This window comes from Thamnophis sirtalis, unplaced genomic scaffold (assembly GCF_051295495.1).
Source record: "Thamnophis sirtalis isolate CommonGarterSnake01/CBP01778 unplaced genomic scaffold, rThaSir2_p1.2 scaffold_15, whole genome shotgun sequence".
NCBI classification, from domain to species: Eukaryota; Metazoa; Chordata; class Lepidosauria; order Squamata; family Natricidae; genus Thamnophis; species Thamnophis sirtalis.
The window spans coordinates 19,880,412-20,160,311 of NW_028261395.1; the positions used below are offsets into that span (position 1 = coordinate 19,880,412).

At 43.6% G+C, this 279,900-nt stretch overlaps 5 protein-coding genes and 1 pseudogene across 11 annotated transcripts; 5 read left to right on the forward strand and 1 right to left on the reverse strand.

Annotated features, from left to right (window-relative positions):
- The first annotated feature begins 4,560 nt into the window (after positions 1-4,560).
- On the forward strand, positions 4,561-48,704 carry CCDC6 (coiled-coil domain containing 6). 2 transcript variants are annotated; one of them, XM_014052012.2, is made up of 9 exons: positions 4,561-4,977; positions 16,620-16,769; positions 24,416-24,544; positions 31,332-31,435; positions 32,690-32,850; positions 36,373-36,529; positions 41,811-41,911; positions 42,500-42,624; positions 48,535-48,704. In XM_014052012.2, the coding sequence occupies exons 1-9, from the start codon at positions 4,660-4,662 to the stop codon at positions 48,541-48,543; spliced, it is 1,254 nt and encodes a 417-aa protein (XP_013907487.1). In that variant the 5' UTR covers positions 4,561-4,659; the 3' UTR covers positions 48,544-48,704. The 2 variants fall into 2 exon arrangements, with proteins under 2 accessions (XP_013907487.1, XP_013907486.1); XM_014052011.2 differs by lacking the exon at positions 48,535-48,704 and adding an exon at positions 44,439-45,319 and having other exon boundaries at positions 4,562-4,977.
- A 12,430-nt stretch (positions 48,705-61,134) lies between these two features.
- On the forward strand, positions 61,135-72,713 carry SLC16A9 (solute carrier family 16 member 9). Its single transcript, XM_014052013.2, has 5 exons — positions 61,135-62,785; positions 67,519-67,662; positions 68,282-68,377; positions 69,430-70,335; positions 71,729-72,713. The coding sequence occupies exons 1-5, from the start codon at positions 62,590-62,592 to the stop codon at positions 71,920-71,922; spliced, it is 1,536 nt and encodes a 511-aa protein (XP_013907488.2). The 5' UTR covers positions 61,135-62,589; the 3' UTR covers positions 71,923-72,713.
- Positions 72,714-76,188: 3,475 nt separating this feature from the next.
- LOC106537774 (protein FAM13A) lies at positions 76,189-94,924 on the forward strand. Of its 3 annotated transcripts, none has more exons than XM_087702156.1 (6): positions 76,189-76,391; positions 80,422-80,581; positions 82,628-82,837; positions 83,555-83,738; positions 85,718-85,853; positions 90,195-94,924. In XM_087702156.1, the coding sequence occupies exons 1-6, from the start codon at positions 76,362-76,364 to the stop codon at positions 90,369-90,371; spliced, it is 897 nt and encodes a 298-aa protein (XP_087558282.1). In that variant the 5' UTR covers positions 76,189-76,361; the 3' UTR covers positions 90,372-94,924. The 3 variants fall into 3 exon arrangements, with proteins under 3 accessions (XP_087558282.1, XP_087558283.1, XP_087558284.1); XM_087702157.1 differs by having other exon boundaries at positions 80,425-80,581; XM_087702158.1 differs by lacking the exon at positions 80,422-80,581 and adding an exon at positions 80,628-80,670.
- A 19,487-nt stretch (positions 94,925-114,411) lies between these two features.
- On the forward strand, positions 114,412-167,070 carry FAM13C (family with sequence similarity 13 member C). Of its 3 annotated transcripts, XM_087702267.1 has the most exons (15): positions 114,419-114,560; positions 125,794-125,974; positions 129,207-129,328; positions 131,718-131,781; positions 136,549-136,636; positions 139,954-140,164; positions 141,832-141,970; positions 144,279-144,360; positions 147,130-147,332; positions 150,490-150,573; positions 153,316-153,411; positions 154,153-154,331; positions 155,419-155,520; positions 158,623-158,766; positions 166,687-167,070. In XM_087702267.1, exons 1-14 carry the CDS (start codon positions 114,499-114,501, stop codon positions 158,744-158,746), a joined length of 1,737 nt encoding a protein of 578 aa, XP_087558393.1. In that variant the 5' UTR covers positions 114,419-114,498; the 3' UTR covers positions 158,747-158,766; positions 166,687-167,070. The 3 variants fall into 3 exon arrangements, with proteins under 3 accessions (XP_087558394.1, XP_087558393.1, XP_087558396.1); XM_087702270.1 differs by lacking the exon at positions 166,687-167,070 and having other exon boundaries at positions 114,437-114,560; positions 158,623-158,780; XM_087702268.1 differs by lacking the exons at positions 150,490-150,573; positions 166,687-167,070 and having other exon boundaries at positions 114,412-114,560; positions 158,623-158,780.
- LOC148042517 (TELO2-interacting protein 2 pseudogene) lies at positions 144,510-145,364 on the forward strand (annotated as a pseudogene).
- PHYHIPL (phytanoyl-CoA 2-hydroxylase interacting protein like) lies at positions 164,416-234,703 on the reverse strand. 2 transcript variants are annotated; one of them, XM_014052017.2, is made up of 5 exons: positions 234,506-234,703; positions 180,449-180,645; positions 170,774-170,948; positions 167,496-167,613; positions 164,416-166,010 (listed from the first exon to the last, which is right to left on the reverse strand). In XM_014052017.2, exons 1-5 carry the CDS (start codon positions 234,630-234,632, stop codon positions 165,476-165,478), a joined length of 1,152 nt encoding a protein of 383 aa, XP_013907492.2. In that variant the 5' UTR covers positions 234,633-234,703; the 3' UTR covers positions 164,416-165,475. The 2 variants fall into 2 exon arrangements, with proteins under 2 accessions (XP_013907492.2, XP_013907493.2); XM_014052018.2 differs by lacking the exon at positions 234,506-234,703 and adding an exon at positions 207,834-208,090.
- Positions 234,704-279,900: the final 45,197 nt, after the last annotated feature.

Consider the following 279,900-nt stretch of genomic DNA (forward strand, 5'->3'; position numbering starts at 1 on the left):
GCCCAAGGACTTTCAGACTCTCATCAGATTTCTTTAGGTGGACACCACATCACCAGCTGGGTAATTTTAACATTACTATTTTTCCCATTCTCATTCCCCCTTCTTTCCTTCCTTCCTTCCTTCCTTCCTCCCTCCCTCCCTCCCTCCCTCCCTCCCATCCATCCATCCATCCATCCATTGCTTGGCCTACCATCTCAGTCTGGAACAAGATGTTGTAAGAAGCATGGCCAATGGTCCTCTTCTCTGGGTGATGTTGAGTTAGATGAACCCTGCAGAAAATGAACAGCCTAAGAAAAAGTTGACTCCTTTAACATTACTAAGCATCATGGGAGGGGGTTGACCAGTAAACCTCAGTTGTCCAGAGGTAGGGAAATGGTGAGACTCTTCAATGTGATAATAGCAACAGCACCTAGACTTACCGTATATACTGTTTCACAGTGCTTTACAGCCATCTCTAAGCAGTTTACAGAGTCAGCCTGTTTCCCCCAACAATCTGGATCCTCATTTTACTGACTTTGAAAGGATGGAAGGCTGAGTCAACCTTCAGCCGGTCAGGATCGGACTCCTGGCTGTGGGCAGAGTTTGCCTGCAATACTACATTCTAACCACTGTGCCACCGGGAGGCAGGAGGAAGAGCTGCAGCCAGGGCAATGATCAGATAAGAGCTATTCAGATAAGAGCTGTTCATCTCAGAACAGCAATAGCCCTTAGACATAAATACTGCTTTGTAATGCTTTAAAGCCCTCTCTAAGCGGTTTACAGAGTCAGCCTCTTGCACCCAACAATCTGGGTTCTCATTTTACCCACCTCGGAAGGATGGAAGGTTGAGTTAATCTTGAGCCGGTGAGGATTGAACTCCTGGCAGTCAGCAGAATTAGCCTGCAATACTGCATTCTAACCACTGCACCACCACAGCTCCATTATGGCCAATGACCAGGGATAATGAGAGATTTTCTGCTCTGAAAGAAGGTCTAAAACAGTGATTAATACATTTTGTTTAACAACTTTTAAAAAATCCAGGGGTTCTCCATGTCTGATACAAATCAAAGTGTTAGGTAAGCTCCCCGTTGGGAGAGTGAATGCGTTCAGAGAAGCGTTGTGAGAGTTGTGTTGGAGAACACACAAACCAGCATACAGAGACACTGCAGTTTAAATAGGCTTTTACTTTCGTGGAAATAGAGGTATCAGAGTCCATCAAACCGTCCATGTCATACATGGATAAAACAGTCAGTCATCAATGAAAATCCAAATAACATAGTCCATAATCATACAAACAGTCCAGTACTCAAAGTTTGCTAGCAGTTGCAAAACTTACAATAGCTCACAGCACTTTCTAACAGCATTGTTACAACAGGTATAGCATTGTTACATGATTTACATATTGCCCACCCAACCATTAGATTATATTCCTAACATTCTCCCCTTTGGGTAGAACAATATATAAATCTTACAATTTTAATCCATATTATATATAGGGGACCACTTTTTAATTTCTATCTTTGAAGCTATTGAAACACTGAAGACATGCATTCATCAAACTAACATACTGTAGACTGAGATGAATGAATGAGATGAGCACAGAGACAAACTCTTGAAGCCAGATGAGCAGTGAAATGATCTATTAAATTTGGGAAGAAGTAACTGACAATGTTCTGTGGGTTGGCCCATTCATCCCTTTGTTGAACAGTTACTGGGGAATGGAGGGAGGAGGCTGACAATTCAAGCTGACTCATTGATCAGATAACCAGCAAATGGGGAGACAATATTCTTTAAGAAGCTCAGTTAACAGCAGTAATCTTTACAATAGGGGTCTCCAACCTTGGCAACTTTAAGCCGGGCAGACTTCAACTCCCAGAATTCTCCAGCCACCTGGAGAATTGAAAGTGAAAGCTGGCTGGAGAATTCTGGGAGTTGAAGTCTGCCCCGCTTAAAGTTGCCAAAGTTGGAGATCCCTGCTTTAGAAGAAGGAGAGGCATTTAGAAAATGGAGATTAGGAAAATTAGCAAGAATAGGGGAATGTAAAGCACATAGTAGGGAAAACAAGTTAGTCTCGTATCCCATTGAAAAGACAGACGCAAGAAAACACTAAGGATTTACCGGATGGGCTGTGATTGTCTTAACCAGAAAGGCCAGCTGATCATACAAATGCAAACTCCTATCCTGGCTGAAAGAGAAAGTGAAAGACGAGAGGCCAATGTGTTCCTTTCTCCTATCGGAAGAGGGAGAGCCAAGGCTAAGATGCCTGAAAAAGAGAAGGGAACCCAACTTCTGAGGGAATAAAGGAGGTATCAAAGGAAGCCATCTTGGTAGCGTAAACAAATTACGACATGTTCCCATGATCTGAAATGCCTCTCAGGGTGTTGAAGTAGCTGGCAGACGTGCAGCTTATAATCTTAGAAAATTCCAGAGGTGTCAAGGACCTTGAAGTACTCATATCTAATGATCTAAGTGCCAGAGCCCACTATAACAACATTGCCAAAAGGCATTAAGAGTTGTTAATCTAATCTTGCGTAGTTTCTTCTCTAGTAATATTGTACTGCTAACCAGAGCATACAAAACCTTTGCCAGACCAATTCTCGAATACAGCTCATCTGTCTGGAACCCGCACTGCATATCAGACATTAATACAATCAAGTGAGTCCAGAGATATTTCATGAGAAGAGTACTCCATTCCTCTGCTCGCAACAGAATACCTTATGCCACCAGGCTTGAAATTTTGAGTTTAGACAACTTAGAACTATGCTGCCTTCAGTCTGATCTAAGCATGGTACATAAAATTATCTGCTACAATGTTCTACCTGTCAATGACTTCTTCAGTTTCAACCACAATACATGAGCATTACACGAGGTAAACCGTTCTAAACTCGATTGCAGAAAATACTACTTTAACAACAGAGTGGTCAATGCCTGGAATGCTCTGACTCTGTTGTTACATCCTCAAACACCCACAACTTTAACCTTCCTAAGAGGTCTGTAAGGGGTGTGCATAAGCGCACCAAAGTGCCTACTGTCCTATTCCTACTATCCCCACTTATTCGTATCCATTTCATGTAGTCATAATCATGTTTATACTTACGTCTGTTACCTTATACATGCTTGACAAATAATAAATAAATAAAGGTAGTCTCAGCATTCAAAAATGGGGAGGAGGAGGGGGAGGCACCCTATCTGTGAGCACTTTGGGATACAAGGGATCTCAGAAGCGAGGGTGAATTTGTCAAGGATGTATCCGAGCACCAACAGCCTAATGGACAAGGTGGATGACCACTTTTCTGCATTCCCACAGATCTGCTGCTTATTCCGTACGCTCTCTTTCCAGCTCATACCATCCATGTATTTTTTAATGGCCTCCAGGTCTATTGGTTAGAAATATTGAGAACTGAGGGTCACAGCATCAGGTTGGGAAAGTCTGCTTTACGCCACAGTTAGATTCGGCTTTTCAATTAAATTCTGCTATCGGGAGAAAGTGAGGTAAGCAGTAGCCCAGGAGGTTGCCTGGGTCAGGAGGGGGATGTGCCCAGCAGATCCAGAAGGTCTCCCCACAGACTCCACTCGGCTGCCAGCCCCCAAGGGGACTTTGGTATGCTTCAGCTTGTCTGATAGGAGAGGGTGCCCCTGGGGGGGTGGCGCTGTGACCTCGAATGGTGAGATCTGCCTTAGGAAGTAAGGAGCTAGATGAAGTTGCTCTACCTGATTCTACTGTTACAGCTTCAAACTCCCAGAGCTTCAATCTTAAACTGTCTACCATGGACCTCACCCCATTTTCAAGAGGTCCGTAAACGGGATGTGCATAGGCGCACCAGCGTGCCTACCGTCCCTGTCCTACTGTCCCCATTTATCTGTATTTACTTCCTTTGTTCATGTTTATGTTTATACCTATACTTGTCATCTTGTACATGTTGGACAAACAAACAAACAAATAAGGAGAGCAAGGCTGGCCCTTGCTGCAAACAGTCCCAGTCTGCTGCTGGAAGGATGGAAAGACCACCATCAGGACAGAGGTGGCAGTCAGCAGGTTCTGACCAGTTCTGGAGAACCGGTAGTGGAAATTTTGAGTAGTTCAGAGAACCAGTAAATACCACCTCTGACTGGCCCCCACCCTTCTATTCTCTGCCTCCCGAGTCCCAGCTGATCGGGAGGGAATGGGGATTTTGCAGTATCCTTCCCCTGCCACGCCCACCAAGCCATGCCCACCAAGCCAGTATTGTTTTTTTGAATCCCACCCCCTGCAGCCAGAGCCTGAACTCCCACCAGCTGCCAGTTGCATCGGCAGCCCTGCCACGCGCTGTGCCAGGAAAGTTTTACCCAAGAGGGGAAGGGCGGGACAGAGAAAGGGACCCCTTGGAGCTGGCTGGGGAATTCTGGGAGTTGAAGTCCACAAGTCTTCAAGTTCAGAAGTTTGGACGCCCTTGCCTTGGAGGCCGCGAAGGAGAGTGCAGTGCCGGAGGGCGCCGGAGGGGCCGCTGTGGGCGCGGCGGGCGCCGCGGAGGGTGCCCTCTTGGCGGGACGGCGGGCCAGTGCGCGCCAGGCGGAAGGCGGCGCAACGGGGCGGGGCCGCGCAGGGGCGGCAGGCGGAGCGGCGGCGACAGAAGCGGCGGCAGAAGCAGCGAGAAGGGCTCCTGGCACGGCCTCCTTCCCTCCCTCCCTCCCAGGGCCGGCATGGCCGACAGCGCCAGCGAGAGCGACACGGACGGAGGCGGGGGCGTCGGAGCCTCCGAGGCGGCCTCTTCGGGGCCCGGCGGGGGCTCGTCGTCGTCGTCTGGGCCGAGCCCCCCCGGCGGCGGCGGCGGAGTGGGGGCGCCGGGCAAGGCGGGGGGCATCGTGATCTCTCCGTTCCGCCTGGAGGAGCTGACCAACCGGCTGGCGTCGCTGCAGCAGGAGAACAAGGTGCTGAAGATCGAGCTGGAGACCTACAAGCTCAAGTGCAAAGCGCTGCAGGAGGAGAACCGCGACCTGCGCAAGGCCTCCGTCACCATCGTGAGTGCCCCGCCCGGGAACCGCAGGGGGGGAGGGGGTGGGGAGGCCCCGCCCCGCAGGCCCGGTGGGTGGGTGGGGGAGCAATGGGCGCGCCCCGCCCTCTGCACACATACCCCGCGACACTCTAATTGGGCCTCCGGAGAAGGGGGCTCTGCTGGGGGGAAGACCCTCAGTCCGGAGGAGAGATTCTCTCCCCGTGGCTGAGCCAAGGGTGCAGGCGGTAGCCGCCCCAGCTCAGCCTCCTCCTCCCATCCCACCTGCCCCTCCGGTGGCGAGGGGGAGGAGACCTCCTCTGATCGCACCCGGGATTCACGGGCTGCAGCCGCCCCCCTCCACTCCCGGCGGCCCCCCGTTTCCCCCTTGCCCAGCCGGGCCTCTTCCCAGCCAAGGAAGGGTGCCCCACCTCCCCCCCATCAGCTGCCAGCCAATCCTCTTGGAAGGCAAAGGAGCTCAGGATGGCGGCTGCTTTTGCCTTGGGTGGGTGGGGAATGTTTCTGGAGTTTCCTCCCACTTGGGCCAGGTCTTTCTGTGGCTGAGGCTTCTGGATGGTGTGCAAGGCGTATGGTTTTGTGCTGGGAATCGTCGCCCAGGGAGGAAGTCACCTTGTGAGACAACCAGGGATGGATGGATGGATGGATGGATACACACACACACACACACACACACACACACACACACACACACACACACATTCTTTAAATATATATATTTCAAAGAAGCCAGAGGTTGGGCAGGATGAACTAAAAGATAATGCTGCGCTTCTTGAATAATAAGATCTATGGATAAGGGCTCCTCCTTTCAACCTAATTAGAAGTAATGAATTTTAAAATCAATCTTTTGAGTCAGAAATACATGCCTCCTTGTGAGTTAAGTTTCAGGATGTATCCGATGAGAAACCAAGATGGCACACTTATGGCTTGTCTGCTGGGAGTTCATTTGGTCTGCTTTCTATTATTGCTTGAAATGCTGCAGTCACCTGCAAAATCACTTTGACTTTCCAAAGTCTGTCTGTCTGTCTGTAACAGGCAATGGTATAACTGCAATATTATTTCCTGCTCTCAGAAAGGCTGAGAGTAACCCAGCAAGCCCATTTCTGGATTAAGCTGCAGGAGGAGTTGAGTGGAGAGTTGAGTTGCATGTGGAGCTCCCCTCCCAGTTTTGAAAGTATTCTGGTATTAGACATGGACATGCTGAAGGATCTCATTGGATGTGTCATTCATGGTCCTAATGCTTGAGTGGCTATGGCTTCTGAAGATTGGATCCATTCCGGGGGGCCCAAAGGAGTAAGCATTTGATGTATCTACTGAATTATAGTGTCTACCATCCAGCTCAGAGTTATTGAAATTTCTTTCCAGCTCCTCTTCAGGAAATCAGAAATGAATGTAATATGGCATTTCTAATCAGAAATAGTCTGACGGGCACTTTCACCTTTAAACGAACACTAAAAAGAGTTCTAATCATGTGAATGCACAATTACATGCAAATGAGTTGCACTGAAAAACCTTGTAAAAAATGCTGAAGTAGACCGGGGGAAGGTCGTCTACTTCATAAAACTGTAAGTTTGTTCTAATAATTTGCATTCATTTAGGGAGCTCTAATGTGACATACCCAGCGTACAATAGAAAGTTAATAATCACGTAGTTTTATTCATTACATTAGTATTAACTATCTGGCTTTCAAACTTATCCCATTAAAATTCAGTTTATAACAGCAGAATTCAAGCCATAAAAATAATAACGTATAATTGCCACAAATTTAGAGTGGCAGTCAGAATGCCAGCTGATTAAAATTGACATATTAAAAATAATATAACTCTTTTCTTTATCATGATGGACTTGTTTACTTACAAATACAGTGCTCTAAAGTCAGCACAAATAAATTCTTACGGACACCTTGCAAATTATGGTATTTCTCAAATTACTGCTTCTTTTTATGGTGCTATAGAATATGCATATTTATGCTGAAAATTTAATAACCATTTATCTGCATGTAAGTTCATAACGGTCGTTCTAATATTACAGAACTATAATTTGCAAGTTTGTTTGCTCCGTTTGTTGACGAACTCTGTGTTGCAAGATGTAGGCCTGATCATCCAGCCATCCAGCTTTAAACATTCAAAGATTGCCCTTCATAGTCATGAGTCATGAATGTTAAGCAGTTTCAGCATCAGAAGAAACAAAGCACACACAAAAAATATGTGTTAATGGTTTGAATGATTCTAGTATGGAAGATGATGGTCCTTGCCATCAGTTGACAGCTTAGTCATTTAAAATATTGAAATGGTAACACCATCGCTAAAAATATACTTTGAATCTCTAAGTAAAAATCATCAATTCGATTTTGAAGGATAATCTGGAAGATGAAATGAAGAGTAGCATTGCACCAGTCTTCTGGATTGCCATGAAGAAGGTCCTATTTCCCCTTTAATAATTAAAAAAGAAGCCTTCATACTCACCCCAATTTATCTTCTATCCCTCAGACTGAGGACTGTAAAAGGAAAAGAAAGAACATGAAACTATGTAATCAAATGTTGTTTTTCTCCAGAATTCACTTTTGAGTATTTTCTTAACACAATTGCCATATAATCAACATACCCAGGCAATTCACGAGGAGCTACCAACCCCTGTAAGAAGGGAAAAAAAGAGAGTGAGCAAAATCCATGGAAATGAAGATAAAGATTTTTGAGAAGATGCTTAAAAAGGAGCATGGTGGGTGCACACACTGCACACAGGCTTACATTATGCTGTCTCCCTGAAATCATCTCTTAGTGATGTCATCTTACATAGTCAGAACTCAGCCTAAAGACTTCTCTATGTTCCGAATTTCGGGAGCATAGATGAATTGTCAGATATGATGGAAAGATGAGGAAACATGGACATAGTACAGCATTTCTGTAGCTAGCAACCTGTTAGCCGCCCTCCTTTTACATTGCTGAATATCTTTGTAAAATGAGCATTAAAATATTTAACATCTTGGTTACAACATCTCTTTTGGTTTTGAAAAATCCAGTGAAACACAGTAATGTGAAATATGGAAAGGTGCTAATGGAGTCACTTGAAGCAGTTGGACAGACTATAGAGCCCCAGGGACAATGCAAAGAGGTTGCCATAAGTCTTGGATTCTTGCTATTATCACAGCGCTTCCTCTTTTTTTGGTGGTCGAAATTTCAGTTCATATTTTAAATAAAAGTAGGAGTCTATATGTTTAGATCTCTCTCTCCCCCCCTCCCCACTCTCTCTGTGTGTATGTATGTATATATGTATGTGTGTGTGTGTGTGTGTGTGTGTGTATCTCAGTGATGGGTTGCGGGCAGTACCGATACAGGCGTACCAGTGCCTGCTGGGAGCAGCAGGCACCATTCCAGTACGGTGCTTTGGAGGGCCCACCCTCGTTCCTGAGCTGCATTTGAGCCAACTGGGCCATTTGCGCATGCACACACAGCGTACGGCACCTGCATGATGTTCCATCGAGCAGCTGGAGCGTTGTGAGCGGTGGGTGCACGCGTGTGCATGTGTGTGCACAGAAGGCGTGCACGTAGTGGACGCCTGGGCCCGTCGCAGCATACTGGTTCCAACGGGATCTGGAACCAACCACTGGTGTGTGTGTGTATGTACACACACACACACAAAACTTTCATCTGGTGAATTTAAGATGAAGAGAATTGAAGTAGCCTTTATAAAAGGTTAGAAGAAGAATGTTTATAAGATAGTTCTGCAGTCTTGGGGGAATAATCTTTGGAAACTGGAAAACACCCTCACCAAACACAACACATCTGTTTCCCAGAAGAGAATCTGGGGAGGGGGTTCTTTGCTGCCACCAATCCTTCAATTTCTGAGAGGTTCTAAGATCCTTGAATTTCTTGGTCTGTTTCTGCAGCTCCACCTTTTTAAAAAAAAAAAATTGGGGAAAAATTACGATACCTGCAGATGAAGGCCATCTGTTTCGATCCTAAAATCAAAATGGAGCAGAGTTTATGGTCTGTATCACTGGAGGGGTGAATGTTTGTTGAAATCGGCCAATTTCTGACAGTAGGTGCCTTTCTTGTTCTGAAAGAGAAAGAAAAACGGGGGCAGCCTTCAGTTGGAAGCCCTCAAACAAACCACTTTGCTCTACCTAAGAGGATTGGTTGCCAGAGGAGCTTTTCTCCAAAGGCTGAGATTATTTGGAGTAAGCCCTTTTCTGAGCGGAAATCAAGAGGTAATTGCTTTTGATTCAGAAATGTGGCCCAATTATCTGGCATTCGGCTGGATGGAGGAGTCACATTGAGATGCATGGGGACCCTGCCTCCTCCACAAATACTTAGAGTATGCTCTTCTCGATGTTTTCTCTCCACCTTAGATCAGCAAAAGAGTGTTTTCCCAAGCGCTATCCTGCTATGTGCCTGATCCAGATGGCTCTTGGGTCATCTGTAATGGCGGTTGATCAGCAGGCCATGGCTAAGCATTTCAACCCAACGATGAAAGCTTATTGGAGTTTCTCATTCATGTTGAGGCACAATGCTGGGGAAAAGGTCTGAGGTTTTGGTGATGAAGATGCTTGACAGGAGAAGGGTGGCCAAGGAGCTAGCCCTCTCCCTGGGGGCCTCTGGGTCACTCCTTCTTCTTGGTCCCCCCAAGTCAACGTGGACTTGAACTAGGAGCAGAGCGAAGCCCAGGTCCCTTCATTGGTCCTGGAAGCTTCCTGCAAATGGATGAAAATGGAGCCTGCCTGCAGAAGAGTTTCTTCTCTGTGTCAGCTCTTGGTAGAAGAGAGACCGAGTCCAAAAGGGATCATCTTACTCTTGGTTAATAAAGTGACCCATTCTCCCCACCCCCCCTTTCGATACTAAGGGCTGCCTCTGGGCATGTGCGTATGGACCTGGGCCTAGACTTGGCTGAGCTGAGGTGATCACAGAATTACCCGGTCCTGTAGGTCCTTCCCCTGCTCTTGGAAAGGAGACCTCAGGGGATCTCAGGGCTCATCAGAAGTCAAACGTAGCTCAGAAGAGACTTTAGGACTGGGGTCTCAACCTTAGCAACTTTAAGCCTGGAGGACTTCAACTCCCAGAGTTGGAGGTGCCAAGATTGGAGACCTCTGCTTTAGGGGACTTAGGCCAGACTCTGGAGGTCCTCTGGGCTGCTCAGTTGCATGAAAGACTGCTGCCAGTTGACATGAGGGAATATGGTCAAAGCAGAGCAGCTCACCCAGGATTCTTTGGCCGTCTTCTGCTTCCTTGCAGGAAGAGAGACAGACGTCTTGCCTTAGAGAAGGAATAGGCCCCCTTTCAGATGCAGCTCCCATAACTCGGGAGGGGGAGGGGCTTAGAGGGGCTGCAGTCCAAAGCCTGTTTGGGCTTAAGCAGCTGCTGCTCTTTTTTCCCCTCTCATTTTCCTTTCTTTTTCTTTTTACTCCATCCAATTCATCCTGTGGGTTCTTCCTAATGTACAGCGCATGGCATGGCATTGCTTTAATAATTGGCCATTCCCCTCATTAAGAGAAAATCAAAAGGACATTTCAGGGAGAAGGCCAAAATGGAAAGGTGCAAGGGGTTTGATAGAATAGTTGAGCACACTGGAGATTCGGCGTGCTTTTTTGTCTCTCTCCTCCCATGTGTGCTATAAAAAGCCACCAACAACTGAACTCTACAGTTTACAGGGGCAGAAATGCTAAATATTGTGGCAGGTAAGCTTTTTCAAGTTGCCAGGAATAACACCTCCTTCCTGCCAGCCTTTTGACACCAGCACTGTGTCTTCCACCACATTCTGTTTTTCCAGTTGCTTTCTGTGAGAGACTGCAAGAAAACAACACATGAAATAACAGCCTTCTTAATTTACCAACATGCTCTCCTGTGGGGGAGTCTACCTGGCCTTGAGCATGCTGTCAGTGGGCCTTTCCTTGCCTTGGACTCACGGTCTTCCACCGTGAGTCCAAGATGGCTTCGGGAATTGAAGGAGAAGCAAAGGAGAAACGGAGTAAAGAGCTGGAGGGAAAAGTAGAATTAGTCCTCCACTTATAACCATTTAACAGCGATTCTAAGTTACGACAGCCTGGGGGGGGGCAACTTGCAAACTGTCCTTAGTGTTCTTACCACTCTTGTTTTCCCACTCCATCTTTGAAGTTAAATGAGCGCATGTTGAGGAAACTAAACACCAATTGCCTGAAAGTTTCTTCTCTGGATAGTTTTCAAAAGCTTTAACTTTTTTTGAAAGTTCCTCTGACTTTGTAGGAAAAGATGGCCTTTCTAAAACGCTCTTGAGGAGGAGAAATTTTTGAAGACTTTGCCATCCTTCCATTCTTCCAGGCAGGAAACCTAAGAGGCTGCTTGTGAATTTTCACTCTCTAGCGCTGATAGGGGTGAAGGCTATGGCTCGTATATTTTATTCCTTCTAAAAGTCAAATAAGATTTGTTCTATTTCAGGAATTTATTTTAATTTGCATGAAATTACAAATTCATTTATCATTGAGACCACTTAATCCTTTTGACTTACTTTTCACATCTTATTGATGACTCTGGCTGCTTCCTCTGTACAAAAAAACCCCCAGTTTTTGCTGGGAGCAATGTGAATAATTGATAGCCTAATGCTGGAGCTTGGTTTCCATACGTGGAGATGTTTCGGGTCAAAAAGATTTGAAAAGTGTAATCTTGCAAATTAAAGGAAGGATACTCTGTGAGGCGGTATCTTTGAGTGGGGCTTTATGTACATTTCAAAATAGAATTTGGAATTCAAGTAACAGAATCTTAGTGCAATAAAGATGCAAATTCAGTATCTTCCTTTTAACATTTGCAATGGAAAGAACAGTTGGAAGGCTCATCTGTAATTCTAATATCATGAACATATCCTGAGGTTAATATCGGCATCTATAGTCACAATTAACTTTCAATTCCAGACGTTTAAAGAAATGAGGAAGATGGAGGCCAAGGGGTTGCCAGCCAGCAAGTCATTTTGATTCCATTTCTCTCTTTCTATGCCTCATTTCCTTCTCAGGATCATCAAGCTGAAATTCCTTTGCTTAGTTTTGGAAGTCTGTCTACCCCCCCCATCCCACCCCCAGTTTCCTTGATGCCCTGTCTTCCCACACCAAATCTAGTGGGTGGACTGGAACTGCCCCCATAATGCCCTTTCAGGAGAAAATTGGGGTGTGGGGGGGCTCACAGAAGCCAAAAACTCCATTAGCCCATTTTAACCCTCTGGGTTCCTGCCTTTGTGGCTGTGTCAGCGTCCCTGAGAGAGAAACTAGTGCAAAGGTTGACTTTCCCCACAGAGCTCTCGCAAAATGCCTGATGAACTCCAAGACTAATGAAAGTTTAAGCCTCTGGAGATCCATTCCAGCTCTGTAAACACAAAATAATCCTCCCTTCCCCCTGATCTTATTATGCCTTCACAATATGAAAGCAAGTATTAACACTTTCAGGCTGTAGTTCCTTGTTTCTTTCTTTTTTTTAAAAAAGACCCATATGGCCAGCCTAAGCTGTCCAATGTTTGAGTCTTTTTGCTAGGCAGAGGAGCTTTTCCAGAGGGAGATAGAGGATCTTTCAGGATCCTGCTCGGAATCATCTGGAGGTTGCCTGGCTTTTGAAGAGAGGAGGAAGTTCTTCCTTTGGGGCTCGGCTTGGGACAGTCACTCAACCGTAGCACATTGAAGTCTCAGTCGTAGAATATTCCTTCTTTTTCCTTTCTTTTCCCTTCATTTTAGCCCTGTTAGTGTTATGGCCCGCCAGCGGCCTGTGGAGCTGGTAGCAGATTCGGACAGTGAGGAGGTTGGGGAGGAACATAGGCCAGTCCTGGAGTCTGGGGAAGGTTCTGATGAAGGCTCTGTGTGGGAGGCAGAGAGGGGGCCAGAGCCATATGCCATTCTCAGCTGCCTTCATGGGGCAGAGGAACAGCTGGAGCCTGTTCCCAGTGTGCGCATGCGCAGAGTTGCAAGATAAAGGGAACAGCTAAGGAACAAGGGTAGACTTTGGGAGTAAGGTGGATGATGAATGGGCCCTCCCAGAGTGAATAAAAGAGGAGCGAAAGGGGAGTAGAGTTTGCAGGAGGAGACCATTAGTTCGCTTCATTGCTTCGTGACTCTCCGAGGCTCCTTGCCAAGTTTTACAGATATCAGCCTGTCAGCTCTCCAAGCCAGATAAGGTCTGTGACTGTAAATCCTCCATCGAAAGACTTTGCTGGATGAGAATGAGCAGAATTCGCAGTCAATTCATAAAAGGTTTTTTTTGTCGGGACAAGGAGTTTGCTTCATGCTCTCGGGAAGCCTCGGTCAGAACAGCTCAGTTTCCCTGCTTGAAAAGTTTTGGCAAATCTTCCTTGTTCTTCTTTGTAAGCCTTTTCGCCTCAGCTTTACATCCTCCCCTTTCACAGCCCGTTGCTTTGGGGAGAAACTCCCCTCTGAAGATTTTACCCCTGCTGGGGCTCATTAAGTAAACTCTGTTCAGGGCACTTGGGAGCAGCCCTTGAGGTGATGCCCTGGAGCCCTTTCGGCTTCCTCTAGAGCTGCTGTCCAGGAGCTGCCTGGGGATGATGGTCTCTGCTGCTCCTGGGTGTGCCTGAGGGAGATTCCTGGGCTTCAGCTGTGCCGCCTTTCGCCCTGGAGAGATCACTGGATCAAAGGCTGCCTTACCTACCACTAATGCAGGCAAGCTCCTTCTTAGCTGAGATTTCTTTGCCTAGTTTTGGGAGAGGACTTGGAGAGGAAAGAGAGTCTTCCGGACAGAGAGTCTTCCAGCAGCCAGCCCAAAACCATACAGCACACTCCTAGAGTGGCCACTGCTGGAAGACTCGGCAGCCGAGTTTTGGAGTTTGGAAGCCGGAGAAGAAATTATGCTTGGAGCGCCGCAGTGGCGAGGTGCCCTGGCTCTGCAAGGGGAGCTGGGCCAGGGCATGGTGAGGCTGGGGGCGGAACAGGTGCTCGTGCAACTGCCTTCTCCAGCCGGGCAGAGCTCCATGCACTGACCTAGGGGGGTATCCCTAATGTGCCAAGCTGGGGGGCGGGCAGAGCGCCATGTGCCTTGGCGATTTAGGGATACCCCCTAGGTCAGTGAATGGCGCTCTGCCTGGCTGGGGAGGGGATTTGCCGGGCAGCTGCTCGTGAGCGTGGTCACCTCATGGCTACTTTGCCCCTGAGGCTGTGACCGGCTCTTCGGTAGCCAGTTTGCAAGGGAGCAGCCTCCCGGCAACCCCAAAACAATAAGTCCTCCCCCTATAATAAGCCCAAGGCCATTTCGTGGGGCAAAAGAAAATAAGAACCTGTCTTATTTTGGGGGAAACTACTTCTACGGTCCTGCTGCCCCATCTGGGTAAAAGAGGCTGGCTTAGAAATCATTCAGTCTCTGCAATAAAATGTCTTTCTGTGACATGCCAACACAGCTTCTGCAAAAATCAAAAGGTGTGAAAATTTGCAAGAACAGCCGTTAAGGAGATTGTGGTGGGCTGTGGTGTTGCAGAAGATGGGAGCTAGAATCCGTGCACTGGATTTGATGTCAGGGGCCGCCTCCTTGCAGCTCCGATAGCTTTCCAGTACTGCTTCCCCTGAAGTGTGTTTTTCCTGCATGGATGATTAATGGTACTTGTGCCGCTTCTCCAGCCCAAAGAAAGAATAAAAGATGGCAGATGCGTAATTGTGGTCAAGTACTGCTTGCATGTAGCGCTAGCCAGGAATTTTAAAGTCATGGTTTGCAGAAAATGTCAGAATGACCTTTTCTGCAGTTGACAGCAAATCATAATATAAATTGCACATTCTTGCAAAGCTTAAGAGAAATGTTGGTTTTGTGTGAACCAGATTTAACTTCCAGCAGGGGGTGCAGTGTCTCCTATTTCCCCCCTCCTACACACAACACAACACAAACACACACACACAAACATTAATCAAATTGCTCTCCTACTTTTCTAAAGTTAAATCTTCCGGACCAGGATATTCCAGACTTGGAGATCCTGGATTTGAGTTCCAAAGAGAAGGTTAAATAAAAACCTAACAATAGAGTCAACTGTGCTCTGGCTCCAGTTAACTATTTCCTGGGGTCACAATGGTTCAGCAGAGGAACCAACTTTTCCAGCGCTCTCTGAAGGTTTTTGACATACCCCTTTCTCCTGCACCTTTGTGTGTCTGCCCCCTCCCTCCCTCGTGTATCCTTTTCTCATCATGTACCTCCCTGCATCCTTGCATGCACCCCCCTCCCTGCAGAGCTCTAAACCTCGTGTGTTCTGTGATTTTCCACGTGCTTCCACAGGATAATCATTAATTTGTGAGGGGTAATCATGCCATAATTTGTTTACTTGTAATGTCAACTTGGTTTCCATCCCTTTCTCTTGGTCCTGATCTTTTGCCTGCTCTTTCTTCTCAAGTTCAAGGCATCAATCTCTTTCCTGGCTAATGGCATCACACGGAGATCATTTGCGGGCATTTCGTGAGATTCCAGGAAGGTGGAGAGTTCTCACATTATATTTGACATTTCACTTTCTAGCCAGTTGGGTTGCTTTGGCTCTAAGCTGTCAGGCTGAGTTAAGTGACCCTTGTGCTCATAGGCTCCTTGTTCCATCGGTTTTGCAATTGCCTGGCAAAACAAGAATGGCAAACCAGATTGGCGGGTTACATCAGTAAGATTCACTTCAGTCCAGGAAAGTCGTAAACTCCATGGGACATGGGTGGAACAGCTTGCATGGAAGCCCCGACTTGGCTCCCTTCTTGTTCGTGGTTTGTTCACGCTTTGAAGTTTGCTTTTGATTTTATTCTCTGGACTGTGAGATCTGTGGTCTTATAAGAGTAGAAGCATAGGAAGCTTTGGGAAGAGAAAAGAAATCTCTTGGGTTGCCCTGTGGTTTCATCCTGCCCAGGATGGGTTGATGGCTTCTTGTTCACCGAGAATAGGTTGTTCTCCCTTTCCTCCTCTTCATCCTCCCCCTTCCTCCAGGGGTGGGATGCTGCTGGTAGTTGCGAAGTGCGGGTGCGCCGGCACTATGCCTTGGTTTTGATACCACGCACATGTGTGCAAAGGCCCACGCATGCGCAGATGGCGCACACGGACATTTTCGATGCTGGGCGAACTGGTTAATTTATGTGCCCCCCACCTCTGCTTCCCTCCCAGCAGTTCATAACCTTGTTTACAATAAAGCCAAGCACGGTGGGCAGCTGGGACTGAGGACTGGACTCTATTCCAAACAACTGGCTCTCTGACGGGTCTGGTCTGCAGTTGAGCAGGAGGAGAGTGTGCATCAGTGATGGCTCAAAGTATTTGCAGTCTGTCCCAGGAAGCTCAGCACAGTGACAGGAACACATCTCTGCCCACAAACTCCTTGAAACTGAGAAATGTGCTCTCTGTGTCAGAGCATTACAGAATACAACAACCCCCCCCCCCCATACCCTTTTCACACTCACATCCATATCCTGGTTTGTGGTTGGCGTGGCTCCATTTCTGGAGCTAAGCATTGATGGTGCCGGGATCCCTGCCTTTCCTCCGTGGCAACCTAGAGCAGAGACCCAGTCCTTGATCCATGAACAGGATGATGTCCATGGTGGCGGCAGCCAAGAGATCGCACTTGGGTTTTCCTGGCAGATCTCTTGGCATCCGCGTCCTTGTTTAGTTGAGTGGCATCAGAGCATCAGCAGAGGAAGCGACCAGATGCCTTCCAGACCAGTTGCCTGGCTCTGAGATTTTCTTTCTCTTCCAGCAAGCCCGAGCAGAGCAAGAAGAAGAGTTCATCAGTAATACCCTGTTTAAGAAGATTCAAGCTTTGCAGAAGGAGAAGGAGACGTTGGCCGTGAATTATGAAAAGGAGGAGGAGTTTCTCACGAATGAACTCTCCAGGAAGCTGATGCAGGTATGTGTTCTTTTATCCCGCCCCCCTCCCTCCCCGGCCCTAAAATAAGAACTGCTTGGGCCATTCTTCTTGTTAGAAAGGGAATGCGTTTGTTATCACTGGAACCATGGTTTCCTTAAGCAACAGATATTAGAATGAAATATTGATTCTTCGGAGCTGAAGAAACGTCTTCAAAGAAAAACCAGAGCATCCAGTTGCCTCTTGAAAAAGGTCCTTTGGGATATCAAAAAGGATTACAGTATTTTTCAGAGTATATAAGACACACTCCCCCCCCCCAAAAAAAAGAGGCTGAAAATATGGGTGCATCTTATACTCCAAATGTAGCTTTTTCTAAACTTTTTTTCAGCCCTAACAAGGTGCCAATGAGTGAAGTGCTTTGCCTGCTTTTCTCATTGCTTCGCTCTCCGATGATCAGCTGTGCTTTATAAGCTGTTTTTTATCCCCAACCAGAGAATAAAAAGTGTGCGCACTCAAAACCAGCAAACTTATGTGCTGAAGCTGACCAGGCTAAGGATGCTAGCCAGATGAAAACCTGGTAGGCAGAATTCCCCCTCCCCTATTTTCCTCCCAAAAAACTAAGGTGCGTCTTATACTCCAAAAAATACGGTATGCCTCGGAAAAATGTCTTAACTGCCATTATCGCCTAAACATTCCCAACAGGGGAGTGAACAAACCAAGGGAAGGAAGGAAGATGGCTGCAAAAGAGAATATTTCTCCTTTAAATAAAAATAAAAAAATTAGAGGTCAGGGAAAACGAAGCCTGACGGCTTTGAAGGTCTATTTCCAAAAATTAAAACGATAAAGGCTTTTTTTTTTTCAAAATCCCATAGTAAAATTATTAATATGTGAGTTGTGGTGTGTGAATCACCCCAAGATCCCATTCAGTGACACGTGAGCTCAACTCACTTGACATTAGCTGTTGTACAGAGATTCCCCCAAGCACCTAATGCAGTCTTAGGTACCTGTGAGATGTGTTGACTTCAACGCCCAGAATTTCCATGCCAGGGTTAAGGTTAGGGATGGGAAAATCGGGGCATCTCAAAAGTGCCAAGTTTGAAAAAAGTGATCAAGTGTCTCTGATACAGATTGAGCAGATTCATCACCCGATGTGTTTGGATTGCTTTGGAATTTGCCTTGGATCAACTCTTTGTACTCCCTTTGCACTTCATCAACTCAGAACATTTGTGTGTGTGTATGTGTGTTTCTGTGTTGACTTCCAAGGCTGCCGAGGGAACAGCTACGGTGTTTATATTTCACCTTTGCTCTCTTGACAGTCCAATCTGTATTTTGTCCTTCCAGGATCCACTAGGAATGGCCTCTATTTAAATAATGTTGTGTATCCAAGTGGCAAGGTTCAGATGATACTATCCAGAACCTAGAAAAGCAAAGTACAACAGCTCCTCCTCCTCCTCCTCTTCTCTAATCCACCTCATCTTCATTGCAAGGTTGCTGATGCAGAGTTGCTGAATTTACCATTCTTGGATCGAGGCCTTTTATGATTTTTGAAAGCAGAGTTTATCCGTACCTTCCTTAGCTTCAGCCACATTGGAAAAGTTGCCAGGCTTTGCTTCTTCTTAGGCATCCCATTCAAACCCTTCTGTGGCTTCTCGGGGTTCCTGGGGGACCACCTTCCTGGGTCCACACCAGGGGTGGGTTCCTGCCAGTTCTAACCTCTTCTATAGAAGAGGTTCCACAAATCTACAGTGCCATTTAGAACCGGTTCCAGCTCCCTCCCCCCGCCCGTCCTCACATCATCAAGATGAAGAGTGAGAGGAGGAATTCTGGGAGTTGAAGTCCACAAGTCTTAAAGCTGTCAAGTTTGAACACCCCCGGGGTGTGTTTTTTTCTAAAGTGTTAGGGGTGCAAGGGTCTTGTAACTTGACAGCTTTAAGATTTGCATGCTTCAAATACCAGAGTTTTTGAGCCAACATTTTGGTTGCTAAGCAAGAGCGTTGTTAAGTGAGTTTCACCACATTTTATAAGTTGGCCATGCCCATCCAGTCACATGACTGCCAAGCCACTCCCACAAAGTAGGAGTGGCTACTCCCATGGCCCACAAGTCACTCCCATCCAGTCACATGGGCGGCAAGCCACTCCCACAAAGTAGGCCACACCTACAGAAGAGGTTCTAAAAAATTTTGAAACCCACCACTGGTCCACACACTACGTTTACTCAGGTGTGACAGGAAGTAGGATAGGAACCTGTAGCTGTAGATAGACGCACACATCTTGGTTCATCACAAAGAGATGCCCTGTGGAGAGCAAAACTAGTAGACCCTGGGTTTTTCTGTGGAGGATGAGCAGGGCTCCTAGATTGCCCAGAGAACCCTGGATTTTCTCTGAAGATCCTGCAGGGGACGGTGTTGCATCAGCTGTTCATCTCTCTGTTTTCCTGCCATCCTGGGAATGAATAGCTCTCATGCGAGGAGGGGAGGGAAGAGGAGAGAGAGCAGAGGAGGGAGGGAAGAGGAGAGGAGACAGCAGAGGAGAAGAGGAGAGGAGAGAGAGGAGAGGAGGAGGGCGAGAGGAGAGAGAACAGGAGAGAGGAGAGGAGGAGAGAAGAGAGGAAGAGATAGAGGAAAGAAGAGAGGGAGAAGAGAGAAGAAGAGAGAGGAAGAGATGGAAGAGAAGGAGAGAGAAGAGAGAGGAGGAGGAGAGAAGAGGAGAGAGAAAAGAGAAAGGAGAGAGAAGAGAGGAGAGGTGGGAGGGGAAAGGGTCTCTTTATGGATATATTTTGCTGAGCAAATCTGAATTTTACTGCCTTCTAATCCCTTACCCTATTTTAATTGGCTTATTTCCCATTTTGTAAATTAGCCACATTTGAGGTCCAGCCAACCCACAGGTAGAAATGCTTTGTGTTTGTTTGCAACTGTATTACATTTGGAGTTTCCTTTTCAAATGGATTGCTATTGTTGCAACTGTTGAAGGGTTGGTTTATTATATTAAGTTACTATGTTTTCAAAGCTCTCTCTTCTTCCTGAATCATTCAAAAAGTACTTATGGTACTTTTGAGGTCTGGCAACTTTTATTGTTTGAGCAGGTAGAGTAACCAGGATCCCTTTTGAGATTTAAAATGCAGATCTTTATGGCTGAAAGAGAGAATCTTTTCCAGGGGATCTCCTGGTTTTGCTAAAGAGCTTCAGAGAAGTCAGAAGTGTGTATGTCCTTTGTAACATTTGGACTGGGTTTTATATAGCCTATGACTAATCTGACAGGGGTCCCCAACCTTGGCAACTTTAAGCCTGGAGGACTTCAACTCCAGGAATTCCCCATTCCGCAGCAAGCTGGCTGGGGAATTCCTGGAGTTGAAGTCCTCCAGGCTTAAAGTTACCAAGGTTGGAGACCCCTGATGTGAGATACTGTTTATTTCTTAAGGCAAAATATTTCCAAATATTTATATGTTGGAGGAAAGGAATATTATAGTTGAATTTCCCCTTGTCTGCTCATCTGGCAACCCTCTGGGGACTCTCCACCTGTGTCTGCCCCTATCATTTCTTTCTTTTGAAGTTTTTAGTGCTGCTCGGTCCATGGGTGTACATTAACTAATGGAAAAAATGTGCTTGACTCTATAAAACTCTCTACCAAAGCTTTCAGGCTTCCCTATATTAGTTTGTATAACCATTCAAGAGGACTTTCTTAGGTAAACAGAGCTAAAATATAGGAGTAAGGGAAGATATTTCTCTCCCCCCGCCCCCGCCACCAAAATGTTGTGTTGCTCTGTGTATAAGTGTAAGTAAGCCTTCATAAATGATTTAGATGAGGGAATAGAAGGGGAACTCATCCAATTTGTAGATGATACTAAACTGGCAGGATTGGCCAACACCTCAGAAGACAAGCTCAGGATCCAAAAAGATCTTGACAGATTTGAACAATGGTCCCTATCCAGCAAAATGAATTTTAACTTGGAGAAAAGCAACATTTTACATTTAAGGAAAATGCAGGAAAAAAACCAAAGGTATAAGTACAGATTAGGTGAGACCTGGCTCAAAAACTGTGAGAAGGACCTTGGAGTCCTAGTGGACGATCACTTGAATATGAGCCTGCAATGTTAATACAGTTAATGTGTTACGGCTAATACAGTTCCTGGGTTGTATAAACAAGAGACATAGAATCAAAATCATGCGAAGTATTAATACCGCTTTATAAAACCTTAGTAAGGCAAACACCTGGAATACTGCAACCAATTTTGCTCACCATACTACAAAAAAGATGTATGTATGTATGTATGTATGTATGTATGTATGTATGTATGTATGTATGTATGTATGTATATTTTTCTTAAAGAAAAGACAAAACAACACATACAAAACAAAAGCAAGAAAAAAACCCACAACTTTCCTCCATTTCATCAAGCATGTCGTTTGGTTACAAGTTTTTGTGCATCAATTCTTAAGATTAAGAATAACATCACTGGTTTTCCGTTAAACATAACTAAATATTTCACTGTCATTGAGCATTATGTGTTCAAATTACCATTAATATTATTTCATTTGTAACAATCCTTATTTCTTGAATTCATAATTATCTATCAAATAACAATAAGTCTTTAAAGTATTATAATATCACTTATCTCTAAGGAGAAAAAGTGGATATTAGAACAAAGAATTCCCATTAATTTATAATATACATTCATATTTTCAATTGACCATAATGTCACCAATCATCCAGAGTTCCAAGAATAGTTTTCCATTATTAATTACTACAAAAAAGATGTTGAGACATTAGAAAAAGCTCAAAGAAGAACAACTAAGATGATCAAAGGCCTGGAGGCTAAAACACGAAGAACGGCTGCAGGATCTGGGTTTACCTAGTCTAGAGAAATGAAGAACTAGGAGTGATATGATAGCAGTTTTCCAGTATTTGAGGGGCTGCCACAAAGAAGAGGGGGTCAAATTATTTTCCAAAGCAACAGAGGGCAGGACAAGAAACAATGGATGGAAACTAATCAAAGAGAGAAGCAACCTGGAATTAAAGTGGACAATTAACCAGTGGAACAGCTTGCCACTAGAAGTTGTGTGCTCCATCACTGGAGGTCTTTAAGAAGAGATTGAACAACCATTTATCTGAAATGGTATAGGGCTTCCTGCCTGAACAGTGGGTTGGACTAGAAAACTGAAAGGGTTGGTCTCTTCCAACTCTGTTATTCTATTCTATTCCATTCCATTCTGTTCATATTCCACTCCACTCTACTCCATTCCACTCCATTCCACTCCATTCCACTCTACTCATCTGGTGCATATCGTCCTTGGAAGATCACTTTGTTCTTTCAGTAGCAAAATCATTGGTTCCATAATGTTCTGCAAAGATACCATGAGCCCCTGTTAGCAGGCACCTTGAAAGGGAAGCAGAAGAGATGAAAAGTGAGGCAGGAGATTATTGTAGAATAAAACATACATGGAGCCATGAGATATTCTGGGTATAAGAACAGCTGTCTCCCTCATGATCGTCAACGGTTTGCATTGTGATATTTATTTGACATTTCCAACCTCCATATTTCTCTTCAGCCCTGTTGGATTCGCACCAGTTCCTTTAGTGTTTTAAATGATGTGGTTGGAACCCTCCTAAGAAAAGTTATTTCTTGCTTTGGTATCCAGCTGCTTCTTATTACGTTGAATCCCCCCCCCTTAAGTTTATAGAATTATGGTTTACTCTGCATCCTTTTCAGAGAATTTGAGAAATTGCTTTCACAAAACAGAAAATGGACAAAACTGGATTTCCAGCCCTACACAATAAGGCACATTGGAAGGGTCCTTGCATATTTGTTGCTCTCACTTAGAAACATTTAGGCTTTGTCTGAACTTGTCTACAGTTCAGACTTCTGCTCATATGGAGGAAGTCGGCTCTGAAAAGCGAGGAGGGCTTGTTTGATCTCTGTCAGTTCTGAGTTAATGTATTTATCAAGGAAGTCTAGATGATAAGACCAGTCTTGCATGTCTCTTTTTGGAAAGAAGCAAGGCAGAATAACTGCTTTTAAAGTGACAACTTTTTTTAAAAAAAAAGGAACAAAAAGATTAGCAATAGAATATTCTTTTGAGAAATCAAAGTTCCTAAAATAATGGATCACAGCACTTGCTTGGCACAGCTGGCAGGATCCACTGCAGCGCCTTGCAGGAGCAGCCCAAATGTTTCAGAAAATGGGTGGAGGCAGGAGGGTCCAGGGTTTCAACTGAAGTTACTCTTTTGGTGTGGGGTCTGATCCAGGGGTGAAATCCAGCAGGTTCTTTCAGATCCTGGAGAACCAGTAGCAGACATTTTGAGTAGTTCAGAGAACCAGCAAATGCCGCCTCTGGCTGGCCCCAGAGTGGGGTGGGAATGGAGATTTTGCAGTATCCTTACCTTGCCACGCCCACCAAGCCATGCCCATATAACCAGTAGTAAAAAAAATTGAATTTCACCACTGGTCTGATCATGTGTTGTCCTGGTGATCTACCATGTGCCTATTCAGACAGGAGATATATTAAGTTGATCCCATAAGGTTCATGACCAATCGAGTTTATCTTAGCAGTGGAATCAGGCATATTCAGGATGCTGGCCTCAGAAGGTCCTTTCCAGAATGTGATGCTTTGTAATGGAGCAAGCAGCAGAGAAAGGCTTGATGCTTTCAGGTGTCCGTGGGAAAAATACACCTGGGACTTTAGGGAGGAGCCCACTGTGAAGCTCCCCTCTGGATTTAGGAGCATGATAAAACTGAGCCTTAGGGGAAAGCCTGTTAAGAGAAAGGTTGCGCCGGAAAGTCAGGAGATAGCCAGAGGTGCCCAATGGAGTCCCGTGTTAATGCAGAAGAAATATATGGAAGTCAGAGAAAAAAAGTTAACAGGAAGTCAGAATAGAGCTGGAAGGGACCTGGGAGATCCTATGCCAGTGGATGGCTAACCTTTTTGCCATCGCGTGGCAAAAGCAGGTGGAGCATGGGATTGTGGACGTGCATGCCCACACCCATAATTCTATGCGCCCTCCCCCCATGCATGCGCACATGACCCTCCCCCCCCAAGCTCCCCCTACCTTTGGCACGCAATGGCATGATTGCCCCATTTTTCGCTCTCCCCAGGTTCCAGAGCCTTTCTAGGAGCCTGGGGAGGGCAAAAATGGCCTTCCCCACCCCTCCCAGAGCTCCCCCCTGGCAGCCTTAAATGGCCCATTTGCCAACTTCCAGTCAGACCAGAAGGCCCGAATATCAGCTGGCATGCGCCGGAGCTAAGCTCGCGTGCCCACCGATATGGCTCCTGGCACGCGTGCCACAGGTTTGCCATCACGGCCCTATACCATGTCAGACGGGGCTGTCCAGTCTTCTCTTTAAAAGCCTCCTTCAGCGTCATCCAGGCATAAAATGTCTAGAAATGCAATTTGCTGTAGATCACTACATTTTGTCCCTATTTGTAGAACACTTAACCTGTTCCAGAGAGAGAGAAAACACAATAGAAATTTCCTAGTATACCGAAGTTGCTCCTTCAAAAGGCGCAAAAGCATTTTCTGGGTGGAATTGCTCCGTACATGATGTGCCCTTCACGTTTACTGTTAATATTGCATTTCACTTCCAATCTGGGTTTGACCAGGGTCAGTTTTTATGGTAGTTATGTAATATACAAGTTGGTTTGCTACTGCAGAAGGTTGACCCCTTTGGCCTTTGAATTCTCCCCTAATCCCAGCTGCAGCATGAGAAGGCAGAGCTGGAACAGCATCTGGAGCAGGAGCAGGAGTTCCAAGTCAACAAGTTGATGAAGAAAATCAAAAAACTGGAAAATGACACCATTTCCAAGCAGCTCACTCTGGAACAGGTATGTCACAGAGGCTGGGGAACATGGGCACTGATGGGGGGGGAGGCGGTTGCCATCATAGCTTGCAGCCCAGCTTTTTTTGGGGGTGGGGGGAGATGAAACATTCTTTCGGGGGGGGTTGATCTCCTCTATGAGGAGACAGCTGGGAAGTTGCTGGGTCTGGAGGGAGGTTCAGTGGGGGATTGTGCTTAGGGAAACGTCCAGAGCACAGATGTCAAACTCGGGAAGTCACGTCGTTTCGTGATGTTTTTCCCATTCACAGAGCTGGGGTGGGTGTGGCCTGTGTGTGACGCATCCAGCCCATGGGCCGCCAGTTTGATACCCCTGATCCAGAGGAAAGGGAATCCCTGAGGACCCATTAAGAGACAAGGGGAGCTGGGCTCCTTTGCTGCCATCTATCAGGGGCACCTTATTACTGACTTCGGCATAGGGAATGAGGTGATAGCTTTCCCTTCCCCCTAGTAATAAAATAGGAGAGATTTGGCATGTGCCTGCTTAAATATGCTAATTGGTGACATGCACTCGAAATTTAAAAAAATGTTTTTCCTCCTCTTCTATGGTGACGATTCTGCCACTTTATTATTTTTTGTTAAATTTATTTTGCCCCCTATCTAGCTGTGAGGCTACTCTAGGCAGCTTACAACAGTAAAAAATAAGAAATGAAGAGAGTGTGATCAGCACCGAAGTATGGTAATAGAGCAATAAAATAAACAGCGAAGAAGAGCACAAGGGGCAATGCAGCTATGTGATTGTCTTAAAAGAAAAATGGGCAGGGAGAGAGCAAAGGCCAAGGAGCACGGGGCAGGGGAGTCCGCCATCAATCCCGCAGCCACCTCCAGCTGCTAAATATAACTTTATATTCAAGATCAAATCTTGCATTGTTGATTGGAATGGTTCTGCAGGATGGTGTGTGAGAAAGAATGAAGAAATGCTTCCTGGGGAGCAGTTAGATAAAAGAGGGCATAGCCTGCAGCTGCATAACAGGAGGAGAAAGAGAGACCCTCCCAGGCTGTAAGGGAGGGGGCCGGAGACTTGCATTTTCAGACCTGCAAGATTCTGTCAGTGTAGCTTTACAACAAATGTAGCATTAGCTCATCTGGTCATGTTTCCTTTCTGGTCTACCCACTAAGGGCGACATCTGTTTTCTGAATTTTATGCAGATAGACACCCGGTGTTAAGGATAAGCAAGCTAGCCAGAGGACTTCCTGATACAAAAGATTTTGCAGTTGAGCCCTGAAGGGACTTTTGCAATAGAAGGAAAAGGAGCTCAAGGAGGCTGCTTATTCACATGCAAGAGACTTACAGTACCGTATTTTTCGGAGTATAGGATGCACCTTTCCCCCCCTCCCCCCAAAAAGAGCATGAAAATCTGGGTGCGTCTTATACACGGAATGCAACATTTTTGGCCCACTGAAACCCCGCCCCCTTTGCAAAAATGAACGTGCAGAGGCTTCGGGAGGCTTATAGAGTGCTCCTGGGGGCTGGGGAGGGCAAAAACAAGCAAAAACCAGGCCGTTTTTGCTTGTTTGTGCCCACCCAGCCCCCAAGAGCACTCTACAACCCTCCCAAAGCTCTGCATGCCCTCTCCTTTTTTATTAATACATTTTAATCAAAGAGAAATATAATTAGCCTTATGACAATTTTGCACTCACTCACTTAGCAGTGTAGGATCCAAACTGGATTGGCCAGTGGGACCAGAGTTTTAGTGTTCTGAACTCCTAAGCTTCTAAATATGATACATTCTGGTGAGTAAGAAGTTCCCTGAGGATGGGCTCCAGCATGAGTCAGAAAGCTGAAAACCTCTGGTACCAATGACCGATCCAGATTGGATTCTAAAACATTATCCTGGGACAATGTATATTTTACTTCATTCACTAAACAGTGTCTATTTGTTTGTTTGTTTTTTTAAATAAAGTTTTTTTATTTTTTGTTCTCTACATATACATTCACATAATAATTATTCTTTTTTTTTTACATTCATAATTCTTATACATTTGTCATTCCATTTATAAAATTGTAATTTTCCATTTGGGTTGTTTTGTTTACCATCCCTTGCTTATTTTGACACCACCTTCTTCTCTTTTTCTTTTCTCCCTCCCTCCCTTCTCTACTTCCTTCCTCCTTTTCCTTCCTTCTTCCCTTACCTCTCCTCTCCTCATCTCTTCCCCTTCCTACCCTCTATCCTTCTATCCTTCTCCCTTCCATCTTCCTCTCCTGCTCTCTATCTTCCTTCCCTCCTCTTCCTCTCCTCTTTTTCTCTCTTTCTCTCCCTCCCGCCCTTCTCTACTTTCTTCTTTCCTCTTCTCCTTTCCCTTCCTTCTTCCCTTACCTCTCCCCTACCTCTCTCTCTTCCCCTTCCTATCCTCTCTCCTTCCATCTTCCTCTCCTCGCCTTCTCTCTTCTTTCCCTCCTTTTCCTCTCATTTCTTCTCTTCCTTTCTGTTTCTATTGCTGCAGGTGTCTCTTCCAGCTCTTAATTTATATTTTCTTGGGGTGGTATTTCTGCAAACCCAAAAATCTTTGTATATCATTTCTTGTTCTTTTTCCTTCTCTCCCTTTTTTCTTAAAAAAAAAAGAATATTTTCCTTTTTTGGTCAGACAAAGTCAGACAACACATAAACACATAACACATAAAACCTTCTTCAATCACTTACAGTATGTTGTTTGGTTGCAAAGTTTTTTTGCATCACTTCCATAGTCATCACTTTCAAATGTATGGAAGATCACAAATTATCAATCTAGTATATAGGTATACATTATTATCATTATTAACATTGTAAATTATCATTTATTTGACTATAATTATTCATTAATTTTGAACGAAATATTCTAGGTATTGGCTTCATTTATAAAATGAAGCCAATAAAATAAATTATAAAATAAACCATATCTTATAAAATTGTTCATCTTATTCTCAAATTTCAGATGTCAATTTACTCATTTCAAAAAATTCTCATATCATCAATCCAGTATGTTATATAAAAAACTATTATAATTATTAAACATTCATTTGACTATAAATTGCTTTTACATCCTTTTGTATGAAATATCCTAAATTTGAAGTAAAACTATGTAATGGCATTCCATTAAATCCTCCTAAGATCATCCAATAACATTTCATCTTTCTAATATATTCTAAATAAAAATTGACTATATTTAATAGCAAATACTTTTAAACCTCCTCTCATAGTCCTCATTTGCAGTTTGTATAAAATTTCATGTCCTCAAACTAGTATATATATATATGTATTATTATCATTATTACTCATTTATATGACTATATATAATACTCTAAATTTAACTAAGTTTGACTTAATTTTTATTGTAAACTTTCATTACATCAACCTGTGTCTTTCCAGTAATAGTGCAGTTTTATATCTCGTGTCATTTGTGGAATTAATATTTTGGTTGTTTTCTTAGTAGATCTTTTATGGACTTCTTTTTGCAACTTGTTGTTCATTACATATCTTATGAGCACTCGAAACCCTCCATTTGTTCCTTTCATCAACTTATCTTTGGTTATCGCCGATGTTTTTGTCAAGATTTCTCTCCTTCCATCAAATTTTCTCTTTTTCCTTCTTCTGTGAGGTCTGAGATAGAGTTCTAGTCCACCTATCTCCCCTTTCCATTGTCCACTCTTGCTATTTCCAACTGCGCTCAATTTGCTGTCAGTATCAACAATTTTCTTATCTCTTTGTTCCTTTTCTCCTTCAATTTTTGGAACTCTGTCCTCAACTTTCTTTCTTTGATAAATGTCCTCAATTTTTCCATCTCTTTTTGTTGTTCTTTGTTCTGCATCCTCCATTCTCGCCTCAATTTTCTGATATTTTTTGAATTTTGGACATAATCATTTGCAATATTAATGTTTCTTTTTCATATTGCACCATCCTTCCAGCTTATAAACACTGCCACCATAGCATTCAAGGCTTTTGTTGTATTCCAAACAAGTTCATTATAATCTTTCAGATCAAGGCTTTGTCTTCACTGCAGTCCAGCAACTGATAGAGATTCCAGAAGAGCACCTGTGTAAACAATCTGTGCTCTTTCCACTATCACTCTCAGTAAACAAACTGAAAAGTCTTGAAGTGTAACTGATCAAAGGGAAGAGAAAAGAAACAATATTTCCAAGCCTCCAGCCTCTAAGTGACAGTGTTACTTTTTTCTCCCTACTGTTACAGCCCTCTTTAAATACCAGACTTATGGAGAAAAATTCTTAGTAAAAAAACCAATCCAATCAAATGTTGTAAAAAAAAATCCACAAGTATATCTAAAAGAAAAATAAAAGAAGAAAAAGTAGAAAAAAACCTAACCCTTCCAATTTAAAAAATAGGAAACATTTGCAGAAATTCCATTCGTAAAAAGAAAAATTAAAAAAAGAATAACGCACTAAGTTTAATGTAGCTTAATTTTGCTGCTTATTTTCTTTTGTCTTTTGTCTTCAATTTTAATTTAGTTATAATTTTCTTTGGGTAGTCTCTTTTCTAATAATAAAATTTCCTCACCAATCCGAAACACTTTCTCTTCCGCTTTCTTTCTTTCCGTTCCGGAGCTGTCCCAACTTCAGCAGCTTCAAGGCTGGGTTTCTGTCATCGGAAATAAGAGCTTCTCCTGGATCAATAAGGGACTTTGCGGTGTCCCTGAGATCGGCAGGAGGTGCTCTTCTCTATCACTGTCTCTTCGGGATGGTTTAGGTCCAAAAGGACCGTCCAGTGGCAGAAATATCGACTGTGATCTTGGAGCTCCTAGATCGCATGTCATATCGTCGCAACATCATCTCCCTTTCTGCGTGCCCTCCCCTTTTTTATTCTTTGCAGAAAATGAGGCGTGCAGAGGGTTTGGGAGGCCTGCAGAGTGCAAACACTTTTAAAAAAAATATTATCTCTTCAAAATCATGGTGCGTCTTATACTCCAGTGCGTCTTATTCTCTGAAAAATACATTATTTTATCACCATTTTGCTACAGTTTTTCCTCATTCCCCTCACTTTTATATTCGAAGAGCCTTTTATAACCTCATTATTGAAATTACTGGTGGATTCTTTGGTCTTAACCATTTGAATCCTGCATTTGATTCCACTATCAGTTTCTAAAGTAATGGTATTCTGTTGAAAGGTTTTTTTGACTGGATTCTTCTCTTTAAAAGAAAAATGAATCTGCCTGCTGCAGAGCCCTGATATGCTCTCTCCTCGGTCTTTGTGCTCAAAGGACGTGTGTGCACAGAGAAGACTCCTTGGCAGCCCTGCCCATAGTGGGTTACGCTGCCTTTGCCTCCTGGTTAAACCAGAAATATTCCCTGTGATTATGCAGGGTGGGTGGCTTTTGTTAGCCAAGAACTCCCTTGGCCAGCCCGTCACATGGGAGCAGAGGGCACTGTGATTACTCTGAACTCCGAACACCACTGCAGTGTTCCTCAGTCCTGAGAATGAGAGCTTCCTTTCTGCCTCCTCCCAGTCTTTGAGGAAAAGTTAGTTGTGTCCCTGAATTCAGCACTAAGGGCTAATACTAAACTGCAAACACCTGTGTGGAGTTTCCTTTGATTGGCACATCCTTATCAGGAAATCTCTTCCCTTGGGCTCTGCTTCAGTAGCTGACCTAACCCATCATCTCTTTTTAGAAGGGTGGTTCAGGTTTTTTTTTTGGTTTTTTTTTGTTTTTTTTTAGTTGCCCTGCAGCAGCTAGGGCCGTTCTGGGCAGTTGTTAATTTTTCATTGAAATTGAAAGTGTCCTATTATAACTTTAGGTGGCTATTTAGTTGGCTTAGCTTTCCTCACAAGAGTGCAACTCAAGAGAGTTTAGCAATCCTGCTCCCAGTGCTCATCCCATTTCATTCTGAGTGAAATGCTGCTTACCCCAAGGAGTGATTTGTGGCAGGGAGTGGTTGGCTGGCAGGGCAGTTGGCTCTGATGATCCAGGCAGGGGCAGAACAAGCCCACTTGCTCCTGGAGTGCAATTTGAACCAAGAATCAAGGATCGGTAATTTGAAGGCATCCATTTCCCAGACTGGTAATGTGCCTGTTTGCTCCTTTACACCAGTCATCCTGTGCCCCTTTCATGCCAAATGGCCAGGCCCTTCTCCCTTGGGCTCCTGATGCTACTGCTCCCCTTCCCCAAGTGATCTTCTGCCTCTTCTCACCATCTTGGCTGGTGACCAGTGCCCCCTTCTTTCCACTAAGCCCCACAAGAAGTGCCCAGCCCAGCCCTGCAGGACAGCTCAGCCACTCTGCTGGCAGAATGGGAATTGCCCCATGCTTCAATAGGACCGTCTGCTCTCCCCAGCAGGACCCCGGGATCAGCTCACCTTCCTTCTTAGGATTTCCCCAGAGACTAAAAACACCTGCAATATGTGCCATTATGTGAAAGGCTGGGGAAAGAGTTGGACCGGTGTCAGAAGCCTGTAAGAGGGACGGGTGGTAGGAATGGCTCGGGAGGTCATCTCTGGCCAATAGATGAAGGGCAGCACCCACTCATCAACCCCAAAAGATTAAACTCCCCCTCCCCCCCCCAGCTCTGAGATAATCCAAAAGTCACTAATCTGGATGTTTGAGCTGGCATTCTTAGATCTTCTGCTTTGATAGCCTCTCCCAGAAACCACCAACTGCAGCTGAGTTTGGGGACCAAGTAAAATTTATGTTTTGATTAGTAAACCAAGTGAGACTTACAATTGTGCCTGGGTGACTTTAAGCTTAGCACGCCTTCCCTCCTAGGATGATAAAAAGAGGTCTGGCCTTGTCTTGAACTCCTCAAAGCAAAAATAATCCCAGGATGACAGAGAATAACATTTTGCATTCTAGCTAAGACGGGAGAAGATTGATCTGGAAAACACACTTGAACAAGAACAAGAAGCCCTTGTGAACCGTCTCTGGAAGAGGATGGATAAACTTGAAGCTGAAAAAAGGTGCGTTTTCTCCTTTGCTCCTCCCAACCATTCACTCCATTGGGGGGGGGGGGCATGCAGATTTTACAGCTTCTCCCTGAAATGTAGCTATTACAGGAGGCAATAAAAAAAACAAGAAAGAAACAGTAAACTACTATATTTTTCGGAGTATAAGATGCACCTTTCCTCCCCAAAAAAGAGAGTGAAAATCTGTGTGCATCTTATATACTGAATACAGCATTTTTGGCCTCCCGAAATCACACCCCCTTTGCAAAAATGGCCGTGCATAGCCCTTAGGAGGCTTCCAGGGTGCTCCTGGGGCTGGGGAGAGCAAGAACAAGCGAAAAACGGGCCATTTTTTTCTGGTTTTGGGCCCCCCCCCCGGCCCCCAGGATCACTTTGCAGGCCTCTCAAACTCTCTGCATGCCCCGTTTTTCACAAAAGAGTGCAAAAACTTTTTTAAATTTACCTCTTCGAAATCTTGGTGCGTCTTATACTCTGAAAAATACATTGTGTTACAGAGAGTAAATATAACATGGCATTTCAGACTTGTTCACTAGAAAGGGCCCTTTCTGTCCCGTTCACTATGCTTTTCTTTATGTGTCTCACATTAAATATTAGCCACTGCTATTTATAAATCTTTGTGCTGAATCCCGATTTTTGTCAGAAATAACCTGAACATTTCACAAAAGCAGCAGAACTCGAAGGATCCACAAACACATAGATGTGGGTGCCAGCCAACGAAAGGGTGGGCCACACTATGATCCTTTGTTCCCTCAACTATTTTTTAAAATTTTCTAAACCTATAAAAAAATTAAAGTGGTTCTACGAATCTTCCTTCTGAGACTGAGGCAGTCTTGTTCAGAGGGAAGGGAGCAAAAATGGACCTCATGCTTGGGGAATTCCGGGTGCGAATCCTGCCTCCTTCCCACCCTGGACACGGAGTATAATGACCACTTGCCTGGCCTGTTAATCAGAAATCTGGCGCCACCAGGCTTGGCCTTAGTCCTGACTCTTCCCACCCTCTTCATGTGGGCTTATTGATCCCCAGGCGTGTGACAAGTGGTTGTCCACATCCCACAGGTGTGGCAGATAATGCTTTCTCACCATTCCTACTTGTGGGCATTTGGTTTCTTCAGCACAATCCACGCTTACCTTCCTTTGCCAAAAAGAGAATATTGCCCCAATCTCAGATCATCTTGATTTCTGTTAATGCATTCCAACGAAGAAACGAAGCCAAAAGTGCCAATATAAACATTTTTTTTTAAATTGCAGAATTCTCCAGGAGAAACTGGACCAGCCCGTTTCTGCTCCTCCATCGCCAAGGGACATATCAATGGAAATAGACTCTCCAGAAAATATGATGCGGCATATCAGGTTTCTGAAGAATGAGGTAGAGAGGTTAAAGAAACAGCTCCGAGCAGCACAGCTACAGCGTAAGTCCCGGCTTCTTATCTGGCTCTGCTGCCTCCTGCTTCATGTAAAACGATCCCTGATCCAGAAGGGGGGGGGGGATTTCCAGGCCAAGTTCCGAAAGAGGAGAATGCTGTTTTTTAGGCAGCAGACTGTCCGTACTGCAACCTGTGTTTTCCTTGCTGCTCTTTGAGCTTGTTCGTTTTCTTGCAGACATTTCATTACCCAAACTCAATAACATTATCAGCGCTGATGTTATCTAGTTTAGGTAATGAAATGTGTGCAAGAAAACAACCAAGCGCAGAGAGCACCAAGGACCTCACAGTCCAGCCCTGAGCTACAATTATTCTCTTTTACTGGTACTACACTTTCCCCTCAAGTAGGATCAGATGTGATATTCAGCCGGTTCGGACCAGTTTACCTGAACTGGTAGCGGTAAACTGCGGGTGGGCCCATCCACCTGAACCGTCTCCAAAGCGTCCTATGTAGCCTCATTTTCAATGCATGCGAGAGCAAAGTGCATGCATGGAAGGCCACACACATGCACGGAAGGTGCGCGTGTTCACAGTTGCAAACCGGTGGTAAACCTAAGTGAATCCCACTGCTGAGTAGGATGAATACAAGTTTCAGGTCATTTACCTTACTTTAGTGCACTATAAAATGATTAGATGTGTTTTTACAAGTCTCTAATCTGCTTTGCTAAACGATAGTGTTGTGTTTTTCTTGACAGTACTGAATGTACATTTTGGGGCAGCGGAAGAACATTTGACCATGTTTAGCTGAATTTGAATTGCCAACTATTTGGACAAGCTCTCTTCAAAAGATGTGAAAATGCCACAGCCTGATTTTTGTATTTTATTATGTTTCGGAAAGCTCTAGAGAGTGGCTCTAGAGAGAAGATTTTAGCTGTTAATGCCTTAATATTATCTAATAGCATTATGCCATCCTCTGGACACACAGAGTGCATGGTCCTTTTGTTGTGAGCCAAGACGGGCAACGACATGGCCACAAAGCAGCGCAAAATGGAAGAAAGGAGAGGCCTTCTCCAAGGAACAACAACTAAGGCATAAAATACCTGAGGAGGCTCTGTAGTGACAGAGTAAAGAAATTTACCAAAGTTTATCCTCTTTTCCTCCTTATCTCCAACCTGGTGCTGCAGTGCTGAGATTTGAACAGTCCAGAAGGGCCCTGAACATCTAGAGGAAATCTAGATGGTCTGCTGGTGGGATCACCTTCCCTGTGCATGTCTTGGGGGAATCTTGTCATTTTGGGGAGAGAAAAGGAGACCTTAATGCTCAGAATTTGATCGTCAGATTCACATTGAGTTCTCCAATACTTGCTTCAAATCCGAGATATTTAAATTGTAAATAAAACTCAGGAGCTTTCTAGAGTAACCTCAAAACAATTGCTGCTTGTTAGTGACTTCGGCGAACATCCCATCAGAGGGATCCTGTGGTTTGAGGGCTTTTGTCTCCACAGAGAAAGAAGTGTAGGGAGTAAGGGTAGGATCCAGGGGCAGTACTTTCCCTACCAGTTCGCAAATGTGAGTGCATGCGCTCACACATACACTCGGCCTTCCGCGTATGTGCTTTTGCTTGAAAACGTGCCTAAATGGGACAGCATAGAGCCAGGGCAGGTGGCCAGTCCCACCCGTGATTTATACTACTGGCTTGGGCGAAGCAGCCCGAACTGGCTGAATACCACCTCTGGTAGGATCCTGAAGTCTGTGCTTAAGATGGGGAAATAAATGGGGGAAGAGGCCCTGAATTTCAGATTCAAACTGAAAAAGCAAAGAGAGGAGCCGTCTTGGCTGATCCTATTCCTTCCAGCATTTGAATGTAAAAAGTTAAGCTTTTTTTTTTCCACTTTCTGCTCTTGGATATTTGTGGGTCGGCGACTTCTCTGCGTTCGGACTAGGTTGAAATTGGCAGCCTTTTTTCTAGGCAGAAATTAGGGGCAATATTTCAACTTCGCTTTCTTGAGGCAGAGCATTTAGCGGCAATCGACATCCCTTGTGGAGGGAAATGAAGAAGACATTTGTTTTTAGGCTGAGTCCTCGTTGGCAAAATTAGCGTGTCCCTTCAAAGGGGGTCAGAGGCTGTAATCTTCGTGTCCTTGGCTGTCCCTTGGAAGCAAGCGCGACAGATGTCTGGGAATCCGGGCAGCCAATGTGCAAATGTTAGCCTGCAGCATTAGAATGCAAGAGCCTCTTGTGGGCCTCTACCCTTATCTTCTGTCAGCCCCATAGTTGTCCTTGGAGGCCTGGTGGATGACTGTAGCAACAGGGACATGACCCAGGACAATTTATGGCTTTCTGGGCCTCCATTAGGCTGCAGCACTCTGGGTTATCTCTTTCCCCCAACTCTCAGTTTAGGCCAGGGGTGTCCAAACTTTGGAACTTTAAGACTTGTGGACTTCACTTCCAGAATTCCCCAGCCAGCATGGAGTTGAAGTCCACAAGTCTTAAAGTCCCCAAGTTTGGACACCTCTGGTTTAGACTAAAACTCTAGGGAAGGGATTGGCAACTTTACTGACCTGTGGACTTCAATGCCTGGAATTCCTGAGCCTTCTCCCTCTCCTTATACTTTGCGACGTTTTGGGGTATTTATGTTGTCATTTCCACCATCACGACAGAGACTGCTGTCCCAGGGTTAGATGTTTTCCCCAACTCAAAGCTTGCTCCTGGTATCTTGGTAATTGTGGTGTTACTCCTTCGGGACAAGAAGTATTTATTGTGGGTCACTCCACAATTGAGGTTTTCGGAGCTAATATTGACGCTTTTGAGCAAGGGGTCTCCAAACTTTGGCAACTTGTGGATTTGTGGACTTCAGCTCCCAGAATTCCTCAGACAAACCATGGAACCTGAAGTCCACAAGTCTTTAAAGTTGCCAGGTTTGGCAATCGCTGTTTTTGAGGATGGCTGCTAAGCCTGTCTGAACCAGGCACCACCACTCTCACTTTTACCTAACCAATAACTTTCTGATAGGTATGAATTGACCTTGGGGAACCATGGACCATGGTTCCAATTGCAGCCAGTTCAATGCCAGTTTAAGGTTAAACTATTATTTGTTCTGTTCTCAGTATTCACCACCTTTGATTCAGCTGAATTAAGGGTTGAGTTGCGCAATGTTTGCCAGTATCTGTGGTCCTTCTAAAACACAGCCATGGGCTTAATAATCAGCCACCTTGAAACCCCAGAGTCCGGAAAGAAGAAAGAGGTGAGGAGAGGAGGATGAAAGGGAGAAGGAGAGAGGGTAGGAAGGGAAAGAGGAGGAGTAGGGGAGAGGTACGGGAAGCAGGGAGGGGAAGGAGACGAGGAAGGAAGAAAGTAGAGGAGGGAGGGAAGGAGAAAAGAAAGGAAAAACAAGGTGGTGCTACAACAGGAGGAAGGGATGGTAAATAAAGCAACCCAAACTCTATATTATAACCTATTAAATGACATAATAAATGTATGAGAATGACAAATGTAACGATTATGTGAATGTAAGCTTAAAATGCTATGTAAGAGAACTAAAAAATAAAAATAAAAATTCTGGAAACCCCAGATTCAGAGAAGATGGCCCAGTACCTGGAGGAGGAACGTCACATGCGGGAAGAGAACCTGAGGCTCCAAAGGAAACTGCAGAGGGAGATGGAGCGAAGGGAAGCCTTGTGCCGGCAGCTGTCTGAAAGTGAATCCAGTCTGGAAATGGACGATGAAAGGTTTGGCCTTTGTTTATTCTGGAGTTCAGGGCTCCGGGGCTGCAACTGGGAACAGACTTTTCCAAGTCCGTCACTTCCTCTTTTGCAATTGACAGCACACCTTGCCTTGGGCTTACCTGAAGCCCAGGGTCACTCCAGGCCTCTGCAGGGATAGGCCAGCAGCAGCCTCAGAAGCAGGGACCATGTTGGGCAGGCCTCTTTCAGGAGGCAGTCCTGGCTTTCTTATTTCAATCCTTCTGCCCAGGTGGCAAGGTCTGCCGGGTTGATTGATGGGGATTCTCCTGCTGCTTGATGTGTATGGCTCTTGTTAATTTTGAGGAGCCCTTCTGATATCTGGAGTCCACCAGCTTTGCTGGTTGGAAGGGGCGAATGCTGGCAGCCTATTTACTTTGAAGTTAGCACTGTCGTGCAGTGAAGCCGGGCGTGGCCAGCCTGTAGGTTTGAATGGATAACTTAGTTAAATCTGCAGTGAATTCCTCTGAAGAACGGACAGCTCTCTTTGAAGAAGGTTGGATGAGTTGTTGTTGGCAGCACCAGGAGAGAATTCTGTGCTTTTGGCACTGAAGCATTTTGGAAATGAGCTTTGTTACCCACGTTCCTTACACATTTGTGTAAAAGTGTAATGCAGTATTTATGGTGATTGTGTAAAATACTTACTATGCCTTAAAATATCTGCTTTATTAGAATCATCCTTGTAAATGATTTAAAATGTTCTTCTTTAGTCAGTTGTACTAACTTTATCATGATGTTCCTCTAGAATCTTAGATTAGATTAACAGAGTTGGAAGGAACCTTGTAGGTGATCTAGTCCAACTCTCCCACCCAAAAAAGCAAGAGTCCTACACCATTTCTGACAAATGGTAGTCCAATCTCTTCTTGAAAGCCTCCAATGATGAAGCTCCCACAACTTCCAAAGGTAAGCTGTTCCATTGGTTGATTGTTCTCACTGTCAGAAAATTCCTTCTTATTTCCAGGTTGAATCTCTCCTAGTTCAGTTTCATCTGTTATTGTCTGGCCTTCGGGTGCCTTAGAAAATAGCTTGATCCCCTCCTCTCTGTGGCAGCCCCTCAAATACTGGAAGAGTGCTATCATGTCTCCCCTGGTCCTTCTCTTCACTAACTAGCCATGCCCAGTTCCTGCAACTGTTCATGTTTTAGCCCTAATCATCCTGGTTGCTCTTCTCTGCACTTTTTCTAGTGTCTGAACATCTTTTTTTTACAGTGGGGTGACTAAAACCTGATGCAGTACTCTAGGTGTGGTCTTACTAGGGCTTTATAGAGTGGTATTAGTACCTCACTTGATCTTGATTGTATCCCTCTGTTAATGCAACAGGATTATGTTGGTTTTTTTAGCTGCTGCTGTATACTGCTGGCTCATATTTAACTGGTTGTCCACTAAGACTCAAAGATCCCTCTCACAGTTACTGCTATTAAGTCTGGTTTCACCCAGTCTATATATGTACTTTTGGATTTTTTTGCCTAAGTGTAAGACTTTACTTTTCTCTACATTGAATTTCATTTTGTTAGATGGGGCCCAGTGTTCAAGTCTGTCAAGCTCCATCTGGATTTTGAGCCTATCTTCTAGGGTATTATCTATTCCTGCCAGCTTAGTATCATCTGCAAATTTGGTAAGTTCCCCTTCTATTCCCTCATCTAAGTCGTTTATGAAGATATTGAAGAATACTGGCCCTAAGACGGAACTTCATGGTACCCCACTGCGTACTTCCCTCCATGTAGGCGTAGACCCATTAAGGACTACTCCTTGAATATGGCTTGTCAGCCAGTTACAAATCCATCTGGTGGTGATGCTATCTGTTCCACTTTTTTCTAGCTTACAAAGAAATAGGTTGTGGTCTACTTTGTTGAATGCCTTGCTGAAGTCTAATTATTTTATATCCACAGTATTTTGTTGGTCCACTAATTTAGTCACTATGTTGAAGAATGAAATAAGATTGGTTTGGCATGATCTGTTTTTAACAAATCCATGCTGGCTGCTAGTTATTACTTTACTTGTTTCTACGGTAGATGTTGGCAGATCTGTTTTTTTATTATCTTTTCCAGTATCTTCCCAGGTATTGGTGTTAGGCTGATTGGTCTGTAGTTTTTTTGAAGATGGGAACCACATCAACTCTTTTCCAGATGCTCCAGGAGTTTTGGAAGATGTGGTACAGTGTTTCTGAGATGACATCTGCCAGCTCCTTTAGAACTCTGGGATGTAATCTGTCAGGTCCCGGTGATTTGTATTTATCAAGATCAGACAGGTGTTCTCTTGCTATTTTTTTGCTTATTTTAACTTTTATTTCCAGTCTGTCTTTTACAGTTATGATTTTGGTAGGTTGGTCTATAGTTTCTTTTTGCGTGAAGACCAATGCAAAGAATGAGTTACGCAGCTCTGCTTTCTCTCTGTTGCATGTTACTTCCTTGCTGGCTTCTCTCTTTAGTGGACTGACTGTTTCCTTGATTTTTTTTTCTTGTTATCTATATGTTGAAAGAAACTTTTTTAAAAATTATTTTTGACTTTTGTTGCAAGTCTTCATTCTGAGCCTTTGCTTTCCTGATTTCGTCTTTGCAGAATCTGGCTATCTGCTGATATTCTCCCTTAGTTGTGTGTCCCTCTTTCCATTTTTTCTACTTGTCCTTTTTGTCTTTCAATTTGTCAGAAAGATCTTTGTGCCACCATGCTGGTTTCTTCTTGGATTTCTTGTTTTTCTTTCTCGGTGGTATTGTGCTGGTCTGGGCTTTTATATTTTTCAGAGTTTTCCAAGATTCTTGAGTTGTTTTCCCCTTTAGGATTTTCATCCAAGGAATCTTTCCCAAGTCTCTCTGAGTTAATTAAAACCAACTCTTTTATAATCTTTCGTATCCTTATGTTCTATTGCTTGTATTTTCATTATGTTGAATTCTAATATGACATGGTCACTCTCACCCAATGTTCCTGCAGTTTCAATTCCCTCTATCACTTCTTCTCTGTTCATAAGAATTAAGACCAGTATGGCTCCTCTACCATTTGGACAATAAAATTGTCAGCTAGGTTGGTTAGGAACATATTTAATTTCTCACTTGGTGCAGAATTAGTCTTCCAATTGATGTCAGGGTAATTGAAGTCTCCCATTACTATTGTAGTGTGTTTCCTACATATATTTGTTAGTTGGTTAGCAAAAAGGACATCTATTTTTTCTGCTTGATTAGGTGGCCTATAGTATACACCTATGGCCATGTCATTCTTTTTTTTTGTTTATATTGACCAATATGCATTCTAGGAGGTTTTCGTCTTTGGTTTCATGTGTTTCTGTAGCAATATAGTGGTCCTTTACATACTATGCAACCTCACCTCCTCTTTTATGGGGTCGGGGTTTTTTTAAACAGTTTTTATCCTTCTATCAGTATGTTCCAGTCATGGGTAAATCCCACCAAATTTCTGTTATTCCAACTATATCATCATAGGCACTTGAGATCTTTATGCCTGACTCTGGGTATGCTTCCTATGTCTCCTATTTGGTGTTGAAGTTTGCCTTCCTTCCCATCCCTCCTTACTTTATTATTTGACTTGATTTCTTGGGGTTTTTGCTTGGAATTAGGTCCTGGTTATCCTAAAGATTGGTCATCCTCCCCCTTCAATTTTAGTTCAAAGCCCTCCTGATAAGTTGAGCCATTCGTTTTCCAAAAACATTCTTCCCAGTCTTTGTGAGGTGCAGCCCATCCCTTGCCAAAAGCCCATCTTGGAGGTAGTATAGACCATGCTCCAGAAATCCAAAGATTTTTGGCGACACCAACCCTTTAGCCAGTGGTTCTCTTCTAGAATTCTTTGTTGTCCTTTCGTTGGCAGTACAGATGAAAAAACTACCTGTGCGTCTAAGTCCTTGACTTTCTTGCCTAGCTGCTCTTAATCACTCAATAATGTTTTCAAGTCCTTTTTTGTGTCATTTGTCCCTATGTGTAATAATAAAAAAGGGTAATAACTTGTGAGCCTAGTTATTTTGGTTAGGTTGATTTTTGCTCCAGGGAGACAACATACCTCCCTAGATTGTATGTCTGGTCTTCAGATGGCTAGTTCTGTTCCTTTGAGAATAGAATCTCCTATCACCAACACTTGCCTTCCTTTTTTGGGGTGGTGGTGTTGCAGTCTGGGGTGCTTTTCTGTTTATCCCAGGTAAATTTGTTGATGTGACTTTTGGGGGATATTGGTCTATTTTCAATGTGTTTGTATGTTTTCTTTGAGGGGGAGGTTTTGGGTCTGAGTATTAACAGAGGGATACAATCAAGATGCAAGGAGATACTAATACCATTCTATAAAGCCCTAGTAAGACCACACCTAGAGTACTGCATCCAGTTTTGGTCACCACACTATAAAAAAATTTTAAGACTCTAGAAAAAGTGCAGAGAAGAGCAACCAGGATGATTAGGGGACTGAAGGCTAAAAGATACGATGAACGATTGCAGGAACTGGGCCTGGCTAGTCTAGTGAAGAGAAGGACCGGGGGAGACAGGATAGCAATGTTTCAATATTTGAGGGGCTGCCACAGAGAGCGGGAAAGGGGTCAAGTTATTTTCCAAGGCACCTGAAGGCCAGACAAGGAATAATGGTTGGAAACTGAACAAGGAGAAGTTCAACCTAGAAGTAAAAAGAATTTTTTTCTGACAGTGACAACAATCAACCAATGAAACAGAAATTGCCTTCGGAAGTTGTGGTGGCTTCATCACGTGAGACTTTCAAGAAGAGATTGGACTGCCATTTGTCAGAAATGGTGTAGGGTCTCCTGCTTGAGCATGGGGGGGAGGTAGACTAGATGACCTATAAGGTCCCTTCCAACTCTGTTAATCTGTTATTTTGTGTTTGCTCAGCTTTAATGGGGCTGCTTCTGATTGGGTTAGATTGGGCAGCAAGAGTTTGTTAGATGTGTGCTGCTGCTGCTTTTTATTATTGTGTTTCCTTGTATGTGTGACATACCTCCATTTGTCTTCCTCCAAGGTCAGGGTCAAATCCTCTGGGAGTTATTTGTTCATTATATGGTTTGATTTGGGCATAGCTTTCTTGCATAGGTTGGAGTTCGGCTAGAGCTGCCTCTAGATTCCTTACCTTTTCCACTAGCAGTTCACATAGTATACATTTAATGTATAGTTTTGGGTGTTCTTTGGGCATAAGCACATCCCTGGAACATATATTGCACAACACAGTACAAGCACAATCTTAGAAAAGCATCTGGAAAAACTAGAAGGAAGCCTAAAGTAAGGAAATAGATTTGTGGCAAATTAAAATTAATTGATCTGTATCTCTTAAATTAGATATTTTAATGAAATGTCTGCGCAAGGATTAAGACCTCGCACTGTGTCCAGTCCAATTCCATACACACCTTCTCCAAGTTCCAGCAGACCCATCTCACCAGGTAAGAAATAAGGGAAATTCTGCGTTTTTGCCTTTGGCACACGTGTATCTTGCTTGGGTATGTAAGTAATCTTCCACTAGCACCAATGAGTGGAAACTCTTCAGCCTTCAGGAAGTTAAAGCATACAGATTATATTGAAATCTGAGTATGTAATTAGTCAACAAACAGAGCTTAGGCATTTTTATTTCGGCGATTTGTTGGAAACTACAAACCCTTGTTAAAATTTATGTAACTCAGAGATTTTATAGTTTTTTGACATGTTTCCTTTTATAATCCTTTCTTGGCCTTAGATTTTTTTTAAAGTTTTATTTTATTCAGATTTTTACCACTCAGTCACTCCTAAGGTTAAATTTCCAATTCAGATGGGGCCATTTTATTTCTTGCTTTGAAACTTCTGGGATGGGGCAAACTATACAATTAAGACGCTTAAATGGCGTCACCCCTTTTGGCCTGACCAGGAAGCCCCCCACAATACCTTGTCAACAAAATTGGAGACCTCTTACCTGCCTTTCCTTCTTCCTCTTGGACGGGCATGTTGCTGCCTCTCCCTCGGTCTTGACAACGCCTCTTCTCGCTTTCTGGTTGCAGGTCTCTCATATACAAGTCACACTGTTGGCTTCACTCCCCCAACTTCACTCACCAGAGCTGGAATGTCTTATTATAACTCTCCTGGCCTTCACGTGCAGCATATGGGACCATCCCACAGCATTACGGTGAGTTTCTACGGCTGGGCTTTCCAATCGTGGCAACATTTAAGAGCCGTAGATTTCAACTCCCAGAATTCCCAAGGAATTCTGGGAGTTGAAGTCCATAAGTCTTAAAGTTGCCAAGGGAGGAGAGCCCTGCTCTACAGTTCCTTAACCCCCTAGGGCACAGGGGTGTCCAAACTTGGGAACTTTAAGAGTTGCGGACCTCAACTCCCACAATTCCCCAGCCAGCTGGGGAATTGTGGGAGTTGAAATCCACAACCCTTAAAAGTTCCCAAGTTTGGACACCCCGGCCCTAAGGTTTGCTGCTTCCTATTTTCTTCAGACTGGGGTCCTACCAAGCCCATGTTTCTCTTTTTAAACTAGAGCAATGTTTCTTGAACTTGGCAACTTTATGTTGGCTAGATTTCAGCTCATAATGGCTGGGGAATTCTGGGAGTTGGAATCCTTACATCTTAAAGTCGATGAAGTTGAAAATCCAGTTCGTAAACATGGGAAAAATCATCAATCAGCTACATTGGGCACCTGATTGATGATTTTTTCCATGATTACAAACTGGATCATGTGTGTGTGTGTGCGCAGGTCTTCTTTTTCTTTGTGTTATGCATTTGTGTGGACCATTTTTGCGCTACTTCTCACTAGCACCTTTTACAGAACAAAAGGTCAGAGACTTTCCTGAGCATGAAGATTTGTAAATATCTATAAGCCCATAAAACCCCCAAACCATAAAGAACACAAACTGCAAAGTTGTTCTCCTCCCCCCCCCCTCTCCCCTCCTTAACAAATGAATCATCCCAGGCTGATTCAGGTTCAGGGCCAACCATCAGTTTATCATCATAAATGGTATCTTCCATTTTTTCTTCTCTTTTGTTAGTTTATTAAGCTTTCACTGCCCAGTTTTCTAAAAATCACAAAAAGACATCAGGACTACTTTTTGCTGTTGCAACATATGAGGGTTTTCTACTCAGCAAGTACCATATTTTTCAAAGACACTTATAAGAAGCACCTAGCTTTTGGGGAGGAAAACAAGGGGGGGAAATCTGCCTCTGCCTCCCAGCAATTTGCCTCCTTGCAGCAAACAGCAAACAGTTGGGAGGCAGAGGCCAAAGAGTGGGGGCTGGTGGATGGATGGGGCTATATTCAGTGTTTTCACCTTCTTTTTGAGGGGGGGGGGTGCGTATTATACTCCAAAAAATACGGTAATTTTGACAAGGAACTGAAAGCCTTGCCACAATGATGTACCCTATTAACTAATATCTCCCCCTGCTCCATGTGTGATCAACTCTAGCACTCTTGCCACCAGCTCCCCCATCTTCCTTTGCCTCCAGCCCTTCCGGAATGGAAACCCACCTCTCTGGAGGCCACAGGGGTGGGTGGAGGGGTGCAGTGGGTTGGGGGCACAGAGGAGGAGATCAGCGTAGAAGGATCCTCCAGCCCGCTCTACAGAGGCAAGGTTTTAAGGAGCGCTCCAGCCAGATTTCGGTTGCAGAGAACGTGGCTGGAAGTCATAACCGTAGAGGTAGCGAGGGTGAAGGGTCAGATGGAAAATGTCTGTATGCCCCTTCTAAAAGAAGTGATGAATTCAGAAAGTCAGAGTTGAGGCTGTGCTGTCCCCCCACCCACCCCCGCCCGCCCCGGTGGAAGCATTTCCTCCTCACTGGCTTGGCCTGCTGGGGGTGAGTCTTAGAGAAGGGCAGCCCTGCTAGGATTCCCGGCTGGGACTGGCTCTCCCAGCAGCTCACCTGTGCCAGCATGAGGGCATCTCTCCGCGTTTGGTCTTGGCTGTCCTTACCCCAGCCCTTGTTTCTTTCCTCCTGCAGAGGCCTTTGCCGCGAAGAAGCAACAGTCCGGACAAGTTCAAGCGTCCCACGCCCCCTCCCTCTCCGAACACGCAGGCCCCACTGCCTTCGGCACCCCCGCCTCCCCCTCCGCCTCCCCAGCCGGCTCCTTTCCAGCCCTCCACTCAGCCTTAGTGCCCTGGCCAGTGATCCTGCCTTCAGAGTTGGACTCATCCCCCGGAGCAGTTTACTACAAGCCAAAGGCTTAAACCACAGTCAATTTAGAGTTGACTTGACTTGCACTGAAGTTGTCGAGGCTTCACCGTTTCATTGTGTTGTACCAGTTTGCCCAAGGACCTCCTCCGGCGTTAGTGTCTGACCCGCATCCGAGGCGCTTCCTTCCAGGGAAGGGGGTGGGCAGCGGTGCCTGAGCATCCCCCCACCCACCCGGGGGGCCCCGTCTGCACAAGAAGCATCCTCTCTCAGTTACTCCAAAGCTCAGCCATGAGGGTGAGATCTGCCGCATCCATCTGAAGCAAGCTAACCCCAACCCCGACCCCATCAGTGTCGACACGGGAGCATCCATGTATGCGCCTGCCGCGGCTGACACACCAGCGCCTGCGTTGGGTATTGCTGAGCTCCCCGTAGAGCCTCTCCTTTAACACCCCCCACCCCTCTGCTTCCTCCTTTCTGAGATACAAAAGGGAAAGTTCTCTCTGGTTCTTCCCAACCCCTTGTGTTCTGCAACTAAGGCAGGGGCTCTGCGTTAACAGCTCCCAGGTATGACGGTGGGAGTTTCCAGCGTATACGACAAATTGGCTCTACATTTCAGTACAGCTTTTAGTGCGAAAGTGAAAGCCCGACGCCTCATCTCTCAAATTGTGTCCCTTAATTTCCAGACTCAAGTAAAGCATACATGTGCAGCCCACCCCATTTATCCAGTGTGTTGGTACTGTCTGAAATGTCAGACCCTGTAAGACGTATGGATCTCCCTCCCTTGCTCCCTCCTTCCCTCCCTTCTTCCTTCTCTCTCTCTCTTCCTTTTTACTTCCCTCCCTCCTTCCCTTCTTCTCTCCTTCCTTTCCTCCCTCCCTCCCTTTCTTCTCTCTCCCTTCCTTCCCTCCTTTCTTCCTTCTCTCTCTCCCTTTTTCCTTCCCTTTTTCCTTCTCCTTCTCTCCCTCCTTCCCTTTCTTCTCTCTCTCCCTTCCTTCCCTCCCTCCTTCCCTCCCTTCTTCCTTCTCTCGCTCCCTTCCTTTTTCCTTCCCTCCCTCCCTTCTCTCCTTCCTTCCCTCCCTCCTTCCCTTCTTCCTTCCTTCTCTCCCTCCCTCCCTCCTTCCTTGTCCCTCCATCCCTTCCCTCCCTCCCTCCCTTCCTCCCTCCCTTGTAAAGCCCATCCTGCTGATTCATTATAATGCTTGGGGCCCTCTACAGCTGTTCTCTGATTTTTCTGCTATAGGAAAGCAGTTTTTATGAAAAACAAAACAAAAAAAGCCTGATCTCCCCCCTTTGTTTAAACTATTTTAATGGTGGGGCCCTTCCTCTCTGAAAGTTTAAACTGCGACATTAGGCTTTTGGAAGAAGAAAAATTGAAGCTGAAGGGAGGTGCTCATTTATAGCAGCCTATGGTAAACAGCCAAAAGTGTTGTATTGCTTGGTAGAAAAGGATCAAGAGAAAGTTAGGTGACAATAGCAAATGCGTATTTAGCAGCATAAGCCGGTACAATGTGTAAAGAAATGTATTCTGGAATACATTCTTTCAATTCATTTAGCACAAATAAATGGTTTGTTTCACTTTGCAGTGGAACGGAGTCTCTTTTTCACCCCCTTTCTTGAGGTTCCTGCTTGCTAACTTTGAAAAGTCTCCTAACTTGGGTGCTTAAGAGAGGACGAAGCAGGAGGCAGTTCTGTATTTTTGTCATGCCTAAGCATACTGTTGAAGCCCAGGCTTAAAACATCTGACTTGAAACGTTGGTACGGTTTCATGTTTTTCTTTATGAAATGGAAAGTAGGCAATTGAAGGCATAATCCAGGGGTGTCAGACTCAAGGGCTGGGGGCCAGATCCAGCCCACATGGTACTTAGATCTGGCCCACGGGGTCGCCTGGAAACACCGACGGACTGGCCCGCGGTGGTGCTGCCAGCAAAAACAGGCTCCCGAGCTCCGGTTGCGGCTGCTGCAGCCTCCTGCAACCCATTTTCACTGGCAGAGGGTTGTAGGAGGCTGCGGCAGCTGAAAACTGAGTTCAGGAGCCTGTTTTCGCTGGCAGAGCATTCGGGCCACCACAGGCACTCCCGACAGGAGTGACATCGAGCTGGCCATGCCCACCCCAGCTCCCCTGAGGTCAAACACAACCTTGATGCGTCCCTCAATGAAATCGAGTTTGACACCTCGGGCATAATCCCTTCAAATTCATTGAGCACGGCTGCTTCTTCTTAATTTTTGTTTGGGAGCATTAAGCACAGGTTGAAAGAGCTCTAAAGTTTCCCCCTGCCTAGTCGTGACCAACTCGAAATGGAAGGTGCTTTGTCTCCGATTCTCAGCCGACGAAGCCTGTGTTGTCTGAGAGATGCTTCTGTCATCCTGTGGCCGGCATGAAGCTGTTACCTTGGTACCTATTTATCTACTCACATTTGCATGCTTTCGAAGTGCAGGAGCCGGGGTGTGTAACAGGAGGTCACCCTGTCAGGACTCGAACCTGGGCTGTTGGCTTTCCAGCTGATAAGCCCGGCATCTTAACCAATTTGGACTCCTTCAACATTTTCTGCCGACTGTTTTTGGCTTTTAGAAGCAGATACTTGTATTAAAGTATTTTGGGGGTGACCTTAAGGAGCCAGACTTGGGTTTAATTTGCACACTGTTTGAAATCGTTATCAAATATATTGGCACTCAGCTCAGATCCCATAAAGAGGTGCATTTTTAGCATACTGCCTTTCCTGGGAAAATATATATAGTATATCCTAAAATAAGTCTTGAATGACTGAAAATCGGTGCATGGCTCCTCTCCCCAATACTATAAGACAGTGATGGCTAACATTTTTGTTGTTGGGTGCCAAAAATGCGAGTGCACGTGCGCGATAGCATACACATGTGCTGGCACTTTTAATGCAAAGCCACCGCCCCTGCGCATATGCGCACAATCCACCCCCCACTCCACACTGTTTGCCTCCAAGATGAGCTTGGTATTTCCTTGGGAGCGGGGGTGGGTGAGGCTGTTTTTGCCCCTCCCCAGGCTCCGGAGGCTTTCCTGAAGCCCGGGGAGGAGGAAAACGGCCTCTCCCACCCTCCAGAAGGCCGAAAATCAGCTGGCCCGCACATTCATGCGCGCTGGAGCTGACGGCTCGCGTGCCAGCAGATATGGCTCCGTGTGTCACATGCGTGATAGCGAACCATCACGGCTATAAGATAAAAAATCATAAAAGGTTTAGCATGTGTTCCAAAATCCGTTTCACGTGGTTTAAGCATATATGAATCCAAGACCGGGGTGGGGGTGGGAGTGGGGTGGGGGGACGGGACAGTGCCAGAAATACATCCACCTCCTTCCTATTTCCCCCACTTTTAAGTGTGGCTTCTTCTGAAAGTCCAGAGTTTGTCCGTCCCTGCATGAAAGGACCAGAGGAAATGGGTGTATGATGTGTCAATGTGAGAGCAGGCATCTTGGTTTGGACATAATGCTAGACTTCAGCTTTGGTTGGCCGGTTGGTTATTTCAGTTGCTTTGGCTGGCAGGAAGACTTAGGGAGGGCAGGCAGATGAGCCCTTTGAGACGGGGGAGTCTGGCTTACTCCTCCCAGGGTCCTGCATAGCCACCTGCAAACAGAAAGTAGATCCTGGCAAGCTAGAGAGATCGTGATCCAATCAAACAATTTCTCCCATGCGGCGTTAAGGTTTGGACAAGTGACGGCCACTCATTGGGCTGCTGAAATAAGAAAACAGACTGAAGTGAATGCTTGTCTCCAGTGCCATAGGAGTGTCAAAAAAAAGGTGTAATATAACATTAAAGTTCCTCTTTAAAACTGCCGTCACAAGCCATTGTCTTTTTAACATGGTCGCCAATCTCCCCCCCCCCCTCCAAGCACACGATTCCTGCTGCTGTATAATGAAAACCATCCGAGTGTCTTGTGCACTTTTTTTTTTTACAGGACAATTAGATTGCATGGAAAAACACTTGAAGAAAATCCATTGGATCTGTGTATGGTGCAGAGGATCTTTCTGTGGCTTAAATCTTGGGCAAAGTCCATCTCTATCTTGGACAGATAACCATTCGCATTTGTACTTCCCCTGTTTCACTTGGGCCTCTCTGTCATCCTCTCTAAGACTTCCCTGCTCTCAACGTTTTAAACACAGACACACACACAAACACACACCTTTCTTTGGAGTCCCAGAGCTGGGGGGGGGGGGATGCTGGGTGGATGGTGCAAGGAGGGCCAGATTTGGTGAGATAGAAATGTCATCCATTCAGCCTGACATTCCTTGAAACGTTTAACATTAATGCGCGGTGAAGGAAAAAACGCCGGCCGGCGGGGATGAGTGACAAGCTGAGCCAGAAGAGGCTGCAGGCCACTCAAAATTTGAAAACAGGCCTCAATTGGCCCCTGGGGCAGAATTTGGACATCCCTGCCTTAGTGTTATCCTGCGCCCGTCACCGCCTCAGTTGCTGTGCTGAAGGGTGTCCGTCCTTGGAAAGAGGCAGGGGCTGTTTCAGTCATGAAACCGAAGAGCCAAAGCCCAAATTTAACACAGTCTAACCCAAATGGGTTGGCCTTGGGCCAGGAGGGCTTGGCTTCTCCTTCCTTGGGTGCTGCATCTGGGTGCTTTCCAAGAAGCTGCAGGTCCACAGCTTTGCTTGGTTGCCTTTTGTTTGGCCAACCAGATTTTAAAGCTCCCCTCCTGTAAAATAATGCAACTAGGTTGTATTTCTAAGGCCTCTTTCCTACCCATTGGGTTTACTTGAGTGTTTTCATGCAGAAGATCCCTAGAGTGCCTCTATCAGCTCCTTGGACATAGTTCTTATTTCCTAGGAGCAAGTTAAAAGAGCCGCTGTTCCCTAAACTGGCATTGCCTGTTTTCAAGCCGGTGAGGTAGAAAAGAGTTGTTTATCTTGGCTTGGGCAGTTGGGCAACAAAAGCGTCAAAAAGAATTGCCTTTCCACAATGGTCATATAGAATCCCCTAATCTCCCTCTGAACTGCTCCGATAGTGGCACCTTTTGTTCTCCTATTGTCTAAGCTTTAGAACTTTGAAGCCTAAAAGCTACAAATGCCACCTAAGGGGCACATGGTTCAAAGAAGCCAACGTAGGATTGGCAAACCGCAAGCTATAGGGTTTTGTTGTGTCCTAATAAATCATGCTTTCCTTACTTCTCCTGAGGGTTTGGAAAGAAGTATACTACGAGGAGAGGTCCCCGACCTAGTCCCCAACCTTTCCGACTCTCTGGACTGGCAAGGCAGGGGAGCGGGGACAGGATGGTTTTCCTGCACATCTCACGCATGTGCAAATGAAACTTCGTGCACTTTCCCACCAATTGTGCTTCCTGCTTCCCAGCAGGCTGGTACTGGTTGAAGACCTCTGCACTAGAGAGTTAATGAGCTCATTTTTAATACTTAAGGAATTACCATCCTGGTATGAAATACAAGTAAGGATGCAGTGGCTAAGACACTGAGCTTGTCGATAAGAAAGGTTGGCAGTTCGGCGGTTCAAATCCCTAGCGCCACCTAACGGAATGAGCTCCTGTTACTTGTCCCAGCTTCTGCCAACCTAGCAAATCGAAAGGACATAAAAAATGCAAGTAGAAAAATAGGGACAACCTTTGGTGGAAAGGTAACAGTGTTCCGTGCACCTTTGGCATTTAGTCCTACTGGCCATATGACTACGGAGACGTCTTCGGACAGCGCTGGCTCTTCAGCTTTGAAACAGATGAGATCTGCCCCCCTAGAATCAGGAACAACTAGCACATATGCGCGAGGGGAACCTTGAAATACAAACCAGGATTGGTCTGCTGATCATCATTAACTGGGTAATTTCCTTAGTCAGGTATGAGAATCCTATAGTCTTAATATAGCTTGATAGGAAAGTACCTGATAAAATATCTCACAATATTCTGGTGCACAATTTACTTTATGTGGATTGCAAGACCTGGCGATTGCAGTAAGTGTATGCATAAATGGCTCCAGAAAATACTCAGTGCTCATTGGAGAAAGATATTGAGAGGTTTTCCCAAGGATCCATTATTCATCCATATTTTCTCTCAATAAGGCCTTGAGGAGAAGGTTATCAGATTTACAGGTAACAGAAAATTGTGTAGGATGGCTGATGTTCCCTCAGATAAATGGAATTCCAAACAATCAAGTTAAAGAAGTGAATGTACATAATTATTTTTTTAAAGTCAAACACCTGAAAAGTTTAGTCGGAATACCAAAATTATATGCACCGGTGTAGGACAGCAAACACCTGGTTTAGCAACGGTCAGCAGGACCTGCTGGCAAAGTGTCGGCCTGTTTGGTGGTGGGGTTGCAGAAAAGCCCATGTAGTTGTAGGCTGTGTGAATTGAAGTGTAATTTCCAAAGTGCAAGAAGCCATCACTGCATTTTATCCTGCGTTGGTCAGAGCCCCCCCCCCCTCCCAAAGTCCATCTCCAATTCTAGACAGGACGGTTTAAGGAGAGTCAGACAAAGTGGAACAGGTTCAGGGAGGCGTTGCAGGTGAAGCCTTATGAAGAGCGATGGATGGAGCTGACCAGAAGTCAGGCTGAGTGCAGGTCTCGCCTGCAAGAGGGCGCCCCTGATGGCTTCTCTCACACTCTTTTGAGTGCAGAAGACAGAAAAACAGAGTAGGCTCCAGCCAGACACCATGGGAAATGGCACCAACAGTTGGACGGTGGAACCCGTGGCCCTGAGAAGATGTTCCAGCAGAAGCTACATTTGGGGAGGGGGGAGGCCAGCCTCCCAAGTAGACCAGACAGGAAACACAACAAAGTGAGCCAATTCTACTTTCCCCTAAAGCTCCCTTAGCAGATCTTGCAAGTCTGAAGATGCAAATCTCCCCGTCTCCTTGACAGCCTGATCCATTAAGGCGGGTCATTCCCAAATGTCTTCCTCTGCCTGATTCAGTTGTCATTCACTCCCCCTCAAGGTTCTTTTTTTTTTAGAAGATTCTTAAGGGTTGGGTGCAAATACAGCTACCAGTTTGCCAATTACCTTGTGTCTTAAGCAAGAACTGGCTCCCCCCCCCCCAGTTCTTGCTTAAGACACCAGGTAATTGGCAAACAGGTAGTTGTATTTGCATTGGTTGCAGCTTCCGTAAGAGCAACCTCATGGACATGTTGTAATATTTAGATTTGGGTTTCTTCTCCCAAAAGAGTTGTATTACTTCCCCTCCACCAAAGATTGAAGAGGATGCGTCTCCTCTTGTTTATGCTGAGACTGTTTGCACTCATTGTCACGCAGCTTTATTGAAATAAATGTGTTTTGCCTAGGTTCTTTTCCAAGTGCCTATTTTGGAAAGGACAGTATTTTAAAATGTCAGCTCGCTTAAAAAGCCTAGAGTGCTAAAAGTTCCCAAGCCCTGTTTGGATATTACCTAGGACTGAGTGTTTGTTTTTTGGTTAACTGTGGCCTAACTTAATCCTCAATTCTTCTAGTGTAGGATTTCCAAATTAAGCTCAGGAAAGCTTTCCTTTATGCAATGTTTATGAAAGACAGTTAGTCAAGTATCTTTTTACAGTCTTTGCAAATGTGAGCCGAGGACGGATATTCATTTAAAAAAGATGACCCAGAGCATCTCCCTCACCAGACAAAATTAGACCGAGGTAGCTGCTTCAGAGTAACTGAACTAAAACTCCAGAAGGTGCCAAAAAGCAGCGTGTGAAGTAACACAACCTGGGGAAAATCAAAACTTCACCTGTGTGACAAAGTTGACGGATTTGGTTCTCCTTTTTCTGGTGGGAATGAGAGCCGATGGTTTTACTCTCTCTCTCTAGTCCTGGGCTCCCTGGAAAGAAAGGATAGAGAAGGGGGGGGTGCCAGTGGTTACTAGGATCCTTCTCAGAAAATGAACCAGAGGGGTTTTGCTGTGGGGAGAGAAACCAGCAAGAGAAAAGTCTGCTTCAAAAATGGGGCCAGATCTGGCTGGGGCTGTAGCAGGAGACATTCTGAATCCCACCCGCCAACTGGAGGAGGCAGCAGCTCAGAACTGATTACCAACTGTTCCTTATAAAGATTGCCTTCTGGGCAGAGACCCCCCGCAGGAAGAGCTCATAGCCCAGAGTGGGGATAGTCTAGTCCTGCCCCACTGATTCCCCTTCCCTCTTGATATACCCTGCATCTCGGTTGAAGGGGGGAAGAGGAAGGGATTCCAACAGAAGATGCAAATGCCCCACTGCCCCACACATTCTGGCTGCCTGTTGCTGGGGGTGGCCTCTGGATCTCTTGCAGGCTCCAGTTCACCTCAGCTGACCTCTGCCCCAGATGATCCAGCTGCAAAAAAAGTCTGTGTGTGTGTGTGTGTGTGAGAGAGAGAGAGAGAGAGTGTGTGTGTGTGTCTGTCTTCATTTGTATTTCCGGCTCTTGTGTGTCTGGAAAGCAGCCAAACACCAGCATGAAGCCACTTTCAGATTTCTCTGGCTGACATTTTGCACCTCCAGATCCTCGGTGGTGTTTATCAACAGGAAGAAGAGGAAGTGAGGAAAGAGATTCGGCTGTGCTGATCAACGGAGTTTTGACTGCAGGGGTGGGGGTGGGGGGAGATGTTCTACAGAAAAAAGGCCCAGCGCAAACCAGCTGTTGGAGGAATAGCAGGTGGCCCCCATTTGCCGCTCACAAAGATCCCTGCGAGTGTGAAAAGGACCAAACACCCCACCCCGACAGAAAAAGCGCCTGCTTTCTGTACACCCTGCACCTGAAAGAGCCTGAACTCAGCCGGGTTGCCTGCAGATGTTCTGGTTGACTCCCTCCATCTAAGCCAGTGTTTCTCAACCTTAGCAACTTGAAGATGTCTGGACTTCAACTCCCAGAATTCCCCAGCCAGCGAAGTCCAGACATCTTCAAGTTGCCAAGGTTGAGAAACACTGATCTAAGCAACTAAAAATCTTTATTTTTTTGTTTGCCTTCAGCTCAGCCAGGCCTGTGGACCATCCGGTCCTGTGTTTAGGGGGCCCTGGCAATTGTTTTTAGGGAGCTCACGACACAGGCAGGGGTGTTTCTGCTCCAAGCGACTCCCCTAATTTCAGAAGTGGCAGACTGGCCTCCATGCCACCTTGCCACTGGGAAGCCTGTCCTCCAGAGACTGGCCCAGTTCCCTTTAGAGATAGCAATAGCACTTAGACTTATACCGCTTCGCAGTGCTTTTACAGTCCTCTCTAAGCAGTTTACAGATTTTTTTTCTTCTGTCTAACAAACACAGGTAAGAGGATACTAGCTTTATTCTCCAGCTGGAGCTAGAAATCCAGCTTCCTACAGCCCTAATTCAAGAAAGATAAATTTGGGGGCACAAGATCCAAAATACCACTGCATTTAAATTGGGCTCTGTTCTCTTAAAAGGAGCATTCTTCCACATTTTCATCCACAGACCTCAAAGCATTAAATCAAAGATCCCAGCAATCGAGATTTATAAAGCAGGGTCCAAGATAGAAACGGGAGCCTCTCAAAGGCTCTTCTACCAGGATACAATAATTCAGGATTCTACTTACAACCACAACTGAGTGCAAAATTTCTGTTGCTAAGTGAGACCATGGTTGAGTTTTGCGGCCTTTCTTGCTGCAGTTGTTAAGTGAATCCCTGCAGTTGTTAAGCTAGTAACACGGTTGTTAAATGAATCCAGCTTCCCCATTGACTTTGCTCATCAGAAGGTCACAAAAGGGGGATCACTTGAACCCGGGACACTGCCACCTTCATAAATACGATTCAGTTGCCAAGCATCTGAATTTGGATCACATGACCATGGGGATGCTGCAACGAACTTAAAGGGTGAAAAATGAGTCATAAGTGCCTTTTTTCACTGCCGTCGTAACTTTGAATGGTCACTAAATGAACGTGTAAGTTGAGGGCTATATGCCTTCTAGTTTAAAGATGGTTTTGAAAGCTGCTTTTTGGAAGCCTTTCCATTTATCACTCAAGGAGACAGCAGGGAGTTCTCTTTCCACAGGCCAGATGCCTTGGGAGAAACTCCTGCGGGTCCCTTGGACTGCAAGGTGACCCAACCGGTCAGTCCTAGAGGAGATCATCCCTGACTGCTCTTTAGGAGGCCGGATCTTGAAGATGAAACTCAAATACTTTGGTCACCTAAGGAGAAGGAAGGACTCCCTGGAGAAGAGCCTCATGCTGGGAATGATGGAGGGCAAAAGAAGAAGGGGACATAGAGAATGAGGTGGCTGGATGGAGTCACCGAAGCAGTGTGAGCTTAAATGGACTCCAGAGGATGGTAGAGGACAGGAAGGCCTGGAGGAACATTGTCCATGGGGTCACGATGGGTTGGACACGACTTTGCAACTAACAACAACTCCCTTGGGCAAGACTTTCTCAGCTGTGTCTTGAGAGCCAATGAAGATTGCAAGTCTGCTTGATGGAAGTCACTTTGGAACCCCTTTGATTGGCTTGTTGCTCTTTATGTTTTGCATAAATTGACAACCCCCCCCCCCCAAAGGTACTTTTTCCAAAAGGCAGTTGGACTTCCTTTGCTTTTGCTTGAAGACGTTTTGCTTCTCATCTAAGAAGCCTCTTTAGTTCTTCTTAGAACTGAGGAAGCTTCTAGGATGAGAAGCGAAGCATCTTCCAGCAAAAGCAAAGGAAGTTCAGCTGCCTTTTGGAAAAAGCACATGTTGGGCAACCATGACCTAGATGATTGAGAATCTCCATTGACATAAATTGACGTCTCAGAAAGACATATAGCTGAGACTTTGTATTATAAAACGATGCAATCCAGAGGTCTTTAAACTTGGCAAAGCTGGTTGGAGAATTCTGGGAGTTGAAGTCCACGAATTGCCAAGTTTAAAGAGGTCTGATTTAATCTTATTTAATCTAGATTAACCTAAATCAAATTTTTCCTTTCTATATTTTTAAAATGTCTTCTTAAAGAAACAGCTGGTCAATGAACTCTCTTTCCCCCTCCAAGGGTCTCCTCCATCACTCCCCCTCCTTTACTTCCTCTCTTACCGCTTCAGGTGTCGAAGGATCCTATCTCCATCATTTCTGAGAACCAGAGTCCATAGTTATTTATTCATCCTATGTAATCCAAGGCCCAATAAACAAACAGACCAGGAAAGAGGCAAATAATTGGAAAAGAGAAGGGGAGAGGGAGGGGAAGAGAGAAAGAAGATTTACAAGGCCAGAGAGGGAAGGAGGGAAACTTGATTTTAGAGTTCTGTACAAGTCAAACCATTCCAGCTCCTCTTCTGTATTCATCTTTGACACACTCTTCTACTTTATGCTTCCCTCTCCATATTCGACTCAGTTCCTTGAGCAGCTGAAGTTATCAGCCCTGGTCTCCATAAGCCCCCGATGACCACCAAATGGTAGCTGAAGAGCGGCAGAAAACTTTCTCTGTGTCCCCTCATGGCCTTTGGGATCTGGCTCATGTTATCTTTTTGCCAAACATTGTTTTCCAACAGAACTCTTGAATCGAGCAGCAGGGAAGCTGGAATAACGACCCTCTGAGTCCAACTTCACCTTAGCTGAAGGTCTCCAGGTAAGAAGAAGGGATGGAGAAGGAACCAGAGGCAGGGAAGGGCGAGGGGAGGGGAAGGATTTTGCTGCCCAGAAAGAAAATTTCTTAAGATTTTGCTGAATCTCTGGCCACATAGGAAAGACTTTGAAGGGAGGGTGGGGGCAGAGCAGTTCCTGCCAAGAATTGTCCGGGTGGGCTCGCTCCCTTCCTCAGCCCTGGGGCTGCCTGACTCCTTGAGCAACCCAAGGACAAGAGAGTCGCCCCTTACCCGGCTTTCCAGATCTCCCCGAGGGGCTCGTTTCATAGGATTCCCCCCTGACTCAAGGGGCAGCGGTTCGGGCACTGGGCTTGGCCGGCTTTTGCAAAGGGATCCTGCTGCTGCTCCAGGGCTTGCGGCCCAAAGGAGCCGCCAGGCGCGAAGGATGCGCGGCCAGGCCCGGCGCTCTCCAGCGCGCAGGCTAGAGCCCAGCTGGGGCTGCGCGCAAGGCGGGGCGGGCGGGCGAAGGATCCGGGCGGGCCCCTTCCTGGCGGCCGGCGGGCGGGCGGGCGGAGCAGCGCAGCTCGAGCCTCCGCTATGCCGCCGCCTTCCTCTCCCGAAAGCGCCTCGCCGCCCTGTCGTCGGTTCCAACCGGTTTGGACCAGCTGCCAGCCAACCGGCGGCTCCTCGGCTGCAGCCAAGCGGCAGGAAGGGAGCCCCGCGGACACTCGCCAGCCAGGCTCCCCGAGGCCGGTGGGCTGGGCCAGACAGGGCGCCTCGAGCAGGTAAAGAGAAGGGGAGAGAGAAGCCGAGGGAGGGAGGGGAGGGCAGGGGGCGAGCCAGCCTGCCTGCCTGCCTGCTACTCGCTTTCTGCCGCCGGGAGAAGCCGAGGCAGCCGAAGAGGGATGGAGAGCCGGGTGCAGCTTTTCCGCGGACTCTGAGTTGCAAAGAGACGCTGGCGGCTGCCGGGGAAGAGGGCTCGCCGTTTAACGGGCCAGAGGGAGGGAGGGAGGCGGGCGCGTTCCCGGCTTGGTACGTGCGGACCGTGGCCGCCAGGCAGGGGAGTGTGGGCTTTGTAGTCCGAGGCCTTGCCCGGAGGAGGTAAGGCTGCCTTGACAGCAGCTGCAGGGCTGCAGGGAGGCTGGCTGCTGAGTAAAGGCGCTTCAGGTGGGGGCCCTGGAGGGAGTTGATGTGTGTCTGTGTGTGTGTGTGTGAAAGCCTAAAGCTTGGTCTTGGGGGCGTCCCAACTCTGGAGAAGGCGCTTCTTCTCCCCCCTCCTAAGCTGCTTTCCTACCCGCACTGGCTGCCTCTTCGCCCATCATCCTGGGCAATGGAAGAGGCTCTCTCGGCCCCTCTCTCCCTCCGCTCCTGGCGGGTGACGGGAAGACCTTGCGGGTCTCACCTGTCCTCGGTGTACCTGCTTCACTGGCGGCCATGCGGAGAGTTCCCGCTGGAAGAAGACGCCAGATCCCACCTCTGGGTTGCTGTCCTGGAGCTCGGGCGGCATGTGACACCGGCCCCTCCTTGTGGTTTGGGGAGCCTGTTTTGTGGTTTCACACTCCAGTGTGAACACATCCACAGGGCCCGTCACGAGGGAGATTTCCCTACTGCTTCTGGCAGCCTGCGGTTCGGTGCAGAAATCGCGGAGCAAAGCGATAATCTCCCAGCAGCTTTTGGAGGACTGGGTGGAGGGGTTTATGTGTTTAAGGTGTATCCTTTCTCCTCCTCGGTTTAGGTGCTGGAATACTTTCAGTAGAAACAACCCCCTCCCCTCTAACCCCCCCAGGAGTAAACCAACAAGCAAAAGCATGAGGCCAATTAATTGGGTTTAGCATCAGGGGAGGCTGGTGAAAATCAAGAGTAAAAGTCCACCTTTCCATGGATTTGAGCATCTTTCAAGGACCCTGCCTTGAAAAGTGAGGATCCCCCCAATCCCGGTGGGTCATATCAGAGGGGGGAGGGGCAAGCAGGGTTTTATTGTGGAGGGCAAACATCCGTAGAACAAGAGATCAAAAAGTTTGAATGTCAGTTTCCAAGCTTCTTTTTTTTATTGAAAATTTTAGAAAATTTTTTTTACAAGTGTTTACCTCCCCCCCTGCCCTCCCCACATGAACCCCCCCAACCTTCCCCCCCCCACAACTTCCCAAAACCAATACAAGGTATAAATCTTTAACAAAAATGTTCTAAAATAAACTTTAAAAAAGTTAGTATCTTTCATTTGAGCTTTAACTCCTCTTTGCTAGGCTAACTCTAAACAGGTTATATCATTCCTTGTTTCTTCATCATAAACTATCTGGAATTTCTTAGTCACATATTTATTTTGAGTATAGTCAATCCATCTTCTCCACTCCAGTTTATATCTCTCATTTGAGTGGTCCTTGAGATATGCTGATATTTTAGCCATCTCTGCTAGGTTTGTTACTTTTAATGTCCATTCTTGAATAGTAGGCAAATCTTCCTTCTTCCATAGTGGCTCATAATTATACTTATATAGTTTCCCATTTGAGTTTCCAAGCATCTTAAAGACTCAAACGGGACAAAGTTTGTAAGTTTGACGTATAGGATATCTATTGCAAAAAGTGACATTCTTACAGTTACCAAAAGTTTGAAGGGGGCTATACGTATCAGGTGTAGAATGCTCTTTTTTATTATTATCTTGGCAGCAGTCTTGGGGGGGGGGGGAGAGAGAAGAAAGAGAAGAAGAAAAGGGAAAAGAAAGACAAAGTCTTAGGACACAAACATTGTACTGAAGAAATGTTGGATGAGAAGGAATTCCACTGATGCGCTGAATGAACATAAGCCTGAATGAGAGCTTGAATAGATAATTAGTCAGGTAGCATCAAGTGGGGTGGGAAATGTTTACCCAGAGGAGGGAGGGCCTGCAGTGCTCCTGTCCTGAAAACAAATTCTTTGCCTTCTCTCCACCTCTGTCTACGCACAAACAAAATGTTCCATCAGTTAAGAAAGAAGCCGTCTTGAGGACACAAGGAAGCAGAGGGCTCAGAGCCTTAAATCTGCAACATAAACATTTACAAATGGTGTTACCTAATCTGGCAACAAAACAACTGCAGGAAACAAAAAAACTTGGACAACCAAGAGCACAGCCGTTCAATCCTGAGTCACATCTACTCTCTATATGACTGGAGATGGTAGCTGTTGTGTTCATCTGCATGTGAGATGAAGTGGACTGGGGTGGGCATTTGTACCTTCACCGTCAGGAGAGAAGCTGTTTGGGCAATTCTGGGCCAAGACCTTTCAGTGGAACAACTCGAACAGAAAGTGGGCCAGAATATAGGGTGGGGAGGCTACTCCTGTACTTTACGTCCTTTCCCACCTGTGTGGAGGGAAGGAGAAAAACATTCTGACTTGGTGATGTGTCCTAGCGTGTTCCTCTCTGCTTTAGCTAATTGGAGCCAAAATAGTATTTTAGCATTTTTACTTTCTTCATGCTGAATGTCATACATCAGGGGTGTTACACCCAATTTCATTGAGGGCCACATCAGGGTTGTGTTTGACCTTAAAGGCCAGAGTGGATGTGGCCAGCTCAACATAACTCCTGTCGGGGACAGCCGGGGTGACCCAAATGCTAAGCCAGTGAAAACGGGCTCCTGAGCTCCATTTTCGCTGGCAGAGGGTTGCAGGAGGCTGTGGCAGCCGAAAACAGAGCTTGGGCGCCAGTTTTTGCTGGCAGAAGCACTGTGAGCTGGTCCTTCGCTGTTTCCAGAATGGCTCCATGGGCCAGATCTAAGTACCCCATGGGCCAGATCTGGATCCCAGGCCTTAAGTTTGACACCCCTGTCATACACGTTCAAGGAGAGCTCCTTTTCCTTCCAATTACGGTCTCAATAGCCCAGTATAATGCACAGCTGCAGTGGTGGGAGGGACATTTTCCCCCAGGGCTGAGGAGGTGTAGGAGAACAGCCTTATCAAATATGCATCACCTCTCTGGAAAGAAGCACTCAGGTAAAGCAGGTTATTGAGGTAGAGAGGATATTTTAGAAGGCCCTTGCTTGGATTGCTGAAAATCAGAGAGTTGAGTGTTTTGATGGGGACATTAATGGTTGCTGTAAGGACAGGAGTGGCGGGACGACTTCAAGATTAACTTCCTTTCAAGTTAATTTAGACAGTAATCCAAAGTCCTTCTCCAGGAGTGTACTGTATTTTTCAGACTATATGATGCACCGGAGTCTAAGACGCATCATGACATTGAACAGATAAATTTTTTAAAAAAGTTTTTGCACTCTACTGTCCTCCCAAACCCTCTGCATGCCTCATTTTTTGCAAAAAATAAAAAGGCATGCAGAAGCTTTGGGAGGCTTGTAGAGTGCTCCTGGAGGCTGGGGGGGGGGCAAAAACGGCCCTTTTTTGCTCTTTTTTGCCTTCCCCCACCCTCAGGAGCACTTTGCAAGCCTCCCAAACCCTCTGCACATCCATTTTTGCAAGGGAGGGTTTCAGGAGGCCAAAAATGCTGTATTCAGTGTATAAGACACACCCAGATTTTCACCCTCTTTTTTGAGGGAAAAGGGTGCGTTTTATACTCCAAAAATATGGTATTTCATTCGCCAAATGGGACAGTGAAGACTGGGCACCCAGCTCCCTTAAGGAGCAAGCAGCTCAGATGTCTTACACATTTCATGAATTTGATTCGTCCCCTAGAAGGTCTGTTAATTTCTAGTTATCCGCCTCATGAAGGCCAGGATCTGAGAGTGCAGAAGGGCAAGTTCTCTAGGCAACAAGACTTGGCAAAAACTGCAGGATCAGAAGGGCAAAGTCTTCTTAGATGTGACCCGCCTCAGTGCCGACGCACATCCCTGAGTCAAAACTAGCTGCAGAAATACCCAAGAGCTTCACGTCTTCTGTTTTCTAGTCGCAGCATTTCACAAAGAAAGGGATAGGACCAGTGGTGGGTTCCAGATCCTGTTGTAACTGGTACAGTGCCCACCACATGAACGCGCATAGTGCACGCATGTATCCTTACCTCTTGCGATGCCCCTGCGAGCCTCTGTGACGCTCCAGCTGCTCGGTGGAACGTCGCGCAGGGGCCGTGTGCTCTGTGCACATGCGCAGAAGCGCCAAAGAGCTCAAATACAGGTAAGGAGCTTGGGCAGGCGGGTGGGCTCTCCCGAGCAGCATACTGGAAAGGCACAGGTACGCCTGTACTGGGGCATACTGCCTGCAACCCACCATTAAATAGAACCCTCCCCTTGGGCTAAGTGGTGGACAAGGAGTAGATGGTGGCAAGCAAGATTCTTGCCCTGTTCCCAGAGATGCAGCTCCGAAGGGCCACTTTTCTCCTGCAAAAAAAAGCCTGATCTACAAAGTGGTGTTCTGTCCCAAGCCTCTACAATATATACGGATGCAGACTTGGCTGTCTGCCACAACTAAGGAGGGAGATAAGCAACCCTTTGGCTGGGAGCCCAGAAAGCTATCTCTATGAAACAAAGCTTGGACTCACGAAATTCTCCCAATCTTTCTCTACGAATGGATCAGTAAATTGTTGTTTCCTGCAAAATTCCCCTCCCATCGCCCCACCTATAAGCTCTCCGGGAGGGGCCAATCAGTAACCACCTGTTCCTATTTCCTTCTGTGACCCTTTTTCCAAAGCTGCTCCCTCCTCCTCGCAGCCCTACGCATACATACGTCAGGGACAGCCTCCCTCTGTTCTTCTTTACTGTTCCCTGACTCAGACGCCACCTGGTGGCCAACAGGCCTCTCTAGTCCCTGCTCTGACTCTGAACACCCCTCAGAGCCTTCTTCAGCCTCCAGGGCAGTCCCATAGTGTTCATTACTGTCAGACTCCACCAACAGCTTAGCCGGCCACTGATGTTCTAGATGTTCAGATCTTCACACTGGCAGCCAAGGAGGGGAGCTGTCCAGGCCCCAAAGCCATGTCTATGGTGATCATAGAAGTGTTCACTTCAGTGATACAGAGAATCCTAAAACATAACATGGTGAGTCCATATTCAGTACAAAATCTTCACATTGCTGCTATTTTATGTGGTCCGTTATGTCCATGTAACATATTTATGGAACAAAGAAGCAGGTACGGTGGTACTGTGGTACTCAAATGCGTTGAAACTCATCAAATTTGGTACTCAATGCATTATGACACAAAAATGTTGTACCAGTATTCGTCCTTTGTTTAGTACTCAATGCATTTGCTCAGCAACCTGCATGGAAGCTGCCAAGGCCAGGTGGCCCCACAGCTTCTGGATCATTGAAGAAGAGAGAGAAGAAGGCAGTTTTGTGGCATCACCTTTAGGACTGTTCCAATTGGCTGCTTGTCCAGAGGATCACAAAAACCACATACCATAGTCCAGCCAGTGACTGTGAGAGAAAACATCTGGGCTGAATGCAGCTTTTGAGAGCCGTTGGGTGTCAACCAGGAATTGCTGGCCATTTGCCTGGGCACAGGTTCCCAAGGTCTTGTGCATCACCCACCCCCTCTTCTCATCCTTGAGCTCAGCTTCCTGATGGCCTTCAGTACATGCCCAGCATTGGGTCAGCTGTCTCACCCCATTTGTTTGCCTTTCTCTCTGCAGGGCTCGTGATCCCGCTGGAAAATGGTGTTCCAGAAATCACCCGACGGTGGGTGGGGCTGGGTGATCGTCCTCAGCTCCTTCTTCACACAGTTCTTGTGCTATGGGTCACCCTTGGCGGTTGGGGTGCTCTACATGGAATGGCTGGACCTCTTTGGAGAAGGGAAAGGAAAGACAGCCTGGGTCGGATCCCTGGCCAGTGGAGTGGGGCTCCTTGCAAGTAAGTCCACTTTGCAAGAAAGAAAGGAAAAATATCTAACCCTTATGTTTATTTAGAAGACCTTGGCTTTAAAGAAATAAAACCCCACTGAAAAGAGGACTGACATTTCCTTCAGTGGGAAGATCAATTCCAGCAATGGCCTTTCATTGCCAAATGATGTATAGTAGCGGCCAAAATTGTGGAAACCTTTTGGGGAAAGTGTATTTTCTAAAACTAGCTATTCACTGGGTTTTATTGCTGGGTCACTTCTGATTAACAAGTTTCTTTAGTCAGCTCCATAGATTATCAATTGGGTTAAGGTCTGAGCTATATTCCCAGGTCATTCTAGCAATGATTATCTTGAAACTCCCCCCCCCCAAAGTGGTGTTATTAGCCATCAAACCTCAAAAATACACTTTTCCCAAAAGGTTTCCACAATTTTGGCCATTATTGTACAGCTGCAAACCAGTAACCTTTATTGCAAGGAATGTAAGAATAATCACCTAGTTGCCATCAGTCAAATCTCTTCAGATAATCTACTCAAGTCATTGCCGTTATACTCAGTACGAGAAAACATGGTGGCAATGATTTCTGTGGGAAGTTGCTTTCCATTTCAGTTTAGCAGGCAGTTAAAAGTAGGACAAATGTTGTGGTTTTCGCTTTGTGAGAGCCACGCAATATCTGAAGCACTGATGACTAACAATTTGCAGCCCCTTTCTTGCAGTTAGGATTGAAATACAAATATATATATATATTTCCATTCTAATCATAGAAACAGCTACTGTATCTTGGCAAGCCTCCAACTTTTCGTATTAGATGATGTGAGAAATAGGGAGTCTCCAGGACTGCAATATTTGCACACACAGCATCTTTAGTGTAGGGAAAATTGAAGGCCAGAATTTCACAAATTAGATAGTTCAGTTCTGTGTATTCACCACAAGAGGAATAAATTACACTAATTTCAAAAAGAGTTAAACTGGAAGTTGCCATTTGCAGAGTTAGGTTTTTATAAGTTGTTGACTCTTTAGTATGTCTGCAGTTAACCTGATTCAATTCAGTGGAAGGACAAAGAGCTATAAAATGTAAAAATATCCATCATGGCCCATAAATAAAGAATCTGTTTTTACCTCCAAAATTGTCCTCTGAAATTCTGCAGCTCTGACATTTGTAAGGGAATTGTGGAGTCCAGGGATTAATATGGGATTTTTGTTTTCTGTTTCTTTTAAATATTACTTTAATTATTGTAAACTACTTTGCCTTTTTTGTTTTATAAAAAAAATGGTAGTGATGGTGATAATAATGTATTTATTTAACCCTAGCTTAAATTCATGTGTGAGAAGCAATGAAGGAAAATGCTTTTAAAACTTTGCAATGTAAAAAATAGAGATATGCAGATGCAGATTGCAGGAGAAGAAGCAATAATTGGTTCTCTGTTTGTGATAGTAATAAGAGATTGAATAAATGATCTGGCAGAACTGCATCTATATGCAAATTTCCTTAATGCAGGGCAGGGCTGATAAGAGGTGATTTTTGACAGCGCCCATTGGAGGCAATAATAACTTCTCTAAAATAATGATTTTGACCTTGGTGGATTTTGTAAGGGTACCACAATGACTTTGCATACTTTAAAGATGTTAAAAATACAAAGGCTTTTTGGATAGCAGTGTGAGTTACAGCAAAGGAGATGTGGTCACTGGCCCTTCTCTAACTGCTTTGTGGTAAAAATAGATTTAAAAGTGGAAACACAAATGCAGGTTTGTGTAGGTTTAGCAGGCCTTGCAAAATGAAGTCCAAGCAATGAAGAATAGAAAAGCAAGAAGAACAGGTGGGGGAGAGGAAGAAGAAGAGAGTGAGGAATGGAAATACAGTAGTGGCCAAAAATTATGGAAACCTTTGGGGAAAAGTGTATTTTTGAGATTTGATGGCTAATAATACCACTTTTGGGGGGAGTTTCAAGATAATCATATTCCACTGCTGGAATGACCTGGGAATAGCCCAGACCTTAATGCAATTGAAAATCTATGGTGCCGACTAAAGAAACTTGTTAGTCAGAAGCGACCCAGCAATAAAACCCAGTTAATAGAAGCAATCATTCGATCTTGGTTTTACATTATAACAGCTGCAGAACTGAAAGACTTGGTTCGCTTCATGGGAAGACATTGTAAGGCTGTAATTCATGATAAAGGGTACCCAGCTAAGTATTAACTGACGTGATAATTTTTGTGTATCTCATTTTTTCTATGGTAATAATTTTTGTATATCTCATTTCATTTTTTTCTTTATAACTGCTATTCTAATTGCACATCCTTCATAAAAGTTATTGCATTACATTCCAGATTAAATTATCTTTCCATTGATATATAACTTTATGGTACTACTAAAAAAAAAGTGGTGTTATTAGCTAGTTTTAGAAAATACACTTTTCTCAAAAGGTTTCCACAATTTTGGCCACTACTATAGACCATTCCCCAGGAGTGACAGAGAGGAGTGTGAATCTCAAAAGAAAACCAGCCTTTGTTGCTTGTAAAATGCTGAGAGAGGAAGGAAGCTGCTTCCACTCAACAGAATAACTGAATAACAGAGTTGTAAGGGACCATAAAGATCTTCTAGTCCAACCCCCTGCTCAAGCAGGAAACCTTGCACCATTTCAGACAACTGGTGGTCCAATCTCTTCTTAAAGGCCTCCATTGTTGGAGCACACAGAGCTTCTGGAGGCAAGCCGTTCCACTGGTTCATTGTTTTCACTGCCAGGAAATTTCTCCTTAGTTCTAGGCTGCTTCTCTCCTTGATTAGTTTCTATCTGTTGCTTCTTGTTCTGCCTTCATATTCTTTGGTGAACTTGGTAGAGAAAGGCTGGAAACTGGGGATGTAAGTTTCCCAAGAGATGCTTTCCCTGGGAAGGTCATGAGGCGCCTAGAGCAAGGTTTCCCAACCTTGGCAACTTTCAGTTATAGGGACTTCAACTCCCAGTAATGAACCCCTCTGAGTCTCAGGTTTAGGACCAAGGGCAGAAGGGGTGGATGAAGGCACTCCATTTTTAGCAAGGGCAAGTTCTTCCTTGGAGCTCCCCTGGTGTTGCAGTTGTAGGGCTGCCTCTGCCTCATGGTGCATGGACATCACATCACCTTCATTCCTGGACAAATTGGCTTTGCAGGTTTGGAAAACCTGAAGACACTTGCAATGCCTGTTCCCCAAAATCAGCAGACATGGACAGCATTGCTTGAAACCCCCAGAGGATTACGGTTAGGGTTAGGGTGGTGCTCCTGCCCACCTCATTCAGTGTCCTGCCCCACCTGACTTCCCTGCTGCAAAATCCTGTAGCGGGAAATCCTAATCCGTGGTGGACAGAGCAAAACCATGAACAATTCTAGGTGTTTGCCTTGGTAAGAGCGGTGAAGCTTATCTAGCCCTCGGCTCTTGGTGCCAAGTCATGAAAAGGCACAAAAACGCAAAGGCCTACTTAGTGGCTCTCTATGTTACAGATTACCTTCAGTCTCGAGTTTGTTTAAATTAAAATGGTATGCCAGGCTGAAAACTGAAACTTCTAGTAGGCTTAAAACTGGTCACTGGTTCCCACATCTCACTTTTAGTCTACCCCTCCCTTCAGTTCTCCATTGAGTTTCCTTGAAAGTCTCACTTTACCTCCTTATTTCTGTTTCAGTCAATTCTGGCTGTTTTAACTAGAGGTGAAATTCATTTTTTTTAAACTACCGGTTCTGTGGGTGTGGCTTGGTGGCTGTGGCAGGAAAAGGATACTGCAAAATCTCCATTCCCTCCCCACTCCAGGGGGAAGGATACTGCAAAATCCCCATTCCCTCTCCATTCCTAGGGGAAGTATATTTCAAAATTCCCATTCCCTCCACACTCCAAGAGAAAGATACTATAAAATCTCCATCCCCTCCCCACTCCTGGGAGAAGGATACTGCAAAATCCCCATTCCCTCCCCTCTCTGGGGCCAACCAGAGGTGGTATTTGCCGGTTTTCTGAATTAGTCAAAATTTCTGCTACCGGTTCTCCAGAACCTGCTGAATTTCACCCCTGGTTTTAACTATTGCAAAGTGGTGGAGAAGGATAACAAGAATAGAGATACCACAAATCTATGGAGGAAGGGGAGCGGTTGGAAGGAAAGGAATTATTGCCCTTTCCCCTCCAGAAATTGCTGCAGAGTTGCAAATTAAGCATGCCCATCTCCTCATATGGTTTGGTTCAGTTTAAGAAGCCTACAGTCCTCTGAATCGAAAATCAACCTTATGGTCCTCAGTTAGACTGATCCCTGTGCAGGCACACCGGACATTGGATGGTGCACACAGGAGTTTATCTAAACACTTGATGGGGAAAAAAGATGGCTTTGTACCTGCTGATAGGCAGAGAGTGGGAGAAACCAGCTGCTGCTGCTGTATAAATCGTGCAATGAGTTTATTGGTTGAGTCCATAGATGACATTATACATACACAATCACCTGAGCATTAGCCAGGTAACTGCCTTTAGGGCAACATCCTTGCTGACCTGTGGCAAAGAGTGGAGAGGGTTTGGCATGGTGCCACTCCACCCCAACTCCAATGTGGTTCTCAGAGGCTTAGTTGGTGGGAGAAGATCCCTGGTGTAAAAATGATGAAATAAGCATTAAAATACCTTGAGCCTGTGGATTTAAGAGCGTTCAACCGATCTCTTGATCGACTCCTTTTAATCATTCAGAATAAGATTGTTCCTGTGTTTTTCTCTCCCCTCCCCCACCCCAATTGTCCCCCATGAAGGTCCCCTCTGCAGCACCTGTGTCTCCGCTTTTGGCGCACGGCCAGTCACCATCTTCAGTAGCTTTATGGTTGCAGGAGGCCTGATGATCAGCAGTTTTGCTCCCAATATCTACTTTCTCTTTTGTTCCTATGGAATTGTTGTTGGTAAGAAAATTCACAAGGTCCTCTTTGGCCCCATCAGACAGCAAGAGAATCAAACACTCAGGAGTTAAAGGCATCTTCTAGAAGGGGAACTTTCAACCTGGACCCTAATCTTCCCTTGTGGGAGGCTGATTGCCCAAGAGACTTGTGGAGGGAGCCAGAATTTGCCTGATATTGTGGGGAATGGTGCAGGTGTTTGGGGTCCCCTCCAGAATGGTTCCCTGCGTCCTTTCATTGAACATTAATCACATTAGTCAAGAGTGCTGGGGCACTAATTCAGTGGTGGGTTCTGGCTGGTATGGCCTGGTACGGCTTATACCGGTAGTAGTCGGGAGCAGCGCCCACCGTACCGGTACGGTAGCTCATTTGGTGCCCCTGCCTGCCCATGTTCCATACCTGTTTTGGAAGCAACCAGGCCAATCGCACACACACACACAGTTTGTGGTGCCTGCGCGACCTCCAATGAGCAGCTGGGTATCACAGGGGCAGTGGAGTGCGCATGCGTGCGCAGTGCATGTCAGGCGTGTGCATGAACAGACCACAAGCAGCATACCAGTAAGCAACGGTCAGAGCAACCCACCACTGCACTAATTATATGCCATAAACTTTTCTATGCCTTTAGGACTTGGATGTGGCTTATTGTACACAGCCACCGTCACAATCACATGCCAATACTTTGACAAACGTAGAGGCCTCGCCCTCGGTCTCATTTCCACAGGTAGGTTCTTTGAGCTGATGTAAATCTCTGGGTAGAATGACCTTATGCCACAGTTCGGTTGACTGGGATTATATCATCCAAATGCCAAAAGTTTGTCTGCGTTTATCATGGTTAAACATGACTTCTGATGGGTTTCAGGTTATTCCTCCACTTCCATAATTTTATCATGAAGACGTTGCTGGTCCTTTGGATGAGCTAGATTTTGATAGGATAATTTAAAGAGTAAAAACATCTACAAAACCCTCACATCCTGGACATAAATTGTTTCAAGTTCTACTCTTAAAATGACACTATAGGGCACTGCACACCAGAACAACTAGACACAAGGACAGTTTTTTCCCAAATGCCATCACTCTGCTAAACAACTAATTCCCTCAACACTGTCAAATTATTTACCAAGAATGTATTACTATTATTCTTCTCTTCCTTCCTAATATCTATCTCTTCCCACTTATGACTATAATCATGTTGCTTGTATCTTTCAATTTATATTGTTTTATTTGTTTACTGGTACGATTTGATAGCTTATTAGTAACCTTGACTATCACTAAGTGTTGTATCATATGATTCTTGATGAATGTATTTTATTCTCCTTATGTACAGTAAGAGCATATGCACCAAACACAAATTCCTTGTGTGTCCAATCACACTTGGCCAATAAAGGATTCCTATTCTATTCTAAAAAGAGAGAAAAAGAAAGAGAAAGAGAGAGAGAGGGAGGGAGGGAGGGAGAGGGAGAGGGAGAGGGAGGGAGAGGGAGAGGGAGAGGGAGAGGGAGAGGGAGAGGGAGAGGGAGAGGGAGAGGGAGAGAGAGAATATATTAATGGGCTCAACCAGGAATGGGCAATCTGGTTCAGTCCTTTCTTTCTTCCAGCCTCTGTGGAAACACCAATTTTGAAAACCAAAACTGTTGGTTTTGCTCTAGAAACCTTTTGATGTTCTTGCTCTGCTCTGCAGCTTTTTACATTATTTTTACATGATTTATTTACACTGGCAGCCAAGCCCATCAGACGGTGATCTGGATCTACTGACATGCTCTTCTCTTCTTCCAGGGTCAAGCGTTGGCCTTTTCATCTATGCTGCCTTACAGAAAGAGCTGATTGAACTCTATGGGTTGGATGGCTGCCTACTGATCACTGGCGCACTCTCTCTAAACATCCTAGCCTGTGGCAGCCTGATGAGGCCTCTGCCGGTCTCTGTCCAGAAGCCCGATCTGGAGAAGGTTCCAGATCAATACCTCATTTATAACAGAAGAGAGAAGCCCACTCACGAAGAACACATCACCATACCTGAAAAGGCCCAGAGTGAGGAGAAAGGGGAGAATCAGGTGCCGGTGAGCAACCCCCAAGCGAACGGACTCCCAGTTCACAGCCAGCTGCTTTTGGCCTCCCCGAGGGAGGCAGACAGCTACCCAAAGAAAGTTGCAGAGCAAACCTACCTGTGCAAGCAACTGGCTAAGCAGAAATGGGGCCTATATTTAAAGTACTGGGAGGACACTCTAAGTCTTTTCAAAAACAAAGTCTTTTCCGCCCTCTTCATTGCCATCTTCCTCTTTGACGTTGGCGGCTTCCCTCCTTCCTTGCTCATGGAGGATGTGGCAAGGAGCTCAAAGATAATTGAGGGGGACTGCGCCATCCCACTGATCTCCATCATCGGCATCATGACTGCTGTGGGGAAGCTAGCCCTGGGTGTCCTGGCAGATGTAGACTGGATCAATGCTTTGTATCTCTACATCCTGACGTTGATCTTGACGGCGGCGGCCCTGGTCTTAATCCCTTTCGCCCAAAGCTACAGTGCTCTGGCCACGCTTTCAGGGGTTTTAGGGTTCCTGGCGGGAAACTGGTCGATTTTCCCTTATGTCACAACCCAGATGGTGGGGATTGAGAAACTGACCCACGCCTATGGCATACTGATGTTTTTCGCTGGGCTTGGAAACAGCCTTGGACCCCCAGTTGTAGGTAAGTAGGCATTTCAGCCAGATGCCATTCCTTCTTTTCAAAAATGGCCTCCATCTACAGAACCTGCTAGTGTCAGGGTTCCAAATAGCATCCAAAATAAAATCAGAATCTGAGGCAAAGGATTCCTCAAAGTTCCATTTTATTAAAAGAGCCATGTTGGCACATCTGGGAAAACCCGAATCTGAAAGTTTCCTGGTTTTCTCCACTCAGTTGAAAGTTCGAGATCAACTGATCCCCCACACCCACAAATTCATCACATGGCCCAATCTTCCACTGCCACAAAGACAGATTCCTCTCATACAGTTCCGGCCAGGTGTAGAGACAAAGATGACCTTGAGTTTCTAAGGAGAATGTTATTATGGCTAATACCACCCAACTCCGTATAATCCCATTTCCCCACAATAGAAAGTAGACAGTAGAATGTGTGACAGGCCTGAAGTCCAAAAGAAAAGATAGCTTGCAGGTATGACAGCTAGTGGAGATGTAGCATTATTCAATTACATTGGAAAAACAGAGCGGTATATTCTCAGTATCCTTAAAAACTCGTGTCCTTGTTTGTTCTCCATACAGTAATCCTTTCCTCTGTGATACAACAGCTGGAAAGATAGCGCCATTGGTTGCAATTGTGGCTTGTCTGTTCTGACCTAGGACTCCCAAGATCATGAAGCAGACTCTTCATCCCGATAAAACCTCTTTTATTTAGTTTAAAGTGAATTCCTCTCCAGCAAAGTCCCAGCCAAGAGTCTTTCAAGAGATTTCACAACTACAGACCTTTATCTGGCTTGGAGAGTTGCCAAGCCGATATCTTACAAACGCCAAGCTGTAGCAGTAATTACTTGGCAAGAAGTCAGGAACAGATCTGAATTGAACTAGTGGTCTCCTGCAAACTCCCCTCCCCTTTCACTCCTCTTTATTCCCTATGGGAGGGGCCATTCACCATCCATCTGTGCCTTTACTCCCAAGTCAGCTGTTGTTCCTTAACTGTTCCCTTCTCCTGACAGCTCTGCGCATGCACACACTGGGAACAGGCTCCAGCTGTTCTTCTGCCCCACTGATCTCCAACTCTGAAGGCAGCTGATAACTGTCAGACGGCCCTGGCCCCCTCTCTGCCTTCGATGCAGAGCCCTCATCAGAGCCTTCCCCAGACTCCAGGACTGGCCCATCTTCCTCCCCAACCTCCTTGCTGTCTGAGTCTGCCACCAGCTCCACTGGCTGCTGGAGGGCCATAACATTGTCAGTGGCTCAGTTTCAAAGTGCTGGCACCCTTGATTGGCAGCTTCCTGAGCAATCATGCTCTGGTATGACATTTTTATGGAAGAGGAGATCTTCTTTAATGGCTGTGAGATAAGAGGGCTTGGATCTGTTTTTGGCATCTCTCTCTGTTCTCTTTCAGGTTGGTTTTATGACTGGACTGCCTCTTACGACATGGCTTTCTACTTCAGTGGCCTGTGTGTGCTCTTTGGAGGACTTCTCCTCCTGGTGGCCGTGCTTCCCTGTTGGCGTGGGACGAACCCTACCATCGGACCAAACCCCAAACACTTACTCCTCCACAGCTGCCTCCAGAGTGTACATGGCCGTATGGAATAGTTGCTGCTGTTTTTATACCGATAACTTTTAGTAATTTTTGCATCTATTTATAAAGGTTTTTATGACACTTTTGATACTTCTTTGAAACACTTGGACCTTTGAGCCAAAACACCAAGTCCTGGCTAGTGTGGCTAAGTTCCAACGACACAACGGGGCCTTCTGCTTTGCCATTGCCCATAATTAGCAAAATTCTGCTGGTGCCTAGGAATGACAGTGCCGGATTGCGACTGACGAAGAGACTTTAAAGGTGCAGTGAAGCTCAGCTGTGGAGATGGAGCTTCTCTTGATGAGCTTCCCCCTCCCTGATCAGGAGGCTGAGTGTGCAAGCCGTGGCAAGTGTGCAAAACGGTTGGCTGTAGAACCGGCATATTCAGTCTTCCGAGCGAGGTTCCTCTTCTCACTCACATTGTATTGTACTACAGTTTTGCTAAGTATTTTCTGGTGCAACAAATGTATTTTATATTCGTTTACATGTAATCCTTATACTTAATTTTGGCCAAGTTGGCGCAATGCTTCTTCCCTCTTCAGGAATCTTAATGTTTCTGGATAGGGAGAGGCTGCCTCACTCTGAGTCTCATGAAAGTGACCGAAGACCCTGTTTTCAAAAGATCCCGTGGGTTGCCAAAAGATCCTGTGATCTATGAAGTAAACAGCACGACAAGAATGTAGCATTTAATACCAATGAAGATGCTGGGTGGCAGAAAAAAGTTACTGCATCTTCCGTTTGGAGCTGTTAAAAATTATTCAGTTGAAAACTATAAAATCAAGGAATAAATACAATTTATTAAAGAAACCACCAACCACAGAACTGAAATATTGGTTTTATTTATTTTACAAATTCAAGACAAGATTTATAAAGTTGCAATGTAACAAAACTCCTAGTTAAGAACATAAAAGCTCCATTACATTAGAAGAAGAGGAAAAAAATCCATCTCTAAAGTTTCCAAAGAGTTTAACTCTTGAAATTTTCCATGACTCAGTTTAAATCTGACCAGCTTGTCCCAAAATGGTTCCTTATTTCATTTAACATTAAATAGGCTTCCTAGAGAGAAAAAATGGAAAACCAGGCAGATAAACCAATTAGCTGGTTGAGGAAGTATATACAAATCATTGTCCGGGATGACACAAGGACTCTTGTATTGGGCAGGGGGTTGGACTAGAAGACCTTCAAGGTCCCTTCCAGCTCTGGGATTCTATGGTTCTTTGTAAATAACAGGGTTACTGGCAAGAGGCGTTCAGCTATTGAATCCTCTGTAGAAATAAATGGGGCTTCCATTGTAAGTTGAATGCAGCTTACTCAGTTGCATTTATTTTGATCATACTCATCAAATTAATTCTTACTGCAAGGATAACATGGTGTATAAAAGAACATCTGTCCATATTATGAAGCCTGCAGCCCAAATTCCTCCACCGTCCATCACAGAAGCACTTTTACATGAGTCCTTGCTTGTCTCTGGCCCTTTTCCAGCTGTGCATTCATGTAAATCAAAACTATTTGAGCCCTATTAGAAAGCAACAAAAGGAACTTTCACTCCTGTTAGGTCTTTTGGCTCCTCTCCCCCTGCAGAGCAGCTAATGATCACCTCTGGTTTGTGATCATCTCTATAGGCCTTGAAATGCTGGGAACCACATTGTGGCAGCTCTTGGGGGAAGGGAAGTCTTCTCCATGGAGTACCACACCACCCAGGCAACTGGCTGGGCTTCAGACACAAAGATCAATTTGCTGAGTGTTGAAATTCAATTTTTTTTTACTACTGGTTCTGTGGGTGTGGTTTGGTGGGTGTGGCAGGGGAAGGATACTGCAAAATCCCCATTCCCTCCCCACTCTGGGACTAGCCAGAGATGGTGTTTGCCGGTTCTCTGAACTACTCAAAATTTCCGCTACCGGTTCTCCAGAACCTACAATACAATAGCAGAGTTGGAAGGGATGTTGGAGGTCTTCTAGTTCAACCCCCTGCCTAGGCAGGAAACCCTATACAATTTCAGACAAATGGCTATCCAACATCTTCTTAAAGACTTCCAGTGTTGGAGCATTCACAACTTCTGGAGGCAAGCTGTTCCACTGATTAATTGTTCTCACTGTCAGGAAATTTCTTCTCAGTTCTAAGTTGCTTCTTTCCTTGATTAGTTTCCATCCATTGCTTCTTGCTTTACCCTCAGGTACCTTGGAGAATAGTTTGACTCCCTCTTTTTTGTGCCCCCCCCCCAAGATATTGGAACACTGCTATCATGTCTCCCCTAGTCCTTCTTTTTATTAAACTAGACATACCCAGTTCCTGCAACCATTCTTCATATGTTTTAGTCTCCAGTCCCCTAATCATCTTTGTTGCTCTTCTCTGCACTCTTTCTAGAGTCTCCACATCTTTTCTACATCGTGGTGACCAAAACTCAATGCAATATTCCAAGTGTGGCCTTACCAAGGCATTATAAAGTGGTATTAATACTTCACGTGATCTTGATTCTATCCCTCTGTTTACGCAGCCTAGAATTGTGTTGGCTTTTTTGGCAGCTGCTGCACACTGCTGGCTCATATTTAAATGGTTGTCCACTAGGACTCCAAGATCCCTTTCAGTTATTTCTATTGAACAAGGTACCACCTATAGTCCTATACTGTACCTGTGCATTTCGTTTTTCTTGCCTACATGTAGAACCTTACTCTTTTCACCATTGAATTTCATTTTATTAGATAGTGCCCAATGTTCAAGTTTGTCAAGATCCTTCTGTATCTTAAGCGTATCTTCTCGAGTGTTGGCTGTTCCTGTCAGCTTGGTGTCATCTGCAAATTTGATGAGTTCCCCATTTATTCCCTCATCCAAATCATTGATGAAAATGTTGAAGAGTACTGGGCCTAAAACAGAGCCTTGAGGTACTCCACTGCATACTTCTTTCCATGAAGATGCAGTTCCATTGAGGAATACAGATTGAGTGCGATTGGTCAGCCAGTTACGAATCCATCTGATGGTGATGCTGTCTAACCCACATTCTTCTATTTTATCTGGTAGTAGGTTATGGTCTACCTTATCAAATGCCTTACTGAAGTCCAAGTAAACTATATCGACGACATTCCTCTGGTCCACTAATTTTGTCACTTTGTCAAAGAATGCAATAAGATTAGTCTGGCATGCTCTGTTTTTGACAAACGCATGTTGGCTTTTGGCTATTACTTTGTTTGCTTCTAGGTGTTCGCTAATTCGTTGCTTGATTATCTTTTCCAGAATCTTTCCTGGTATTGAGGCCAGGCTAATAGGTCTGTAGTTTCCTGGATCTGTTTTTTTCCTTTTTTGAAGATGGGAACCACATCAGCTCTTTTCCAGTCCTCTGGCAGTTCCCCGGTGCTCCAGGATCTCTGAAAGATATAGTTCAGTGGTTCTGAGATCTCGTCTGCCAGTTCCTTCAGAACCCTGGGGTATAATCCGTCCGGTCCTGGTGATTTGAACTCGTCTAGGGTAGACAGGTGCTTGCTGGATTTCACCCCCGAATTTGCTCCCTTGTCAGGGCTGAGCCTGCAATCAGCTCCCTGGACTGCCAGCATGAAAATGGGACAAGCCAGGAGCCAACACTGAACTGGCGCATGGGGTGTTTTCAGTTTGCGTGATAGGAAGGAAGGGATGGGTGGGTGGCTAGCAGAAGAGGTTCTTCTTTCTTTCCTTTCTCAAGCCGTGTGCAATCAACACCTTTTGCCCACTGAGTGCTCTGCTCCTGGAGGGGCTTCCTTTACCCATCCATAATGCCTGATAACCAAGCGCAGCCTGTGGTTATGTTATAATTGGTCAGAGACAAGCATCCATTTCCAAAGATGCCCACACAATGCACACAAGGAACTGGCAGTGGTCCAATCCTCATGGCCTCCAAAGTGACTTTTTTTTTCTCCTGCAAAGGACTCAACATCTGATGACTGAGTATTCCCCAAACTCTGAAATTCTTGTTAGGCCCCAAAAGATTTTCTCTGACCCCAACCATTCCCTTCCCCTAGCAAACTACAGATCTAAAAATGTGCATTGCTTCTTCACAGAATGAAGGCTCTGGAAAGATGAAAATGACAATTGAGTCATTTCTGCCTTTCTTATGCACCAGGGCTCCAGTTTGCCACTCCAGTTAATCCTGTCAGGGCCTACTCGGTGTTCTGCTGCCCAGAGAACACATTGCCGGAAGTCATTACTTCCTGGTGTATGTGTGTGTATATGCAGGATGCCATGGTAACATCCTTAGCTTTGACATCCCAGGGAGTTTTTGTCCAAGGGTTCAGTAGCTACAGTGAGTGTCCTAAGCAGGAATCTGGTGCTGCTAAGGACTGCCTTTGTTTGTTTACATTATCACCTGCCACGTCTACCTCCCAAGGATGAATTTCTGCAAAGCCCCAGCCCTGCTGAGCTGCTGAGGAACACCATGGTTGGACTGTGGCCCTTCCCTCCTAAGAGAACTCCTGCTTCAGACTTAACATGGGGACAGGGGCCTCCATTTCCGTCTGTGTAAGTGGAACAAAACTCCTTAGGCTTAACTGGGGGTTTGCAAAAGCACCTTTTGAGTACCGGTAGTTAAGGGCAGAAGGCAGCTGCAAATGATTGATTTATTTCAAGACTTAGGGTTGGCTTTGTCATAGTTCTGCCCGGTTACTATCTGTAAATGTTCTCTCTTTTTTCCATTGTCAATATTTGGTCTTTCATGCTTTGATTTTAAGAATGTTTACTTAGGAATATGGCTTATTTATTTGGGTTTGATTTATTTCAAATAACTACTAAAATGCAATGAGGTTTACTCTATCTGTATCCCTTTTTTCATACTACAGTCAGAAAGTCCAACTCATATTCAGGATCAAAATATAACTTTAATAATGATGAACATTTCAGCTGAATTTACTTTCTTTAATATTTGAGAGATGTTGCATTACAATACAGTTTGTCCTACTTGGACTCCTTTGCAAATTCCCGTGACATCAGTTCAACTGAGATTTGACCTTAAACCCTGGAATTGTCCCTTGAATGTGAATACCAGTTTTTATGTTTCTGTCTCAGCCTTGAGAGGAGAATCTACTGGGTCTGGTCCAGATGCTCTGCTTCATGCAGGAAAGCAATTTCTGCTCACAGAAGGATGCTTGCCAAGCCTGAGAAACAATTAAATGAAGGGAATTAAATGTTTGGATTCTCTTCAACTTAATATTGCTCATCAAAGCAATATTGATTCCAACACAGAATCATGTCCGTAATAACAGAATCATATATACTAACTTTCGTTTCAAAGACTTGGTGCTCAAGAAAGAATTATAGAGGTAAAAAGGGTGGGGTCAAAGTGTTAGAGTAGGAATGGGGACAACCAGGTTCTAGTTCCTCCTCGACCATGGAAGCTCCACCAGGGAACTTTGGCCTGTCATTCTCATTCAATCTACATCCTAGGTCTATTATTCAGGGTCTAAAGTGAATGAGAGCCTCACAAACTCTATAGATATCAAAAACGTCTCTCTCTCTTTCTCTCCCTCCCTCCCTCTCTCCCCCTCCCCTCCCCTTCCCCCTCCCTCCCTCCCTCCCTCCTCTCTCTCTCTCTCTCTCTCTCTCTCTCATGTTTTGTGTGTGTGTGTGTGTGTGTGTGTGTGTGTGTGTGTGTGTGTTCCAGCATAACTCTGGAATGCGTGGAGCAATTTCAACCAAACTTGTTACACAGATGACTTACTGTCTGGAAACAAATACTGTGGGGATAAGACACCCCTAAAACCCCTCGTGTGTGTGTGTGTGTGTGTGTGTGTGTGTGTTCTGTTAAGATACTGCCTGTTGTGCCTTAAAATGTCTTCTACTGTATTGCTGTAAAATATCTTCTACTGTACAGCACAGTAGAGTTGCCATGGTAACCGGTCCACAGTACTCCACAAGGGGGCTCCTTCTGGTAATGGGGAAAATTTAACATTAGAAATTACGTTTGATACAGACATTTCCCCCTATAAATAAATACCCAGGCAATGCCCAGTTATCAGCTAGTCATTTTATAAAAAGGCAGGATTTTAAAAATAGATTCTGAAGACATCCACTCAAAATAAAAGAAACGTATTGTCCAGAGCATCAATTAATACTTTAAGGATTAGTGACATCAGAATAATAGAGTTGAAGGGATCTTCTAGTTCAATCCTTGCTCAAGCAAAATACCCTTTTGGAGAACCGATAGCAGAAATTTTGAGTAATTTGGAGAACCAGCAAAAACTATCTATGGTTGGCCCCAGAGTGGGGTGGGAATGGAGATTTTGCAGTATACTTCCCCCTGCCATGTCCACCAAGCCACACCCATAAAACCAATAGTAAAAAAATGAATTTCACCACTGCCCTATACCTGTGTTGGTGAACATTTTTGTCACAGGGGTGAAACCAGAATGTGCGTGTGCCGGGAACCAGAGGAGCAGCTGCCTACTGCTCATGTGCACACCCGCCAGCTACTCTTCCAGGTTCCAGCATGTGCATGTGCACCAGCCAGCCAGTCTTTGCGTGTGTATGCACACGCTGGAACGTGGAAGAGTAGCAGGCAATGGCGCATGTGCCCAGAAAGAGGGCTCTGTGTGCAACCTCTGGCACGCGTGCCATAGGTTCACCATCACAGCCATATACAATACAATACAATAGCAGAGTTGGAAGGGACCTTGGAGGTCTTCTAGACCAACCCCCTGCCTAGGATACTGCAAAATTCCCATTCCCTTCCCACTCTGGGACTAGCCAGAGATGGTATTTGCCGGTTCTCTGAACTACTCAAAATTTCCACTACCGGTTCTCCAGAACCTACAATACAATAACAGAGTTGGAAGGGATCTTGGAGGTCTTCTAATCCAACCCCCTGCCTAGGCAGGAAACCCTATACTGTTTCAGACAAATGGCTATCCAACATCTTCTTAAAGACTTCCAGTGTTGGAGCATTCACAACTTCTGGAGGCAAGCTGTTCCACTTATTAATTGTTCTCACTGTCAGGAAATTTCTCCTCAGTTCTAAGTTGCTTCTCTCCTTGATTAGTTTCCACCCATTGCTTCTTGTTCTGCCCTCGGGTGCCTTGGAAAATAGTTTGACTCCCTCTTCTTCTTCCCCGAGATATTGGAACACTGCTATCATGTCTCCCATAGTTCTTCTTTTCATTAAACTAGACATACCCAGTTCCTGCAACCATTCTTCATATGTTTTAGTCTCCTGTCCCCTAATCATCTTGGTTGCTCTTCTCTGCACTCTTTCTAGAGTCTCCACATCTTTTTTACATTGTGGCGACCAAAACTGAATTCAGTATTCCAAGTGTTGCCTTACCAAGGCCTTATAAAGTGGTATTAACACTTCACATGATCTTGATTCTATCTCTCTGTTTATGCAGCCTAGAACTGTATACCATTCTAGACAAATGGCTGTCCAGTCTCTTCTTAAAAACCTCAACTTCGAATTAAGGAGAAACTTTCTAACGGTGAGGACAATTAACCAATGGAACGGCTTGCCTTCAGAAGTTGTGGGTGCTCCATCACCGGAGGTTTTTAAGAAGAGACTGGACAACCATTTGTCTAGAATGGTATACGGTCTTCTGCTGGACTTGAAGATCCCTTCCTTTGTTCTGATGTCACCAGATGTATGGTACCCTAACTTTCTCACTAACCCTTAAAGTATTATTTGATGGTCTGGACAAACCCTTAAAAAGCGCTGGAGACTTAGTGAAATAACTGTAAGTGGAACAAGGCAAATATTTTTTTGTCCTCAAAAGAGAGGAGTGGGAAAGAGGTGCCAAGAAGCTGGGCAGCTTTGCAAACATGAGTGATGAATAAACTAAGCAACCAACTACAAAACAACAAATTTGGCGTCAGCAACAATGGCAGATCTTAAAAAGATGGATACAACAATGTGGCATGATCCAAAAAGTGTCAAAATAATTGTTTCTGGGAAAGAACTTATTTCTTTTTTTAAAAAAAATTGGGAACTCTGTTTAGTCAATTGTGGCAATTCACTAAATGTAATATATTTTGTTTTCAAGAAACACTTAGGAAAGGCTGATTTAATCCCACCCTAAATGGATGCTTGATTAAGTGTAAAGCTTTTTCTATTATAATTAACAAGAAGTTTGCATGTGTGCCACAGTCATAAATTGTATGTATACAAATCAAGCAAGAAGGTAGATCAATGTAATAGAAGGCCTACAGGAGATGCTAATTACCTGCATTTTACACCAAGGATGGGGTGCAGGAATAAGTACATCAAAACTATTAAGTTTTTATAAACTTGAAAACTTCTTACTCAGTAAGGTTATTTCATTTAAAATATTAATTGGCTGGGGGAAAGTCATGCTGCAAGGCACACAACATCTTTGCTCAAGTTAGTGGAGCCAAGAAATGTCCCCTGTTCAATTACTTTCGGTTAAAGTTGCATACTACATCAATCCATGGCCAACCATTTTCAAGGCTCACAACTCAGTTCCACATCCCTGTTGTTATAACCTTGACTTTTTAGAAATTTTGTAAATTTATGGTGCAAGGGCAACAGCACAATTATGTCTCTTTGCAGCAGTCATTGTCATCTGTAAAAGTGAAGCACGGTGGAAACAAAGTTGGACCGGAGCCTCAAAGAATCTTTGGTTCTCCCCTTGATATAGTCACCAAGGATACGACACACCAGTCTGTCCCATTAGTTGTCCAACACACAGTGGAATATTTAGAAGAGTTTGGTAAGCTCATGATTTCACTTGGTTGTGACCATTTTCTTCCTTTCAGATGGACATTCTCAACACAACGAAGTGTGTTTGCACTTGGTCAGGTAATGGCATGTATTTTGGGGATTAATATTGCTAGTAATGGTGTCCGTTCAATGTCGCTGATGAAACGTGGCTCTGGACATCTTTTCTTTTGCAATGACTGCCCATAGACAGTTCTGAGTTTGTCAATTAAATCCCAACCCTGTCCAGATCCCATACCAAGCAGAATCAACAAATTCAAGGAGCTACTCTAATAATCAAATGTGGATTATTACAATCTGGAAGTTGTCCTCTCAAGGGCATTTCTGGATAGAAAAGAAGTCTACCTCCTCCTATAAAAACTTGTAGGCATCAGCATCAGACCTGCTACAACTTAAACCTCTAAATGGAAACAATCCTTGGCTCCATCGGTTGAGAAAAGTATAGTTTCATTACAAGTCAAGTGTATTGCAGCAATGCAAAACCAGAACTGAGAACCATGTGCCAAAAATCCCTAAGTTCAACCTTTCCTCCCCTAGTTGTCTCTCACTGCCCACCTCCATATGACCAATCAGGTTGAGGCAATATGTTTTCATAATGGTCAGTCCAAATGTAGTTAGATATGCAGCTCCCTCCTTCTTCCACCTGGGTGAACTTGAGGCAGCATCTTGAAGAGATACAGCACTTACTTTCATTTTCCCAAGTATCCCCCACCCCTTCATTCCCTCTCCCCACAGTTCATGGCAGTCTGTCACAACACAGCAGTGAAGCACAAACATCATAAGGTGGCAGCTGAATTCAGCCTAGTTTTAGAAGCACAGGGCAGGTTGAATAGTAATAGCCCTTAGACTTATATACCACTTCACAGTGCTTTACAGCTACCTCTAAGTGGTTTACAGAGTCAGCCTATTTCCCCCAACAATCTGGGCCCTCATTTTACTGACCTCGGAAGGATGGAAGGCTGAGTCAACCTAGAGCCAGTCAGGATTGAACTTCTGGCAATAGGCAGAGTTTGCCTGCAATACTGTGTTCTAACCATTGTACCACCACCACTGGTAGCCTTTTCCTCTAATTGTACAGACAACCCTGTTAGTTAGACAAAGTAAATGCCGGCTGGTTGGCATTACCTCAACCATTCTGGAGATACAGGAAATTCCCCTTTGATGCATAATGATCCATTTGCTGAAGTTGTCACCCAACTGATCATGGCCAGGGCAAAGCCTCCACCTTAGCTCTAATCCCCAGTGTCATCTTGACTCATCACTTTTCCATAACTCTATCAAGAACCAACAGATCAAGGATAAAAGAAGGGAACAGCCTCATCTGGGGGAAAAAATGTGTGATCTGAAAGTAGATTATATGCAAATCTGTTACGCATCATATTTGGAGTCGGGCACACACTTTCAGTGAGCTTGCCAGTTTGAGTCTTATTAGCTGGTTTTTGCAATGATATTCCAGTGGAAAGATTTGCTTTGCATCAGATACTGTGGGTTTTTTTTCTTTACAACATGAAAGATGAATACAAGTAGGTTCTCTATGCGATTTTTCTTCTCTGGCCATGATAATTTAAAAAATACCTACAGCCAGGTAGCTTCACCTGAAATGGAGGCTGAATAAAATTTGGTTTTGTGTATAGAATGACAAACGAAGACACAGTGGCCAAAAACTACTATATTTAGTTTTGATTTGATCACAGTATTATCTAGGAGAAAGAAGAAGAAAAGGAAGAAGAAGAAGAAGAAGAAGAAGAAGAAGAAGAAGAAGAAGAAGAAGAAGAAGAAGAAGAAGAAGAAAGCAACACAGTATTGCATTTTGCTGTCTCATGCAAGAAATTTGTAGAAGGAAATGTTTCTAAAGAACATCCTGCCTTTAAAAAAAATATCAGAATTAGTAGAAGGAAGGTCTTCCTTCTTCCCCTTAATATAATTATATTTTTCATAATTTTTCTCCATCTCTTCTATTTCTTCTTGGATCCTTAGGAACTCTATAAGAATGTATTCCCTTAACATTATACACACAGGATGTTGCATGTTCTCCTAGGGCTAAATCACAAAGGCCTGTTTCGGATCAGTGGATCAGCAGCCAAAATCAGGGCGCTTAGATTAAAATATGATCAAGGAGAAGAAGTTGATCTTGTTAAGGAAGGAGATATCAACTCTGTTGCCAGCCTCCTTAAAGTATTCCTGAATCAGCTTCCAACTGCGGTTTTCCCGGAGAAACTCTGCACTGATATTTCAGCCATTTTTGAAGGTACAGCAAGTACATAAGACATTTTTTATTTTTATTTTGATTCAATAAAGCATGATTCTTCCTCCTCCTCCTCCTCCTCCTCCTCCTCCTCCTCCTCCTCCTCCTCCTCCTCCTCCTCCTCCTCCTCCTCCTCCTCCTCCTCCTCCTCCTTCTCCTCCTCTTCCAATTTCAATTTGAATTAAATCTGGTGTTTTATGAGTCAAGGCTACAGTTTGTATTTGGAAATCTCATATAATAATAACTTCATAACAAAAATATTATTCTGGGCCACAAACAAGAATTTAAATTCATGCCCATTTCTACATGCTGGCTTATTGTTACATTTACTAAAATTCCAAACCTTAACCCATCTTCCCTTGGTGATATTGTCTTTTTTTAAACCCTTGTTCACTTCCTTTAGCCTTGCATATTTCAAAGACCAGCAGTGCTCTCTAAACATGGACCTTGGTCGCCAATTCCCCAATAATCCCCCTAAAGGCATCTGTGGGGAATGAAATCTCCATCCTTTCCTTGAAGGGAGGCCACTCCGTATCAAATGTATGCAGGAGCCCTGCGTGCAATTCTTTGCTTAGGACGTGCCAGCTGCCATCTCTGGAGAGCCCTAATTCAGCCAGGCTTTGAGCACAAGCCTTGAGAGTCAACACTTATGAAATGCTGAACAAATTCTAACTGATGTTAATCTTTCTCTGTTAATCATTATTGTCCCATCTTTCCCAGCGAATAAAAACTGCACCGTAGAACAAACAAGATGTCTGAAAAGGCTATTAAATAGCCTTCCGGAAGCCCACAGCCACCTTGCTTGTTTCCTCATTAGATTTCTCGCCAAGGTGGCTGCAAAGAGTGATGTGAATCAGATGACCCTGGAGAATCTGGCCATTGTGTTTGGCCCCACGTTATTCCGGTAAGAAGTTCTTTCGATATCTCCTTGGTGCTACCTCATCCTGACTTGCCTCCTAATTCACCTTGAATGGTCTAATCATCTAATTATCCTCCCTAAAGGAGACTGGAGTATGACAGGACCACTTGATTAGAGCAAGTAAATTAAATTAATAAGTTTGGTTCTGGAATCTAAATGGGCCTTTGAAGATACACATCAGATAACAGCAAAGTATGGCACCCCTTTATGATCCAAACTGCATCTCCCACAATAGAGGCCCCCAAACTTGGCAACTTTAAGACTTGTGGACTTCAATTCCCAGAATTCTCCAGCCAGCATAGCTGACTGGAGAATTCTGGGAGTTGAAGTCTACAAGTCTTAAAGTATAGCACAGCTGGCTGGAGAATTCTGGGAGTTGAAGTCTACAAGTCTTAAAGTATAGCACAGCTGACTGGAGAATTCTGGGAGTTGAAGTCTACAAGTCTTAAAGTATAGCATAGCTGACTGGAGAATTCTGGGAGTTGAAGTCTACAAGTCTTAAAGTATAGCATAGCTGGCTGGAGAATTCTGGGAGTTGAAGTGTCAGCCCTTCTTCATTCAAAAATCAGGAATGAAGACCACAGGACTCCATTGGTAGAAATCAAGTGTACTTTTACTAATTAATAATGAATAGAAGCGAAGCTAAGCTAAGTCTGGTTATTTGGGCGCAAAAGTGAATAATATATTGTATAATTCATTCCCCTCCCCTTGGCATCCCGTGTACAGTCCAATCATAATTCTCCCAAATGTCAGGTGTGAGATAACTTTGAAAGGCATCACCAGGATGGAATGCTGGTCCATTGGCCTTGGCGGGAAACACTCCTCCTCCACATGCGCAGTAAGGTGGACAGTTCAAAATCTAGAATCTTCCTCCAGCACAACAATGAGTCCCCTCCCAAATACAATTCCCTCCCTCCCCATTTCAATGGCAGCCGAAGCAGTAGCAAAGCGGAGGCTGACATGAAGTCTACAAATATTAAAATTGCCAAATTTGGGGATCTCTGTCCCACAACATCTAGATTGTTTGTATTTTCTCTAATAACAAGAATCAATAGCAAGAATCAATAGCAAAGCCAAACATCGTAATGTGTCTTATTGTTGGGATCAAATATTGGGATCAAAAGAAGCCATGATGGCAGAGTGGCTAGAACGCAGCATTGCAGGTTAACTCTGCACACAGTCTGGAGTTCAATCCTGACGGGGCTTGAGGTTGTACTCAGCCTTTCATCCTCCTGAAGTTGTTAAAAGGAGGACCCAGATTGTTGGGGGAAAGATGCAAATAATGTATACATTGTAAACCACACAGAGAGTGTTGTAAAGTAAGCACTGTGAAGCGGTATATAAGTGTAAGCACTATTGCTATTAAATGGAAAATGTTTGTTAGCAAAAAGGGGTGCAGTGGCTCAGTGGCTAAGATGCTGAGCTTGTCAGTCAGAAAGGCTGGCAGTTTGACAGTTCAAATTCCTAGCCCCGCGTAATGGAGTGAACTTCTGTTACTTGTCCCAGCTTCTGCCAACCTAGCAGTTCGAAAGCACGTAAAAAATGCAAGTAGAGCAATAGGAACTGTCTTTGGTGGGAAGATAACAGTGCTTCGTGCATGACTATGGAGACGTCTTTGGGGAGCACTAGCTCTTCGGCTTTGAAACAGAGATGAGCATCGCCCCCTAGAGTCAGGAATGATTAGCACATATGTGCGAGGGGAACCTTTACCTTTAGCTTTTACCTTGTTAACAAATTCATTCATTTATTTCCCTATCATCACTGGGGTGTTTTCCATTCAAGAAAATGAGCCTTTTTAGTCACGTTGGGTATAAAGCAAAGGAGGCCAAAGCAGAGTTGAACAGCGTCTTCACACTTTTAAGCAAAACTGAGTTTGGGAAACATTAAACTTATGGCATTCCACCCTCCTTGTCCTCCTCCTTCTTACTCCTACTATAAGTATCATTTTGGTGTGTATTTTCTAGAATTCCTTGCAGCCCTTTGGCATACGAAAAGCAAACTCTTTGCAATGCCATGCTTCTGCATATGCTTTGGCACCACATGGACCTCTTTCCGGAGGGCTCCAACAACAATTTCTCCCCCACAGAAGAGCAGCCCCAGGTAAGGGCCTCTCAGGATAGACCTGGAATAATAAGAGTTTTGGAAGGGACCTTTGAGGTCTTCTAGTCCAACCCTTGCTCAAGCAGGAGACCCTACACCATTTCAAACAAATGGTCGCCCAGTCTCTTGGAGGCCTCCAGTGTTGGAACACCCACTGTTGTACCAGTTCAAGATATGACTTTGAATCTCCCTTCATCTAACTTAATATCTCTCTGGAGTGCACAGTCACCCAAATGCAGTAATGAGCACAATGAATAAAGTCGGGGGGGGGGGGGAGGGGGAGGATTGGTTTTTAATGTTCCTTGCAGGAAGGGTGAAAACCATCTATTTCTTTTTTTAAAATATATTTTTTTAATTTTTAATTTTCAAAACAAACACAACACAAAGAATCTTCCTTCTTTACATACGGTAGAAGTGTATCAGTTGGTTACAAGAGACTTCTGTGCATCTCTTCCACAGTCATCGTCATCACATTCATATTAACTCAAGTATTTTAACTCAGATATTTATGCATGTTACCATCATCATACCTCCATTTTCATTTGACTATAATTGTTTAAACGTCCTTTATCATAAAATATATCAAGATTTAATATATAATCACATACTGGCATTTCATTTAGTATTTCTAAAATCTTCCAATAACACTGAATCCTTATGTCCTATTCTAGCTAAACATCCATAATATTTAGTAACAAAATTTTCTAATCCTCCTTTCCAAATCACTGCTTACAATTTACATCCAGTTTCCTTATGTTGTGTATACATGTGTGTGTGTGTGTGTGTGTTGTTATCATTATCCCTCCTTTATTTGACTATATCCTGTATCATAACATTTCCCCCCCTAATAATCAAGACCTAACTGAATCTAGTTTTTTTTGTTAACCTTTATATATAACCCAAAAGGATTTCTAATCTTCCTTTCATGGATACCATTCAATATTCATATCCAATTATTACTTATCATAACACTACACATTGTATACATTATTATCATTATCAATTATTTATTTAACTATATCTATTGTCACTAAATTTCACTAAGTTTAACTAGTTTTAAATTATACACTTCCATCCATCAACCTATATCTTTCCAGTAGCAAAAAAGTCTCATGTCTTCTGCCATTTGTGGTGTCAGTCCTCTAATCATCTCCTTAATCAAATTTGTATGGACTCCTCTTAGCAACTCCTTGCTTATAAAATCTCTCATGTAATTTCGATGGCCTTCTTCTGTTTCCTTAATCAGCTTATCTTTAATTGTCAGTAGTGTTATCAATGATGTTGCTAATAAAATTTATCTCTTTAAATCCATAAATTCTTTTGTTTTCTTCCTCTGTATCTTGCCATCTGGGGTAGAGTTCCCCTCCCTTTAATTCCTCTTTCAATATTCCACTCTTTCCATTTCCAGAAACAAATCAATCACCATAAATATCAGCAAATTTAATTTCTATATGGTCATTTTCCTCTTCGGTTTTTAGGATTCTAACCTCCATGTTTTCCACTTGATAAAGATCTCCAACTTCTTCATCATATTTTACTGTTAGATGCTCTAAGTCTTCCAACTTCTTCTCCGTCCTCTCAAATGTGTTTGATAATTTCTGAATTTCTAAGAATCTATTTTTCAGGCTTAAAGTTTCTTTCTGCTGTTGAAGTTGTGCCATTATCTCCAGCTAACAAACACTGCTGCTCTGTCTTGAAAGGTTTTTACAAGATTAAGCATAGATTCACAATAAAGTTTTATTTTCACTTTTCTCTGGTTAAAGATATACTTCAAAGGGACATCTGTATGCTTTTCTTCTTATCACTTTCTATAAACAAGCAGTGAGACCTTGGAGTGCCAAGCCAGGATAATCAGTAAGAAAAGGAAAAGTACTTCGTTTCCAATACACAAGCCTCCAGCCTCCGAGTAGCAGTGTTATTGTTGCAATTTTCTATGTTTCTTTTTGTATCTTTTTTGTATTCCAAGTTAAAAGAAGGTCCGATTCTTGAATGAATTAGAAAAACACCCACAGTAATGAAAGAGGAGAATTTTAGTCCATAGGTTACAAAGAATAATAAAAGAAAAAAATAGAAGAAGAAAACTTAATCCATTCGTTTTAAAAGGCTTGCATAAATTCCATCTATGAACATAGCATTTAAAAAGTAAGATAACCCACTGTCCAAAACCATTCTAAACTTAATTCTGCTGCTTATTTCTTCTATTCTCCAATTTAAATTAAATTTAAGTTTTTATAGGCAGTCTCTTTTAAAACATTAAAGTAAAAATTCCTCACCAGCTGGAACACTTTCTCTTTCCGTATCCTTCCATTTTGGAGCCATCCCAACTTCATCAGCCTTGGCTGGATTTTTTGTCGCCAGTTTGAAGAACTTCTCTTGCATCGATCAGGGATTTTGCGATGTTCCTGAGATCAGCAAGACGTATTCTTCCTGTTCACTATCTCTGCGGGATGGTTTAGGTCCGATTGGACCATCCAGCGGCAAAAGTATCGGCTGCGGTCTCGGAGCATCGAGACCGCACGTATCATCATGATGTTGGCTCCTCCCCCGAAAACCATCTATTTCATAACAAAAAAATAACTACCGTATTTTTGGTAGTATAGGATGCATTGGAGTATAAGACGCACCAAGGTTTTGAAGAGGCAAATTTTTTAAAAAAGTTTTTGCACTCTGCAAACTTCCCAAAAATGGCTTGTTTTTCACGAAAACTGGTGCATTTCCCCCCCCCAAAAAAGGGCATGAATAGCCCTTAGGAGGCTTGTAGAGTGTTCGGGGGGGGGGGGATGAGCAAAAATGGCCTATTTTTTGCAAAAACAGGCCAGTTTTTTTTGTTAAAAAAGGGCAATAGGAAGCTTATAGAGTGCTCCTGGGCTGCGCGGGTGGGGGGGGATTGAGCAAAAAATGGTCCATTTTTTGCTCATTTCTGCCCTCCCCAGCCCCCAGGAGCTCTCTGAAAGCCTCCTAAAGGCTATGCACAGCCATTTTGGTGAAGGGGGCGGGGTACGGGAGGCAAAAAAATGCTGTATTCAGTGTATAAGACACACCCAGATTTTCAGCTTCTTTTGAGGGAAAAAGGTGCATCTTATACTCTGAAAAATATGGTAGCCATTCAGCCCTATAAACAGCTGGATTTTGAACTAATTTTCCTGTTGGAGATTAAAAACTAGGAATATTTCTGTGATGTGATTTTAGATCTATTTCCACATTGGCACCAATTTATAAAAGGATCTCTCTCCCTATCTCCAAGAGTGATAACAACAATTCCCAAATCATGCACTTAGGGTTTTATTTTATTTTATTAATATTATTTCTAAAATGTTGTTTAAGTTGAATGTTAACAATTACATTGGTTCAGGGCAACTGAGATTTAATCAATTCACTCACTATTAAATCAAGCATGCCTAATGTCTATAATGAATCTGATTTAAGAATAGAATGAAGTTCATTATGTTGCAATTATAGAATCAATATTGATGGAAAAGCTAATTTGTTCAGTGGGAGAGCAATGTGAAAACTACTGAGGAATAGTCTAACATTGCTTTTTAATCTGGTTTCCCCTGCATAGCTTGCTCTCCGTGTTTGCCCCTTGATCTGGAAAAATTGACCATATGGTGAGCTGCTGGTTAAATGCAGCACTGCAGGCTACTGCTAGATCAGCAGGTCAGCGGTTCAAATCTCACCGGCTCAGGGTTGACTCAGCCTTCCATCCTTCCGAGGTGGGTAAAATGAGGACCCAGATTGTTGGGGGCAATATGCTGACTCTCTGTAAACCGCTTAGAGAGGCCTGAAAGGCCTATGAAGCGGTATATAAGTCTACTGCTATTTAGATCTAAGGAGTTAAAGATAGAGGAAATCCATGGTTTCTAATCTGCCTGACCTTTGCCACCCAGCTGTCCTGCTGAGACATTGCGACTCTAGTTCCAGAACAAGGAGCTGTAGAACAACTCATTGGACAGCCATTTACAAAGTGAGACCTTCCTAAGGTGCTTTCTAAAGAGGCAACTGGACTTTGTTTTTCCTTGAAGATGTTTCGCTTCTCATCCAAGGAGCTTCTTCAGTTCAGAACAGAAGAAGTTTCTTGGACGAGAAGTGAAAGGTCTTCAAGGAAAAACAAAGAAAGTCCAGTGGCCTCTTTAAAAAGCACCTTTGGGGCAATCATGACCTGGATGACAGAGAATCCCCATAGATACCAAGCAGCATTCTAGAATAAAGGCACAGGGGTTTTAATGGATTCTCTGGCCATGTATGATCTTCTACCTCAACAATTACACGTTTCTTTTGAAAATGGTCCCCACCTCCTCCATCCTTTAGCTTTTTTTTTAAACACCTGTTGCTTCTCCACAGATTTCCCATCCTGCCTCGCCACCTCAAGAGCTCGCACAACAACAGACAGAGGAAAATGAACCTCCACAAAGGATGCCCAGAGCTGTCTGGCGCCTTCCATCCATGTGGTGGCAATGTTGTGTTTTTAATCTTTCAGCTCACAGCTACGGGGAAAACAGGGTCAGTTTGAGGTTGTGATTTGCAAACCATTAATCCTTTTCTGGGGCAAATTTGTCAGTTTCCAAGTCAAGCATCCTTCGTTCTGATTTATAGTACCTGAAAAAAACGGTTGTTTTCAAATAAATACTGTGCAAGCCCTACGCAGAGTTCAAACAGACATTTTGCTAAAAATGTCTACAGTTTACATAATTTGTGCATCTTTTGGAGAACCCTTGATAACATTTTGAAAACAGAAGACAAATTATCTAATGTATCCTTTCCATTTGAAGTATTAGAACATGGAACAAATCTCTTTTTAATGACCCTGGGAAACTACCAAACAAGCAAACAAACAAACAACCTACAATGGCAATATTACTTCCTCTTTCTCCTCCTTTTTGGACAGGAATCCTTCCTATCGGGTTTCATTCCTCCCTGTTTTTATTTATTCTACAACTCTTATTTTATGTTTTGCCAATTAGGCTGATCTTTAGATAGCTACCGCCCTTTTAGACCAAATTCGGAAGAAATGAAAACACCCAAAACAAACCCTATCCTTTCCCCTGCAATCTCCCAACAACAAAACAAATAACTTAAAAGCTTATCACAGTTTTACTGGACAAGTTGAGAAGAACTCTCTATAAATGCCACACTCAAGAGCTGCTTCTGCAATTCTCTGCTTCTCAGGGTTCTTCTTGTCCCCCCGCCCCCCAGCTGCACAGAGTTCTTCAGAAAATATAAAAGGGGATCTATTAAAGCTGCCCAGCAGAATGACGAACAGAGCGAAGGATTTCTCCCTCCAGCTCCCTGATCTGCTTTTTTAGTTGTGATTGAGGCTCAGACTTCCTTTCCCTTGGGGTGAAAGACATGCCATGAAAAGTCTATTTATTTAACCTCAGCTTTACAATCCACAATACGTTGCCAAAATAAAGAATAGACATGGAAGGAATTGGGCAAGGGAGGGGATCAGTGGTGAGATTCAATTTTTTTAACTACTGGTTCTGTGGGCATGGCTTTGTGGGAGTGGCAGGGGAAGGATACTGCAAAATCCCCATTCTCTCCTCCCCTACTAACCTGCTTTCCAGCTCTGTTCTCCTGTTCAGGGCAACAAAAGAAGATCAGCTGGGAGGCTGGGAGGCAACAGGGACGGGGCCAGCCTATTTGCCGGTTCTCTGAGCTACTCAAAGTTTCCCCTACCGGTTCTCCTGAACCTATCAGAACTGGCTGAATACCACCTCTGGAGGGGATGAATGCCACAATGGCAGCCTAGTGCTTCCCCACTCGTTCCTTAGTTCCGTTTGGGTCATTTTTGTAGAGGAGAGTAGAAGACGTTTTGAAGAAGAAATTCAATAATTGTTAGGGAAATACTGCTTTAGCTTTGAAAGTATGTGAGAAAGAAACCCAAGATTTGGCAATCTTCACTCTCTTTAGCATAAAAGAGGAAAGAAAGACTCTGCCAGGCTTCCAAGATTTGGTTTTTATACTCTGTTAGGAATGAAGCAGAGTTCCCATAGTGCTTGCAGTGTCCGAGCCTTGACCTGGTCTGCCTCAAAGGCTGACAGTTCTTGAGGTAACAATATGGCAGAAAACACAAGACAACCTGAACCAACGTGACAAAGGAGAGGAAGGGAGATTTGGTGTAAGCTGGTCTCCCAAGGCGATCTTTTGGCAAACCTTGAAGGATGGATCTCCTGCCAACAATAGAGATACACAGTTTTGCATTTGCCCACAGTTTCTTCAGGCATGCAACAGATACTCTAAGCCAGCAATGGCGAACCTTTTCCTTACGGCATGCCAAAATTGTGTGTGCGCGCACTATCACACGTGCATGCACGCCAGCAATCATGCATGCATGCCCACATCAATTCAATCTTCCCCACTCACTTGCACATGTGTGCGCAACCCCTCCTCAGACTCCTGAGGCTTTCCTGAACCATGGGGAGGGCAAAAACGGCCTCCCCGGCACTCGGAAGGCTGAAAATCAGCTAGCCGGTATGCGCATGTATGCTGAAGCTGACAGCTGGCATGCCAGCAAATCTGGCTCCATGTGCCACCTGTGGCACGCATGCCATAGATTCACCATCACAGCTCTAAGATAATGAATGGTTGCCACATACCCCTGTCATAACAGAGCTGCAATAAATTCGAAGATAATATTCGACAAACTGAGGCAGAGGTCAGGGAGTGGTCAAAGGCTCCTTTTTGCCCCTTTGGAGCAAGATTTGAAAGTCTGAGTTTTTCACTTAGAATTGGGGGCTGAGGGGGTGCTTCCTTCAGCTGTAACAAGTCAGGGGCAGAGGGAGTCAGTGTCCGGAGAATAAGCCACCAAGGCTGAATTCTCTCCTCCCGCCTCCCTGTTGCTTTCCTCTGCATGCCTCTTCTCATCAGAAGCCCTGGGATATAGACAGGCTTGTTTTGACAACCTTTGCAGGAAGAGACCAAGCATCGAATTGTTGCTAAGGCAACACAAGGATGAAATCCTCTTTTTTCTCTCCTTTAGCAAGTTCTGCACCTCCACTTCAAGGCTAGCCTGGATAGATCAAAAATAGCACATTCATTATGTACTTCTGAGATGCCTTTTCTTCTTTCTCTATCTGTCAGATTGAAGTTTTCTTTAACCTGACATAATCTTTTTTTCCCTCTCTTTCAAAGGAAGACTTTTGCTGGTAGAGTAGATCTCCAATAGCACTAAGCCAAAGCAGAAAAATTTCAAAGTATGTGACAAGGTTAATCTCTTTGGCCAAATCATTGAACAGAGGAAGAGAACTAAACTTTTCTGAAACCCCTCAAATGTTGGTATGAATCCTGTTTCTTCTGGTCTGCTGGTGAGGAATCACAGACAGACAGGATGATGCCTTGTGTTGGATTCAGAGCAGTGGTGGGATTCAATTTTTTTTTATTACTGATTCTGTGGGCGTGGCTTGGTGAGCATGGCTTGGTGGGCATGGCAGGGGAAGGATACTGCAAAATCCCCATTCTCTCCTGATCAGCTGGGACTCGGGAGGCAGAGAATAGATTGGGGTGGGGCCAGTCAGAGGAGGCGTTTACTGGTTCTCCAAATGACTCAAAATTTCTGCTACCGGTTCTCCAGAACTGGTCAGAACCTACTAAATACCACCTCTGATTCAGTGCTGTAGAAAAACTTGCCTTAAATGAGACTCTCAAAATGTTATGCCTAAACTCTTCCCAAGTCCTTCTTTTGGGTGATTCTCAGAGTGCTCTCAGCTTGCTTGGGTTGGGCCCAGACAATCCATTGGGAACAATGCCTTTCACATCTAAAAGAGAAACCTTTCAAGTGATGTTAATCCAAGGAAACGCTACAGACAGACCCAAGGGATTTTCTTGGCAGCAATATGAAAGTGGATCACCATTGCCTTCTGCCAGGATTTTTTTTTTAAAAAAAATCCTAATCTAGTCTTGCTTGTTGATTTAATACATATCACCAAGTCAATGTCAACTCCTAGCAGCTCTATTGGGAGGCCCTCTCTCATCAATGTAACCTTTCATCCTTCAATGGTCTCGCCATGATGCTGTAACTCAGTCCCATCTATTCTCCTGGTAGTTATCCTCTGCTTGCCTTCCATTTTTCCATCATGGTAGACTTCACATAATGTGCCCAAAATATAATTATAATTTAAATCAAACCATTTGTGCCTCCACAAGTGTGAATGCCACATTTTGCCTGATGAATTATGTGACTTTTCCTTGGCTCCCATAGTATTTCTGGAGGAGCTTCCTCCCACACCCAAGTTCAAAACCATCAATACTCTTGTTATCCTGCTTCTTTAAGAAGAGTCACATGGAAAATCATTGCCTACGTGGATCTTTGTAGGCCTGGACATTAGCATAACATCTGGGTATCTTTTCTAGGATATTCATTGCTACCCCACCAAGTGACCAGGCTACCCTAGATTCAGAATTTCCTGAGGTTCTCCCATGCAAGTATCAACCAGGTCCAATTCTGCTTAACTTCTAAGACTAAATAAGGGTTGCCAGCAATGTTCCCTCTAATTTTTTTTCAGTGTGAGCAGAAAAATATAGTGTTTGAGCGGCACATTTTCATGCCTGAGCACCTGAATTTTTTTCACAGATGTCACCTAAGACAACAACGAAATCAGTATTATTTGAAACTCAAAGTTGATGTTTATTCAAGGTACCTGCTTAATTAAAAGTGTTATATAGTATCAGTATCACTTAACAACGCTCCTGCTTAGCAACCAAAATGTTGGCTCAGAAAGTCTGGCATTTGAAGCACGCAAGTCTTAAAGCTGTTGTTACAAGACCCTTGCACCCTTAACCCTTTAGAAAAAAAAATCCCAGGGGTCTTCAAACCTGACAGCTTTAAGACTTGTGGACTTCAACTCCCAGAATTCCTCCTCCAGTCATGTTGGCTCAGAAACTCTGGCATTGAAGCATGCAAGTCTTAAAGCTGTCAAGTTACAAGATCCTTGCACCCATAACCCTTTAGGAAAAAAAAACCAGGGGTCTTCAAACTTGACAGCTTTAAGACTTGTGGACTTCAACTCCCAGAATTCCTCCTCCAGTCATGTTGTGGCGACGTCATCTGCGTGGATCTACTCCATATTTGTTTTTTTCACTGGGGGCAGGGCTGCCGCTGAAGATGCCAATGAGCCCCCGCCGCCACTATAATAATTGCTGCTGCTGCCTCCTCCTTCTCCAACAGCACCACCACATTTGCTGCCCAGCGCTGCAGCTGAGGTGAAGCCGCCAAAGCTCCCGCTGGTGCCCTCCCCCATTGCAGCGGCGGCGGTGCCTCCCCCTCCACTCAGAGCACCTCAGCTGGGCTTTGGGTTACCCTGCCGCCGCCTTCACCTCCGCCGTGCTTTTGAGAAGCCATGAGGCCTTTTTTTCCTGCTCCCGCCCCCTCCACCGCCTTCCTACTAGCTCCCACGGCCTCATGGCTCCTCAAAAGCACGGCAGAGGAGGAAGGGGGAGGGATAATGTGGGGGCCAGCTCAGATGCTCCGCGTGGAGGGGGAGGCACCACTGCCATGGGAGGGGGTGCTGACGGGAGCTTTGGCGGCTTCACCTTAGCTGCAGCATCGAGCGGCAAATCCGGCAGTGCTGTTGGAGGAGGAGGAGGGGGCAGCAGATATTCTGGTGGTGGCGGGGGCTCTGGGGGTTCACTTCAGCCACAGAGCCGGGTGCAAGCAGCTAGGATTGGCCGCCCACAAAGGACCTCCCTGGGCTTGCTTTGCTGAACACGGGGCAACTGATGTTAGTTTGAGCGGCCACGGCCGGCGCAAACTACTGTCAGTCGCTCCGTGCTCATCAAAACAAGTCTGGGGAGGTCCTTTGCGGGCGGCCAGTTCTAGCCGCCTGCAAAGGACTTCCCACATTTGCTTTGCTGAACAAGGGGCAACTGACGGTAATGAGCGGTGCAGCCGGCGCCTAGGAGGTCCTAGGAGACCGGCTGTGCCATGTAAGCTCTTGCCGCCATCCCCGCTCCCGTGCTAACCCTAGATTTTCTGAGGCCCCTCAGCTTCCGGAGCCTGTGACAGAAATCACTGCGCGGCAGTTAGAAACGGCTGCTCGGTGTTTTCTTGCCACATGCACGGCCGCGCAGCCGCGCACCTTAGAGGGAACAGTGTTTGCCAGATGCTGCTAATTGCTGACTATCATCAACCTAAAATTCTTCTGCAGAAGCTTTATTTTGTGTGCTGATGCTGTTGGCTTGCATGGAGGTCCAGACAGCTAGGGAATAACCCAACTTCCTGTTTATAACAAGTGCCCCACAGCTGCAACACCCACAGATTTAGAGGATATGATCTGTTGACATCCTTATAAGCAGTTGAGTTGCTTCAGGAAAATATTTTATGGCTATTGGTTGCCACAATCATGGTTTGGTTACTTGTGCGTGTAAGCACCATACCATATGGTCTCTTGGTCTCTTCATATATTATCTTTAGTGAAGCGTGCAAACCAGCACTTTGCATTTCCTGCATTGGCTGAGGAGAGCACATCTTTCTCCTTCTGTCTTGGACACTTTTTACAGAGGCACAATGGAGAAGGTTTAACAAACTGCATCCCTGTTTGGTTTGGCGGCATCAGTGCCTCAGATAGAAAGTCCCTACAGAGAGTGGTGAGGACAGCTGAGAAGATTATAGGAAGTTCACTTCCCATTATTCGGGATACTGCTTATAAGCGCTAGGTGCTTAGAGCTCAAAGCATTGTTAGAGACCCCACACACCCACTTTATGATCTGTTTCTGTTGCTTCCCTCTGGGAGGAGGATTTGAAGTATCTACAGCAGGTCTACTAGGTTCTGTAACAGCTTTGTTCTTTATGCCACCCATCTTTTAAACTCACAAGATTCATTTCTCTTGCCATGTACAATGTATGTATACATTCAAACTAGACTGTGTTGTTCCTCTGTGTCATATATGTATGTGTGCATGTGGGTATATGCATAATGGGTATCTTTTGAGAGCTGAATGCAATGAAATGTCCTTTTAATGTATTCTGGTTAGTGTACATTTAAAGTGATAATGAAATATTCTATTCTATTCTATTCTATTTTATTCTATTCTATTCCCATTGATCCATTCCATTCTCCAGTAAGAGAAACATTGGAGGAGAGCTATTTTTAATGTACTTTTTTAAAACCTTCAAGTTAATCTTCTGTTGCTGATTTTAAGCCCTCTGGTTGCCATAGAAACTGCCACAGCTCCTAGCTGTGTTCTCCTCAGAGACTTAATTGCATTCCAAGTTTCATAAACTTTCTATTAACCTTCACCTGGCAGTGAGACATGTGTGATGCCAGATAATGAGCTGGATTAATTGTCTGATATGATGGAACTCTTCTCCTCATCTTTACATTTCTTTCCTCAAATATCCTTCCTCTCTATCAAGTGAGATTTCATGTAAATACTTGCAAGGATGCGTCTGGCCCTTTCTCAAATGCCTGATGTCATGGCAACTGGCAGCAACATTCAGGGTGCTCAAGAAAGTTCACAATTGCAGTGCAGGAGGCCAGGCTTGATGTGACCCCTGACATGTCCTTGTGGTGGGTGGGAGGTTGTTTCATTGGTCTCTGGGTTCTTTTCAACAGTAGTGCTAGGATACACTGGCAAATTTTGGTCTCTCTTGAGAAGAACGTGGAAGAATGGATACGGATATCCTCTTTCAGGATGACCTAGCTGAGTTGCCTTTGGTCACTGAATATTTTTGGATAGTGGTGGGCAACTTGGCCTCTCTTGGAAAGACTACTCTGCTCACTGTCAGGATGTGAACATCTCAGGATTGTAGCTTGCTGGCAACACTCTAAACAACTGTCAGACCTGCCCCACCTTATATATCTAGGAAAGAAAGATCCTCAATTCCATTTGATTGAAGTGATAAATCAGTGATGGCTAACTTTTTTGTCCTCACATGCTGAAAATGCATGTGTGTGTGCCCACACCCGCGTACCTCACACATCTGCACATGCACACATCACCCCCTGTGCTCCCCCACCCCTGCTCCCCTGTGCATGCATGGATGACCCTCTCTGAAGCCTCCTAAGACCACAAATGAGGCACCAGGGGGGCATGGCGTCCCCTACTCCCCTCACCCTCTGCGCATGCGTGCATCACCCCCACCCTCTCCCACATGCGTATGCATCTCCCGCATGCACAGCAGAGACCCACAAAACAGCTGGCCAGCAGGAAGCACACATCCATGCATGGTGGAGCTGAGCTGGGTGATGGCTCGTGTGCCCACAGAGTGGGCTCCGCATGCCATCCGTTTGCCATCACGGTGATAGGTTCTTTTACTACAGTTAAGTTGTTGCAGTGAAAGTAAAGCTGAATCTGAGTATTCTCATGTAAAGGTTACACTTTCCCCCCTTTCCCTGGCTCTTCCCCCTTCCCCACTCTACCAGTATGCCATATTGATATTTTGGAAACGGCTTGGATGCTTGGCGCCTCTCAATATAGTTTTGCATTCTGTTCCCAGGCCAGGTGTCCTTGGTGACTGGTTTATTTTCCAGTTTGGCCTTTCTGGTTCTTGTAATGTGTCTCCCAGTGGTGGGATTCAAATTATTTAACAACTGGTTCTCTGCCCTAATGACCAGCTGGGTAGGCATGGCTCGGTGATCATGTGACTGGGTGGGCATGGTGAACTCAATGTCACTCATGTCGATGGGCACTTTGCCTTAGCTGCTATAATGTAATAAAGGTTAACCATAGAGGCAGTTTCTGTAAGCAGAGAAATAAAGATGAGGCTAGAAACAACACAAGAATGTTTCCTTCCTGCCTTCCTTACAGGATTAGTCCTGTAAAGTGGGGAAAAAACAAAAGATTACTTCCAACAACCGGTTCTCCAAACTGCTTAGAAAGTTAACAACCGGTTCTCCCGAATAGGTGCGAGCTGCCTGAATCCCACCACTGGTGTCTCCCCTCCCATGTTTGTCATCTCATTCCCATGCCCGAACTTTACTACCCCAAATATCTTCCGCCCTGCCTTAGTTTTTTATGGCAGGATGCCAGTGAAGTGAAGAAGCTGAAGCAGGCACACCTGAGAGCTACTTAGTGGAATCAGAAGCACTAACAGGGTGTAATAGTGGCGGTGGTGTCCTTTTGGTAGCCCAAATCACTCCTTTGAAGTTGTGTTTGTGAAGCATGAACAGCTCTAATACCAGAGGTGGTATTCAGCCGTTTCGGACCAGTTCACCGGAACTGGTAGTGGAAATTGCAGGTGGGCTTGCAATATGCCATCCTATTTAGGCATGTTTTTGAGGCAAAGTGCATGCGTCGAAGGGGCGTGTGCACCTGTGAAGCGAGCAGGCGCGTGCGGGGCGGGGGGGAGAACCGGTGGTAACTAAATGTAAAACTGCTGTCTAATACATATTCCTGAAATGGGTTTACAGCACCTTTGCATCACATGCTTTCAGATTGAGGTATATCAGATGCAAAGTTAAAAAGGAATTAAACAAATTATGACACCACATAACATTGCAATATACTGTATTGTTAAAAATAAATGCAGCAGTGTGTTCTGACCCCCCCTCTGTACACTGAGGCACTCCGACACAAAGATTACTGCTAGACAATTTATTCACAGTAAATTAACACAATGACAAGACTTTGGCAGCAGTCCAGACTTCCAAGATAAGAAATATACCCGAGAGCTTCTCCAGCGTTGGTATATCAGTTGAATCCTGCAAACAGCCTCCTCCCAAAGTCTCTCCTTATATACGCTCTTGGGAGGAGCCTAATTACAACCACCTGGGTCCAATTATCTTCTGTATCTGTGTAGTTGCTCTTGGCGTTTATCTGCCCGCCTTTGCCTGGCATCTGGGACCAACTCCTTTATCTCCTCCCCACTGCTCCAAGGCCTGATGTGTCATGGGCACACTCCCTTTGGCTTTCAATGCTGCTCCATGCCTCAGGCGCCTCCTGGTTGCCAACCAGCCTCTCTGGTCCCTGCTCGGAGTCGGAACCCTGTCCAGGGTCCTCCACATCTTCCAGAGCTGACTCATAAGGTCCCTCACTATCGGAGTCTGTTTGCAGCTCCAATGGCTCCTACTGGGCCACAACACAGTGTAAAGGTACAATCAAATTATAGAACATTTATACCTTAAAATGCTTTCGTAAATAAAACAATTTTAACCAGGAACCAACAAAGAGAGACAAACATCCTCTGTATTGCCATTCTAAAATCAGAGGCATTTAATAAATGTAATAAATTTAATAAATGGCATTCTGAGAGCCACCCTCTCTCCAAACACTGTATGCTCACTTTTTGTGATTGGCAGCTCTTTGGGACAAACACAAAGTCATCTTCCCTGTTCAGGCCATATTCTGAGGGTGGGGGGGACTAGAAATCAGATGGCCTTTATAAAAAAGTTACGGTCTGGATTTCTATTCAGAGAAACTAAGTTGCCACCTAATGACAGGATGTTTAACCTCAGTAGCACAGATGGCAGGAAGTAGGGATTGTCCTGGTGCAAAAAACCTCCAGCTCAATCTGCTCCTTCACATAACATGCATAATCTAATTAGACACTACAAATCCATTTTAAAAACTAATAATTTACCAACATAGCACTGAACAGAGAAGCTGAGGGATAAAAATGGCTCCACCCAACAGTGCTTGTTTGGGTGTTTGCACACACAATTATGAGTTGAGGACAGAATAAATAACCAAATTTGCTTCCAGGAAGATCTACAAATTGGTCATTCAGGTGCGAGTTTTTTCTGAAGGCTTACTCTGATTTATCTCCTGCTTTGTGGTAAGCAGGGTAGTTATCTTTTTCAACTGCAGGAGACAGATTATCATTCAAAAAAGTTGAAAAATTAGTTCAACTTTGATCTGGTACTCAAAACAAAACCCTGAACTCAAGATTTTTGAGTCACTGGATGCTTATACCAAGTATTGATGGATTTTGTACTTATAGTGAATGAATAAAATTATCCACAAATCCTGCCTACCTCGAATTTGTCCAAGACATAAATAATAATGGTGAATTCGAGGTGGACAGGATTTGTGGATAATTTGGTTCAACAGAAAAGAACTAATGGAGCATTTTCTGGAAACTGTTTCAAGGGGTGAATACAACACAGGTTTGTATACAGCCCAATGGACTACAAATGAGACTGAACAGACATGGCCTTCCAGATGCAGAAGAAACCTCGCCAATGTAGCAGAACCTACATTGAAAAGATATAATTTGCTCTGGATGTCTTCTAGGGTTGAGACCCAGCAGCAACATGGGCTGTTGGTATATTTTAAGCTCTTGTTGCTGGGATTTCCAAAAGAGAATTCCCAATTAGACCAATCAGTCACTACTTAAGAGAAGCAGAAGCATAAGTCCTCCAGTTATTTAATATTTATATGCTGCATGTTCTCACTAGAGAACATGATTCGTGAGGGCACATACTTCAAAGAACCCAAGAAACCATTAAATACAACAAAATGTCTATGTTTTAATCTTTCTCCCTGAGTGCTACATTTGTACTTCTATTATTAAATTATACATCACCAATAATAATTTTTAAAAAATCAGAAAAGTTGTTGCCAAACTTTTCAGATTCATAATGAGGTAGATGTATTCATTCCTGATGTGCTACATCATAATTTTTATCTGATAAATAATGATAAATCCAATCATCACGGAGGCTGTTTATTGGTCTTCAGGGTGTATTGCTGAGAAGATGGATCATTCCTTCCTATACAACCATCACATAATTTGTCATTTGGGGGTCAACTCAAGCTTTCAGGGTTTGTTTGTAGGTCAATTCAAGCCTCTAGAGGTCATTTTAGGTCAACTCAAGCTTCTGGAGTGATCTTGCATGAGCACCATCTTCCAGGGCTTTTGGGGTCAACTTCTATGTCTCTTTGGTGACCAAGCCTCTAGGGTTCATTCAGGGGTCAACTCAAACTTCCAGGGTTCATTGGGGGGGGGGTCACCTCAAGCCTCTAGAGGTCATTTTGGGTGAACGCAGACTTCTGGAATGATCCTGACCCGAACCCCAGGTTCCAGGGCTTTTGGGGTCAACATTTACAGCTCTTTGGTAGCCAAGTGAAGCCTCCAGGGCTCATTTGGAGGGGGGCTGGGTCAACTCAAGCTTTCAGAGCTCATTATAGCTAAGTGTTCATTTAATTGGTCTAATTTTTTTTTAAAAGCAAAAGTTTGTTTTAAAGAAGTTCAAACATATAAGATAAACCTGGCAGTTTATCCAGTCTCATCAAATAGCAGATAAACAGACCATCTGCACATCAATTTATCTACAATGGCTTAAGCAATAAAGCAAGGTAGGAGCATCAAAAAAATACATCTTTTCTGAGATCCTCAAGTATTTTCTTTCAACACCAACTAATGCCAACACCAATGCCCATTTTCATAAGTATAGGGAGGGAAGCTAATAAAACACAGCCTCATACTTTTTTATTTTTGCAACTCTTCAGCTGGTTACTGATTGGAAAAAAAGCAGATGTTCCTTGGAGAGATATGGCAGGAGAATGTAGTCTGCAATTCATCACAAAATGAAGATGAAAAATAACAGAAATATACTTTTATAAGGAACACAAGGAGCTCCTTAATCCATGGTGCTGTAAGGATAGAGAGGTGGCTAAATGCTGAGCTTGTCGATCAGAAAGGTCAGCAGTTCGGTGGTTCGAATCCCTAGCACTGCATAATGGAGTGAGCTCCCGTTACTTGTCCCAACTTCTGCCAACTTAACCGTTCAAAAGCACATAAAAATGCAAGTAGGAAAATAGGAACCACCTTTGGTGGGAAGGTAACAGTGTTCAATACACCTTCAGCATTTAGTCATGCCAACCACATGACCACGGAGACATCTTTGGACAGCACTGGCTCTTCGGCTTTGAAACAGAGATGAGCACTGCCCCCTAGAGTTGGGATTGACTAGCACATATGTATGAGGGGAACCTTTACCTTTAAGGATAAAGAGGTTACAAAGATCACATTATTTTAAATCTGTTAATTGTCTATGACTATGCAAATCAAGGAAAATAGTGTTTGACAATGGTGTGCTTATTCGCAAAAGAAGTCAGCTCTTTAGCCAGGCAAAATCTACTCCTTTATTTTCCCCTCTGAAATTGTTCCCACAAGGAAGCTTAAAATAATACAATTTTGATACCATTTTATACTTAATGGCATAGCAAAGTGGTGATTCCCCAAAGACCTAACATTGCAGCGACAAGGGAAGCAACAGAACAACAATTACAGAATTTTTGATTCACAGAAACAACATTAGGAATTGGCTTGAATCTTTGCTGGTATTTTGCAAATGGGAAGTTGGCACCCTGGAGGAGCGCAATATTCTCCTCCAAAAGTGGATTAAATTGCTTGCATGCCCTGGGCAGCCTCATAATTTCAGGACAGCAAAATAAATCCATGAATAGTTTACTTACATGCAATATATCATTCCTATAATAACACATTGGAATCCAATTATCTGTAGTATAATATAGATTTGGAGATGATAAAAAAAAAAATAGGCTTCAGGCACTGTGCTTGTTTTGGATAGTGGATAATCCACTTGGTCCATTTCTAACCTTAATTCTTACTTCTCTTTCTGATGCTTTGCAAAATACCTCCATAAGCCAGGTGGGATACCTGGAGAAATAAAGAAAAGAACAATGGAACAGCTTCCGTCACTGTTTCTGCTCTGTCCTGAATTTTGCTGCTTCTAAATCCAGAGGATTGGTATGTCTTCATTAGCTAATCATACTGAAAAGGATTGTTGCAAACCAGATGATCTGGACAGGGAGGGTTCCGGGCGGCTTTACTGCCAATTCCGCTGTGCGTGCATGTGCAGTTCAGTTAAAAATTTTCTACACATGCGCAGAACTAAAAAACAAGATAGCGGTGGTGACAGCAGCAACCGGGGAACCGATTAAGGGGAGTGGCAGGCCTGGGTCGCTGCTAGTTCCAGTGACCCAGGCCATCATATCACTACTGATTCAGCTGAACTGGGCCGAATCGGTAGGAATCCACCATAGAATCTGGAACTTCGTATGGCATCAAGCTCTGAAAAACTAACTGATGTGTTGGTTTGTGTGCCTTGATGAGAATTTACACGCAGTAGACTTAGGCTGCATGTTCTTCTCTCTCTCCCAGAAAACCAAATGCTAAACAAAACAACCCAAGAAAGAAAGGGGGGGGCTTGCCTTACTCATTGGGGTCCTTCAGAAGGCTCCCAAATGGCCATCTCTTGTAGGGATCCATAAGAGCAACTTTCTTTGTTAATGTGCAGAGATGTGTTTGCTTGCAGGGATCCAAGCCAAGCAAACTAGTGGTGGGAATCAAAATCTTTTCCTACCAGTTCTATGAGAGAGCACTTTGAGTGCAGCACTCAAAGACTGTCCTGGGTGTCAGCGCTGGTGAGATGAGCCGATTTTTAGCTCAGCTACAGCATGGCAATCCGCTCTGCTGTGGGAATCACCTGAGCTAAAAAACAAACCAGTATAGAACAGGGAACGGTGGGGGTGGGAGGGCGGGGCCAACCAGAGGTGGTATTTGCTGGTTCTCTACTCAAAATTTCCACTACCGATTTGCCTGAACCGGTCCAAACCGGCTGAATACCACCTCTAAGGAAACATAAGCTGCTTCTTCACCCTACCAACACATCTGTAATGCTGATACAGATTAAAGCTGAGTCAGGGATGAGCAATGTCTGATTCTCTTGAAGATGCTCAACTGCACAACCCAGCATCTTTGCTCTTGGCTTTGTTCCCGGGGATGTTGTGAGTTGTGATTCACTGTATTTGGCCTACACAAATCTTCGTTCATGCTTTGGAATAATAAGATAGTCTTAATACTGCCAGGTGGGATTTGGACCAAATCCTGGGAAGGAAACATTGAACATTTAAAATCCACACACCAAACTTCTCCAAACTGCATCCTCCCATTACTTGCCCCACCTCCTCCAGGATACTGTGATTGCCAACTCCACACCTTCCAATCATGGCAGAAAGCAGACGATTAGGGGAATGATTGGTACTTGAACTCAGCATTTCTATGCGTTGTGTAACAGGGCTTTCCCTGACATAGAACAGTGAGATGGACATGTATGTACATGGACATGGAGGTGTTTATCCCTCAATTAAACCTGGAACAGATTACCATATTTTGGGAGTATAAGATGCACCTTCCCCCCCCTAAAAGAGGGTAAAAATTTGGGTGTATCTTATACACTGAATGTAGCCCCACCCACCCACCATTCCCCACCCTTTGGCTGTTGCCTCCCAGCAATTTATCTCCTTGCAGCAAAAGGGGGAAAATGGGGCTTGTAGTGGCTACAATAGGCTATAGCAATCCCTGCAGCCTGAAACAGCTGATGATCGGGAGGCTCATGATGAAATTGAAAGTGAAACTTGCTGTTTGCGCCACCAGGCAAATTGCTAGGAGGCAGAAGCAGATTTTTTTTCTTGTGCTAATCAGGCTGTTTGCTGTTTGCTGCAAGAAGGTAAGTCAATAATTATAAATGCCTATAGAATGTTCAAATTATTAGACTTATTTTTTAAAGACTAATTTATTATTATTCTAGACATCTTAACAAAATGAAGAAGCTTTTTAAAATAAATGCTTGATCTGAAGAGGCCCAGTGCCATTGTATCTTCTTTTAAATAGCAGAGAATAACTATACTGCCAGAAAGCACATCAATTTTAACAGCAGCTGTACAAGTATAGTCTGAAATGTAACACTACAAACAGTGTATATTGTCTGTACTGTTTGCTGTTTGTTGCAAAGAGGCAAATTGCTGGGAGGCAGAAGCAGATTCCCCCCCCCTTGTTTTCCTCCCCAAAAACTAGGTGTGTCTTATACTTCGTAGCGTCTTATACGCCGAAAAATATGGTATGTTACTGAGCTGTGCCCTCCCAACAGATGCCTGTGATCCTGTCAGTCTCTCTATGAACATCCCAAAGTGCCTATCTGGGCACCTGCTGGAAACATAGTTCTGGCACCACAGAATTTGGGCAATGGCTCCATCTTGGTGGATGTGATGGCCTTAGTGAAAGTCAGTTGGGAGCTGCAGGGTTAAACATGACACTGGCTGGCTCCAAAATGCATTTTTGCTTGAAGAAATATGAGTGAACGTTGCCTGGTAGAACATCATGCTTTTATGTGGTAAATAATTGATGATCGCGGAGACTGTTTATTGGTCTTCAGGGCATTGCTGAGGTGATGGATCGTTCCTTCCCATACAGCCTTTACATAATTTGGTGTGTATGTCTCATTCATGCAGATAATATATGGATCAGAAGTGGGCAGTTATTTTGCCCCTCCTCTCCTCCCCTTCCACTTCCACCTTTCTCTTGCAGAGGATACAATTTCTCTTAAAGTTAGAGCTGAATTATATTCGACTGGAGGTAGACACACTGCATGGCTTGGAGTCTGTGACAGAAGACTGCCAGCTGAAATTTTTGCTGAAGGTATGGGCAACATTTGAAGACTGCAGAAGAAGACCTGTGACATTATAGCTCTAAAGTAGGAGTCTCCAACCTTGGCAACTTCTAGCCTGGCGGACTTCAACTCCCAGAATTCCCCATCCAGTTTGCTGGCTGGGGAATTCTGGGAGTTGAAATCCACCAGGCTTGAAGTTGCCAAGATTGGAGACCCCTGCTATAAAGTGCCTCCATCTTTCACTGAATCATCCAACCCACCTCCTCTCCAAACTGCAACCTTGAAATTCAGTGGTTTTATTGCTGAACCGTGGGTAGAACGATCTGGATAGGGCCACTGCCTCTGGTCTGCAAGCTGGCCATTCAGTTCTACCACAGATCTTGTATTACATTTTCTCTTGACCTCATTTCATTAAAACTTGCCACCTACAATTTGAAAGGGATTTGCGGTAGCTAGATACAGTAAATGCAACCGTTATTTTACACACTCTGCAGGGAAAACAATCTTTGCTGGTAAGCATACCCTCAGCCAGAAACAATATCCTTTCCCGAATGAATAGAATATAGAATAGAATAGAATAGAATAGAATAGTAGGGTTGGAAGGGACCTTGGAGATCTTCTAGTCCATCCTCCTGTTAGGCAGGAAACTACACCATTTCAGACAAATGATTATTCAACATCTTCTTAAAAACTTCCAGTGTTGGAGCATTCACAACTTCTAGAGGCAGGTTGTTCCACTGATTAATTATTCTAACTGTCAGGAAATTTCTCCTTAGTTCTAAGTTGCTTCTCTCCTTCATTAAATTTCACCCATTGCTTCTTGTCCTGCCCTCAACTGCTTTGGAGAATAGCTTGACTCCCTCTTCTTTGTGGCAGCCCATGAAATATTGGAAGGCTGCTATCATGTGTCCCCTAGTCCCTCTTTTCATTAAACTAGACATACCCAGTTCCAGCAGCCGTTCTCTATGTGTTTTAGCCTCCAGTTCCCTAATCCTCTTTGTTGCTCTTCTCGGCACTCTTTTTAGAGTCCCCACATCTTTTTTACATTGTGGCGACCAAAACTGGTTGCAGCATTCCAAGTGTGGCCTTATCATCATGATCTTGATTCTATCCCTCTGTTTATGCAACCTAGACCTGTGTTGAACTTAGAATAGAATAGAACTGGAAGGGACTTGGAGATCTTCTAGACCAGCCTCCTGATCAATACCATTTCCGACAGGTATTCTTCTTAAAAACCTCCAGTGATGAAGTACCCACGATTTCAGGAGTCAAGCTGTTCCACTGGTTAATTGCTGTAACTGTCAAGAAATTTTTCCTTAATTCAAGGTTGCTTCTCTCTTTGATTGGTTTCCATCCATTGTTTCTTGTCTTGCCTTCTGGTGCTTTGGAGAATTTGATCCCCTCTTCTTTGTGGCAGCCCCTCAAATATTGCCATGATGGACAGAAACAACAGAACTCAAGCCTGATGCCTTTGGCTCTTTCTACAGGGGTCGTAGTGAATTTTAATTTGGGATCCCACATAGGCAGTGGAGAGGGTGCTGGCCTGGACCCATTCATCAGTCCATCTCTCATCTATTCCTAGACAGGAACTATAAAAACTTTCCTGTCTGGGTGAAGATGCTGCATAAGCAACAGTGGTTTCTTGGCCCCAGACACTTTTCTTCCGGCCAGCTTCATATATTATGAATGTGGCTTATTTTGTTTTGGACTAGTCTGGTGAGATTGTGATTGCACTGCACATTAAGACAGTTGCATCTTTTGTGCAATGCCATTACAACACACAGACCTTGCCCTCAGTGGATCCTCTTATTTCCTTCATATTTATATCATGTTAAATCTCCATGGCGTGTTTGAAGAGGCTGCCTCCCAAATACTTCCCCATTCAATGGAGATTCTCAGTCATCCAGGTAATGGTTGTCCCAAAGGTGCTTTTTCAAATGGCAGCTGGACTTTGTTTTTTCCTTGAAGACGTTGAAGAAGGATCCACACCCATTTGCACTACACAGGTGACCCTGAGGGGACAGATAAACCTCCTGTAAGGATAGCCTCTCCTCCTAACTTAAGAAAGTGAAGACTCTTGAAACAAAGTATTTCAAAAGGAAACTTTTATTAAGCAGAAGTGACAGCAATGGATTCAAAGCAGTGTCTGAATACCCTCAGGCAAGACAAGAATTAAGAATTAAGGCAGTAGAGACTCCTCCCTTTAGGCAGATGCAGATTTAGCCGATCCACAGGTGTAAAGATGTTATTTTACTAGCTGCCCTGAGAAACGGATAAGCATACGTTCCCATGGTTATCTTCCGTTGGCTATCAAAGTGAAAAAACCCACATGTCCATCCCTCCTATACATTCCCCAAGAGGTGAGAAGTTCTCAGGGTGCTTCGGCACCAGGATGCAAGTTATAAAATACCAGTTGTCACAGGCAATACTAATGAATCGAATCCAAGCCCCCCCTTCTTCCAATTGAATGGCAGTATCACTTTTAGGGATCTGATACCTCCAACAAAGAGATGCCTGCAAGGAATATCAATCCTCCCATCCTCCACCAGTCAGTCAGAACTGAAGAAGCTTTTTGAATGAGAAGTGAAATGTCCTCAAGCAGAAACAAAGTCCAGTTATTTCTCCATTCAATCACACACAGGGGTTCAATCACACAAACACATTCCTTCAGCAAGCAGCTCCTCTCACCTGAGCAGCTCCAGAGAGCTTCAGCGTTGTGTCTGGAAAGATCATGTTTTGCACAATTCTAGAGCAAACCTGGCTCAGTGGCTAAGATGCTGAACTTGTTGACAGTTCAGCAGTTCAAATCCTTAGCACCACATAAGAGAGTGAGCTCCCATTACTTGTCCCAGCTTCTGCCAACCTAGCAGTTCGAAAGCACGTAAAAATGCAAGTAGAAAAATAGGAACCACCTTTGATGGGAAGGTAACAGTGTTCCATTCACCTACGGCATTTAGTCATGCCGGCCACATGACCAAGGAGATGTCTTCGGACAGCCCTGGCTCTTCGGCTTTGAAACAGAGATGATCATTGCCCCCTAGAGTCAGGAACAACTAGCACATATGTGCAAGGGAAACTTCTACCTTTACCTTAGAGCAAACCATCTACAGTCAAGAAAGAGATAAGACAGGTCAGTTCTGCCTGGCACAAATGAGGCATTAAATGACATAGAAGCAGAGGAGCTTCTGGCTGAGAGGAAGGCCTATTAATTCAACAGATTTGACCATTATTAGGTGTGAACTGAGAACAGGCAGGGCAGGGGAGCTTCAGGGAAATCCATGAAGGGACTTAAGAAGACTGCTGGTGGCAAAGTCTCAGAAGATGCGGAGAGAAACGAATTGTTGGGTAGTTTTAGAGAGCTGCCTTTGCTCAGGCTGTTCCCATGCTCATGTTTCTCTATGCTTCTGAGTCACAAGTCTTGAATGAAACATAATTTTTCTCCTGGCATGCATCCCGATACACACCCACACCTTCACTTATTAAGTGGCTCACATCTCCAAGGTTTTTTTCCCCACTGTCCAGCAAGCAGACAGAGCTCCTCCTCACTCTAAGAAATGAATGTCAAAAATGGGAATTCAGTGGATGAGATGACAATCAGAATAAAGAGATGGGTAAGTATATGGAGAAATCATTTTATGGGGTTAAGAGCCAATTAGCCAGCAATCCCTTCCATTACAGCTATAGGAGATCTTTTAGAATTGATAAAATCTGCCAAAATCTCAAAGAGATGACTGAGTTTCTGTTCTAGGAGTCTTGATATATCTACCTATCTACCTACCTATCTATCTACCTACCTACCTACCTATCAAGATATGTGTGTGTGTGTGTGTGTGTGTATGTATGTATGTATATATGTATATGCATATATATATATATATATATATATATATATATATATATATATATATATATATATATATATATATATATATATATATATATATATATATATATATATATATATCTATCATCTTTATCTCTATCATCTTTATCTCTATCTCCATCCATCCATCCATCCATCCACCATATTTTTGGAGTATAAGATGCACCAGAGCATAAGACGCAGCAAAGTTTTGAAGAGGCAAATTAAAAAACAAGGTTTGGGACTCTGCAAACCTCCCAGAACCTCCCAAAAACCTCCCAAATAGGGCTATTTAAAAAGAAGGGCATGAATAGCCCTTAGGAGGCTTGTAGAGTGTTCCTGGAGGGCTGGAAGAGGGAGGCAAAAATGAGCAAAAAATGGCCCATTTTTCACAAAAGGGGCCCATTTTTTGTTTTAAAAAAGAGCATTATGAAGCTTATAGAATGCTCTTGCGGGAGGGGGAAATTGAGCAACAAATGGGCTGTTTTTTGCTCATTTCTGCCCTCCCCAGCCCCTAGGAGCTCTCTGAAAGCCTCCTAAAGGCTATGCACGGCCATTTTGATGAAGGGGCGGAGTTTCAGGAGGCACAAAATGCTGTATTCAGTAATGGAATATGATTTTATGTTTCTGTTTTGTTTTGTCTGTTTATGTTTAAAAATAAAAAACTCTTTTTAAAAAAAATGCTGTATTCAGTGTATAAGATGCACCCAGATTTTCAGCCTATTTTTTGAGGAAAAAGGGTGCATCTTATACTCCGAAAAATACAGGATCTCTGTCTCTCTCTCTCTGTCTCTGTCTCTGTCTCTGTCTCTCTCACTCCCAGTTGAAAATTCAATTAAGAAAATCCAATCTTTCAACTTTCCGACAAATTAATGCAAACTTTATTATTTGATTTGGGAGCAATTTAGGGAAATCTTGGATTGCACAATAGAATATTGTTCTTTTTTCTGTTTAAAATATTATTTAAAATAATAATATTTATAATAGAAGAAGATAAACAAAATGCTTCATCTTTGATGGAAAGGGTAAATAATAGTGGTCATGGTTTCTTCAACATTTCGGGGCTGGGGTTTAGATGAGGGAACTGTCTCAGGAATACCCTTGCAAACTATTTGCCATGATGGTGGTGGGGAATCACAGCCCTTTTAGTGGGAGGTGAACTACTGATGTTGCCCCTCTGCCCACACAGTTCTTCCCTTTTCTCTCTTTTTTTCTCCACTCAGTAGGCAGCCTTTCAAACCAAGCGTGAAGCTGCTGCTGCTGCTATGCTGCATTTCCTTATGTAAGAATTTCCCCAGGAATTTGATGGAAATATAACTGCTTGGAGCCACTGCTTCCTTTTGCAGCAGGAAATGTCTTCCTGTTTGCACATTGATTCCTTGAAGAGAAGCTAAAATAAATCAAAACGTCAGAGGTGGAAGATGCTCAGGTCTACGGGAAGCTTTGTATCTTCACACCTGCTTTTTTCCCCAGGCACTGGCGTTGTGTCATAACGCACCTCAGAGATTAGGGGAGTGTATGTGTGCGGCTGGTGGTGGTTTCTAAATGGGATTCTCTTCTCACTTTTATTTTTTTCCCCAGGCAGAGGATATGCTTCACACCTTGCTGAGAAAAGTTCAAGTTTTTTTCAAGAAGAATATCTCTGCAGCCCTCTTCCTGATTCCCTTCTGCACACAAATCTGCAGCTGCCATTTCTGAACACCCTTGCTTCAGGTACTCCTCCTTAATTTTAAAGAAGAGTCAGTGAAGGAGGAGGCAGCAGAATCAGAGGTGGCATTCAGCAGGTTCTGACCAGTTCTGGAGAACCAGTAGCGGAAATTTTGAGTAGTTCAGAGAACCAGTAAATACCACCTCTGGCTGGCCCCACCCGCATCTATTCTCTGCCTCCCGAGTCCCAGCTGATTGGAAGGGAATGGGGATTTAGAACTATACTTCCCCTGCCACGCCCACCAAACCACGCCCACCAAACCACGCCCACCAAGCCACACCCACAGAACTGCTAGTAAATATTTTTGAATCCCACCACTGGGCAGAATCCTGCTCCCCGACAGGTCTTCTGTGAGCACCTCTTTACCAGCTGAACATAGCCATGGCCAGGTATGAGAGGTGGCTCTCCAGATCTGCTCTGAGGACTCAGCACTGAGCCCAGATCACTGCAGTGGCCAAGCAGAGGACCTGCTACCTTTATTTTTAAAGTCAGTCTGTCCATCTCAACACACTCTAAGTTTTTCCAAGGAAGATGTCTTTCATTACCATCAGCTGGGAGGCCCTTGAACAAGCTGAGCAAATATTTAATTCCCTCTGATTGCAAATGTCCTTTTGCTAAAGACGGAAGTCCTCATTTGCTGGCTGGGGAATTCTGAGGGTTGAAGTCCACCAGGCTTAAAGTTGCCAAGGTTGGAGACCCCTGCTCTAAAGTGTCTCCATCTTCCATCGAAACATCAGAGGGGAGGAAAAGAAGAAAAACTAGAGCAGGGGTCTCCAACCTTGACAACTTTAAGACTTAAGGAGTTGAAGTCCACAAGTCTTAAAGTTGCCAAGGTTGGAGACCCCTGAACTGCTTTTGATGCAAATAACATCCTGCTCCCCTGCATGGTCTCCTTGCCCTAGGCTCCTTGCCTTTTGGCAACTGCCCTCTAACAGTTGCTAAAGCCTCATTGTTTCTGGATGCTCCACTAATGCCACTCCAAGCTAACTGCTGTGAGAGCAGTAGACATCTTTCCTGCCTCCCCAAGAAAAAAAAAACAGCTGTTCTTGGAAGAAGGAACAAGTGAGGAGGATAAACATGAAACAAACACGTTGGGTTGAAAGTAAAAAAAACCTGTTCTCAGCACAGTAGCTGAGCTTTGCAGACTTTGATTTGATTTATTTGTATCATGACTTTATTATTTTTACAAGAAGGCAGTGAACATATCTAATCCACCTTCCTTACAACAAACTTGTGAAGTGGGCTGGCCTGAGAACTTCACCCATTTTTTCAGGCTTTTTCCAGGCTGGGGTACTGAACCCCAATTCTGGGTTACTCAGAGGGATTCGTGATCCAACATATCAGGACAAACCAACCTGGAAAACCTTTGAATTGTCCAACCCAGGGGAATCAATCATTCAAACATAGAGGGTTTTATTATCATAATTTCCCTCCCTTTTTCTTTCTTTCTTTCTTTCTTTCTTTCTTTCTTTCTTTCTTTCTTTCTTTCTTTCTTTCTTTTTTTCTTTCTTTCATTCATTCTTTCTTTCTTTCATTCATTCATTCACTCAGGAGACACGAATTAAGCTCTGGCAAATTCTTTCTACAGAAACGGTTGGCAGCAGCTTGCAGCCCTCACCCATCTGTTTCAGAGTCAGCCATATAAATCCTGTGTCCACTGGCTTCACCCTCACCTTCCCAGTAACCCTGGCATGAAGATGTCCTAGTAACCGCTGGGAGAGGACATGTCCTCGCGATCTCAGCTCTAGCCCACTTCAGAGGTGGCCTAAATCCCTCCAGAGCGGGTTTACTCTTTGGTTTCGCTTTGCCATTCCCCGCCTTCAGCACCTGGGTGGCGGACAGCGGCAGGCCTCTGCGCGGAGCCTTGGGGGGCCGTTCAAGACGGCCTGGGCACCGCAGGCTCGGAGCTCCCGGGGGCACCTGCTCACCTACTAAGGTCCCATTGGGGGCTCTTCGGAGGAGACGCCGCTCTTCCGGAGGAGCCAAAGGCCCGGGAGGAAGATCAGGTGGCTGAGCCGGCCTGCAAACAGCTCTGGCGGCCGCCCTCCCGAAGGAGCCTGGCACACGGCGGTTGCTGCTGGTGCCCACCGGAGCTTTCCGGCCTTCTTTCGGAGCAGGGGCCGCCGTTTCCCGACTGCGGGGGGCGTTTCAGCAGCGCCAACCGCGGCGTTGCCTTCCCTTGCCGTTTCCTAGGGTGCGTGTGCGTGTGTGCGAGTGTGTGCCAAGAGCGCCGTTCGTCCCTGGAGGCAGCACCGGCGCCTCCGCCTTCCCCGCCCTTCCCTTTGGAGCTGGCGGGGCGCGGCCCTCCTTGCTGGCGCAGTGCCCTCTCCGTCCTCCCCCGGCCCGCCCTTCCAAGCCAGGCCCCGCCGGAGCCCAAGGCGGGAGCCGCCCGCATCTCTCGGAGGTCGGGCAAGAGCCGGCCCTCGCCAGATGCCCGAGGCGGGCGGCGCTGGCGGGCGCCTTCTCCGCCGCGGCGACTCAGCGGGCTCCTGGGCGGGGGAGGCCGGCCGGGGCGGCGGGAGCCTCGCCTAGCGGCCCCCCAGCGGCTAGGAGGACGCGGAGCATGTGCAGAGCCGGCCGAGTCCCGGGCCGCCGGTGGGCGAGCTGGCCGAGCGCCGCGTAAAAGCCTCGCTCTGCCGGGGCCGGCCATGCCTCTGGCTGGGTTGCCGGCGCGGAGAGGGAGCCGGGGAGGCGGCGGCGGCTGCCCGCGCTGAGCCCGCGCCCATGTTCTCCTGCTTCTGCTTCAGCGTCCAGCCCCAGAGCTTCGGCAGCCCCGCGCTGCCCGAGTAAGTGCCGCGGCCGGGCGAGGAGGGGGTGCTCGGGGGGACGGGGGGAGAGCGGCCTGCTGGCTCGGCGGGGAGCCTGTGGGTCAGGGCGCGAGAAATGGAAAATCTCCGAGGACGGAGTGTGTATGTGTGGGGGGGGGTCGGCCCTGGATGCGGAGGACTGGGGGCTTGGGCACCGGGGACCCATGAGCGGAGCTGGATGAGGGGGCCGGCAGCTCTCACAGGCTTTGGCTTTGTCGCGGGACCGGAGGAGCTGGGGGGGGGGGGGAGGAAGAGGCGATTAATTGGCCGGCGCAATTCGGGTCGGCTCCTTTAAGGTCCAGTTACCTGACCAGAGAAGAATCGGGGGGCGGGGGTGGGGTGGGGGGCAAAGGCTGCTGTCCCGGGTCCCTCCGCAGGCGAAGTGCGGGTGTATGTGTATCTGTCGATCAAACTGCTCAGGGGGGCTCCGAAATGTTGCAGGAGCCTTAAAAGGGGAAGGGGGCTTCAGCCGAAGGAGGCATCTTGCGTGGGGGGTGGGGGGTGGGGGTTGAGGAGGAAACGCGTTTGGTCGTTTTTGGAACTAGAAGAGCCAAGAAAAGTAAAGATGGTTTCCTAGAGATCAAATGGGCTGCCGTGAACGACCCCGCGCCCCCTTTTTATTGCTCAGCATTTGTATAGACTAGGAATCTGGAAAACGGGGGGGGGGGAGAAATCTCATCAGTCAAACCACCCTGGCCCACCTGCAGCTCACAAGCCCTGCCCCTATCCCAATAGAACCTCTTTGTTCAGAGGCAGTCTATCACTAAGGACCTGCGTGTTGGGGCCATGTGGCCAGGCTCAAGGGAGGTGGTGGGTCGGACCCCAAAGGGCTTGGACTGGATTGCCACGCACACCTCCCGTCTCTAAGAGAAAAGCTTAGAGATCTTCCTGGTCTCCTTACATGTTTTTCCACTGCAGGGTCAAATTAGGAAAATTGATGTGTGGAAAGGAAGCAATTAATCCTCCTTTCTGAATAATGGAGCTGGTGTGAAAGCCACTTTCCAGAAATCCCAAGAAGCCCCCCCTTTATGTTCTCAGAAAGCAGGGCAAGGCAGGTGGCAGTGAAAAAAAAGAAGAAGAAGAAGAAGAAGAAGAAGAAGAAGAAGAAGAAGAAGAAGAAGAAGAAGAAGAAGAAGAAGAAGGAGAAGCAGCAGCAGCAGCAGCACCCTGGGGCTGCCTAAGGGTACCAGCACTGAGGATGAATACAACATCCAGATTTAGTGGCAGCCTCTCTCAGGTGCCATCCACCTTTAATGCCTCTTGGCTCCTGGGCGATGCTCTCTCAGTTGCCTTTCCTTAAAAGCCTGTCAAAACTTTTCTTCTGAGAAAGAAGAATAAATTCAAGAGGTTTCTACACAAGCTTTGGACTTGAACTCTACCAAGCTTCTCATTTTCTTTTAAAATCCATTTTGAATTTGTTTTGGAGGAAGTTGGGAAGCTGAATCATTTCCCTTGAATGTCTTGTTCCTACCTTCTTGCCTTGGTCGAAGATGCTGCTGATCCAAACACAGGAGTGTTGTATTTTCAGGTGCCCCAAATATAGAAATCTTGATTTTGGTGTGTGTGTGTGTGTGTGTGTGTGTCACAATTAATGTTGGCACAGCACAGGGAAAGGGTCAATCTCCCCACTATGGCCTTAGATAAAACACCTTAGATGTTTTATCCCTTCATCTTCCCAAGGGGATCCTTCTTGGGGAGATCTTGTTATAAGAGTCAGAAACTTCCCTCCAGGGCACACAACAGCTGCCCACCCAGCATTTTGTCAGGATCATGGCAGGCGAGGGAAACTGTAAATTTGAAAGTTCATTAAAAAAAGACCCACCCCATATTCCAAGGTGAGATGGACTTAGGTCTTTTGTGGGTGCAAGCGAACTCAAGACTAATGATGCATTTGACACTGCCTTCAGGCTCAGCCTGGTCTCTCCTACAGAAGCTTTTCATATTCTTCTTAAAAGAAACTGAGAAACTGCTTGTATCTAACTCTGAGGACTTTGTATGCTTGGCTGGGTAGAACTATGGAATAAAGACACACAACGGCCATTTGGTCTATGGATAAGATTTTGATTATTTCCCTTGAAAGCTGCAGAATATTCTGCAGTTAAAATCCCTTTCTTCAGATTTATTATGATTCGTATGTCACACTCATTTTCTCCCTATTGAAGAGGGAGGGTGTTTGAGCCAGGATGAGGCTCCATGTGATACAACATCTTTTTAAATCGATTCTAACAAATAATTCAGAATTGATTCTAAAAGTAGCACAAGATGCTACACCCCCTTAAAACTGCATCACACTAATTGAAGTTATGTAACAATTGTGTTGGGGGAGATAATCATATTATATAAAACATATTGCCACCTCTGGTAGCCACGCCCAATTAGTTCTTTATTTCGGTTGAGGAAAGTAGAAATACTTTTGAGAAAATTGGAAAAGTTGGGCAACAGTCTTTTTAGTGATTCATTTTTGCTTCTAAACCAAAATGGGGGATGGTGAATGGAAGCTCTCAATTTTATTTAGGACCCAGGAAGCCAATGAGCTGCTGAGGAAAAGCGAGGGTAGTAGAAAGGTTTATGATTCCATTTTCGTAAGAAGGATTTAAAAATCGCAAGAAAAGAGTCAATCTCTTGGCACTGCTTAAAAATTTGTGAAAAACTGGAAACTGAACTGTTGGCCAAGGTCTAATTCATAGTTTCTATTATATTAAAATTTAAACACTTCTGGAATCTGGGACATATCAAGAACAGCATTCAGGAGATATTTTTATCCCTGATATTTTAGTTATTAATGAAAGACAAAATCAGATTCGCGGTGGAATCAAAGTGGTCTCTAGGACATACCTATTTTGAGCCTAAGGCTACATCCTTAACAAGCCCATCTTTGAGACTTTCATGGGAAGCCCTGTTAAACAGGAAGGAACTACAAGATGTCTGCTTTTATAGGAACTCGTGAACACTTACATAACACGGGTTGATATATTTCACCATCCCAACCCAGAGGGATTTGTTACTGAAGTGGGACAGATGCATAATGCATTTCCAATTTACTTTGACCAAAATAGAATCTTCAACTCTTTGATCAAGACTAAACATACTTTGACTTTGACAATAGTCTGTACATAAAATTAAAATAGATGACTGGGTTGGGAAATTAATTTATAGCAACATCTTTTACAACAGAATTAAAAGAAGAAAAGATAGGGGCTGGGATTCCTGATGCAAACCCACCTTTAATGGGTCCATGAAGTTCTATCCTAGATTGAATCACAGGAATTAATCTTTCCACACAGAAGAAGGCAAGGACAGACAGTGGACTAAACTGTGTCCAGAGTCCCACCATGGGTCTGAGATACACTCCTGAAGTAGAAGGAACAATGGAGAACTTGAAAACAAATGGAGACTGAGGACTCTGGGAAACATTTTAAACTCCAGAAACAGGAAGAGAAGGGGATAGGGACAAAGAAAGGAAGTCATTTTTGCATTGAACTCAAGATCTAAAAATATTATACCTCAGAGTTAAAATCCATAAACAGTTAAGAAAAAGTCCACACAAAGCCAGATATTAGTTTTCTTCCCACCTCAACAGCCCATGTAACCATGAAAATAAAATAAGTGTGGGCATAAAGGAAAGGAATGGTCCGAATGAGAATAAATTCAACAACTAAAATAGGATGTTGTGGGCATTAAAAGGTGCAATGGAATTTTGAGGAAAATAATCTAGTATACGTAACTGAGATTAACCATACAATCTCTAGTAAAAGCTAAACTCGACCTTCTGATGCTTGTGGCAATTAACTAGAACTTGACAACATTTGCACAAATTTTCAAGGAGAAGTCCCATAGGAATTATCAGAACCAGCAAAGTGGTTTAGGTATTGACATTGTCCTGTCAGTGAGAACAATCAACCAGTGGTTGTGAGTGCTCCATCACTGCAAGCTTTTAAAGAAGAGACTGGCCACTTATCTGGGATGGTATAGGGCTGTGATGGAAAACCTATGGCACATGTGCCAAAGGTGGCACACAGAGCCCTCTCTGTGGGCACGCATGCCATCGCTAGCTGCTCTTCTGGTCTCTGGTGCATGCATGCATGCTAGCCAGCTGATCTTCACATGTGCCAGAGTCCTGGAAACACAAAGACAAAGTGGCCAGTGTGCATGAGTTTCTGAGGCTCCAGCACACGCATGAGCGCATGCGCATAGACACATAGACACTCCAGGCCTTCCGAAAAGCCGTTAAAACCTGGCTGTGTCGGCAGGCCTGGGGTTGATGAGTTCCCTTCCCCTCTCGATTTGTGTGTCTGTTGGTTATTTTTAAATGCTTGTATTTGTAGTTTTTGTCTTTCCCTTTCCCCCCTTGGGTTTGTGCGCCGCCCTGAGTCCCGCCGGGAATAGGGCGGCATATAAATAAAACGAAACCTAAACCTAAACACATGTTCCAGTTTGGGCAGTTGGTTCTGAAAAGGTTTGCCATCACTGATATAGGGTCCCTTGCTTGGACAGGGGGTTGGACTAGAAGACCTCCAAGGTTCCTTCCAATTCTGTTGGAATGTTCTGTTCTATTGTTCTATACAGAATGCAGTGGAGTATTGGCGGCATATGATAATCCTGTATATATTGCATTGGACAAGGGTTGGGCATTTAAGTCCACTTCTTGTCAATGATATTATAAAATCTCAACATAGTCAGCATAGGGCAGGGACAGCCATGCCTGCTGCTGCAGCATTGGCTTCCTGTTTATGTGTCACTACATCTGGATGGCTGATTGTGCAGTTGGCATGATGAGAATCGCTTCCTACTCAGTGATCGAGTTACTCATTTGATAAACCTTCCCATGCGATAGGGCTGAGGAGCAGATGGGGAGAACGTATTGGGAATGTCTTCAAGGACAGTGGACAGTTTGCTCTGGTTACTGGTGACCTATTTTACTCTCCAGAGTCACGCAGCTATGGTAAATGAGATTCTGCCTCCTGAGGCTTCTTCCTGTCCAAGTGTGCCAGAGTATTTGCAAGCTTGAATTGTAGTAACCTTTCCAATATTCCTTTGCTGCCAACCCAAATATTTAGGAATAGTTTGGGCATGGGGTTAGCTGGATGTGAGATTGTGAGAATCCAGGCAGTTGCTCTATAAGGTCAGGAAGTAAAGGTTGAAGACACTTGTTTTTTAAAAGAGAAAATCATGATTCCAGTAAGCTGAGGGATTCATCACAGTATCACCGCTGCTCTGTGTCTATTGAACACACGTCTAGCTCATCACAATTTCTGTATTGCAAGAACCCTCGTTGCGCAGTGGTTAGAATGCAGCATTGCAGGCTAACTCTGCCCACGGCAAGGAGTTCAATTCTGACTAGCTGATTCATCCTTCCAAGGTCAGTAAAATGAGGACCCAGATTGTTGGGGGAAATATGCTGACTCTGTAAATCACTTAGAGAGGGCTGTAAATCACTGTAAAGTGGTATATGTGTCTAAGTGCTATTGCAAAGTGGCATCTAATACAAGAACTGAGACAGAGAGGATGCAGCCACATAAATTAACAGGAATTATATTAAATTTCAAGGATAAATAAAGAAGAGTGACTGAGTGTATAATATGTTGGGTGGAGAGAAAGAGATAAACAAAATTCTGACTGCATCCTTTTTATTAAGTGATTTTAGAGAAAGAACAACAGTCAAGTTCTTACATAAGATGATTTTAAAAATGAGTAATAATTATTGTTTACATTGTAAAACAGCCGGCTTAATTATTACAGAAGGCTGGATGACATCGTCCACTGCAGCCAGGTGGACTACAGCTCTCAAAACCTCTACAGCTGGACCACAACTGGCTGTGAACCAGGAGATTTGAGGAAGCTGGAGACAGCTGGGTTGAAGAAGGTTGAGATGAGCACCATTCACATATTCAGGGCTAAGACATGGAGTTTTGCCTATGATTTATTGAATAAAAAGCCCATTATTGGTGAAGTGTATGCAAGACTATCTATTTTGGTTTGGGTCAAGCTGAGTTTACACAACTCAGTTTGACCCAAACCAAACATAAACAACTTGGTTTGTTTATGCAAACCACTATAGATGATGGCTTGGTAGGGACTAAGTTCAATAGACCAAACTTCCCCAGGAATCATTTAAGGCATTTCTGGAGTTAGTGGGGGTAAGGAGGTAGATGACTTCCAGGTGGCAGCAAAGAAATACATTTCTAACCCTTTGTTACCATCTAGTTGTCCTGTTGGGTTATTGACATGGAGTATAGAGAAAGAACAATAGCACTTAGACTTATATACCATTTCATAGTGTTTTACAGCCCTCTCTATGCAGTTTACAGAGTCAGCATCTTGCCCCCAGCAACTTTGATCATCATTTTACCGACCTCAAAAAGATAGAAAGCTGAGTCAACCTTGAGCTGTTAAGGATTGAACTTCTGGTAGTGAGCAGTGAGTTAGCCTGCAACACTGCATTCTAACCACTATGCCACCACAGCTCTAGAGGGTTGAGAAAGGACAGATCTATGCAGAGATACGTCCTCCCGAGCTTGCTGCTAGCTCCTGGATGTTTTGTTACCAAATTAGGTGACATCTTTGACCCCATTGAAGATGTTACCTAGTTTGGCAACGAAACGTTTGGGAGCTCAGAAGACAAACCTCTGCCTAAATCTACCACTTGAGCTACGAATATTCTCTACAATTTCTAAAAGGGGAAATCTGTTACCAAAACAATAAGGAGGAAAGCATTCTGAAGTTCAAGTAAGGAAGGAAGATGTGAAAAGAATGTGAAAATATCTTAAACTCCTCCATTATTCCGATTACAAAGAAGGAAGAAGTAAACCATAATAAGACTTGCAAGATTCTGTTAATCAAGCCAATTTTAATAAAGTTTTAGTCTTTATATTAAGTGGCCTGGTTGTGAAGACGCTTTCCTCTCATTCAAAAGATTGAGAGTTCAGTCCTAGGCAGATATTTCTCTCTTAGGACACAAAGAAAAAAAATATAAATTGTGAAATCTGCATGGCATCAGGAAAGGCATCCGGCCAGTAAAAGCCCAGCCCTATCCAGTTGCCCTGACTCTATCCTGAATTAATAGCAATAGCACTTAGACTTATATACTGCTTCATAGTGCTTTTACAGCCCTCTCTAAGCAGTTTACAGAATCAGCATATTTGCCCCCAACAATCTGGATCCTCATTTTACCCACCTTGGAAGGATGGAAGCCTGAGCCAACCTTGAGCCTGGTGAGATTTGAACTGCCGAACTGCAGCTAGAAGTCAACTGAAGTAGCCTGCAGTACTGTACTCTAACCACAGTGCCACCACGGCTCTTAAGAGATTATAGGGTCATAAAAAGGGACTAGCAATAGTCTTAATATGAAATACATTTCTTTGGGCTGATCTACATTTTGGGCCCAACAATATCACAACCCCCTTTTTTTTTCTAAATATATCTGGAATTGTGAACTTTTTTTAATTATTTTTTTATTTTTTGAATAGACACAAACAAACAAGACACAACAAACACCATAAAAACATTCCATTACAAAATATAAAAAGTGTGTCAATTGATTACAAAGAACTTTTGTGCATCCCTTCCACAGTCATCACCTATAATCCATATCAAATTATATATTTTACATAAAATATATTTATATATATTCATCCTTCATATGACTATAGTCGTTTTAACATCACTTTATAACAAACATTCCAAAATTCAAAGCAAAACCACATAATGGCATTCCATTGTCTATTTTCAATATCATCCAACAACATTATATCTTTGTGAAACGTTCTAAATAAAAATTAATTATGTTTGATAACAAAGTTTCTAAACCTCCTTTCTTAATCACTGTTTACAATTTATATCCAATTTCAATATTATAGGCTTTCATACATAACTAAGTTTCTAAACTTCCTTTCATAGTCACCATTTAAAATTTTATACCAAATTTTTTCTTGTCAAACCAATACATGTGTATACATTATATCATTATCAATTATCTATCTAGCTATATCCATTATCACTTCATTTTTAACATAATGCTCTAATTTTAACTATTTAGCTAGTATTTTGTTAATAGTTTTCATGTCTCAACCTGTGTCTTTCCAGTAGTAGTAGAGTCTTATTTCTTTTGCCTTATGTGGGACTAATCTTCTGGTTATTTTCTTAATCAACTTTGTGTGGACTTCTCTTCGCACCTTGTTGCTTGTTGCATGTCTTATAAATTCTTGAAACCCTCCATCAGCTTCTTTAATCAGCTTATCTTTGGTTATCAGTAGTGCTTTTGTCAAAGTTCCTCTCCTTAAATCCATCAATTCTTCCCTTTTTTCTCCTTCTATAATTTGAAATCTGGGGTAGAGATCCTTTCCATCTCTCTTCCCTTTCCATGTTCCATTCTTTCCATTTCCAACCATGCACAGATCACTGTCAATATCCACAGTTATCTTGCCTCTTTGTTCATTATTCCCTTGGGTTTTTGAGACTCTAACCTCCACTTTTTCCATTAGCTGGCTATCTTCAATGTCATCAAATTTTGTATATTACCATCTATATTTTCCAATTTCTTCTCAATTCTCTGTGGTGTTTCTAATAATTTTTGAATTTCAAACATAATCTGTTGTAATGTTATGGTTTCTTCTTGGTATTGTGTCATTGTCTAATTTATAAACACTGTCACTTTAGTTGGAAAACAAAGCTTTGTTTTTCACTTCTCTCTCGCTGCCAAAGAGACATCCAAAGGGCAACTGCATGAACAACCCATCATATCTCTTTGCAAGCTAAAATCTTTGAAGTGCAAGGTCAAAATGATCAAAGAAAAGAGAGAGAGAAATCTTTCCAGAATGCAGCCTCCAACCTCCAAGTGGCAGTGTAACTTCTTTTCCCTCTGATGTTACTGCTCTCTTTATATTCCTTTTATATCCTCTTTATATTCCAAGCTTAAAAGAAACAAAGCTCTTAAATAGAACAAAATAAAAAGAAAAAAACCCCCATCCAAGCCAGTATTGTGAAAATTAAAAAAAAAGTTTTAATCCATAGGTTAAAAAAAAGTAGTAGAAGAAAAGCCAATACTTTCACTTTAAAAAGTAGGAAATGTTTGCAAAACTTTCATCCATAGAAGACAATTTAAAAAAGGATAACACACTGCCCAAAATAGCTTAAATTCGCCACTTCTTTTCTTTTCTTTTCTTTACAAATTTAATTTGGTTTTAATCTTTTTTGTGCAGTCTCTTGTAAAAATAAAATTTCCTCACCAGATGGACACACTTTCTCTTTCCGCTTTCCTCTGGTTGTGGAGCTGTCCTGACTTCAGCAGCTTGGGGCTGCGCTTCTATCACTGGCTAGAAGAGATTCTCTTGGATCAATCAGGGACTTTGCGATGTCCTTGAGATCAGCAAGATGTACTCTTCCCTGTCACCATCTCTTCGGGACGGTTCCATCTGGACCACCCAGCAGTAAAAGTATCTGCTGCGATCTTGGAGCTCCGAGATCGCACGTCCGTATCGTCGCGATATCAGCTTCTTTCTCCTGAAATTGTGAACTTGATGCAGCCATGAACAATTCGGTTCCATAAACTCACTCACTCACTCACTCACTCACTCACTCACTCACTCACTCTACCTACCTACCTACCTACCTACCTACCTACCTACCTACCTTTCTACCTACCTACCTACCTTTCTACCTACCTACCTACCTACCTACCTACCTACCTACCTACCTACCTACCTACCTATGCCTGCCTGCCTGCCTGCCTGCCTGCCTGCCTGCCTGCCTGCCTGCCTACCTACCTACCTACCTACCTACCTACCTACCTACCTACCTACCTACCTACCTACCTATTGTCTGTCTGTCTGGTCTGGTCTGGTCTGGTCTGGTCTGGTCTGTCTGTCTATCTATCTATCTATCTATCTATCTATCTATCTATCTATCTATCTATCTATCTATCTATCTACCTACCTACCTACCTACCTACCTACCTACCTACCTACCTACCTACCTACCTACCTACCTACCTAGAATCTACCTACCTATCATCTGTCTGTCTGTCTATCTATCTATCAATTATCTATCTATCTATCTATCTATCTATCTATCTATCTATCTATCTATCTATCTATCTATCTATCTATCTCCCTCCCTCCCACCCTCCCACCCACCCTCCGTCCGTCCGTCCATCCATCCATCCATCCATCCATCCATCCATCCATCCATCCATCTATCTATCTATCTATCTATCTATCTATCTATCTATCTATCTATCTATCTAGAATCTACCTACCTACCTACCTACCTATTGTCTGTCTGTCTGTCTGTCTGTCTGTCTGTCTGTCTGTCTATCTATCTATCTATCTATCTATCTATCTATCTATCTATTTACTTACCTACCTACCTACCTACCTACCCACCCACCCACCCACCCACCATCCATCCACCCACCCACCCACCCACCCACCCACCCATCCATCCATCCATCCATCCATCCATCCATCCATCCATCCATCTATTCAGCAATTCCCCAACACAAAATGGATTGAAATCTTGTTCAAAGGGAGATGAACCTGACAAATGGGGTCAGGAATGGGATGACATTCCCAAGGCATGGAGCTATGGAGCCTTGGTGGCAGAGTGGTTAGAATGCAGTATTGCAGACTATCTCCGCCTATAGCTTGGAGTTCGATCCTGACTGGCTCAAGGTTGACTCAGCCTTCCATCCTTCTGAGGTGGGTAAAACGAGGACCCAGATTGTTGAGGGCAATATGCTGACTCTGTAAACTGCTCAAAGAAGGTTGTAAAGCATCATGAGGAAGTTGATAAAACAAAGTGCTATAGTGCTGTTGGAAGGATGAGCTCATTCAGGCTGAGCGCCAGGCCTGGAGAGTGAAATCATTCTGTTTTCCAAAACCATATATATACAACAGCAAACCCTGGGGAATTTTTTTTATCTGGCAAACTTGAATCTGTGGGCTGTAGTAGTTAATTCTTGAAGTCTGGGATTAAGGGGTGGATTTCTTACCGTATATGTAAAAATGATGGTATATAAAGACATTCTATTGTGGTTTGGTGATTTTGATGGGAAGATCTGCTTAGGAGAAAGGAAAAGGGAAATTCGTATTTTTCAGATAAGCTTGGTGATTGATGTGTTGCTTTGAGCACTACCATTTTGCTCCCTGTTTTACTGGCTTAAAATTCTTTAGAGTGCTTTTTAAGATGTGCTTTTATTGATTTTTTTCTCCCCCAGAGATGAAAACAAGGAAAACTACCCAGACAAATCTGTAGTCCTAGAGGAAAGTCAGGCAGTGTTTCAAGACACGCTGACCCCCTGCGATGGCACTCTAAGAGTGGGCATGGGGAACTTAAAATCCAGAAAGCCCACATCCATTCCAAAAACAGAAAATGGGAAAACCCGTGAAGAAAATCAGGTAATTTGCTTGCAGGTCTTTGCTGCAATTTTATCAGTAATAAAAGAAAAGCCTCTGGATTTTATTTTTTATTTCGACGATTGGCTGGTGTCCTCTGGCATGGGGGCGGAGAGTGGGCATTGTACAATAAATGCAGCTGAAAAGGTTGAAAAAAGACAATGTAATCTTCAAATATTCCAGATCAATTGGGATGAGATGGGAACATTAAAACACACACACACACACACACACACACACACACACACACACAAAGACTGTACGACTTTTGTAGACATTTTATCTCTGGACAGGTTGGACATTGACTTGCATATGGGTTGACATTTTTGGGTGGGCATTTTTGGTGGAAGATCCTGAGCAGAGATTCTGTGTGTGTGTGTGTGTGTGTGTGTGTGTGTGTGTGTGCTCTTGTGGGTGTGTGCGTGTGTGTGTAGATTGTAGTTTCTTAATAAGGCTAGTGATGGGAAGTATCTGAGAAAAAAAACCAGCTTGGCAAAAAAGATGCCACGAGATGCTGATTTCTTTCTGTACCAAATGTTTTCATTGCTCTTAGTGTGGCCATATGTAGTTTTTAAACCTTTCTGGCTTTTTAAAGTTGAATCACTGCTGTTGTGATTCAAGGAGCTTCAGAGGTGGGTTCCTACCGTTTCGGCCCATTTTGGCAGAATAGGTATTAAGTCAGTCGGACATGTGACCGTACCAGTTCAATTTTGGGCACTGCCATCTTTATTTTCTGTTCTGCACATGCACAGAACACTCTTCATTAAAAAAAAATGTAATTTCCCCCCTTTTTTAATGGTGTGCGCATGACAGTCCCAGAGAATTCCCAGAAATGGGCCATTTTTCACAAAAACAGAGGTATTTTTTGCCTTCCCACAGCCTCCAGAAGCACTCTGCAAGCTTCAGCAGGGCTGGGGGAAGGCAAAAACATCTCTGTTTTTGCCAAAAACAGCCCATTTTCCGCCCATTATTTGCAAAAACAGGGTCCTTTTTGTCTTCCCCCAGCCCTGAAGTCTGCAGAGTGTTCCTGGGGGCCGAGGAGGATAAAAACTTTTTTTTCTTATTGGGTAATTTGCAGGCGCTACCTTAGCTCCTCCCCCATTCCCTGTCAAAACTTTTCACCTCTGTTTCGGTGGGCATGGCTTGGTGAGGGGCAAATGTGACTGAGTGTGCGTGAGTGATGTCAAGTTGGCCACGCCGCTCTGTCACATGCCCTCATCTAGGCATGCCCACCAAACTGGTAGTAAATTTTTTTTGAAACCCACCCCTGAGGAGCTTGTTGTCTTTCGTTAGTCAAGTGAAGGAGAGAGACTAATGACAGCTAATCTTCCTTAGCCTTCTCTACTGTGCAATACAAAATGCCATTTCCAACTGTTACGGGCTGAGCTGAACTTTCCAACAGTTGTCCTCCCATCAGTATCTCTCTGAAACTTTTGCCATTATCAGAAGCAGCCCTCTAGAAGTCAGGAATGGGGAGTTTTGCTATGGTGGTGCGTGATACAATCTCTTGTGTACTGGGAGGATTCAGTTTCTTTCAGTTCAACCTTGGCACTAAAACTGATGTTAAGATGTTCTAGGTCGGAGGGTGTCAAACTCAAGGCCTGCAGGCTGGATCCAGCCTGTGGGGTACTTAGATCTCGCCCGCAGGGTTGCCCTGGAAACAGTGAAGAACCAGGCCTCAGTGCCTTTGCCAGTGAAAACCAAGAGGGCCACGTGCGGCCCTCCCAGACTCCGTTTTTGTGTCGGCCTCAGGCAGCCATCTGACAGTGGAAACAGAGCTCCATTTTCACTGGCAGAGGGCTGCAGGAGCCATGGTGGCTGAAAATGGAGCCTGGGAGCCTTTTTTTGCTGGCAGAGGACTTGGGCTACCACAAGTGCCCCCCTGACATGAGTGACATCAACCTGGCCATGCCTCCCTGGCAGTGGTGAAATTCAAATTGTTTTACTGCTGGTTTTGTGGGCGTGGCTTGGTGGGCATGGTGTAGCTTGGTGGGCATGGCCTGATGGGTGTGGCAGGGGAAGGATACTGCAAAATCTCTATTCCCACCTCACTCTGTGACCAACCAGAGGTGGCATTTGCCGGTTCTCCGAACTACTCAAAATTTCTCCAGAACCTGTCAGAACCTGCTAGATTTCATCCCTGCTCCATGGCCGCCACGCCCAGCCCTGATGCGGCCCTCAATGAAATTGAGTTTGACACACTTGTTCTAGTCAGATGGATCAAAGAGCTCTTTCTAAAGCACAGCATTCTGAGGGGAAAAACTGTAGAAACCCCCCCGAATATAGTGCTGAGAGAAGCATATACTTTCTTCAAAGTCTCAGGCTTCATGTCAAAAAAAAAATATGACACCCATATGGCCACGAAGAGATATTTGCAAGTGTGTAGGCAAGGCGAACCGAAATATCTTAAGTTAGATAGAGGAGGGAAAAAAACAAGCAATTCCCATTGCTGAATGCCAACGTCATGGATGTTCTGCATCCCTCAGATTTTTTTGATTGATGGGATGAATAATGCGGACGGCTTCAAAAAAAGACCTGAGCAAATTTGGGGAAACAATCTTCTACCTAATGTCTGCAAAGGTTCTGAGGAGCTTGGTGAGGAACAAAGAGAGCCCTTGCGTTGTATGCAAGAATGCACTGACAGGGTCCCACACATCCCATCACCATGTTGTCATCTTCATATTTGTACAGGTAGTCCTCGACTTACGACTGCAATTGAGCCCAAAATTTCTGCTGCTAAGCAAGATGGTTGTTAAGTGAGTTTTGCCCCATTTTGCAATTTTTCTTGCCGCGGTTGTTAAGGGATCACCACAGTTGTTAAATGAGTAACGCCATTGTTCAGTGAATCGCTTCCGCATTGACCCTACATGTCAGAAGGTCACAAAAGGTGATCACATGACCCAAGGACACTGTAACCGTCATAAATATGAGTCAGTTGACAAGTGCCTGAATTTTGATCATGTGACTATAGGGGCGCTGCAATGTTTGGGTGAAAAACAGTCATAAGTCACTTTTTTCAGTGCCGTTAGAGCTTTGAACAGTCACTAAACCAATTGTTGTAAGTGTAGGACTTTCTGCCCTAAGCAGCAGAAGATGAATTTTTGACTTCTCTCTTCTTTCTTTTCCTCCCCCTCCCCATTTCATTTCACCCCCTCTCCTAAAATAGATGGTCAACCTCAGTCTGGCTCCCAATTCCAACCCTATAGTTTTATTTTGCTCCTTCTTCTTTCAACAGGAGATGGGAAATGCAGGGTCTTGGCTCTCAGAGTGCCAGAAGAAAACAACGACATCAGCGACTGAATATGCTGAGAATGTCACACTCAGATACCAGGAAACAGCTCTCAAGTTTCAACCCAGGTATTCCTTTTGGCGTAAATGAGTCCAGGTGGCTTCTGGAGACAAGAAACAGGGCCAGTTTCCAGAATTCTTTCCAATGTCATATTTCTGTGTGAAAACCTACCAAGAACAGCATCTCATCTGGTGCCCAGGTAAAACTGAGAAAACAGGAAAGGGTGGGGGAGATAGATAGATAGATAGATAGATAGATAGATAGATAGATAGATAGATAGATAGATAGATAGATAGTCAAGCACGCCTCCTTTAGCAACCAAGAAAGAAACCTCTCACTCCAATGTTTGTGGAATTAAAAGAACTTTTACTGCTTATGAAAAGATAGCAGCAAAGTAAAGCAAAGTCTGAGGCAGAAATGCGCAAAATCATACATATCAAACATTTGCCCAGCCCACTCCCCTCAACAACCCCTATCCCATTGCCCAATCTGCGAATCCTTTAGTTGTCATGTGGGTTGCATCTCCAAGTAGCATCATCAGGTTGGTATGCAGGACAATTGGCCTTGACCAGACCCAAACAGTGGCCATCAGCATGCGCAGAAGATGGTTAGAACTAAACTCCCTTTTTAACTATCACTCCTGTCCCAATTATTCCCCACCCAAATACCATGCCCCCCTCCCCGTTTCCATAACAGCCAAAAGCAAGCAAGCGAAGCCGAGGCTGACAGATAGCTAGCTAGCTAGCTAGCTAATGATAGATGATAAATGATAGATAGATGATAATGATAGATGATTGATGATAAATAGATGTGATAGATGATAGGTGATGTATAATAGATATACATGATAGATATCTTTGTCTCAGATTGCTTTGGTGTAGGGGGGGTCAGAACACCTATCTATCTATCTATCTATCTATCTATCTATCTATCTATCTATCTATCTATCTATCTATCTATCTATCTAATCTAATCTAATCTAATCTAATCTAATCTATCTATCTATCATCTATCTATCATTACCTATCTACCAATCTATCTGATCTATCTATCATCTATCTATCATCTATCTATCTATCTATCTATCTATCTATCTATCTATCTATCTATCTATCTATCTATCTATCTATCTATCTATCTATATTTAATCTATCATATATCTATCATTCATCTATTTATCTTTATCTATCTATCATCTATCTCTCTCTCTCTCTCTCTCTCTCTCTCTATCTATCTATCTATCTATCTATCTATCTATCATATCATCTATCATCTATCTATCATCTATCATCTATCATTAGCTATCATCTATCATTATCTAGCTATTATCTATCATCTATCATCTATCATCTATCTAACACACAGACTAGACGTTGGCAGCAATCCAGCACAGACTAACCTTGGCAGCAATCCAGCCTGCCAAGATAGCCACGAGAGTTCTCCAGCTCTAGTAAATACATTGATTCCTGCAACGAGCGTGTGGAATGTCATTCCTTTTATAGTCTTGAGAGGAGCCTAATTACCACCAGCTGAGTTCAATTATCTCCTGTAACTACGTAACTGTTCTTTACGCCTATTAGCCCTCCATTGCTGGGCATCCAGGACCAACTCCCTTGTCTACTCCCCACTGCTCCAAGGCTCAGGTGCCTCCTGGTGGCCAACCAGCCTCTATGCGCCCTGCTCGGAGTTGGAACCCTATCCAGGGTCCTGCACATCCTCCAGAGCCGACTCATAGGGCCCCTCACTGTCGGAGTCTGGTGGCAGCTCCAACAGCTCCTGCTGGGCCACAACAGGTAGGTAGGTAAGTAGGTAGGTAGGTAGGTAGGTAGGTAGGTAGGTAGGTAGGTAGATAGATAGATAGATAGATAGATAGATAGATAGATAGATAGATAGATAGATAGATAGAAAGAAAGAAATAGAGATCAGATGAGGTGAAGTTCTTGGTAGGTTTTCACACAAAAATATGAAAGCTGGAAAAGAAAGAAACATGGACTCTAATTCATGATAGATAATGAGGATTAAGAAATCACAAAGCAGATCGGGTGGTCAAATTTTAGCTGGTGGAGGCGTCTAATCCAAAGTGCAGTTTTTAGTTTTCATTTGGTGTTCACTGAAACATTGATGTTCACAAACCTTGCATTTCTTTTGGAAAGTATTGGCCTACTGCTTTTAATTAAGGGAAACATCTCCCTACCTCATTCTTAAGTTCCTATATGACATTACTATAGAGTAAGAGCTTTGTTAAGATTAGACTAATAACATACGGTATAATTACAGTGAACACATTTCTATAAACTTTATTGAGATTGTTTTGAATAGATCCCTCTGTCTCCTACTTCTGCTTTTAATGAGTTAATGCAAAAATCCAGAAATAGGTTCATTTGATGGTGTTTCACTCCAGTGATGCTGGCGAGCTGAAGGGTCTGTGATTCTGTTTCTCCACATCCCATTTTGCAGGACAGATCAAAGTGCATTCATTTCATCAAATGATGCTGCTGAGCACCTGCAAAGGCTCACTGAGGTAAGTCCATCAGAAGCCCAAAGATGCTTGGCCTAAGATGGTATCAGCATCTTCTTTCAGCTAATAAGAGGAACGAAAGAGGGAATGATCTTCCTGGGCTGGGATTCTGTCCAAGATAGCGGGACACAAATGACGATGATGTTCGTCAGTCTTTCTGAAGTGTGGACTTCAACTCCCAGAATTCCCCAGCCAGCTGTGCATACCACTCATGTATGTGGCACAGTCATGCTGCTATAGTTATTGGGGTTTTATGATTTTATGATATTATTTGCTAACGTCATATTGTATGTACTGTGTAATGTATTATAGATCACTTTTCTTTTTTCTCCAGAATTTTATTTTATTTTTTGTTCTCTTGCATATCATTTTAACTATGCATTCACATAATTGTTTTTCTTCTTTACATTTATCATTCTTATACATTTATTATTTTATTTAATAGGTTATGATATAGAGTTTGGGTTGCTTTATTTACCATCCCTTCTGCCTGTTGTAATACCACCTTGTTTTCCCTTTCTTTTCTCTCTCCCACCCTTCTCTACTTTCTTCCTTCCTCCACTCCTTCCCCTTCCTTCTTCCCTTCCCTTTCTCCTACTCTTCCTCTTCCCCTTCCTACCCTCTCTCCTTCTCTTCCTCTCCCTTCCATCCTCCTCTCCTCACCTCTTCTTTTCCCCATCTTCCTTTCATTCTCTCCTCCTCTCATAGATCACTTTTCTAAGCTGCTCATTCCCCCCTCCTAAAGTGACATAAAAGCACTTGTAGAAGAAAGTAAGTAATTACTGGTAGGAAGCAGACAGAGACCTTAAACCTTTAGTTGAGTTTCTTCTAGTTAAAAAAGCTAAAATTGGGCAAATCAAAGATCTGTAAGCCAAAATGCTGGTTTGTTACACATGTCTCATGCTGAATAATAGAGGAATTTGTAAAACTAATAGACAAATAAGCAAAAGCTTTTTTTTCAGATTGTACTGAGTCAAAAATATCAGAAATATAGTTTTAGATAAATATAAGACATGATGAATGCAAATGCTGTCATAACAGTCTGGAAAAGGTAGATGGGTTGACTTTTGTGCAATTGGGCAAGGTTGTATCGTGGTTTGACTATCTCTGGGTGCCAAATTGATGGTCCCCTTTTTGGGGTGTGTATTTGTGTGTTGTATAAATCATGTACTTGACTAAGCTGCCTAATTCATGAGTTTCTAGCTTGACCATAGATGGGTTTTCATTCTGTTCTGAATATTGAATATTGAAATGCTTTTGAAGACTGAAATGTTTTCAGCCTCTTAAGATATTATGGGATGCCTAAGGAATGTTTTGTGAATTTTAGAGAAGGGCGAAAGGATGTGCAAAACTGGAAGAGATGATTATCAGCCTTTCTGGCTGACAGAACAGCAAGATAAATGTGGAAAATTGTTTTCCAAGAAAGAATTTTTTCCTGCCTTAATTGAATAGGAAAGAACCAACTGAAGATGATTGAGGAAATATCTCAGTGGAGACAATAAATGATATGTATTGGCTCACTAAGCTTATAAAAATATATCTACAGGGTTTTGTGGGAAACACACATTGTATAATAAAAATTCTATTGTGATAAAATTTGCTGTTCATGACAGCAAAGATAAATGAGTTTAGATTACGAGGGCTGCAGATTGAATGTTCCCTTTGGATAAACCCTCCTTCTTTGCTCCTCTCCAAACTCTTCCCCATGACGTTGCAAATATTCTTCTTGAACTTAGGGCTTGAGAAGAAAATCCACTGTATGTCCCATGGTAACTTTAGGACTGTGCCAAGGAAAACAAAAACATTCTGCATTTTGCATGAACTGTGAGGTTATTTGCCTGTACTTGTTTTGTAGACTTCGTTCAAATGGTGGACAACTACATGAAAACACCCAAGTAGATTTATAACTGCTGAAAGGGAAATGGTTCTTAAGTGATTGAAATTTTGGAGGGGGCATCAACGATCAAGCCCATGTCTCTTGACTTAAAAAGTGGAAGCCATGCAAGAAATTGGGAGTCAAGAGTACAGATTTATTTTATGTTAGTTTTCTACCAGAATCTGAACTATTCACGGTCAAGGCAAATGAGCAGTAGATAAGAGTTAATGGAATTAACTAGGGGTAGGATTCAAAATTTTTAGCAATTAGTTCTCTGCCTGGTTGCTGGGTGGGCGTGGTGATGGTGGGCATGGCCTACTTGGCCTCCTGCACCACAGCGGGTGGGGCGAAGGGCGTTTTCACCCTTCCTGTGCTTTGGAGGCTTTCCTCGAGCCTCTGGAAGGGCAAAAATGACCCCCCCTGGGCTCTGGAGGCCAGAAATGAGCCCATTTCCTGACTTTCAGAACTTCCGGGAGGGCCATCTTTTGCCCTCCCAGAGCCTCTGCGTGGCAGGCCCTGCACTTACCTGCATCCAAAATGGACCGCATGGAAACTCCTGGGACTGGCAGAGCAGGGTGGGCAGGGCTAGCCAGTCCTTGCAACTACCAGTTCAATGAACTAGATGTCAAATTAGCATCCGGTAAACCTGAACCAGTCCAAGCCTGCTGAATCCCACCCCTGGAATTAACTGTGCTGGACTCTTGAAGGTGCAAAAGAACTCAAGACTAATGATGCGTTTGACCCCTCCTTCAGGATAAGCCTGGTCTCTCCTACAGAAATTTTTGATATTTTTCTTGAAACAAACTCTGAGAATCTTAGACTGATTGCATCTAACTCTGAGGACTTTCTATGCTTGGCTAGGTAGAACTATGAAATAAAGACACATAAAGGCTATGTGGCCTGTGAATAAGATTCTGATGATTTCCCTTGAGAGCTCCAGAATATTCTGCAGTTAAAAATCCCTTTCTTCAGATTTATTATATCCACATGTCATACTCATTTTCTCCTTACTGAAGAGGGAGGGTGTTTGAGCCAGGATGGGACTCCTCATGATACAACATCCTTTTAAATCTATTCTATCAAATAATTCAGAATTGACTCTAAAAGTAGCATAAGATGCTACACAGGGGTGGGTTCTGGCAGAGACTACTGCCAGTTTGCTCAGGGGTGTGCCATGCACGCACGGACGCTTGATGCACAATGTGTGCGCGTGCGTACAACTAAAATTGTTCTGTGCATGCACAGAAGCAAAAAACAACTGGGGTTAGGGTTAGGGCTTGGCATTTTTGTCTACCTATTGAGTCCTTTACATGCCAAGGACCTGGGATAAGCAGATCTGGATGTTTGATGGTGTTACAGATATTGTTGCAGATTGGAAGCAGTTCCAAGTAAAGCTGCCTTCTGCAATTGAGTGATGGCAAATTTGTCAATGCCCATGGCATTCAAGTGGTGCTCCAATTGTTTTGGGACTCCACCCAAGGTGCCTATTACTATTGGTACTACCCTTGCTTGCCTTTGCCATAGTCGCTCTATTTCTATTTGTAGGCCTTTGCATTTTGTTATCTTCTCTAGTTCTTTCTCTTCTTTTCTGCTGTCTCCAGGCACTGCCACATCCACTATCCAGACTTCTTTTGTCTTTTTTATTGACAACTGTTAACTCCAGGGTGTTGTTGTTGTTGTTGTTGTTGTTATTTCAATGTTCTCATTTTTTTTACCAGGGTAAAAAAATACTCAAAGCTGTTAAATTTTCAAAAACTGGAACTTTACTGTATTAGTATTGCTAAAGCCACCCTTGTTTCTAATCACATATTCTTCTGGCTACTTTTTCCCCATAATCCATAGTCATAATCAGAAGTGAATTATGGATCAGACAGATGCAGGAAGTGAATCTAATAAAGGAATGTATTTTCTCTGAATGGAGAACTTACACACAGCACCTATTTCCATTCTTTTACTGTTAGTTTCTGAATTTGCTTCTCCTTATTTCCTTGGGATTGATGGGAGCTAACCCTTTCTTTATAGGGATGTGGTGGCTCAGTGGCTAAGACACTGAGCTTGTCTATCAGAAAGGTTGGCAGTTCAGTGGTTCAAATCCCTAGCACTGCATAATGGAGTGAGCTCCTGTTACTTGTCCCAGCTTCTGCCAACCTAACAGTTCGAAAGCATGTAAAAATGCAAGTAGAAAAATAGGGACAACTTTGGTGGGAAGGTAACAGCGTTCCGTGCGCCTTTGGCATTGGGTCATGCCAGCCACATGACCACGGAGACGTCTTTGGACAGCGCTGGCCCTTCGGCTTTGAAATGGAGATGAGCACTGCCCCCTAGAGTCGGGAACAACTAGCACATAACTGTGAGGAGAACTTGTACCTTTACCTTTACCGTAACCCTTTCTTTGTGGAATGACCAATCCACGAGATTACACTTTTGTGGAAAACACTGTTCACTCAGTCTATGTCGAATTCTTTAGTATCTGGATTTCTTTTGAAGGGATGATAAACAGGCAGATGCCTAATTCAGGGCCTCCCAAGAACCCTGTGGTAAGCTCTATGATGTAGTACTAATGGCTTCTGGATGGCTCCCTCAAGGTCACCTCCATGAGTCTCCACACTTGATAGATGAAGAAGGCAAGATTTTTGTTCAAAAGTATTTTGATGGAATAATACGTTCTGTGTGAAACCTGGGATATGAGAGTTAGAGAGATCCCAAGCAGATTACTAACCTTGCCTTCTTGGACTTGCCTGTAGAAAGGGATGACAATCTGCTTGTTTTGTTCTGGAAATGAAAACTACGCCTTAGCCCTTCCAAACATGGAATATCTCCACCAGGGCAAAAAGAAATGGAACTTGTCCTGCAGTTCTGCAACTGACCTCTCTTCTGCATTTTTGCTAAACTAGGAAGACAGTCCTCAGCTAGTGGCTTCAGAGGAACCAGCCTCTTCATCTGCCTCAACCAGCATGCACATTGACAGAGATTATGGCGGTGGTAAGAAAACGTTCACTTAATGCATGCCCTCAGGTTGTCATCATTAAAGGTCCCTGAAAGCCTTTGAATGTGATGCGGCATATTGGTGAATCTGCCAAAAGAGTCTGAGTTCAGGCATTATTTGAGAACATAAGATCTATCCTAGTTTAGGACAGGGGTGTCAAACTGAAGGCTTGTGGGATGGATCCGGCCCACAGGGTGCTTAGATCTGGCCTGTGGGGCCACACCGGAAACAGCAAAGGATTGGCCCTCCCAAGCTCTGTTTTTGCTAGCAGAGGGTTACAGCACCCCGTTGCAGCTGAAAATGGAGCTCAGGAGCCAGTTTTCACTGGCAGAGCACTCAGGCCACCACAGGTGCCCCTGTCATGAATGATGCCAAGCTGGCCATGCCCACCCTGGCCACCAGAGGTCAAACACAACCCTGATGTGATCCTCAATGAAATTAAGTTCGATACTCTTACTTTAGAGGAAAATAGTAACTAAGTTTATTTTGGGTCAAATAAATACTGGTGGCTTTAGGAAAAAGTATATATTGTGAAAGCTCAATTCCATCCTAACAAAAAATAATTTATTTTACCATATTTTTTTGAGTATAAGAAGCACCTTTTTCAACAAAAAAAGGAAGGCAAAAATCTGGGTGCGTGTTATACACTGAATACAGCATTTTTGGCTGTATTTCCTGAAACTCTGCCCCCGCACATCCCGTTTTTCAGAAAAAAGCAGAGGGCTTGGGTAGCTTGCAAAGTGCTCCTGGGGGCTGGAGAAGGTAAAAACGAATGAAAAATGAGCCATTGTTTGCTCATTTTTGCCCCCTCAGCCCCCAGGAGCACTTTGCAGACCTCTCAAACTCTGTGCATGCCCTGCTTTTCACAAAAATGGGGGGGAGGGGGTGCAGAAAGTTTGAGAGGCCTACAGAGTGCAAAAACGTTTTTAAAAAATTATCTCTTCAAAATATTGGTGCGTCTTATACTCCGGTGCATCTTATAGTCTGAAAAATACGGCAATTAAACAGATAAACACATATACATATACATACGTAAATACATACATGAGGTGCATATATGTTTCTTAAATCAACCTTCCATAGAAAGATTAATACACTCAAATCCTTTGTTTGCCTTTGTATTTTGGGAGATCCTAGTTTATCCCACATGTTCAAGGTAAGCATTGGCCCAATATTACATTTCTACTCCTGTTGCTGTCATTAGCCCTTCTCTATCTCCTTTTTAGTGGGCTTTTCAGCTAAGAAAAAATTCTGGGAAGGAAAATATTTAAGGCTCTCCAAATCATAGCTCAGTTTGGAGGCCAGATGAAGTAATAATAATAACAACAATAAAAAGCCAAAAGGTCAGCTGGACACTGGATTTGCGGACGCAGTGCTTTAATGAAAAAGAGGGGTCTGGAAAAACATCCTAATTACCATTGAATGGGTGGGCGTCCCTGTCTAGGTGATTCTGAAGACCTTTCTTTTAGCTTTCCTACTAAAGAGCCAAGTTGGCAATGCTGAGGGCATTGATGGCAGGGGAGAACTTCGCATGTAGCTGTAAGGTTTCCATTTGGGCCTTTAACAATAACAATAGCACTTAAACTTATATACCACTTCACAGTGCTTTTACAGCCCTCTCTAAGCAGTTTACAGAGTCAGCACATTGCTGCCAACAATCTGGGTCCTCATTTTACCCACCTCGGAAGGATGGAAGGCTGAGTCAACCTTGAGCCAGGGAGGATCGAACTGCTGGCAGTTGGCAGATTCTAACCACTGTGCACCATGGAAGGAAGGAAGGAAGGAAGGAAGGAAGGAAGGAAGGAAGGAAGGAAGGAAGGAAGAAAGAAAGGAAGGAAGGAAGGAAGGGCAATAGCATTTACTTATATACCATATCATAGTGCTTTTACAGCCCTCTCTAAGCAGTTTACAGAGTCAGCATAATTGCCTCCAACAATCTGGGTCCTCATTTTATGCACCTCAGAAGGATGAAAGGCTGTCAACCTTACAGAGACATCACAGTTTCTTGTAAATGTATTATCACTTCCAGGCTAATTTTCAATGTATCGCTTGCAAAGTTCTCTTTCAATGCTTAATTAAATTATGGCAAGAATTGAGTTCCAGCAGAGTCTATGCTTCTGTATCAAAGACCCATCACCCAATTCTTCATATCTTTAAAGAGCATTAATAAAAGTCTGGGCAGAAGTCTTAAGGATTGCCATTTGCTAACAGGATGTTTTTCCCTGGCATTTAAGTACTGGAAAATATTTATGTAAAAGAAAGGAACTTGACACATATTAATTTAAACTGACCTTGTATGTGAATGGTGCAGAGTTGATTGATCCATGATGATAAATGATAAAAGCTATTGATTCAGAAATGCGAATGAAAGCAAAGTCAGATGCATTGTTACTCTTGCCAGAATGTTAAGAATTTCAGTTTCTTTAATCAGACTTATTAATAGCGCTTCTTCTTTCATAAATATTAACTATTTGGTTCACTAAATCATTTTGGCGCACAAATTTGATATCACAAACAATTTGTTCTGCATGGTTTATACATTTTGGTTAAATGGTTACAGGCTTCACTTTTTCTTATAATTCATAATTATGTATTTGATATTTCGATTGGATCAGAAGAAATGGGTCCGTCTTTCCAACCTTCCACAGAATTCCTTTGTGTGTGTGTGTGTGTGTGTATGTGTGTGTGTAAACAAAACAAGATGCAATACTAATAAAAATGGGAAAGGAAGGAGGGAAAGGAAAAGAAAGAAAAAGAAAAGGAAGAGGAAAGGAAATTCAAATAAGACGACATTAGTAACAATGGCTATTGGGTATCTTTGTATGCAACACAAATTAGTAGAAAGGAGAGAACAATTAAGCCTAAAAATATGCCAAGCCAGTAAATACCATCTGCTGCTGCTTTGGATAATAGTGTAAATAGAAAAAAAACATTGTTATTTATTTATCGCTTTTCATCCCAGATGGTACTTTCCATTGGCAAAAACGAGAACATGGCAAAACCTTCTTCCCGCATTTAGCCTTGCGACATATTTAGCAGCAAGAAGTGAATCAGCTAAGATGCGTTCAAATCTGCAAGTTGATTCCAAGAGTTGTGTCAATTGCAATTTGTCACTAGTATCAATTACTCTCCTTAGCTGACCTAATCTTGTGTGTGTGTGTGTGTGTGTGTGTGTGTGTGAGAGAGAGAGAGAGAGAGAGAGAGATATATTTTTATTCTAGTCTGTTATGGAAGTGTTTCCTCCTTGGTGTGGCACTTGAGTTCTGTTTTAATAAGGGCTGATGTTGAATTTGCTCGCTCCTTGACCTTCCAGAGCTTGCTCAGGGGTACCAAGATGGTCAGATGGAGGCCGAAAATGGACCTGAGGACCAGGATGCTTTAGGGACTTGCAGGCTGCTGCATCACATCACAGATGGAGATTATCCTCTATTGTCTCCTCGCTGCTCCATTTTCAGCCAAAGCCAGAGGTTTAACTTAGATCCCGAATCGGCTCCTTCTCCACCAAGTGCTCAGCTCTTCATGATGTAAGCTGCACCGACCTTTTCCATTTTCCTAGCGCAGATCGCCTTGTTTTCCTTTCAGGACAAAGCTGTCTTCTTCTGGAAACACTACTTTGGGGCAAAAGAAAAGCTCCCTTCTTCCTGGGACATTGGCATCTATGGGGGTGCCCCAGATTTGGTGAAGGGCCACAGCCTCTTCTCCCACGGCTGCAAAGCTTGATGAGATGCATCGTTCAAGCTACTCTGAGTTTTGCAGGAGGGATTCTGCTGCCTCAAAGTGACTGCTTGGGCCCTTATTTGGTAGCTTCAAAAACTTTTTTTTAATCAGCTAACAGTCAACAAGTTATGAATTCGTTTATTCAAGAGAGCAAATGGCCTCCAGGTTTTTAATAATAGCAAAACTAATAAGCTGTTCCACTGTAAACATTCTTTCAGTGTGGTTGATTTAGGGACAGTCCCCCTTACTGTAACCTTATAAGGCGAGTTACCATTGTGCCTCCAATTTTAAATCCCTGGAGGGCAACTCAGCGCAGGGTGAAAAAGGAGAACGGAGAACTTGAAGTTTCAGGCAAGGACATCTCCAATAATGGAAAAAGAGGGTGTCGGGAAGGTTTTCTTATTTTCATCTGTGAGATGTTGGGAGGACAGAAATCATACATTACAAAAGAACTGTTTATTTAAAATTAATAATCAACTCTAAGCCAAATATTTACACTTTTATTTGTGAATTTATAAACTATTTCACTGAGGAGACTTTTAGTCATGGGCAAAATCAGTAACTGCAGCCAAAAACAAGAATCTGCAATGATGCACCGTAAAGAAAGTGCAAAATATGATGATAGGTTTAGAACTTGCATCTCCCCCAGTCTTGCTAATCAAAGCCAAGGCCTATGTAGAGAAATCCTGGGGCCTCTTAAGTGCCCTCAGTGAGTCTTGTGAGAACCTTGTAGAGGCTCCAACTCCAGGATTCTCTCTGAGGCTGTTCCCTCCAGAAGAAAATCTTGAGCAGGGCCTGGTTCTAGCCTTTCGGGCAGAATCACCAGCCCAAAGGAAGCTCTCTGCTGATCATCCTACATTTTTTTTTTTTAGCAATAGCAGTAGACTTATATACTGCTTCATAGGGCTTTCAGCCCTCTCTAAGCGGTTTACAGAGAGTCAGCATATTGCCCCCAACAATCTGGGTCCTCATTTTACCCACCTCGGAAGGATGGAAGGCTGAGTCAACCCTGAGCCGGTGAGATTTGAACCGCTGAACTGCTGATCTAGCAGTAGCCTGCAGTGCTGCATTTAACCACTGCGCCACCTTGGCTCTTTGACAATTCCAGAACCTTTGGGTGTGGAGGAGCTTTTGAGCATTTCACATAAGCTGCCCAATCTGTGACCGGGGTGGCTATTCCTCAACTGACCGCCATCATTATGCCTTTAGCTGCAAAGTAATTCTTCCTTGAGTGATTGTATTTATCTGGTCCTGTGATAAAATCACCTGCTGGCTTCTAGAGATTATGTAGTTCTTCATGAAACAAGGGCAGGGCAGGTTCCCACCTCTGTAATTCTCCTTGGTCTCTTCTTCCCTCTTCTTTATTTTCCACCTCCCCATAACATCATAGCACTCTGGGGTAGCTGGAGGAGGCCCTTATTTGGTAGAAATAATACTCTAAATGGGTTTTTTTCATAATTTTTGAATGTCCCAGGCCAAGAAGCTCTTCCAGAGGCAGCTGTGAGGACAGCAAAGTGCCCCAGACCATGGTACAACTCACAAAGCACCTGCAAAACCTGAAGAGGAGAATCAGGAAATATGAAGAAAAGTTTGAGGAGGAGAAGCATTACCGGGTAAGAAGCTGAAAGGAGCAGCCAGATCCCTCACAAGAGATCAGAAGGACCGAGGGGCTGCTTCTAAAGGCGACAAGTGGGAGAAGACGTGGGCTTGGTGGGTCCCAGGCACTGTAGGGTGGCTTCAGCCATTCTTGATGTTCTCAAATGCTAAAGCAAATGAATTTTGGATTATCTGAGTACCTACTGTGGGAGATATGATTCATGCTTGTGTGTCAGCTCTCTCAGAGAGAGGCTATGAGTAACCTTATACTAAGCATCTGACTTCATGAAGCAATGATGTCATAAATGCCTAAGACTGAGTTATCTGCATATCTTACCACACCAAACAAAGCACTCAGCAACAACCAGCTACCAGCAAAACAACCAGCTACCAGCAAAATTAAGAAATAGCAGATTAACTATGGAGATGGGCAAAACCCCCAGTAATTAGTTTTCAGTCATTACAGAGGACCAAAGGGGAAAGTACATTCTGGCTGTATCGACCCATCTGGTAAAGTAAGACTACATGTTTTTGAACAGGGCTCGGGGGGAAAACACAGTTCATACTTCTGCTTAGTGTAGTATATTTAAACTAGGAAGAAAAAATACTTTAGCATTGATACTGCTAAAGGCTAATTGTGATTGGTCTCACTCCTGGCTGTGTACAAGATAAAACCATGCCAGATCATAAGCTGAGGATTACCTGTAGCTTTTTGGAGGTTTTCAAGAAAAGATTGGACAACCATTTATCCAGAATGGAATAAGGACTCCTGCCTGAGCAGGGGGTTGGACCAGAAAATCTCCAAGGTCCCTTCCAGTCCTAGGATTCTATGATTTTAGAATTTAGAAGATTTTAGGGTGATATGCAGGGACTCATATAAGAACTGTCTGTGCTGTGAGATGGGCAGCTACATAGATGGGATAAATAAATAAATGCAAGTGAGAGAGGAAAGAAAGGAAAGGAAAGTAGGGAGGGGAAGTAAGAGTAGGAAAGAGGGTAAGAAGGAGAAGAAGAGGAGGAGTGGGGAAAGGGAAGGAAAGAAGGAAAGAGGGAGGAGATGAGGAAAGGAGAAGGCAGAGAGGGGAGGTTGAGAAGATGGAAGGAGCAAGGTTGTTGCGAAAAAGGATGGAGATACGAGGTGGTAAGAAAGTGACCCCAACTGCAGTTTCTATATATGTAAGAAGATTGTGACAAATGTTAATACTTAATAGATATATGTTAATAGTATTTACAATAATGTATATTTGTGAATCTATATGAAAGGAAAAAATAAAATCTTATTTTAAAAAAAGGAAAGGAAAGGAAGGAAGGAAGGAAGGAAGGAAGGAAGGAAGGAAGGAAGAAAAAAAAGAAAGAAAGAGGAAGAAAAGTTTCTCTTTGATCCTATCATCAGCAAGCCAGGGCTCCTTGACAGGCCTTGCAGATGGCTCTAGCCCTTGACAAAGAAATGAATCTTCATCCAGCCTTTTTTCAACCCTTAGAATGACCAGATGGACCTCAGGTTCAGAACATTGGTCAGTCCAGTTGTGATCTGATCTAGCTCACCCTCCAATGTTACCTGGAAAGTTGATCGGGCATCTCTAGGCTAGAGAAGTTCTCAACCTGTGGTCTGCAGACCCCCCCTATGGACCCTCAATGTCATCACAAGGAGTCCACAAAGGGTTGAAGAAATGTTATGTTTAAATCTTGAGTTAAGCTTCGGGGATCCGTGGCCATGATCTCTGGCCACAAAAGATATTTAAAGTGGATGAAGAAAAGGTTGAGAACCACTGCTCTAGACAAATAATACCAAACTGTACCTTGGTGGGATTTCAGTATTGGTGTTGATCAGTGACGTGTGCTTTATGGCTGGTGAGGCAGTCCTCTCCCCCGGCACCCCACTGATTAAAGCACTTTCTTTCGCCCGCAGCAAAGGAAGCACTTTAATCAGTGGGGTGCATGCCGGGAGAGAGGAGAGAATGCTCAGGCTCTACAGGAGGAGGCGAGAGAACCATGTGCCTCATCTACATAAGGAATTTTTCGGCTTTTAACCCTTGCTTAACTCTGCTCAAGTGATCATAAAGATAAATGAGGCACGTGGTTCTCTCGCCTCCTCGTAGAGGTCACTTTTTTTAGAGGCTTTTTTAAACAGTTAAGCACTAAGCAGAGTCATCCACTGTGACTCTGGCAGCAACTACCTCAGCCTTTTTTCTTTTACATTTTTTTTCTTTTCATGATGACAGTGGTGAGGCCCTGCCTCCCCTGACTGCACGCCACTGGTGTTGATGAGAGTAACATTACAATCCACTTTCTGATAGTTGCCTTTTTCTTCCCTTTTCTGTGCAGCCTTCCCATGCTGACAAAATATCAAATCCCGAAGTAATGAAATGGATGAATGACCTGGCCAAAAGTCGTAAACAGCTAAAAGGTACGCACCATCACTGTGTCTAGCCTCCTTCTCACAGGACCAGAAGCTACTATCAGACTTCCAAATAGCATCCCCAGTAAACTAAGGGTCCAAGGCTAGAGATTCCTCAAAGTTCCAATGTATTAAGAGAGCCATGTTGGCACCTCTGGGAAACCCTGAATCTGAAAGCTTCCAGGTTTTCCCCACCCAGTTGAAAGTTCAAGTCCCTGCCCCAGCACCCGCATGTCCCTCACATGGTCCAATCAGTCACTGTCCCAAAAGAAGAGTCCTCCCAGTGATGCCCCTCCAAGTGCCGAGGCAGATGACCTTGACTCTGAGAAAGAATGTTGCTTTGACTACAAAGCAATGTAACCCAGCAACAAAGTACATGTTTTGCTTCGTGCTCCAGGAGATTCAGAGACCTTGGCTTGGTGATCACCTGGAAAAAGTTCTGCCACCTTCACTGCTGCTGTCAGATGACTACCGAGTAGAAAATAAAATTATGGGTGTACAGTGCCTACATCATATTATTCAAAATGTGCCAGCAGCTGTCCTCGGCCAATTTAACAGAGTTCAGGTTGTGTATCATGCTCATCTTTACAGCAGGGAGGCTCAACTTGTGCAGGTTGTGTTGCTGTGCACGCTGGTCACTGGTCGGGCTGCTAGTCTTGGAAAGAGCCCCACAGCAGTTGTCCCCTAAACCCCGACGTGTCACAGCCTCTGACAGAGTCCTCCAGCTGTTACTGACCCACATGGAAGCAGAGAGCCAGCTTTCTTTGCAGAGAATATATGCCAAGAGCCTGCCTGCCTTTGTTGAGAGGCTCGGCATCCGGATTGTTCATCATCTGAAGCGGCTGCAGTGAGTGATTGTGGGATATCTGGAAATCCCTGATGGACCAGAGGAAGCTGCTTGGATTGCAATGTTAGAAAGCTCCCATGCTTTATACAATCTCCTCTCCCAGCTTCCCACACTAGAATATGTGGCAGGCTTGACACCCACTGTAAAAAATGGCTTCCAAACCTGACAACTAAAGTGTTTACTCTTCAGCCTTACGGATGGGGAAAAGGACAGAATCATCCTGGGGCACTAATATACACCATCTCTCATATTGGAAGAAAAACCAGTTCAACTCTAACAGGGGCAGGGAGGCATTTGAAATCCTATGTGAAGGATTTCTGGGAGAACCTCTGTGCACCCAAACCTCAATTCACTCTAAAGGACCCCTGGAAAATGCTATATTTTCTCCCTGACCCACAGCCTTTCCGAGAGAGCGAGAGAGAGCGAGAGCGAGAGAGCGAGAGAGCGAGAGAGAAGAATGAAGTCCTCCTTACACTCACACTTTCTTGTAGATGTAACCAGCAAAGTTTGGTTTGGTGCAAAGCCAGCATTGTTGGTTTCTGTGGCTTTTCCAGGAACCTTAAATCCCAGCCCTTTCCTGGATCAGCCTAGCTCTCCACCGACAGAGCTACTGCAGAGCTAACGGATTCATTATGTGAATACTATTGGGCAGTGGGCTTTAGTAGGCAAGAACCAGACCAGCATAGCTGCAACAGCATTTATTGGCTCAAAATTGGAACTGAGGAACTGGGGCAAATGCCTGTGATTTATACTCTAGGCCCACAGGGCCTTAACCAATCATAGAACTAGAAAAAGCTGGCCCAAATATAAATGTTCTAAATTTCCCTCCAAAACAGTTGGGGTCATCTAAAGGTTAGTTTCACTTTAGCACAGTTAACACTTAGGGTCATCTAAAGGTTAGTTTCACTTTAGCACAGTTAACACAACTATATACATTCAATACATAACAGATACCTCTCAACCATCAATCCTACAATGCCAAGCTTGATCTTAGGATACCAAACTAGCTTTAGAAACTCTTATTTCCCTATTCAATATGTTCCAAGTATCAGATTTCCACCAAACGATAGGCGTCATAGACATTTTTGTGATAAAGTGCACTGGAAGCTGTCAGAGATCAAATCTGTTCCTTAAGATACTGTGTGCCAGAGGAGATGCAGTGTGACTTTTTAATGACATCTTTTTAAAACTTAAAAAGCTGAGTAATCTGATCCATACAATTACTGCCTCCGTTTGATTACAAGAGCCTGTGCAAAACAGATAAAGGGAGAGAATTAATGAGTAAAGCTGGAAGCTGAGTTGCTAAATTGGCTCTACTCTGCTGAGGTCACTGGGAGAAGGAGGTTGGGGGTGGGAAGGGCACCGGAATAGCCTTCAGGCAGGAATAATTACTTCCTTGCTTTGCCTAGTCTTGATCTGTACTTCCTTTCTGTTTGCTCCACACCAAAATTTTGTAAAAAAAAAAAAAAAAAAACCAAAATCACAGGATATTGCAACAGTTTATTTAGTGACCTTTCAAAAAAGGTGACTTACGACCATTTTTTCACACTTATGACTGTTGCAGCGTCCCCATGGTCACGTGACCATAATTCGGATGCTTGGCAACTGAATGATGTTTATGACGGTTGCAGTATCCTGGGGTTATGTGATCCCCTTTTACAAACTGAGAAGTTGTAGGTTGCAAGTGTTTGCTCAGTGGAGCAGGGGTGAAATTCAGCCAGTTCTGACAGGTTCTGGAGAACCAGTAGTGGAAATTTTGAGTAGTTTGGAGAGCCAGCAAATACCACCTCTGGCTGGCCCCAGAGTGGGGAGGGAATGGGGATCTTGCAGTATCCCCTGCCATGCCCACCAAGTCACACCCACAGAACCGGTAGTAAAAGAAATTGAATTTCACCACTGCAGTGGAGGTATTGTGTGGACTTTTCTCACAGAGCTGAAACTGAAAATGACAGAAGAGCAGAGCTTCCCCATCAGAAAGAACCAAAGGAGCTTTTATCCGGAGAGCCCCAGGGAGGCTGGGATGCTGGCTCCAGCAGATTCTCCCACTGCTCCTTCGGTGGAGGAAACCATGGAAGTGGTGAAGAAGCAACTGAAAGAGAAGCGACAGCAGCTTGGTCTCCCTGAGAACATCAAGGTACCCAGTTCTGGCTTACGATCTAGGTCTGCTAAACCAGCAAATCTCGTTTACCTGCTGACTTGCTTGACATCTGCCTGATGGCTTCTGTCTTGTCGTGTCACCTTCATGAGCTTCCTTCCACACTGATTTGCAGACGCTGTGTGTGTCCATGAGCTTCGCATGAGCGAAAAACCAAAGAGGTACAAATTACTTGGTACAAACATCTGTTCAGAAAACGGTGTATTAGTGGTCTACTAGGGTACAAATGTGTATTATTCTCCCCTGGTAACAAAGATGGCAGTTGTGATGTTTTACTACATCACAGCCCCATGTGCTCTACATGGGGCTGCCCTTAAAGAGTGTTCGGAGACTACAGTTGGTCCAGAATGCAGCCGCGCCAGCGATATTGGGTGTACCTGGATACACCCATGTTACACCCATCCTCCACGAGCTGCACTGGCTCCCTATTGGTCTCCGAACGGGCTTCAAGGTGCTAGTTATTACTTTTAAAGCCCTACATAGTTTAGGACCTGGCTATCTGAGAGACCGCCTCCTGCCACACACCTCCCAACGACCAACAAGATCTCACAGGTTGGGCCTCCTCTGGGTGCTGTCGGCTGGACAATGCCAGCTGGCAGCCCCTAGGGGGAGGGCCTTCTCTGTAGCTGCTCCGGCCCTGTAGAACGATCTACCTGTAGAGATCCGGACCCTTTCCACTCTCTTGGCCTTCCAAAAAGCCACTAAAACCTGGCTGTTCCGGCAGGCCTGGGACTGTTGATCATTGTCCAGCCCCACCCAGACAGAATGGATGGTGTGTTATTTTAAAAACTGTATTTTTATTCTTAATTTTTAACTTTTTATTTTATCTCTGTAAGCTGCCCAGAGTCCCACGGGATTGGGCGGCATACAAATTTATTAAATTTCAATTTCAATTTCAATTTACATCTGCACAATGGGCTTTAAATTATCGTCTTGTAGCCTGTTATCCAAAGGTGAGTTCTGGAAATTCTGAGGTTTAGGTTAGAAACTCTTCGGTTTCTGGTAGAAGCCATGATGAGGTCAATATCATGTTGCATGCTCTGCGTAAAGAGGTGAACATGTCACTTGTGGCATGGTACTACATAACATGTGACAGCACTGGCCCATCCTGTGGTGCTTTTCAAATCAGAGCCATGGCTGTAATCTGGAGCGGGTGAGGACATTGGAACTCAAAGAGTGAGCAAAAGTCTTCATCCTCAAGCCATTAACTGAGCTAGTTGTCTAGGTCAGGAGTCCCCAACTTCTGGGCTACTGCCCACTGCTGGACCGGAAGCTACCGTATTTTTCGGACTATAAGAAGCACCAGTGTATAAGACGCAGATTTTGAACAGGTAAGTAAGAAAAAAAGTTTTTGTTCTCCCTGGCCCTTCAGCAGGACTGGGGGAAGACAAAAACGCCCCCATTTTTGCAAGAAATTGGCAGAAAACAGCTGTTTTTCACAAAAATGGAGGCGTTTTTGCCTTTCCCCAGTCCTGCTGAAGCCTGCAGAGTGCTGTTGGGGGCTGGGGGAAGGCAAAAATGCCTCCATTTTTGTGAAAAACAGCCCATTTTTCACCCATTTTCTGCAAAAATTGGATGTGGGGGGGGGCTTCAGGAGGCCAAAAATGACTGTATTCAGTGTATAAGACACACCAACATTTCTATGCTCTTTTAGGGAGGAAAAGGTGCGCCTTATACACTGAAAAATATGGTATTTAAAACCAGGCCACCGAAGTGGCAGGGAAGCACATGTGCTCATCCTTACTTGTGCGAGTAGCAGGCAAGCGTGTGTGCACACAGTCCAATTCACAAGCAATGCCAGCCACTCACACGGAATCATCCCCTCTGCACCTTGCCAGCTCACAAAGCCAGAAAGGTTGGGGAACTCTGGTCTAAGTCACCCCCAACCTTCCTTTACTTCTTTGTGTAGTCCAGGGGCCCCCATCCCATGGTCCATGGAGAGGCACTGGCAGGGGAGGGCTGCTATAGTTTCGCCTGGGTTCGGGAGAACCCGTAGCTAATGTTATGGCCATTTTGGAGAACCTCCAAATCCCACCCCTGGCTGGCCCCGCCCACCATACCCCACCGCTGCCAGTCCATCACACCCTCCCAGGAGTCTCCATGTCGCCTGTTTTGGATGCAAGATAAGTGCAGAGCCCACACGGACGCCAAGGAGGGGGAAAATGGACCTCCCGGAAGGCCTCCAGAGTCCGGGGGAGGCAGTTTTTGTCCTCCCAGATACTCGAGGAACACCTCCGGAGCTTGGGGAAGATGAAAGCTCCATCCCCTGCTGTGATGCAGGAGGCTGACCAGGCCACACCCATCATGCCCACGGCCAGAGAGCCTGTTGCTGAAATTTTTGAAGCCCTGGGCACTGATCTGTGGCATGCCAGAAACCAGGCAGCACAAACAAGCGAAGCCCCATCCATGGGATACAGGCAGTACACAAAACCATGCTCCCTCTGGTCCATGGAAAAACCTTTCTCCACAAAACCGGTCCCTCGTACCCAAAAGTTTGGGGGGCGGCTGGTGTAGTCAATTCAAAAACCACCTTAGAAGCAGAAATGTAAATCTTCACATTTAACCTTGTAGGCGATTAAAATTACTTTCAGTTTAGATCAGGGGTGTCAATCTCATGATGACATGTCATCACACGACTTATTGCAACTCCCCCCCCCTTCATTAAAACTGGAGTGGGCATGGCCAGCATGCGACACATTTGGCCTACAGGCTGTGAGTTTGACACCGTTGGATTAGATCAATTTTTGGGGGTCTGTGACATATCCAAAGGTAATTGGCACCTGTGCACTTCTTAAGTCTGCCCAGTTCCATGAACCTAAAGGAATCCTGCAAAAAATATCCAGTCTGGTTCAAGGAGAAAATGAATCTTGTAGAACCAAAATTCAGAGCTCACTGCCAGCTGTGTAAAAATGCTGCTGAGTGAGATGCATTTCACAAGTAGGCGCCCAGTGGTTGGTCATAGTTATCATGAGTCAGCCAGCTTCAAAGCATCATCCAGATTCTGCAATAAAAAAAATTGCCACCTGTGATTTTTAAAAAACCAGGTGAGCTCATTCACATTATTTTATGCACCCATTTCCCTCCAGCAGATAACACTCAGTTGTTAATTTCTCTATAATCGTTCTTTTTTAATTAGGCTATGACAAAAAAGCAAATGGCTTTGGAAAAACTCAGTCTCCAGAAAAGCCTACTCTATTTTGAAAGCATTCATGGACGGCCTGTAAGTATTTCTTAGAAAGAGAGATAAAAAAATCAGTCTGAATTAGGTCCAGTACTTCAAGGAGCCTTCCACCATGTCATGTTTGATAGGTTCCTGAACAATATCTAGTTCTATCATAACTGTCTCTACCTCTATCTTCTATCTATCATATATTATTCTCCCTGTTGTCTATCTATCACAGTGTTTCTCAACCTTGGCAACTTGAAGATGCGAATGCTGGCTGGGGAATTCTGGGAGTTGAAGTCCAGGCATCTTCAAGTTGCCAAGGTTGAGAAACACTGATCTATCATCTCTATCATCTGTCAATCATCTATCTATCCCCGCCTTCTCATTTAATTATTTCCTATATCCATCTCTCACAATTTAGAAGCTATCCAGCCCCAGGTGACTGTGGGACACTTTCTGAAATTCATGAAAGCCATATGGATCTTGAGGGGGGTGCTAGTCCAGAGTGGGAGGGGCACAGCAACAGGGAAGGCACCCTTCCTTGATCCCAAAACACAAGAGTGTTTTATTCTGCTCAATCTCATCACATTCATGAAGACGCACCTTGTGTTTCACAAGTACAGGACCATTGCATATCAGTACATCCCCCCCCAACTGGTTTGTGCAGTTGATACATATATCCCATCACACTAATCAGGGGTACCAAACACATCAAGCAATAGGCCAGATTAAAGGGCTAGAAAACACTTAAATTAATTAATTAATTTAACAAATTAAAGCCAGCCTGAGCTTTCATTGGATGTCATATCTAAGTGCTTAGCCATTGCCACGTTCTGGAATTTTTCCTCCTTTAGTCAATAATCTGGGGTTTCCTGGTGGTCTCCGTCCAAGTCCTAACCAGTCACCTTATCTTTCAAGGTCAGCAAAGGTCAAGTAGAAACTGCCACTTGATGTGAAGAGACAGAACAACCCAGTCTGAAACAGTTGTCTCTTTTTCACCATCAAGACATACATTCACCACGATTCCCATCTTCCCCTTCCACCCACATCCTTCCATCCATACCTAAGTCCTCATATAGTTGTTGGTCTAGAAAGATGCTTCTCTTCCCACCAAGCAAACTAGAAGGGCTTTGAGATGTTGCAGGCAGATGCTGCTTCAAGGCCTCTTGTTCCTTGAAGCAGCTTTTGGAGCTTACATCCAAACCATTGTGCAATTAGCAAAAATAGAAAAGCAATTGGAGAAATTTTGGTGAATTTGACATACTTTTTCACCCGTTGCAAACCACATAAAGGCTGCTCTGGACTGTGTCTCACCTACAGGCCAAAGGCTTACATGGTTTCCCCCCATCCTTTATTAAAGTAGCTTAACTCTTCCTCTTATCTGTTTCTTGTCTACTGGATCTGAACTTATGGACTATGTTCTTCTGCAATACCATTTTGACCTTTTATGGGTTCTCTAGCACAGCTTGTTCCTCTATCAATACTTGGGCTTGTGTGTCTTAGTGCAACAACTCTCAATGCATATGTTGTATGTTCTCCACGGAAGATGGATTATAGTTGACAGTTGATAGTTGAGAAGGACATGCCAGTCTGGTTTGGGTCTGTGTCCCTTTGGTGTATGTTTACTGATAAGTTCATTTGTACATTAATATGCATATGTTTTCAAATACAAAAATGCATCTGAATATTTAAATATACTCTTACTGAATTTTCTCCCAATGTTTGTATATTTCCCTGCAAAATATGTTTTATAATCTGTGATACACCTTTCAGTTAAGAACTGTGCTGAACATTTAGAAATGTGAAAGATTTTGTGCATAGCTAGCATATGATTAGCACATTTGTTAGGGATATTAAATGTCTTGTGGAGCATTCAGTTTGAACCCTTTTTTGAGGCAGAGATCTGCCCACTCACCTCAATTCCAAGCCCATTTTTTTCTGCCTAGAACAGCCAGCTGGTACTCTGAGTATGCAATTTTTGTCAGAGAGGAGGACTTTTCTGGAAACCTCTTCCAACAGTTTTGAGGAGCTGCCATGAACTAAATCAAGCTGGCATCAATATATCATTCATCTTACTGGAGGCTCCGCCCTTGTAATAATACTTCTTTGATTCTCCCCTGAAATGTTGAAGTGGTACAGGATCATGTCCTAAGATTGCAGAGTATGGACAGCAAGGGATTTGCCCGGAATGACCAAGATCTGCCAGTCTTAACGTGGCACAACCAACATTTGGTTATAAATTTTTTTTTGCAGTTGCCAGAGGCAAAGATTAGGCAGGGAAAGTGAATTACAGTATGCCCGTTTGCTGCTAAGGAATGGTGAAGCAGCAGTCCAACTTCTGATTGGAAGTGATGCTTCTCTAACACAAGGTACTACAAATCACAAACTTATGTCTTATCTTTTTAAATTCTTGGAGGGAAAAAAATCATTGTGTGCAAGGGAAATATAGAGTCAGTTCTGATAAACTGTTTATTTTATCAAAGTGTAGAACAATATTAAAATTAGGACAAACGATATCCCGTCAGCACAGAAGTATGACTGTGTTTTGTGCCTCACATTCCTCATGTTGGAATTTAAAAATCCACATAGAGCAGGGGTGTCCAAACTTGGGAACTTTAAGACTTGTGGACTTCGACTCGACATGGCTGGCTGGGGAATTCTGGGAGTTGAAGTCGACAAATCTTAAAGTTCCCAAGTTTGGACACCCCTGACATAAAGACTTCCATTGACAGATTGTGACTTTTAAGAAGACATTTCAGGTGTTTCTTCAGAGCCAACCTTACTTTTTCTTTCTAGGTTAACCAGCAAGACAGGAGTTTGATGAAGCCTCTTTATGAAAGATACAGAATTATAAAGCAGCTTCTATCAGCACCTTCTTTGATTACAACTATTGTAAGTCTCGTGAGGATTGTGTGAAGAAATGCACCACATCAGATGATGTTTCTTGTAGGCTCTCTTCAGGTTGTGTGTTAGCTTTTGTTTTATGCATAAGGGTCTCGTCACTACATTTATTCTTCAGGAAATAAAATCCAGGGAACTTACTTGGACATACTTTCAAATAAGGCTGGATTGGGATCACTGGTTTGTAGTATCAAAGTAATCTCTGCCCAATTCTTAACCGTTATGGATAGTGCATGCTGTTGGTGACCGCTGGGGTGTAGATATAATTGTGGTTACTTGCATGGAGAAAGCCCATTGCTCAGTTATTCTTTCTTCTGAAAGAATTTCATTAAAGACAGTCAGAACTGAAGAAATTTCTTGGGTTTTCAAGGAAAAAGAACCCCAAGAAAGTCCATTTCCCTTTGGAAAAGCATCTTTGGGACATCCATTAAGGATAATTAGTCTCTGAGAACAACAAACATATATCTCAGAAAGTGTTAGACACGGTGCTAAAGTGTGATTTATTTACACTTCTAATAATGAGGACTAAGACTTTTCAGAAATGCCTGCAGCTTCTAACACAAGGAAAGCCTTAGGCAACCAACATTTCTAATACTTGAATAGAAACCAAGCCAGTCTGTTTATTCATATAATTTTTACCCTCTGGAATGAATGTTCTAGTCTCCTTCATATGAACGATGGGTGGGTAGGGAGTGAGGGACCCTGATAACTCTTGTTCCCTGTTCCAAGCAGGAGGAGGAAGATTCTGATGAAGAACCTCAGAGTAGTTCCACTAGGTACCTCTACGGGCCTCTTCAGGCACAGATGGATCACTCGGATGAGGAGAATGAACCCGCCTTAGTTTCACCTCGGGGTGAAAAGAAAATGATGAAACAGCCAGCCCTCATGTCCAATTTACATGAGGCCACCATGTGAGTGTCAACTTCCCCCTTGTTGAAATGACAATGCACCGGTTGGCATCGGGGATTTTGTTTGTTTATCAATCAAGCGTATTAAATGATAGGAAAGAATAGTGAAAAGAAGTGCCATCATTCACTTTGTTGATTGTGTTCAGAGTGATCATTAGGGCACAATACAAATCTGCACAATTGGTGTAAATTTTATTTATTTATTTTTAATTTGTCAACAAGTACAAGGAAACAAGTATGAAAACGCATGAAAATAAATGGATATAAATAAGCAAAACATAGCCATAAACACATAAAAAGAGTACATATAAATGGGGACAGTAGGAGAGGGATGCTGGGCACGCTGATGCACTTATGCATGCCGCCTTAAAGACCTCTTAAGAAATGTGTAAGGTCCAAGGTAGACAGCTGAAGGTCAAAGGAATGGGTGTTAGAGGAACTAACAACAGGATCAGGTAAGGGGTTCCAGACATTTACTACTCTATTGCTGAAATCGTTTTTCCTGCAGTCAAGATTAGAATGGATTACATTTAGTTTGTATCTATTGATAGTTCTTGTCTTATTGCAGTTGAAGTAAAAGTAGCCATTAACAGGTAGGACAGGACATTGGGGCAGATTATCTTGTGCACTAAGCTCAGATTGGAATGTAGATGGCGTAGTTCAAGATTATCCAGACCTAAAATTTCAAGCCTGGTGGTATGAGCAGTTGAGGAGTTGAGTACTCTTCTTGTAAAATACCTCTGATCCTTCTGTAATGTTTTATTGTCCGAAATGCAGTGTGGGTTCCAGGCAGGTGAACAGCATTCAAGGATAGGTCTGGCAAAGGTTTTGTATGCCTCTGAACTCATCTCCTCCTCCTACCAAGTAATCATAAATACACAACTCATTTTTTACACAGTTTTGAACTCACTAGGAACTAGATAGGCAATCTTTTCTAAGAAGCAGTTGGGTGCATCCATCTCAAGGAGCGTCTCCAGGGGCAGCCGATCATGCAACATTGCTTGTTTGGGACCCTGATTTGCTCAACCATCCATCCCCTTAGGAGTTTCCCAATCCTTCAGATCTTAAAATTCCAGTTCTTCTTTTGCAGGCCTGTCCTTCTGGATCATCTCAGAGAAACTAGAGCTGACAAGAAAAGGATAAGGAAAGTACTACGGGAATTTGAGGAAGAGTTCTTTAGACAAACAGGAAGGTGAGACAGCTGCGTGCATGTTGAATCTGAATCACGGATGGGCAGATCCTGATTTAAGCCGCTGTAATCCTCCCCCAAATAACGATTCACCACAGGAAGTTTGCAATGGGTTGGAAGAATCACTGCATTGGCTTGTTAGTATTTTCCAGGCTTGCGATAACCGAGAAAGGTATTAATGTTTTCTTCATTGAAACTGGGGTAGATTGCACCAGAGATGGGTTCCTACAGTACAGTTTGGTTCAGCCATATAGGTAGTAACTCCGGTGGACATGTGACCGTACCGGTTCTATCCTCGGCGGTGCCATCTTTATTTTTTGTTCTGCACATGCGCAGAACAATCTTCATTGAAAAAATGTAATTTTGCCCCCTTTTTTTAATGGTGTGCACATGCCAGTCCCATGCCATTTGTTGCAAAAATGGAGGTGTTTTTCCCTTCCCCCAGCCTCCAGAAGCACTCTGCAGGCTTCAGCAGGGCTGGGGGAACAGGAAAATGCCACACTTTTTGTGACAAATGGCCCATCTCTGGGACCTCTCTGGGACTGACATGCACACACCATTAAAAAAGGGGGGGGGATTATATTTTTTCAATTTTTGCCATTTTCCACCCATTTTTCACAAAAAAACAGGGGCATTTTTCCCTTTCCCCCCTATCCCTGCTGATGCCTGCAGAGTGTTTCTGGGGGCTGGGGAGGATCAAAACTTTTTTTCTTTCTAGGTAGTTTCCAGATGCTCCCTTAGCTCCGGTGAGGCTGGAGCCCCACACCCCTGTCAAAACTTTTTGCCACCGTTTCCGTGGGCATGGCTTGGTGAGGGGGAGGGTCATGTGACTGAGTGTGCATGAGTGACATCAAGTTGGCCATGCCCACTCAGTCACATGCCCCCCATTTAGCCACGCCCACCGAACCATTAGTAAAAATTGTTGAAACCCATCCCTGGATTGCACCTTTCGATTCCAGCCATTTTGATTCCTGAACAGTACAATGGCAGAAAGTAGCCATCTGCAAATGTGTGAAATAGGAAGAATGGTACTTCCAGTCCAGACATTTTTATCCTCAGAGCACATGAGCAACTGGTAGGAGAGCACTGAGGTCACAATGCAGACTTTGGAGATTGCCATTCTGCAGGATTATTTGCATGTCACTTACAACTTCGGCAATCTTCTGAAAAGAAGCTAGATGAAAAGAGCTTTGAAACCAACTCATTTGTTTCAAGTTCTACCCTACTTTTTGACCTGCAGGGGCCTCAGGTAGGAAAAAATAATAGAAAATGGTTGAAATACATAAATAATATGATATCATCAACCACCAACTCAAAAGATCTAATAGAAGAGGCAGTCTTGACTCCTCCTTAACTTTGCAGCAATAAGCAACATGCATGTGTGCTTGACAAATGGGCTTTGAAAATTGGGGGCATAAATAAGAAAGGATCCCCTTCCCAAATATAGTACCTAGAAAGCAGGGGTGGGTTTCAATTTTTTTTACTACTGGTTTGGTGGGCATGGCTAAATGGGGAGGCATGTGACTGAGTAGGTGTGGTCAACTTGATGTCGCTCACACTCACTCAGTCACATGACCCTCCCCCTCACCAAGCCATGCCCATGGAAACGGTGGCAAAAAGTTTTGACAGGGAGGGAGACTCCAACCTTGCTGGAACTAAGGGAGAGCCTGCAAACTACCCAGTAAGAAAAAAAGGTTTTGTCCTCCACCGCCCCCCAGGAACACTCTGCAGGCTTCAGCAGGGCTGGGGGAAGGGAAAAACACCACTGTTTTTTTGCAAAAAATGACCAAATCTCTGGCACTTCTCTGGGACTGACATGTGCACATCATTAAAAAAGGGGGGAAATGACATTTTTTCAATGAAGGTTGTTCTGCGCATGTGCAGAACAGAAAATAAAGATGGCAGTGTGGGGGATAGAACTGGTATGGTCACATGTCCACCAGCGTTACTACCTATCCGGCCAGTCTGTACCGTACCTGTAGGAACCCACCTCTGCTAGAAAGGATCATATCAAGTGGGTTCATGCCATTTATAACTAGAAGAGGTAGCTCTTTTGCAAAGTGTGGGTGACTCTGTTGACTCACCCCCAAAGAAATCATTTTCACTGGGCGCACCATGCTTAACATCAGTTCTTAGAGACATAACTTATTTTTCCACCATCATCTCTGGTGGGGGAGAAATTCACAAGAATTGTGAGCTTTGAGGATATTATCGGGGCAATGATGGCTTCCGTTACTTCTTTCCCCCCTCCCTTTTCTGAAGCTGATAATTCACCCCTCCCCCTTGAGGAGAGCAGGAAATAGAGGCTTGGCCAGGAATTGTCCACTTGTGGGTCTAGCTAACCCTCAACCCATCCCTTGTGATGATTTGCAGTTTTTATTAGCAATGTATACTCGCTGCCATTCAGGTCAGGGCCATCTATAACAGCATTATGGGCCCCCGAGCAAAGCAGTTTACTAGAGCCCCTACAACAACTACTCACAGAAATAAAAATACGAATGGTCAATAAAATTAAACATGTATTTGCATATACATATATTAGTATTAATTTAAAAGCAGTAAAATGTAATACATATGTTGCTGTATTTATATGATACAAGGTGCATTGAAGGGTTAACAGACACAGATCAGTATGGGGCCCTTATGCTCGTGGGGCCCATGGGCAAGTGCCCATCAGCCCAAGTGTTAAGACAGCCCTAAAGAAAAGCCCCAGAAGAGAAAGTGGAACTGTCTGCCTCACAGGATATCTATAGCCTTTTGGCTAAGACGCTGAGCTTGTTGATCAGAAAGGTCGGCAGTTCGAATCCCTAGTATAGGTCTCCTGCGTGAGCAGAGGGTTGGACAAGATGACCTTGAAGGTCCCTTCCAACTCTGTTACTGTTAATCTTGAGACCAATTTTTGCAAATAAACATCTAAATCTCCTGGGATTGGAGGGGTGGCAGATATTTCCTTGGTTGTAATTCAGATTTTGTTCACTCCCCTGCCCTCTCTCGACTCCTCTGGCTAAAGCAATGCATGATTGGTCTCCTGGTCGGAGGGACATTGTGAATTCTTGATGCTTTCTTTCTTGCTGAGGTCTGAATGCCCATTTTCTTGTTTTTCAGGATTCCGCAGAAGGAAGACCGGATCTCCGTTTCAGAGGAATATTTGCAGTACAAGCACATCAAGGCCAAACTCCGCCTCCTGGAGGTTCTCATCAGCAAACACGATGTCCCCAAAACCATCTGAAGCCAGTAAAACTTCCTGATGTGAGGAAAGAGAATGCCTGGCTCTTTCTGCCCAGTGATTTGCTTTTGCGCTTCCTTAAGGTGATAATGCTCAGGTGAGCACAGCAGAAAGGTCACGGAGCAGGCATGAGACTGCCCCAAAAAGGAGTGACTGGATGGAGGACAGGCTCTTTCCTGTGAATTCTCTCCTATTTCCAGAGTCTGTTTTCACCTGGACATTTGCCTGCTGCTGAGCTAAAGGGAAGCCCTATGCAATTTCAAGAAGGTGGCTTGGGAAGCTCTTGGGTCTCTGAAAGCTCTGCTGGAATGTATTTTGGATACTTGATTTCCAAACTATCTGGCCACCATCATTTGAACAACAATTCTCAAAACATTGGAAGGGAAAAGGAGTAAGGAAGATGAGCTGTTTCTTTGATCCGGGTTTCCCAGAGGGAAGCCCATGTGTTGTATACAGTTGAGCTTTGTTGGTATGTCCAAAATTATGAATTCTAGAAGGGCAAAACCTCATAATTATGAAATCCAAGTTCAATTAACCCTTCAAAACTAATTGCACAATCTCCCCTATGCCTGAGATATTCCAGCAATCTTACCAAGAACCACAAAATGACAAGTCTCTTGTGAGTTGTTTGCCCTTCCGGCATTGCAATCTCACGAGATTCGTAGATTCAGGGAGATTTTCCAAGATTCAGTAATCTTGTGAAAGGGCCAATTCAGGAATCTTGGTATCACCCACTGCCTGCCTCTCACCACTTTTTGGCAAGAATGCTATAATTCCACACAAGGAGCGACACCAAGCATTGACATCTGATGAAAGCTGTCACGATGTCCTACTCATCAGGATGTGATGAATAATGTAACATGGGTTAGTCACCCAAATTGCAATTGCAAATCAGAATACATGGTGCTAAAGTACAGAGTTCAGCTGTTGAGAATCTTCATCTTTTTCCATCTTCCTTTCTCTTTCCGGTAAACAAGAAGGCAGCATTTGGTGCTTTTGATGCAAAGACATGAGCAATGCTTAGTGAAATTCTCACAATAATTCTTACAAAAATGTTCAAGGGCCAGTAGGGAGCATTTGGGCTATGAGACCAGTTCTCAGTCCCCAGGACTAAATTATGCAATAATTTTTAAAAGGGTGGGTGAACTGTTGTTCTGTGCACATTGAAGGAATTTTTTGGGGGAAAATGCAGTTGTTTGCAGATTTCAGCTTGCTGTAGAGAGAATTTAGGGTGCGAAGTTGCTGCCAAAGCTGGATCAGTTTTGCGTTTATCCAGCTGAAGTGTTTATACTGCAATTTCCCTCTCTGTTATGGACATCAGCATATCTGCGTTCTGTGTTTTTACCACTTCTGCTTTTCTTAAATAGGGATTGGGTGGATTAGGACATAAAGCTTTTTGATGGGTTGTATTGAGAAGCCCAGCAATTGGAAAGTCATCTGTATGCATTTCCCCTGTCTTGCAGAGGCATATATTTTAGTTAAACCTTGGGTCAATTGATGTTCAAGAGATGTCTCCTTCCCAAAGTGGCCTTGTTCTGCTCTGCCACTCATGTACTCTGGGAAAGGTTCTGGATGCTGCAAAGACACGTAGAATGTTCAGTCCTGTGGCTGAAGTGATGGAGGCTGTGGAAGTGATGGAGAAGCCCTGAGAAGGGGAATGTTTTATTCAGACAGGGAGGGCATCATTTGGAAAATAGCTGGATGGGTTCTTGTACTCTTTCTTACTGAAGGAACAGGTTATCTTCTGAACTATTGACTCTGCAGGCAGCTAACGAGATTGGCCTAGTTTCCTGATTTTGCACGAAGTGTACAACTACCTTTAACTGAGTGATAGAGTTCTCTTTGGTTTGCATTGTGATGTCTACTAAGAGTGTACAAACATGGACTCATAGGGAAAATGCAGTGTCAAGTGGACCAATTTCTCTCTTGGACACTTCAACTCTGCTTTCTGACTTTATAAAATTGGTCTGAGCTTTATCATAGGAACCACTCTGCTGAAACAAAAATACTAGTTTATCCAGCCTTCATGATGACTTGGGGGTTTATGGGTGTCTAAAAATACATTTGCATTTGTGTGTGAGTTTAAGTGGGCATGTAGGTGTGCTGACTAATTCTCTTCCATCCCAGAGCCAGGATTTGGGAAAAACCATACCTCCCCATCTGTCCCACAAAACCAAGAAGGACCTATGCTCTTTTGGGTTTAAGCTGCCTATGGGAAGCTGGCAGGGGTTAAAGTTCCACCAGCCCCATCCACTCTATAAAAGTCCAGAGGGAATCTAATGCCATATGAAGGACTATACTGTGGATTCTCACCTGTTGTTTAGAACAGGGGTCACCAACCTTTCGGACTTCAGGGAACACTAAATTCATAATTTTAAATCCTGTGGATCACAAATATGAATTAGCGATGGGATGGGGTCCTTCAGGCACTTAGCTTGGCCGCCTGTTAGAGGAAAGAAGTGCCTGGGGTCATGATGTCTCTCTAAGCTCAGCTGTGTGACCACGTCCTGTTCCAAGTGCCAGGGCTCCATACAAGCAGGAAGGTTGGTGGGACTTTTAAAACAATCCCTGCAAGTTTGGAAGGTTCATCCCCTCCCCAGCTGTAGAAATCTCTTCCGTTTTATCATTGTGCATGCTGGCATGGAGGTTACTCCCTGTATAATTGGTAATCATTAAGTTATTGGCTACTTTTTAATGGCTCAGGGCCATCCTTTGATGTTAGTTTGGGAGAAGGTCATCCAGATATGGAAGGGTGAAGGGTGGAGGAGTTAACCGCTGTATTAAGCATGTTAGTGTGGCTATTTTAGATATGAATCCAAAGTTTCAGGTGAAGTTTGCTTGTGATACTTGTCTATCACCATCTTTCCCATTCTTGCATCTTGATGATGGGTCGCATTAAACTCCATCATCCCTAAAGCCTATGACAGTTGTAGACCAAGAATATTGAGAAGATACTTTTGTAGAGTATCTTTGGAAATTTAGACCTGTGCCTTAAAGTTTGACTTGGTACCCGTAACTAATTATAATCAACTAGAAAACAATGTGAACTAAAGGTATACATGATAGTCATATATAGTCTTCAATAAACGTGTCCCCTCCCTATCCCAGATATCTTCAGTTGCCCAAACTCCCCATCTTTGAGCAAGAATTCTTTGAGGAAACTCATATATGAAGACAAGAATGCCTTGTAAGAGCAGAACAAAAGTGCTAGTGCCCCATTATTTTAAAGTTCTTTTAAATTAGACATTGCCGTGCATCTTCTAGAACAAATCTCTCACCAGCGATGGTTGAAATTGGTTTAGTGGGTAAATATGCTTTGAGCTTGCTTTGCAAGAAAACAGATTTGAAAATGCAACAACATTGACTGTCTTATTGTTGGAAGCTCCCTCCTTCTTGGGGTGGTTTGTGACACGGGTATTGTCAGTTTTTCAGTACTTTAGATTGTAATATGGCTGAAAGCAACAGCAAGAGAAATTCACCCTCACAAGCTGTATGTTTCCAATCAGTGGCTGCAGAGCCTAAATCCTGCCGTGTGTTTATGTCAGTTGCTGGCTTTCCACACTCAGTGGGAAGATACTTTAATATGGTTGTTCTCACTTTCATTATCCTTCGTTGTGATTTTGGACCTTATTTCTCCATGCTTCTCTTTCTCCCAGTTGGGTTTGTCCATTTGTTTGTGTTTTCTGATTAATGTTGTGGTACTTGCTTTGCTCGTGAGCTCATGGGCTGCCACAGCCAACAGGATAATGTGCCCACTGATCACATCCAGAGTTCCTGGATAAAGTAACTTTCCCAAGGGAATACAAGAGCAAAACAACACAAATAATTGTTTAGCTGTATACTATTTCTGAAGTAAATGTTAACATGAGAAGTGATTTGGTGGGACTCTGCTTGATATATACAAATATCTGGAGCTTATTTATTTTAGGAGTAGAAAATATAAGTGTTTCACAGGTCAGAGTTACGTGCCTTCCCTTCTGAGAATAATGTACTTATGCATTAAGAAGCTAAAAAATAAATAAATGCAGCCCACACCGCAGTTTTCCTATCTCATATCTGTGAATGGGAAAAGAATATCTGTTCACCAAAGGAATGATTTTCCAGCTATGGAAAGGAACATACAACAGATACTGAGACAGTAGGAAAAGTTTAATAAAACTCCTTAATAAAAGGAGTTTAAAGTCCGTTGAAGAGTGGCAAGGTTGTGTGAGGCTCCCACGTGACAAAAAAGATGACCGTAGCAACTTTGTCCTTTCTGATCACTCTCAGCCCAAGACATTTTAATCAGATTAACGGGGATAAAACCAAACACTTCTCTCATTTTAATCTCTGTAGCATTTCTGTTTTGACCTTTCCATGCACCACCAAACACAAGGGATGAATTCAGAAGGACGCAAATTAATCAGGAAAAAGTTGTGGGCTAAAAAGGTGTGTTTAAGCAGAACTTTAGTGCAGAAATTAAGTAGTGAGAATCAATTTTGGCACAGTTTGACACAGTTTTTAAGAAGGAAGATTAGGCATTTACGGGGTGGGAGTGGGTGGGTGGGGGAGGAACCCTTAAACAGGAAAGAGTAGCCAATACATTTCAGGATAAGGAATTGTAAACTACCCCATCCTCTTCAAGAGAAACCTCCACGACTTGGTTGAAAGTCACCAAAACGAAACAAACTATTTGGTGGTCCATTCTAATCTTTATTTGTGTAGCACTTTTCTGTAGCACAATACTATAAAATGTTGCTTTTTATGATTACCAAAGCTTGTTTGAAAGCATGCACTTTGTAGGATCTTAATATTTCACATGTGATGATCGCCAAGGTACTCTGTTATAGTGATAATAGTTTATTGCATTATGATGTATGCAGATATTTAATCTTAAGTGTCATGGTTACGAATGGTGGATGGTTGGGTTTTCTAATTTGGTTTACTGTAGTCTAGAATAATATATACATGGCTGGTTCGTGCCAACTTGAGGTTACAAAGGAATAGATTTTATAAGCGAGTTATTCTCACAGCTTAAAATAGATCACTTCTATACGGAACATGACTGGGGTGGACAATCAGGAGGCATCCCAAGGAACACAGGTTTAATGTCAAGCAGATTCAAAGAAGACTCCAGGAAGAGAAGTGTACTGTCTTTAGCCTTCGGGGTTCATCTCTTTGTAACGATGACATGCAAAGGAGAGGCAGAGCCCTTGGTCTTATCATTCTGCTGCCCTAGACGAAGGAGGAGTCCCACAAGCAAAGAGAGATGTGGGAGAGGACAGGAGCAGGTGACATGTTCCTGTGTGGAGGGCAATGATTTCACAACATCAGAAATGGTGAGGGAGGCCAGGGAGATATCCCTCCAACCAGAGTTTCATGCAAACGCTGGGCAGGGCCTACTGTTCTTCCTGCTACAGGGTCATCAAGGAAGGCATTGGATGAATTCCATTATCCACCAACCTTGTCTGTAGGTCACTATATGTAAAAGTTGAAGCATGATTTCTAAAAAAGAAAAAAAGAAAAAAAAAGAGTAGGGGGGGGGGAGGAATCTTTTAATGATTTGGGAATGGTCCATGTCCCATAACTAAACTAAGTGGACTTTTTTGTTTGTTTGTATGTTTGTTTGTTTCTATGGCAATAGATGTTTTAGTGTTGTTGGCTGCATCATTTATAACTGAACCAGAATGGTCTCCTTCATAAATCTGTTTTAATTAAAACTCATGTCAGAGCAACAGGAACAGATACACAAGTATTTGAAGTTTACAAACTACATCTTTGATAAGGGAAAATGCTGTCATGACATGTGTACAGTTGCTATTAAAATGCCATCTATATATTCTATATGATTGTATAATATTTTATACAACAGTACAAATAAAATATTTTTCTATTATGATGAAACACAGGTCTTCCGTTTGTTTGTTAGCTCATATAAATAACATAAATAACACTGTCAAACGACACATTGGAAGTGCTGACAATTTCTCTTTTCCTAGGCTTGTGAGAGTTAATCATGCTGCCATTATTACACCTGTTCATGCTGTTTAGAAATATTCCAGTTAAGTTGTTCAGTAGGTTAAAATGAATGCATATTTAAACACCATTTAGAAGCCAGGAAATTTTATTTTACTCAAGCTTGTTTATATAGATTTGTTACATTTGGCAGTATGGAGAGAGGAGGGACAAATTAACACCAATTGCAGCACTTAGATGTATAAATGGTTGCTAGGGGAAAAAAGAAAAGAAAACTAAAATACCCTCAAGATTTTGAACAGTTGAAAGCAGTGGCGGATCAGGAGGGGAGGAAACATGGGAAATACCAAAGGGCAGAACTACATGTTACACAGGGCGGCTGCACAGGTAATACTGTCTCCATGTGGGGCTCCTTTGCTTTCTCCCCCATGACACGGGGACCCACTGACTGGCACGGTGATGCCATCCCATCCCGTGTCCCCACCAGCAGCATCCAACCGGGACAGGGAAAGCACATAAGCTGTGGGTACAACGGCCAGCATGCTTGGCTTCAATGCTGTAGGGCAGAAGGGGAGAAAGATACTTCACTGGATGCCATCTAGGGGGCTGACCTAGCTTGGCTGGAACATGTAGCTCTGCTCAGAGAGGAACCGTTGAAGAAATGGGTGACGGGGGCTTGCTTCTGGGTAGGAGGACATTTGTCATGCGTCTGATGTGGAGGGTGGAGAGAGGGCGTAGGCAAACAGAGGAGGGTCCTAAGGAGGGTGGAGATGGAAATTAGCGTCCCACACTGATGTTACATGTCTTGCAGCTTGGATCTTTCTTGGCATTGGCAGTGGACAAACTCATGAGTTGGTGCCCGGTGATTTCTGCCACTGTGCCGAGGGAGAGACTGACCGGGTCAGTGTAAATCACTTCCAAGATGACATCCTGCGCATGGTGGTAAACCATGACTCCGTCTTCTTCGGTGCAGGTCAGGAATTTGTTATCCTGCAAGTTCAGCTGGGGCAGGCGCTGCTTGCAGAACTCGTCCCCCAGCGAGCCAACGGGGGCCAGGACAAGAATGACATAGTGGTAGGCCGTGTACATGCAGTAGAAGTCCCCGAAGTACAAATTTGAGTTTGGGTTGAAAAGTTTCTCGGCTGCAATGTCAAACCTGTATCTTCCGTAAGGCGAATCTTGGGGGGGCTTTCCGGTGTTGAATTCAGTGTGGCAGCTGAAAAAGATCCCCTCCAGCTTCCCGCTGATCGGAGAGCCGTGGCTGCCGCTGTTATCCTTAACTGAGGGCTGCAGGACGCTTCCATGCTGCTCTCTAGAAATAAAGGATGGGGAACACGTTAGGTTTACAGTGGCATTAAAAGCAGGGGTCTCCAACCGTGACAAGTTTAAGACTTGTGGACTTCAACTCCCAGAATTCTGATTTGCAAAGCTGGCTGAGGAATTCTGAGAGTTGTAGTCCATTAGTCTTAATCTTGCCAAGGTTGGAGACCCCTGCATTAGAGCATGGGGACCATGCAGACCCCCATTGCTCAACCCTCATCCTGCTTGCATTTATGCAGAGAAACTGGACAATACAGATGTTGGCAGAGACCAAATCTGCTTTTATCAGGGAGCTATGTATCTTATTGGAGAGGGTCTCTAATTTTAGGTAGTGTGTGATATTGAATGGGAGACCAAAAGCAGCCCTCGTATTTTGAGAACAGAAAGTACAATTAGAAAGTTGCAACAATCTACATCTCAGTCGACCTACTTCTGTCCCCTTCCAAAGAGTCACTGGATTTGGAGAGAAGGCTACAGATTGTGCTACATCAAATAGTAAGGTGTTTGTCCCTAAAGCAAAGGGTTCCATTAGGGCAAAGGGGAAAATTTAATGCCATAGGATGAGTTCTAGTTCTACTTTGTCTTCTTCTATCCCTTCCATGCATTGAGGTGAAGAAAACTTTAGATGAGGTTCATCGTCTGTTTTTTTTTAAAAAAAAAATTCTAAGAACCAAGATCGTGGATATTACACCTCTCAGAGGGCTGAGAGGAACATCATTTAAAGTTGAGATGAACCATTTTGGACCACAAGGAGGTGCAGCAGAGCAACTCTTTTCCGGATGGCAGCACAGCCACCCCCCAGTGCCAGATGAGCTCATCCCAGGGCAGCAATGAAGCTACTCCAAGACAATTTGTCGTAGTTAATTTTTCCGGAGCATCGGACTTCTATATCATAGCTACTTGGCTTTCCTGTTTTTAAAGCTGTATCTGGTAAAACTGCTTTGCTTTTTTTAGATTTCAAGAATATTGGAAATAAATCTGAAGAGTACAACCCAGAGGTGGTATTCAGTCAATTCTGACCAGTTCTGCAAGAACTAGCAGCAGAAATTTTGAGTAGTTCAGAGAACCAGCAAATACCACCTCTGGCTGGCCCCACTCCCACCTATTCGCTTCCTCCCGAGTCCCAGCTGATTGGTTGGGTCTTCTTTTGTTGCCCTGCACAGGAGAACAGCTTGAAAGCCGGTTAATGGGGTGGGGAGGGAATGGGTATTTTGCAGTATCCTTCCACTGCCACACCCACCAAGCCAAGCCCACAGAAACGACAGTAAAAATGTTTGAATCCCACCACTGGTACAACCTACTATTCACTTATCAATGATAACACTTAAAGGGAACTGTTGCTAAATAAGAAGCAGGTTGCTCCTAGATCTGACGTGTTGAGCACTTCCTGGTCACTTATCAGTGGGAAAAGCCATGCTTTTATCATCTCCTATAGTCAGGCATCTCTGAAAAGCTGGCTCTTTTTGCCTTTGCTTACCTGATGTAGTCAAAGTATTCTTTGTGCTGATTCCGATAAAAGACTGAAAATTTAAGCATACGGCCTGCAATCACTTCTGCCTTTTCCAAAAGTTGTGTTAAGTGAACCTTGGAATAATCTGTGAATACAAAACATTTTTGTTACTGAGGACAATGCACCGGTGCTTCCATATGGATGATTGATGGTGCTACGATATTATCACCTAGAACCCCAAAGCTAGCAAAACGCAGCTATCCATATGTGCATCCCTATTTCACCATTGGTTAGTCTCTTTCAGGTTAAGCAACATGAGGTCAAGTTCAGAAGGAGAGTAGGACATAGTAGGAAAAGGAAAGAAAGGAGGAAAGGAAAAAAGAAAAGGTAACCTTAAAGGAACATTATTTAGTATACTTCTCCAGATCTTCCTCTTGTTGCAAATTGCCTCGCTTCTATCGTGCCCATACTTTGATTCATACCAGAGGTGGTATTCAGCAGGTTCTGACCAGTTCTGGAGAACTGGTAGCGGAAATTTTGAGTAGTTCGGAGAACTGGTAAATATCACCTCTGACTGGCCCCCACCTTCATCTATTCTCTGCCTCCCGAGTCCCAGCTGATCGGGAAGAAATGGGGATTTTGCAGTAACCTTCTCCTGGAGTGGGGAGGGAATGGAGATTTTACACTATCCTTCCCCTGCCATGCCCACCAAGCCACACCCACCATGCCATGCCCATAGAACCGGTAGTAAAAATTTTGAATCCCACACTGATTCATAACCCACCTTTTGTTCTTAATTTCTCAACTCTCTCTCCCCCCCTCCTTCCTTCCTTCCCTCCCTCCCTCTCTGGTTTGGATATCCATTTGTCTGAAATGGTAGAGGTTCCCTGCTTGAGCAGGGGATTGGATTAGAAGACCTCCAAGGTCTCTTCCAACTATGTTATTCTGTTATTTCATCAACTCTGTCCAAGTGTGACTTTCTTGGTCTTCCTTTTGTGTCTTTCACTCTTCCTCCATCTGACCATTTTGTGGCTCTATCCTCATTCCTTCTCTACAGAGCAGCAAAGCACCTGAATGCAATTTTTCAATCCTGGTCACTTATTTTTGTATTCATCTTTGCAACAACCCAGTGCCCCTTCTCCTTTGACCTCCTATTTTTTATCTTCCTCACAATCTTCTGAAGCACCCAACTCCCAGGGGATTCTCCTGACCTTCTCAGTACTCAGTTCCCTCTCCCAAAATGACCACTCTTGCACCCAGCCATTTCTGCTTCTTCTAACTGCTATTTGTTTCTGACAAGCTGCCTCTGGGCCATAGCAGTAGTGGGATTCAAAATATTTTTGCTACCAGTTCTGTGGGTGTGGCTTGTGGGCATGGCAGGGGAAGGATACAGCAAAATCTCCATTCCAGTGGTGGGTTTCAATTTTTTTAGAACCTATTCTGTAGGTGTGGCCTGTTTTGTGGGAGTTGCTCAGCAGTCATGTGACAGGGTGGGAGTGGCTTGCCGGTCATGTGACTGGGTGGGCATGGCGAACTTGGAAAATGTGGTGAAACTCAGTTAATAACTCTCTTGCTTAGCAAAAGTTTGGGCTCAATTGTGGTCATGTTCTCTCTCTCTCTCTCTCTCTCTCTCTTCTTTCTTTCTTTCCTTTTGTCTCTCTCTCTCTCCCTCTTTCTCTCGCTTTCTAACTTTGTCTCTCTTTCTTTTTTCTCTCACTCTCCCTCCATTCCTTCCTTCCTTTCTTTCATGTGTGTATCTCTTCCCCTTCCTTCCTTCCTTCCTTCCTTCCTTCCTTCCTTCCTTCCTTCCTTCCTTCCTTTCTCTCTTTCTTTCTCTCTCTCTCTCTCTCCGTTCCCCCTCTCTCTCACACACATCTCTTCCAATTATATTTGTATATATATTCTATGAACTAAAACCGGTGCACAATAAATCCTATGATCATGGCATTCTATGTCCTACAAGCCAATTCACAAAGCTCCCAATTCAGCCTCTTACTGCTCTGGGGGTTAACCGAATATCGTTAGTCATCCTGTTATCTCTTGGTCTTGGTTCCCGCCTTTTTAGCAGAACAACAGAGAGGTCTACTTTCAAACGGCTTTTTCCCCTTTTGCCGAAGCCAGATTTCTCTGCCACTTGGTGGGTGATCTGGTGGGAGTCTGAAGGTGTTGGGCACGCCACGAAAGGCATGCACATCACACACACACACACACACACCGCTTGCCGTAATGCAAGGCATATGTGTAAGTGGGACTAGATCAGCTGGGAGACTGGCAAAAAAGAAACCTCTGTTTCTCTGCTGCTGCTGCGGCTCATAGAGGAAGGATGATGGCCGGCACTCGCCCCCTCGCCGCTTTCCTGGCCAGCCACCCAGATAAGCAGGGTTGCAGCCAGTGGGCCGCAGGGGCAGTGGTGGCAAGTGGTAAGTGAAGAGAGTGCTGGCTAGTATCCCTGCCTCCTTCCTCCACGAGTGCGTCTAGGGAGAAATCAGGAGAAGAGAGGGAGGAGAAGGCCGTCTTTAGCAGAAGCTCACCCTTCTCCTCCTTCTCCCACAAAAACAGGCCACACCTACAGAAACAGGCCACACCTAGCTGATTTCTTCCCGGCTGCACTCACAGAGGAAGGAGGCAGGGATAGTGGCCAGTGCTCTCTTCACTTACCACTCGCCACTGCTGACCCTGCAGCTCAGCCCTACTTAGCTGGGTCTCACTCTACCTCCTTATTTCTGTTTCAGTCAATTCTGGCTGTTTTAACCAGAGGTGAAATTCATTTTTTGTAAACTACCGGTTCTGTGGGTGTGGCTTGGTGGCCGTGGCAGGGGAAGGATACTGCAAAATCTCTGTTCCCTTCCCACTCCATGGGAAGGATACTGCAAAATCCCCATTCCCTCCTCACTCCAGGGGGAGGATACTGCAAAAACTCCATTCCCTCCCCACTCCATGGGAAGGATACTGCAAAATCCCCATTCCCTCCTCACTCCAGGGGGAGGATACTGCAAAAACTCCATTCCCTCCCCACTCCAGGGGAAGGATACTGCAAAATCTCCATTCCCTTCCCACTCCATGGGAAGGATACTGTAAAATCCCCATTCCCTCCCCACTCCAGGGGAAGGATACTGCAAAATCTCCATTCCCTCCCAATCAGCTGGGGGACTCAGGAGAATAGATGGGGCAGGGCCAGCCCAAGGTGGTATTTACAGGTTCTCCGAACTACTCAAAATTTCTGCTACCGGTTCTCCAGAACTGATCAGAACCTGCTGAATCCCACCTCTAGGCCATAGGCTGGTTCTCACAAGCAGAGGACTGACCTGCTGTACAGAATTCAATGATCTCACTCCATTCTGAAACCGTGTAGTCTCCATCCACTTGCTTGGAAGCTGTCTGCACAGCCACTGTGTATTCAGTCCGTGGGCTCAGGAACCAGTGGCCACGGACGGTCATAGGCAGGGGGACAGCTTTTGCCACTAGTTTTGTAGGTACATCCTAGTTGGGGGAGGAAAAAGGGAGGAAAAAGTAAGAAGATAGAAAGAGTGCCAGAAGATAAGTCAGCCCCCCAACTGTTGAGCCTCGTTTCCCCAGCTTGGTGTTCTCCACTCTCATAGGGAACAGTTGTGGAGTGGGCAAGCAACATCCTGTGCTAGGACACCACCACACAAACAGTGCAAATTACACAATGCATGTCAAATTATATACTTCATATTATTTCCACAGTGATATTATGATGCATGTGATATTCAACATGGCTTTCTCCAGATGCCTGTGATTGGGGGTTGTGGATCAGGTTAGTTTCTTACTAGAATTCAAATATTTTGAAATTTTATTGTCTCTTGTTAGTTGACTAATAGAAGAGAATTATTCAGGGGATAGATAGGCCATGACGTAGGAAGGAAGGAAGGAATTAAGTAAGTAAGTAAGTAAGTAAGTAAGTAAGTAAGTAAGTAAGTAAGTTGGTATTTCCCGAATGCTTCTCTTACATTAGTTCAGTGGTGAGATTCAAAACGTTTCCCTACCAGTTTTGTGGGTGTGGCTTGGTGATCATGTGATCAGGTGGGCGTGGTTTGGAGGTTATGTGATTGGGTGGGTGTGGCTTGGTGGTCGTATGACCGGGTGGTCATGGCTTGGTCATGGGATTGGGTGGGCATGACTTTGTGGCCATGTGACTGGGGGGGTGAGCATGGCCAAGTCAACACCACAATGTAAAAGTAGCTGGGCTTCACACAAAATGACCCTTGCAACATGCAGGAACCTCAGAGAGTCACAGAGAACTCAAAAACCAGCTGTCACACTTTACAATAAAATAACACAAAAACTGCACAACTGACTCACACACAATGTAAAAGCAGCTGGACTTCACATAAAATAGTTCCTGCAACAAGCAGGAATCTCACAGACAATCAGGCACAGCTGATTGTCGCACAGCTGGTCATCGGAACTTTATTTTTTACTTTTTAAAGCATTTTTTTTTACTACCGGTTCCAGCAAATAGGTAGTAAAAATGCTTTAAAAATGTAAAGAAAAGTTTGCAAGGCAAAGCTGTTTGTCGCGCAGCTGATCGTTGAAACTTTTTTTACTTTTTAAAGCATTTTTTACTATTGGTTCAAGTGAAGTGACCCAAACTGGTAGCATTTCACCCCTGCATTAGTCCTGCTAACAAATGTAACATAATGGTTGTAGGAGAAGCAGAATTATTTATCAGAGCTGGTATTGCATTGACTGAATGGCATTAGCAAATATCTAGAAGTCCACTAGATGGCAGCAAGGTAATATTGCAAAGTCTAATCCTGATGTATTGCCATCTTCTGGCAATTTGAATTACTGCAGCCCAGTCTAAATATACCTGTAGTATTTAGAAGGTTATAAAACTAAGATATCCCTACGTTTTCTTGAGAAAGATGTCTCAATAGACAGAAGAGATGGAATAAGATAGCAAGTATTATAGCAATTCCACAATTCATAGGCAATGAGTTTCTTAAGTATTACTGGTTTACTATTTGGTTGGTGGGCTTCTGTAAGAGGAGATTATCAGAGTTTTTCTTATATTTGACCAGATTTCTAAAGCTTTTCATATTGTAAGATAGTTCTTTCAAGCGTGCCATTTACCATCTATTATAAAGAAAGCTCCTTATAGGCTATTTATGGCAGGCCAACAGTCTGGTAATCCTAAACAGATTAAGGAAAATCAGGGTAAATACAGGATAACATATCAATGGAAAAGTGAGCCTTCACACCAGCCTTAAAACATTATGTAGAATACAACCAATGAAATATTATACAGGAAATACTGCAATTAATAAAATATACAGCCGGCGTTACTTTCCCCTCGAATGATGTATCATAAATGAACAGTATCATAAATGAAGAATAAAAGATAATCTGAATGTCCCCTCAATAGAATAAAGGCCATCCTTTTTTAGTTTCTTTTCTTATCTGGTTAGAGTAATATTGCATACATAAATTATAAGTGAGAAATACAAGAATAATTAAAATAAACAAGAATAGCCATTTATTAAAACATCTACAGGTGATGGAGCCTGGCTTGTAAGTAATGTTACATAGATCAGGATTCAGTGAACCTTCCTGGTTTGTTTTGCTGGTCTAATTGGGAGCAAAATGAGACAGCATCCAACCCTTCTCCAGAAGGGCAAAATGTAGCCTCTTCAGCAGAGAAGGTCAACTTTTAAGTTTCCACCTCTTTATCTTGTAATTACCGAAATATCATCCTTATTCAAACTGTTAGATATTCACCTTAGCGACAGTGGTTTCCACCAAGGTCCTCTGTTCCGGCGGGAATAGAGGTTTAATCTTATTGGTCAAAGAGTCTGACAGCCCCCTTTAAAAGGGCACGGCCTGCCCGACGTCTTGGCCTCGGACAACGGGCTCCAATTTATGGCCATGCAATTCGAGACCTTCATAGCAGCTCAGGGAATCAGGCATGGCCTGGTCGCGCCATTCCATACGGCCTCCAATGGTCAGGTGGAGAGAATGGTGAGATCTGCAAAAGAGGCCCTTGCTAGAATGGGCCCGGGAGATTGGCAAACACGGGTTGATCACTATTTACTAATTCAGCACATCACACCTAGTGCCACCACTGGGAGAAGCCCCTCCGAGCTTTTCATGGGTTGCCGACTAAGGTCCCACTTAGACCGGATACACCCCAATTATTCTGCCTCATTGCCCCCAGACTCCACAAGCAAGATTTGGACATTTAGCATAGGGGATTCGGTATACGCCCACAACTACAGCGGGGGAACTCTGTGGATTCCTGCCACAGTGATAGGCATCACCGGCCCTCGCTCCTATCTGGTAGAGCTCGAGGACGGTAAGAATTGGAGTAGGCATATTGACCAACTCCGTGGCCGCCTCTCCAACTCCACTCTTAGACAACCAGAGGTAACTCCTGCATGAGTTAGCCAAAGCCCTACCCAAACGGAGCAAACTCTCATTCCTTCCAAGGCCAGCTCAAGCCTGAGGGTACTGGAAGACTTATCTGATTTTGTTGCAGACCCACAGTGAGCTCCGAGCGAGCCAGCTCCAGAAGCTCCAGCCGCAGACTTTGAAAAGTTCCAGGAGTTTCCACCAAGCGGGGCTGCAGAACAAACAGCTCCGTCCGACTTGTCCAAGGAAACCCCTCCTACTGAACTGCGCAGGTCAGGCAGAGCTACCCAAAGGCTCGCCTACCTGTGTGACTACATTACCAGTAGGATTGTTCCATCCAAGAGGGGAGGGGTGTTAGATATTCACCCAAGCGACAGTGGTTTCCACCAAGATCCTCTGTCCTGGAGGGAACAGAGGTTTAATCCTATTGATCAAAGGGTCTGACAGCCCCCTTTAAAAGGGCTGCTGTCTGACTCATCCTCGCCGGATGTTTTTCACTTGCAATAAAGAGCTGTTGTTACTGTAGCCTGTGTGTGCCTATCCATTACCCGATCTAACACAGACTCAATGATGTTCATAGATATAGCTCCTTTTCATCTGAATATCCAATTCTCGAGGCAGAAGTGACCATAAGTAGCCACTAATAAGAAGCATTCATTAAGTAGGTAATCACGAAGAGGGAGAGAAATGATGTTGGGAAAAGAAGACCATGACGTAGGTGTCATAGATTATACTTCAGATACATTCAAACAGAGGTGGGCATCACATACTGTAACAACCAGTTCACCCAGCACCGAAAATGTGAATTCTTGCTTCGCTCATGCGCACGCTATCCCCACATGTCTGTGGCATCAAAAACCATGGCAATTCACTTGTGCACCCTGCCTGCGCATACATACAGTGCAGGGCTGTATTGCTACCAGCATTACTGCCTGTTCAGTGAGCAAACCTTTTTTTTTGCGTGCACATTTACACCTAAAACGGTCTGTACATGCACAGAACATTAGAAAATGGGTGGGAAAATTATATTTCTGCAATGGAGATTGTTCTGCACATGCCCAGAACCAAAAATAAAGATGGCGTCACCACCAATAGAACCGGTTTGGGTGCGTGGGCTGCCGAGTTACTACCTACTCAATCGAACCGGTCCAAACTGGTCCAAACCAGTAGGAACCCACCTCTGACACAGTGTCAAAAAGCACAGCAATTTGCTCACTTGTGTCTTCCGCACATGCGTATGGCATCAAATACACAGCAATATAGGATGGGATTGCACCCGGGTAGGTGGGCAGGGCTACCCGCAGGTCGTGACTACTGGTTCGCCCAAACCAGTCTGAACCGGCAGCAGCCCACCACTGTATTCAAAGGATGAATGTCATCAAAGGGGACATATTCTCAGGCAGCAAAGCTCAGAATTGCAGGCTAAACTGTGAAAGGAAAACAAACCTTACAAAGGGTCAAGTTGACTGGGGTTTTTAAGAGTTAAAGCCCACCATTTCAGTAGGGCAGGGAAGGCTGGCAGATATTCTGGGACCTAGTCAATGCTTCAGAAGCAGGAGATCATTAATGAAGTTCAGAAAGTTCATCAGGAGCAGAATGACTTGCTTGGACTGGAGGCCAGCCATCGACAGGGAAGCTGCTATTGGCATTGGAGATAATTAAGGAGAGATTCTCTTTGTCAGGGAGAGCCCCCAGGGCTGCAGGGAATCCAAAGAGGAGAAAATGGCAAATGATTTTTCTAGCTCTGTGTGCAGAACCAGGCAAATGTGATCATGGAAGGAAGAACAACACAGAATAGAATAGAATAAAATAGAATTCTTTGGTGGTCAAGTGTGATTGGACACACAAGGAATTTAATGTTAGTCTAGAGCAGTAATGGGTAACCTTTTTGAAGTTGCATGTGGAAAGCATGTGTGCATGCAGAGGACAGCACGGCTGCACCTGTAATGCGATGTGAGAGTGACACCCCACGTGTGCTCCACCACCCTGCACATGCATGTGCAACTCCCATACATTCCCCTCCCCCTGCGCATGTGCGTGCGATCCACACACCGTTTTTGGCTCCCTGCACCCTCCTGGGACCAAAATGGGCAGTGGGGGGGAGATCTCCACTCCCACGCTCCCTACGCCCCAGCGCATGTGGGCATGACCCCCTGCACATGTGCACACATCTCCCTCATGTGCCCCACCTCCTGCGCATGAGCAGCAGAGACTCAAAAATCAATTGGCCAGTGGGAGCCACATGCAGATGCATGGTGGAACTGAGCTGGGTCAACGGTTTGCGTGCCCGCAGAGAGGGCTCTGCGTGCCACCTGTGGCAGGTGTGCCATAAGTTCGTTATCACGGATCTAGAGTAAGTAAAGAAACTTGGAAACTGCAGGATGGTTTTTTTCATTCTTAGTTGCCATGAGTTAATTATGGTAGAGTGTCTGGGTGATCTGAAATACTTCTTTCCACCTGGGCTGAGTTTTTGAGCTGAACTACTGTCTCTTGACTGTTTATGTCTATTAGCCCATCCTGTTCTTCAACATAATCTCTCACATTCCATCACACTTCAGTGCAAGTGCCATTTCCACATCTGATGGGTGGGGAGGAAGTGAGAACATGCCTGGGCGTGCAATAGAAGTAAAAGCACCAGTTGCTCACTTGCTTGCCCACCCAGTTCAAAACACTGATGGGGCAGGTTTAGTCCCAGAGACCTTCTATCCATGCCCTTTGGATCTTTTCAGGAACAAAAGATCACTACCAGCCAACTGAAAAGAACGCTGTTCCAACTGCCAGTTGCCTCTCATTCCGTTACCTCAGTTCAAATTGGCAGACATTCAATTCCTTCACTCAAGAGCAGTCTGGGGCCCCTTATAGTACTAAACGTCAGTACCTCACCAATATGTCTACACCTTCCACCTATGGAACTGCTCTGGATTCAAGGTGGCAGGAGCGATATTCTCTTATGTGTTTCAATCACTGACCACCAATGAGCCAATGGATTCAACTGGATTTCTCCTGCATTGCCTGATCACATAGTTTCATCACAAAGCATGGGTATCCAGCTAGTTAGTAACATGGTTGTTAAGTGAATCTGATGTCCCCCTTGAATTTGCTTGTCAGAGGGTGATCACATGATCCTGGAACACTGCAACTGTCATAAATTTGAGTCAGTTTTCAAGCATCTGAATGGAAATCACATGACCATAGGGATGCTGCAATGGTGTGAAAAATGGTCATCAATAACTTTTTTCAGTGGAGTTGTAACTTAAAATGGTCACTATGTGAACTGTTGTAAGTCAGGGATTATCTGTGTAAGATTGATCTGTTCAGGGACAGAGTACCTTCTAAATGTCCCTTTTAAATGGAGATCTGCATATATTTTTGTATTGTGGCCTCTACATACATTAATAACAATGATAAAGAAAACACCAGGATGACACAGATGCCAAAATGCTTCATTGGAACATCTATAAAAATTATCACAGACCAATAACCAAAAAACTGGTGAGAACATACAAATTAAAAAAGTAGTTGAAAAATGAACAAGTTAAAAAATCTAGGAATTTCTAAATGTAGACTGAGAACGCACCAGATATAACTGGCTGAACTGAAGGAAGTGTGGTTAATCGATGTGTTAATCGATGATCAGGAGACAGTAAACAAAGAATTGGAGAAGGTCAGAAAGTATCAAGATCTGAAAATCAAAGTGGAAAGATTGTGGCATAAACCGGCTGTGATGGTCCCAGTGTTTCTCCAAAAACCAAAATATCAAAAAACCTTGGACTTAGAAAACCTGTGCATTAACACAACTTCTGTCTGTGGCAAAAAGTCACACCGCTGTAGTCTGCACATATACTAACCCTGAGATGGTGTGACATTCCAAGTTCTTGGGAAGAACGTGATGCATATGAAGCCAATGCCAACTAAAAACCAGCAATCGTGACTTCACATTGTTGTGCATATAAATAAATATTTAGGCTTGCAATGCTAGATGATATAAACCCAGGAGTCCAAGACTTTGGAGGTTCAGATTTGCACCTGGAACTCTGTTGTTGACTTAACACATTCCTATCACAATGGTCAAGGCTATGGTTTTCCCAGTTGCAATGGATGGCTGTGAAAGTTGGACCATAAGAAAGGCTGAGTGCCAAAGAATTGAGGCCTTTGAACTCTGGTGCTGGAGAAGACTCCAGCGAGTCCCTTGGACTGCAAGGTGATCAAACCGGTCAGACCTAGAGGAGATCAACCCTGAATGCTCTTTAGAAGGCCAGATCCTGAAGAGAAAACTCAAGTACTTTGACCACCTGACGAGAAGGAAGGACTCCCTGGAGAAGAGCCTAATGCTGGGAAAGACTGAGGGCAAAAGGAGAAGGGGACGGCAGAGAAGGAGGTGGCTGGATGGAGTCACTGAAGTAGTAGGCATGAGCTTCAATGGACTCCAGAGTATGGTAGAGGACAGGAACGCCTGGAGGAACATTGTCCATGGGGTCACGACAGTCAGACACGACTTTGCAACTAACAACAACATCACAATTGGAATGAGAAAAGGGAATGTGTTAAGGCAACTTTAGTTGGGCTAAATAATTTTTGCTTTTTTTATAGCAGCCACTGATTTAACCTTCTCATATCTTCAGGGTCAGGACTTTAAAACATATTATTAACTATCAAATGTTTATTTGTCCTTTAAATGCATATTTCATTTTTTCAAAGTACTTTACAGGGCAAGTACGGTACTTGACATTTTGGTATTTGCCGCCTTTCTTTCTAAATAGCACCCTTCCCTTTGTCTGAAGGACAAACCTATGCAACATTAATGTAAAATTATCCAGACTGAATAAGATTCAATAACTGAGTGACGTTCTTGACCATTTAAACAACAACAACTTGATAACAGGGAAGAAAAGAAGCTATTGCAATTAATCCTTCAAAGAAACAAATGTAATCTCAAGAAGACAATGGTTCAAACTGCTTTTCCATTCCCTTTCTCTTAATAATTAACTAGCCAATAACCTGGCGTTGCCCAGCTTTTATTCATAGGGAGGAAATGTCCGGACGAAATGTAATTTCTAATGTTGGATTTTCGCCCTTGCCAGAGGGAGCCCCCTTGTGGAGTACTGTAAAGCTGTTACGTGGCAGCTCCACTGTGCTGTACAGTAGAAACCAGTAAGGCAGTAGGGCACAACAGGCTGTATCTTAACAGAACACCCCCGCCCCAAGGGGTGTTAGGGGTGCCTTACCACCGCACTATTTTTCTCCAGAGAATAAGTCATCTATCTGCCAAGTTTGGTTGAAATTGCTTGAGGCGTTCCAGAGTTATGCTGGAACATACAAACACACACAAACACAAACACACACACACACATACACAGACACTTTTATAAATATAGATTTTTGTAAATCTGGGGATTGCTGAGACATTTGAAATGGATAATATCTAAGAAAGTTTCAAAGCCAGTTTGACTATTTCCTAAAAACAGTTCATAATGACCATCCTTTGTCAGTACTATTACTGTTCCTACTGTTGACTTGGTGGCATGTACTAACTATGGAGTCATAATCAAAGTAGATTGGCATTAATTGAGCTGAAGGTTCAGACAAAAATTGAACCTCCCACTGTTTCTGGGACCTTCAGCTCAATTCATGTCAAGCTAATGCCTGTTAAAGTTATTTTGATGTGAGCCTCCTTCATGCTATTGAAATAATAATAATAATGTATTTATTCTTCCTACTGGTCAATTAGCACTACTACCCCAGTTTCACCTATGGTTTGAGTTAGGGGTGGGTTTCTACCTGCGTTGGTACTGGTTCGCTTAGTGCGTGCACAGTTCATTGCAAATTGTTCTGCGCATGCGCAAAGACTATGAAATACTAATAAAAAACATGCTAGCAATGGCAGCAGAGACTGGGGAACCGATTCGGGGACGTGGCCAGCCTGGGTTGCTGCCGGTTCTGCAAACCAAGCCAAATTTCCACTACTGGTTTGAACCGGTGCAAACCAAAAGGAACCCACCTCTGGTTTGAGTCCTGGCTCAACCAGGGCTCAGCATCTCAAATCCATCTAGATGTCATAAACATAAACGCATCATATTAGGAAAGCAACTTGCATATAATATTGGAAGGATACACAGGAGACGTGCATGTGAAAATGCATATTTTCAAACACATTTCATGCAAATGCTCATCTCAAAGGTTATATAGAAATGATATAACCCTGAATAAATTCCCCATAGCTGTAATGGTGATAAATGTGTAAAGGAGTACTACAGTAAAAAGCTTAAGGGACAATCCACCATGACTTACCGTACATGTTCATTGTTATTTTTCCCCAACTTTGCAAGAAAGACAACTAAATCAAATGTCTATTAAGCCCCTGATGAATAATAACATTTAATGGTCTGGATTAAACTGAAATACCAAACCACTGCAAGGATATTAGAAAAAATTAAGTCTGAAGTAGACGCCTACACTTGGGGTTCCCTTTCTTTGGGAAAACCCTTTTTGTTTCAGCAATTTATAATGATTTTCCTCTTCCTAATACTATGAATAGAGATATGTGGATTTGAGTAGAGAAATCAGAACTCTTTGTTGCTCCGTGCTTCAATAGGAATGGAAGACCTTACCTTGTGCTTAAATTTGTTGGAATTCTTGTTTTCTTTCTTATTTAGATCAATGAAATAGTGGGTGATACGTTCCTTCGACTTGGAGTCCATGTCCCATGAAATCTTGAAAGAATCACATGTGATGTTGCTAATCTTGATGTTATGGGGCACTGGGAGTTCTTCCATCTCGGCAATCCCACTGTCTTGTGATTTATTCCCTGCAGAGGTGTGGATAAAACATAGCCCCGGTTAGCAGAAGCAGAACTGGACAACATGGTTGGGCATGCACTCCTCAGGGGAATGAGAGGGAATAGATAGATGGGGTAAAGACCCAAGACTAAGTTGGTGAACAAAAGTGTTGCAACCCCCCCCCCCAAAAAAAAACCCAACAGAGATTGGGAGTCATGTCCCCCTAGCAAACTTGCATATTTGGGGTTTCAAGGAGAGGCAGCAGCACATTAATTGTATCCTGTCTCACAGCTGAGATTCTTTTAGCCAAGGAAGAGACGAGGCAACTATAGAACCGGATCAAGTAATTTAGACATTGAGTAGGTCGGTAACTGGAGCGGACATTATTGCTATTCCATTCCCCATAGCAGAGCATCTTGGGGTCTGTTCTGACCTAGGCTTCCCCAAAAAGCACAAGGCAGAATCCTGGTCCTGACAAAACTCCATTTTATTAAATGAATGTGTAATTCCTCTCATTCACATTCAGCAAAGGCCTGACAAACAGTCTTTCAAAGGAATATTTATGACTACAGACCTTATCTATCTTGGAAAGCTGCCAAGTAAATATTTTCCAAATGAGGTGCTGTGCAAGGAAAGACTGGGCACAGAGTCTCTGAGATTCACGGAGAGATCTTCACACTCCTGAAATGAATCTAATGACTGAATGAACAAATTGTTTCCTGCAAAAGCCCACTCCCCTTTCACTCCTCTTTTATTTCCTATGGGAGGGGCCAATCACCTTCCACCTGTGACTTTACTCCCAAGTCTACCATGATTTCTAAGTTGTTCTTTTCTTCTGGCAGCTTTGTGCATGCACACACTGGAACAGGCTCTAGCTGATCCTCTGCCTCACTGCTGTCTAGCTCCATAGGCACCTGATCACTGCCAGATGGTGTTGGCCTTGTCTCTGCCTCCAACACAGAGCCCTCATCTGAGCCTTCCCCAGCCTCCAGGACTGTCCCATGCTGCTCCCCAATCTCCTTACTGTCCGACTCTGCTGCTAGCTCTGCTGGCCGCTGGTGGGTCAGAACAGGGTCAATTGTGACAGGGAAGGGCAGTGGTGGGGTCGTGAGAGTGATGCTTTTCCAATGGTGAAACTTGGCTCATCCATCCAATAAAACTATGTCCCATTTAATATTCAAAATACAGCCATCTTTCCTGGATTTCAGAGCAGGGTTGAATTTATCTTGTTGTCGCAAAAGTGCTTTTTCCAAGCACCTTTCAACTTTGGTTAAGGCTTAACAGGCCAGTTCAGAAGTAACCGAGAAAAAGCAGAGCTGAGCCACTGTGATTTTTAAAGCTACCCAGAGAGAATGATGAAGTAATTAAAGTCAGATAGAACATTTATTATTCAAAAAATAACTCCTTTGCTAATTTAACTTCAACCTACTAATTGTCAACCTGGGAAAATGAGCACAAGAATTAATTGCAGATTTCGAATATAGCTACTTCAAAGGTTCTTGAATTCTTACAAGCAGCAATATCAGTGTTTGATAGGAATAATCAGGGCTGGAATTCAGTCACGGAATCTAGTGATGGAATTTCTTGACTGGACCTTGGAGAACGCAGTTCTCCATTCTACCTGAAATTCTTCACCAACTCTCAGAACTTTTTTCAGAAGGGTTGGACAACCACCCCACTTTTTTTTCAAGTGAGGGGGCTTCAGGAAATATGGGAGGAACTTTTAAAATATCCCATTGCATAAGGTCAGCTCAGGTACTGTTGTGGCCTGCCACTGCCAGCAAAGCTGGCGGCATACTCGGATGATGAGGAGGTTGGAGAGGAACTTGGATCAGTTCTGGAGTCTGGGGAAGGCTCTGATGGATACTCTGCATCAAATGGAGAGAAGAGGTAGGGCCGTCTGACATTTCCCAGCCACTGGAGAAGTGGCTGCCTTTGGAGGCTGAGTGAGGAGGAAGAATAGCTGGGGCCTGTTCCAGATGCACATATGCGCAGAGCAGATAGGAGAGGTGAACAAGGGAGGAGAAGGAGTCGACTCAGGAAGCAAAGCACACACGGATGCTGAATGATCCCTCTCTGGCTGAGGAATAAATAGAAGGAAAGGGGAGTGGTTGTTGTAGGAGACAACAGTTTGTATTTCTGAAGGTTTTGCTCATTGTGTTTCATGCCACAAAGACTGCTTGCCAGAACTTAATTTGCAGCCTTTCGGCTGGGAGCTCATGATCTTGCAATTATTGCAAGGAACTGATAAAGTCTGTTACTAAAGTTAACTCCTTGAAGGACTATTGCCTGGGCTTTTCGATGAGGGAATGCAATTAATTCATAAGAGGTAAATAAAGAGAGGGTTTTCGTGACCAGGATTTTGTTTCTTGCTTCTGCTAAGGCGGGGTCAGAAGAGGCACACCACTCTGAATACTTCTTGAAAGCAGCAACAATGATGGCAAGTAACAATTTTGTGGTGCCACTCTATCAGGCTAGAACTCTACTATGCAGCAGCGCTAATTAGCTCACCTTGAATGATCTGAAAAGGATGGGACATAACTGGTTAATACTTGGATGAGAGACTGTCAGGAAACCCCAGGCTAGATGAGAAATTCCAAAGAACATCCTAGGTGAAGACAATGCAAAAGCCAAGAAGGCAACCTGAGACTGGCCTGAAGCGACTCGGCCTGGAGCAGACTTTGTTCTACTGCAAGGCTGGAATAGTCAGAAAGTTTTCCAAAATCCTTGGTATAAGAATTGGGACCTGCTCAGGGGTGGGATTCAGCTGGTTTGCACTGGTTCGGGAGAATTGGATGTTAATTTTGCATCCGGTTTGCAAAATAGGTTGCTGCAAGGACTGGCTGGCCCTGCCCACCCTGCCCCTCCCCTCCCAGGAGTCTCCATGTGGCCCATTCATCATGCCAGGTAAGTGCAGGGCCTGCGCGGAGGCTCTGGGTGGGCAAAACATGTGCCTCCTGGACAGGGGTGGGTTCCTGTCAGTTCTAACCTCTTCTGTAGAAGAGGTTCCACAAATCTACAGTGCCGTTTAGAACCGGTTCCAGCTCCCTCCCCCCGCCCGTCCGCACATCATGATGAAGAGCGAGAGGAGGAATTCTGGGAGTTGAAGTCCACAAGTCTTAAAGCTGTCAAGTTTGAACACCCCTGGGGTTTATTTTCTCTAAAGGGTTAAGGGTGCAAGGGTCTTGTAACTTGACAGCTTTAAGACTTGCATGCTTCAAATGCCAGGGTTTCTGAGCCAACATTTTGGTTGCTAAGTAAGAGCGTTGTTAAGTGAGTTTCATCGCATTTTACAAGTTGGCCATTCCCACCCAGTCACATGGCTGGCAAGCCACTCCCACCCAGTCACATGGCTGGCAAGCCACCCCCACAAAGCAGGTCACACCTATAGAAGAGGTTCTAAAACTGAACCTGGCTCGTAAACTGAACACTCTTTTCAATGGAAATAAAACATTGCCTTTTTAAGGCAATAAGCCAGTGTGTGTGTGTCATCAGGGGGATCAGAAAAGCCAACATGGCTGTTGGGAATGTGGGCCTATATTTTACTGCAAAAAAAGTTTGCTTCCCCATCTTCCTTTTAACACCACCTGAAAATAAATCTATGTCCTCTTCTCTCTGTATCTGAAAGGAGTGGATGGCTGGTGGATGGCTCACTTCCTTGTGGCCCTCCGATCTTGTGGGTGCACTGCATTTCTGCATCTTCTGCAGGGTTATAGAGCTTGATCTCTCAGCCCGAGAGAGAGGGGGGAGCGAAAGAGGGAGAGGGAGGGAGGGAAGAAGGTGGAGAGGCAGGGAGGGAAGGAGGGAGAGAGGGGGAGGGAGAGGCAGTGAGGGAGGGAGAGAGAGGGATGTAGTGGGAGAGTGAGAGAGTGAGGAAGAGAGAGGGAAGGAGAGAGAGGGAGAGAGAGGGGGAAGAGGGAGGGAGGGAGAGGGAGGGAGGTGGAGTAAATGAGTGAGGAAGAGAGAGGGAAGGAGAGAGAGAGGGGAGAGGGAGGAAAGGAGAGAGAGAGGGAAAGGGGGAGGGAGAGAGAGGGAGGGAAGGAGAGAGGGGGGAGAGGGAGGGAAGGAGGGAGAAGGGGGAGGGAGAGGGGGGAGGGAGGGAGTGAGGAAGAGAGAGGGAAGGAGAGGGAGAGGGAAGAAAGGAGAGAGAGGGGGGAGGGAGAGGGAGAGGGGAGGGACTTAAGGTTAAGTCCGTAGAGATTCTGTAGCGGTCATCTTGTTATAGAAATGGCTAGTATATATTATTATGTAAAAGTAAAAAGTTTTGATTTTATGTTATTACCTTATTCTACTGTGTCAAAAGGAGTTGCAAGTCAATGCTTCCCCCCCCTTACTTTTTCCTCGTCCCCCTTTCTTCCCATATTTTCCTACTATTTTCATTTTTTTCTTGGTAATTCTCTATTTTATATTTTGATAAACCCATAAGAAAATGTCTGTATGGAGATGCTGTAATGGTCATAAGTGTGAAAAGTCACAGAAGCCACTTTTTTCAGCGCTGTAGTAACTTTGAATAGTCACTTAAAATGGTTATAAGTCGAGGACTACCTGTTCAGCCTGGGAAGGGAACATGAATTCTAGTCTTCACGAGCTCCTTTTAGTGGACATGGCATTCAAACCCCAAAAACTGATATATAATCATCAGGGCAACTGATTTTAATTGTTCTAGACTGACATTAATTTCCTTAAACACTAAATCTGCCTTGCTTCTCTTTAACTGATATTTACAATCTTAGGACTGCATTCCCAACTGACCCAATAGACCAAACTGAGGAACATGTTTATCCAACATAAGAAAAACATTTCTCTCCCTCTCCATTTTCCTCTTAATGAAAGCTCCTGTTTTTCATGGTCTGGTACTTTTGACGGCTGCCTTCTTCTTCCTTGGTTTAATGAGCCATTTCTTTGCTCATCACACACACAAATCCGATTTGATTCATGCAAATGGCCATTTTAGCAACTCAAAGAAAACAGAATGCCTAAGATGGGACTTGATTTTTGTTTTTCCAGAGGGAGCATTTATAACATTGACAGGTTTACTGCCAATCACACCAAAAAAGAAAGAAAGAAAGAAAGAAAGAAAGAAAATCTTTTTTTTTTGCAAAACCCTTCTCCCTTTCCCAACTGAGAGCTAAAGCAGACATTCTCTCAACCTGAACCAATTTTTTATCATGGATAATCTCTGTCTCTCTGTCTCTGTCTCTGTCTCTGTCTCTGTCTCTGTCGATAGATAGATAGATAGATAGATAGATAGATAGACAGACAGATGATAGATAGATAGATAGATAGATAGATAGATAGATAGATAGACAGACAGATGATAGATAGATAGATAGATAGATAGATAGATAGATAGATAGATAGACAGACAGATGATAGATAGATAGATAGATAGATAGATAGATAGATAGATAGATAGATAGATAGATAGATAGATAGATAGACAGACAGACAGACAGACAGACAGACAGACAGATAGAATATTGAACACAGTCCTGGCGTTTCATCCGCCATAGAAACCAAAGTGAAAGACAAATAACATACTGTATTTACTACTTACCCAGAGCTAGTCTTATACCATTATTTTTGACCAACGTATTCATTCTAATACATAGATAATCTCTCATTTCAGGTCTACTTAGTCTATTTTTTTTCGTGTTCTGACTCCCACCTCCTATTTCCAGCCATTGATAAAATCTATTCCATATGTCATAATCTTCTTTGTTTTTTAATTCTAACAGTCTATCCATTTCTGTGCATGTTAATATCTTCCTTATTATCCCCTTTTCTAAAGGGGTGTTTTCACTTTCATACTGCTGTGCAAACACCATTCTTGCTGCTGTTAGGATGTGAAGTATCGGGTCTATTGACCCTTTGCTATAGCCTTCTGTTATAATACCTAATAGAAATAATTCCGCCTTTCCACCACAAGGTGTGGACTCCCTCAAAAGATTGACCCAAAGTCTTCACTCTCGGAGGAGCAACAGGTCTACACAATCCATCCCACAGTCCTGTAGGTGCCAATCTCTCAGTCACTCCTTTCCCTTTGGAGAAAGCTGCAAGCAATTGCTTCTCTGTTCCCCCATCTCCACCCCTCTCCTTTCAAAGCCTTGATTCACAAATGGCTAATTGTGTAATTAAACTATTATCCATATGAGCAGTGACTAAAAAGGATCACAGTTGTCAAACACAAGGTTAGTTTCATGTTGTGCTAGCAAACTCCTACTCTTCATTACTGCCTTGCTTTGCAGAGCAAACAGCCAAAAGCCTCACAAAATTTTAATTGCACAACGAACAGTCCTTTGGAAGCTGGCAGCCCTGGCACATTTTTGACTCATTTTCCTGCCTTGCAAGCCACTTTATCTTACGCATCCCCCCAATTCCAGCTGGAACTGTAAATAACTTTTCTGAATACATCCCCGCCCTCCCAGGTGTTTTCTCAAGAACATCTTGGGATTAAATGATTTGGATCAGAGGTGGGTTCCTACCGGTTCGGCCCTGTTCGGCCGAGTAGGTAGTAACTTGGCCAGACACGCGGCCGAAATGGTTCTCCCCTCAGTGGCGCCATCTTGATTTTCTGTTCTGCACATGCGCAGAAAAATCCATTGAAAAAATGCATTTTTTTTCCTTTTTTAATGTTGTGCTAATGCACAGCATTAATAGATACAAATGCTCATGTGCGCGGAGCGTGCTTCTGGCATGCACACAAAACGTTTTGGACACCAAACTGATAGTAATGTTTATTTATTTATTATTTATTTAAAACTTTTGTATGCCGCCCAATCCCAAAGGACTCCGGGTGGCTTACAAACAGAAATATAAAAAACATAAAAACAATACAATTTAAAACAACAGTCATCCCTCATAAATTCATTCTAGTCGGGGCCGGACCTCAACAGTGAGGTCAACAGCCCCAGGCCTGCTGGAACAGCCAAGTTTTTACTGCTTTCCTGAAGGCCATCAGAGTGGGTATGGTCCGGATTTCCGGGGGGAGCTGGTTCCAAAGAGTCGGAGCAGCCACCGAGAAGGCTCTCCTCCGAGGGCCCGCCAGCCGACATTGCTTGGCCGACGGCACCTGAAGGAGGCCCAATCTATGGGATCTTACTGGTCGCTGGGAGGTATGTGTCAGCAGGTGGTCTCGAAGGTAAAATGTTGGCAGGAATCCACCCCTGATGTGGATGTTATAACACATCTACATGGAAACTTTAAAGAAGGTGTGGCCAACTTTGACCCCTTTAAGACCTGTGGACTTCAACCCCAGTCATGGGGAATTCTCAGAGCTGAAGTCCACAAGTCTTAAAGTGGCCAAGGTTGGACACCTATGCTTTAAAAGGTAATAGTCATAGTAATCAAAAGAAATTAGCATTGACTAATTTCAAATCACTTGTGGTCAAATGAGTGGCTATATAAATTTGATTAACAAACACATGCAATGTCAAATAGATCAAACATGAACAACATCACCTGTGTTATCTTCCCAGCAGTCTACTTCTCACTGGATTTTCCTTCAGTGCTTAGCAGCAAAATGTAGACATACCAGGGCTGGGATTCAGCTGGTTTGGACTGATTCAAGTGAACCGGATGTTAATTTTAATCTGGTTTGCCAAACTGGTAGTTGAAAGGAGTGGCTGGCCCCACCCACCCCTCCCCTCCCAGGAGTCTCCACGCGGCCCATTTTGAATGCTAGGAAAGTGCAGGGCCCATGCGGAGGCTCTGGGAGGGCAAAAAAAACATGGGCCTACTGGAAGTACCAGAACTACCAGAAGTCTGGAAACTGGCCCGTTTCTGGCCTCGAGAGGGCCTCTGGAGCCCGGGGAAGACTGTTTTTGCCCTCCCAGAGGTTAGAGAAAAGCCTGCGGAGCCCCAGAAAATTATAAGTGGCGTGTAGGAAATGGCAATCCATTCTACACTCATTGGCCAACCCATTGGAAAGTCAACTAAGCTCAGTAAGACACCACTGGATCTCCTGAGTTTGCACCTGGTTGAATTCCAGGGATCACTGGTTGTGGTGGGACAAAAATAATTATTTTCATAAATTTGAAGGGTCTCTGGGATTGAAGACCAAATAGAAGACCAGTTTTTTCTGGAAAGAAGCCTTCTGTACAGTATCCTTTCAGTCTGTACTACATAAGGTTGATGTACATAAGGAAGTAAAAGAATTCTGCCATGAAATTGATGGGAAGGGAACATACAAAGAGCCATTTGAAAGACAATTCTTGGTTACCACTGAGAATATTCCTGAAAGTCGCATGCAAAGAGCTGGAGTTACATGTAAAAGAAATATTTATGCTGGGGGAATTGGGGAATAAAAGCAAATTGTAAGATTATTTGCAATTAAAGTGGGGTCTAATTTTACATTTAAAAATAGGTTTCAGGGCAATTCATATTAATAGTTACATGAATTAGGGGAAGATGCTTAGAAAGCTTCTATAGACGTTTACTGCAACGATAAATTGTTGCTAATTTTTCTATAAATTCCTATAAATTTCCTAAAGTCTCTAAAGGCAAAACATATGACCACAATTCTGTCCTACTAGTCTGGAACCTTGATTAACCTTCTAAACACAAAGCAGACTAGGATTGGATCTGGTGTAACAACAGTACTACTGTCTATAACCTCAGGATCTTCAAATAAAAATGTAACAGATTAACAGAGTTGGAAGGGACCTAGTAGGTCATCTAGTCCAACCTCCTGCTCAAGCAGGAGACCCTACACCATTTCTGACAAATAGCAGTCCAATCTCTTCTTGAAAGTGATGAAGCCTCCACAACTTCCAAAGGCAACTTCTGTTCCATTTGTTGATTGTTCTCACTGTCCGAAAATTTATTCTTATTTCTAGGTTGAATCTCTCCTTGTTCAGTTTCCATGTGTTATTCCTTCTCTGGCCTTCAGGTGCTTTGGAAAATAGGTTGACCCCCTCCTCTCTGTGGCAGCCCCTCAAATATTGGAAGACTGCCATCCTGTCTCCCCTGGTCCTTCTGTTCACTAGACTAGCCATGCCCAGTTCCTGCAACCGTTCATCATATGTTTTAGTCATCAGTCCCCTAATCATCCTGGTTGCTCTTCTTTGCACTTTTCCTGCATTTTTCTCTGCACATCTTTTTTATAGTGTGGTGATTAAAATTGGATACAGTATCCTAGGTATGGTCTTACTTGAGCTTTTTTGAGTGATATTATTACCTCTCTTGATCTTGATTCTATCCCTCTGTTAATGAAGCTTAGGATTCCATTGGCTTTTTTGGCTGCTGCTGCACACAGCTGGCTCATGTTTAGCTGGTTGTCATCCCTGAAGAGAAAACTAGCCTACTTCATTGGGGCTGTTGCAAAAATGACAGGGAGAGGACCATAGTCACCCACTGCAGGTAAAATATCATTCTAAAATGTAATAAAAATAATTTACTAACAATATTTAAAGCTGTTGATGTATTATGATGCCCTTTTACTTCCCCTGTGTCAAAATGTTAGTGCATTAAAATATGTAACCTTGATGTAATAATATTTGGCCCATTGATGATTTCACATTCTTGGGTTTTACTTATGAGCCTGTGACTGCTCATTAGCGCTGTGGGCTTTTGTTGAAAAGGGCGGGAGGATGACAAATGCACCCCAGGGATGAGAATTATTTCCCCAGGCCCTGCAGTTGTTACTCCAAGTAAGTTTCCACTTCCTCAAACTCTGCCATCTAATATCCCTAGCAGAGAAGGAGGGGAAGCAAGTCATTGAGGAAAGCAAAATAAATCAGGTTAGTGTGTATATGATTGGGACACTGTGTAGCTGCAGAAAATGCGGTGCATTATACTGTAAGGGTGTTAATGGCTGAAATATCTATTATTTTCTCAAATGCTGATTTTATTCATGACTATTAAAGTACAGTGAGATACGCCAATTCAAGTTCTGTTTCACTAAATGTCCATGGAGATTCTCAGTCATCCAGGTCAGGATTATCCCAAAGGTGCTTTTTACAAAAGGCAATTGGACTTCCTTTGCTTTTCTTCAAAGACGTTTCACTTCACATCCAAGAGGCTTCTTCAGTTCTGACTGAATGGTGGACGGTGGAAGAATATTCCTTGCAGTCCTCTGGTCATTCGCACACTCTTTCTGAGAGTCATTGAGGTCACTTGGGTTTCTTTCTGTACTGTCAGGATCACCCAGTGGTGAGATTAAAATAATTTAACAACTGGTTCTCTACCCTAATGACTGGCTGGGTGGCCTCGGCCATGTTGAGTGTGGCCAAGGGGTGTGGCAGGCAGCACTTGGCCTCTGGCACCCCCCTGCGAGCAAAAATGAGCTGCATCCCCTCCCCCCTATGCCCTGTTTTGGGCCTAGTAGACCTTCCTGCAGCCTGCTGGGAGCAAAAATGGGCCACAAGGGAGGACACCACACTCACCTAGGAGCCGAAATGGGGGTGTGTGGGGCAGTGGTGGGTTTCAAAGTTTTTTAGAGCCCTGCTTTGTGGGAGTGACTTGCTGGCCATATGACCTGGTGGGAGTGACTTGCTGGCCATGTGACTGGGTGGGCATAGCCAACTTGTAAAATGTGGTGAAACTCACTTAACAATGCTCTTGCTTAGCAACCAAAATGTTGGCTCAGAAACTCTGGCATTTGGAGCACGCAAGTCTTAAAGCTGTCAAGTTACAAGACCCTTGCACCCCTAACCCTTCAGAAAAAAAAATCCAGGGGTGTTCAAACTTGACAGCTTTAAGACTTGTGGACTTCAACTCCCAGAATTCCTCCTCTCGCTCTTTATCTTGTTGATGTCTGGACGGTGGGGGGAGGGAGCTGGAACTGGTTCTAAACGGCACTGTAGATTTGTGGAACCTCTTCTATAGAGGAGGTTAGAACAGGCAGGAACCCACCCCTGGCGTGGGGAATACTGAAAGGAGCAGGGCAGGAAGGGGCAGGGCCAGCCAGCAATTTAACAACCAGTTCAACCGAACTGGCCCAAACTGGCTGAATCCAGTTTGAAACTGGCGGGATCACCTGAATCAGAATGCAAAAGGGTGTGGAAACTTCTTGGCACTGCTGAAAGGACCGTGTTGTAAACAGGAGATAGATGGTGTTATATTCACCCGCCTCTGCTGAGAGACGGCTGTTCAGTCTTAATGGAGTTGGCCTCTTTAATCCTTCTTTCGAACCAGCAGTCCTCTCTGTCCAGAATGTGGACTTTGGAAAAGGAAAAGCACATTTGGGGACTTGTGTTTCACACTACCTACCTCCCTGCCAATTTTCTAGTCCTATTTTCTGAGATCAAATCATTCTCAAGCCCCATCACTGGAGGTTTTTAAGATGAGATTGGTCAGCCATCTGTCTGAAATGGTCTAGTGTTTCCTGCTGAACATGGGGTTGGACTAGAAGGCCTCCAAGGTCCCTTCCAACTCTGCTATTGTTACTGTAGCTTTACACCCAGTTCATTAAGATAAAAAATCTAGGTTAGCCAACTCACCCACCAGGTTACTTTTGAATATGTAAAAAGATTTAAAAGGAGAAGAAGACTGCAAGAGAACATTCAAACATTACATTCTTATTAGGGGTGTAAAGGACTTTCGCCATAGATCTTGCTGGGAGTAGATTGGAGTTTATTGCTTCTAATGGATTCATGGCAGTAGGAACACATGCAGAACGCAATAAAATGGATTGCAAGAACACCAATCTATATATCTCTAGTCCCAACCCGCTGTCTTGAGTGGATTGGATCAGCAAGAAGCAACATCGGATGATATTTCTGCTTTTTCCTTTAGCTCTCAATAATATAGTTTAATTCATTCAGTTTAATATGAGCATCTATTCCAGAAGACGCTGGACAGTTTATCCAATCCATAAAACTGGGTAAAATACCATCACCGAGATTATTAAAGATGTTTGAAAATTTGCAGCTAAATGTTGCAAGTGTAATCAAATATCAGGTTCATATTATCATATGTGGTGGACATACCCAAAGGCAAAAAAATACTGGAATAAATTACATGGTTAGAAAAAATGATAAAGCAACATATAAATTTGAAATCACAAATATTTTTGCTGGGTATCTTACCAGAACAGTTTAATAAAGGGAATACACATTTAATTTTACATGGGTTAATGGCAGCAAGAATTGTGTATACTCAACAATGAAAAAATGAAGAGATCCCTGCAGAGGTGTGTTATAAAAAAAGAGCAAGTGCTATAAAAATATTAGAATGTACTAAGATGGCTAGATTAATACTTAAAAGAAAAGGAAAGGAAGAAAGAGAATATTTCTTAACATGGGACTTGTTTCACCAATGACTAACTAACAGAAACAGAGGTTAGAAACTAAAAAGATTCAAAGGACAATTATTTATATAATGAATTTTTTAAAGCTAATTGTACTATTACTATGCGATTAATATTGATATGTATATTATGACATTCATTATCATTACTATTGTATCTTTACTCAAAACTAATTGTGCCCAGAACGTTGTTCAGATAGATATGGTATGGTATGGTATGGTATGGTATGGTATGGTATGGTATGGTATGGTATGGTATGGTATGTATGTATGTATGTATGTATATGTATGTGTGTGTATATATATCTATATATGTATGGATACACACACACATCATACAGAGGTGAATTGCTCCTATTTTACTACAGTTTTGCTTCACGCTGGCTTTGCGTGCAGTTTACTGTAAATTGTTCTTCGTGCATGCACAAAACAATTTACAGTGAACTGCGCACGCACTACTAAAGAACATGCTGGCAAGGGCAGCGGCAACTGGGGAACCGGTTTGGAGGAATAGCAGGCCTGGGTTGCTGCCAGTTCTGTGTTCCAGGCTTAAATTCCACTACCGGTTCGGCTGAACCAGGCCGAACTGGGAACAACCCACCTCTGATATCAGATACTAATACTAATAATATAATATAATTTATTCAGTTTAACACGGGCATCTATTCCAGAAGACTCTAGACCAGTGTTTCTCAACCTTAGCTACTTGAAGATGTCTGGACTTCAACTCCCAGAATTCCCCAGCCAGCGAATGCTGGCTGGGGAATTCTGGGAGTTGAAGTCCAGACATCTTCAAGTGGCCAAGGGTGAGAAACACTGCTCTAGACAGTTTATCCAATCCATAAAAAAGGATAAAATGATTAAATCAGTCCAAGCCGACAAAAAAAAAAAAAGGCAGCCCACACCAAAACAACTTGAAGGGCCAGCCTCTGGCTTTTGAACTCTCATTAGTATTTCAAAATTCTGCCTAGACCGCAGGGTGGAAATTTTAACAGTCAAAATGACCTGGAATACAAACCATCACCTCAAATGACCCTCCAAGTTAGATAATTCTTCTTGGACAAGAGCGGCCTAATATGGACGGACAAGGTCATCCTTCAGAGGGACTTCTGCTGGAAAAGGGGTGAGTGCCTAATGGACCTGCAGAGTTTTAAACGCCAGCCTGGATCGTATCTTACCTCCCATTAGTTTCCTCAGCCATGCAATTCATAGTTCTTAGGGGAGGGAGAAGCTCTTTTTTGTGGGAGTGCTTGGAGAATGAGAAATGCTGCAGGCAAAAATGGATGAGGAAACAAGTTCTCCCATCTGGGAGACATCTAAGAGGCTTTCCCAGAACCTTCCCCAAAATGTTAAAACTAAAATAAAGTAACCAGGATTCACTTGGGCACTCAGACTGAGTTCCAGGTAGCAGGATGAACATGAGGGGTGCATTTGGTTGCATGTGATGGTGGTGTTTTTTCCTCATAGTTTAGTGCAGTGGAAGATAGAACAGGCCTCAGGGTTGCCAACCTTGGGAATTTTGGGCAGGAAAGCTTGCAATGCTGGACACAAATCAAAAGCATCTTGAGGACAAATCTTGGCCATGCCATCAAGCTCAAATAAGGTGTCCGTTGCCAATATTGTCATTCAACTCTTTGCTCAATCAAAACATCGCTCTATTTATAAGCCAAGTGTCCTGCCCTGAGTGCGTAGTGGAAGCATGCATCATTAAGCAATCTGTCGGGGGCATCTTCATACTTATTTAGGGCAGAAAATTTTAGAATTCCTCGGTAGGAATTCTGTTTAATATTCAAACATCAGAAAACCAAACAGGAGGAGGAGGAGGAGATGGAAAAGAAAGGGAAGAGGAATGAATAGTACCGTAGTAGTAGTAGTAGTAGTAGTAGTAGTAGTAGTAGTAGTAGTAGTACCCCGTTTCCCCAAAAATAAGACCTCCCTGGATAATAAGCCCAATTGGACTTTTGAGCACATGCGCTAAAATACCCCCCCTGAAAATAAGCCCTCCCTGAAAATATTGTAACATAGCAGCAGCCATCAGATGTCCACGCTTGCCACCTCCAAAATAAAAAGACCTCCCCAAAAATAAGGCCAAGTGCTTATTTCAGGGTCATTCAGGGAAACATGGTGGTGGTGGTGGTGGTGGTGGTGGTGGTAGTAGTAGTAGTAGTAAAAAGGGAGGTGTATTCATTCCAGGCTTTTGCCCCCCTTATGGGTCGAAAAGAAACACCCTAACTACTATACTAGACTGTCTCTTATATTTAAAAATGAGCCCAATGTGATGCAAACATTGCAAATCCACATGGCATTCTGCTTTGTGATTTAATGGGTAACTCTGTTTAGGCCAAGGAGAAGTTTGAGGACAATTTCACATATACACAACAGTAGAGCTAGGCCCCAATGTGAACTTTTGGATTCACACATCATAGCTTAATGAACTTTGGTTTAATAAAACTATGGTTGCCTGGGTTTCCATTATACACGAAGCCATATACCATGGTTCAACCATCATGTTAATACATTAAGCTGAAACTGAACTGACATTATAGCTGAGTGTGATTCATGAACCAGCAAAGGTCATGGTCCTTGATATTATAAACATGGTTTTAAGAGCATAGGGTCCAGAAAAATAGAAAACAGGATAGCTGGATTTATATATTTGCACATAAAACGTTGGCTGGTTTTAAAATACTCCTCTTAAGATGTTATAGAAAGAATAAAAAAATGATGATTTTGATTGTTTGATTCCTTTCTGGAAACTGGTTGGCTGCTGGAAACTGTCCAGCATTGGGTTTCACATTTTGTTACCACCAGTTCGCTGCCCATCCACTGCTCCTGCGCATGTGCCCTGCCTCAAAAACATGCTGAAATAGGACAGCATAGAGCCAGGGTGGATGGGTAGGCCCATCTGCAATTTCTGCTACCGGTTCAGGTGAACTGGTCCGAACCAGCTGAATCCCACCTCTGAAACTGTCCCTGATAGCTTCAATTTGGCAAGTAGGCCTAATACACACTTTCCAAAGATTACATTTAAAAAATGGGATGAAATTTTGCTGAGATTTAAATGAAAAAAAAAAAAAGACTTCCGGTGTTTTAAAAAAATGAAACTTGGGAAATGGCAAGTAAAGGAAAGCTTACCTTTAGAGAGGGAACACGAGGTGACTTTATACCCCAAAATCTCTCCCTCCTATCTAGATCCTTTTCAAAATGTAGCAAGGAGGATTCTTGGCACAATTCTATTCTATTCACCCTTGCTCATCTTGAGCTTGCAATAATGCAGAAAGCTGAGCTTAGCACTGATGATGTGACCTAGTTGGGTCATGAAGTGCCTGCAAGAAAACCACTAAGCTCAGGATCTTACATTTTAACCCGCAGCTACCAATATTCTCCTTTATTAGTAGAGAAACTTGCATCTAAATGCTGACCAAGGAAATGTGTATCTGCTGCAATTATCGCAATGATGCAGGTCAATCTGCTTACAACTAATATTTCCCCTTCCAGCATTTGGTTGCAGCTAGGTCCAAATGACCAATGCTTACAACTAGATTTTGCAACAGAACAAACCATTTCTAGGCAGAGCTTCAAATAATCATTTCTTGGGGAATGAAAGTCAAGAAAACCTAAATTAGTGGAATAATACACTGATCTCCAAGATCAGGGCAGGGATGACATTTTGTCTCTTTGAGCTGGAAGACTCATCTTGAAGAATATATATGAATTATATATATATAATCACCACCAAACATCCACAAAGAAAGCAGACAAAAACCCACATTGATGATGAGGCACAACCAAGGACCAGAAGCCAGACCGTAACTGCACCATTAGCCACTTTAAACCCCTCCTATCCTTACATGAAACACAAACCCCCAACCAATCAGAACACACCTCCACCCAATCAGAACACAGCCAAGCTCCCACCCAATTAGCTCAAACCCACACTGGCAGTTAAAAGGAAGAAACAGCCGAGATCTCACATTGCTCCTGGAAGCACGAAGCCTGAAGATGACAAATGAGACTTCGTCGAAACGTCACCAGGATACTTCCAATTTTACGCGGGAGAAAACCCGAATAACCAAAGACCTACATACTAACACCCGCGAAAACCTCAGAAAACATATATATATAACATATATATATATATATATATATATATATATATATATATATATATATATATATATATATATATATATATATATATATATATATATATGTTATATATATATAATTTCTTCAAGATGAGTCTTCCAGCTCATATATCTTTTGAATATTTGAAGGTATGAATGGTTCCTAGAACAAGCAACATGATTTGAGAGAGCACCTGTTCAGAGTTACACTTTGACACAGTGTGATTTCATTCCCAGCTTTCCAACAGCTGTACATTTAGATAGATTATTGTGAAATGAAAGGCATAATTTTCACTCTATACCTGACATTCCCTGAACAAACTTGGAAATTTCTCCATTCTCAAATTTCCTTTTGCTACCAATCTAATGGCTACCTTGTAAGATGCTTTCTCCAGCCCCTAATGGCTCATTCTGACACATAAGCATTTAGTGATGCCTTGGAGATGCCCAAACTATCTCTTCTGGGTATATTGTGACAGAAAAGGAGATCTAAAGATAATTAAAAATATTATGAAATAGGAAAGTATGAAGGAGAAATTCTAAACCACAATGGGACTCTTTGGAGATTACATGACAACTTTAAAAAAGAGCATTGATTCTCAATGTTTTTCTTTAAGACAAGACTGAAAAGCTTTTGCGAGCCACTATATAAGCCAAGACTTGAAAATTAAAAATGTTAAAATGGCCCAAGATTCTTGAAGTTTAACTGACTTTGTAATCATATAGGACTTCAAATGTATTTTAGGAGTAGAGTCATTTTAGGCTATGGTAAGCAAAGATCAGGAGTCTGGTAGCACCTTTTCCAATTATATACAGTATATAAAAATATTATAGGACAACAGCTACTTCCTCAAATGCTTTGCAGGAGCTGAACTGATGTAAGATTTAATTTTGGGCAGTGTAATATTGTCTAAGAAATCCATTTCAGAAAGAAAGGATTTAATTTCATCATGAATCTTTTATGAGAAGCCATTACAAGGTCACCATGCCTGAGTTTGGAAGGTCAATGATAGGATTCCAGCGCCAAATGTTATTTTTGGTCTTGCAATTTAATTTGAGGATATTCCTTAGGATGGGGAGAAATAGGCTTGGACTGAACTCAAGCAAGATGGGATGGCTTCCTTTGAGTTTCTATGGAGTCGTATTCTCCAGACCCAACAGGTTCAACATCTAGGACTTCTCTTGCTGGGAGAGCAAGGGGGAGGGACAGTCTGGCCAGGAGGTCCTCTGCTCAGCTTCATTAGTGCATCAGAGTCCGCTCTCTTTAGAGCAGGATGCAAACAGAAAAGGCACATTTTCATCACTGTCATCTCTGATTAAGATTTCTGTAATCTGTGGTAGATAGGATTCTCCTTGAGGTCCACCTGGAGACCAGTCAGCATCCTGCATCCTTACTGGGCAGCATTGAAGCTTCTATGCTGCCCTGTTACTGTGGCAGCAGCTTTGGTTGCCAGGTTATTTCTGAGTGAGGTTTGAAATGCTGTTGCTACCTTTAAAATCGTTAATGACTCAGAGACTGACTATCCAAGAGACGGCCTTTTTCTGATCAAATCAAAGGGGAATGTTTGCTTGGGTCCCCAAGTAGGCATTATATGTTGTTTAGATTTAATATCATTGTGTTATTAGTGTTCTGTTGTATGGCATATGTTGTAAATTGCCTAGAAGAGCACTTGCTTAGTCTAGTGATTAGGATGCTGGACTCAAGAGGAAAAAAACCCCAAATTCTGATCCTTCCTTTGGGCGAGTCTTCCTCTCCAACCCTAAGATGAAGGCAAGGGCAAACTATCTCTGAAAATCTTGGCAAACAGATGACAAGGAGTCTGTATTTGTAGTCTCCAAGGACACCTCTGACTTCAGAAACTGCTTAGAGTTCATTTGGACAGAGGCCGTGCATGAATTTCATAAAACTAACTAAAAAGGATATGAGGATGAAACAAATGCCATTGTGATGTCATGACTGTGATTTTATTTTTCACCAGAGGTTGAACTATGCTGGTCTTTAGACTTTCATCTGCTATGAAATAAAGCACAGATGTGTCATCATGCAAAAGGATGTTTCACTGTTTAAAAGGATGATATCTCAGGCGTTCAAAAATTCTGCATCTTTTTATTGTTGGTGTTAAAGAAATATATAAAGCAAGACTGGATCAGATGCCTAATAATTATGGGGATATAAGACATTGATTCAGAGATTTGATTCAATTTTTTTCCAGGCAAATCTCTATGAACTAACTTTTCCACATACTCAAAACCTTTTTTTAAACTTGTTCTGGCCAGCTTAGTCAAAGTGACCTAATTAGGGAGTTTGAATTAAACCACTGAATCGATCTGATTCAAATTTAAATCTGAGCTGAATCAATGGGTTGAACTGAAATAGGACACCCTTCAGCGACAAATATTCAGAAGTTTAGGGTGAGTTTAAGGCAGAGGAAGGCCACAATAATAGAGAAAGCAAAATAAGTGGTTGTATTTGATAAAGAATTCAGCTCCCTGTGAATTTAAAAGTCAGGTGAACAGACATGGCAAAAACATCTGAACATTTTGCCATGTCCATTCCTTTATCTCAGCTGTCAATTCTATCACCCATCTCCTCCCATTTATGACTGCATGACTGTAACTTTGTTGCTTGCATCCTTATGGTTTATATTGAAATTGATTGTTTTCTGATTGTTTATTTGTACCCTATGACTATCATTAAGTACTGTACCTTAGAATTCTTGATGAATTTATCTTGTCTTCTTTGTACACTGAGAGCATATGCACCAAAGACAAATTCCTTGTATGTCCAATCACATCGTGCCAATAAAGAATTCTATTATATTTTATTCTATTCTATTCTATTCCATTCCATTCCATTCATTCTGAATTCTATTCTATTCATATTCTATTCTATTCTATTCTCAGTAAGAAAAAATACTATTACTTAATGTCTGTTTTTGCAACCAGACAAAACAATGTGGTGTTCACTAGATGCTGCAGAACTGCCTGCAGTCCTTCTCAGCACGGTTAATAGTGAGAAATGATGGGAGCTGCTGCAGTCCAAAAACATCTGGGGAGCTTCCTGTTGCCCAGATGTTGCAAGAGAAAATAATACTTTAATTTGCACACAGATCAAGATTAGTTGAAAATATATCACAATATGATGCGCATCAGTAGTGGGTTTCAGGCAGTATGCACCGGGACAGACGTACTGGAGCCTGCCCGGAGCATTGGATACCGTTCCGGTACAGTGCTCCGGAGGGCCCACCCGCCCGCCCGAACTCCTTACCGGTCTTTTAAGTCTTCTGCTGAGCAGCTGGAGTGTCGTAGAGGCTCACGGAGGCAGTAAGAAGCATGCACACACTGCGTGCTTCCATGTGGACGACGCTGGGCCCATTCCAACCATACCGGTTGGAACGGGATCCAGAACCCACCACTGATGCGCATAGTAATGAACCCTGTAGATGGAACACCGCATTTAGCACAGTCCTTCAGTTAATTATTTTCTTAATATAGATTTGGCACAAGTAAATGGCTGTGTTAGAGAAAAAAAAACCTACCAAAAGATAGTAGAACTTAACAGCTTTTAAAACCCAGATTTCTCTCTCATGAAAGACCGTAAAAAGCTGCAGCCCAGAGATCAATCTACGGACAAGCAGTCAGGAAGGGCCGTGGAGTTTTGGTAATGCACTTTGTCATTTCTTTAGATATTTGATACACAAAGTAGCTAAAGTAGGTCATTTTAGAGTGTTCCAGCAAATACATTTTCCCCAAGCTTGGAGTAACTTTGCCAAGGTTCACTGAAGCCTTCAGCACATTTTTTTTTGAAATGCAATTATTATTTCCAAAACCATCTATGCAAAATAGTACTTGCATCCAAGCGTGAAGAGAGACAGGAACACTTTGTGATAACAATAAAACTAACATTGATTAATGATTCAGCTACAAACACCACAATGAAATTGATTCAGCTACCAACGTGCCAGTTAACAAGTGAAAAGTTATTATTTCAAGGTCAGTCAAGAGATGTGACAGAGTACATTGCTTCAAAGCTCATGGAATAAACTTCCACCCTTCCTTTCCTTTCCTTTCCTTTCCTTTCCTTTCCTTTCCTTTCCCTTCCCTTCCCTTGGATAATTTCTCATTGTTCATAGCTGATCAACATCTGTAACCAACTTGATAAAGCAAAGACTTCTTGTCTGAAAATCTCTCTGATTCTCAACATGAAAACCACCCAAGAGCCTGTTCAATTCCACTATGACTATCTCCCCTATCCTGCTGCTCAAGGTAAACCTACATTAATCTTGTCTATCATCTTTGTAGATCAGCATTGCTACTAGAATTTCACTTTTGTATACATGAGAATATTAAGATGTTTTATTCTAACTCTTAGGTAGAGTGAAGTGAGAATGGATTAGTAGCTCAAAATCAAATAGAAAGATGATGAATTTTGCATCTCATAAACATGACTGGCTTTAAGAGATGCTATCCTCCCATCTAACTATAGATGAACCCAATGGGATAATGGGATCCAGGATGATAGGAACTTTGCATTTTGAGGCATGTTGATAATTGTCTATTAATTGTTACTGTTCTTGTTTAATTGTACTTGAATTTTTGTTGCATATGAATATAAGCCCTCCCTCCTTAATTACATATTTTTCGAATGGGCTGACAAATGTCAAAACTATACAAAATCCAAGCTAGTTTTCCAATTAAAAAAATGCATGGAAGAAAACGATGTGCTCAACTGGCACTGGATTTGCTGAGTGACCGATCTCCTTGGCAGAGAAAATAACACTATGACATAATCAGCTTTTCTTTTATCTCTAGCAGTTCATTGTTTTTCTTCCAGGTGCTAATGGTAAAGACGTTCTCAACTTAAGTGTGAGTCTTGATGACTGTAACCATGCTGTTTTCTTGGCAATGACACGGAAGATATTTAATACCGCAGATTTGATTTCCTAAACTAGTTAAGCGTCATGGAAATCCACACAATCCCATCCCAATATTAACTAGGCCCAACTCTATGTAGATCAGCCCAGAGGAGCCCGGAACAGCTACATGCTGGGTCCAAAAATATATGAAATGTTACATGAATCTGCATTTCACTGTCAGAAGCTGGTGGACACAGATGAATGGGAATAGTATACTCTCCTGCAACCATGCTACTAAGATACTTTCCCATGGCGTTAATGAAATCAGAGGACATAGTGGAATTTAAATGAGCATGCCAAGAAGAGGAAGAAATGCATTGGATACAAAAAGCAAAGGAGAATTAATGGGGTAGGAACACAACAAACCCAAAATGTTAAAAAGGAGAGTTGAGGATATGAGACAGAGGGATGGACAGGCATTCAAGGCTCAAAAGGCAGTTTACAGAGATGTGTGGGGAAAATGAAGAACAAAGGTAGCTGGTTTGCACTGGAACTTTCTTGGGAACACAGTTGCTTTGAGCCAAGTTTCCTAGTGATCTTCTCTGCCAGAAGTTTGAAATGTTTACCCAAGAGATCTTCCTGCCTGAGCTAAGATGAAAACTTGGACCTGCTGTATTTCAGAGGGAAGCCGATGATCTGGAAGGGCACCGACTTGGAGGCAAGATCCTGCACTAACCTGAAGATAGCAGGCTAGCTTAGCTTACATGATCCACACAACTGTGTATTCCCACCCATCACTGCTGTTTGCACTCTGCCCTGCTGAAACAGATGTTGCAACTCAGAAACAGTGGTACCCATGTGCATCATAGAGGCCAAGCTCTCTTTTGCACACCACACACCTAATGATGTGCTGGGCTGCCTCTGAGCCTCTTTGCCCATTTGGAGAAAGTGGAGTTGTTGCAAGAAAAGGAAGAAACTTGGCCAAAGAATTGAAGAGTTCCCACCAGCACAAAGCAATTCGCCCCCCCCCCAAAGGGCTCTTGCACCCAGGCTATCAGCACCCAGGCCTTGATGTCTAAAGACCCAGTCATAGGTTGCTCTTTTCAAAGCCAAGAAATCTAGGAAGTCAAAAGAGAAAACAGACACGAAAAAGATAAATGGAAGACAGCCATGTTTTCTGGGACCTTCAAATAAATCTTCTGCAATGAGCAAGGTGGTAGATTCTGGGGCTTAAACAGCCCCTGACATCTCCAGGATTTCATATGAGCACTGCCTACATGGGCACCAAGATAGGTCTTCAGACAAGGTGTAACAGATATGAGTTTAATAAAGGAGACTATTTGTAGCTCAGGGTTGACATGAGGTCCCTGATGCTCTCTGAACTTGCTTGTTTTCTTGCAGATGTTTCATGACCCAACTAGTTAACATCATCAGTGCTTGAAGGATGCGGGGTTTGCAGGGAGGAGGAAGAGGAGGCAGCTGAGGTCTTTGGTGCTCTCTGAACTTGCTTGTTCAATTAGGAATAGCATCCAATGCCAAATGGGAGACTTATGCAGACATATACACAACTTCCCACAGTGAGAAAATATATCAAGTTTTGAAAATGTTTTATTGAAGCCTCTGGTTCATCCAATTAAAAGGTTATAGACCAAAAATATGGACATAGTAGGATAGTATTTGTATTTTATACAAAGAGGTTTTTTTTTTGAAGGAGAGATGAATGGTTGCTAAGCAATTAAGGGGAAAAAACTTAGGCAAAACTGGCCACCAAATGAAAAGGAAAGCTATAGAAAGCTGCTTGTCAGAGGCCATGGGGAACCTATTGCCATCACAAAAAGAAGGTTTGGAAGATGAAATCAATATTGAAGTAATCCTCTGAATTTTATTAGTTGATGGGAAAGTGATGTATAAATTAAAAAGCAATTAAAAACATATGTCACTGAAATGAATGGGTAATGAAGAGCCCCACTTCCATGGTTACTCCACAAGAAAGGTATTTTCATGCACACATCATCATATAAAATCCAACTGATACATTTTAGGAGATTTAATTCAACTCTGTTTTATATAGATACTGTACATTCGCAAAGCTATGCTGCACAAATAATATGATAATCATGCCTGGAGGTGCCTAGAGATGAATTTATTATGAATCTAAAGAAAAGAAGACCCAAAGGGGTATTTATGATCAGAAGCAAAACCAGGATGCTATAACTGAATATTTCTGCACCTTCAGGATAAGGTTAAGTTGGGTATCCTCTCAATGATCATTTAAATATAAGTGGCTGATGCTACTTCACTAAATGTTTGCATTTCATTTTCAATACGGGAAATTACTTTGCAATTCACATTTCCCAACATAAAAATGATACATTGCCCCTCTGACTGTGAAATGAACTTATAAAGAAGATCCACATACTTGCACTCAGGAATGAGCACTCAGAGATGTGGGTGTATCTCAAAAAAAAAAGAGAGAGAAGAAATGTTCAGACTGCAAAAGAACCAAATAAATGGGAATAATTCAAAACTGTCTAGACATTTCCAATTTCCATGCAGCTAGAAAGACTGATGCGAATAAACAACAGAAGAAACCTAAAGTGCAGGCCACGGATGTCTTTGAATTAGAAGAATGGGTAGTTGAATGGAATAAAAGCATTTTAGACTGGATTCAGCAAAATAAGCAGGACAGTGACTTTCACTGATTGTAATAAGAAGAGCATTAAGGAGGAAGATATAAGACAGACTGAATAGTTGCGCTTCAACTTCTCTTTCACTTTCCTAAAAGTCTTGCCTAAAAAAAACAGCACAATGAAGTTTTTATGAGCAAAAAAAAAGTCCATTTGAAATTACTTTCCATAAGCAAGATTGTTGTGCCCTGGGATTGAAAATATTACTCTGTTTCTAATGGAAGTTGTAACTGGCAACTCCCTAGAGGAGCAAGGAATGGGACATAATTTCTCCAGAAGTGATTCCAGCATCTCTAGATCACCAAGACCAGCAACTTTCCACTTAAGGTGGAAAAAAAAGTTCTAGAATGATTCATACCACAAAACTGTAGAATATCTATAAATGAAATATTGATTGTTCATTCTATTTCTAGATGAAAACAATCCTGTTTCTAGATAATACTCACATTTTCCTGTGTATCCATATCAATAAGTAAGATTACACTGCCTGGTTAGATTTATCTTGTGCAAATTAAAGCAAAAGTTAATTCGAAAACCTGCACATTTTCTTGCATGAAAGACACTTGAAAATAAAACCAAATAAAGACTGCATTGGTATTCATTGAGGCTTGCATAGATTTACTGGCTGAAAAAATGTGAAATTAAAGTATTTGTCAGTTTGAGAGGAGCTGAACACCCAGGGGATTTTTTTTTAAGGAATATAGATTTTACCAATCAAATCACATCCTCATTCAAAAGGCTAATGTGAAACAACTTTCCATTTCAATCAAGTTTTCACACAGGGCAGAGCCTCTTTGTACTAGAGCAGAGGTGTCAAACTCGTGCCATCATGGCATCATCACATGGTGTATTGGGAGTTTTCCCCCCTTTGATAAACCAGGCGGGGTGGGGCCAGCACATGACACATCTGCCCCTTGGGCCATGAGTTTGACACCCCTGTCTACTGAGCATGCTTGACAAATGGCACCCCTTATCTAAAAACAAGTGCTATTTATGTTGTATTAAAGATTGTGAGCAAATGAAGTTATGTCTTCCTGCCAAAGAGTGTTTGTTACACTTCTGCGCTTCCCCCATAGAGTCATTTGTGACTCCTAAATGACACTTGTTGAACACTAAAATATGTTTCAAGGACTGTCCACCTCTGGTAGTAAATGATCCAAGCAAAACATGTAAATGCATGTTCTCCCCCCCCCACTTTTACTGAAAAGCCTTGAGAAGATGTTCCTCAAGAAAGTGCACCATCTCCATGTGATGTCCAAGAGCTTGATGTGGGAAAACCTCTTGAAGTATCACAGGGAGGGCAGCTTAATCTTTCCAGGCATTAGCTGGACATCTAAGGCCTATCCAAGAGAAATCATGCCATATTCCCTCTGATATCTGTCTGTCTGTCCTTTTTTGTCCTTTTCTTTTCATCCAAAAAGAGAGAACACATCAATAAGGCTATTATTAGGTGATTGTGCTTGATTAATTAGACTCTATGCTTGCCAATTAGCAGCGTACTCCAGTAAACTTCATATACTTCACGCCACTTTGATTGAGACAAAGAAAGTAGAACCATGTGCCTTCAACATGTGGCATCTCAGAATTGACTTGACTGCAACAACAATGAAAAAAACACACACCTCTCTCTCACCCACACGGACATTAAATTGGCATCTGAAGGAAACAGAACAATCAGATCAAATTTAGGAAAATATATTACGTGGTCAATATTCCCGTAATGGAGGTGAAGTGTGACTGCCATGTCATTGCCCACTCAGGTCTAGAAAGCTTTCTCCAGCCAAGATTTTAAAATAATTGCAGTGGCAATCTGAAATACTTTGTAATCATCCCATTAAATCCACCCTGTAATGGTGGACTGTTGTACAAAATTTTAAAAGGCTGTTTAAACCCAGAACCTGCATAAATGCCCAACCTTTGAATGCTTAAGTACGTGATACTCCCTCTAAAACTGTTGGCTGTGGCCAACCTTCTTTGTTGCCTGACTGCAATCCTGAAAACCCAGGAGCTATTTCAAGCATACATTTCAAAATAGGCTATTTAGAGATCAAACATTTCACATTAAATTGCCCCATGTTCAGAAGATAGCTAAAGCCATTTGATAAGTACATTTAGAAAAAGAAAGGTGAAGGAAAGCAGATTAGCCAAAAATAAATAAAAAATAAACCGCACTCTGGAAGATAATCCTCTAAAATATTAAATTTTGTACACGGGTTGTGTTTTGTGTGCACTAAAGCATAAATATAGAGAACTAATAAGTGCCATAATCACCTCAAGCCTTGGGCACAGAGGCATCAGTGATAGAGATCTGATTACTGGACAGCCTTCTTGGATTGCTTGTTTGACCCTTGCACACGTGAAAACTAAACTTCATTTGTTAAGCATGGTTAACTTTCTGGTTCATTAATAAGGGATGACTGAGCTGCCATCCCTCGGATGGGGAAGACCCTCCTTGCAAAAGCCGCTCAGCTTCCCAGAGGATGCCAACATCTGGAATTGGGCGGGTACAGAACAAAGGGCTAAGCAGCAGACCGAAACGCCACATCTGGTGGGTCTTCCCTCAATAGAGCCTGGTGGAGCCGAGTCCTGTCCAGGGTGCTGAAACCTCCCAGCCTCCCTCTTCGCGTTTTTCGCTGTCCGCGCCGAGCTGCGACCTCTCCCCACCCGGCGTCTCCGCCCGTCTCTGTCGGTCGCTACCCAGTTCGGAGGGGCCGGATCATCACCGGGGCCGCGCAGCGCATCGGGCGGATCCTCAACAGGTTTGGGGCTGGAAAAGAGCCGCCTTTCCCTTCGCCTTCTCGCCCCGGGAATCCCCTCCTCCTAGGCACACGTCCGCCCCACCATTCAAGGCACCGCAAAGGGGCTGGTCCGCGGTGGGGGCTTCGGCTTCTTCCCGAAGGGAGCATCGGCGGGAGCTCCCCGGCCGGGCCCAGTTTAGCCCCCGCGGCTTCCGCGCAATCGGGACTCCCGTACAGGGTCCAAAAGGGTCCGCGCCAGCGAGCAGCCGCCTCCCCTCCTTGCAGCCTCTGGAAGCCGCCGCACCAAAGCGGGACTCCGCGAGGCAGAGGCAACCTGGCCGCGACGGTCTCTTCCTCTCCAGGCAGACAGACGCTCCCTCGCCAGCTGAGCCCGCCCCTCCCTCGAAAAAATCCTTTTGTTAGCAGCGAATTGCAAGGACGGGCTGCACCGAGAAGGGGGCGGCGGTGGTCCATAGCCGGCGGCGCAGAAGGCCGGGGAAGCGGGGCGGGGGGCTTGGCATCGGCTCTCGCCGCAAGGCCCGAGAGAAGCGCCAACTCACCGTCCCGGTCGCAGAGCTGAATGGCCTCCAGGCTGAGGTTCTTGAGGACATCCTCGCAGGGGCTGGCCGGGCTGCTCCGGGGATGGTCCAGGCGAGGCACCTCCATCCTCCCGACTCGTCGCCTTCCTGGGCTGGGCTGGGCTGGGCTGGACACGAGCGCGAGTCTCGCCCCCTCCCTCGGAGCTGCGGGCGGGCAGCTGGAGCCAGGAGGGTGGGAGAGGGCGCCCTCTGCGACAACCTGCCTGCGCTCCTGCCTCTGCCCCGACTGGCTGGGAACTGCGCGGTGCAGCAGAGGCGCGCGCGCTCCCTCCCGCCGTCCCTCCCCGGGGCTGGCTGGCTGGCAGCGGGCGGGGATTAGAGGACGGGAGGAGCGACGGGCTGGCGAGCCCTTGCGCTGGCGCGGGAAAGGAGGAGGAGGAGAAAGGAGGAGGAGGGCACCGATGCTGCTCACCTCGCTCTGCAGGAAGGAGCTCGCCGTTAACAGCGTCTGCCACGACGCCGCAGCTCTAGATACAGACCAGCGCCTGCTCGCCCAGCTCCCCACCGGCCGTGCAGGGCCATGTTGAGCCCCTAAAGCCCCCCTCCTCTCGCTCCCAGTTGCTTACGTAAGGCTTGACCCAAGACCGCGGGAGCGCTGCCATTTTGGGCTGCGGCGATCCTACCGGCCGCTGAACGGTAGGTAGAGGCTCCCTCCAGGCCTTATTTTTGCTGCCCACCCCCCAAAGCGTCCCTCCAGACCCTTTCAGCCCGGATACGCTTTCATGTTTGGGTCGGTGCTGAGCTTGCCCGCGGAGACGCGGCGCATTTCAAGAGACTCCGTCCGGGTCTTTGGACTCCCAAGTTCATCTCCAGCCTTTCTCCAGCAAGTGTCTCTGCACCGGGGCTCCCAGGCACGCCCAAATCCCCATTCGAGAAAAAAAGTGGAGTTGGGTCTGAAATCCAAGGTCTGGGCAAACAGTAAGAAAAACAAAACACCAACTGCATGGTGAAGATCCTTCTTGTCTTCCCTTCAGCTCCTTCGAAGAGAGAGTTAGTTCCTTGGTGGCAGCTCAGAATTCCACAGTTGTCCAGCTGGGAAGTTGAGAGGTTCAACTTCGCTGGTGGCCTCATTATAACTATCATTTGGAAGCTGGAGGCACCAGTCCCGGAAGTTAGTTAATCATGCCCCCTTCAGCCCCTCCTTGAGATTTCCCACCACAGTTTTATGTAGTAGGCTGGCTCTACCCAATTTTAACCTTTTACACTACACACTCATTCACCCAGTTAATTTTATTAGAATACAGAATAACAGAGTTGGAAGGGACCTTGGAGGTCTTCTAGTCCAACCCTCTACTCAAGCAGGAGACCTTAAATCATTTCAGATAAGCAGATGTCCAGTGTCTTCTTAAAATCTTCCAGGGATGCACCCACAACGTCTGAAGGCAATCCATTAGAACATATACTGTTTATTATATGTTCTAATATACATATAACATATCATCCCATTTTGTTTTAGAATCTTGAGTTAGCACCCACAAGCATCCATACGCACTGAAGAACATGCTAAATCTGAATTGGATCTGAGTTTGTATTGTTTGCTAAAATCCTTTAAGAAACAAGGAAGTAGGAATCCAGCCCAACAATATCCTCAATTTTAATGATTTAATAACTTTTTTGAACAAAGTCCTTCATTTCAGAAGATATAATTTGTCATTTAAAAAAACATGAGCTAAATAACATTTCCAAAATATTTATAATACACTTTATACCTTCTCACGTTATCTTTTAGATGAGCCAAGCCAAGCTGTTCCTTTAGAAACATACAGTAGCTTTCTTTGTATTCTCTATGAAGGCATCTGCCTGTCTGTCTAGCTATCTAGCTATCCAGTTATTGTCATCCATCCATCTGTCTGGTTGTCTGTCTATCATCCAGTCAGCTATCATCTCTCTCTCTCTCTCTCTCTCTCTCTCTCTCTCTCTCTCTCTCTCTCTCTCCCTCCCTCCCTCTCTCTGTATCTAGATAGCTATCTATCATCCATTCATCCATCTATCACCTGCCTGCCTGCCTGCCTGCCTGCCTGCCTGCCTGCCTGCCTGCCTGCCTGCCTACCTACCTACCTACCTACCTACCTACCTACCTACCTCTCCCTCTGTCTGTCTGTCTGTCTGTCTGTCCAGGTATCTAGATAGCTATCTATCATCCATCCATCCATCCATCCATCCATCACCTGCCTGCCTGCCTGCCTGCCTGCCTGCCTGCCTACCTACCTACCTACCTACCCACCCACATATCTCTGTCTGTCTGTCTGTCCAGGTATCTAGATAGCTATCTATCTATCATCCATCCATCCATCCATCCATCCATCACCTGCCTGCCTGCCTGCCTGCCTTCCTGCCTGCCTGCCTGCCTGCCTGCCTGCCTGCCTGCCTGCCTGCCTGCCTGCCTACCTACCTACCTACCTACCTACCTACCTACCTACCTACCTCTGTCTGCCTTTCCAGGTATCTAGATAGCTATCATCTATCCATCCATCCATTCATTGTCCTCCTGCCTGCCTGCCCCCCCTTCTGTTATCTATTTAATCATCTGTAATGCAGCTCTTGAAGTAAAATAAACCCTATGCTAATGTTTTGCTTTCCACAAGCATCACTTTCCTCCTTCACCTAAAACAATGGGCCTAAAAGAGTGGACCTAATTCTTTGCAGCTTCATCTTTCCTATGACACAGATATTGTCAGTCTTTCTCCACGTAGATGCATTTTTATCGATCGCAATTGACCATGAGAGGCCATGCTGGTATTAATTGCTCATCTAATAATTTCAGATAGAGTTCCACACTTCACAGAAATAAGGCCTGCTAAGTTCAAATGGGTTTATTTCCAACTTAACTGTAGCTAAAATAATCCTTTAGTTTAATAGGATTTTGTACTGAACAGATATTTTCAGGACTTCAGTGTCTGTCCTTGAAGGACAAGTCATTGTAATATGTGTAAAAACATAACAAAGCAGGTAGGTTTCCTTGCTCAGAACATATATTTGAAATTGGGGGGTCCTTGGTGCTCTTGGAGTTTGGTTGTTTTCTTGCAGACATTTCTGCAACATTTCTTGCTGATGCTGAAACCAAGGATCTCTCATTTCAATCCTGAGCTATAAATATTCTCCTTTATTAATGTTATTGTACATTATATATTATTAATATATGAAATCAATTTATGGTGTAATCCTATACAGATCAGTTAAAAAACAAGAGATTGCAAGAGAATCCAATGGGATTTATACCCAAGTGAAGGGTTGCGGTAGTTCAGTGGCTATGATGCTGAGTTTGTCGATCAGAAGGTCAGCAATTCGGCAGTTCAAATCCCTAGCGCCGTGTAACGGAGTGAGCTCCCGTTACTTGTCTCGGCTTCTGACAACCTAGCAGTTCAAAAGCATGTAAAAATGCAAGTAGAAAAATAGGAACCACCTTTGGTGGGAAGGGAACAGGGTTCCGTGCACCTTTGGCATTTAGTCATGCTGGTCACATGACCACTGAGATGTTTTCAGCGCTGGCTCTTTGGCTTTGAAACGGAGATGAGCACTGCCCCCTAGAGTCGGGAACGGCTAGTACATATGTGCAAGGGGAACCTTTACCTTTAAATATGTATGGGAATGTAAAGTTAAGAATAAAGATGTCTTCCTGTTTGGATGAACTCCTAATATATTTCATCCATGTAGTTTTCTTCAAAAGCTGAGAAAAGGATTTGTCTCTCCCATTCCTCCTTGTTCTCCTTTTCCCCCTTAATCTCCCAGTTTCACCTATAGCCCTGGGATTCTCAGGTTAAATCAGTGTTGGGTTGCAGGCGGTACGCCCCGATACGGGCGTACCGGAGCCAGCCGGAGCACCGGATACCATTCCGGTACAATGCTCCGGAGGGCCCATCGGCCTGCTCTTGCTTCTTACCATCCTTTTACGTCTTCAGTGCTTCCGCACAAGTGCACAGCACATACAGAGACTGTGCAATGCCCCACTGAGCAGCTGGTGCGTTGCGGAGGCTCGCAGAAGTGCCAAGACATATGTGCATGTGTGTGCATGCTGTGCGCATCCACATGGACGCCAGCAAGCCCATTCCAACCGTACTGGTTGGAACAGAATCCGCAACCCACCACTGGGTTAAATGCCACCCACCATTCAAAAACTAGCAAAGGTAGTAGTAGTAGTACTACCAGCAAACCCCTCCTTCCAAAACCTTAGTTTCCAAAATCAACTAAAGTCAATAATTGAATCAGGTTATTGAGTGGTGACATTTCTAATGGAATCAGATATTCCAGTGGTGACTTTTCAAGTTATTCTCTGATATTTTCTACTTGAAAAAATTCAGGGTCTTGAGGAGGAGGGGCCAATGTCGTGACGATATGGATGTGCGGTCTCGATGCTCTGAGACTGCAGCCAATACTTTTGCCAGTGGGTGGTCCAATCGGACCTAAACCGTCCCAAAGAGGCAGTGAACAGGAAGAATATGTCTTGCTGACCTCAGGGACATCGCAAAGTCCCTGATAGAAGCAAGAGAAGTTCTTCAAGCCAGCAACAAAAAAATCCAGCCAAGGCTGATGAAGTCGGGGCAGCTCCATAATGGAAGGATATGGAAAGAGAAAGTGTTTCCAGCTGGTGAGGGACTTTTACTGTTTTAAAAAGAGACTGCCTATAAAAAACTTAAAATTAATTTAAATTGGAGAACAGAAGAATCAAGCGGTGGAATTAAATTTGGATTGTTTTGGACAGTGGTTATCTTACTTTTTAAATGCTATCTTCATGGATGGAATGCAAGCCTTTTGAAACGGATGGATTAAGTTTTCTTCTATTTTTTCTTTTATTGTTCTTGGTAACCAATGGACTAAAGTTTTCCTCTTTCATTGCTGTGGGTATTTTTCTAACTCATTTAAAGATTGGACTCTTTTTTCTAACTTGAAATACAAAAAAGATACAAAAGAAATTAGATTTTCAACAGTATTACTGCTGCTTGAAGGCTGGGAGGGTTTGTTGATTGGAGTTTGTGTATTGAAAATGGAACACTGTTTTCTCCACTGATTGTTTTGACTTGGCACTACAAGGTTTCACTGCTTGGCTACAGAGAGTGATAAGAAGGGAAGCACACAGATGTTCCTTTGAAGTACATTTTTAATAAGAGAAAAGTGAAAACAAACATTCTTTGTGAATCTATGCTTTAATTTTATTAACCTTCCAAGCCAGAGCAGCTGTGCTTGTTAGAATGGCACAATTTCAAAAGAAAATAGAAATCTCAAGTTTGTAAAAGATACTTTCAGAAATTATAAAAATACATATGAAAGGATAGAGAAAAAACTGGAAGATTTAGAGCATATAACAACAAAATATGATGAAGAAATTGAGGATGTCTATCAAATGCAAAATGGGGTGGTTAAAACTCAAAAAATTGAAGTGGAAAATGAATATAAAGAGATTAAAACTGCTGATATTTATGGTGATTGGTTTGTCTCTGAAAATGGAAAGAATGGAATACTGAGAGAAATTAAATTTAGAGGAAATCTATTTCAGAGGGCAAGATACAGAAGAAGAGAAAACTAAAGAATCTATTTAAAGAGAAAAATTCTATTAGCAAAAGCATTGATAACACTGCTGACAATCAAAGATAAGCTGAATAACTGATAATGTTACTAATGTATACAATGTGTAGTGTTATGATGAGTATAATTGGATATGAATATTGAATGGTACCCATGTAAGGAAGATTAGCAATCCCTTTGGATTATATATAAAGGTTAATAATAATAATAAAAAGAAAAAAAAGAACTATACAATTAAAGCTTTGATTATTAGGGGGAAAATGTTATGATACAGGATATAATCAAATAAAGGAGGGATAAGAATAACAATGTATAGAAAGATATGGGTATAACATAAAGAAACTGGATGTAAACTTTAAACAGTGATTTGGAAAGGAGGATTAGAAAACTTTGTTATTAAATATTATGGATGTTTAGCTAGAATAGGACATTAGGATTTAGTGTTAGTGGAGGATTTTAGAAATAGTAATTGAAAGGCCAGTATGTGGTTATGTATTAAATTTTGGTATATTTTATGATGAAGGACGCTTAAACAATTATAGTCAAATGAAAAGGAGATATGATGATGGTGACATGTACAAATATTTGAGTTAAAATGCTTGAGTTAATATGAATTATGTTTGTTGACTGTGGAAGAGATGCACAAAAGTCTTTTTGTAACCAACTAATACACTTTCTATAGCATGTAAAGAAGGATGTTGTATTTGTTTTAAATTAAAAAAATTTAAAAAAAATTTAAAAAAATTCAGGGTCTTATTTCCCTGAAAATAAGACCCCCCCCGAATAATAAGCCTAATTGGGCTTTTGAGCGCATGCACTAAAATAAGCCCTCCCAAAAAATATTGCAATGCAGCAGTAGTCATGAGGTGACCATGCTCGCTGCCTCCTGCACCTCAAAAATAATAAGACCTCCCTGAAAATAAGGCCAAGCGCTTCTTTTGGGGGTCAAAAGAAAATAAGACCCCATCTTATTTTCGGGGAAATACGGTACTATGTAAGGTCTTTGCTGTAATTTTCCATAAAACGTATCCAGGAAGCTTACAAATAAGGTGCCTTAAGTGCCCTGGAGAGTCACAGATAGAAATATAATGTAGAAGCATCTGACCCCTTATGTTGATTCCACCAAACTCCATATGGATTCGTAATTCCAGTAAGTGACAGATTGGAAGAGATTCATTGGTGGTTTTCAAAATATGGCAATAACTAGAAAATGAAGCAGAACTTCAAATGTTCCAAAATGCTATATTGGCCGAAAGAATGATCTCAGAATTCCCAGCAGTGGTGGGATTCAATTTTTTTTACTACCAGTTTTGTAGGTGTGACGTAGCTTTGTGGGCGTGGCTTTGTGGGTGTGGCAGGGGGAGGATACTGTAAAATCTCCATTCCCACCCCACTCTAGGGCAAGGATACTGTAAAATCCCCATTCCCTCCCCACCCCACTAACCTGCTTTCCAGCTCCATTCTCCTGTGCAGGGCAACAGAAGAAGACCCAGTCGATCATCTGGGACTTTGATCAGCTATGACTCAGAAGGCAGAGAATAGATGGGGGTGGAGCCAGCCAGAGGTGGTATTTGCCGGTTCTCCAAACTACTCAAAATTTCCACTACCTGTGATTCCCATGGATGGAATGATGCAGAGGTGGTATTCAGCAGGTTCTGACCAATTCTGGAGAACCAGTAGCGGAAATTTTGAGTAGTTCAAAGAACTGGTAAATACCACCTCTGACTGGCCCCGCTCCCATCTATTCTCTGCCTCCCGAGTCCCAGTTGATCAGGAGGGAATGGGGATTTTGTAGTATCCTTCCTCTGCCATGCCCACCAAGCCACGCCCACCAAGCCATGTCACGCCCACCAATAGTATTTAGGATAAGCTATTTCCATCTCCACGCATCCATGTTTTCAGAACTGCCTGGATGAATTTTTGTGGAAAATGCATCAAATCCAGAACTGAAAACCAGAGAAATAAGATGTCAGATGATTATCTATAAAGCTTACAAGCACAAATTAATCCATGAATCTGAAGAAATGTCAAAGACGGTGACTGTGGGAAAGCTAAGGAAGAATAAAGCTAAGAAAATCCCCCACACAAAAAAATTAAGAACATACACAAGAACATAAACATAAACAACTGTGACAGATGCATTACTATGCAAATCATATGAGTATAGATTTGACTGGAATTTGCATATCGTAATATATTGCATTACAAAACAGGAGGTGTGCAAGCAGCAGAATATGATTGCAAGGAAAGGTTGTGTTGATTCTTACATTCTTTTGTGGACAATGCATCTCCGGTTTCAAAGCTACTTATTTATGGCTTGCATTGAAGAAAAGTGATGATAGAATTCTAGAAGAAATTGCAAGGACAAAAGAGCACAAATAAAAAGTGACCGCTAAAAACATAAATAGATATTCACCCATGATTCAATATTTTAGTCTCCTGATTAAAAATCAATACATGCAGATCAAAGATGGCTGATTCTAAAATGCAGTTGTGTGTTGTGGCCTGCCAGCAGCCAGTGGAGCTGGTGGCAGACTCAGACAATGAGGAGGTTGGGGAGGAACATGGGCCAGTCCTGGAGTCTGGGGAAGGCACTGATGAGGGCTCTGCGTCGGAGGCAGAGAGCGGGCCAGGGCTGTCTGACAGTTATCAGCTGCCTTCAGAGTCAGAGATCAGTGGGGCAGAAGAACAGCTGGAACCTGTTCTCAGTGTGCGCATGCACAGAGCTGTCAGGAGAAGGGAACAGTTAAGGAACAAGGGCCAACTCAGGAGTAAAGGCACAGGTAGACGGTGAATGGCCCCTCCCATAGGGAAGGAAGAGGAGCGAAAGGGGAGTGCAGTTTGCAGGAGACAATTAGTTTGCTTAATTAGTGTGAAGACTAGTTTGTGACTCTCAGAGAGTCCTTGCCAAGTATTTTCTTGCACAGAATTGCATTTGGAAGATCTCAGCCTGGCAGCTCTCCAAGCCTGATAAGGTCTGCAGTTGTACATTCATCCTTGAAAGACTGTTTGCTGGGACTTTGCTGGATGTGAATGAGAGGAATTCACATTAGCTTAATAAAAAGGAGTTTTGTTGGGACAAGGAGTCTGCTCTGTGATTTTGTGAAACCTAGGTCACAACATTGTGTGGATTTGGAGCATTTTCACCTTAGAATCCTGGTTTAAATACTGATCAGAGCTCAGTTGTGCTAATCACCAGATGAATTGTAAACACCACTGAAATGAGTTGGTTTTGATCCATTTTCTAGAGCAATTAAGAGCAATTAATTTCCAATAGATTATTTGGCATCTTTCACTAGCAATTCTTGCCTTAGGAGTGGAACTAGTGTGGTGTTTGTAAATCTTGTTTTGTAAGTCGATCATTTGATCTTACATATTATTTGTCAGCTGCTGTTTTTAACTCCTGTAGTATTACATGAAATTAACTGAATAAAGGGAAATGCAGTGTTCAGAAGCATTATTACAAGGAATAAATGCAGTGAAAAGTCTAATGATTACCATCATTCAAAAGTTAAACGGTAAAATCTAAGATGGCAATCGTGTCTCCTTGATGCTGGAAATATATCAAGTATGAGGTGGACCTTTTTGAGGGAAGAGTCCCAGCTAAGACAAAATATCAAAGTAACAGAATTGGAAGGGACTTTGGAGGCCGCCTAGTCCAACCTCCTGCTCAATCAGAGATTCTATATCATTGAAGATAAATGACTGTCTAGTCTCTTCTTAAAAGCCTCAGTGTTGGAGCACCCACAATTTCTGAACGCAACCTGTTCCACTGGTTGTTTGATTTCAATATCAGGAAATTTCTCCTTAGTTCCAGGTTGCTTCTCCCCTTAATTAGTTTCCATCCATTGCTTCTTGTCTTGTCTTCCAGTTTTGTCTTGGAATTACCCATACAATTATCCGATGGAGGACCTAACTAAATGACCTCCGTCTTCTGGGCCAAGTTTTGAAAGGATAGTGTTGGTTTTGAAAGGTCATTTTGCTTTTATACACATCTGTGGCATGTTGATTAAAAAACAATACACACAGCTTAAAGATGAATGATTCTAAAATGCATCTCTCTGAATTAGGGCTAGATGAGAACCAGAGGAACATATTTACAAATGGCCAAGCAGAAACAAATAGATCAACTTTTCTGGCCTTTAAAGCACAGCTGATTTCTATAGTATAAATCTGCACAGTGGAATATAGTTCATGCCTCCCTTTTTATTCTAATTAATGTATTAATAATAATATTAGGCAATTATATAACATAACCAACACATGCTTTTCCCTTCCAATGCTGGTCAGGTGTATAGTCATGTTCTATTAATCACCAGCCCTCAAACATCATTAAGCAAGTACTCAAGACATTAAAAAGCTTGCAAATACTGGCCCTAATATTATTATTTTTTTAAAAACCTGGTATGTTGGAGCTTTAAATTTGGCCCAATGCAATAAAGCTCCAACACACCAGGGTTTTTTAAAAAAATAATAATAATATTAGGGCCAGTATTTTTTTTTTAGCTTCAAGATAAACCTTCCCTTAGATACCATCTTCATTATATTTTTGAGGTCAATAACATGGGAAAATAGAGGGGGAAATTACTATTGTTCTGGTTTGTTTGTTTTCAAAGGGAGCCCAGAGTTCACCAGAGGTCATGCTATTTTCCAGGATGCATGGCAGGGTTGGAAAACTGGGCTAATCCTGTGTTCAGGCGAGATAACGTAATTGTGTTAGACTTGTCAATGGTTGCTAGCAGAACCAGTAGTCCCAGAGGAAAACAGAAATATGGAATGTCCTTCAAGAGTCCTGAACAATTACGTTACACCCAAGCAATAATCAAAAACTTTTGGTCATAAATTGTAATTTAAAAAACCTGAATACAAAATTTAATACTTTTTCATGTGGGTACTCTCAAAAACAGTTTAATATTATGACTTCTAATGGACAGAAATTAGAAGTAAGAAATCTGTGTAATTCTGTATCTGCAGACTCTCTTTCATTTGCTAACAATCTGGGCTAATATAAATCCTGAGGTCTTCTAGAAAGGAACGAGCAACAACGGTGGGGAAACGGGAGGCCCGGCGCAGGGAGGCTAAGGCCGCAGCTTTGGAACGCGACCTCCGCTAAGGCCGCAGCTTTGGAACGCGATGAACTTTGATCTTTGAACCGTTTTGGGACAGTTGGCGATCCTGAGAAGGGCATATCCAGCTATTAGTTGTGCATCATAATAAAGCCTATCTTAAATCATGGGAAAAAAATCCTGAGGTCTTCACAGATGACACATCAGTTTTGGATAGGCAAATCATATAGATTTTAATGGGACTTAACACATAGCATCCTTAATTCCTTGTTTTCATGGTTGCAAGATTGTCTTTTCCAAGCATTTGAGATGCCAGACCCACAGACTTGTTCTGCTGGAGTACAGCTGCTGTGTTTTTAAGAAGTTTGATCTATTATATTTGATTGCTGAGTAATGCACGTCTACCCAATTCTTGATATCTACCAAGCCAAGCTGAGCCTTATTTTCAAGTTTCAGGACTCAACAGGTTACTATTAAACAGGATAGCAATGCTTGGTTTTATATTTGCAACTTATACAACATTACAGCTGAGAAGGCCTGCTGTAAAAGATCCCTTTTGATCTACTCATGGTTATCAATCAATCAGAATAGAGCTGGAAGGGAGCTATTAGTCCAATCCCCTGCTCAAGCAGGAGACCCTATACCATTTCAGATAGGTAGTTGTCCAGTCTCTTCTTAAAAGCCTCCAGTGATGAAGCACCTACAACTTCTAAAAGCAAGCTGTTCCACTGGTTAATTCTCCTCACTGTTAGAAAATTTCTCCTTTGTTCTAGGTTGCTTCTGTCCTTAATTAGTTTCCATCCATTGTTTCTTGTCCTGCCTTCAGGTGCTTTGGAGAATAAATTGATCCCATCTTCTTTGTGGCAGCCCTTCAAATACTGGAACACTGCTATCATGTCACCCCTAGTCCTTCTTTGCTCTTGACTGGCCATACCCAATCCCTGCAGCCATTCTTGATATGTTTTTGCCTCCAGGCCCTTAATCATCTTACTTGCTCTTCTTTGCACTTTTTCTAAAGTCTCAACATCTTTTTTTAATATGGTGACCAAAACTGGATTCAGTATTGGAGGCATGGTCTTACTAAGGATTTATAAAATGATACTAATACTTCATGTGATTTTGATTCTATGCCTCTAGTTATACAACCCAGGATCGTATTAGCTGTTTTGGCTGCTGCTGCTGCACACTGTTGGTTCATGTTTAAGTGATCAACTACTAAGACCCCAAGGTCTCTCTCACAGTTACTGTTTTTGAGCCAGGTGTCACCTAATCTGTACTTGTACCTTTGGGTTTTCCTACCCAGGTGTAAACCTTGCTTTTCTCCACATTAAATTTCATGTGGTTGGATAGGGCCCATTGTTCAAGTCTGTCAAGATCTTTTTGGATCCTGAGCTTGTCTTCTGGGGTGATGGCTATTCTTCCTAGCTTAGTGCCATCTGCAAATTTGATGACTTGCCCTTCTATTCCCTCATCTAAGTCATTTATGAAGATGTTGAAGAGAACTGGGCCTAAGATGGAACCTTGTGGTGGTACCCCATTGTTTATTTCCCTCCATATAGAGGTAGTACCATTAAGGACAACTCACTGAGTACAGTGTGACAGCCAGTTATAAACCCATCTGGTGGTGATTCTCGTCATGTTCACATTTCCCATAAACTTTCCTGTTAGACTTTATATCCAGTACAGTTGCAGACATGAATGTCAGAGTCATATTTCCTGTTCTGGTCCATTCTGCAGGAAGAAAGAAAACCTGCTTTTGGCTATGATCAGTTAGTACCGATGCCTGGAAAATGGGCAAGTTAATAAGGATGCTTTGCATGTGCTGAGGTCTTCACACAAATGATGTCATGAGGCAGTCAGTATAAACTGACTGCCTATGAATTAAACTTGTAGCCACTGAAAGCTCCAGTTTGGGTTTTCCAACAGTGGGATTTAGCCAGGTTTCTACCTTCTGAAATAATAATCTCTTTTATGTCATTACAGCTGAATTTCTATGAACACAAGAAGGGACTATCCTATCAGGCCTGCAGCCATCTTTTCTTTTGGATCTTTGGCCTGCCACATTTTCTATTATTCTACTATGCATTTTCTATTGTGAGAAAATGGGAGGGGGATTGCAGGAGTTAGATGCTATGTAGCCATAACAAAATTCTTTCTAGAAAGCCAAGGTCATCCTTCGTCTCTGCACCTCTGCACCTGACCGAAACTGGATGGGTAGAACTGCCAGCATGGCAGTGGGAAATTGGACCATGTGATGGACTTGTGGGTGTGGGGACAAGATCTTGAACTTTCAACTGGGTGGGGAAAACCAGGAAACTTTCAGATTCAGATTTTCCCAGATGTGCCAACATGGCTCTCTTAATAAATTGGAATTTTGAGCAATACTTTGCCTCGGACTCTGATTTAATTTTGGATGCTATTTGGAATCTTGACATATCCATTGCTTCCCAACAAACTGCAAATAATACAGAAGTCCTGGTCTGCTGAAGCTGGAAAATGTCTATTGCTTCACGGATTTCATATGAGAGTCTTCAGCAAAATCCAACACAAATCCATAATCAGAGATTATAACAATACATATAAAAAGGTAAAAGTTACCCTCGCATATATGTGCTAGACATTTCTGACTCTAGGAGGTGGTGGTCATCTCCATTTCAAAGCCGAAGAGCCAGCGCTATCCGAAGACGTCTCTGTGGTCATGTGGCCGGCATGACTAAACACCAAAGGAGCACGGCATGCTGTTTTCTTCCCACCAAAGGTGGTTCCTATTTTTTCTATTTGCATTTTTTGCATGCTTTCAAATTACTAGGTTGGCAGAATCTGGGACAAGTAAAGGGAGCTCACTCCATTACATGATGCTAGGGATTCGAACCGCCGAACTGCCAACCTTTCTGATTGACAAGCTCAGCATCTTAGCCACTGAGCCACCATGTCCCTTTTAACAATACATATAATGATGCAGAAAGAGATTACAAAGGCCAGAACACTTGTTGGGTGAGAGGTGAGGTCTGAGAAGTGGGCTCCTCTGTTAATTCTTTTTGCCTGACATTCTATGGCAAAATGAAACCAGGATTGACCTTAAAAAGAATTACTAAGAGGAAGGAATCAGTAAAACCTCTATTGGCATGAAAACTGGGTTGGGCTTGAAGGAGATTTTATATTGCCAATAGAAAGAAAGGGAACAGATAATACCTCTGAATGGCAACTATTTTGGAACTGGATGAAAGGATTGATAAAATAAAGGTGACAACTGTGAAATAAGCAATTAGTCAAGAAAACATGTGCACAATTGAAAGAAGAGCTCTTCTATAAAAAAACAACCAAATTAATGACTGGGAAGTGTTTAAGGAACAAAAGCATTACTCTGGGAGGAATATAATGGTTTAAAGGCATTTATATTAGGTAGTATAGGATGAACAGAAGGATGGTATTTACATCTGACTAATATGAAGCAGCTTGGTAGGAATATTGCCCTGCTAAAAATAGCTTGATTGAGATGCTGCTGTCAACATTTTACACCGATCTGTTATGACTGGGGAAATACTTGGAAGAGGGACGGATTCTGAGCCATCCAGAAGCCAGGATAGTTCAAGCTCTAATCAAGCTGTGCAAATGCCTTGTGTGAGGCAGTGACTGCTCAGCTGTGATATAGGAATTGTCGAGTGACCTTGGTGCACTTTCCCTTTGCCTCTAGGACAGGGATGAAAATAGAAAGGGTGGGAGTGCCAAGGATTTGTCAGAGGCTTTCGTTACACATGGAGGGACAAGTTTTGGATTGTTTAATTTGGTTTTTATTTGCCTTCTCAATATATCACACCATCTATCAAGAAAAAGAAAAGGGAAGGAGAAGGAGAAGGCGAAGAGAGAAGAGGAAGGGAAGATGAGGAGAAGGAAGCAACCAACCTGGAAAAGAATTTCAAGTCCACTTGGATCTGGAGATGGAAAATAGCAATAGCACTTAGACTTATATATCACTAATTAGATTAAAAGAGTTGGAAGGGCCCTTGTAGATCATTTAGTCCAACCTCCCACCCAAGCAGGAGATCTTACACCATTTCTGACAGATGGCAATCCAGTCTCTTCTTGAAAGCTTCCAATGATGAAGCTCCCACAACTTCCAGAGACAACTTCTGTTTCATTGGTTGATTGATCTCACTGTCAGAAAGTTCCTCCTTATTTCTAGGTTGAATCTCTCCTTGTTCAGTTTCCATCCGTTATTCCTTGTCTGGCCTTTGGGTGCTTTGGAAAATAGGTTCACCGCCTCCTTTCTGTGGCAGCCCCTCAAATATTGGAAGACTGCTATCATGTCTCCCCTGGTTCTTCTCTTCACTAGACTAGCCATGCCCAGTACCTGCAATCATTCATCATATGTTTTAGCCTCCAGTCCCCTAATCGTCCTGGTTGCTCTCTTCTGCACTCTTTCTAGAGTCTCAACATCTTTTTATAGTGTGGTGACTAAAGCTGGATTCAGTACTTTAAGTGTGGCTTTATAGAGTGCTTTTGGAGCCACCCTTGATCTCGATTCTATCCCTCTGTTAATGCAACTTAGAATTGCATTGACTTTTTTGGCTGCCACTGCTGGCTCATATCATAGTGCTTTATGGTCCTCTCTAAGTGGTTTACATATTGACCCCAACAATCTGGGTCCTCATTTTACTGACCTTGAAAGGATGGAAAGATGAGTCAATCTTGAGTCGGTGTGAATCGAACTGCTGGCAGTTGGTAGCAATACTGAACTCTAACAACTGCATCACCACGGCTCTTTTTACTATGTCTATTAGAACATTATTAGTAGCTGTGGTTTCATATCTGTACAGAAAATGAATTAATCTAAAGAGTCAAAGGGGCTCCTGAATGACAAGTACCATCTATACTGTATTTGGCTGCAGCAACAAGGTTTTCCACTTACAGGGATTCCTCCTTCTCTCTCTTGCAATGGACACAAGGACCATTGGCACTAAGGTCTCCATCCATGGTGAACCATCCATTCACAATGGTGAAAAAAGTAAGATTCTACATTTAGGCAAGAAAAACCAAATACACAGGTACAGTATATGCTCAATAGTAGTAACTATGAGAGGGATCTTGGAGTCCTAGTGGACAACCATTTAAATATGAGCCAGCCATGTGCAGCAGCTGCCAAAAAAAGCCAACACAGTTCTAGGCTGCATAAACAGAGGGGTAGAATCAAGGTCGCCTGAAGTGTTAATACCAGTTTACAAGGCCTTGGTAAGGCCACACTTGGAATACTGCATCCAGTTTTGGTTGCCACGATGTAAAAAACATATTGAGACTCTAGAAAGAGTGCAGAGAAGAGCAACAAAGATGATTAGGGGACTGGAGGCTAAAACATATGAAGAACGGCTGCAGGAACTGGGTATGTCTCATTCAGGGGTCAGCAAACTGCAGCTCTGGAGCTGCAAGTGGCTCTTTCATCCCTCTGCTATGGCTCCCTGTCGCTCAAAATATGCATCACAACTGCCAATGTGCAACACCCACCGGCACACGATTTATTGAGCTTTTTGACCTCTAGTAGGCCAACCATGGATAAATCCAAGAAAAGAAATGTTTCAAAAGAAAACAGAATGTTTAATTCAACCACATATGTTAGTTTTGTGGCTGCTTGGGAAATAGTCAGGCATGGGAAAGGTTTTGTGGCTCCCAGCAATGTTCCCTCTAATTTTTTTTCAGTGTGAGCGGAAAAGTATAGTGTTTGAGCTGTACAGTTTCATGCCTGAGCACCTAAGAGAGCAACAGTTTGAACTGCTGTCACGTCTGCTGGACATTTGCGCAACATTCCAAGCGTCCAGCACCGATTGCTAGCAAGGTTTCAGCCTGAGGAATGCCAGGCATGAAAAGTGCCACTCAAACACTATACTTTTCCGCTCACCCTGAAAAAAAAAGGCTCTCTGCTCAGCTTTTACATTGTTAGACTGGCTAGAGAGAGACATGGCACCAACAGCCTGGGTCCTGGCATTTTGCAGGCAACCTGTCCTCTCATATTCCTTTGGAATGCAACCCATCACATTTGAATTAGATTTTGCCAATTATGCTATTAAAAGATAATGCTATTATTCTAAAATATGACAAACTCAATATTAAAAACTGTAAATAATGCTGATAAATAATAGCAGTAATTGTTATTTAGTATGATTAAAATCAGTATTGATATAATATAATATCTATCAAAATTGACAATAAACACTAAAATAACAATACAAATATATAATGTGGAATATAAATGTAATAAATATAATATATAAATGCAACATAAGTGTAATAAAATAATTTATCATGAAACTCTCCCCCTTTAAAGTAGTAAGATCAATTAAATAGTCTAGCAATTTTGGACAATATGCTATATGTTATGTTACTTAAGAATATATATACCTCAGAATCAGATACAACATCCACATCATTTCCAACTGAGTTAATAAAATCATATGCCATGCCAAAACTATTTTAAATAAAGATATGAAATTAATGAAGTATTGCATTTATTTTTCAAAATGAATGTACAATTTTTTTATTATTTAAGTTTTGTACCCTATCTTTTCTAACTAACGTTAACTTTAAAAAGATGTTACATCAGACTACAATACAAGTAATTAAATGAAGACTAAAATAAGTGTTTTGGCATATTGAGCTTTTTATATTTCTTTCTTATATTGCTTCCTTAGTTGAGAACTTTCTCCTCAGCTTACTTACGCATTAACTGTTTGTTGCTTTTATGGTTTATTCATTCACTGCTCCATCTTCAGTTTTTTTCACGGGGGGCAGGGCTTCCTTCCTTCCTTCCTTCCTTCCTTCCTTCCTTCCTTCCTTCCTTCCTTCCTTCCTTCCTTCCTTCCTTTCTTCCCTCCACTCCTTTGGCCACCAATTTTGATCCAATTCGCAATTCGTATACTTTTTCTACCACCATCTCATCAAGCGGAATCTCACACACACACACACACACACACACACACACACACACACACAGGTTCTTTGGGGGGGGTGTTGAATTACTCTGCCTCACAGCAAAGATGCGGCGCAAAGTCGGCGCAGCATGTGTTCAGCCCCCGCTTACGCCGAATCAAATCCGCGGCCGGCGGGACCAGGGGGTTCCATTGCAAAGCCACCAGTCCTCTTGCTTCTTCTCCTTCTTTGCCGGTGAAGCCAGCAAAGCTCCCGCTGGCGCCCCCGCCCATGGCAGCGGCAGTGGTGCCTCCCCCTCCACTCGGAGCACCTCAGCTGGGCTCTGGGTTACCCCTGCCGTCGCCTCCACCTCCGCCACTTTCCTACTAGCTCCCGCGGCCTCATGGCTCCTCAAGCACGGCAGAGGAGGAAGGGGGAGGGATAACGCGGGGGTCAGCTCAGGTGCTCCGTGTGGAGGGAGAGGCACCACTGCCATGGGCGGCTCATCAAAACAAGTCTGGGGAGGTCCTTTGCGGGCGGCCAGTTCTAGCTGCCTGCAAAGGACTTCCCCACGTTTGCTTTGGTAGAAATCTCTGCGCGGCAGTTAGAAACTGCCGCGCGAGGGTTTCTTTCCATGTGCGCAGCCGCACAGCCGCGCAGCCGCGCACTTTAGAGGGAACAGTGGCTCCCAGTGTTTTCTTTTCTGTGCGAAACAGGTCCAAATGGCTCTTTGCGTATTTAAGATTGCTGACCCCATGTTGAGTTTAATGAAAAGAAGGACTAAGAGAGACATGATAGCAGTGTTCCAATATCTCAGGGGCTGCCACAAAGAAGAGGGAGTCAAGCTATTTTCCAAGGCACCTGAGGGCAGAACAAGAAGCAATGGGTAGAAACTAATCAAGGAGAGAAGCAACTTAGAACAGAGGAGAAATTTCCTAACAGTGAGAACAATTAATCAGTGGACAACTTACCTCCAGAAGTTGTGAATGCTCCAACACTGGAAGTTTTTAAGACGATGTTGGATACCCATTTGTCTGAAGTGGTGTAGGGTTTCCTTCCTAAGCAGGGGGTTGGACCAGAAGACCTCCAAGGTCCCTTCCAACTCTGTTATTCTATTCTACCCCAGTGTAAGTAGCTGGCACAATGGAAGACTACTGTGGTCAATTGATCATCAGAAAGATTCATTTTTCTTCCTTTGTGATCGGAAGCCATATCTGGTCAGGCCCCAAACTGCAAGATAGCTCCTCCCTTCTGGGGCCGGGGAGGACCAGAAAAAAATCACCTGGAAAAAATCTCATTGGACAGAATTAGGGTGTAGTGGTTAAAGCAACCAGGCCCTAAGCTTTTAGCATTCGACCAATATAAAAAATACAAAGATGGATAAAATGAAATTATTTATAAGACCAAAACCAAATATAAAAGTATTACTCACAGATTAATACTTTCTGAGCACTGATTCCAAATATCCTTTTAGCCTTAGTATTAGATTCCTTAGGAATCTTCACATGGGTAGAAAACGGCTTCCATATAGTCTGAAAACTTAGAAAGAACACTGGATAGTAACCACACTCACACAACATAAGAAACATTTTGTGTTTGTTTATTCCAGATTGGATGAGATGAAACATTTCACTGTATGCTTTGTAATCTAAATTAGGGAAGAGTTAATATAGCAGCTCAGATAGTATCGGTGCTGTTGCAGACTGATAAGAATTCCCCCAGTGTGGCAGGCAACTGGAGCAATGAGTAAAAGTGAGGAGAAGTGATACAATTAACACAATATTAAATTTATCCCTATATTTCACATCTGCCAAAGCCTTCTTTCACAAGTCTAAGAAAAGAGAGGAAATCTGAAATCCATAAAAACAGGAAGTAGACAACCATGGGTGCCTTGAAATTTGAATCTGGTACGCAGAATGAAAGCTGAGCCATCAACTTAACCACATTTTTAAAGACTATTTTTGTCCCTCTTTTATTATTTTTATAAATAACTCAAGGCTGTGTACATACTTAATACTCCCTCCTCCTCCTCTTTTCCTCCCAATAACAACCTTTTGAGGTGGGTTGGGTGTGTGTTGAAGAGTGACTGGCCCAAAGTCACCCAGCCAGCTTTCATGTCTACGGTGGAACTAGAACTCACCATCTCCTGCTGATTGACCCAAAGTCACCTAGCAGGCTTTCATGTCTAAGGTGGAACTAGAACTCACCATCTCCTGCTGATTGACCCAAAGTCACCTAGCAGGCTTTCATGTCTAAGGAGGAACAAGAACTCACCATCTCCCAGTGACTGACCCAAAGTCACCCAGCTGGCTTTCATGTCTAAGGTAGAGCTAGAACTCAATGTCTCCTAGTAATTGGCCCAAAGTTACCCAGCCGGCTTTCATGTCTAAGGTGAAACTAGAACTCACCATCTCCTGGTGATTGACCCAAAGTCACCCAGCCGACTTTCATGTCTAAGGTGGAACTAGAACTCACCATCTCCTGCTGATTGACCCAAAGTCACCTAGCAGGCTTTCATGTCTAAGGAGGAACAAGAACTCACCATCTCCCAGTGACTGACCCAAGAACTCACCATCTGGCTTTCATGTCTAAGGTAGAGCTAGAACTCAATGTCTCGTAGTGATTGACCCAAAGTTACCCAGCCAGCTTTCATGTCTAAGGTGAAACTAGAACTCACCATCTCCTGGTGATTGACCCAAAGTCACCCAGCTGGCTTTCATGTGCCATGATTCACCATCGTTTCTTTTTGAGTGTGTGAATCCAGGCATTGTCTGTTGCCCAACAAAGCCCAGTTTAGCAAATGTGTGAACCAAACTGCATGTTGGAGTGAGCACATATTGCGTAGGTGCATGTTCTCCAAGGTGTTCAAAACAATGCTTGGATCCACACATTCAGTCGTGACTCCTGGTGATTGCCCTTCTCTTGGGAAACTTCTAAAAGTGACTCTTCTTTCCTAATTTCTACTCTAGTTCTGATGTTCCCAAGCGGTCCTCCATCTGAGGTCTGAGCAGGCCCAAGACTGATAAAATTCTATGACCTGCCCAAGTTCATTAGATGTTTCCACAGCTTCCAAATGCATAAAGCAATACTAAAATATTGAATTAGATTCAAAGGCAGCTTCTTTCTCAACAGCACGGATGGATTTCACCTCACATCTCATTCATCAAAAGCTCTTTAAAAGAAAGAAAAAACTCCAAATTTGGAATTGGAGTTTTCAATGCTTCTTTGCTACCATCTAGTGAATGTCCTGGGTTTTACTGCTCATGTTGCTATGCCCCACTACTGATCTTTTCCTTGGAGGTAAAAAAAGTTCCCCTCGCACACATGTGCTAGTCGTTACCGACTCTAGGGGGTGGTGCTCATCTTCATTTCAAAGCCGAAGAGCCAGCGCTGTCCGAAGACATCTCCGTGGTCATGTGGCTGGTATGACTAAATGCCCAAGGTGCATGGAACACTGTTCCCTTCCCACCAAAAGTGGTCCCTATTTTTTCTACTTACATTTTTACATGCTTTCGCACTGCTAGGTTGGCAGAAGCTGGGACAAGTAACAGGAGCTCACTCTGTTACACGACACTAGGGATTCGAATCACTGAACTGCCAATCTTTCTGATCGACAAGCTCAGTGTCTTAGCCACTGAGCCACCGCATTCCTTGGAGAGACCCTCAAAAATATTCAGAAACCTCTAGAATATAGGATATTATTTATCAGTGGTTTCCTTGGTGCTTTTCCCGCTTAAAAACAATTCATTGCTGAAAGCAATTTATGCAAAGATTTCTGGATACAGAATTTAATAAGATTTCTCCATACAGTAAATGATTTATTGCCATTTAACCATAACTCCATTAAATAATCTCAAAATATTGCCTAGATCAATATCATTTTCTGCTGAATTAAATAATCATTTAAAATGATTTTTTAATTGTTTTTTTTAAAGCTTCCATTAATTAGCAGCTCTGGTTATCCATGAAAGTGTTATTTTAAACTTTTAAAAGACAACTGACTTACATGCTTGCAAAGGGAACAGATGCATTCCTCAGTCTAGCAGTTGTGAGATATGAGCCATGGTATCTGCCATGTTACACCAAGCAACTACACAACCAGGGTGTTTTTCACTGAATGTGTCAAAGCAACATTAGCATCTTTTCCCAAGAAGGGGAAAACTCTTTAGAACTAGATTCTGAAGCTGAGAATATTACATAACTGTTCTCTAAAGTTAAATGTTCCCTTTTCTCATGCCAACAAAAACTGCAAGTGATCACTAACAAAAAAAGGATCCAATTGTTATCTATCCAATCCAGGCATGATCCAGTCCAAAGGAAAGTGATTTTAATTTCCACCAATGTGGAAATTAAATCTATATCTATGTTTTAATTCTTCCACAAAATTAGATCCAGGTTGCAAAAATCTGTATAAACAAGCAGCTTTCTGGATATCTTTGCTGCCACCTACAAATTGCCAGGATTTCTGCATCCCAGATATGATAACTCGAATTTATATGAAATCAAAGTAACAGTTGTAAAAAATAATCAGTGCCTTAATTCTATTGTGTAGACATTTACCAAGATAATATGGAAAGATCATCAATACATTAATTATAATAAAACGATCTTGCTTTGAAAATGCAAACCCACAAATGAAAGGATTTGGAAAAACTAATGAGGTGCAAAATGAATTCCAGATAACTAATCATTTATTTCTCTTTGCTCAGAAAGTCATTAATATTGATGTGTTCATTTATAGCATGGATGTTTACAAAATGCAATGCACAGCCACATTTGTAAAAGAAATTTGCCGATTCTGTAAGAGAGGTGGTGCTACACCTAGTTGTTAGCAGGTTGTAGCTCTGATGGGAGAAGGCAGACTTGGTTAGTGCTCCATCATCAACATAATCCATGGGAACTAATCTGTTCAAAGGATGATGGTTCAGAGAGCAAGAATCAATGAATCTGTAGCAGTTGGTGCAATATGATTACTAGCCCATGCAAGTAGAGGTTTGATCAATGCTATTGGCTGACTCTTGTTCATGAGGGGTCCAACATAGAACTATGGAGGAATATCTCTCTCTCTCCCTCCCTCCCTTTCTCCCTCTCTCCCTCTCTCCCTCCCTCCCTCCCTCTCCCTCTCTCTCTCCCTCCCTCTCCCTCTCCCTCTCCCTCTCCCTCTCCTCTCTCTCTCTCTCTCTCTCTCTCTCTCTCTCTCTCTCTCATGGCCCAGCAGGCTCAGGTTTGACTCAGCCTTCCATCCCTTCCAGGTCAGTAAAATGAGGGCCCACATTGTTGGAGTCAACATGTAAGCCACTTAGAGAGTGCTGTGAAACACTGTGATGCAGCATATAAGTCTAAGTGCTATTGCTATTGTTATCTACAGACTTCAATGAATAATTAGAACTGCAGAAAAAACAATTGCTACCAGCCTGCCTTCCGTTGAGGACCTGTATATTGCATGAGTCAAAAAGAGGGCTGTGAAAACATCTACAGACCTCTCACATCCTGGACTTAAATTGTTTCAACTCCTACCCTCAAAACGATGCTATTGGACACTGCACACCCGAACAACTAGACACAAAGATTGTCATCACTCTGCTTAACAACTAATTCCCACAACATGGTCAAACTATTTACTAAGTCTGCATTATTATTACTATTAATCTTCTCATCCTTCCTATTACCTATCTCTTCCCACTTACGACTATAACTATGTTGCTTGTATTTTTACGATTTATATTGTTCTGATTTTTCCTAGTATGATTTGATTGCTTATTTAGTATCCTATGACTATCACTAAGTGTTGTATCTTATGATTTTTGATGAATATATTTTTCCCTCTCTTTTTCCTTTTCCTTTTCCTTTTATGTACACTGAGAGCATATGCACCAAAGACAAATTCTTTGTGTGTCCAATCACACTTGGCCAATAAAGAATTCTGTTCTATTCTAAGCCACTTAGAAAGGGCTGTGAAGCACTGTGATGTGGTATACAAGTCTAAGTGCTATTGCTATTTACAGTGTCTCTATATCTATCTATCTATCTATCTATCTATCTATCTATCTATCTATCTATCTATCCATCCATCCATCCATCCATCCATCCATCCATCCATCCCGAGACCAAGTTAAAGCCTGTGTGTGCGCTTTGATTTGAGATTGTATATTTGGTTTTTGAACTCTGCAACCTTTCTTTGAGCCAGGCTTCTGTGCAATGAATATGATGTATCTTAAAAACAGTTTGCTCCTTGCTCTTTTTTTTAAAAGTATAATTGCAGCCCTAGGCTAGACAGTCATTTGCAGTTCCTGACAAGGAAAGATGAGAAAAAGGGAAGACAAATCAGCTAAAGCACCTCAGCAAAGTCTGCTAGACAGAGAACCTTGAAAGTAACCTCTTGCCCAGTTTTATTTTCTTAGCCAGAAACCATACATGTATGGTCAAAGCATTTTGTAACCCACTGAGGAAGACGAGAGAATTGGGGTGAGGAGGAGAAGACAGATCTTAGTCTACCAACCACAGTGCTCTGCCTATTATTCTTCTGCCCTTCAAGCTAAGTCTCTCTACCAGTCTTTTAGAATAGAATAGAATAGAATAGAATAGAATAGAATAGAATAGAATAGAATATCTTTATTGGCCAAGTGTGATTAGATACACAAGGAATTTGTCTTTGGTGTTTATGCTTTCAGTGTACATAAAAAGACATGAAAAGATACATTCGTCAAGACTTATAAGGTATAACACTTAATGATAGTCATCGGGTACAAATAAGCAACCAGGAAACAATCAATATCAATATAAATTGTAAGGATACAAGCAACGAAGTTACAGTCCTTCAGTCATAAGTGGGAGGAGATGGGTGATGAGGAACAATGAGAAGACTAATAATAATAGTAATGCAGCCTTAGTGAATAGTTTGACAGTGTTGTGGGAATTATTTGTTTAGCAATATGATGGCGTTCAGGGAGAAAACTGTCCTTGTGTCTAGTTGTTCTGGTGTGCAGTGCTCTATAGTGTCGTTTTGAGGGTAGAAGTTGAAACAATTTATGTCCAGGATGTGAGAGGTCTGTAGATATTTTCACAGCCCTCTTTTTGACTCATGCAGTGTACAGGTCCTCAATAAAAGGCAGGTTGGCAGTAACTGTTTTTTCTGCGGTTCTGTTTTCCATGGCTGTATCACATTGGTCAATCTATAAGATGTCAAAGGAAACTCAAAAGACTGTTTTGATTGACTATCTTCATTATCTTTCTGATCCAAACTAGGCAACACGTCTTTATCTCCCCATAAGGGACTTGCTTCTCAGAAACTTCAGCTAGCATCGATAGTGCAGCATTTCACACCATAAAAGGAGTTTCCCAAGACAATATAAAACCAAGAAAAGAATAAATAGGTAAACTGTTGCCCAGAGAGAACCGGAAGGTAATGGGGGGAAAAGCAGGTCAAAACTCTACAACTGTACTTTGTATACGGAAGGAAGTTTCTGGAGGAAGACCTCCCTCCCATCCCATGACCTTCTCTGGGGTCTGCAGAGGAACAGGTAAGAAAACCAGACAAGTGCCAGACGGGGAGAATAGCTTGAAGATTGCAATAATGGGAACAATCTCTGCTTCTTCAGAAATAACATGAACTCTTAAAAAGAACTCACTCCTTCCATGGAAACCACAATTCCCCCTTCTTTCAGGAAGCAGCTCAGACAATAGATGAGTTGGGACTTAGAGAACATTGACAGCAAGTCCTCTAAAGCAACATTCTCTCCCAGAACCTCAGCCTGGTCTAATAAGGGCTTATTGTTCTACGGTCCGTTGCACTTGAGAATATGGCTAATACACCCAAATCAAATTGCAATGTGGCCAAAGGCTAGCATACCTACAGACAAACTTAACAAATCAAACACAAGAGGGCTTATACACCTAAAAAATAAGCTATAATAATTAAAATAAGATTGCTACTGATGAGAACGACCAGATGAAAGAAATTTGATTTCACTCCTTTGGTGAGGCCCAGATACCTAGAACACAGGATTGGTAGCCTTCATTGAGAAGATGTTAAATTTCCCTGGTTTTTTATATTTCCTGATATTTTTCTACTGGAGTCTGTTTTCTCACCCACATTGTCATTTGCCTTCTTTGTTTCCCCATAATTCTTTCCTCCAACAGTTCTCCTTTATTCTGAGGTTATTTTTCCCCCCTGCAACTCTTCTTTGCTTTCTTCTCTTCCCTTGGCTATGGCTGCTGAGAAACCAGTTAAGGTGTAAATGTCCAGTCTTATGAAATAGCCATTTTTGAATATTAGCGTACTTTGGCCAATAGTAAATATCCCTAGGATATGTTCCTAAACTGAAAATTACATTTACCCAATTCCATCCACATTCAGTTACCAAAAATATCTGAAGAGGAAGGAAGGAAAGAAGGAAGGAAGGAAAATGGAGAGAAGGAGGGTCATGGAAGAGGGAGAGAGGAAGGAAGGAGATGGAGAGAGAAGGGAAGGAAAGAAGGAAAGAAGAAAGGAAAAATGGAGAAGAGGAGGGTCATGGAAGAGGGAGAGAGGAAGGAAGGAGATGGAGAGAGAAGGGAAGGAAAGAAGGAAAGAAGAAAGGAAAAATGGAGAAGAGGAGGGTCATGGAAGAGGGAGAGAGGAAGGAAGGAGATGGAGAGAGAAGGGAAGGAAAGAAGGAAAGAAGAAAGGAAAAATGGAGAAGAGGAGGGTCATGGAAGAGGGAGAGAGGAAGGAAGGAGATGGAGAGAGAAGGGAAGGAAGAAAGGAATTGGAGAGGGAAGGGAAGGAAGGAAGAAAGGTGATAGAGAGAGAAGGGAAGGAAGGAGATGGAGAGAGAAGGGAAGGAAGGAAGGATTTACATCAGCAGAGATTTATTTATTATTTTCTTCTGTCACAAATGTCTGTACTTATATAGACAAAATAAAACAAGGCATCAAGATTTGGAAGAGATGTCCTAAAAACTCTCCTTGGTCCTATCCTTAATTTCTTTCTTGACCAACCCAAATGTCACCAAAGGATGTGGCCTGCAAGACTTGCAGTGAAATGTGGCAGTGTGGAGTCACCTAGCCCACCTTAGCAGGTCTTCTCCAAGGATTCCATGTCATTCCTACCTACCTCAAGCTCTCTATTTTTCCACCCCAACAAATCAGCCCTCCATATTCAGACCTCACCTGCCTCTCCGAGGTCCCCTCCTTGCTGTTGCTTGGTTTTCAAAGTGTTTCCTCTCCCGACTTTTGAAAATGACGAAGTTCTTCCCCAAGTTTGCAGCTCTTTCTGTTTGAGTGTGGAGGGCATCATTTTGGCAACTGATGGCTTCTTCTCCTTCCGAGAATAACTTTGCTCCTCACCAAGAGAACGGATGGCATAAACACTGCCTCCAATCCCTCTTTGTGCCCCTTTTCTTCAGTGCCTGCTCTGATGCCAAGTCCTGGGCAATGGTGCCAAAGATCGGGGAACGCTGCAATTCATTCGTGGATCATCTTGCAGCTACGATGCTCCTTTCGTTACTGCAATTGAGCTTAAAGGGCTTTTTGTTCACTTTTTGGGCACGAGAACTCAGCAGATCTTGTGCCACTGCACACATTGAACCACAGAAGTAGAATACATCATCAGGATTTTTGCTAATGTTTTATGATTTTGTTCGCAGGCTGTCATTTCTATTGTTGTAACTGAATCTATGCACATGTATGGTACTATAAGATGCTCAGAGCCAGTATTCAAGTGGAACAGGACGTAAGCCTAGTAAAACAAGCAACAAATTAATCAATAAACACCAGCTGGTCCAAATAAGTTATTTTCCCCATCATCCCTGGTCAGAAGGGGACAGTCCATGGGTCTGACCTATTTCCTTTATGCTGCAGTTTTTACATTAACATAAAAATCCACTATTCTGACCTAGGCTTGCGGAGAAAGCATAAATCACAATCTTAGTCCCCAAACCCCTTTTTTATTTATACAGCTGTAAATTATGGTCATTAACAGGCTGCAAGGCTTCACAAACAGTCTGTGAAGATTCCGACAGATGTCTGCTCGAGTTGCCACAGTCTTTCAGGGGAATGTTGCTAAACACCCACTTTATCTCCCTAGGAATGCTGCCACAGGCCTAATTGCCAAATGCAGAGCAAGGCCAAACTTAGCACAGAGTCAGACAGAACTTTTCAAAGCTTGAACTGACCAGATGAACTAGTTGCTTCCTGCAAAAGCTCACGCCCCGTTCGGTCCTCTTTTATGTCTTAAGGGAGGGGGCCAATCATCTCCAAGCCTTACTCCCAACTTGACCCTGTTTTCTTAATTGTTCTTGCCTTCTGGCAGCTCTGCACACGCGCACATCGGGAACAGATTCTCGCTGTTCTTTTGCCTTGCTGATGTCAGACTCCGGAGCCTCCGGAGACAGCAAATAACTACCAGATGGCCTTGGTCCTCTCTCTGCCTCCAACGCAGAGCCCTCATCCGAGCCTTCCCCAGACCCCAGGACTGGCCCACGTTCCTCCCCAACCTCCTCACTGTCCAAAACTGCTGCCAGCTCTGCTGGCCACTGGTGGGACACAACATCCACTAGAAATCTCCATATAGGGATTGCAAATATCATCATCCCCTGCCTGCCTAGCCAGTAGACATTTGGGACATCTGATGGGGAGCCAAAGCAGCTGATTCACTTCCCAATGTACTAGAAGCCATCTAAGATGCATTGAGGTCCACCACAGAATCCTAGCTGTACATTTTCTATGGTCAGTGAAGCCAACTTTCTGTCAGCTCTGAAAACATTGAATTTGCAGAGGGTAAGGATGATTTGCTGTGAAGACTCAGTGAGTTACCCATCTGACCTACTTGTAGAAAAAGTATCTATTGGAATAAAAGAAAGGAATTAAGTAAAAGGTCTCCAGGAAGAAGACTCCCAAGACAGTGCAGAAAGGCTGAAATAGCCAGCCCAAAAATATATGTTAAAACACTTTAGGACTGACCATCGTATGAACCCAGAGCAAGAGACCAATCTGGCATTGGACAGCTTGAGTATATTTGTTATTCTTCAAAACAAGATTTGGAGATCCTTGCTGGCTGAGGAACTCTGAAGTCCACAAGTCTTAAAGTTGCCAAGGTTGGAGACCCCTGGACTAGAAGACTCCCAAATTCCCTTCCAACTGTTATTCTCTTTTGCAGTTGCCATTGTTGTTGCCATTGTTGTATAAGCGGGCTCAGTCACCTCCAAACACCTCTGCCCCAAGGAGAGATGATGTGCTCTGATGCCTCAACAAATTTCAACAGAACAAAGATTTGGAGAGTGGGAAGGAGCTACATAGGTCTCCAGAAACATTCTTACTTTTCTGCCCCTCTCAGAGGTCTTGCATCAAAGCGATATTATCTAGGGAGAGAGTAGCCCAAATGTAGAACCATATGAAGAACTGGGGTGGGGGTGGGGTGATAGGGATAATGTATGACGTAGCATGTTGCTGCCTTATTAATTGCACTTTAGATGCATGATTGTTCCAGTTCTAGGAACTTCATAAATTCTTTTTCAAAAACAAGGCGGAAGTTTTATTGAGCTCTATAAGGTTGCTAAGGAGTGTGTTGGTGATAACCTTGGTCAGTTACTGATTTTGACTTGTTATGTCCTGGAAAATGTTTCCTTGAAAAGTGATATGTGTATTCATTTACAAATATATATACTTTTGACCTACATGGGAGAGAATAAAGCCATTGTATTGGATCCCAAAATCTTGGCAACTTAAGTCTCAATATTTTATTCTTGCTAAAGCATGTAGAGCAACTTTCAGATAAAAGAGTAATTTTGTTCATTCTCTCTCTTGTTTAGAAAACAGTTTAGAGAATTTGTTTCACTAAATTAAGTCCAAGAAAGAATTAGAACAAACTCTTACTTAAAGAGAGGAGAGGCACTCCATTTAAATCAGCCAAGCGCATACATATTAAAACTTTGCTTCGCCTGAGATACAAACACAACTGTCTACTGAAATCTTTGGGACAAGGAAGCCTTTATTCAGCTTGCAACACAATATCAACGGAGTCCTGGATTTCAAAGTCAGCTTGGGTTTCAGCCAGCCTTGGCTGCTAAATAGATCCCAAAAATGCAGACAAAGATACAAACACCCAAGTTCTCTAAATGGGTTACATAAGGCATTCAGACTCACCCCCCCACCCCCATTCATTTGCTGTCGGGGATGCAGCTGAGGTGGGGGGGGGAACGCACCAGTAAGTTGCAATGCTTTAAAAAAACAACGAATGTGAGAACAGAAAATGGCTGTTGTTATATAACTTGCTGGCTGCTGAATGAGAGTGACTTTCAATCTTGCTGCCTCTTTTCCAGTGGAAGCGATTGGTTGGGGGAGCCTGAGTTTAGTCTCTGCAATCTCCTAAAAATAAATAAATTAAATAAATAAAAATAAATAAATCACCTAAAAAAAACAGCTATCCTGTTTTTAAAAATAGGGTGCTTGCTCACGGAAAGACATTAAATTATGCAGATTTTCATAACAGCCACATTCTCCCAATTTTTAGCCTAATCCTGATTCTCTGGAAGTCGTCTTCGGTCTTCATCTTGCGGCTTTGGAGATTTTGCTATCCAAAACTTTCATTAGTGTGAGATGCAGGAAGGTGAGATCCTTCGGGACTCAGCATCATTCTTCCATTTTCTAGAATTTAGGTCCCTAAGTGCTGCAACTAAAAGATATACATCAGTCTCAAAGCCCAAGGAAAGAGACAAGAGATCTGTCCTTCCGGCACCACCATGTCTCAAAGCAGCTTTTGTTCTTTGAAGGACAATACTGTGGGATTTCTTTTTCTTTGGCAGGAGGAGAATGGTTGGCTAATATCCTAAGATGAACCTCAGATCCAAAGCAGAGATCCCTCCATGGGGGCTATCTCCATCATGGTTTCCAGGTGACCATGGTAGGATGAAGTCTAGGGAGGATGCATGTAGAATGCACACAAGTGAACAATATCATGGAGAACAGCTAAATTGGTGTGGAACAAGAACATTTGTTGTGTCTAAAGTGAGCCCCATGAAATGGGTTCTAGAAGAACAGCAGATGCCCAACCTATTGTGTTCCATTTCAGTGTAGGCATTCTTCTGCAAGGTACAGAAAGCGTGGAAGGAGTTAAAATATTAAGAAGCACAGTGTTAGGGCAGTCTGTTGAATTTGGGCTTGCCCAGTTGTGTTGGATTTCAGTTCCCATAATCCCCAACTAGACAAATAAAGTCTCATGTTTGTGGTGGGTCCCAACTTGGGAAACATTGCATCAGATCCTTCCTTCCTTCCTTCCTTCCTTCCTTCCTTCCTTCCTTCCTTCCTTCCTTCCTTCCTTCCTTCCTTCCTTCCCTCCCTCCCTCCCTCCCTCCCTCCCTTGCCATCAGCCTTATTTGATTTGGAGGCTTTTTTGGGAGAAGCATCAGAAAGGAGAAGGGTAAAGACACACGTTGGTATCATTTAAACATGAGGTCAGTGCGTCAGATTAGGATTAAAGCTGAGTCAGCAGGGCTACAATGTCTTATTTCATTTGTGCAAAGCTGATGTGAAGGCCATAAAAGTAACTGAATTTCTGTTCTGTCATGTTCACAAACTTCCTTCTTTGCCCGCTTCTCCTTTTCTCTCTGTCAACACGGGGAGGGTTTGATTTTAGGTGGGTTGTCTGTCTCATTCCTTTCTTGTTACCTTTTCCTTTGATGTGAAGTTCTACATCATGAAAGACATATGGCACATTGAAACACAGAACAAACAATCATGTTTTAGCTGGAGAGTAAGGCAAGAATTCACCATGCCCCCAAGAGATGGGAGCAAATTTGTAGGATTCCGTGCAAACCAATCAAGAGATTTAGGTATGCCCACTATCAACTCGTAAAGCATTAATGATCTGCTCTCAAGTTGCCATGGGCAGGGAGGGGGGGGGAAACTGATGGAGCAGCTCAGCAGCCATATTCAGAAGCATATTCCATGCATACTTTTTTCAAGGTTGGATCTCAGATTGCCGGAGCTGGCCTGAAAGGTGTGTTAACAGCCCGCTAAAGTGTTTCATTGGACAATGTGATTAATGACACACTCTAGGAGGAGGGGAGAGAACAGGGTCATAGTTGAACCGTAAATCATGTGTGACAGAGTTGATTTCACTCAGGTTGTTGACATGCTGACATGTTGCTCCTAATAAATAACTGGATTTCTTTTGAAACTTGGCTCGTTGCTCATGAGTTAATTAGGGCATCCCTGGGGACCCTGATACCCACAGTGCATGCTCAAAAAAGTTGAGATGACTTCCATTTTGGTACAATCGAGGCTTTACCCAGAAAACATACAAAACAGTAGGCAGAACTTCGATTGCACTTTCATGGTTGCCAACTTGACATTGTTCTATTCCATCCTGAAGATGTCCCTGGCAATTTTCTTGAGCAATGAAGGAATGGTCATCTATGCCTCTCTAGTTGCCAGGAACTGCAAGCAAGAGATGTTGCTGTACCTATGATGCTCAACCCAATTCTTAATAACAATAATGGCAAGCACAGTATAAGATGCATGAGCTTTTCCTGTGGCTCCTAGGTTATCAAGGATCCAATCACCAGGCTCTTTATGTGCCTGTTAATTTCCAGCTGAAATGTGGGACAGAGAGAGCAATGAAGTGCAAGTGCTTAGAAAGATAAGGGCTAATGACCCTAAACATTTTACAAGTGACTATAGAGATAAGAATTCATTTCTCCTGGATTCAGGCTGTCTGCCATCCTCAGTGGAGGTCACTTATAGGAAACCTCTACAAACTGTTCCTTGCAACTATGATTTTCTGTATTTTCCACTCTATGCTCCTTTTCCTCCTCCTCTGTGGTTAGTCTAAGGCTCTGTGGGTTTCTTGTGGCCCATTGGCTGCCAGAAGAGCTAGCAGTAGAGTCAGATGAGGAGGAGGTTGAGGGGGAGCCTGGGCTGCTTCAAAGCCTTTGGAAGGCTCTGATGAGGAAGCAAGATCAGAGGCAGATGCAGAGCTGGGGCCTTCTGTCCGCCTTCAAGTGGAGAGTTAGCTATCTTCAGGGCCTGAACTGAGTGAGGGGAAAGAACACATGGGGCCTATCCCAGATGTGAATATGCATAGAGAGGAGAGGAGAGGAGAACAATGAAAAGCAATAAGCCAGCTCTCAGGGAAAAGAAGACATAGATGCAAGCCAGCCCCTCGCTGGCTGGGAAATAAAAAATAGGGGTTTAGGGGAGTGACTGATTGTCACAGACAACCATTCATTTTCCAGTGTACATCAATCATGTCGGATTCCACTGCCAGAACCAGGTTTGTTGGGACTAATTGCTCTGTATTTGAGGTGCCAATGGAATCTCCCTGCTGGGAAATAATAGGGAGTGAATTTGCCTCAGCCAATATGAACAGGGACTGTTCTGCTTGGCTAATCATTGAAAAGACTTTTTATTTTGAGTCTTCACATGGACATAGATGGTTCCTGCCCTGTTTTTAGAAGGGGGAAAGACTTTTGTTTGTGACTAATTACTTTTGGTTTTGTTGATCCAATGTGAACAAAGACTCTTCCTGCCCTGACTTAAATAAAAAGGGGGAGTTGTGTTACTCATGAGCAAGTGGTTTCTCATTGCTTGTGAAGGCTGGGTCAGAAGAGGCTTTTGCTAACCTTATCTAGAGCTGAAAGCTTTGTGGACTTGGCTGGATCATAGTTGAGTGGAAGACCAAGCTTAAGACTAGATTGAGCACTAAAACAATATCCTGCAAGGAAATCTGGCAATCCCAACAATTTCCAGGAAAACCACATGGATGTGTCCATAAAATCAAAAAGCCTGGAGCCTAAATCAAAGAAGATTCAGCAACTATTGTTTTTCCTGAACGTAATCTACCATTAGGGACACTGTGGCTCAGTGGCTAAGTAGCTGAGCTTGTCAATCAGAAGTTCAGCAGTTCGAATCCCTAGCACCATGTAATGGAGTGCGCTCCCATGACTTGTCCCAGCTCCTGCCAACCTAGCAGTTCAAAAGCACATAAAATTGCAAGTAGAAAAATAGGGACCACCTTTGGTGGGAAGGTAACAGCGTTCTGTGAGCCTTTGGTGTTTAGTCATGCCAACTACATGACCACAGAGATGACTTTGGAGGGCGCTGGCTCTTCAGCTTTGAAACGGAGATGAACACCGCCCCCTAGAGTCAGGAACAACTATCACATATGTGCGAGGGGAACCTTTACCTTTATCTTAATCCACCATTCCATGAAGCTTTGGTCTCCTTTCATCCCAGTTGGTAGAGATGAGTTGTCCATTTGGCTGCTTCCCAGGAACACTATCTTCGACTGCCATGCTGCAAAGACATTTTAAGGTTCACCTTAAGAGAATGTGATATAAACAACTTGCTTGTTGTGTGTGTGTGTGTGTGTGTGTGTGTGTGTGTGTGTGTGTGTGGTGGACAACATACAAGTGTCCATACAGTCCTTTTTTCAGCTCTAAAAATAATTTCAGTGTATTGATTCACTATCACAATAGAACACAAAGTCAACTGCAAAAAGACAACATCAACAAATATTAAAGTATCCTCCAACCCCTAGGAATAACAATCCCTCACAAACCCCACACTCCGCCAGGAAGTATCCAAAACCAAAGACAAAATACCGAAGGATGAAAGAAACAATGTTATATACAAAATCAACTGTAACCATTGCAATCAAATCTCTGTGGGACAAACATCACATCAATTAACAACTAGGATCCAGAAACATTGGCTGGCAGTCAAACGCCACAATCTCAAATCCTTAAGCTCTACACACACCGACACCAACCAGCACCAGTTCAATTGGAGCAACACAAAAACCATTGCCCATGCTATCACCCACCATACTCGTGAGTTCATTGAAGCCTGGCATTCCAGAAACAATTCCAACAACAGAAACATTGACCTACAACCAGTCTACAAACCCTTCAGAATCAAAATCAACCACACAGCCAACCAGAGATGGCACCAACACTCAATCAATCTGCGCAAGTCCCCTCAACCAGCACTTCATCTCCCAATGGCCCCAACCTGATGCAATTTCCTTATCACAAGACCATCACTTGACACACCCACACCTGAAGCCCTTATAAACAGAAGAACACTGACATTGACATCCCCTAAATTCCGCTGAAGTTGTTACCTAGCCTGGTAACAAAACGTTTGGAAACCAACCCACAAGCTCAGAGAATGAACCTCCACCCTCATCCTACACCCAAGCTCCAGATATTCACCACTATTGCAAAATTAAAGTAGTGTATAGGATGACAAATGTTAGGAGTGAAAATTCCAGGGAAGGCATAGGAGATGACCAGAAGGAATTGCCTTCAACTGAAGGTCCTGTTTTGCTTTAAGGATAGAAGAAGGCTAATAAAGGAGAATATTTGAAGCTCAAAAAAGCCACCCAACATGAAAAGAATTAATGTGCTGCAGTTTCAATATGCACGTGCCAAGCGGAGATTATTCTAAATAAAATGATCCTTCGCAACCAAGGAAAGGTCATGAAAATATTTCTGAATAAGGTTACATGGATCTACTTCATAATTAAAGGAGACCTCAGTGTCAGCTTTTTCGGTGACCTTGAACGAAGTTAAAGGATTATCCTGGCGAAGGGTCCCAGTTTATTTGCTTACCACTGGAAACGGTATGCTAAATAAGTGCTGCATATTTTATCACGTCGATTAATTTGGAGTGTAAGAAAATAACGGCATTGGTCAGGCAAAGGAGGGGGTTCTGTCTGTAACAGTCACTTTTGGGTCTGGATACAGAGTGTGGGGGGGAGGGAAAATGATCTTTCCTTTGTTCTTTCTTTTTCTTTCGTAATAGTTTTCTCCCCGCCATTAATTAGCTGCCATTTTCATATATACTTTTGTTGCCTCTGGCACAAAGGACTTGGTCAGCCTTGGAGCATTTTAATTAGTAAAATAAATGTTTAATTAGCCTGGTCACGAAGAAAGGTTGCGTATGTTTGTTTTCTGTTTTAAGGACATTTGGTCCCCATCTGCTGGTTGGATGGAAGGGTAAAGAAAAATGTTCAGTGTCTTTTAGTACAATGGCTTGTATTTGGTTTTGCTGGTAGGACAGCTGTATTAGTCTAACAAGGACACGTTTTACAGCTTAAGTGTGAAATATGAATTCTCTGAGGATTCAGTGGAGCTCAGTGAGGGTAGCACTGGGGGTCAAATAATGATTCTTAAATGGATTGTCCTCCATATAATATTTTATTGTTGTCTGCTGGCACTCTGCTTAGCACAATGCACGACAAAGAAAACACACAGCTCTCAACAGCACTGCCTTACTCCTAGCTCAGTGCACCACTCCTTCAATTCAACCTTCCCTCACTTGCTACACCCATAACATCCTACCAGTCTGGTCTTGGCCTCTGCTGAATTGTACTCTCTTGTATTCTGTCTGAGATACCTCAGAATGTCAGGGCAGGCACTTCTAATCACCTCTGCCCTCGGGAACAATTTGAGACCATGTCTGCACTAGCTGACTTCCCAAGTAGAGGCTTGTTCCAGTGTCTGCAGCAACGGCAGAATCACGGCAGAATAATTCTTGCTGACAGATTCTATGGCTGGCGAGGAGATCAAGCAGAACAATGAAGCGAGTGATCACTGTTGCCTCTCGGATACTACTACTATCTCACTTGCGCCATTAAAGAGCACTAAATTCTTCTTCTTCACTGTCCATGTGTCTTTGGTGAAGTTTGCACAACAGAATAACAGAGTTGGAAGGGACATTGGAGGTCTTCTAGTCCAACTCCCTGTTTAGGCAGGAAATGCTACACCACTTGCCTTTTCTCACTTGACTTTCAGCTGTTGTGGAGAGGGGGTTCTTATTGCTTCCCCCCTCCCATCTTGTTCTTCTCATCATGCAACTGGTTGGCAGAAGTAGGAACACCCCAACAACTTCCTGTAATGCAAGAGCTGGACATTCCAACTTGCTCATGGAATGTCCCATAACCAGACAGCATCATTTTCCTATGGTAGCTGGATTCATCTTCGACATTCTAACATGTGTATCATTGGAATGATTTAATAAGGTTCTTCTTAGTTAGTTTATCTATTTTATTGACTTAGACTTCAAGACTACACACACACACACACACACACACACACACACACCTGATGTGTGAATTATATATGTGCAGTACTGCAGACTACTTTAGCTGACTGCTAGCTGCAGTTCGACAGTTCGAATCTCACCAGGCTCAAGGTTGACTCAGCCTTCCATCCTTCCGAGGTGGGTAAAATCAGGACCCAAATTGTTGGGGGCAATAGACTGACTCTGTAAACAGCTTAGAGATGGCTGTAAAAAGCACTATGAAGTCTAAGGGCTATTGCTATTGTTCTTCCTCCCTCCCTCCCTCCTTCCACCCCTCTCCCTCCCTTCCACTGCCAGCACTTTGATTCTGATGGGCTCAAGGTTGACTCAGCCTTCCATTCTTCTGAGGTGGGTAAAATCAGGACCCAGATTGTTGGAGGCTGTAAACTGCTTAGAGAGGGCTGGAAAGCACTGTGAAGCAGTATATAAGTCTAAGGTCTATTACTATTGTTCTTCCTTCCTTCCTCCCTCCCTCCCTCCTTCCTTCCTCTCTCCCTCCCTCCTCCCTCCCTCTCCCCCCTCCCTTCCACTGCCAGCACTTTGATTCTGATGGGCTCGAGGTAGACTCAGCCTTCCATACTTCCGAGGTGGGTAAAATGAGGACCCAGATTGTTGGGGGCAAGAGGCTGACTCTGTAAACCACTTAGAGAGTGCTGTAAAAAGCACTATGAAGCAGTATATAATTCTAAGGGCTATTGCTAGTGTTATTGCTATATTTGCAGAATTATGATTGTTAAGTTTGGTTTCATTTGTGTCCTCTGGAATTGTATTCTATGTCTTTTTTTAGGCTGAACCCTGTTAGGTCTTTGACACGGCCCTGACAGGAGTCACACATAGTGTGGCTATGGGTGGGCTGTGAAAGTTGTAATTGTGATTTATACCATTCAGCTAACATGCTGTGAACCTGAGACCCAAATGTAGGAGAAGGCACCTGTAGTGACCTCGGATAGACTGCACGGATTGCAAAGAGAACCGAAGGAAACCCATTTGTAAGAATCATGTCATTTATCAGGCGAGCATAAAGTCTGCAGATCTGTAATGTCTGAGTTGATTTCCCAATGCAAAAGGCAGAGAACTAAAAATGGTCTGAAATCTCAGGGCTCGGCTGCTTTTTTTCCACAGTTCCCATGACTACACACAATTACCGAAAGCGCTGAGTCTTGGTGTATCCAATTCATTCTACATGAGCCACTGAACTGTGGGAAGATGTGAAGTCTTGCCAGCTCTCTCAATATAGTAGCACAGATTTCTACCAAGATTTTTTAGGTGCCAAATTTCATTTATTTAAAATGGCTCTAGAGCATCTTTTCTAGACTCAAGGTTGCTTACAGAATGAAAGACTTCTGCTTCCCAACAAAATCGGAAAGAAGCAGACAAGCCATGAAGACCTTTGGGACACTGGAGGAGCAGGTTCTACCCAAACTATGGTCTGATGGCATCTGTGCTTTTTCTTTCCTTCTCATCCGGTGAAGGTGTTTCAAAATCATGCCCAGCCTTTCATATCTGGGAATTCCGAGATGCCATCCCAGCATTTTTGGGGAAGGACATCCAACCTATTAGCAAAAGTCTAAATAGAAGCCATCTCCTTTCTCATGCTGCCAGACTTAACCAACCTTGAATAGGATGCCTCTGCATGTATCTTTGTTCGAAGCTTTGCAGGAGATACTGTCAAACAGAACAGTGATGAAATTCTTTTTTTTTTTTTACTACCGGTTCTGTGGGCGTGGCTTGTTGGGTGTGGCAGGGGAAGGATACTGCAAAATCTCCATTCCCACCCGACTCCCGGGGGAAGGATATTGCAAAATCTCCATTCCCACCCAACTCTGGGGCCAGCCAGAGGTGATATTTGCCGGTTCTCTGAACTACTCAAAATTTCCACTACCGGTTCTCCAGAACTTGTCAAAAGCTGCTGAATTTCACCCCTGAAACAGAAGCTTAGAATGATGTTTCAGGTAGTCCTTTGCCAGTGAGAATGAGAGTTCATGACTGGCAGAGACATGGTAACAAGGTCAGCCAATGAAGAAAGAGACATGGCAACTGGGTCAGCCAAGGAGGGCTGTTTGGTGGAGACAGCAAGCAACCTGGGCATGGCTTTGTTCAATTGCTCTGTACTAAAGCTGCAAGTCTGTGCTGAGCTCTAAAACTAGTCTGCTGCTCTGAACTGAAACTGAAACTGAAACTATTCTCTCCTCTGCCTGTGTTTTGCTTGTATTTACTACCACATTGGAAAACCTGCTTTTGGTATTGTACATTTACTTCATGTGTTGTATTATATATAAAGAGAAGTTAATGAAACCTGCTGAATCAGTTACCTGTGTGTGTTTTCTGGATGTGATTGCTGCAACAAACTCTGATATCCTTGACTTACGATCATAATTGAGTCCAAAATTTAGGTTGCTAAGTGAGACATTTGTTAAGTGAGTTTTGCCCCATTTTATGACCTTTCTTGCCACAGTTGTTAAGTGAATCACTGCAGTTGTTAAGTCGGTAACTGACTTGTAACACAGTTGTTAAGTGAATTTGATTTACCTATTGACTTTGATTGTCCGAAGGTCACAAAACTGATCCCGGGACACTTCAACCGTCATAATAAATATGAGTCAGTTACCAACTATCTGAATTTTGATCATGTGATCATTGGGATGCTGTAATGGTTGTAAGTGTGAAAAATAGTCCTAAGTCACTTTTTTCAATGATGTTGTGACTTTGAACAGTCACTAAAGGAACTGTAAGTTGACCGCTACCTGTATCTTGAATATTGCCTCTGTATGGATGAGCCCCTAGGGCTATGATGGTGAACCAATGGCATGTGTGCCCAAAGTGGCCTCTGGAGCCATGTCACCTGGCACATGCAACATCGCCCGTTCCTCTTCTGGGTTTCTGGCATGCATGTGCACGCGACAATCAGCTGGCATGCATTTGACAGTGCCGGAAACCGGAAGAGCTGGTCTTCTGTTTTCCAGTGTGAGCATGCACGCCAGCCGGCTAATTGGTGCATGCAGAGCAGTAACTGGAAGACTTGCTGGCTGGCACACATGTGCGTGTCAGAAATGGGAAGTTCATTTTCTGGCATGTGCATGCCCCCTGGGGAGCTCCTCTTCCTGGTTGCAGCTCATACGAGCACACACACGTATGTGAAGTGTGTGTGCACATGAGAAGTGCTCCCTTTTTGGCATTAGGTGCTGCCCGCCCATGTGCGGGCAACAGTGATTTGGTTTCAAAAAAATTTAGAACCTCTTCTGTAAGTGTGGCCTGCTTTGTGGGAGTGACTTGCCGGCCATGTGATTGGGTGGGAGTGACTTGGCAGTCATGTGACTGGGTGGGCATGACCAACTTGTAAAATGTGCTGAAACTCACTTAACGCTCTTGCTTAGCAACAAAAATGTTGGCTCAGATACTCTGGCATTTGAAGTGTCAAGTCTTAAAGCTGTCAAATTACAAGACCCTTGCACCCCTAACCCTTTAGAAAAAAATCCCCAGGTGTTCAAACTTGACAGCTTTAAGACTTTAAGGTTTAGATAGGACTCTTAGAGGCGGACGGGGTGATTGGTGCCAGCCAATCAATGAGCGGTGGGCGGGGCAAGCATGGTGCAGATGGGCAGGGGGAGGGAGCTGGAACCAGTTCTAAACGGCACGGTAGATTTGTGGAACCTCTTCTATAGAAGAGGTTAGAACTGGCAGGAACCCACCCCTGGCATGCTCCCTTTTCGGCAATCGGTGCCAAGAAGGTTCACCATCACTGCCCTAGGGGCTTTTCTGGCCATATCTAGAGATTTCAAGGACTGAACTTGAGGCTTGCCTGATGAATCTGCACTTTGGCACTTAACCATGGTCCTTTCTCTTTAGATTTTAGATAACTGATTGAGAAGAATCCTCCACTGATAACATGGATTGCATGTCTCTTTAGTCAAAGGATAATGAAATTAGCTGTAAAAATATAGTGATGAGTTCATAAATCTTCAGCTCAAAAATATTAGACCTTGGGTGACATACAATTCCAAAAATGAGAAACAAGTCTCATTTCTCTTTTGGGAAACATTGTATATTAGATCATCCATACGAAGGAGAAGTTCAAGGGGTAAAGCTCTTTTTACCTCTGCTTCATAAACAGCAATTCTTCTCATTTCTTTTTTCTGTTCGAACTGTTAAAAAATGCACTTTTATGCCCAATACTAAGTAGGAAACTCACATCAATGATCTGATTTACATATTCAGTTGTTAAGCTATAAAGGAATGTGGTTGGGTTGATCCTGACTTAGTATGGCCCCAGCCACTATGGTTGTAAAATATAATCTATGGGTTGGCATTCTGTCATTGTGGTTTGTTCGACTTGATGCTAATCTGAGTGCAAGCCGTGAGCCTGTCAGTCACATTTACACAGACCTCCATGTCTACAATTCCAAAATCATACTTTGTGATAAACTTGGAGGAGCCCATGAAGAAGCTTCAGGTAAACACTTAAACCAACAGAAATAGCAATAGTACCTAGACATATACCACTTCATAGTGCTTTTACAGCGCTCTCTAAGCGGTTTACAGAATCAGCACATTGCCCCCAACAATCTGGGTCTTCATTTTACCCATCTCGGAAGGACAGAAGGCTGAGTCCACCTTGAGCCTGGTGAGATTTGAACTGCCGAACTGCAGCTAGCAGTCCGCTGAAGTAGCCTGCAGTAATGCACTCTAACCACTGTGCCACCTTGGCTCATGTAATGTAGATCAACTGTTAAAGGTGATGATCTAAAATTATGTTTCTGGGGTTGAGTAACCAACATGCACTTCTCACCTCTCTCTCCCTCCCTCCCTCCCTCCCCCTTCTCTCTCCCTGTCCTCATCTTCATAATCTTATTAATTTAAAGAGAGCAGAGAAGAATTCTGACTTTCAGTGTTATTGACCTGTGTTTGTTGAAAGAGATTTAAAACATGTGTATGAAATTAAGTGACCTTGTCTTCAGAAAAGTTCCAAGTTGAATTTTGCCATCCCTCACGTGTAACAGCAAAGAGCACCTTGCCACATATTCAGTGGTGCAGGAAATAGGTTTCCCATGATGTTGAGTTATAAATAAAACTCTGGTATCTTTTTCCCCGCAGTCATGTGCGAATCTCAGAGAGTCAATTCCACATTTTCTCAGAACTGCAAGGAAAAGAAGAACTGCAACATAATATGAAAGCTGTACTTTTATTTAGCTCCGTGCTGCATACCTTGCTGGGATGATGTTGGTCTTAATCCAATCAATAAAGGGTGGAACTCTTATGTTTTCCTTAAGCCCCTGTGAACCTCCATAAGCAAGGTTAAGCATCTGCTAAACTCTGTGAAATTAAAAAGATTTCCAAACATTTGGTTTTGCCTTGAAATGTCTTTTTCAGGGGCTTCCTTACTTGTCTTTCATTGGAGGATCTGTTTCAACATAATTTAATTGCGGGGAAGGAAGTCTATATGGCATGTTCTTTGATAGAGAACCAGCACTTAAATGCATAACACTGTCTTTTTATAGCTCTCACAACATTGGATAAATGAACAATTAACATTTGTTAAATCAATTAATTTCCTCCCCTTACTCTGGTTAAATTGCTGTTTGAACATCAGTTAGAGGTTTGCCCATTGGTTGCTTCCCACATAATCAAAAAAATCTTGCCATTGTTTCTGAAAGGGGCAGAACCACCAATAAGAGAACCTGCATAAATGCCAGATGTTCTCCTAATAATATTGTCCCAAGCATGGGACTTTCTATTCAAACTGTTCAACTGCAGGGATTGCTTGTACAACTGCTGACTTCCACAAGCATCCTCACTCATCCTTTCATGATTATAAGAAGCGTCATGAAGGAGGGTGGCAGTCAGGATATTTCAATCCAATCTATCTCTACTGTTCTGCTTAGGCTTCCTGAGACAATAAAAATCATACACTTAGTCCCCAAAACGCTTTTTTAATTTAAATGGCTGTGAATTATGTTCATTCACAGCCCATAATGATTCCAACACAAGTCTGCCATAGTCTTTCAGGGTAAGGCTGATAAACACCCACCTTTATCTCCTTTGAACTGCTGCCAAAGACCTATCATATTTTTGGAGTATAAGACGCACCCTTTTTCCTCCAAAAAGAGGCTGAAAATCTGGGTGCATCTTATACACCCAATACAGCATTTTTTGGGGCCTCCTGAAACCCCGCCCCTTCACCAAAATGGCCGTGCATACCACGGGTGGGTTCCTGCCAGTTCTAACCTCTTCTTCTGGCAAGAACCCACCCCTGCTACCTACCTACCTACCTTCTCTCTCTCTCCCTACCTATCTACTGTATTTCTCTCTCTCTCTATCCCTCTACCTACCTACCTACACACACACTCTCTCTCTCCCTACCTACCTACTGTATTTCTCTCTCTCTCCCTCTACCTACCTACCTACCTACCTACCTACCTACTCTCTCTCCCCCTACCTATCTACTGTATTTCTCTCTCTCTCTCTCTTTCTATTTCTCTTTCTCTATCCCTCTACCTATATGCATAACTACCTACCTACTCTCTCTCTCTCTCCATACCTACCTACTGTATTTCTCTCTATCCCTCTATCTAACTACCTACTCTCTCTCTCCCTACCTATCTACTGTCTCTCTATCTCTTTCTATTTCTTTCTCTATCCCTCTACCTACTTACCTACCTACCTAACTACATAACTACTCTCTCTCTCTCCCTACCTACCTACTGTATCTCTCTCTCTCTTTCTCTCCCTCTATCTACCTACCTACTTTTAAAAAAATTGTCTCTTCAAAATCTTGGTACGTCTTATATTCCAGTGGCTCTTATACTCTGAAAAATACGGGTAATTGCCAATTCATTTTGCAAGGCCAAATGGAACACAGAGTCAAATGGAGCTTCAGAGTTTAAACCGACCAGAACAAACAAAGTTGTTTCCTGCAAAAGCTCATGTCCATTTGCTCCTCCTTTATGTCCCATGAGAGGGGCCAATTATCTCCAAGCCTTACTCCTGAGTAGCCCCTTTTGTCTTAACTGTTCTTGCTGTCTGGCAACTCTGCACATGTGGGCACTGGGAACAGCCTCCCCCTGTTCCTCTGCCTTGCTGATGTCAGACTCCGAAGGCTCCGGAGGCAGCACCTAACTACCATATGGCCCTGGCCCCCCTCTCTGCCTCTGACACAGAGCCCTCATTAGAGCTTTCCCCAGACTCCAGGATTGTCCCATGTTCCTCCCCAACCTCCTCACTGTTCAACTCTGCTGCTAGCTCCGCAGGCCGCCAGTGGACCGCAACGTCTACAGAAGGAGCTCTCTGTGCTTCTGAAGGCAACTGAAAATGCCTTTTCCAAGAGATTCTCCTCCTGAAATGACAAATACAGGTTCAATCTCATATCTGTCTCTCAGTCTGTCCATCCATCCATCCATCATTGACAGAGCCATTTTGATTTCGTAAGCAAGCAGAAATGTTGCAAATCCTGCATCAGATTCCACAAAATATTTTGCAATCCCCTGTTGCAGAAGAAATTAAACAGATGGAAGAGCCCACTTTTTTTTTGTCAAGGCGGATTAAAACGTCCTCCAAATTGCACAATAAGGAAGGAGGGGCCAATATATTCAGTAATGAGCCCTGCAGAGTGTTTAAAAGATTCTGCAGACCATCTGCGAAGGCATCTCTTATTTGTAATGGCCTCCAGTTAAATTTCCAGTTGGCTGATCTCTTATTCTCTCTTCTAATTGAAACTTCAGTGAGCCACCTCCCAGTCACTTATCTTCTAGCTTGATGGTTAGGACATTCTAAAAGCTGGAGAGTGATTTCTTGCCATTAAGCACCAATAAATACCAAGGGCGCTGTCCGTGCCATATTACAAAGCACCCTGAGGCCCACTAATAATCAACTGGAAAGCCAAAGTTTGCAATAATATTTTTGCACAGGTTTATTGAGTTCACTGTAAAAGAATGCAGCTGCTTTCCTATTAATTTTTTCCAAGCTGCTACAGTTTTATTGCCCCAGAATACCATCAAATATTATTCACTGTAAGACCAAGTAGGACTTAAATCAATAGAATGAGAAAGGTCACCGATTCGTTAGGAATTTTACTTCTGGAAGCCTAGTTGAAATGAAAATTTGTACATATTGGCCTGGGAAACAGTTCTGTGAGTTCTGCCTTGGATTTTCACAAGGCTGTTGTCTGAACACTTTTGATATCTTTGGCATTCGTTAAAAGGACAGCCCTAAATTCTCTTACCTAAATTCTCAGATCTGGACAGCAGAAATCTAGATGATGACAAGATGACTACAAATGGTTGTCTACCTAGCTTTGCCTGGAGCTTCAATCACCCCATTGTGGCCACCATCTTGATTTTTGTTTTATCATACCTTGTGGGCATTTCTTTGATATTTTTTTATTTAAATATTATTGTTACATTATTAGATTTTTTTAAATCCCACTTTTATAAGTTACCCAAGATGGCAAACATACCAAATACTCTTCCATCCTGCTATTTTCTCAACAACAACAATCCTGTGAGGGGGGTGTTGGGTTGAGAGAGTGGGACTGATCCAAATTCATCCACTCAACTTTCATGCCTAAAGTGGGACTAGAACTCACAGTCACCTAGTTTCTATGCCATCATATTAATGACAACACCAAACTGGCTCTCAGAGATGTAAAATGCTTGATGCCCATGTCAATATTTCTCTTCCAAGCAGGAGTCAACTTCTTACTACTTTTCTTACTTCTTACTTATATGTAAACTTTTAAAAACTAATTGGACTCTTCTCTTCCCTTCCCTTCCTCCTTTTCCTTCCCCCCTCCCTTCTCATCTCCTCCCTTTCCCTTCCCCTCCCCTTCTCCTCACCTCCCCTTCCCTTCCCCTCCCTCTTCTCCTTTCCTCTCCTCTCTTCCCCTGCCCTGCCCTCCCTCCCCTCCCCTGCTTTTTGCCAGATAGTAGCTACATGATTTGAAAAAGGATAGAACAGAATGAATTTTCTTTTCTTTTCTTTTTTTTACAGAAAATACTACCGAAGCCTTCTTCCTATCCCATCAATCAGAAGAGTTAGAGTTAGTAAAAGTGCATGTGAAACAAAGGCAGAAAGGAAGTTTCTGGTATTAACAATCTCCTGAATTTTTTTATTTTTTTTTTAGTATTTTATTAAGGATTTATATGCCGCCCTTTTCCCTGAGGGGACTCAGGGCGGCTTACAACAATGAAGGGAAGGGAGTGCAAGACAAGACTTGAAAAAAAGAATCGTGATTAAAAAAAATTAAACCATAAAAATACAACATTCACTCAACATTCGGGCGGGGTGAGAAATAATCCTATCCCCAGGCCTGACGGGATAGCCAGATCTTGAGGGCTGTGCGGAAGGCCTGGACTGTGGTGAATCAAGAAGAGCCAGAGAGAGAGAGAGACGAAGGGCAAACAGAGACGACATCCCCAACTTTCCATATCCTTTGTGGTCAGTAGGAGGTGTCACTGAGGATCAGTGCAACAGAAGTTATACTTCCAACAGAAATCCCTTGAAGAGGGAGCTGGAACAATGTCCTTTCATTGGTATAACTCCAGTCTTGGTGCTGCAACTTGGTGCCATTATAAACAATACCTGAACTGGCCAGAAATTCTAGAAGTTACATTCCAAAATATCAAAACGGTACTTTTAGAGGTTGCTCCCCTAGCAAGATCCATTGTATCAGGTTGAGCTTTGCTAACTATATGCAACATGCAGAGGGGAAAAAAGGCAATTTAATGGCAACAAAAAAAGACTGAAAGCTCTCTTTGGTGCCCTCTGATGGCTATCTGGAAATTTGCAGCATGATTTTTGAGAACTGCAGTTTATTGAAGAAACTAATTGGCTGGTTTACAGAGAACCACAACCTGTGTTTTGCAAGGTCTACTTCTTGCACTTATACATCGAGTTACTAGCTCAAACCCAAAGTTTGATGTACAAACCCAAATTCTATGCCCAGGTTCTTAGAGATACAATTTGTCGATCCTTAATTTTTGGGACTGGAGATGCTCAGGAATGCATCTGGTGATTTATGGAAGGCAGATATTCTTCCCATGAGCAGCATCTGGTAATACCAGAAGGAGCCTGACAGTTCAGAGGCATAGCTAGGCAGGATCAGCTGAATTAGAATCTATAAACTGGAAGAGTGTTAGGTTAGATCAGGGCAGAAGAAAACATGGAGGGTCTTTGATTTTTAATCTTGAATACTCAGGCTTTTACAAATCCTCACCAAACGACCACAAGTAAACCAAACTGTTAGTGGAGAAGAGGACAGGTGTTCTCCTGGATTGACAAAGGGTCAAAGATAAGTAATAAAGAATAGGAATAAATGAACAGTTTCCAGCCTGGAAAGAACTAAGAGGGGCTCTTAGAATTGTGTTGAGACTTATTTTTTAAACTCAATATCTATTTCAGTGCACATTATCCTATGTAAGGATGCTGACGTCCTGTTGATTAAAAAAAAGAAATCTTTATGTCTGCTATGAAACCCCCAAAAGTGTTCTAGACCAACCTTTCGGACCTCCTGCGGACCACTAATATGATCTTGCCTAATGACCAGCTGGGTGGGCATGGTTAGGTGGGCATGTGACTGGGTGGGCGTGACCAACTCAATGTCACTCATGTCAAGGGGCGCCTCGCCAGCCTCTACTTGCCCCTCCCCTTTCACCCACCCCTTGCCTGCCCGCCTGGGCTCCTTAGGGCCCCAATAGGAAGCAGTTATTGGAGCTAGGCAGCCACCATGACAAAGAGTTGGCAAAACAGCTCAGTTCAAATTGGATCTGACTGAGAAAGAGGCTCAGCAGAAGCACCTCACTGAGGACTATGGGCATAGTCCAAGCAGAGGGAAAACCTGCGGGAGTGGAAGGCCAGGTACTAGCACCTGGAGGCTCAGCGGGCTGAAGTGACCAGCCAGTTCCAGACCATGATGCAGTCCCACTGTAACGAGGCCCTCTGGCTCTTTGCCACCAGTGGCACTTCCCTTCAGCCTTCGCCCAAAGCCCTGCACCAGGAGGCTGAAGCAGACCTCAAGTCAGAATTTCTGCCCCCCTCTGACCCACATAAGAAGACCCTGAAGGGGGAAACTCTCTGCAGCAACAAATACATTCATTGCACATATCCAGCCCAGGGGCTGCAGTTTGAGGACCCCTGATTTAGTACAATATAAAAAATGTAAACAATTTTTCTGCGGACCACCAAAATTTTCTCGTGGAACACCAATTGGTGACTGCTGCTCTAGAAGATTCAAGCTTCAGTGTTCTCTTTCCTTGGAAAATCTTCAAAAACGGGACGAGTTGGTCTCTTTCAAAATCCCTCCCTCTGACACAGTCCCCATAGATTTCTCTGAGAACCGAGAAACAGTTTGCATGGCAGAATTTGGCTCTGGCTCTTGAGCTGGATGAATGGCTGGCAGCTCCGTCCCAATCTGCCTTTTTAGGAAAAAGAACTGGCATTCCTTTATCTTTCCCACCCAAAGAAAACAAGCTCTCTTTTACTTGGCAGAGTGCGAGGTGTCTGCCAGTGCTTTCTCACCCCAAATCAAACGTTTCCATTTTAGTGAGTGGGCTGCTCCAGAGGGACTAAGCGGATAACAAATGGCACATTGCAGGACACAATCTGGACAGCCTTGGACCCAGGAGACATGATCCACCATCTGCTGTCTATTTAGATGTCTTCTTTGAAATCAGACATTTCCTGGCAGTTTCTCAGAGAGACGAATCTACATCAGAGCATTATTTATTTATTTACTAGCTGATGACCCAGTGTTGCCCGGGTATTTATAGACGTTGAAGCATTTGACAGGGGCCTTTCTTCCCATGCCCATCGTCCCAGCCCTTTCCCCTTCCATGCGCTCCTCTTTCGCACCCTGGCACCTTTTCCCAAATCCATAAGACGCTTCACCTTTGATCCACTGGAGGGCGAACATCATGGCTGGCTTTCCAAAGCTGTGAAGGAACTGACATCACAAACAATTGCCGCTCTAGGATGCCACACTTGCTCTCCTTAATGGCCCAGGCTCTCCCTTCTCTCTCCCATGACATCACAAACAATTGCCACTCTAGGACACCACACTCACTCTTCTTAATAGCCCAGGCATTCCAGAGTTATGCTGGAACCACACACACACAGGGACACCAAGGGTGTCTTCCCCCCCCCCCCCCCCCCCCCAGTATTTGTTTCCACAGGGTAAGTCATCTGTGTACCAAGTTTGGTTGCAATTGCTTGAGGCGTTCCAGAGTTGTGCTGGAACATACATACATACATATATCCTTTGATAGATAGATAGATAGATAGATAGATAGATAGATAGATAGATAGATAGATAGATAGATAGAGAGAGAGATTATTCATTCATTCATTCATTCATTTAGTTATTAGAATTTAACAAAAAAACAAGAGTAAAAGAAAAAATACAATGACAGAGATGACAGCCACATTAGTGTACTTATGCACGCCCGCTCTCCTGACCACTTAAATATGAAGTAAGGCCTATGGAAGTCAATTTGCGACGGTGAAAATTTGTAGCTGAAACAACTGAATTAGGTAGAGCATTCCATACTTTGACAATTCTATTACAGAAATCATACTTTTTACAGTCAAGTTTAGAACAATTTACTTTGAGTTTAAAGCGGTTGTTCATATGCGCATTATTGCAATTAAAACAAAACAAAAAAGTCATTTACAGGTAAAACATTGCTACGCATAATTTTGTATGCGATACCTAAGTCTGGCCGCAAGTTCTAATTTATCCAAACCGAGAATTTCAAATTTCGATTAGAATGTGCGGGGTGCTTTTCAGCGGCCAGATGGAGAAAGAAACCCATGGAATGAAGGTGTTTACAATTGATTGCCATCATTGCTGCTGACCTTGTGAGTGGGGCGGTGGCCTAGAGGTGGAGCTCTCACCTCACAATCAGGAGACTGTGAGTTCAATCCTAGGTAGAGGCAGATATTTCTGTCTCTGGGCACATTGAGAATATATTTGCTGAATATAACTCCTCATTGATGACAGGCCAGTAAACACTCAGCTCCATTCAGTTGCCCAGACTCCACCTCGGAAGGGATTATGGGGTGTTTAGGATGATGATTACTGCTGACCTTAAAGCGCTGAGATCAACAGGAGCCAAGCAGGATTCCTTCCACACATAAGAGTACAAGAAAGGAATCCATTGGCTTAGATCACTGGTGGGATTCAAAATTTTTTTTAATTTTTTTAAAACACAAACACACAACACATATAACATAAAAGCCTCTTCAACTACATACAGTGTGTCGATTGGTTACAAGGTCTTTCTGCGACCTTTCCATAGTCATCACTTGAATTTTATCAAAATTCACATGTTGTCAATCAAGATATCTTTGTATACATTGTTATTATGCTTCCTTTGTTTGATTATCACTATTGTCTCTCCATTTTAGACAAGGGGTTCTAAATACATAAGCATTAAAAATAGAATGATTCATTATATCATCTCTAATATATCCAATAGTAAAGGGTTATTTTTAATCCTATTCTAAATCATTCTATTATTTTAGCATTGATAACATTCTCTAATAATTTTCAATTCCATGTTTTTTTTCCATTATTAGTATCATCAATCTAATATACATGTATACAAATTGTTATAATTATTAAACATCCATTAAGCCTGGCTATTATTACATCCTTTCAACAGAAGGCATATTAAATTTGAAGTAAATTTATATTATAACATTTCATTACATCATCCTGAAATCATCCAATGATATTACATCTTTATATTCTATTCTATATAGAATTATCTTTTATAAAAAGGCTTTTCAACATCATCTCCATAATCCTTACTTACAGTTTGTATAAAATTTCATATTATCAAATCAAGTATATATAAATGCTTTGTTATCATTATTAATCATTTATTTGACTATAGCTATTATTACGTTGTACATAGCACTCAAAATTTAACTACATTTAGCTAAATTTTATTGTGACATTTCATTTCATCATCCTGTATCCTTCCAAAAATAGTATAGTCCAATATCTCTTGCCATTTGTAATGTCTGTATTCTAAGTGTTTTCTTGATAAGTCTTAAGTGGACTTCTCTTAAGAACTTGTTCATTGCATGTCTCATAAGGATTCAAAATCCTCTATCTGCTCCTTTTATCAGCTTAACTTTTGTTATCATTAGTGCTTCTGCCGAGATTACTCTCATTATTTCTGCCAAATTTTCTCTCCTTTCTTCATCTATGTTCTGACATCTGAAAAAAAGTTCCGGTTCATCGATCTCTCCTTTCCATATTTCACACTTGTCATTTCCCCCCACTCAGTCTGCTGTCAGTGTCAACAATTTTCTTTTCACTTTCATATGTCTGTGATTTTTTGTGCTCTGTCCTCAAACTTCATCCCTGTCCCTGTGCTTTCTGTATTTTGATCTATAATTTCAAGTCTCTTTTCAAGTCTCTCTGTGATTATTAAAACTTTTTGAATTTCTAAGAAAATTATTTGCAACGTTAGTGCCTTTTTTTCTTCACATTGTGCCATTTTCCAGATTATAAACACTGCCAAAACATTCAAGACTTTTTAGGTGTCAAACAAATTCAGTGGAGTTTTTGAAATCAAAGCTTTATTTTTCCTTCAAAGGAACACCTGTATAAACAAAACATTTTCCACTGACCCTTTCAACAAACAAAGCCTATAGCTTTGTAATATCAGATATTACCAAGCCTCTGGCCGCTAGATGGCAGTGTTACCTCTTTTCCATCTGTTTTTGCCTCTCTCTGTAAACTCCAAGCTCCGGAAGAGGAATTCAAATTTTTTTACTACCGGTTTTGTGGGTGTGATGTGGCTTTGTGGGCGGGGCTTTGTGGGCACAGCAGGGGAAGGATACTGCAAAATCCCCATTGCCTCCCCACCCCACTAACCTGCTTTTCAGCTCCATTATCTTGTTCAGGGCAACAAAAGAAGATCAGCTGAGAGGCAGCAGGGCGGGACCAGCCTATTTGCCGGTTCTCCAAACTACTCAAAAATTTCACTACCGGTTCTCCAGAACCTGTCAGAACTGGCTGAATGCTACCTCTGTCTTGGATCAAACTATGAAGTTAGACCTTCTTCAGATTTATCATTCATTCATGTCTGATGATGAAAGACAACAACAAAAACTAGAACTGTTGTCACAAGGAGGAATTGCAAAACTCCCCATACATCATCCCACAGCATCATTTCAAACACTTATGGAATGCTCTCCCAGCTTGATGTAAAAATGCTCACAGAGCCACAGCCTTTTAAATGAAGAGGCCATTTTAAATACATTTCAGCTGAGTTAGAAATACAGACAGTTGGGGATAGTAGTGGGGTTGCCCAGATCCAGAGGTGAAAATACTCTTCCTGCTTCAAAGTGCACACTTTAAACATAAAATTTGAACTGAAACCACAAATATTTTATGAGAAATAATTCCAGAAAATGTATTATGTATGTATGTATGTATGTATGTATGTATGTATGTGTGTGTGTGTGTGTATGTGTGTATGTGTGTATGTGTGTATGTGTGTGTGTATGTGTATATATTCAGTTAAGTTGTTAAGTTTTATTGGCAGTTATTGTCTACCTTATTTTTATATTGTTATCCTTGGGTGGATTTTGTTTAACTAATCTGTCAAAGCTTAGTAAATTAAGAAAAAAAGTTTGCCCATTTGTTTGTTTAAGTGAAAGCCAAGCAGTTCCTTTACAACTCTTTTTCTTTTTTAATCTGTCTGTGTAAACAATACTCTGGCTTTTATCTTGGTTGCACAGAGGTGGCAAAGGAAGAGGATTCACTGGAAGCATTCAGTCGTCTGAAGTAAGAGAGCCCGAAAGATGTGGTCTTCTTGGGATTTGCTCTCTGGATAAACAAGGATTGATGACAAGCATCTGAATCATCCATCATGAGCTGGGGGGTAAATGCCTTGCAATTTCCTTTATCATGTAAACACACTTTTGCTGTGTGCAAGTTTTTTTTTTTAAAGTCTATCCTGAAGACAAAAGAGAACATGATTTTTTAAAAATCTCCTGCACAACTAGGATCTCAAAAAGAAACTAGGTAGGATTTCTGAGCTAACACACAAGTCCTGGAACCAAACAGGGCAGTTTCCAAGGAAAGAAAGATCCCTGTTGCTATCATCAAAGAGCTGCTGCAGTTCATCCAGGGGTGGTATTCAGGCAGTTCGGACAGGTTTGGGTGATCCTTTACCTAGGATTCTGCCCAGTTCGGTGAACCCCTGAATGCACCCCCTGGCTGACCATGCCCACCCCACCCCTCCCAGGAGTCTCCACGCAGCCTGTTCATCATGTCAGGTAAGTGCAGGGCCTGCTGGAAGGCTCGGGGGGGGGGGAATGGGCCTATCAGAGGTTCCGGGAATCTAGAAACAGACCTGTTTCCAGCCTTTGGAGGGCCTCTGGAGGCTGGGAGAAGCAGTTTTCACCCTCCTGGAGGCTCAAGGAAAGTCTCCAGACCCTGGAGAGGGTGAAAAATGGCCTACTGGAAATTCTGGAAGTCTGGAAATGGGCCTGTTTCCAGCCTCTGGAGGACCTCTAGAGCCCATGGGAAGCAGTTTTCAACCTCACGCTTGAGGAAAACCTCCAGAGCCTGGGGAGGGTGAAAAACACCCCCACCCCCGCTATGGTGCACGAAACCAACTAGGCCATGCCCACCCAGCAACGGGGCAGCAAACCCATTGCTGCAATTTTTGAAGCCCATCCCTGAGTTTATCCCTCCAGGCTGAAGTGGGGGGCCATACTGGGAAAGATGAAGAAGTTGGAGAGGAACATGCCCTCTATCTTGGAAAAGTCACTCTTGGTCAGAAGAGTCCAAGAGAGGCAGTCTTGCCTCCAACTTCAGCATGGCCAGGGGCATGCATGGGGCTGTAGAAGCAAAAGGTACAAAACATTTGGTAGGTATCAGGAATGGGCGAGTTTGAACTGAATGGCCCATCCTGGGATGAAACATCTGCTTGATGCAAAATACAAAACCTTTGTCCAACCAACAACCAACAACTGAATGGGTTCAGGAAATAGCTCTGTCCTGGATAAAAGGATGGTGGCAGACTCATCCATTATGTCTTGTGTCACCATTTTGAGATAGGCAAGTCTAACTCGAAAATCTTTCCCTGAGCTGAAGGCAATGGGAAGAAAGCTTGTGTCAGGGTTCCAAACAGCATCCAAAAGTAAATCCGAGTCCAAGGCAAAGCATTGCTCAAAGTTCCAATTTATTCACAGAGCCATGTTAGCACATCTGGGAAAACCCAAATCTGAAAGCTTCCTGGTTTTCCCCACTCAGTTGAAAGTTCAAGATCTTGCCCTCTCCCCCCACCCCACAAGTCCATCACCTGGTCCAATCTCCCACTGCCATGCTGGCAGTTCCACCCATCCAGTTCAAGTCAGGTACAGAGATGCAAAGACAAAGGATGACCTTGGCTTTCTAGAAAGAATTTTGTTATGGTTACATACCATCTCACTCCATACAATCCCCCCTCCCATTTCTCCATAATAGAAAATGCATAGTAGAATAATAGAAAGTGTGACAGGCCTAAGATCCATAAGAAAAGATGGCTGCAGGCCTGACAGGTTGTAAGACCCACCTGGAAAGGTGTATGAGACAGTGAGTACGATTAACCAGTTGTTAACGAATTGCCTTCAGGACTTATGGGTGCCCCATCACAGGAGGCTTTTAATAAGAGACTGGATAACCATTTATCAGAAACAGTATGGGTCTCCTGCGAGAGCAGAGGGTTGGACTAGAGGACCTCCAAGATCCTTTCCAACTCTGTACTGTTACTCTTACTGAAAGAAAGAGGCCTGGACTAGTGAGGCCTTTGGCATTTCAACAGACAACTATAGATCTTACTGCTGAGCCCCCCCCCCGCCCCCACTAACAGGGCAGACACATTAAGCCAGCAGTGCAAAGGGCAGTGAATTTTCCGAGGCAGAAAATTCAACCTGATAACACAAATTGACTGGTTTTGCAATGGTGCACGCTTTGCTGAACTCATTAAGAAAAGCCAATAAGAAAGATATTGACACTTTATGCAACATTTATAATCCTGCCTCCTACCTTTTGAGCAAAACATCAAACACAATTTGGTCCTTTGTGCAAAAAACGAACCATATTATTCGAACTTCCTAAGCAACAATGCTCTTCAGGTCCCCTATAAAAACAAGTAGGTGGTGTAAACAGATAACATTCACTTTTAAAAACACACCTTGGACATTTAACTTTTAAAGGGGAACTCATGAGCATTCAAGCGTGCTCCTTTGGTGACATAAATTAAGCTTTCTACGCATGGACTTCAAAGCCATCTATTATACGGTCCCTATTTTATGTGTCAGGAGGGCACAAAAATTAAAGATGTTAAAAGAATGACATTTATTTCAGCCGGGTGAAAATATACCCAGGCTGAAAATAAGAAATCTTCATAGTAAGTGCTAGACTTGAAGGCAAACAAGTAGTTGTGTTGTTGTACTAACTAACCCCTTCTATTCAGACATGTTGTTCTTTTCATTATAAATTAAACTAACGGGAATTATTTTATGTCCAATTATTTTATGTTCAGCCTCTTTCTTCCCTTTTTTGTTTATGTTTTTGGCAAGGAGAGCGGTATGTTTAGTCACCATGGCAACCAGAGGGCCAGGACTGAAAAGATGTGAAGAAAGCAGGAGCATCTTTCCACGAGCAGCTTCTTCAGCTGCTCCACCCCATCATGAGCTTTATGGCAATGAGCTTGAGAGTCACATGCCACATCCCTGTTCCACAGAGGCCCTGTCAGGGTTCCAAGTAACATCTCGGAAAAACCTGAATCTGAAAGCCCCCCCCCCAGGTTTTCCCCACCGAAGGGAAAATCAAAGTCCCTTCCCCTGTACCCACATGTCCATCACATGGACCAATCAGGTCACTGTCCCAACTGGAGTTGTTTCCCAGTCACACCTCTCCAGGTGCAGGCTGAATGTCTTTGATTCCAGGGAAAAGAATGTTGTTATGGCTGTACATCTCACCCTGTCTCCATCCAACCCCTCCTCCCGTTTCCCACATCATGCCCATCCACTGAGTGTGGCAGCCCTGAAGATCCCCAGTTAAAGGTGGCCTGCAGGGCTGACAGATCCTTTGCCCCAGGGCTTGGGTAAGAGGACAGGATGATAGTAGCAGAACCTTTACCACCTACTCAGAGGAAGAGCTGTGGGCAGAAGCTGAGGAGACAGTTGACCTGAGCATTGACTGATGAGGAAAGCTCCAGTTCTGGTCTGCTGTGAATAAGGCTAAAGGTAGGCATGATTACATTGGGATAGATCAGGGGTGTCAAACTCAATTTCATTGAGAACTGAATCAGGGTTGTGTTTGATCTCAGGGGGAGGGCTGATGTGGGGTGTGGCCAGGAGTGTAACCAGGATGGGCATGGCCAGTGTGACATCACTCACCAAGACTCTGTGACGGCCTCCTGCAGTCCTCTGCCAGCAAAAATGGAGCTCATGGCGATTGAGCTTGGCCCGCCTGGACTCCATTGTCACTGGCAGAGGGCTGCAGGAGGCTGTCGCTGTTATGTACATATGGACGTTGTTAAATTTACATGTTTTTATATGCTTACCGGGGATTGATTGCCCAAACCCTGGGAAGTTTAAACAACTGTCATTGGCCGGCTGGACTGCAGGAGCTCCTTAATTTACATGTTTTCACATGCTCACCAGGGATTGGTTGCCCAAACCCTGGGAAGTTTAAACTAGTGTCATTGACCAGTTGGTCTGCCAGAGCTCCTTGAAAGGTGAGCTCCAGAAGCCCAGCTGGCAGAGCGCAGTCACTTACTCTTGCAATAAAAAGTGCTGAAACTAACTTGTGCCTTGCGCCTGCTGCTTCTCGCCGACCTAACACTGGCGAAGAAGGACAAAGGGACCTGAGAACCCTCGTGTCAGGCCTGCATTTACATTCCTTTTAGGATTTTGGCCTGCCACACTTTCTCTTATTTCATTATGCTGTTTCTTTAAGTATAGTCAATGGGAGGGGGGATTAGAAGGAGTAGAATTGTGGAATGTATTGTTTTCATTCTTTGCTAGAAGTCAAGGCCATCCTTTGTCTCTACACTTTCACACCTGACCGGAAGAAGCTGGGCATGGACGCCAGCATGAAGGAAGAAGATTGGGCCATGTGATGGATGGTGGGTGTGGGGACAAGATCATGAACTTTTAACTGGGTGGATTTCTGATGTCATTTCCAGTATTGGGATTAACACAGATGTGCCTAAGATGTCTGTCTTATTAAATTGGAACAAAAAGGATTGTTTTGCCTTGGACTCTGATTTAATTCTGCATGATACTTGGAACGCTGACACCTCGTTGGACAAGCAGCCATTTCACACAAGAACCAAGACCCTGCACCACAGCACGAGATGGCATCACAAGCATCCCCTGCACCAGCGATCTTCGACCCGCAGATGGAGGACTGGAACACATACATGAGGCGATTCTGAATGTTCCTGGAAGCCAACAACTACCAGGATAGGACGGACAATAGGAAGCGGGTATTGTTCCTAAATTACTGCGGAACAAAAATCTATAAGATGGCACAGATATTGATTGCCCCAGCAGACGTAGAGACCATTGCATGGTCAATCCTACAACATGCCCTGGAAGACCACTACGCGCCATCCACCGCCCCCATGGTGAGCCGGAATGAGTTTTACCACCGGCGCCAATGGGAAGGAGAGGCGGTGAATAATTACGTGGCCAGCCTTTGAGAAATCACGACCTGGTGTGAATTCATCAACCCAGAAGAAATCATGAAGGACCGGATCATCCTAGGAATAAGAGACCTCTCCTTGCAAAAGAAACTGTTAATCAAAAGAGGAGTCTCATTCAAGGATGTGGTCAAGGAAGCCCAGGCAGCTGAGTCATCAGATAACTTGGCAGCGCACGTAACGGGTACACCAAACATTCAGGGAACCCGAATGGGCATCCAAAGTTCCTGAGTACGATGATGAAGGGGATGATGCCGATGCCATCCACTGCGTGTACCCATAGAGGAAACAAAGCACAAGGGACATAGAGGGCAAGCAGTCACGTTGCCCAGGCTGCATGGGATTCCATTCCAGAGCAGCGTGCCATATCCGGGAAGTCATCTGCTGCAGATGCCAGCAGAAAGGCCACATTGTCAAGGTGTGAAGAGCATCCCAGCGCACCCCATCCAAGATACAGGGGAGACCAAACAACCCACAACCTGGCCAACAGTGGAATAGGAGGAGACAGGAACAGTACCAAGCCCAGAGGGAGATCCATCACACCACTGTGGGCCACTCAGATGCCTACAAAGGGGAAAAGTTCCATGCCACAGTGACCATTGAAGGGGGACCATGCAGGATGGAGCTGGACACAGGCTCATACTTTACAATCTTGTCCTGGCAGACCATTAAGAAATTGAGCCCAACAGCTAGCAAAAAGCTCCTCAAACCACCAAACGGAGGTCGAGGTGGTGTTCCACAAATTCCAGGGCTGCCTACCCCTCACAGTTGTCGCCAGCCACCAACTGTCCCTACTGGGAGTAGAATGGTTCAAGCCCCTGGGGCTAGACATCACCGGCCTGCATTGAATCTCAACCCACAACCTGGATTGGCTACTGGCAGAGTTCACAGCCGTCTTCGACGGGGGCCTAAGTAAATATATGGGGAAACCCATTTCATTTAATGTAGACCCCCATGTAACCCCCCATCAGGCTCAAACCCCAACGGGTCCCCATTGCTCTACGGCCCAAGGTGGATGAGCAATTGGATAAACTAATTGCCCAAGGAATCCTCATGCCGACTGACCATGCGATATGGGAAACCCCAATAGTCACCCCTGTGAAATCAGGTGGTTCCGTCCGCCTCTGCGCGAATTACAAGTGTTTGTTTGTTTTGTTTTTGTTTTATTAGACATTTATAGGCCGCCCTTTTCCCTGAGGGGACTCAGGGCAGCTTACAGTCAAAAGGGAAGGGAGTGTCAGACAATACAAAAAGAAATGTGCACAAAGGTAAATTAAATAGTAAAACTCAACATTCACTCAACATTCGGGAGGGGCAAAAGTAAACTTATCCCCAGGCCTGACGGGCTAGCCAGTTCTTGAGGGCTGTGCGGAAGGCCTGGACGGTGGTGAGGGTACGAATCTCCACGGGGAGATTGTTCCATAGTGTCGGAGCCGCAACAGAGAAGGCTCTCCTCCGAGTAGTTGCCAGTCGGCACTGACTGGCGGATGGAATACGGAGGAGGCCAACTCTATGCGATCTGATGGGACGCAGGGAGGTAATTGGCAGAAGGCGGTCTCTCAAATAGCCAGATCCACTACCATGGAGCGCTTTATAGGTGGTGAGTAGAACCTTGAAGTGCACCCGGAGATCGACAGGTAGCCAGTGCAGCTCACGGAGGATCGGTGTTATGTGGGCGAACCGTGGTGCGCCCACAATCACTCGCGCGTGTATGCTGAATAAGGCTTTACAGCAAAGCACGTACCTGGTGCCAGTTGTGCAGCATCTGTTGCATTCCCTAGGAAGCGTGAAAATATTTGACAAACTGGATCTGGCCCAGGCATACCAACAATTGCCTGTGAACGAAGCCACCACAGAAGCAGAGATGATTGTGGTCCACAGGGAGGGGGGCTTTCAAATGCATCAAGCTGCAGTTTGGAGTCAGCATAGCCCCAGGACTGTTTCTGTGTTTAATGGGGGGGCTACTACAGGGAATCTCGGGGGTGGTGCCATACTTTGATTATGTATTCATCTCAGGGGACTCCATAGAGTAGCTGATGGAATCCGTGTGTGAGACTTTGGGGCGGTTTAAGGAGAAGTGAACCCAAAGAAATGTAAAATCGGCGTGAGGCAGGTAGAGTTCCTGGGATACCTCATAGATGGGTCTGGCATCCACCCCACCAAACAGCAAAGTAAAGGCCATTAGAAACAGCCCCACCCCAAGGAACAAGACATAGCTCCAAGCCTTCTTAGGACTATTGAACATTTATAGTATTTTTTTACAACAGAAGGCCACCATTGTTGAGCCACTGCACAAGCTCCTGGGAAAGACAGCACCATGGACCTGGGGACAGAAGGAAGACCAGGCCTTCACAGCGGTAACAGAGCTCCTATCCTCCAACAGTGTGCTCATCCAGTTCAACCATACTTTGCCGGTTCGGATCACCTGTGACGCCTCCCCCTTTGGAGTCAGAGCAGTCCTCAGCCATTGCCTACCAGATGGATTGGAGGCTCCCATAGCCTATTACTCCAAGACCTTGTCCCTGGCTGAACGCAACTACAGCCAGATCGACAAGGAAACCTTGGCTGCAGTCACAGGGATCAAGAGATTCCATGAGTATGTGTATGGCAGACATTTCAAACTCGTCATGGACTATAAGCCACTTTCCTCACTGGGAACCAACAAACCCCACCGTACATGACCCCAAGGATGACCAGATGGGTCATTTTCCTCATGATGTACGATTACGAGCTGATCCACCGCCCAGGGAAGGATATCAGCCACACCGATGCACTCAGCCATTGCCCATTACTGGAGCTGATGGAAGACCCTGCCCCCCCCCCCATGGTACTGCTAATTGACATCAACTCAGCCAGCCCGGTCACCATCAGGGACATCACCGAGCACACACAAAAGGACAAGGGGTTGTGAAAGGTTCTGAACTGGGTGTTGAAGGGGTGGCCACAAGAGAAGCTGAGTGAGGAGTTCCAGAGCTACCAGAGTAAGCAAAAGAACTATCAACTATCAAGGGTTGTTTGTTGTGGGGAAAGAGGGTCATCATACCCCAGAGGCTGTGGAGGTGAGACATTGAAGCCCTCCATGAGGGTCACATGGGGATAGTACAGATGAAAGCACTAGCCCAGAGCTACATCTGGTGGTCCAATATGGATAAGGACATCACGGAATGGATGCAAACCCTGTCAGGAGACACGACCGGCCCCACCCCAGGCACCCGTGTAAGAGTGGGAAGCAGCCAAGGGACCGTGGTCACGCATCCACATTGACTTCGCGGGACCAGTGGAAGTGTAAACATTCCTGCTCATGGTGAATGCTTACTCCAAATGGCTGGAGGTCATTATCATGCAATCAACCACGGCAGAAGCCACCATCAGAGCTCTCCGGAAACGTTTCGTGACCCACGGCCTACCCGACACCGTGGTCTCCAACAATGGCCCACAACTGACCACCAAGACAATGGAGGCATTCCTCCCAGAGCAAGGGATCCAGGATGTTCTCATCACCCCATTCAATCTGGCGAGCAATGAACAGGCCAAGCGAATGATGAGGCTCACAAAAGAAACCCTCACCCAAATGGGACCAGGAAGCTGACAGGAAAAGGTTGACCAATTCCTTTTCACCCAACACATCACCACCCACCCCCAATGCGACCACCAACAAAAGCCTAGCAGAGCTGTTGATGGGGAGAAGACTGAGGTCCAGACTCAACCGGTACCACCCAAACTACCTTCCAGAGAACCCCCTGGATTCTGCTCGACCAACCCAGGAGTTCAACATAAATGACCAGGTATTCACCGACAACTACACCGAGTACCCGACTTGGCTGGTGGGCCGATCTGCACAGGTCAAATAGGAGACTGGCATGCCCCGCCTACCTGAAAGACTATGTCCTCTACGTAGGCCGGGGATTGGACATTGTTCATTCTAGGAGGGGAGGGGTGTTACGTACGGATGTACGTTGTGAAATTTACATGTTTTCACATGCTCACCGGGGATTGGTTGCCCAAACCCTGGGAAGTTTAAACTACTGTCATTGGCCAGTTGGTCTGCCGGAGCTCCTTAAAAGGTGAGCTCCAGCAGCCCAGCTGGCAGAATGCAGTCACTTACTCTTGCAATAAAAAGTGTTGAAACTCACTTGCACCTTTCACCTGCTGCTTCTAGCTGATCTAACAGTCGCAGTCAAAAATGGAACTCGGGCAGGCTGCACATGGCCCTCCTGAGCTTTGTTTATGCTGGCAGAAGCACTGCGGGCTGGTCCTTCGCTGTTTCCAGGGCAGGATTGCGGGCCAGTTCTAAGCACCCCGTGAGCCAAATCCAGCCCCTGGGGGTTGAGTTTGACACCCCTGGGATAGATGTTTCTATAGTGAATCTTCTGCAGATGGTTCTACTCTCATCTGGTAAGAATCCCCTAGGTCTTCATGTCTGCAGGATGTGGCCTAAACAGTCAAGATGATGCCACAATGTGTGCAACCCCATAAAAACAGATGGAGTTTTGATCACACTAGCTTGGTGGTCGTCGTCATCGTCGTCATCATCATCATCATCATCATCATCATCATCATCATCATGTTTTTGGATCATGCCTTCTGGTCCCCGCCATAGTTCTCTTAAAATCAACATCCTTCCCTGTGGGAATGAGTTGGGATACCTCCAACTAGGAACCCCACAAACACACTTGCTCTTGTTATAGCTAACGTCCCTTATTGATGAGTGAATCTCTCATTTTTGTAAAATGGATTATTTCCCCTGTAATTCTGATTATGAGAAGCAAATGCCATGAAGCTGGCCTTTCCTGGAGTTTGCATTTAGGACTACTGAATATCCACCTCCCACACTCAAAATGCCAATTCCAGCTGAGCCCCCTGTTAGTCATATCTGCCTTCCTTAAGTAATCTTCGGTCTTTCTGGTGCTATTTTGGCCCCATTTCCACATCTGGTTTCCTAAAGGATTAGGAAGCTTATGGATGAACATCTGTGGCCGTGTTTTCTCAGGAGGGAGACATTCAGAATCGAACCAATATGAAAATGAAATTGGTCCAAGAATGGGAGAGAGAGTAGGCAAGCCTCCTAAATAATGAGACTGGAACAGGGGTGTATCTGGGATAATGACAAAATGCCAGGAAAGTGGGTCTCCTGTCTGAGGACCCAATTAGATAAACAGTTATAAAAATTATGTTATAAGTATAACATAAAATAATTTATTTTATATAATTTATATATTTCCATATTATATTTAGAATTTGGGTCATTATGTTATAATTTGTGCTATTTGATTCCTTCCAGAGGAGGACAGGAAGGGTAACACTCTGCAGAAAAATTACTAGGTGCTACATCCAGAGGCTAGATTCCAAAGGTTATGTGGTGCCAACTTCTAGGGGTCATTTGGGACCAACTGAAGCTTCAGTGGGTCATTCTGGGGTCAAATCAACTTTCAGGGTTCATTTGGAGTCAATTCAAGCTTCTAGAGGCCATTTCAGGTCAATTAAACTTCTAGGGCGATCCTAGCATGATCACTAGCTTCCAATAGTTACTGGGCCTCAACTTCTAGAGGGCATTTCTGGTCAATTCAAGCTTCCAGGGATCATTTGGGCTTCAAATAAATATCTAAAGATCATTTCAGGTCAACTCAACCTTGTGGAATGATCCTTCTCTGAACGACAGCTTCCAAGGATTATTTGGGGTCCACTTCTAAGGCTCGTTGGTGCCAAATCAAGCCACCATTCATTTAGGCGTCAACCCAAATCTATAGAGGTAATTTCAGGTCAACTCAAGCTTCTGGAGTGATCCTGTTCTGAACACCAGCTTCCAAGGGTCATTTGGGGTCAATTTCTAGGAGTTTTTGGTGGCCTCTTCAAGCCTCCAGGGCTTATTCTTGGGTCAAATCAAGCATCCAGGGTTCATTCAAAGGTCAATCAAAGTTCTAGAAGTCATTTTAGGTCAACTCAAGCTTTTGGAATGATTCTGGCCTGAACCTCAGCTTCCATGGGTTATTTGGGGTCAACTTCTAAGGCTTTCTTTTAAAATAATTTTTTTATTTTCAAACACAAACACACAACACATATAATATAAAAGCCTCTTCAACTACATACAGTGTGTCGATTGGTTACAAGGTCTTTCTGCGACCTTTCCATAGTCATCACTTGAATTTTATCAAAATTCACATGTTGTCAATCAAGATATCTTTGTATACATTGTTATTATGCTTCCTTTGTATGATTATCACTATTGCCTCTCCATTTTGGACAAGGTATTCTAAATACATAACCATTAAAAATAGAATGATTCATTATATCATCTCTAATATATCCAATAGTAAAGGGTTATTTTTTATCCTATTCTAAGTTATTCTATTATTTTAGCATTGATAACATTCTCTAATAATTTTCAATTCCATGTTTTTTTTCCATTATTAGTATCATCAATCTAATATACATGTATACAAATTGTTATAATTATTAAACATCCATTAAGCCTGGCTATTATTACATCCTTTCAACAGAAGGCATATTAAATTTGAAGTAAATTTATATTATAACATTTCATTACATCATCCTGAAATCATCCAATGATATTACATCTTTATATTCTATTCTATATAGAATTATCTTTTATAAAAAGGCTTTTCAACATCATCTCCATAATCCTTACTTACAGTTTGTATAAAATTTCATATTATCAAATCAAGTATATATAAATTTAGAATTTTTAGAATTTTTAGAATTTTATTAGTATTTGTAGGCCGCCCTTTTCCCTGAGGGGACTCAGGGCGGCTCACACAAAACCGGGAAGGGGGAATACAGACATTAAGACAGAAACATATAAAAAAATAGTAAGAAACATACATTCATCATTCGGGAGGGGTAACTATCCTTATCCCCAGGCCTGACGGGCGAGCCAGTTCTTCAAGGCTATGCGGAAGGCTTGGACGGTGGAGAGGGTACGAATCTCCACGGGGAGCTCGTTCCAAAGGGTCGGGGCTACTGCTGAGAAGGCCCTCCTCCTTGTAGTTGCCAGCCGACACTGGCTGGCCGATGGGATACGGAGGAGGCCTAATCTATGGGATCTTATCGGTCGCAGGGATGTAATTGGCAGAAGGCGGTCTCTCAAGTATCCAGATCCACCGCCATGTAGGGCTTTATGGGTGATTAATAGCACCTTGAAGCGCATCCGGAGATCGACAGGTAGCCAGCGCAGCTCGCGGAGGATAGGTGTTATGCGGGTGAATCGGGGTGCACCCGCAATCACTCGCGCGGCTGCGTTCTGCACTAGCTGAAGTCGCCGGATGCTCCTCAAGGGCAGCCCCATGTAGAGCACATTGCAGTATTCCAGCCTAGAGGTCACAAGGGCCCGAGTGACTGTTGTGAGCGCCTCCCGATTCAGGTAGGGTCGCAACTGGCGCACCAGGCGAACCTGGGCGAATGCCCCCCTGGTCACAGCCGTTAAGTGGTGGTCAAATGACAGCTGTGGATCCAGGAGGACTCCCAAGTTGCGTACCCTCTCTGAGGGGTATAAAATTTGACCCCCCAGCCTGAGTGGTGGAATATTAGCCAAATCTTTGGGAGGAAAACACAACAGCCACTTGGTCTTTTCTGGGTTGAGCACAAGCTTGTTAACCCTCATCCAGTCCATAACGGCCTCAAGGCCCCGGCTCATCACGTCTACCGCTTCATTGAGTTGGCACGGGGCGGACAGATACAATTGAGTATCGTCCGCATATTGATGGTATCTAATCCCGTGCCTGCGGATGATCTCTCCCAGCGGTTTCATGTAGATGTTGAATAGTAGGGGGGATAAGACCGAGCCCTGAGGCACCCCATAATTTAGGGGCCTAGGGGACGATCTCTGCCCCCCCACTAACACCGACTGTGACCTGTCCGAGAGGTAGGAGGAGAACCACCGTAGCACGGTGCCTCCCACTCCCACCTCCCGCAGTCGTCGCAGAAGGATACCATGGTCGATGGTATCGAAAGCCGCTGAGAGGTCAAGGGGACCAGGATGGAGGAATGTCCTTCATCTCTGGCTCTCCAGAGATCATCCATCAATGCGACCAAAGCGGTTTCTGTGCTGTAACCGGGCCTGAAGCCTGACTGGAAGGGGTCTAGATAGTTTGCTTCTTCCAAGGACCGTTGGAGCTGAAAGGCCACCACCTTCTCAACAACCTTCCCCAAGAAGGGAAGGTTGGAGACTGGACGATAGCTATTAAGAACAGCTGGATCCAAGGATGGTTTCTTCAGGAGGGGTCTCACCACCGCCGCTTTCAGTGTGGCGGGGAAGTTCCCCTCCCGAAGGGAGGCGGTTACAACCGCCTGGATCCAGCCTGCAGTTAGTAACCAGCCATGAGGGACACGGATCCAGGACACAGGTGGAGGTACTTACAGCTCTCATGGCCTTGTCCACATCCCCATAAATGCTTTGTTATCATTATTAATCATTTATTTGACTATAGCTATTATTACGTTGTACATAGCACTCAAAATTTAACTACATTTAGCTAAATTTTATTGTGACATTTCATTTCATCATCCTGTATCCTTCCAAAAATAGTATAGTCCAATATCTCTTGCCATTTGTAATGTCTGTATTCTAAGTGTTTTCTTGATAAGTCTTAAGTGGACTTCTCTTAAGAACTTGTTCATTGCATGTCTCATAAGGATTCAAAATCCTCTATCTGCTCCTTTTATCAGCTTAACTTTTGTTATCATTAGTGCTTCTGCCGAGATTACTCTCATTATTTCTGCCAATTTTTCTCTCCTTTCTTCATCTATGTTCTGACATCTGAAATAAAGTTCCGGTTCATCGATCTCTCCTTTCCATATTTCACACTTGTCATTTCCCCCCACTCAGTCTGCTGGCAGTGTCAACAATTTTCTTTTCACTTTCATATGTCTGTGATTTTTTGTGCTCTGTCCTTAAACTTCATCACTGTCCCTGTGCTTTCTGTATTTTGATCTATAATTTCAAGTCTCTTTTCAAGTCTCTCTGTGAGTATTAAAACTTTTTGAATTTCTAAGAAAATTATTTGCAACGTTAGTGCCTTTTTTTCTTCACATTGTGCCATTTTCCAGATTATAAACACTGCCAAAACATTCAAGACTTTTTAGGTGTCAAACAAATTCAGTGGAGTTTTTGAAATCAAAGCTTTATTTTTCCTTCAAAGGAACACCTGTATAAACAAAACATTTTCCACTGACCCTTTCAACAAACAAAGCCTATAGCTTTGTAATATCAGATATTACCAAGCCTCTAGCCGCTAGATGGCAGTGTTACCTCTTTTCCATCTGTTTTTGGCTCTCTCTCTAAACTCCAACCTCCAGAAGTGGAAAAAATGTTTAAAAATTACGCTCCAACCAAGCCTTACGAGAGAAGAAACTTTTAATCCACAAATACAAAAAATGGAAAAAGTATAGAGGAAGAAGGAAAAAAAGAGACAAATCCAGTTTAAAAGTAAGAGGCATTTGTAAAAAGTCCATCCATAGAAAACAAAAAAGTTAAGGTAGAAAAGATAACATGATAGTTTTAAACCAGGGTGAATTCGCCACTTACTTTCTTCCATTTTCAATTTTATTTTAAACTCCAAGTCTTTTGGGTTTTCCCTTCTCTAATAATAATTTTTTTCTCACCATTTTGACACACTGTCTCTCCTGTACTGCTTCTGTTTCAGGGGCTTGTCCCAACCTTCTGCAGCCATTTTGGCTACTTCTCTTTTAGCTGGCAAAAAGAGATTTCTCCTGGATCAATCAGGGATTTTGAGATGTCTCTGAGATCAGCAGGACATGCTCTTCTCTATCACTGTTCCTTCAAAACAGTTTAGGTCCAAAAGGACCATCCAGGAACAGAGATATCAACAGCAATATTGGAGCCCCAAGATTGCATGTCATGTCATTGAGACATCAAGCTCCGCCTCCAACTTCTAAGGCTTTTTGATGGCCAACACATGCTCCAGGGTCATTGATGGGTCAAATCAACCCTCTGGGATTTCTTTTGAGAGGTCAGCCCAAACCTCTTAAGGTCATTTCAGGTCAACTCAAGTTTTTGTAGAGATCCTAGCCTCAGGACTAGATTCCAAGGGTTATTTGGGTTCATTTTTTTGTGGCTTCTTGGTAGCCAACTTAAACCTTCAGAGCAGGGGTGAAATTCAGCAGGTTCTGGAGAACCGGTAGCAGAAAATTTTAGTAGTTCAGAGAACTGGCAAATACCACCTCTGGATGGTCCCAGAATGGGGAGGGAATGGGGATTTTGCAATATCCTTCCCCTGGAGTGGGATGAGAATGGGGATTTTGCAATATCCTTCTCCCTGGAGTGGGATGAGAATGGAGATTTTGCAATATCCTTCTCCCAGGAGTGGGGAGGGAATGGGGATTTTGCAGTGTCCTTCCCCTGGAGTGGGATGAGAATGGAGATTTTGCAGGATCCTTCCCCTGGAGTGGGGAGGGAATGGAGATTTTGCAGGATCCTTCCCCTGGAGTGGGATGAGAATGGAGATTATTCTGGGTCAACTCAAACTTCCAGGGAGAATTTGGGAGTCAACCCATACCTCTAATGCTAATTTTATGTCAAGTCAAGCTTCCAGACTGATTCTGTCATGAACACTAGTTTCCAAGTGTTATTTGTGTTGAACTTCTAGGAGTCATTCTGATGTTAACTCTAGGCTCCAGTGGTCATTCTATAGTAAACCCAAGCCTACAGGTTTCATTTGGTGTCACCTCAATCTATTAGAAGTCATTTCATGTCAACTCAAGGTTCTGGGAGAATTCTGGTAAGAACAAGAACTTACAAGTATTATTTGGGGTGAAATAAAACAAAATTAATAAAAAAATTGAGGAGACCATGTGTCATGGAGAATTGTTCTCCTACCCAATTATTTACCCAAAGCAATATTGGAGGAACTGTTCTTCCATGAAATAAAAATATTTATCTCCTTATCTAGATTTAGGAATGCAAAAAATCAGATTACAAAATGTAGCAGAAGCAGACTAAGATCTCTTGTTGGGGATCAACAATTTGGCACCTATTGATGCTGCCACTCATTTACCGGCAGTCTCAACAGCCACTAAGCACATTAACATTGTAAATGTCAATAATGTTTCTACAACATCAGAATCTTTCTTGGAATTAGTTTGAAAGCAGTTTAGGGGTGTGTTCACTTCAGCTGATCTGAGGCATGGAAAACCGAAAGCAAAAATGACTATCCTGAACTGTTGCAGACCCCAAAACTATGTAACTCCTTTACAAACACACACATGCACACACACTCAAGCACTCACAGAAGAAGGAGGAAGAATGTTCACATTATCTGTCATTTTTCACGACTTCCCCTTTGTTGAAAGAAGGGGAAAATATCTGAATACCTGCTAATCTCACCCCCTGGCTTTGATTATGCTACCAAGGGGTTGCTCCAAAGCTTTCAAGCTGTCATTTCCCTTCTCTTCCTTCTCTGGAAGCTTCAGAGACAGAGGTAAGAGCCTGCCCAATGGAGGAACATGACTACCAGCCACTTATGATAGCCTGTAATTTTAATCATATCACATGTTGAGCTGGTTCATCTCAGATGAGGTGGGACATTTAGCTACAGTGGTGATGGGCAGTGGTGAGATTCAGCCAGTTTGGGCTGGTTTGGGCAAACCAATTGTTAAATTGCTGGCTGGCCCTGCCCCTCCCTACCCCGCCCCTTCTAGGAGTTCCCCACGGCCTGTTTTTGCTCCCAGAAGGCTGTAGGGAGGCCTACTAGGCCAAAATTAGGGAACAGAGGGATGGTGCGGCCACCTGTGGCTTGTTTTTGCTCCCAGGAGGCTTCAGAGATATCTACTAGGCCCAAAATGGGGTGCAGGGAGAGGCATTCCCCCCCAAGAGCATTTTGGCTCCCAGGGGGATGCAGGAGGCCGAGTGCTGCCTGTCACATACTATGGCCACACTCACCATGGCCATGCCCACCCAGCCAGTCATTAGGGCAGAGAACCAGTTGTTAAATTGTTTAAATCTAGGGGTGGGTTCCTGCCAGTTCTAACCTCTTCTATAGAAGAGGTTCCACAAATCTACAGTGCCGTTTAGAACTGGTTCCAGCTCCCTCCCCCCATGCGTCCGCACATCATCAAGATGAAGAGCGAGAGGAGGAATTATGGGAGTTGAAGTCCACAAGTCTTAAAGCTGTCAAGTTTAAACACCCCTGGGGTTGTTTTTTTCTAAAGGGTTAGGGGTGCAAGGGTCTTGTAACTTGACAGCTTTAAGACTTGCAAGCTTCAATGCCAGAGTTTCTAAGCCAACATTTTGGTTGCTAAGCAAGAGTGTTGTTAAGTGAGTTTCACCACATTTTACAAGTTGGCCATGGCCACCCAGTCACATGTCTGGCAAGCCACTCCCACCAGGTCACATGGCCAGCAAGCCACTCCCACAAAGCAGGCCACACCTACAGAAGAGGTCCTAAATTTTTGTTGAAACCCACCACTATTTAAATCCCACCACTGGTGATGGGTATACCATTAGACTACTTGAAAGGCCAGGTAGATGGACAAAATCTATCTTTGTGGTGCCTGGGATTTGAAAATGTCTTGAAGAGAATTCTTTCCAGTGGGGCATTTAAATAAGAAGCAGTCCTCCAGCTGGAAAACAAAACTAGAGACCTTTGCATTGTCTTTTTTTTACAAGAATACATCTTAGGAAATGAACATGGTGGCGGCGGTTGCATTTAAGAGTTTGTCTGAAACTGAGTCAATCTTGAAAACCCCAAGTCTTTATTACCAGTTAATACAAAATACTCCAGCCAAAAATGCTGCTTTCTGACACGAGAACTCTACAAATCCTTGAACTGGAAAGAGATGCTGTCATATTCTTTTTTTCTAAAGCTAGCTGAAATGACACCAGGGCACGCATTGTTTACATAATGACTTAAAGCGAGAAGAAGGGGGCTTTTTCCCCACTTCCAAGTTCCTATATTTTGGGAAACTGATCCTTTTACTGATTCGAACTAAGCAAGAACAGACAGTTCTCCACTACCAAGGAGACAACACAATTTAGAATCAACCTAGTTGACATTAGCCTGTGTGCGAATTTTCATGATTTACTTCTATGGTCTGTAACATTCTTTGGCATTTGGTCCAGAGTTTGGAGGCTGGGACAAAGCCACAACATTGCTGGCTCTTCTTCATGAGCAGAATCTCCCTCTGGGTACCTATTAATGGGATACAAAACTCTGGGAAGAATTCTGCCCAACTCTTCTTTCTGCTTCATGTAGGTTTGTCACATACTTTTTAAATTCCCAGTCTTATCCAGAAATCCCATGATTGTGGTTTTCCTCCAAATGCTATTAAAGCTTGACCGTGCTTAACTTCAGAGACCATATGCATAGGATCATCCAAAACGATAAGAATTTTCCAGAATTATTCTTCTAGCAAGATGTTGGAGATAGGTGTTCTGACCTAGGCCTCCCAAGATCATGAAACGGAGTCCTCATCCCAATAAAACCTCTTTTATTTTGGTTAAAGGGAATTCCTCTCCAGTAAAGTCCCAGCCAATAGTCTTTCAAGAGATTTCACTACTACAGACCTTTACCAGGCTTGGAGAGCTGCCAGGCCAATATCTTCCAAATGCCAAGCAATTACTTGGCAAGAAGTCGGGAGCAGATCTTCACTCTAATGAATTGAACTCATTGTCTCCTGCAAACTCCCCTCCCCTTTCACTCCTCTTTATTCCCTATAAGAGGAGCCATTCACCATCCTCTTATGGCTCTACTCCTGAGTCGACCCTTGTTCTTTAGCTGTTCCCTTCTCCTGGAAGCTCTGCGCATACGCACACTGGGAACAGACTCCAGCTGTTCTTCTGCCCCACTGATGTCTGACTCCGAAGGCAGCTGATAACTGTCAGGTGGCCCTGGCCCCCTCTCTGACTCCGACACAGAGCCCTCATCAGAGCCTTCCCCAGACTCCAGGACTGGTCCATGTTCCTCCTCAACCTCATCACTATCTGAGTCTGCCACCAGTTCCATTGACCGCTGGTGGGCCACAACAGTAGGGGAGAAGCAACAAAATCCAAAAATTAGACCAGATGTTTAGGCTAGGAGTTCTGCAGGTTGAATGAAGAGACAAAGTTGGGTGTGCTTGGCAATGAATGTTACCTGATGTGTAGGGATGAGGGACAAGGTTACTTGAGAATGGTCTTACACGACTCTGGATCATTTACAATGTTTCAACTTCCTTCAAACTAATCTGGAGGATTCATAACGATATGAGTGAACTCGTTGTCTTCTCCATCCAGTAATGTTTTCTCTGCCCATAATTTGCCTTGACTCCCAGCTCCAAGTTGATCTTTCACCAAGTGTGTGTCCCACACATCCATCGTTCCTTTCCAGAAACTTTTTCATTGATCCATGAAATACCTTTGACAGAAAATATATCTCCCCTTATCTTTACTTCTGGAGAAATTCATCCTCACTTTTGCTAAATAAACAGTCTAGTCTGTTTTGTATTTCCGATGCCTCCCAGATGGACACCAGATAGGAAATGGAAGTACTTGGCTTGTTTCATTGCTGGGAGGCACTTTTAATATTAACTTCTTGCTTCTGTGGCTTCAAATAATTTTGCTTTAGTTCTAACAAAATTTGCTAAGTTAATGTTCCTTAACTCAGGGATGGGGGGTGGGGGAAGTTAAGCAATTAGGCCATACTAATAACGCCGGAATGGTAGCTTCATTTTGCAGATATGTGAGAGCAGAGACTCTCTGCTTTTTCTCCTCAATTTAACAATTTAGTTCTTAAGCTGTTTTGGTAGCTCAAGAGGCTC

Excerpts from the sequence above, each read along its gene's own strand:
- CCDC6 (XM_014052011.2), top strand. The coding sequence starts at position 4,660 with ATGGCCGACAGCGCCAGCGAGAGCGACACGGACGGAGGCGGGGGCGTC. Across the intron at positions 24,545-31,331 it reads AGCAGCTCACTCTGGAACAG|CTAAGACGGGAGAAGATTGA; the intron begins GTATGTCACAGA and ends TTTGCATTCTAG. Across the intron at positions 31,436-32,689 it reads AAACTTGAAGCTGAAAAAAG|AATTCTCCAGGAGAAACTGG; the intron begins GTGCGTTTTCTC and ends TTTAAATTGCAG.
- SLC16A9 (XM_014052013.2), top strand. The coding sequence starts at position 62,590 with ATGGTGTTCCAGAAATCACCCGACGGTGGGTGGGGCTGGGTGATCGTC. Across the intron at positions 62,786-67,518 it reads TGGAGTGGGGCTCCTTGCAA|GTCCCCTCTGCAGCACCTGT; the intron begins GTAAGTCCACTT and ends TCCCCCATGAAG. Across the intron at positions 70,336-71,728 it reads CCTTGGACCCCCAGTTGTAG|GTTGGTTTTATGACTGGACT; the intron begins GTAAGTAGGCAT and ends GTTCTCTTTCAG.
- LOC106537774 (XM_087702156.1), top strand. The coding sequence starts at position 76,362 with ATGGGGACAGGGGCCTCCATTTCCGTCTGT. Across the intron at positions 83,739-85,717 it reads TTTGGCCCCACGTTATTCCG|AATTCCTTGCAGCCCTTTGG; the intron begins GTAAGAAGTTCT and ends TGTATTTTCTAG. Across the intron at positions 85,854-90,194 it reads CCACAGAAGAGCAGCCCCAG|ATTTCCCATCCTGCCTCGCC; the intron begins GTAAGGGCCTCT and ends GCTTCTCCACAG.
- FAM13C (XM_087702267.1), top strand. The coding sequence starts at position 114,499 with ATGTTCTCCTGCTTCTGCTTCAGCGTCCAGCCCCAGAGCTTCGGCAGC. Across the intron at positions 136,637-139,953 it reads TGACAGAGATTATGGCGGTG|AGCTTGCTCAGGGGTACCAA; the intron begins GTAAGAAAACGT and ends TTGACCTTCCAG. Across the intron at positions 147,333-150,489 it reads GTCTCCCTGAGAACATCAAG|GCTATGACAAAAAAGCAAAT; the intron begins GTACCCAGTTCT and ends TTTTTTAATTAG.
- PHYHIPL (XM_014052017.2), bottom strand. The coding sequence starts at position 234,632 with ATGATGCCCTCCACACTCAAACAGAAAGAGCTGCAAACTTGGGGAAGA. Across the intron at positions 180,646-234,505 it reads AGGGGACCTCGGAGAGGCAG|GGAATAAATCACAAGACAGT; the intron begins GTGAGGTCTGAA and ends ACACCTCTGCAG. Across the intron at positions 167,614-170,773 it reads CATTGAATTCTGTACAGCAG|ATTATTCCAAGGTTCACTTA; the intron begins GTCAGTCCTCTG and ends TTGTATTCACAG.